The 263,817-nt window shown below is 47.5% G+C and overlaps 5 protein-coding genes and 1 non-coding gene across 16 annotated transcripts; 3 read left to right on the forward strand and 3 right to left on the reverse strand.

The window, feature by feature from the left end:
* Positions 1 to 5,610: 5,610 nt before the first annotated feature.
* Slc48a1 (solute carrier family 48 member 1) lies at positions 5,611 to 13,065 on the forward strand. Its single transcript, XM_047548885.1, has 3 exons — positions 5,611 to 5,876; positions 11,073 to 11,240; positions 11,855 to 13,065. Exons 1-3 carry the CDS (start codon positions 5,741 to 5,743, stop codon positions 11,989 to 11,991), a joined length of 441 nt encoding a protein of 146 aa, XP_047404841.1. The 5' UTR covers positions 5,611 to 5,740; the 3' UTR covers positions 11,992 to 13,065.
* A 955-nt stretch (positions 13,066 to 14,020) lies between these two features.
* On the reverse strand, positions 14,021 to 49,689 carry Hdac7 (histone deacetylase 7). 7 transcript variants are annotated; one of them, XM_047549366.1, is made up of 26 exons: positions 43,861 to 44,523; positions 33,447 to 33,497; positions 30,091 to 30,290; positions 29,883 to 29,976; positions 29,473 to 29,584; positions 28,758 to 28,873; positions 28,390 to 28,515; positions 27,903 to 27,994; positions 27,603 to 27,713; positions 27,288 to 27,465; positions 26,899 to 27,095; positions 26,506 to 26,679; positions 25,545 to 25,764; positions 23,753 to 23,886; positions 23,495 to 23,615; positions 23,168 to 23,217; positions 21,734 to 21,841; positions 20,749 to 20,804; positions 20,507 to 20,594; positions 19,269 to 19,388; positions 18,961 to 19,058; positions 17,715 to 17,833; positions 16,896 to 17,029; positions 16,524 to 16,608; positions 15,314 to 15,452; positions 14,021 to 15,159 (listed from the first exon to the last, which is right to left on the reverse strand). In XM_047549366.1, exons 1-26 carry the CDS (start codon positions 44,066 to 44,068, stop codon positions 15,114 to 15,116), a joined length of 3,177 nt encoding a protein of 1,058 aa, XP_047405322.1. In that variant the 5' UTR covers positions 44,069 to 44,523; the 3' UTR covers positions 14,021 to 15,113. The 7 variants fall into 7 exon arrangements, 6 of the variants coding, with proteins under 6 accessions (XP_047405322.1, XP_047405321.1, XP_047405319.1 ...); XM_047549365.1 differs by having other exon boundaries at positions 30,091 to 30,311; XM_047549363.1 differs by lacking the exon at positions 43,861 to 44,523 and adding an exon at positions 43,290 to 43,751 and having other exon boundaries at positions 30,091 to 30,311.
* Positions 49,690 to 72,640: 22,951 nt separating this feature from the next.
* Vdr (vitamin D receptor) lies at positions 72,641 to 129,825 on the reverse strand. Of its 2 annotated transcripts, none has more exons than XM_047551537.1 (10): positions 129,669 to 129,825; positions 109,208 to 109,285; positions 105,842 to 105,989; positions 94,653 to 94,783; positions 86,232 to 86,416; positions 85,904 to 86,009; positions 83,086 to 83,257; positions 77,323 to 77,474; positions 76,984 to 77,100; positions 72,641 to 76,046 (listed from the first exon to the last, which is right to left on the reverse strand). In XM_047551537.1, the coding sequence occupies exons 2-10, from the start codon at positions 109,230 to 109,232 to the stop codon at positions 75,787 to 75,789; spliced, it is 1,296 nt and encodes a 431-aa protein (XP_047407493.1). In that variant the 5' UTR covers positions 109,233 to 109,285; positions 129,669 to 129,825; the 3' UTR covers positions 72,641 to 75,786. The 2 variants fall into 2 exon arrangements, with proteins under 2 accessions (XP_047407493.1, XP_047407494.1); XM_047551538.1 differs by having other exon boundaries at positions 75,876 to 76,029.
* Positions 129,826 to 185,069: 55,244 nt separating this feature from the next.
* Tmem106c (transmembrane protein 106C) lies at positions 185,070 to 190,269 on the forward strand. Of its 3 annotated transcripts, none has more exons than XM_047550133.1 (8): positions 185,070 to 185,188; positions 185,752 to 185,966; positions 186,798 to 186,861; positions 187,337 to 187,496; positions 187,586 to 187,726; positions 188,176 to 188,225; positions 188,695 to 188,748; positions 189,543 to 190,269. In XM_047550133.1, exons 2-8 carry the CDS (start codon positions 185,780 to 185,782, stop codon positions 189,637 to 189,639), a joined length of 753 nt encoding a protein of 250 aa, XP_047406089.1. In that variant the 5' UTR covers positions 185,070 to 185,188; positions 185,752 to 185,779; the 3' UTR covers positions 189,640 to 190,269. The 3 variants fall into 3 exon arrangements, with proteins under 3 accessions (XP_047406089.1, XP_047406088.1, XP_047406087.1); XM_047550132.1 differs by having other exon boundaries at positions 185,144 to 185,192; XM_047550131.1 differs by having other exon boundaries at positions 185,154 to 185,267.
* Positions 190,270 to 194,543: 4,274 nt separating this feature from the next.
* Col2a1 (collagen type II alpha 1 chain) lies at positions 194,544 to 225,339 on the reverse strand. Of its 2 annotated transcripts, none has more exons than XM_047549053.1 (54): positions 225,105 to 225,339; positions 220,868 to 221,074; positions 219,458 to 219,474; positions 219,143 to 219,175; positions 219,013 to 219,045; positions 218,852 to 218,905; positions 218,597 to 218,698; positions 217,491 to 217,568; positions 216,818 to 216,862; positions 216,654 to 216,707; positions 216,213 to 216,266; positions 215,416 to 215,469; positions 215,063 to 215,116; positions 214,897 to 214,950; positions 214,565 to 214,609; positions 213,996 to 214,049; positions 211,333 to 211,377; positions 210,788 to 210,841; positions 209,167 to 209,265; positions 208,831 to 208,875; positions 208,649 to 208,747; positions 208,430 to 208,483; positions 207,976 to 208,083; positions 207,575 to 207,628; positions 207,394 to 207,492; positions 207,203 to 207,256; positions 206,659 to 206,757; positions 206,198 to 206,251; positions 205,759 to 205,812; positions 205,356 to 205,409; positions 205,082 to 205,135; positions 204,826 to 204,870; positions 204,562 to 204,660; positions 204,213 to 204,320; positions 203,832 to 203,885; positions 203,534 to 203,587; positions 203,093 to 203,146; positions 202,646 to 202,699; positions 202,258 to 202,312; positions 201,670 to 201,677; positions 201,212 to 201,265; positions 200,310 to 200,471; positions 199,997 to 200,104; positions 199,670 to 199,777; positions 199,344 to 199,397; positions 199,066 to 199,173; positions 198,781 to 198,834; positions 198,513 to 198,620; positions 198,228 to 198,281; positions 197,661 to 197,768; positions 197,046 to 197,334; positions 196,421 to 196,608; positions 195,857 to 196,099; positions 194,544 to 195,098 (listed from the first exon to the last, which is right to left on the reverse strand). In XM_047549053.1, exons 1-54 carry the CDS (start codon positions 225,187 to 225,189, stop codon positions 194,952 to 194,954), a joined length of 4,365 nt encoding a protein of 1,454 aa, XP_047405009.1. In that variant the 5' UTR covers positions 225,190 to 225,339; the 3' UTR covers positions 194,544 to 194,951. The 2 variants fall into 2 exon arrangements, with proteins under 2 accessions (XP_047405009.1, XP_047405008.1); XM_047549052.1 differs by having other exon boundaries at positions 201,670 to 201,723; positions 202,205 to 202,312.
* Positions 225,340 to 262,655: 37,316 nt separating this feature from the next.
* Trnav-cac (transfer RNA valine (anticodon CAC)) lies at positions 262,656 to 262,729 on the forward strand. The gene has a single exon. It is a non-coding gene; the product is annotated as a tRNA-Val (tRNA).
* Positions 262,730 to 263,817: the final 1,088 nt, after the last annotated feature.

Below are 263,817 nucleotides of genomic sequence, written 5' to 3' on the forward strand. Positions count from 1 at the left end.
GTATTTTGTTTAGATACAGGGTCTCACTGAATTGCTTAGCGCCTCACTGTTGCTGAGGCTGGCTTTGAACTGGTGATCCTCCTGCCTCAGCCTCCCCAGCTGCTGGGATTATTGGCATGTGCCACCTCACCTGAACTCTTTATTTATTGAAAGGGATATTTATTGAATTACCTACCTAGACATCCAACATTATCCATGGTACTAGGAATACAGAGGTGATCGAGGCAGGCGACAGGGGAACTAATCATAATGGTTTGCCTTACAATGAGAGGTTTCCTGGCATATGGGATTTTCATGGTGCAACTGGAAAAGCCCTCATGGAGGCTGCATTCTGATGAAGATGGTGGGCTGGGTAGAAAGGGGAAATTACAAGCCAGTTTCACAGAGTGGTGGTGCTATGGAGGGACCCTACTTTAGAGGAGGAGAACAAGGATGTCCTCTTTAGGGGGGAACGTTAGAGCTGACACGTACATGATGAGGGACTAATGTTTTAAGTACTCAGAGAAGAGCTTTCCAGGCACAAAGTACAAAGAACCTGGCACATGGACAAGTGTGGCACATTTGAGAAATGGAAAGAAACCAGTGTGCTCAAAGTGAAGAGCAGGGTGAGGCTGATTGGAGTTAGCAAGTTGCTGACCAGCTTTCCTAAGAGCTGTGGGAAGCTATTCAGGAATGGAAGCTGGGGAGTCCTACATTTTGATTGTAATTTTAGGTCAGGCCAGTTACTGGGTGCAGGTGGAACTGGAAGGGAGGGAATGAGCAGAAGGACCAGGTAGGAGGCTGTTGCAAGTAGGCAGGTGATGATGTAACTGGAAAAGGGTGGCAGCGGGTATGGAGAGAAAGGACCGGGAAGATCCATCTGGATTTACCAGGGAATTGGATGTGGTGTGTGAAGGAATGGGAGGACTCAGGGCTGACCCCTAGGTCTGGACCTGTAGTCAGGGTAAACAAGGACATGCCCCAGGGGACATCAGTGGTCCTGTGTGGTATGAAGGAGGAGAGAGGAGGAAGTTCTGACAAGTCAAATAAACTCAATCAACCAGAAGATAGCTCAGGGCGGGTATCCTTGACGTAACACTGTGGGAGAAGATAGACGTCTGGAATGTGGATTTTTCGGGGAGTGAGGAAGGAATTTCTTAGGAGGCAGAATGTCTGCAAATGGGAGTTAGAAATCTGTTTTGATGGAATGGGGATGTAGTAGACTGTTTGCCTACCATGGACAAAGCCCTAGGTTCCATCCCAGCACCGTTAAAAGAAAAAAAAAAATCTGTTAATATTGGTGAAGCCCAACTCAAAAGTGACTTCAGAGGATTGATGATTCAGACAGTTCATCTGTATAGGACTTGTTTAGATGACTTGAAATGGAATGAGGTGTATTGTGGGATAACAAGTTAGCTGTAACAACACTCCAATCTCAATGGTTTAACACAACAAAAGTTCATTGAGGGTCTAGGGACTGAAAGGGGTTGGTTCTGCTCCATTCATTCATTCAGGGCTCTTAGGCTCTTTCTATCCTGTACCACCACCATCCTCAACATATGGCCTCTAAAATCATGACAGATTGGAAAGAGGGACTGCAGGACATATGGGAGATTGTCATGAATCCAGCTGGAAATGGCACACATTGCTTCTGCCTTCATTCTATTTCTCAAGAGCTCAATCCTGTGGTATCCATTCAATTGCAAAGAGGTGGGGAAGCAGAGTTCAAAATTGGTAGGTCATGGGCCCAGAAGAGAACAGGTATTGGTGAGCATTAGTGATCTCTGCTACAGGCCGGGCATCTGCCCTGGGGCCGGATGGGTGTGTGCTCTCAGGAAAGGAAGCCTATGTGAGAAGACTTGTATGTGTGGCAGCTCCACAGTCCTTCATTCTTTCCCATTCCCATGGCCTTTCTCCAGATAAGATCCTAATTATCCCACACCTTAAAATGGCCTTGTAAAGGCTTTTCTTTTCCCATCAAATCTAACCTGGATGTCACAGTCTAGCGAATCTTCTGAAGATAGCTTATCTCCTGGTACCCGGTTCAATAGTAACTATAAACTATTTCAACAACAACACTAATAATTTGTTGAATGATTGTGTTGAGTGCCTTACTGTGGTACCCCAGTGTATCTCAATCTATATGACACGCCTGTGAGATATCATCATTCCCTTTAGACAAATGGAGCAAAAGGGGACCTGAGAGTTTCAGGCAGTTCTAATATGGTTGCCACTTAACCACATGCAGCTATTTAAATTAAAATTAAATGCAATAAGAAATTCAGTTCCACTGTCACACCAGCCACATAGCAAGCACTCAATGGCCACATATGACTACTGGTTACCATTGCGCAGAGTGCAGATTTCCTTTGTGGTGGAGAGTTACACCAGGCAGCTCTGAGTTAGGGAAATCTGTCCATGGTCACATGGTAAATGGTGAAAATGGGCCTCTGACCCCATCTGAACCTCAAGCCTTTCAATAGCTGCTTACTAGCTCCACAATTTAAAAAAAAAAAAATCCAACTTGATCTTGTACAACCTGAACCTAAACTACCATTACATAATTGTTTTCTTGCATGCTCTCAATACCCTCCAATACTCCTAATATATCCACTCAATATTTTTGCTGTCCTCCTTTCTGTTTGCCCAGCTAATGAATTCCTGCCTGACCTTTAGGTTCAAATAGCTGAGTGTTTCTGGATTCAGTTCCCTCTTTCTCTCTCAGGGCCTCGACCTAAGTCAATTCTGAGGCGCCTCATCACCTCTCGCTATGACAGCCTTCTGCTACTACTAATTACACTTTCTGGCTTTTGTTGAGTACCTCTGATGTGCCAGGCAATCATCTCAGCACCCACTCCTCGTCACTTTGAGGTAGATATCCTCATTTTAGAGATGCAATAACTTGTACACCAGAAGTTTGATCAGGTGTCCAACTATCCTCTGCTTCTAGTCTTTCCTGGGCCATCTGCCTTTACACTGCTACTCTCTTCAGCATTTCTAAAGCACAGAGCTGTTATTCCCCCCACCCTCACATTCGACCCCACCCTGTGGTGGTGGGGTGGGGAAGGCAGAGGCGGGGGAGTACAGCCTTCTTAGCAGAGGCCACGCAAAAGCCTTTCTAATCTCAAAACCCACCAATGGAAATCTGGCTATCCAGCCACAAACTTAATTACAGTTCCTGAGCCTGCCCTGTTATTCCTTCCCTCTGGGAGGTCATCACACATGCTGTTCTCGATACCTGGATCATCGTCCATCCTGGCCAGCTCAGAAGCCATCCATGGCAATGCGCTCTGGACTGTGGAGCTCACCCCACTTCTGAACAACCGGCAGCTCCTAAAGGAGGGCTGAGTGCTGAGCTTGTTGCATTAAAATCACTTCTTATTAAAAAAAAAAAAAATACACTCTAAGATTCAAAGTGTAATAGGCAGACATGGGATTTGGATTTAATTTTGTTATTTTCTACTTTTTAATTTTTTTGGTATCAGGGAGGCTTAATCACTAAGCTGCATCCCCAGCCCTTTTTATATTTTATTCTGAGACTGTCTCACTAAGTAACTTAGGGCCTTGCTAAACTGCTGAGGCTGGCTTTGAACTTGAAATCCTCCTGCCTCAGCCTCTAGAGTCACTGGGATTACAGGCATGTGCTACCATGCCTGGCTAATTTTTTGAATTTTAAAAGACACTCTTCAGACTAATCTGAAGTAATGCAAATGTAATTTACACTGGATTATATCACTTGTTCGGCAATTAAGCAAGTCCTACCTAGATTCCTTGTGTGTAATCCCCTTTATTATTATTTAATTCTTACTTTTATTCACTCACACTCAACTATTCAACAGATGTTTATTAAGGGGTTATTATGTGCCAGACACTCTCGTAGGTGTTGGGGTGGAGGAAACTGGCACCATCCTTGCTCATAGAGCTTACATTCCAGAAGGATGTGGTAAGCAGAATAATGCCTCCCCAAAAATGTCCACATTCTGATCACAAGCCTGGGAATATGTTACCTTAACTGGCAAAGGGATGTTTGATGAGATGACAAAGTTAAGGATCTTGAGATGTGGAGATTATCCTGGGTTACTGGGGTCCTCAATCACAGGTGTCCTTTTAAGGGAAAGGTGGGAAGAAGACAGCCACAAGTCAAGGCCTATGGGCAGCCTCCAAAAGCTGTAAAAAGGAAGGAAACAGATTCTCCCTTCAAGCCTCCAGAGGCAAGGCAACCTGACAGTCCCTTGATTTTAGTCCAAGGAGACTCCTATTTGGATTCCTAACCTACAGGACAAGAAGATAAAAGTTTGTGTTGTTTTAAGCCACTGTATTTGTGGTAATCCGTTATAGCAGCAAAAGGAAATGAGTCCAAGGTTGTGCACATATGTGATGAGCTTCCCCAGGCAGACTGCAAGTGTTCCAGGGCAGAGCCCTTGTTATGCTTTGACTCTCCGGCCAGCTCCCAGCATGAGCTGGGCCCACAGTGAGAGATCAGTATACTCCCGCTGCAGCTTCAGGCTCTACTCTGGCCTCCTCTGATTCTGAGTGTTGGGGGGATGTTTAATAGCTTTTGGGGCATGAGGATTGTGAAGACAAAAGGAAAGGGGAGCTTCAGTGAAGATAATGTGTTTGGGGTTAGAAGGTGACTTTAGTGTGGGGAGGAATCTTGAAATGTACAAAAAGTCTGAGGGAAGGGGACTTGGTTGATAGGGGTGTGGGTGGGAGAAATTACTATATTCGATGTGTAATTTATATTTCTTAATTTTTTCTTCTTTTCTTTTCTTTTTTTTTTTTTTTTCGTGCAGATAATTGAAACCAGGGCCTCACACACGGAGCCCTACCACTGAACTACAACCCAGACTTTCCTATGTAAATCCCAGCACTGCCCCCCAGACATGTGTGTATATGTGTGTGTGTGTGTGTGTGTGTGTGTGTGCTTATACACACTCATAATACATATATGCTGGGAATTGAACCAGGGCCTTGAATGCTAGGCAAGTGCTCTACCACTTAGCTGCATCCCCCACCACACACACACCCTTTATTTGTTTATTTTTGAGACAGGAACTCACTAAATTGCATTGGATCTCCCTAAATTGCTGAGGCTGGCCTAGAACTTGCAATTCTGCTTCATCCTCGCTAGTTGCTGGGATTACCGGCATGTACCACCACGACCGGCTCTTTTTTTTTTTTTTTTTTTTTGGGGGGGGGGGTGGGATTATTGTCGTAGGTGGACAGAATGCCTTTATTTTATTTGCTTATTTTTATGCGATGCTAAATATAGAACCCACTGCCTCACCCATGCTAGGCCAGAGCCCTGCCACTGAGCTACAGCCCCAGCCCCGGCCGGCTCTTTGTATGTTAATACCGAGAAACTGCGATCTTAAACTTTAAATGAGATCGTGCCTTCTATTCAGAGATAACATTTTTAATTTAAAACGTAATCATAGTAGCTGGTTTGTACACAGGCATAGCCTGTGCGCCGCCAGGGCCCAACTATCCAGACTCGGTAGCTCGGTCTGGGGTGAGCCGAGGAAACTGCCCTTCCAGTAGACATCCTTCAAGCGATCAGGTGGCTTGGCCAATCCCGGCGGTGCGGTCGCCGTTCGCGGCGCGGGCGGCCTCCGGCCGGGGAGGGCGCTGTGCCGGCGGCGCGGGGGGCGGGCTGGGGCGGAGCGCCGGGCGCCGGAGGCTCGGGCTCCGGCTCGGGCTCCGGACCCTGCACCTGTGACTCGGCCACGTTCGCGCTCCGTCCTCCCGGCGCCGCAGCCCCATGGCCCCGTCCCGACTGCAGCTCGGCCTCCGTGCCGCCTACTCGGGCATCAGCTCGGTGGCCGGCTTCTCCATCTTCCTGGTCTGGACGGTGGTCTACAGACAGCCAGGAACTGCGGCTATGGGGGGTCTCGCAGGTATCCCGGGGCGCGCGAGGGGCGCGGGCCCGGACTCGGGGCGGGGCGGGCGCTGTCAGCTGCTCTGCGCGGCTCCTCGAAGGCAGCCCCTGCAACAGGAGCTGGCGGGGTGTTTACCCAAAAGCTGAGGTTGGTAGCGCAGGCCCCGTGCGGCCCGGGCTCCTGGGCATCTCTGATGCCTCGGGGACCCGATGTCCGCCGAGCCCGGAGCAATCCGGGGGTACCAACGGCCGACCCCTGCCGATGGCGCGATCCTGCCGCGCCACCCGGATTATCACGATCCTGCACCCTACCCGCCAGCTCTCCTCCCAGTTGCCCCACGACAGCGCCCTCTCTGCGCCCCGCTTTGCTGGCCACCGCTGACCAAGAAGACCCCTGGCCCCGCAGCACACACACACTCATTCTGGAAGATCCTCGCTCCTCTAGAGCCCCTTATAATAAGTGAGAAAGGAAGAGGGCTGGCGAGAGACGGAGGGTTCCTGGGGAAGCTCTGCTTCTTTCCAGTGTGAATTCCCAATCCACCTGAGCCCCAACTCAGTGGAGAGCAACAGTACTGTTCTAGGATCTAATGCTAATTGGACATTTTCTTTCCACCCACATTGGTGCCTCTTTGCCACCGATGTGTTGTGGTTCCTCGGACAAAGTCTGCCAAACCCCTGCAGACCCCACTTTTTGTGTCTCAGACTATCAATGTGCTGGTAGAGGCCCTGTGCTCAGCACTGCTCTGTACTTAACTATCCAACTTTGGGCACGAGATTTAATCTCTCAGTGTCTCAGAGTTGGTGTGAAAATGGAAAATATTATTTTTATTTGCTATCAATTTTTGATGTTTTCTTTGTGCCCGGCATTGTGTTAAGCAATTCGCCTCCATCATTACATCTAATCCTTTTATTGGTTCTATAATGTAGGCTTAGTGTTATACCCATTTTACAGATGAGAAAACCGAGGCTTAGAGTAAATATCTTTTATTTTAAAATATTTTTTGGATATTGATAGACCTTTATGTTTTTCATTTATTTATGTGTGGTGCTAAGAATTGAACCCAGTGCCTCACACATGCTAGCCACACACTGAGCCACAACCTTAGCCCCAATGTAAATATCTTGACTGGGGTTATAGCAGTTACATGAAATAATATGTGTGGGAAAAGGACAAAGATGATTCTTTTACATATGATGATCTTATTCCATTATGAAAACCCTCTGCCAAAAGTCCTTAAATGGAATAACTAAAAAAATAATTTACTCACTGCCATTGAACTTTCACTGAGTGCCATCCTTGGGTAAAGAAAGAACATGCCTTATAAGAGGGACATATGTGGCCAGGGCCTAGACCATGGCAAGCAAGGCAATGGGGTCACCAGGAAGGGTCCAGTGAATTCCCTGGCTGAACTCCTCACATGCCTACCTGGATACCCTACCTAAGGGCTCCTATCCCTCAGTTATCCTCCCTCCCTCCCCCACCCCCTCCCCATGTTTCCTATTGGCCCTGATGATCTCTCCTTTAGAAGGCTCTGCCAGCCCCCATGGCTGTGTCGCTGAGACCAAAGATAAGTAGAATGTCTGGCAGGAGGGAGGCCCATTCCAGGGATTCAAACTGGGTGTGTTGAGAGTCTAGCCTGTGAAAGTGGAGGTGAGCCCTATCTAACCAGGTGACCTTGGAATGTCAATGCCTCCTGGGTCTCAGTTTCCTCATATGAAAGGAGTGGGAGGAGATGGAACTGAAATAGATATCTGACTCCCTCTAGGTCTAAAATGAGACGGTGCTACTGTCCACTCCCTGATGCCTCCTTCTCCCAGCTGTGGAAAAGGCTCTGTCTTATACGCCAGGGACTCGCCCAGGGTTTCCTTCTGACCCAATCTCCGCTCTCTTCCTCCTCCCAGGCTTCGCTGAGCCTCAGAGGCAGCCAGGTGTGGAGCTGCCTTCAGGGGAAGATGGCAGGGCAGCAGTCAGCTGGAGTGGGCTCCATCTCCCGGGCAGTCTGAACGTTGACAACCAAAGGCAGCCATGGAGAAGCCAAAACCACTTGATGGCAGCTGCAGTGGATGATGGGGGCGGGAGGGGCACACCTTCCCCACCCTGAGTGGGTTTGAGAGGTCTGCAGCTAGCCAGTCTTCTTCCTCTTTTGGGGTGAAGTGTCAGCGGGTTTCTGACTTGATGCACTCCACTTCTGACTTGATGTTTTGTGGCTCAAAAAGTTGCTGAGTCACTGGAGAGCAGTCCCAGAGTGCTCTGTCCTGTGTTGGGCCAGGCTCTGGGTCATTCTTCTCCCTAGGGCAGGGAGGGAGAACTGGAGTGCACAAACGCAGGCCCTGACCCAGGCCACGTCCTGCTTGTCTGTGTCTACCTGTGACTTCCCTTGATGTCTCCTGGCTCCTCATTTCTAGCCCTGCAGCTGGGGATATTTTCACTGACCATCCCTGTGAGCCCAGGAGCCAGGCAGGAGCAATGGTGAGGTCTCGCATGGGCTTGCACCCAGGTGGGGTTGGGGACTTATCCCAAATCTTCCCTAATTTGTGCAGATAAGGCTCTCTGTGGTCCCAGAGTATCCTAGAGAAGCATGCAGGGTGGAGTGACCATTGCCTCCTGCCTAAGAGGGGACCAGGGAGGGACACTATCATTTCAGTACCACTCAGAGAGATTTGATGGGGATAGTCTCTCTTCAAGAAGGGTGGTAAGACTGGGTGCAGTAGTGCATGCCTATAATCCCAGTGGCTCAGGAGGCTGAGGCAGGAGGATCATGAGTTCAAAGCCAGCCTCAGCCACTGCGAGGTGCTAAGCAACTCACTGAGACCCTGTCTCTAAATAAAATACAAAATAGAACTGGGGATGTGGCTTAGTGATCGAGTGCCCTGAGTTCAGTCCCTGGTATCAAAAAGAAGAAAAGAAGGGTGGTGAGAACCAGTGTGGGTGGGGACAGGCCTGCCTCCAGACTCAGCGCGTGCTTATCTTGTGGAGGGTCCATATGCAGGGCTGGAGCAGGGTTGAGGGGACGTGGCAGGTGGATAAAGCTATGCATGCTCATTAACAAAGAGCACCCAAAACAGCTTCTCCCTTTTCTTCCTGCTCTCAGCCCTTTTTGGTATATGAGGGGATAGGACTTTGGGGGGAACTGCTGGGTCATGGTCAGTGACTAAGAGACGACATCCTCACAGTCCCCTACTTCAGCATTTTCTAACCCAGAAATTGCTGAGTCACAGAGGAGTTGCTCTGACCTCCTTATTTCCTCCTTAAGCTGACTTCCAGAATTTTCTAGTGGGAAAGGGTATTACAGCCCATCTATTGCCTGCATGGCATGAGGAGAGATGGTATGTGGGCCTGTCACAGACAGGCACCCATCTGACAGTTGTTGAATGTGCTTAGTGACAACAAGCCTCATTCCTAGGACCCTTAAAGAAACCAAATAGCTCCCCCAAATGAGGCCTATATGTGTCTGTGTGAGGAGCTGGAGAGACTCCCGGGATAGATAGCTGCCAGAAATCCAATTCATGTAGGATAAAGCCAAAGCCAAGGATTACTATTCTGTCCACCACAGGCTGTTCCAGCCTCCCATACAGGCAGGAATGGAGAACTTCTGGTCCTGGGCCTTCCTGATCTCAGGGGTGGACAAGACTGCATTCCAGGTCCCCAATCCCAGGGAAGGTTGAGGGTAGACAAGGGCGGCGATGAAATTTTATGGAGTCAACAGAGTGGGAGGGGAAGCTTCAAAGTAGGTGGCGCTCCGCCCTCCTAGAGTGGAACCTTGGCGCCCTCGGTTATCCAAACTGGCAGGACCTCAGAGTTTACCCATTTTTGGAAGTGGAAACACCAGGGCTCTGGGGCACTACAGCACCAGGCCCCCAGGTTTCTTGGCTTGCAGTCTCATGGGGTTTTGACCCTCATAAGACTACCCAAAATTTGACAGACAGCTGAATGGTTTATCACAGCATAGCTCCAGAATAGCTAGCTTTGCCCTGCCTTTCTCTTTAACTTTAAAAAAATCATGAAATATTTCAGGCACATAAAAAGGGATAGATCGTTTAATGAACTTACACTTACCACCCAGCCTAAGAAATGAAGTAGCATCTAAAGATAATCACTTTCCCAATCAGATGCCTGACTTTCCTATGCACATGTGAGACTTCTGTGCATGAAATGTGTACTGCTCCCTGTTTGAAAGGTCTCCTGCCTCAGCAAACTCCCTCAGCTAGCCTGCTGAGTGCTTGGCAGCTGGTTCTCTGTCTTCCCTTGCTAGGACCCCATGGCCCTGCTCCAGACGCTTGCCAGTGGACTTGATATTGTTCCATTCTTTGGGCTGTGCCAGCAGGCACTGCCTGGTACGGAGGCTTTCATGTGTTCTATTGTATTGGCTGAGTAGCAGATGACCTCCTTGAGGGAAAGTGGAAGGACATCCAGGCCAGAGGGAGAGCCCAGGATAGCTCTGGGGTGTTGGGCCTGCCTTTTGCTGCAAACTGGAAGGAAAGAGACCTAGCCAACATCAGGAAGATCATTTGGGTGGTAGGTGGCCCTGGGAGCCTCCTGGAGGGGCTTCTGTATCCTCCAGGACCAATGCAGAAAGTTCGGGAAGAGCCCTGCTGCCCAATAGCTCTGCTACAGGTCCTGAGCCTTGGTGATCAAGCCAGGAAGAGCATGGGGGTGAGGGACTGCTGCCCCAGCTCAGTGGCCTCAAGGCAGGTAGTAGGAAATGCCCAGAAAGCAGGCTGGATTGCCACAGTTCTCAAACTTTTGGGGGATCCCTTTATATAAAACTCTTGAAGTAAAACTCCAAGCAAACTTTCTGTGCATACTGTCTATTCATATGTATGTGCCATATTAGAAATTAAAGCAATGTTTTTATGTATTTTAAAGTCATATTAAAAGCGTTTTGGGGAACGATGCTCATGTTTGAAAAAAAGAGGCATGGCATTGTTTTATATTTTCACAAATCTCTTTACTGCCTGGCTTCATAGAAAGCAGCAAGAGTTTCACATACTTCTGCTTTAAAGTTTTGATGTCTACACTCCAGGGAAGACTCCACAGTCTTAAGGGGGTGAAAGCACAAAGAACTGTCCTCTCAGTATTATGCAAATAAGTCTGGCCTAGTGAACCCAAAGGATCCTAGGATCCTGGAGTCGCTGGGCTGGAGCAGGGTGAGGAGAGGGGGCTGCAGCATGGTGGGCAGGTGGGCAGGTCCTTCTGACAGAGTCTGTTCCCCAGGTGTGCTGGCGCTATGGGTCCTGGTGATGCACATAATGTACATGCAGGATTACTGGAGGACCTGGCTCAAGGGGCTGCGTGGCTTCTTCTTTGTGGGCATTTTCTTCTCCGCCGTCTCCATTGCTGCCTTCTGCACCTTCCTCACATTGGCCATCACCCGGCACCAGAGTAAGGTCCCCCAAGGGAGAACCGGGTGGGAGATGGGTGGAGAAAGCCTAGGAGTAGACCCTGGGGTTCCAATCTTGGTTCCACAACTTATGTCCAAGGGACTGGGCAAATCACTTAATCCCCATGCCAGCATTTTCTTATGGGAGAGTGAAAGTCCCCACCCAAGGCAGACTGCGGTGAAGTGTTACGCACAGAGCAGGGGCCATGTCAGTATCCTCCAGGATGAATTATTGGTACTATTCTCTATCCATCTCTGGGAGGGGTGCGCCCTCTGGTGGCTGTAACAGGAAAGGGAAGTGGCCTGAGGCCTCTCCCCCTGTCCCTGTATAAGCAGTTGCACAAGCAGTTGCAAGTGGACTGGGGTACATAAATGTTACAAAAGCAGAGTGGCTGATACAGACCTGTGACTGGCCAGCCCTGACCTTTCCTCATCTCCATGACTTCCTGCCTGCAAACCCTGGAGAACTCTCAAGACCCCCAGCCCACTTCACTCTTTCTATAGGACGGGAGTGGCAAGAGGGTACAGGGGTGTTTAGTGGGAAGGGTGACCAGCTGGGAAGTGGAGGGTAGGCCTCTAGAGTCACCTAGTCATCACGGACTCCTCTCCCCTGCAGGCCTCACAGATCCCACCAGCTACTACCTCTCCTGCGTCTGGAGCTTCATTTCCTTCAAGTGGGCCTTCCTGCTCAGCCTCTACGCCCACCGCTACAGGGCCGACTTTGCTGACATCAGCATCCTCAGTGATTTCTGACCCAGGGATTGAGGTCACTGTGGCCCAGGGGCCCTCAGGACCTGGACTTAGCCTTTGAGGCATCAGGAGGCCCTGCCCCCACCCCCTGGGGATCCCAGAACTGTGGCAGAAGATACATGGCAGTACGAGTACAGCTTCCCAGGAAGCTGTCTGATCCCCTTTGGGGGACACCTGGGTGCAGTGGAAAGGGGTCCTGCCTTGTTGCTCATCAGCCTGGCTGGAGAGCAGCTTTAGACCTTTTCAAATGGATCTATTTTCTTAGCACTTGGTGAGCAATCTTTGTAAGTAGGGCCAAGGCAACAAAGTCAAAGGGTCAAGGGGTAGAACAGTGAGGCCTTGACCTATGCCTGGTGCCAGGGGCTAGGGGCAGGTGGGAAAGGGTTGGTCCCTGCTGCCCCAGGCCCTCTCCCTGAGGCTGGGTGGGAACCTGATGAGGTCACATCAAGCGGGAAATCTCTAGTGGAAACCTCTCGCTTCCCACCCCAGCACCCCAACCTGTCATTCCCCAAGGGTCAGGTAGCTAAAGTCATCAGTCACAGGAAAGCGACTTTTGGCTCTTTCTCCGAAGCCTGGGGAATTGAGTGGAGAGTTGTGTCCCTCCTCACACCCTTCCACCCAGATCTGGTCTCCTGAAAGTGCACTAGGGCCAGACAGCCATTCTCCCCTCTGCCCCGTCACGTGTACACGTATACACAACCCAGAGCAGAACTGTTGGAACTAAGGATGCAATACCCCCAGAAGGGTATTGGGAAGGGGGCAACACGGTGCAGGCTGAAAAGAGCCCTAGGCCTTGTGATTCCACCTGCTCCTCATTGCACCAGACCAACCCCTCTCACTGCCCTTCAACTAGAGCTTTTATCTTTTTAAATCTCCCTCCTGGACAACCTCTGCTTTTCTGCCCATACACTGGCCCAAGGGCTCATCACCCTGGGAGGGAAGGGGCTATGTTACATGTGTCTTTTTATATTAGGTTGTCATTTTGCACGTGTCTCCTCTTTCTCCACTACCCCCAGCTCTTTGCCTTATCTGTGTCACTGTCACTTTAGCGGAAATACAGCGGCCATTTATATCACAGTCTCTGCTTGGTTCTTGGGAGGTGATCTTGGGGGTGGTGGAAGTTCTCTAGCTGAGTAAACCATTTCCTTAAATTGTGCTCTGGAAAGCAAGGGATGGGGTCAGCATCTCTCACTCTGGTCCCTCAGGGCACAGGGAATCCACCAGCTGTTTTCCTCCCCAGTTCTCTCAGCATGCCCAGCCAGGGAAAGGAAGCTTAAGGCACAGCCTCAGCAGCCCGTCAGGGACCAGTGTCCACTCCCAAGCCAGGACAGGTGGGAAGGGGTTGAGCACTTCTTCCCTCCACCCCTGCCAGGCTGCTCAGGGCTCAGGGCCAGGCTGGGAAGAATGGCAGACTCAAAGCCAGGAAGGCAGGCTCTGGCGCCTCCCTCTGCTTACACTGGATGGCTTGTCCTGGCCTGTTGCCTAGCCCATTCTTTCTTCTCATCTCATGTATGCTAAAGAAGTCAGGGCACATTAGAGCAGGAAGGAACCAGAAACAATGCTACTTGTGGAGCCTTGTACTAATAGAGGCCTCAGGAGGTGATGTGACAGCTAAGCTCCCACATGGAACTTAAGCTGGGTGTGTCTGCTTCAGGACCCTTTGGGGTGCCCTGGCTAGCTAGGTCTGAGCAGACCCCCCTTCCCCCTACCTAGTTCCTGGATCCATGTTTCCACCCAGGGCTACTTCCTCTTTCTCACCCCGAGGTGGAGAAGGCAGGGGCAGCTAGGGTGTGTTCAGAGGGCTTCTTCCTACAGGACAGTGGCCGAGTAAGGGCAAAGGGCTGGAAAGAAGGCTGAGCCCAGCCCAGCCTTGCCCCTTCTTGGCCTGAATTAGATGCCCATTTTGCTTTACAGCCACATACCGTGCTTACCCACTGATGGCTACTAGTCATCTCCAAGAGCCCTCTCAAAGGTACTTTAAAGCAAATAGAACATTTATTGTTCAGATTTTTTTCCTTTTTTTTTTTTTTTTTTCTTTTTTACAAAAACATGCAGACATACACAAGGTATGGTGGGTCCTGGGGAAGGCACGCACACATGCACACGCGCGCGCACACACACACACACTCACACACACTCGCTCACTCACTCACACATACACAAATACTTTCCTTCTTGGCCCCAGGCAGGGACCCCCTTGAAGACTTTGCCAGGGCAGTCTGTGTCTAGTCTCCCACCCTCTTCCCCCTCAGCCAGGCTAGTTCTTTCTACATGGGGCAGGAGTCAGAGCTGGGGCAGGAGAGACCCCAGAAATAGGCTCATGGAGGGGGCCAGTGACCGAGGGATCCCTGGGGGTTGTGTTGTGCTTCTGAGGGGAGATGAAGGTTTGGCACCATTGGATCAGGAAGCACAGGACTCTGAGAGCACCTGTATACTCCACCAGGGCACTGAGATGGTTGGCGTAAGGTGGCCTCTGGCAGAGACAGTGACCAAATGAACAGTCTGCAGGTGACTGCTCTCAGAGAGCTTCCAGAGGAGCTTTCAGTGCCCAGTGGTGCAGGGAAGCTTCCAGAGGCATAGGAGGAAGTAGGTGAGAGAGAGAACTCCCCCTGCACTCAAAGATAGGGGTCTCCTTGCCACCCACCTCCAGCCCACAGAACCTAGGAAGGGCCACCCTGGCTGAGGTCAAGTTCACATTTCTGCATGGAGCCTGGGGCTGTGTGCAAAGTCTGGTGTCTGGAGAGCCAAGAATAGTGGTTAAAGGCAGGCCCACTTGCGCCAGTCCTCCTCTGTGCAGTCCTGAGGGATGGAGGCCACAGCTGGGGGCCCAGACACAAGAGGGCTGGATTCCATTCTTGAGAGCCCTGCTGGGGCCTGGTGCACAGCCTCCTTTCAGGGTCTTCTCTGGTCCCCGTGCGGTAATCGTCAAAGCAGTTCTCAAGCCTCGATCTTCTCAAGCCTTGGGCCTTCTCAAGCACCCATCTGGTAACCGTCAAGGCAGGCTGTTCTCTGGCCCCCACAACCTGCCCACAGGATCTAAGAAGACCCAGGAATAGGGCTCGTGGCAGAGGTTAGGAGAGCCACATCCAAAGGGTAGGGTAGGCGCGCCGATGTGTTCCAAAGTCTTAGAGAGTCATAGGTTCTTCCTCTTCCACCAGCTGCTCTGAGGGCCTGAGGGAGGGACAGGGGCTTCAGGCATAGCCTTAGCAGAGCTCCCCTCACAACCCTGGTAGCTGGGTGGCTGTGGGAGGTTTTGGGGTCTTCAGTTGGGAGGACCTGAGTGGGTGGAGAGACTATGGGCCCAGGACCAGGGGTCTGGCATTACCTGTCTTCTGTCAGGATGCCCACAGAGAGGGATGCCAGTGCGGTCACAGCTTCTACTTCTTCTGCATCAGCCCCTGGCACTCTGGGCACCCAAGAATCTGGACAGGAGGCCAGGCGCTGCATGCAGCCCCAGTATTTACCTGGGACAAGAAGCCAGGTCAGAAAGGTTGGGGGAAACAGTCCTTCCACCCTGCGTCCCAGATCAGACATGATGCTGGTGTCTCAGGCCCAGAACCCAATAATGAGTGTGTCCTCAGCTTGGTGTTGGCTCTCCTCCTGGCCCCCGCCCTCGACACACCCTCCCCAGCTCTGAAGGGTGAGCAGAGCAGGTTTCAACACGGCTATGAGGGATCCTTGCAGGTGCCCAAACCTTTCTCCCACCCCCACCATTTCCCATAGGTGTGGGGATCCTGAGGTAACCAGAAGGGTCCTCTTACGACTCATGGGGTCTATGTCAATTATCTCACACATCCCCAAGCCCTGGCCTCCTGGAGTACAGGGTCTCATTCATACTGTCCCCCTGCCAGTGCTCAGTCCCACCCCCAGGATAAGGGAGTGTGGACCTGGGAACATGGCAACCCCATCTGGACCACAGGAATGCTCATCCTGCTCACCACTGTGAGCAACAATGGACATGGAACAGTCTAGCACATAACCTGGCCCTCGGGAGGGCTCCACAAAGGGTCAGCCGTGTCTGCGCTGTTTTGTGTGACTCTTTGACCAAGTCCTTAATGTGCAAAGTCTATTTTATTCATTTTTTATCCCTAGCATAGATCATGAAGTGCTCAACAGATGTTGTGTTGAAGCTGAAACTTTAAAGTGCTTTCCAAATATGGGGGTTATTCTAAAACCCCTGCTCCAAGCAGGCAGAGCTGCCAAGAACCTATGGCCAGAACTGAAGGGGAGAGATGGGAACCAGCCTTTCAGCAAGTAAGGCCTGAGTGCTGCTGTCAGCTGGCCCTGGCACAGGGCCGTGGCAAGAGATGGGAGGCCAGTCCTTCCTTGAGGAGGTTGTTATCTAGTGGTCCCTGCTGGGTCCATCTGGAGAGCTAATGGGGGGCTGCCCACCAACACTGCTGGGTGATTCACAGGAATCTCTGGGATCCTGGCGACTAGGGTCATTGGAATCCTTGGGATCCTTTTCCCTGGGGGGGTGGGTCTCTGAGCTTCTCCCAAGTTTGGGACCAGCAGGTATTCCGTCACACACTCACTGTGCACCCGGATCACAGCTTCCAGAGAGCGGATTGCATTAAGGTTGGGTTTCTGTTTCCAGCCTTCTTCTGAAAGGGGATCCACCTACAGAAAACAATCCATCAGTCACCAGTCCCTCAGGGACTCACAGGCCCAGCTGTCTCTCCAGAAGCCCTGGCCTTCTGGACATAAACAGGTATGTACTGCTGACTCTGCCCAGGTCAGGAGACACTGACCTGACTTGGAAGGAGCTATCCACTGCGCCTACCTTATTCCCCTGCCCTATCTCATCCTGTCTGCTTACTCGAGAGCAGGTCTATGAGAGATGGCTCACCGGCCTCACAGAAGCATGGACAGAGGCAGCCTTGGGGCAGGGGCAGGGGGCAGCTCACCTTGTTGCCTAGAAGAGCAGCCACGCAGGCCTCGGAAGCATCACAGATGGCTGTGAGGTCATGGCCACCCTCTAAGGCCAGCACCACTGCACCTCCTGCCAAGTTCATCAGTTGCTGCGTCATGTATCCGAAACCTAGATGGTTGTTTGAGTTGGGAGAACAGGAGGGAACAGGGGTGGAGGGGAGGTGGACCCACTTTCTGTGTCTACTATTTCTCTGCTTGCTTCCTCCCTTATAAATAATGACTCAAAGGCAAAGTACTTTCACTTCGAATTCCACGTACAGACCATCAGTGTGCCTCATGCAAGGCTCAGAGTGGTTACAGACTTGCACAAGGCCCCATGGCAGTAAGTCACAGGACCAGGGCTCAAACCTGGGGCATGGACTCCAGTCTGAGCCTTTTTCACTGGGTCACATCACTCCTCTGTCCCCAGGGCCTATGGCCCATCAGGCTGTGTGGGTGTCCTCTGTCTCAGGACATTTCTCCTCCCCATCCTCCCTCTGGAGGAGCTACCAGCCCTGCCAGGAAACCAGAAAGTTGGGGCAGGGAGTTCTTTGGCCGAACTTCCATCTGTGAGATGTAAGTCTCCAGCGTCAAGGCCTCCCTGGTAAACTGGCCTGGTCCTGAGAAGGGATCAGGGCTGTGCTAGGCTGGGAGATCCCAGCAAATTCCAGGGCCAGCGGCCATACTCCAGTCTTCACACTCAGCCCTGGACTGGCCACTACCACCTTCCCCTTTAGATGTGGGCAGTGCATCCCCAACCCCCCCTCAGCCTGGCTCTCATCCCCTACACACCGTGCTGGCTGGGGCCCCCTTACATTTGGCAGAAACATGGTAGCCACCCAGTGGGGCTGGGTGACCCTCGGCAGCATCAAACCCAGCAGACACCAGGACCAGGTCTGGAGAGAACTCTCGGGCGATGGGCATCACGACTATCCTGTGAGGTTGTAAGGAGAAGCGGGTCCTGGCAGACAGCACAGGGAAGCCAAGGCCAAGGCTGAGGCCCTGCCTATGCCAGGTCTCAATTGCCAACTGTGCTGGGGGCATCCTGCTTTCAGGATTCCAAGACACCCAATCTCCTAGCAGGATTTAACAGATCTCTCTGATCTCCTTGACTTTGGCTGGCCACCACATCCCTGTCATACACAGCCTGAAAACTCAGTCACAAAGGGAACTTAGCTAGCAAGAGGCAGAAAGGAACCAAGCATAGGGCACCAGGTGGAAGAAAGCATAGTGTATGTGTGAGAACCTTTAGGGGACAATGGTCAGGGCCACAAGGAAGGGACTACCTCACAGCCAGCTGAGCAGGGCTCTAGTCACTAAGCATTGGAGACTGAAAACCACACCCCACTATTTGCCACCAGAGAGCTGACCCGGCCAACTAGACCCACAGGTCCTGGGCCACTGCATTCCCCATATCCTTTCTCCTGGAAGACTCCCAACAGCTACCTCCCTCTAGCCCTGATGCAACTTTGGGGTCCATTTTGGTGTTCTTAAAAGCCCTGGGCAGAGATGCCAGGAAGTCCACCCAGGGCTCCTGTGGAATTAGCTCTCATGGAGAGTTATCTCCAAAGTGTCTGGAGATCTACTTCCAAGATTGCTTTTCCTGAAGGGACTGCAGAGGTCCAGAGTGAAAGAGGTAAGGGCTCCTGAACTGAGTCTGAAGTCCTTCTATCTAGAGTGGTTTTCTGAGGTAGTTCCTTCAATATGGCTATCACCTATTTTATCTTTTTCCATAGTTTTTCTCCTCTCATGCTCAATGCTCGCCTCTTTCAGGCAGCCTTCTTTGCCTGAATATAGTGGCTCTACTCACTAAACTCTGACCATCTCCCAACACTCAGCTCAACATTGGTTCCTGGTAGTGTGTGACTTTATAAAGCACCCTTGGATTTTCTCGTTGTATGTGTCTCATCTTTCCATTGGAGCTAGCCTACAATGTTTAGTAATGGAGGAAGGACAGGCAGACTTGCTAGCTGATCAACTCCAACCTGGTGCTGGAGAAGAAGGGGCAGAAGAGGGTGGCCTTGCTACGCTGGGCCTCCTCTAGGTTCCCAGAGTATTTACCTGAAGGCAGCCAGGTACTCAGGATCCCCTATGGGGGGTTCCAGGCCTCCAGCCCAGGCCACGTTGACGTTGAAACCCTCACCACTTCCAGCCCCCACCTGGGAAACAGTAAACAAGAGAGATGTGAGGAGAGCAGAGGACCAGAAGAGGAATCCCAGGATGGTCGTGCTGCAGGAAGAGCTCATTGAGACTCTTCACTTCCAGATGGCAAAACTGAGGAATGGAGAGGTTAAGCAATCTGCCCAGGAACACACAGCTCCTATGACAGGGACAGGGGAAGGGCAGGAGGAGAGTCCTGATGTGTTTACCTCTTCCACAGCCCCACTGCCTGGGAAGAAGTTGCCATCATCATGGCGATGCAGGGAGATGTAGAGTACACTGGGGTCCTGGTAGAAGGTTTTCTGGGTGCCGTTGCCGTGGTGAACATCCTGTGCAGGGTGGTAGGGATTAGGGAAGATCCAAAAGCAGAGAGAGGGAGGTCAGGATGCATTGGAAGGATTTTAAGGTTGGTGACCATTCTGAAGGTCAGGACCCTAGACTGTGGGTCAGGAAACTAGGGTTCCTAGATCTACATGGTCAAGTAGTCCCAATTACTCTACTGAACCTCATCTCTTCATACGGAGATACCTTCTCTGGGTATACAGATATATGAGTCATAGATAAATCATTTCTCTCTACCTATCTGCCTATCAATTTATTAATTGATCTAGATACCTAGATCTCAAGACAGCTAGCTAGAATAGGCCAGACCACATGAGAAAGGAAGTGTGTGGAGATGAAACAGTAGCAGGTAGAAGGAAAAGCACAGGATCATGCTCACTGCCAGTCCTCCTACTGCGTCTTGCATAAGTCTGTGATCAGAAACCAAGCTCAGTGACAGAGGGTCAGGTACATGAGCCCAGTCCCATCCCTCTAGGAAGAGCTGGGGCCTGCACTGGACTCACGGGACCATACATGGGTTCAAGTGTGCAAAGTTCCTCCACTGTTCTCAACTTCTGCTTCCACAGCTGTCAGTGCAGAAGAAACGTTGCTTAGTTGTTAAATGCATGTTTTCTAGAGCTAATAGAGGTGGGTTCAAATCTCAGCCTCACACATCATGAGGAGAGTGACTGTGCAAGTTGCTTCATCTCTCTGTGCACACTTTCCTCATCTGTGAAATGGGTTATGGTCAGGATCAGATGTAAAACTGTCAGTGTCTGGATGGGATTAGTGAGATACTGATGTTCTCTGATGTTGTTATCACTACAGATAGCGAAAATGCTGAAATTATTAGATCTGCCAAAAGAAGCCAACAGAGGGCAAAAGACAACCCTCAAGTGAGAGCTCCTACCCACTGTGGGAGTTTGTATGGGAGTTCCAACACCATCTCCTCTGGGCGTCCCAACTGCTCTGTGATTTGGGTGCTATCTTCACCCAAACTTTGCACAAGAGAAAACTGAGGCTCAAGGAGGCTTAATGCAGGACCAAGACACCAGACTCAAGGCTCAGGGCTCAGGGCTCCTTCTGTGGGCCCTGGGACCTGCAGGTTCAAGGAGCCAGGACATACCCAGTCTACAATGAGGATCTTGCTGGCCTTGCCCTGTTGTTGCAGCTGCCGGCAGGCAATAGCCACTGAGTTGAAGAAGCAGAAGCCCCTGAGAAAAGCAGAGAGGGTCCTGTCAGCCCATTCATTCCCCATGCTGGCACCTCTCCAGTCCCCTGTCCCCAAGTCCCTAGTGTGGCCCAGCCTATAAAAAGGCTCTGAGGGCCTATCCCCCTCACCCCATCCAGGCCTCTCCCAGGCCTTACATGGCTGTAGAATGATCTGCATGGTGTCCTGGGGGCCGCACAACAGCAAAACCATTCTGGAAAGGGAAAGAGCGCTTGTCAATCAAACAGCCAGTCCTTGACTCGTATATGTGTGAACCTACCCCCGGGTCCCAACCTCCTCCTCTGAGAAGCTGCCACAGTGCAACAGCTGCCAACATGTCTGACCATGTCCTGGCTATTGCTGATGTGACCCAGGCCTTGGTACCCATGCTGAGTGTCCTCTCCTTTTAGGCTGAACTTGAACAGAGAATGCCTCCCTCATATGTCCTGGTTGTAATCACTTGGCAGTGACAGCTACTGAGTGTTATGAAAAAAATTACACACCTGGCCCTGTGCTAAACACTTTATACGTGAGGATGGATTTTTATCCTCCCAGGATTGCCACAGGATAAACATCACCACCTCCAGTTCATGGATGAGGAAGAATTCAGAGCTTAGGTAAGTTAGGTAACATGTTCCAAGATGCCTGGTTGTAAATGGTGGAACCAGTGCTCATTGCAAAGCTTGGTCAAGGAGATCTGACTGTGAGCACCTTGGGCTCTAAGGTCCTACATGGCAGGCATGTGTCCCTCAGGACAAATTCCCAGAAGGTGGCCAGCCTAGAGCAAACAAGCACAGCACCAACCAGCTCTACAGTCCCTTGGCCCTGGACAAAAGCAACGGGCCAATGCATGAGGTCCAGAGATGGCCTGCGACTACCTACAGCCATACAGTGAGTCTTAAATGGTCCTGGATGATCAGGACCCTGTGTCTCTAAGAAACCACAGGTCCAGGGGCACAGTGCTTTGACTCCCCAAGTAACATAAAACTCAGGTTCAAATCTCACCCTGCTGCTCAGAGCCCTTGATTTCACCTCCCAAACCTTGTGGTGGTATTCGAGAGGTCGGGGGATTGGGATCTGCATGCCACCGCCCCATCCTCTGCCTCTTCCACAGTTTACCAGCCTTCAACCAAATCCTCCTACCTTTAGCTCACGAGAAGCCACTTTGAAGGCGAGGTCGGTGACACTGCCAGAGGCCCAGCGGGCTGCATTGGAGGAATGCAGCTCGTTCCAGATGGTGTCAGTATCCACCTGTGGGGACCAGAGTCAGGGCCCGCATCATCCAAGGCTTCCCACAGGAGCCAGCACCCAGCGAGGTGGGACCCATCCCATGGCCAGGACCCCAGGGGCAGGGAGCTGGGCAGACGGCGCTGCCTCCCCAGTGCCCCACCGCCCAAAGGCAAGGCCTCCTGTGTCCCCCAATCCCAGCAGGACTTCTCCTTCCCAGCATAAGTCCCAGCACCAGCCTATTTGCAGCCAGCATTCTGCTGGCAGCATCACGCCTGCCTCCCCGGTCAGGGGAGGGGGCATGGCGTTACCTGGGCGGGATTGGGGTTTGGGCCGGGAGGGGGTTTTAAGCCCCAGCTGACTCTGCTCAGGCCCTGCGGGACGGTCGGAGCTGGAGGGGCCGTCTGCACCACTGTCTTCCACTCAGGGCCCCTAGCCCAGGCTGGGAGGCCCCCCAAACCCAGTCCCTGGGCCTCAAGGCTAGGGAGGGGCCGGGGGGCATGATGGGGAGATGGGGAGGGCGAGGCGGACCAAGAGAGGCGAGGAAGGCAGAGAGAGTCGCAAGAGGCTGGAGAGAGAGAGAGAGAGAAGGACAGAAAGGGAGAGGAGGGAGGAGAAAACAGAAGCAACAACAGTTGGAAAAACCAGAAAGTGGCAAGAAATGGGGAGTTGTGAACAGGGCACTGACTGGCTCCCAAACAGCCCCCCACTACAGCTCCCATTTTCCCTGAACTTAACCTCCATCCCCTGCCTTCACACACCATGCTTGATACCACCACAGGGAGAGCCTTGCCAGAGTGGGCAGGAAGCCCCCAACAGGTGAGGAGTGAAGAAGCAAAGCTGGGGGCAGGGGAGGGCTGTGTCCCGTGGGGAAATGCCTGGATCTCCAAGGACACAGGGAGCACCACCTCAGCCCCACACTAGGCAGCCCAAGGTCTGGGGACCAGGCTGAGGCCACTGTGACCGCTGACAGGCCCACTGCAGGGTAGGCAAAGCAGCCCAGGGGGCTGGCATGGAATGGCCCATGCCCAGTCACTGGGGTCTTAATGAGCGGGACGATCCTAAGCCCCAATTTTGGCTCTGCTCTTTGAGCCTCAGTTAATATCTACCAAACTCCTTCTAAATAGGTGAAGGCACTGGACTCCACATTCAGGGATACTGATGGACCCAGGATACACCCATCCACAGGGAACTTCCAGCCAGCAGAGGGGCATCATGGGAAAGTCCCTGGGACCCCAGGTCTGGTAGAACCACAAGAACAGGCCGGTGGGGACTGGGCCTGGGAAAACCAAAGGGAGGAGAGCTGAGAATCCTAAGCAATGCCCACTGGAGACCTCTGGGCACACTTACCCCAACCCCACCACAGGGCAGCATCACAAACATCCGCTGTGCCAGGAGCCCTGTGGGGAGAGGCCCAGCCCATGTGAGTGTGGATGCTCTCAGCCTCTGGTCTGGCCAGGAGCAGGGAGGCCCCAGGAAGAGGGCTGGGCAGATGTGGAGAGAGAGAAACAGTATAGGGAGAGGAGGAGTTGGGCAGCAGAGGGATAGGGGCAGTAAGCTCCAATGGGGATGTCCAGGAGCCTGGAGGGGCCACCTGGCAGGGCTGAGGAAAGAGCAAGGGAGTGGGTAAGATGGGCAAGCTCAGAGATCCGGGGCCAAGCACCATCCCTCTCTTACCTTCCAGCTTCCCATTGTCCAGTTTAAGGCGGCTGAGTGGGTTGGTGCCATATAGGAGGACATGTCGCTCGGAGTGGACCGACTGCAGTTCCTCCAAAGAGGCCTTCCGGCCCCGGAGACACTGAGGAAGAGCCCACAGAGCTCCTAAGCCTTTGCCCACCCCTTCATTTCCATGGCTCCCCTCTAATCTCTCACCCTTTCTTCCCTCCGATTACCTTTACCTCCTTGGGTTCTGAGACCCCAACCCAGCCTCCTCACCTCACACTGGCTCCGGAGGCCCCGCTCCTGCAGCCGGGACCAGATGCTCTGGATGCGGCCAGCGTGCTCGGGGTGCCTGCTGTTATCTCCACAGGAGCACTGGTGCTTCAGCATGACTGAGTCATAGACCAGCCCTGCCAGGAGTAGGGTTCAGGGTAGGGATGCCAGAGAGCACCCCACCTCCCCAACAGTGACTACAGATATACCAGCTAGTGCCCACATGGACCCACCTAGAGTCAGGCAAAGCACACACCTCTCACCCCATACAGACCAGTATTCCTCATCCTGCCCCCTGCTGAGCCCGAACCCCGCACTCCCATATGCACAGTGCTGGGGCAACTGGATAGCCTGATGTACACATCAGCACAGTGCCAGCCAACATGCTGCCACGGGGCCACTGCCTCCCCACATGGTCCAGCACGTCTACCACGCCCTCAAGTGCTCAGAGCCTAAACAGCCCAGCCTGACACCAGGCATTTCCTTCTGGGCGTCACGAACCCAGAGTTTACCAAGGGGGAATGAAAGGAGAAAGAATTCCTAGGAAAGCCCCAAACTGGGAGCTGGGAACTCCACAATAACACAGGGCCACGTCATACAACGAACGTAGCTCTAGAGAGTGACTACAGTCAGCTCAGTCAGCTTTCCCAAATGAGGATCAAAAATATTCAGAAAAAAAAAAATCATAGGTATTGAACATGTATAGACATTTTTTCCTTGTCATTATTCCTTAAACAATACATTATATAACTATTTGCACCGCATTTACATCGTACTAGACATTATAAATACTCTAAAGATGATTTACAGTATATTGGCAAGGGCTGGGGATATAGCTCAGTGGTAGAACATTTGCCCAGTATGCACGGGGCCTGGGGTTCAATCCACAGCACCACACACACACAAAATATAAAGAAAAAAGAAAAGTAAGTGTAAGGATGTGCATAGGTCATACAAAAATCATACACCATTTTATATAAAGGTCATGAGTTTCTGGGGACTTTGGTATCCTTGGGGGGTGGGTGGTAGGGTCCTGGAACGAATCAACAGGGACTAAAGGACTGTTTCAGACTGTCCCAGGGGAAGTTTCTAAAGGTCCTGTACACTACTGTGGCAGGGTCAGTATCTGCATATCTTGGGACACTTTTGCATAAGAAAGTTAAAATGAGGAATAATGAATAACAACCTGAACATCCAACCAATAAGAAATAAAATAAAAATAAAACACTGATGAAATAAAAGAATCTCAGTTCTAAAGGTTAATTATATCAAAGAGAGTTTATGATACATTAACTTAATAAAGGGGGATGTAAAACCTAGTTAATGTGTTTATGGCATCTGCACAGGTCCATCTAGACAGAACATAACCTACACTGAAATACAGCAGAAGGGTGACTTCTGGGTGGTGGATACTGGTTGGCGACTTTTATTATTATGCCTTTTTATATTTTTCAAAATTTCTGAAATGCTTTTGAGCTCTTTTTAGAAGCAAAACAACAGTAATAAATATCATTTTTAAAAGAGATAGACATGGTGGCAGGGGATGTAAATTCTTATGCCGGCCAGCTTGTTACATGACCAGAGGTTTATTACCTTAGATTCCCTGAGCTTTGGTGTCCATACCTGTCAAACAATAACTACCTATTCACCTGCTTCATGGGGTACTGTGAGGGTCCAGTTAAGACTCAAGGAAAGCACTCTGAAGCCTCTAAAAATGTCCCGAGTGCCACCTTGTACAGACATGGACTCATGTCCCAGGCCCTTCCTTCTGCCCCCCACTCTAATCCTGGCTTACCTGTGGTGAAGGGCAGGGTCCTGGGGGGAGCCTCTGAGCTGGTGAGGACTCGGGCCTGGCAGGTGGGCTCTGGGGTTGGTAGAGAGGCAGGTGCAGCTGGGGAAGACTGAGTCCTAGACAAGGGCCGGTGTCTGCCCTGGGCCAGAGGAAGCAGCATAGAGTCCCCCATGCTTCCCCGGGAAAGCCGCCCAGCCAGTCGCTGCTGTTCCCAGAGCAACACCTGAGAGAAACAGGGGCCTCAGTCTCTAGTTTCTCAGAATCTGTTCCATCTTCTCCTAACCAAACTTGAGAACTTCCAGGTAGAACCTTTTCCTGAAGAGATTCCAGGATGGCATCTAGTCCTACTTCCCACCTGGGCTTTGGCCTTTGACTCTCTGAGACTCCTGCCCCCAGCAGGTCCCTTGAAGACACACACCCCAGAATGACTACCCCATTCCACCAGAACTCCCTAAGCCTTTCAGCTCACTCTGATCAGGATCTCCTCATCTCCAAGGACTGTACCCAAGAACACAGGGACTTGCAGAGGCACAGTACATATGTGAACTATTAACATATGTTATGTGTGGAATTGTGTCCCCTACCAAATTCATATGCTAAAGTCCTAATCCCCAGTACTTCAGGAAGTGTCCTTATTTGGAGACAGGGTCTTTGTAGAGAAAATCAAATTAAAATGAGGTGATTAGTGTGGGCCCTAATACAATAGAACTGATGTCTTTATAAAAAGAAAAAAAATTGAACACAGACTGGGGGAAGACAGTGTACAGGGAGAAGACAACTGTCTGCAAGCCAAGGAGAGAGTCCTAGAACAGATTCTCCCTCACAGCCCTCAGAAGGAACCAGTCCTGCAGACACCTGGATTTCAGACTTCCATGATTGCACATCTACCTCCCTTCCCCATCTTAGGCCAGGTTCCAGGCTTTCTGACTAGACTTTCTGAAGGACAACTTGGGCACAGCCATACCTGCTGGTGCTGCTGGAGAGGTACAGGGCCTCTGGCTTCAGGCTGCCCATGACTAGACTCCCTGTGTTCCAGGACATCATCCACCACCTGCCCTACTCCCCCGCCATCCGTCTCTAGGTCCTCAGCTGAGGGTATCTGTTGCAGTCGGGGCTTCTCACTCATCTTGGCTGGTCTCTGGGGAGGAGAGATGGCTGGTTAAGAAGCCAGGTAGAGCAATGGGGGTGAGGTGGGAGGTGGCAGGCTGGGCAGGGCAGCCATTCTTCTTGTTAGAACTCTAGCAGTCATTTTCTCTGTTGCCCTCCAGGTTCCTGCCCTCCATAAGCCCCCTTCTGTCAGCCCCCAGGAGCCCAGTAAAGCACCCCCTCAGTCCCTCCTCTACCCAGTTTCTCTCACCTTGATCAGCTGGATGTGAGGTTTGAGCCGCTCCGGGCGGGGCTGCAGGGAGCCCAGCAGTGGGGAAGCAGTGGCACTGGGGGGCAGGGGCTCTGAGCGGGTCCAGCTCAGAGGCCAATGGAGGCCTGACCCAGAGAGCCGCTCGGTGGTCAGTAGGGACTGGGCTAAGTGGAAGGGCAAGGGCCCAAGCCCTGGCACTGGAAAGAATGGGGTGGGGCATAAGGAGGGAACCATGGGGAGCCATGGAAGGAGGCAAGGGCTTGGTGGGAGCAGGGGCTTGGCAGGGAGATGCACAGGACTAACATTGGAAGGATGGAGTCCCTCCTCAAGCGTGCCCTTGGCAGGGTGCAAGGATCCAACCCCTTCCCAGGAGAAGCCATGGGACTCACCAGTCAGCAGAGGGGTGTGAGAGACTGAGGGATCCAGAAGGAGAATGGGCTGCAGGCGAGAAGGCAAGGTGCCCCCAGCCTCGGGCTCCAGACCGTGGGGCAGGAAGAGGGGAGCATGGGGGCTCCCCAGGACTGGACGAGGGCCCAGAGCTGGATGGGTCCTGCGGTCACCATCAGCCTAGGGGAGATGTAGGGAAAAGTCATGGGGAGAAGATTCCAGTGGAGAACCATGAAGGTTATAGGTCAGACCATAGGACAAGGGTGTGAATGAGGCTGAATGAGCTTGGAGTCGGGGAGGGGCGCCCAGCCACTCACCCTGGCAGGGGCGGGCAGCCCCAGCGTGATTGTGGGCAGCAAGGACACTGTCGGCAAGGCGAACGGGGCCAGAGAAGTCTCCTGCAGCCGCAGCCTCTGGCCCAAGAGCGCCTGCCATGGGGAGCAGGGTGACCGGTCACCGGTCCCAAACCTCTACCCCTGGCATGCCTTCCCCAGAACACCCAGGAGGCCCTGGTGGGGGCTGCTCAGACCCTGTGGCCCCAGGCCAGATGGGCCACTTGCTGGAGAAAGGCTGAGCCTCAGAAGTGCCCCAGGAGCCCAGTCCCCACAAGGCCTTACCTCTGAGCCCAGGACAGGGTTGGGGCCATGCTCGCTGTCATTGGGGGAGCTGCACCCTGACGCAGGCGTGCTGCTGCTACTAGGGGAAGAGTCTGAGGGTTTGGGAGAAAGGAAGGTATAGTCAGGGGCAAAGGGTGGACAGAAAAGCACAGCTAGGTCCCCCGGTGCAGGATTTTATAGGCACAGCTCCTTCCCTAACAGGTGGCCTCTGCTTCCTGATTTATTCCCTGACTAGCAGGAGGATGGCAGGCCACAACTGGGCTATAGCACCTTTGGGTGATTTTTTTTTTAAAGATGCCCCCTTTTTGGGCAAATGTCGGTGTGGCAACCCAGCAGGAGCTGGTTTTCAACCCCAACTCACCCCACAGTGGGTATGTGGGACACAAGCCGTACAAAAGGGAGACCCCTGTATACTGGGGTGGGAGGGAGAAAAGGAACAAGACCAACCAGGGCCTAGGACAACCCCACCCATCCTGCTGGCCCTTACCTCCAAAGGTCTCTGCTGGCCGCCTCCGGAGACTGGGCGGCGCACTCTCTTTTCTAAGCAGTGGGTTTTTCCTCCGCTCCAGGGACTTCTTAGGCTTGTAGCGTAGCTTCAGGTTGGGCTCAGAGACTGGCGGGGAGTACCAGCATTACTCAAGTCCCATGCCAGCCACCCTTCTCTCCTCTGCCCTTCAGTCCCTTCCTTCCCAGTCATCTCTAAGAGAAGGCAGAGCCAGAGAGGACACCCCACAGCATACTGTTCCTGCCCAGCCCAGCACTCCCAGCCCCGCTGGCTCTGCACTCCTGACCCAAATTCAAGGCCCTTCCCCTAACCCTAATCTGAAGAGTTTCTATCTTGTCTGTCCAGCTCACCTGTCTTACGTAGGGGGAAGTGTTCTGGGGGATCACTGGGCAGGCTGGGAACGGGAGGCAAAAAGCTGCTGAGCATGGAGCGGGCAGCTCCTTCTGTGTCCAATGGCTCAAGAGTTCTGTGGAGTGAGTGCCAAGGTGCTTCAGAGGGGTGGACACCCAAAGGTCCACAGAGACCTCACTCTGCAGAGCTGCCTTCCTGAGTGTGGGCCCCGGGACCTGCCAGGGAGGCAGCCATGACAGGGCCAGGCAAGAATGGGAGCCATCTCCAGGTGGCAGCAGTGGGCCACACATGATACGCAGCAGCCACAATGCAGACCTCCAATCTAGGCATAGAAGCTAGAGTTTGGGTGCTTGGTGACAGGCCCACTGAGGACTTAGTCCCCTGCAACATAAACCTGCTCTAGGAACTAAGATATTTTTGTGCTTAAGGGAAAACATAAAGAGAGAGGGACTCATGTACAGAAGAAGAAAGCCAGGATTGGGGGCAGGGGAGAAAAAGAAAGAAAGAAGGACCTCAGATGGGGTAAGGGAGGTAATTAAGGGAGAGAAGGCAGATATCAGTTGAGGTGTGTTTGGAGGTGCACTATGTGTATATAAAGGGTGATGGATCAGTGACGGGCCCTGGGCCTTTCCTCAAAGGGGGCTGACAGGTCAATATGGAGGGAGGAAGGATTTGTGAGAGGAACCTGAGGGACAGGTAGGGACAAGGAGCTACCTGTAGGGAATGCTGGGGCTGTTGGGATGGACAGTTCTCTCCAGGGCTGCTTGCTGTTTCTTTAGGATCACTTCTGCCAGTTTCTGCTTGACCACGCTGCTGGCTACAGCGCCTGTAGGGCAAAGGGTCAGAAGTGGTCTAGGAGAGGGGAAACAAGTGGCCTCCTGGCACATTCTCTGCCCATTGCCCTGTCCACATCTCTAGTACACGTTGTCCCAGGAACTCCTCAGGCAAAAGACAAGCCTGAGGCCTCACTTCTCCCATGAAGCCTGCAGACAGCCCCATAACCGCCTCCATTCACAGGCAAGCAGAGAGTGACCCAGCAGCTGTGACCCTCCCATCTAATGCTTCCCAGATCCAAGCGCAGTCATGGACACCCAGGTGGGGGCGGGCAGAGAGCCCATCCTTACTTCGCTTGCTCTTGTCCTTATTGAGAAGTTGCCGCAGCTCTTGCTCCTGCTGTGTCCCCTGCAACTCAGGCATCATCGGTGGGTCCATTGAGAGCTGTGGGTGGGGCCAGCAGCCCAAGAAGAAGCAGGAGCAGAGGCCTGAGACTGGGGTGGAGGAGGCTGCAGGGAGGGAGGGAGGGAGGGCATGTGCAGGGAGCTCTATCTTTACCCTCATGGGCTCGGCTGTGCGCTGTTGTTGCTGCTGCTGTTGCTGCTGCTGCTGCTGCTGCTGCAGGCCCGCTAGGAAGAGGTGGCGGTGCAGGCGCTGGGGATGCTGCAGGGCCAGCAGTGTGGGCTCTGGCTGGGGCTCCACTGTGGGCCGCTGGCCCACTCGCAGGTCCATGGGCTGAAGCTGAGGGCTTGGCGTGTCTGCACAGGGCGTGGGGCAGCCTATGGTCAGAGGAGGCAGGGTCACTAGAAAGCTGGTTTGCAGGGACTTGGTCACAGCCTCCTCAGGCAGACTCTACAATAGCAAAACACCTCAAGGGGCCTTTTCTCTCTTAATCCTCGCCTGCAAGTAAGTGCTATCGACTCTATTTTGCCTGTAGAAAAGGGAGTCATAAAATTGCCTAGCCACTCTACAGCTGTGCTCTGCATTGACCACTCCTCCCCAGGCCTGGGTTGAGGGCTATGGGGCTTTACTGATACTGCATCACTATGGTGGTACATTCTAGGCTCCACCCTCTCCTTCGCTTCCTTCCCTCTGGAATGAGGGGGTTTGCCCAGCTGCCCTCTAACAGGCTATGCTCATTAGTAGAGATCAGACAAAGACCCTCAGCTGCCACCTCTCATGCTCTGTCCTGAGTCCTAGGAATTAGAAGGAATGGCTGGGGCCTACCGCCAGCCCTGTCTGATCATCCTGGACCTGCAGAACACTGTTCCCAGTGCAGCTTCCCTCAGCTCGCCAGGCCCACATGCTCATAGAGCCTGATCCCGGCCCCTCCAGGCCAGCTCTGGACCTGGCCTGGTGAGGACAGCAGGCTCAGCTGCCTCTTCTCCAGTGTCCTCTGCACCCACACCAGAAGCACCCTGCCAAGCCCGTGGGTGCAGGGGTTATTTATAGTTAGCCACCAGACCAGGGTCAATGCCAGCACAGCCAGCTGGGCCAGGCTGCACTGAGCAGTCAGCAACACTAAGATGCTGGGAGGTGGAGCTGCAGCAGGGGATTATCCTGGCAAAGGGGAAGCAGGAGGAGGTGGGAGCAGGCCAGCCCCACTACAGGGTACACAATGAGGGAAACTTCCCCAGAGAGGCCTCCTTCAGGCATCTCTTTATAGAGCGGTCACAGCTGTCCTATGGGCCTGGGGCTGAGGGAGACTGGAAAAGTATCTGGCAAAACACCAGTCAGGGAGTCAGGAAATGCAGCCTCCAGGCCCAACCCAACCACTACTAATCATGATCTTAACATCTGTAGTGCACCAAGTACATGAGAGTCTGCAAAACCTGTTCACCTCATCGCCCCCACCTGTCCTGGGAGCTTGTTATTACTACTCTGTTATGCTAGATGAAGAAACTGAGGCCCAAAGATAAAAGGCCAGTCCAAAGTCACCCAGCTAGGAGTGCAGTGAGAATGGTTCCAGTCTTGCAGAAGCCAGTGCTCTGCTTTGCGCCAACTTCCAGGAAGTCACCTCCCTTGGAGGGGGTTTCTTGCTGGACAAAGGAAGAGGGGCTTGCAGTAGGTTGTCACTAAGGGGCATCACTTCAATACTATGAGACAGACCCAAGAGGGGCCAAGCAAAGACACCCACTACAACTCTCCAGATAACAAGAGATCTGAGGAGATGGGCGTGCATCCAGATGTGGCCATAGTAGACAATGCACAATTTCAATGCCCTCAGCCCTTACACATGTGGCCACTCAAGGAGTCCAGAGTCCCATTCTAGTTGAGTCTGGGTCTCCAATGCCAACACACGCCTGCCCTATGAAAGGTCTCAGTCCTCCCAGATCTGGCGTACTGACTTCCTGGGGTGACACCCCTAATGATACAGGGCTTAGGGGAGACCACAGTCAGCTACCCAGATCTAAGGACAGTGGTTTCAGTCACACATAGGGTAGGAGCAGCCCCCAATAGTGGTCCCATTTCTTACTCTCAGGACCGCCACCACCTACTGAGCAGAAGGCTGCTGAGAACTTAGGAAGGGCTCTTCCTGGAGCCCCACAGAGCCTGTCAGGGTGATTTAGTATTTGAGGGCTCTATAATCTGGTCCTAACTTGGCTTCTCTCAACTCGGTCTTCTACATCTGAACACAAACCCTCCTCCTCAGCTATCAACCACCCTGTTACAAGCCCATGTTTCTTTTGTCCTCTGAATTTTTTTCACAATGTCCTCCTATTAGTGCTGTCCTCACACCAAAGTTCTACCTTTTCAAATCCCACCCATGGCTCAAAGCCCAACTGGAGTCTTTCCTCCTTCTTGGACCCAGAGTCCCTCCCTCTGAGACTTTAAGTTCACTGCTCCCTGGCAGGATAAGCACTTGGCGGGCAGTCTCACACCTGAGCTAAGCTCCAAGGGCAGTGACTTGGTTTTGTGAATTGTTCTTTATTGCTAGGACTAGAATAGTACCTGGAAAAATCAATAAATAAATCTCTGTATCCCTCCTAAAATGCTTCAGAACATACCCTGGCACAGTGACGGGGCTCACTAAGGATTCTTGAATGAATGGATGAACTCATAAATCAGGCTCCTGTCATTGGACACTCCTCACATATTATATTCTACTATTTTTTTCTCTCCTTTCATTTGTGTGTTCCATCTCCCCAACCTGCCTGTAAGCTTTTGGACAGCTGGGACTGAAGCAAGGATCCTGGGTTCCATTCTCCCTGCCATACTGAATTACTAGGCATCAGGCTATGCATTTTGCACTGAGTAGGCCCTTGGTGTATATGGGATATCGTTAAGGAAGGGAAGGCTCAGACCTCCAGTCCTGACCTAGCCCTGTGGGCCTGTCCTAAACCTAAGCACCAATAGGAGGTCCACTTGGATCCTTCCCTGAGTGGCCTAACAGCAGAGGAGGTGTGGGCCAGCAGGGAGGACTAGGGAGAGAACCATCTCACCAAGGCGAGGGAAGTCTTTTCTGTTCCAGTGGAGCAGCCTGGGGCATCTTCCCATCCCTCAAGCTCTACCATGCCCTCCCTGCAGGGTCAGTGTGAGAACCAAAGGAGTCAACAAACAAGGACACACCTTACCCAGTGCCTGATATGGGGCAGGGGTCCGAGAATAAATATTAGCTTCCTACTTTCTTTCCTGTTTCTCTAAACCCAGTCAGGACAAGAAGAGCATCCTGTCTTTCCTTTTCCTGTTGTGCTTCCCAGTACTGCAACCAGCCTGGATGCAGAGGTGCCTCTGATTCCATTTCTCACCTCTCCTCTGGAACCCTAACTTTGCCCCCTCCACTGGAACCCCAACTTCCCAAGTAGCCTATTAGCCAGATCCCTGCTTTTCAACCCGAGTCCTCACACCTCTTATGTTCCTTCCATCCACTTCTCACCCCCCTCCCCACAGTCTCCCTCAGGCCTGACTCTTACCTGTGCCAGGAGGACTGAGGCAGTGGGCACCCGGGCTCACCTGGGTCCCATCTGTAGAGAGAAGAGAGATGGAGTGAAGAAGCGCTGGGAGGGGGCAGGGAAGGGGCAAGGTAGTAGAGAGGTCCATGCCAGAGAGGTTCCCTGCTGCTGCATGCTGGCTGAGAAGGATTTCCAGCTCCCTCTTCTTCAGTCAACTACCCAGAGTGACTCAGATACCCTCAGACACTTGGGCCCAGTCCACAGCAAGAGCTTAAGGAGGTCCCGGCTCACCCAACAATGCCCTCAGCCTGCCCTGATGCAGCCAGATACAATCTTCCCTGGGCAGCTGCACCAGGCTTCTTTAGACTGAAGGGAAAGAAGCAGGTTGGAAGGAGAAGGGGGAGCAGAGGGCTCAGGAGGCCAGCAAGGAGACCAGGCCTGGAGAAGAGAAGCAGTGGCCAACAGACCTTCCAGGTTTGAGAAGAAAGGAGCAGGTGGGAAGAGAAAATTTCCACAGTCGGAGACTGACTGGGTAATGGCCTGAAGGTCAGGCCACCTCTGGTAGAACCTGTGAAGTCCTGTAAAGTGGTTGAATCTGGATTGTACAGCCTAAGGACCCCAAAGTGAGGACCTCTTTCCTCCTACTGCCTCATCCTATGTCCATTTGCTTCTGTTGCCCCAGAGAAGAGATCCACCTCATTCTCCTTAGATAATCTGAGCTAGAAGTCTTTCCTTTTGGAAGTGGCTATTTCTCCTAGGCTCCTAAGTCTACTTCTGGCCTCCTACCCCATCAGAACCCAGGATCCTAGAGTAGAGCCCTGCGTTGGTTGGCAACAGATACCCCAGAGTTGGGCTGATAAAAGAAGACAGAGGTGAGTCCTAAGGCTACCCATCCAAGGTAGACACCTTTCCCTTCTGCAATCTCAGCTCAGGGACAAGGGACAGGAGGCTAGCTGGAGGGGGGCATTTGGTGGATACCTGGGCCAGACCTGGATAGAAAGATATATTTTCTGAAGGGCAAGCAGCAGGTGGTATGCTTCGGACCTGTGCCTCAGGGACAGCGGCAGTTCCTCTTCCAGAAGCTGAAAAAGGAGAACTCCCTGCAGGCAGGCACTGTGAGGGAGGGTCAGCACCAGGCACGGGGACTCCCACCGTGCCCTCAAACACTAGTGCCCCATTAGCTTCCACTGGTTGATGAGAGAGTTCAGTCAGGACATGCCACCCCACCTATTCAAATTCTGTCTAAGCCCATCCCATCTTGAGGATCTCCCTGACCTCTTCTCACTTCCCACAGATTTGCCATTGCCTCACTAATCATGGCCCTGGTGGTGTGATTTGTCAGGGTAGTGCCATCTGTCCCTGATACCTTGCTGGGCACAAGGTAGACCCTGCTGGTAGTGGGTGAGTTGAATACAATGACTGTCTCCTGACTCCCTAGCTAAGACATGGTATGGCTATTTCTCAAAGTTTGTGATCCCCAGGGAGCACTTATGCCAGAGGCAGGCTCTCCTCCCCATGACATGGTAACCCCCACCCTGAATGTCCTAGGACCTCTTCTTTCTTCTATGGTACCTGGTCCCCCAAGAGAGGTTTCTGGACTGGCTCCTGGTATACTCTCAGAGACAATGTCAGCCCTCAAGTCCCCTGCCTTCTGAGAATTCTCTCCCACTTTCCCTCTGGTCCCTGCCCAAGGACTGGTTAGCAGCCTTCACGCTTGGGAGCAGAGCCAGGTCTTCTGTGCCTCTCTGCCTGGTAACCACAGACTCTGGACACCATGCACTCTCTGGATAGAAGAAAAATTAATGACCCTGAACTCTGTGGTATTTGTTACCAGGCCCAAAAGGGATGTTTCATGGTGGTGATCTATGACATCAACTCTGTTCAGAAAAGGTGTGTGTGTGTGTGTGTGTGTGTGTGTGTGTTGGCAAAGGTACTGCTTCCAAAAGCACTTCCTAGAAAAAAAGTCTTGCTTCTCCTTTCCTTCCCTGGCTCTGTGCTGAAGACCTTCAAGTTCAGAATACAACAACAGAGGCAAGACCTTTGGAACAGCTCTCTTTGTGTCCCAGAAAGAGAAAAAGCATCTCATGGCTCCCATTAGTAGCCAACTAAAATGAGAAAGTGAATATCCTGCATTCAAGTTCTGGCTTGGATTTGAGAACTGCACCACCACCCCCCCACCCCCCGCTTCTCGTTGGCCTCACTGCCTCTCTTAGAGGGCTGTTAACCACTCATTTGGGGTCAGACCAAAATAAAATGAGAAGTAAATGGACCCGAGGGACCAAGAACACTCACTGCCCAGGGTTGGACTCTTCTCCACACAGCTCTCTACAGGTCGGAAAGCTCTCTTTTTTGGAATCCTGACTACTCCTCATTTCTACCTTCTTTGGAAGCAACTGCAGTAAAGTTAGAACACAGTTTACTCAGCGTGGGATATCTTGGCCTACCAAGTCACCTTCCTAAACCAGAGAACCTGATCTCACCCAGAACCAAGAGTCTCAGAATCCCTGACCCTGCAAGTTTCACAGCCCTTGTTTACCTTCAGAGTAGACATAAGCACCACAGTCTACCCCATGAGCACCTGAAACATGCTAGGTTCCCCACTGCTCCTACCTTATTGCCTCAGGCCCCAGCCTGGGGCTTACCTGCCCAGCAGCTGTGACTTTACCCCATACAGGCCTACAGAGGTGGCCAGAAGACTGAGCCTCGCTGACCCCTTATCTCCCAGGGGTTTCGGACCTTGTGTTGAGGTACAGTATTTTCTAGGAGTATTGCCACCCAAATGCCTTCTCCTAATGTCTCTGATGTCATTGTTCAAGCTGTTCCTACCTCCCAGGACTCCTGACTATCTGAAAAGGAAACAATGGAAAGGCTAGGAGAAAGCAGGCAGTGGTAGGAAGTTAGGATCCTTGGGTTCAGGACTGACCCTCTTCACAGCAGCCTCAGAGTCTCTGTTCCTGGCACAGGAGGGACAAAATTTGCCTCCACAAGGTGGCTGGCAGAAAAGGTGATATGACTTCAGAAAGATCCAAGAATAAACTAACAGAAGAAGAACATTGTGATAGCCAGACGTCTGCGACTCAGCGAGGCCTGAGCATGGAAGAACTGCCCTTCTTCTCAGCATCTGGCTCACAGAACGAGAGCACACTAAGAGCTGAGGGTGCCTTGGAGGTCATTCAGGCTGATGCTTTCTCACTTGGCAGAGGAGGAAAGAGCAAGGGGAAGATGCTAGGTCACGGCCACAGAGCAAGTCAGAGGTCAGGCAGGCCAGGCCCAACCACGACACACCAGTGCAAGTAATGGATCCCAAATGTAGGTGCTAATTCCCTTCATAGGAGGCCACTGATGTTGGGGCTGAAGAGAAGAAAATATGAATGGAACTTGGTCCTTACTTTCAAGGAGTTTCAAATATAGCCCTTAAATATTTGTTAAAATGTACTACTTAGAAATACTTAGAAAATTCAAAAAATAATAATAATAATAATAAAAGGGAGATCAGTAGAGTCAACAAAGAGAATCAACAAAGAGAATCAACAAAGAGGGAGGAGGGGAGGGAAAGAGAGGATAACTGGGGAATGAGATTGATCAAATTATGTTACATGCACATAGGAATATGGCATAATGAATCCCACCATTATGTATAATTACCAAGCACCAATAACTAAAAAATTCAGAATCTAAAAGTATAAGACAAAAATCTCAGTTCCTCACTCATACCACCTCCTAGAACCAGTCTTTTGTAACAGCTTCTTTCTTTTTTGTTTTAAACAGTTGCTAGGGATCAAACCCAGGGCCTCATGCATGCTAGGCCTGAACTATCCTCCAGCCCTAATAGTTTCTTGTGTTTCTCCTCCAAAAATTTCTATATCACTATCTTGGTACTAAACTGCTTCTTGCTCAGATTTACCCAGAACCCAGGGGCTGAGACTGGGCTGGAAACCCCTGCCGCATGAAGCCTGGCAGGCTACAAACTGTGCGGGAAGTGAGGGTCCACTGCATAGAGGTCACTGGTTTTGAGGTCGGCAGGAGAGCCAGCAACACAATTTAACTTGGTCAAGCCTGGCAGCCCTATCTGCCATCAGGAGATAAGAACACCTACTGGAAGAGGCCAGCTGAGCTCAGCAGTGCCGGCTGAGAGGCACCCAGCACGTGGGGCTATTCCCTCAGAGCAGTGATTGTTAAGGTTCGCCTCCTGAACCTGCACGTGGCCTCCTTCTGCCATTAGTCATTGGGTGCCTAGTTCCCACTCCCCTGCTCCGTCTACCACAGACCATTTTCTCCTGGATGCTTCCCCGGCCCAATCTCTTCTCCCCCACATCTACTAAGTACAGTCTCTTCCCTTTCTCATCCACTTGAACTTTTGCTTTGGTGATGGGGATTGAACCCAGGGCCCTACACATGCTAAGCACATGCTCTATCAACGAGCAACCCTCCAGCCCTACCTGAACCTCTACAGGCTAAAACTTCACCATGTGTCACGAGCTGTTCTGGTGCACATTTGCTAGGTTATATAACCCTCATGACAAGCCTATGAGGTGGTTACTGTTTTTATCCCCATTATACACATGAGCAGACTGTGTTAAATAACTTGTCTGAGGTCACATGACACAGAGCAGCTCCAGAATCCATATTCTCAAGGAAAACATTCCACTCTTCTCTCTAGCACTTCCATTCCCCTCTGGTGGGGTGGCATAGGACAAATGCTAGCCCTTCATGGGCACAGGGAAAAATGGGAAGATCTCAAAGCTCCCCAAAACTCTGTGCCAGTGGCAATCCCTAGGCCTGCTACAGGTGAGAGGGCAGCAGCTGCCCTTCTGGGCTCTGGGTGCCCTTGAAGGCAACCTTGAAGAAACACTTACAGCAACTGCTGACTTGCAGAAACCTAGCAGTGATTTGGGACTGCATGCTGAGAACAAGGGCTGGCAACAGGTTGGGTTTTAGAAGAGCACCAGCTCCATATTCCCAGTTCTTGGATTCCTTGCCAGGTCCTTTTTCTAGAAGCTCCCAAGTCCCTCTGAGAATCTCATTAGCATCCCAAAGCAAGCGGCATGGTTTCTCTGGACAGACAGAGGGGCCAGCTGGCCCTTGAGGCAGAAGTTCAGCTGGTAGGTGAGCAGCCTGGAATGTCAGCCTACCTAGATGGAAGCTTCCTGTCAACCAAGGCAAAGGGGCAGGAGGCCCTGTAGGTTCCACAGCTGTGCACCCAGAGAGTAGAGCTTGGATGTGCAGGCTGCAGGCCACCCTTCAGCCTCGACTGTGAGCATGCCCCTTTCCCCATCACCTCTGGGTGGCTGAGGCCCTGTGGCAGCTATTTTTAGCTCTTGACACCTGGGTATTTTGCAGCCGCAGGATGTCCGGTTTGGAGTCTCTTTCTGGGAATCCCACAAGCGGCTGTTGTAAACAGCCCCACGCAGCGGCGGCCTGAGCTGGGAGCCAGTACCCGCCCCCCTCACTTCTGCTGTTTGAGATGAATCAAACAGGAAGCAGAGGTAACCATGGCAGTGGCAGCTTGAGCTCCCTTGGGGTGGGAAAGCATTCTTCCTAGCTTCTGGTTCCCCATCCCATCTCTGTTCCACTCTTGGTGGCCTCTCCTCCTGGAAGGAGACCTGAGGCCAGGAGTGCTGGGCCACTTCTCAGTTGCGTGTGGATGTGGTTCCTAGGCCTGGCACTCTCTGGATAGCCTTTGCTGTCCTCAGGCAAAGAAAACCAGTGGCCTTGCAGGCCCTGCCACCTCCCAGGTCTCTCAGACCACCCCTCGGCCTTCCCTCCGTTGTGGGGGGAGGGCACAGATGCTTCCTGGGGTGCCAGGCCTGGCAAGCCTGCATTCACTTTCTATGACCATGGCTGCCTCCTTATTATAACTAGGCCTGTCCCCACTGCCCTGCCCACTTAGGGAATTCTTGAGCAAGCAGGCTCCCCTCGTCCAGGCTGCCCTTGAATCTGAAATTCCTGGATTCAAATGCTCTTACCCTCAACTCCCCTGCTCCAGTATCTTCAATCCCTAAGATAAGAAGTTCACCATTAAGTCTAACCATCATCTTTCCTATCATAAGCAAAACATCCTGAGCAGGCAAGGTTTGAGGCCCCATGATAATATGGGAATAAGAGTTTAGGTCCATCAGCTTCTGCCTTAGTCTCTTCCCCTCCCCCACCCTATGGCACCCCACTTAGACCAGCTGCTCCCTCTTAGCAGCCAGTCTGAGCCAGTCTTTCTCAAGTGCTTGCCCCAACAGGAAGCACAGTCACCGCCCTAGGGTTGCCTCTCAGGGCGGCTCCTTCTCCCCTCTGAGGTCTTACATGCATTCCCTTGCTCTCCTGGTTGGCTCCCTGGGGCCAGACCCTCCTTCCTGGGTGTATCCTACTCCTGTCTGCCTCTCCCTGCTGTACCATGAGCCAAGAGATGTCCGCCTTTGGTTTCTCTCAGCCTGTGCCACCCAAAGACCAGCCAGCCCATTCACAAGACTGCTGGGGAGACCAGTAAGTTCTAATATTAATAATGATTATATTATCCTAATTATTAATTAAGATCAGTATTAATGGCCATGTATTAATTGCTAATAGTGTGCTGGTCACTGCACTAAGCATTTCACTTGAACCATCTCACGTAGGTCTCACAACAGATCTGTAAGGTGGATACTGTTATTACCAAGGAAGAAACTGAGGCTTAGAGAGGTTAAATAATCTGTGATAGCTAGGGGTGTAATCAGTGGTAGAGGATTTACCTAGCATGCACAAGGCTTGGGGTTCAAACCCTAGCACTACAAAAAATAAAAATGCGAGAGAATGCCAAGGTCACATGGATGGTGCATGGGGCAACTGGAACTACAGAACCTAAGGTCATAATCAATACACTGATGTGTACAGTTAACTCAGCCCACCTCCTAGTAGATGATAATATGAGGCCCCAGAAGGGACAAAATAATCCAAGGGTGTGACTCCCAGCATCAGCATGTTCCTACAGAGTGTGCTGTGCTCCATCCAAAAAATATCAACAATAACAAAAATAAAAACATATCATAATCTTGGTCCATGTCCCTCACACACCTCTCATCTCCAGGAGGCACCTCCCCCATCTTCACTTCCTTTTTCATCTTGTATTTTCCCTGCTTTTCAAATGTACATTTTAACATTTTATTGTCTTTCCTGTAGCTGATTCCAGTAGGCTACGAGTAAACTAGCAGACCTCCCAGGGCTGCCTTGGAGGATCACAGGCTATGCAAGCACTCTGGAAACTGTCAAGTCCTGTAGAAAATTTGAGTTGCATAACTGGAGCAAGTCACTAGTGGAGTGGTACTCAGCGTGAGTTCTCTCGGAAAGATGTGGCCTCTCTCTCACACCCAGGTCTCACATTCAGGCAAATCTTGGGCAGGTGGATGGGGTAGAGGCAGAAGGGAGCAACTACCTTCAGGGCAGCTTCCTGGGGACTAGGGACACAGCCAAATGGCAGGGAAAGGCAGAGGCAACCCTGTAGACACTCAGTAGGACACTCAGTAAAGGAACTGCAACAAACTCAGAATGCTGGCACTCACAGGGATGTCACATTAATATTAATGACAGTTAATACCCTAGAGGTCTCAATCTCGTGATGCCTTAATAGCCCCTCTTTTTGCCTATTTTTGGAAAATGGAAGAAGTCTTTTAGGGAGATTCTCCAGGTGACTGCTTCTCTTGTGTAGTCAGGGCCCTTGACGCTTAGTCAGAGGAGATTTTTCCAGATCGCATATCCAGCTAGGCTGCTTACACAGCTTTCAGGGAATTCAACAAACAGATGCATGACCCTGGCACTGATTTGGAGAAACCAACTGTTATGGACAATATCTGGCCAACTGAGGACCTGATGGGATGAAATTTAACTGCAATGAGAAAAGGAGATCGCTGAAATAAGCAAACAAAAACAGAATATGTGCAGTGTGATCTCATTTTGGTAAAAAGAATAACCTAAAAAGGGACATAAGAATGTAAAGGTGTGCACAGAGGGCCTACAGTAGTCATCTCTGACTGCAGTGTGTTACGCTTTTTATTTCTCAAGGTTTTCGACTCTGTGTTGTCTGCTATCTACACTGCCCATAAAGTACCTCTGCAATAAGTGCAGTGTACCTATGCAGGCATATGCGCACAAAGATGGTACAGCCCATGGGAGCAAACACCTGACCTCAGGTTCCCGTGAGAACTAGGCCACAGGACTTCCTTCACCTCCATATTTTCTTGGACCCAGTATCCTCTGAGGTTCCACGTTATCTAAAACCTAGTGTCCTCTGCCTTTTCTGAATCATGCTGAGGGCCTAGCCCAGGCTAGGCATAAAGTCAGGCCTTACTTAATGAATGCCTGTCGGCTGAATAATGATCATTTCCTGAAAGAAATGCCTCATGCCTCTTCCAGGGCTGATGTGCTGGGAATACTCACTGCTGCCGTCACTAACCTGCCCACCCTCCTCTACTTCATGTTCTTAGAAGCTGTCACCACAGAGCTAAAATAAAGGTCACTGCAGCAAAGGCTGGCAAGGTACCCCATAGCAGAGCAATTGGGGTGGCCTATCCCAGCCCCACCCCCAGCTGAAATAGCAGCCCCTCCCAAGGGCCAGGGGGTCCCCCCTCACCCTGCTTCACTGGGAAGGGAGTTAACAAGAGAAGCAGGGGTCCACCCTGTGACTTCTGGCTACAGCCTCCTGCTGTTCCAGGCCCTTATGGGTGGAGGAATCTGGAGCAGGGAATTTGGCCTGGTTTTTTCTGTGAACTGGGGCTGGGCCCAAGTTTCTGTTCTTCTTGTCTTCAACATTCCCTGTCCCTGACCTTCACAAATATGAACAATAACATCAATAATAATGATGAGTATCCAGTGTACACTGACTTCATACCAGGCAACCAGGCATGGAACTAACTTTACTTACATTATTCCCTTTAATCTTAAGTGGGTTTTTGTTTGTTTTTTGGTACTGGGAATTGAGCCCAGGAACACTTTACCTCTGAGCTACATCCCCAGGCTTTTTTTTTTTTTTTTTTCATTTTTTATTTTGATTCAGGGCCTCACTAAATTGCTGAGGCTGACCTTGAACTTTCAATCCTCCTGCCTCAGCTGGGATTACAGGCGTATGCCACCACACCCAGTTTCCTTTAATCTTTATAGCAACTCCATGAGATTGAAACTATAATTATTTTCACATTACTGATGAAGAAACTGAGGCACAGAGAGGAAGGTGCCCAAGGTCATGTTTAACTGCTTGCAGGAGAAACAGGGATTCTGCCAACACCATCCATCCTCCCCATAACATCCTTACAGGAAGGCCTCCTGTCAAGCTTTGGGCACACAGGGGTTTGAGGTGATAATTAACATCTGTAGGGTACTTCAGAATCCACCAAGTGTTTCACTGGCAAATGATGGGGGGAAAGTCTGGATACTGAGGCTTAGTGCTCTCCGCATCCTTGCACGGCCATTCCATTGGGATTCAAACCCGGGTCCAGGGACTCAGAATGGCATACTCCTTCCCCCATATCACACAATGCCCCTGGCCCAGCTCTCAAGACCGCCCTGAAGGCCCGGAAGAGACAGTCACAACCCCCTTTAGCTCTGGGCCCCTGGGGACCCTGCCTGCGCGCGCAGCCCCTCGCCCGTCCGGGAGGGGTGCTGTGCTGTGCCCTCACCTCCTCGGCGTCTCCACCGTGACTCACTCCCGGGACCGGGGAAGCACAGCCCTGTTTGCTGCCGCCGCCCCGCCTCCAGCTCTCCGCCTCCACATTTGCTAACCGAAACCCGGCTGCTGCTATTTTTAACCCTCCAGCTCCCCCTTGCCTGGGGCTCCCCCCTTCACCCTCCCACCCCCTGCCCCAACCGGGTGCCACCAGTCTGTCATTCTGAGAGCAGTTCTACAACCTGAATGCCCCGGAGGGTGCAGCGGATGCCCCGGACGTGCAGGTTTGTGGGGCAAGCAAAACAAGACGGTTGCAGCCCAGTCGCCGAATTCCCCCACCCCGACTCTTTCCGAACCTGTAACTCCCAGCCTGCCCTGCTCCTCCGGCCATCCTAGGGAGTGGCGGGGGGGGGGGGGGGGACTTCTTGGGGGGCGCGGGGATGTTACCGCAGGAGCCGGAGCTGGGCTTCTTGGAATGGGCTCTGCAGGGAGTTCAGCTGAACCCAAGAGGAATTTTATCCCTTGGGTTTCCTTATTATCCCCAGCTCCTGAAGTTGGCCCTGAAGGCCCCAGGTTTCTGACCACCAGGGTTTCCATTCCCTGAAAGCAACATGCGGGAAAAGTTAAGTGGTGTGGAGACAGGGTGGGGACGGAATTATAGCCCAGAGCACTCCTCATTAGAAGCCTGCTGTGCAGCTCCTGCAGGGAAGGTCTGGGAGGGCACCCAGCAGTCTGAAGAGAGAGACCCAGGTGGAAGAGAGCCTTAGCAGCATGGAAGAGCAGGAAAGCAGACCCCCGCCCCACTTCTCTTACTTGAGGGCTCCTCCAAGGCAAGGGCTGCATCTTCCTGCTGGAAGCTCTGGGTTTGCCGGGCAAAACTTCTACAGAGGAGAGATTGGAGGCCAGAGAGTCTGAAGGCTGCTGGCCTAGGGGAGGAACTTTTCACCCAAGTTCCTAATGTGAAAGTTAACCCCTGAGAGAGGGTGAAGGGGCAGGGCTGCAGGTGGACCCAAGGGGGCATTTCCTTCTAGCAGATGCAGAGCAGGTGGCTTGAACCAGACCCTTCTGTCTCTCTTAGAGGCTCACCCAGTTTGAGAAGCAGATGCCAAGGGCTTACAAGAGGTTCCGAAGAACCCAACCAAAGGGTCATCTGGGTCCAGGTCCTCTCCACACCCTCTACTATTCTGGGTCCTGCAGGGCCAGCCTCAGCCCTCTTTTGAGCCCTGTCCTCTTTCTTAAGGCCCAGGTCCTCTCTAAGCCTTGACCCCTTCTATCCTTGGTAATTCCTGAACCAGGTAAATAAATCCCAGTGGCCACAGAAGCAGCCAGACTAGGCTCAGAGGGGAGGAACTGGGCACAGAGGTTCCCAGTTGGGGGGACTGAGACCTGGGAAAAAGGGAATGAAATGAGGTGAAAGGAAAGTGAGGCAGGAGGGTCAAGAATGGGGTGGTGTTTGGGAGCTCCTGGAGAGGGGCTGCCTCCTTTTTTTTTTTTTTTTTTTTAATATATTTTTAGTTGTTGATGGACCTTTATTTTTTATTTATTTATTTATATGGGGTGCTGAGAATAAAACCCAGTGCCTCACACATGCTAGGCAAGCGCTCTACCACTGAGCCACAACCCCAGCCCCAGGGACTGCCTCCTTTCTAACATTCAGTATGGCCACAAGGTTCTAGACTCGACCCCCATCCCATGCAATGGAACAGCCTGGATTTGGGCTCCCTTTTGCTCCCCCTGCTTCTCCCCGGCTCTGCCTATCTTTGGGGACTGCTTAGGTAGAGGAGACTCTGTTATCCTCCATGCCGGAGAGAGGTCAGCAATTCAGCACCAGTCCTCAGCCAGTACTCAGCCCAAATCCCCCACCCAGATCCAGGAATTTCTCAAGCAAGGCTCAGAAAACCTTGGGGGCTCACTTTCAGACTGGGGAGGTGGGAAAAGTAATCAGTGTCCCAGGCAGGCCTCCCATGGCCCTATCTAAGGAAGTCCCACGTTGTTATTTTATATTGCCCTACCTAGTACAGTTCTTTGTGGGGCTTATCACAATGTGTAACTAATACTATATACTTATTCCTTTACTTGCTTACTTATTTCTGTTTGTCTTCTCCACTAGAGTGGAAGTTTTCTAAAGTTAGATAGTATGCCTTTGTGTCCATTGCACATCTGTGCCCAGCACCTGGCATACAACAAGGCTCAGCAAGCATCCAAAAATGGATGAATTGCTGGAAGACTGGCTAGGTAAATGAGGGTCCCTGGCTGCCAACATCAATCTTTAGGATTGATATGCAACAGTTTCAGGATTTCCCCCAAGGAGGAGGAAATACAATGTAACAAGAAGAACAAGGTCAAGAAAGCTGGGACCCCAGAGGAAATTTTAGCCCCCATCAGTCAGCATCTACACCAGATCCATCTGGTCCCCTTTAACATACTGAGTATGGATGTATGCACATACAGGATACATGGGTGAGCACTAAGTCATTAAGTTTTGGAAGACTTGCATCATGTCTTGGTTCTTCCTTTTAATAGCCCTCTGACCTAGGACAACTATATACCTTCTGCAGTTCTGTTTCTTCTAAAGAAAAAATGAAGAGGTTGACCCAGATTGGTGTTCCTCAAACAGCTTTGCAAATCACTTGAAGTGCACATTAAAATCCAGATTGCCAGGCCCCACCCCTGCAGATTCTGACAGATTCTGGAATGGGGCCTGAGGATGTTTATAACACATTCCCCATGTGACTCTGAAGCAAATGGTCTAGGAACTGGCATTTAAGGACCATGGATGAAATGGTGCTTTACAATCCAACATTTGGACTTTTATTAAAAAGTCACTGCTGCCAGGTATGGTGGCGCATGCGTGTAATCCCAGTGCCTTGGGAGGCTGAGGCAGGAGGATCACGAGTTCAAAGCCAGCCTCAGCAACATGAAGAAGCTAAGCAACTCAGTGAGACCTTGTCCCCAAATAAAATAAAAATAGGGCTGGGGATGTGGCTCAGTGGTTGAGTGCCCCTGAGTTAAATGCCTGGTACCAAAAAAAAAAAAAAAAAAAGCCATTGCTACACAGGTATACATCCCCCCAAACATGTCCACACACCCCACACAGAGCCATAGATTGCAAAGGTGTACACTATACAGATGACACATATCTGTATTATATGTATGCAAACCACCACCACATTTGTCACAAGTTGCCACGGAACCACTACATCCACATCCACAGCTCACAGGCAGAGCAAAAACACAGACACCTACCCACCATACACCCAGTGTGTATGCTCACACACATCACATGGAGATTCACACTTTACAGATACTATCCTGAATTTATTTTGCCTCTGGGAACTGGTCCAGGACCAAAGGAGCTATGCTCTGCTGATGAAAACATCCCTCCCACCTCTGCCACCCACACCTATCCCCCTTGCCCCAGGCAGTATGCTGTCCACCTCTCCCTTGTGTGGCTAGAGGAGGGCAGTGGAGAGAGGCTGAGGCCAGTAAGTCGAGTTTCTAGGAGCCCTCCCAAACCCATTACCTTTTCTGTTCCCCTTCCCCGCCAGGAGATGCCAGAGGGCTACCACTGAGGCTCCAAATCAATCCTCCCTTTAGGCTACTTGCCTGGATTCCTAGGTCTTGGTCCTAGGAAGCCAAAAGGGTTAATGGGTGGTTAGATCTGGGGACTCCTCCTAATATGTAGGCCTCTAAGGAAAGGGCTGTCTGGGGGCACTTTCCTGCAGCCCTAAGACCTAGGTCCCCCAGGGAAGGTTACCACAGAAACAGGAGAAAATATTATAAGGAAACACAATACCCGGCAGGGTCACCTGCTGACCGGGCTTCCTGCTGTGTTGCCCACCCCCATCTCATTCCCTTATAGCCTCCTTCTCCAGCCTCAGTCTGGGCCTCCTGGTCAGCACCTCTTTCCTGCCTCCCCTGGATTGGCCTCAAGGAGAAACTCTACCCCTCTATGGTCCTGAACTAGCCCAGAGCTAGTCCCCCCACTCCTAATCCCTACCAACCTCCCCCCACCACCACTACCACCACAGGAAATCAATGCTTCCTGCCCCAGAGGAAGTGCCCATCCAGTTAACAAATCCAACACATACAAATTCATAGTCCAGGGTCTTGAGCCTCCAGGAGACAGATACCCTCCCCCAGCCTCAGGTCTTCCTGGGGCCCTGCTTCCAGCAATATCCCACACTCCACTAGAAGCCCCAGCCCCACATCTAAGCATGGGCAGGGTCAGGAGAATGGGCACTAGCAGAAGCAGAAAGCCTGGTGCCAGGCTGCCATTCCCTGGTTGGGTGACCCTGGGCCTTGCATTAGTTCATCTTCTCTCTGCCAACTTCAAAACCACCAGCTTTTAATGAAAGGTCAGGGGAAAGAAGACAAAGAGGAGGCGGGATTACAGAGGTTTCTGTCTTCCCAGGGTTCTTACAAGAGGGTCTCCATTCCCCACTTCATCACATACAAGTTTCTCAATTACCCAAAGTTTTATATCACAGTTGTGAAAGTTTCAGCTCTGGTGCTCAGAAGTTGCCAAACACTAAAGCCAAGGTCCACTATACCAAAGGGAAGTGGAGGGATATGATACAGCCCCCAACTCCCAGTTAGACACTGACTTCTCTCTTTATGGTCAGTCACTCCTGCTCTGTGTTCAGGACAGTGCATTTGGAATTTCTGCCCCGTTTTAGTGACGGGGAATCTGAGCTTCATATAAATGTGGAATGACCTGCTTAGAAATTAAAATGTCCCTGTATCCACAACCCAAAGTAAGCCTTGGTGGCCAGGGAGATACCCACATAATAGGCTGAGCCAGGGGACAGAGGTCTTTAGGGAAAACTGCCCCCAACCATTCCAGGTACAACACCAAGAGGCAGCTCTGAGGTTGACCCTGCTCCTGGTGCTGCCAGGCAGGAAGGGATATCAGGGGACTAAAGGCAGGGAACAAGTCACAATGGGTTCAGGACTTGGTCTTGTTTCAGTCCACTGGGTACCACACAGTGGAACTGCTGTATGCCTCAGTTTCCCTCAGCAATGACTTAAAAGAAGAAGAATTAGGAAATGAGGAGAGGGGAGAAAGGGGAGGGTGAGGGAAATGCTAAGCAATGAGGAGTCAAGAGGTGGTTTGCAGAAACTGGAGAAGGGCCTGGAAGTTATAAAAGGGTCAGGATGAGGAGGGAAGTATGTCTGGCAACCAAACAGCCTGTGGGGTCCTGCCTGGAGAAATGGGCCACCAAAGTGCCCCATTAGAGCTAGGAACCTGAGTCATAGTCTCCTTTCTTTCAGCCCCGTGACTGGATGGGGTCTTGAAGGAAGGTCCCCATGGGTCCAGGTCCAAGTCTGGGGAACAGGCTGATGAGTTCAGATGTTGAGCTCCCATCATGGTTACTGAGGACCAATGCCCCACTCTCACCCTAGAAACTGGCAAGCAGTGCTGGGCTTGAAGCAGATGTCGAAGAGGGGTGTGGGAGGGATGGTTAGCAGCAAGACAGCCAGTGTTCATTGCAGGAGGCCTTCCAGTAGGCCAGACAGTCAACAAGGGCAAGGAATGAGGCACAGCGATGGCTGGTCCAGGTCAGGCACAAATGGGCAGCCAGAGGGAAGGATATGGGGGTGGGGGGGGGGCGCCTCTGGGTGGCCTGTAGGCCCCAAATAGCTGTCTCCTAACCTGCAGGCCTAGAAACTGGTAGTGGGAACCCAACTTAGTTTGCCAGATTTGCCCCTGCCCCTGCTCTCACATTCCCCAGCACCAACAGACCCCAGGCCTGGACATCACTTATTCAGGTTCCCGGCCTTCAGTACACAGCCGGTGGTCCCCACCTTCCCGTGCTCTGCAGGTACTGCCCTTCACAGCTCACTTGGGCACAGGTGTCTCTTCACCCTGATGGGTGAGCAAGAGTCTATGCTCGGATAATCTCCCAACCCGGGACCCCTCCAGGGGACCTCTTTCTCCACCCAAAAATCTGAGTAGGGCCCTGCCGGGCACCACGGGATGAGGGCGCTGATGTCCAGTCCCACAAGCCGGGCTCCAACTCAGTGGGTCCTGCCCTTTGCCCCTGCGCTTCCAAATCTTCCGCTTCGGAGTACCGCCCCCTCCCCGGGCCACGGCGGCCGTCCCTGCTTCCCGGGTCTCCCAGCTTGTCCTCCCCGAGAATGGGGGTGATGGAAAGAGGGCCTGGGCACCCGCGGCCCGGGGCCTCCAACTCCCTCCCTCGGGCCTGTCGCTGCCCCGGGCAGGCGGATGTGGGCGCCCCGCGGGAGGCCCGAGCCCTCCGGCCCCGGAACCAGCCCCGGCCCGAAGGTTGCCAGAGCCCCGCGGAGCCAGGCAGGGCGGGCGCGGTCGGGTGCGGTCGGGGGGCGCACACCCGGCTCGGCCCACGGGGCCAGCGGGAGCCCGAGCCGGAGCCGGAGCCGGAGCCGGAGCCCGAGCCTGGGCGGGCGGCGCTGGGTGCCGCGCAGGGCGGGGCGGGCGGGGCGGGGGGGCGGCCGCCCAGTACTCACCAGCGCCGGGGCTGTGCATCCAGGGGCCGGGGCCCTCAGAGCGGGGGGCTCATGGCGGGGCGGGGGGCTGGGGCGCCGGCCTCACATCCCCCCAGTCGCCGGAGGCTGCAGAGCGACTGAGAGACGGCGAGAGGAAGGGAGGGGGCCGGGAGGGGGAGGGCCCTGGCAGCCCGGCCGGCCGGGTAGGATGACAATGGAAGGAAATGCTTTATCTGAGTCTGAGAGCGGGCCAAGGGGGAGGGGAGGGAGGGGGCAGGCGCTCGCGGCCCTGGGACACACCACCCCGGCAGACACTGCACGGCGCGGCGCACAGGCCGGCCGCAGACACTGCGCGCCGCCTGATCGCGGCGGGGCGCGGTGCACAGCCTGGCCCGCAGCGCCAAACCCGGAACGCGGGACGCGGCCCGACCCGTGCGCTGCTGCCGAGTCCCAGCCGCCGCGCGGCTCTCCGACCAGAGCACAATCCCCGGAAACCCAGATACCTGAGCGCACGCACCCTTGCATACACAACGAGCATGCATCCATGTTTACACAGGGGCAGGGTCATTTACACAGACACACGCTTCGGGGAAGGACCCCCGTGCACACACCTCTGCACACATACAGTCCACAAGCAAATAGCCGCACACAGGGACAAATGGACACGCGTCAAGTCCCATGCAAGGTCCCATGCGAGGATTCCCAGACGTACACCCCCCATCTCTCTCTCTCTCTCTCTCTCTCTCTCTCACACACACACACACACACACACACACACACACAAACACACGCACGCACACACACGCGAAAGATTTGCCTCAGGAAAGTTCCAGGATCTGATTTGAATCACTGCCAGCCCTCCCCCACTGGACCCCCCCCCCCATTTCTGCTGAGGGGAATAGAAGGGTCCAGCCTGTTCCTATTAAAAGAAAAAGGGGGTGGGGGTGGTGCTGATTTTGAAAGTTTTCTTTTTTTCTTTTTCTTTTTTTTTTTTTTTAAGAAATTTCTCAAGGGATTTCCTTCCCTCCTCTCCTCTTCCTCTCTTCCTCCCATTCCTCTCCCTCCACAACCCTCCCTCCTTCTTTCCCCCTCCCGGTCCCTATGAGTCAAACTTCAGCAATGTGCCCAGTGTCCCCCAGTGCATTACAGCGGATCACAGAAATGTTCCAGTCTGTGAGTCGGAATGTAGCCGCCTCCAGCCCTCCCTCAGCTAATAAACTCAGCTCAGGGCAGGCTTTGCACAGGGCCCTCCCTGCCTATACCCCCCTCCTACTCACAACCCCTCTTTAGGCTGGAGAGAAGGTCAGATTCAGGGGTCAGGGGCTGAGGACCTCCCCGTTGTGCTTCCTGGCCTACTATCAATGGTGTCAGCCTCCAGCAAAATGCTGGGTCAGAAAGCTCCTGGGAAGGCGAGAGGTCCCTGACCTGGAACACTGGACTCTCCTGTAGTGTGAGTGAGGTGCCACTGGAAAACAGGGAGCAGTTTCCTTCTGACTGGAGCCTATCCCTCAATCTTAGGACCCCAAGAGTCTACAGAAACTGAGGCAGACACAGTGGTGGAACCATGTTGGATTGTAAGGAAAAGTCTAGAGTGGCCTAGAAGCACTTGGCCATGCTGAAGATAAACTCCTGACCACAGACTTATTCCCTCAGTCACCCTCCAGCCTCACTACCTGTGATACTTAGCAGCTGACTTCCTCTTTCAGGCCCTTTGCTTGGCCCAGTGCTCACCCTCAAGTAGATGGAACCCCTTTGAACTTGTTAATTTATATTCACAAACTCCTTTTCTGATATCCAAGTCCTCCTATAACATGGTACTATACTACACACCCCTGTCGCCCAGTGCCTCCTGGCATTTAGTGATTAATGATGTTAGTTACTATTGGTACTATTTTTTTTTTTTTTTTTTTTTTTTTTGCGGTACTGGGGATCGAACTCAGGGCCTTGTGATTGCAAGGCAAGCACTCTACCAGCTGAGCTATCTCCCCAGCCCATGGTACTATTATTATTTCAGTAGACTGAAATAATTGCAGACCATTCCCCTCCTGTCTTTATACTTTCCCACTCTCTTGCCTTGGTTTATTGTTCTTCCTACAAAATAAGTGTCCTTACCAGTCTCTTCTAGCAAAATCTTTCTACTTCTCAAAACCTATAGTCTTGCTGGGCACAGTGGCACATGCCTATAACCCAGTGGCTCTGGAGGCTGAGGCAGGAGGATTGAAAGTTCAAAGCCAGCCTCAGTAATTTAATGAGACCCTAAGCAACTCAGTAAGACCTGTCTCTAAATAAAATACAAAATAGGGCTGGGGATGTGCCTCAGTGGTTGAGTGTCCCGGGGTTTGCCTGGTACCAAAAAAAACAAAACATAGTCCCACCCCTAGTACCATGTTGGTTTCTCTCTATAATGACCTTCACCCACCTGGTCAACTAGTCTCAACTCTCTTCCTTCTTCCCCAAGAGCATTCAAGAGTAAATGTCTACTGGGCACGATGATGTACACCTGCAATCCCAGTGGCTCAGGAGGCTGAGGCAGGAGGATCACAAGTTTAAAGCCAGCCTTAGCAAAAACGAGGTGCTAAGAAACTCAGTGAGACCCTGTCTCTAAATAAAATATGAAAAATAGCTGAGGATGTGGCCCAGTGGTTAAGTGCCCCTGGGTTCAATCCCTGGTACAAAAAAAAAAAAAAAAAAAAAAGAGTAGAATCCTGCCTTGAATGTTCCAGCTACTGCCCAGATACTAGCTGATTCATGACTGCATTTCTTTTTTTTTTTTTTAATTAAAAATCTTTTTTTATTTTTACAGACTGCATTTTGATTCATTGTACACAAATGGGGTACAACTTTTCATTTCTATGGTTATACATAATGTAGATTCACACCATTCATGTAATCATACACATACATAGGGTAATACTGTCTGTTTCATTCTACTATCTTTCTGTCCTCCACCCCCTCCCACCCCTTTTTCCTCTATACCATCCAAAGTTCCTTCATTCTTCTCTTCCCCCCCACCCCCAGGATCCCCCCCTTATATATTGTCATGCACTTACCAGAAAAAACATTTGACCTTTGGTTTTTTGGGATTGGCCTATTTCACTTAGCATGATATTTTCCATCTTCATCCATTTACCAGCAAATGCCATAATTTTATTCTTTATGGCTGAGTAACATTCCATAGTGTGTATATACCACAGTTTCTTTATCCATCTGTCAATTGAAGGACATCTAGGTTGGTTCCACAATCTAGCTATTGTGAATTGAGCTGCTATGAACATGGATGTGGCTGTATCACTGTAGTATGCTGATTTTAAGTCCTTCGGGTATAAACTGAGGAGTGGGATAGCTGGGTCAAAGGGTGGGTCCATTCCAAGTTTTCTGAGGAATCTCCACACTGCTTTCCAGAGTGGTGCACCAATATGCAGCTACAACAGCAATGTATGAGTGTGCCTTTTTCCCCACATCCATGTCAAGGTGGCATTTCTTATGGTGCTTTGAAAAGAATTCAAACTCCATATGGGTTATTTGTTGAACTGGGACAGATGTTCATGGCCTTCAGGACCATTCTTTAGCTGGTCAACCCCAAATAACCCTTCTGTCCCAGAAGTACCCATGCTAGCTCTGCAAGACATCTGCTTTTCTACCTCAGGTATGTCATTCCCAACACCCGTTTCCAAACCAGATCACCTTCTCCAATCCTCCTTGAGCCTCCAGCAAAATTTCTGCTTACTGCAGACCCCAGCCTCTCCCTTGTTGTCTCCCCCCTGTAGCCCCACAATGCCCCCCACACACCTCTAATTCTGCTATAGCTATTTCTGTGCTGAAGTCAGGTCCTTGTTTGCTCACTTTTACCAGGTGCATCATTCACATAATTGCCTATAAATCTGCTTTTTCTTTTTAACCTGATCACTGACTTCTGAGTGACTCACTGTTCTTATAGTGTTCAACATGTGGCTTTCTACATACACCAGGACTCACTGCTCCCCAAATACAGGTAGAGAGGAAGACAGCGTGTGTGATCTGCATCTGGGATGCTGGACTGAGTCTCTCCCTCCCCCGCCATATTTACTTACCAAGCTACCCGCCCCTGCCCACTGTGGCGCCCTAAACCAGTTTCTCAGTCACATGTTCCCTTCTGGGATATGTTAGAGAGCCTCCACGAACCCGTGGAGACATGAGAAATAAAATACAGGCTACCTCTCTCTCCTCTACCCTGGTTACTATGGGGAGCTTTTATAAAGGCTCTCGAGTCCAGGTCTTTCACAGCCTGCTCAGCTAAACACTTAGCACAAGAGACTGGCCCCAGAGGACTCTAGTCTTCCCTGGGGTCTCTGGCCACGCAAAGCCTGAAGGCACCCTTCTCTGCTTCCCTTTGGGCCTCAGGGCCTACTTGACCTTCTCTTTTTCCTTTTCTTCTTCCCTTAGTTGGCTACCTTGTACTGACTGTTTACCCTGTAGCAGCCCTACACTAGCCCTTAGACAAACATTAGATCATTTATTCTTAACAATAATCCTTGTTATGCTTATGAATAAAGTATGGCCCATAAAGATGAAGAAACCTGATCAAAGTTGCACAATGAATAAGTTACAGGGCCATTCATTCCTTTAATGAATATTATTGGGTGCCTACTTTGTGCCAGGATTCAAAGTTCCAGAAAGTCATCAAGTCTAAACCTCAGGACTCTGAGACCACTCCTATCCCAGCCTTCTAGATGTGGCGGCTATGGCCACAAGTCCTCCCACAACTGTGAAGTTATTCCCACACACTTCCCATGGAGACATGCTCATTCCCCAAGGTCTCGGTGGACGGTCATTGTATGGGATTGAGCTGGGCCTCGTGTTCCAGTTTCTGGGCCTGGGATCAAATGCCAATTCATAGAGTTTCAGACTTGTAGATTAATAGGGGTGGTTAGCTCCCCAACTCCAAGTAAAGGGGTTTCATGGGACAGAGAGAAGAAGTAGAGGAAGGAAGGGAGGGAGAGAGGCAGGGAGTAAATAAATTGAGGATTTCTTGAGCGTCTTCTACGTATTATATGTTGTTCAAGGTCTTTTTGCTTGCGTCTCATTTTTATCCCCATTGTTTTAGTGAGCAAACTGCAGTTCAGAAAGACAAAATGATTCGCCCAAGGCCACAGAGACAGTAAGTGACTTGATCCCAAGTGTATCTGATTCAGAGCCTGGGTTATTTCTCCTAGCAGGTCAGAACAATGGCCAAGCTTTATCAGGGCCTACTGTCTGGCTGGCCCCGGTCATGTGGTCATCCTTGTTCCCTACCTTTCTCTGCTGCATTGCATAGGATCAAGGAGTTAAGTAAGCATTTTGGGTATGGCTTTGGGCTGCAGACAGGCAGACACTCATCTAAGATTTCAGGGTCTGAGAAGAGAGGTGCCACATGCTTCTGGGCCAGAACTGAATGAATAAATCAGGAAGAGGCCACAGCACGGCTGCCAGTCTAAATAACTCCGGTTAGGAGGGGAGATGACCGTGGGGATGGGGCTGCTGGAGACCTAAGTAAGTCCCTTCCTCCGTGCCCTCACCTCCCTTAGAGTCAACAAAGGTGGTGTGGTTTACCCTGTGGTCTGTTGCCCTAGACACCTGCAGTTCTGAGTAAGCGTGTATGTGTCTGTGTGCCAGCAATGTGGTGGGGGGACATGAGGAGAAAGCACCGGGACAGGATGGGGAGGGGCAGGAAGTCAAAGACAGGGTCTCCTCAACCCCAGGATGAAAAAGGTGCAGCCAGTGAAAAAGATGGCAGAGGTCACCTCCTTCATGACTATATCCAGGAAATAAGGAGAGAGCCAAGAGAGGCATTGTGGGCATCAGGACCCTGGATTGGGAGTCAGGGAACCTGAGTTCTACACTCAGTTCTACCGTGAACTTCCTGGGTGATATATTTTTGTTTGTTTCTAGAGATTAAACCCAGGGGCGCTCTAACACTGAGCTACATCCCCAGCCTTTTAAAATTTAAGACAGTCTTGCTAGGTTGCCCAGGTTGGCCTCAAACTTATGATCCTCCTGCTTCGGCCCCCCAGGCTGGAATTACAGGAATGAGCTACCGTGCCTGGCTTGAGTGATACCTAAATCTAAGTTTCCTGCTCTGTATAATAGCAATATATGGCTATCTACCTCACAGAGCTGATCTGAAATTATATGAATTTGTACCACCGTTTTTTGCTTTGTTTTTGATGTTCCTGTGTGGCTGAACAGTACCACTATGAGTTTTAGAATTTTTGTCCTGATAGCATGTAAGATATAATTGCTTACTCTAGATCCTTGATACACCTTTCTCTCTCTCTCTCTCTCTCTCTCTCTCTCTCTCTCTCTCTCTCACTCACACACACACACACACACACACATACACACACATACACACATACCTCCCCAGAATTTGGAAATAAAGAACATTAAAGATAAAAACACAAACACAGCCCCTGACCTCATATTGATCACAATGTGTTGAGGAAACCAAGCAAACATAGAATATACCTGAAACCTTCCTACAAAGCCAACTATTCAAAAAATCTCCTAGTCTGGGTGATCTTAGCCAAGTCACAGCCTCTCTAGGCCTGAGTTTTCTCATTTACTACATGAAGGGGCTGATTTAGATCATCCCTACTTATTTTTTCTGAGTCTAAAGACATTTTCTATTCTGTTACTCGAAGTGTAAATAAGCCTATGATGAAGAGGAGAAAGCTGAGCAGATCAAGGCAGAACAGCATCTGGATGAAGTGGGCGAATGTCGAGCTGGGTTTTGAAGGAACCCAGAAATGTGAATCAGTGCAGGGAGAGCAGGGGGGTGACATTCCAGGTAGGGAGAATGGCATGTGCAAGGGCGAGGCAAGGAAGCAGAGGGGTGGCAGACAGATTAGCAGGCTCAAGAATGAGTTTGGCAAGGGCTGGAGGGAACCTAGGGAGGAAGTCAGGAAAGGAAGGGTAGAAGGGACAGTCCCCAGGGCTGAGCAGCTAGCTGGGAAAGTGGGGGAGGAATATGGGTGGAGAGAGACTCTCTCAGCACCAGAGTTTGGTGCCAAAGCCCATCTAGCCAAACTCCACCCAGGAGAGAGGGAAAGCAGAAGTCCCTTGCCAAGAGGCTCCACCCACCAAGGAAAGCACTTCCCGCCCTTCCCTCCTCTCCCAAGCCCACTCTCAATCCTGAAGTAAGTCAAGACCCCCTTAGACCAGGGCCTTGTTCGTGGCAGAACCCACCACATCCTTCTGTTACAATAGTATAGCAGCAAAGTAATGATAATAGTAATGATGATGATAATGACAAAAAAATTAACTATACGGACTAGGGATGTGGCTTAGTAGTTAAGCGCCCCTGGGTTCAATCCCTGGTACCAAAAATAAATAAATAATACATAAATAAATAAAATACACTACCTACCACCTGCCCTCTAATAAAACCCCACAGCAGCAGAACCTCGTGATGGGACCATTCTGCTTATTAGAATCCGCTTTCAAGAGTGATTTATAAAATCATCTAGTTTATAGGGTCCCCCAAATATCAAAACTACTTAAGAAAATCTGTGAAAAGCAGCTTTCTGGGGCCCCATCACAGACCCATTCTGACTCTGCAGCTCATTCTAAGGTATGGTCAGGTTTGGGGTTCCCTGATCTAATTCGGACCACTGCTCTTACAGATGAAGAAACCGAGGACACTGGAGGAAATAGCTTGCCAGGGATGACACAGTTAATCAGAGATAGGAGCCAGCAGAGAACTCAGGCCTCCCAGCTTCTAGGTCAATGCTCCTTCCGCAGCCTGGCGGCCCAGCCCGGAGATGCCTGTGCCAGCCGAGATTATGGTCAGGGAGGCAGCCAGTGGGCCATGTTCTAATCGTGAGTGAGAAGAAATTCGTCTGAGTTGCAAAATGCCTTTCTGTAGCCAGCTCATGATTACTCGCTCCAGTGGGCCCCTGCAGGGATGCAGTGGTCCACCACTGACCTTGCCATATCCCCCAGCATGACCCTCCGTCGCCCCAGTGGCTGTATTGGCTGGAGGGCAGGATTCTGCTCTGCTACAAATCTCAATGGTTCCTCTTTGAGGGGCCAAATATATGGCCCCTGGAATCTCCAGGAGAGAGATTGAGAAGGTCCTGTTCAAAGGGTACTCACTTTTTCCCCTAGGAATGTCTTTTAGGGTGGGTTTAGATCATGTCTCTGTGTGTCAGGGGAGAGGAGGCCTCAAAAAGAGCAAGGGACTAAGGCAAGCGTGAAATGGTCTTGAGGGTGGCTAAGCTCAAGAGGGGGTGTCCTCGCTATGGTGACAGGATGTACCACACTCTTCTTCATCAGCTCCTGTTTACTGAGCCTCTACTGTGGACTAGACACTATTACCAGGCTCCTGAACACAAAGACAAAATAAGCCACAGTCTCTGCCGTGCAAGAACTCATTGTCTCCCGGAGAGTGGGGTGCAGTCTAAGAAAAGAATCTGGAGTATAGACAACTGTCCAACCAGGGACTCCAACAGCACAGGCTGCAGAGGAGCTGGTGGCACATTGTGTCACAGAAGTTCCCTATTAAGAGGAACCTGACAGGCTATTGTGGACTGAGGCAGGATTCTACTTTCACCTGCCCTCTGGGTGCTGGGTATCAGAGGAAACCGGGAACAGCAATTCTAGAGGTCTCTGCCCCATCAGATCCCTTGCTCCAGCTGGGTGACCAGGGTGGGAGGGCAGAGGAGGCCAAGAGACAAGGTACAGACTGCACCTCTTCCTCTTGGGCAGCCCCTGAGGCTGGGCTCCAGGGCTCTCTTTCTGAGTTTTGAGAGAGTCATTTAAAAACCTTTAGAGGAATGGACCAGGGAGGTGCTGTTGCATTGTGGCTAAGAGCAAGGGTTAGGAGTCTGCTTCCAGGGCTGGAGTTTGTCACTTCCCCACTGTGTAATCTTAGGCACATTATTTAACATGGGGGAGGCTTGATTTTCTCCTCTGCAGATGAGGGTACGAAGGGCCTGCCGTATTAGGGCTTCTGGGAGGGTTGCTGAGACCAGGACATGCAGTGCTTAGCACAGTGCCTGACGCAAGCTGGGCTCTGCTAGAGATAGAGCTCAGATGCCAGCGTTGGGAGTAGAAGACAGTGTCCTGTCTCTTCTATCTCTGTAAGCCTGTTTCTCTACAAATTAAGTTTCAAAGTGAGCACTGACCTAATTTATGCAAATGAATCCAATCAATCTGGTGTAGTCCTAGCTGACTGGGTAGCTTGACCCTGCAGTGGAAAAGGGAAAATAAGTTCAGACTTCTCTCCCCTCCTGAGATACTCAGGTATGGTCTCGGAGTTGAGAAAAGCCTGGGCCAGGCTGCAGGGGATGCCACATGAACTTCAGAAAGGGCCTGGTGTCCTCTTCCAAATCTTGGCACTACACATCTGGAGTGATCTGCACATCTGGCTGCATCCCTGGGGCGATGGCCACAGCTGCTGACATATGAGGGAGGAGAGCGCCAGCTCCTCAGCAGGGCCTAGGGGGGCTATAAATAACTAACTAAGAGGACCAGGGGGATAAGGTTGACCTTTGGGGGGCGGGAGCTACAGGCGACTTCCCCCTCCCCCCTTGGGTCCAAAGCCAGAGTTTTAGCAAAACAGGAAGAGGCAGTGGCAGCTGCTGGGAAAGTAGGAGTGGTTCCCCCTCCCCCACTTGCCTGGGGCCTTCGGATCACAGCCAGGACCTGGGAGAGGTGGAGTCTGCTAGGCCTGGAGAGGGAGGGGCTGGCCCACACAGACTGGGCCCCAGCTCTGTGCCCTGCTATGGCTTAGCTGGGGCACAAGAAAGGGTGGATGAGACAAGAGAAGGGAAGCCTGATGGGGTGTGCCTAGTCAGCACCTTGGCTGCCTCCTGTTCTCTTTCAGTTTCCTGGTCGGTGGAACAATAAGAAGGTTAAGACTTTAGAAATGGAACAGAAAATATGCCTGAAACTCAGGCAGAGTGTCTGGAGGCCCAGGTCAAGGTGAGCTTCCCTCTATTCATCACCCTGCAGGTGGGCTGAGCCCAAACCCAGTTGGGAGGAGGAGAGAAGTCTTGGGAGGAGAGTTGCCTCTGGAAAAGATTCCAGGGCCTGGCCCAAGAAGAATGTGAACCTTCCAGTGAGCTATTGCTATGAGAAGATCCAAAACTCTAGGTGGTCCATGGTGACCAAAAGAACAGGGCATCTATAGGACAAGGTCAGGAGAGCTAAGGTCCAGCTTAGAGGATGGCATCAAGTGTAGCCCTGAAGGAATTATCCAGTGAATGTTGCTCTGCTTGACCTCAGAGAGGCCACTCTGGTTGGCACTTTGGTTTGCCCACAACTCCAGTGGGGCTTATACCTGCATCTGGCCATTGCTTCCTCAGCTTGCAGCCCAAGGTTTCATCTTTTGGGATGGTCTAGACCAGCACTGTCCAATAGAAACAGAATATGAGCCACACGCAACTTTAAATTTTCTAGTAGCCGTACCAAAAAAGTAAAAATAGATAAAATTAATTTTAATATTATGTTTACTTAACCTAATGTATCTAAAATATCATTTTATTATGTAATCAAAATACAAATTACTAATGGGATCTTCTTTTTTCATAGTAAGTCTTGTAAATCCAGCACGTCTTTCACACTTAAAACACTAGCCACATTTCAAGAACTCAATAGCTACACATGTCTTGGGGCTCCTGTAGGGACGGTGAGGGATTAGATGACTTCCAGTTTGAACTCTTCTTCACCCCTTCTTGGTAGATGGAAGAGGCTCCAGGGGTGGAGGAGGAAGCCAGTGAGGTCAATATCAAGGGTGGGTTTGCTCTAGGAGAGTAGCCACCCATTTGGTTTTCAAGCCTCTATTTTTTGATCTGGAATCTGTTCTAATATGCATAGGTAAGCAAGGAACCTAAGTCCGCAGTGAAACCGATCTTGAAAATCAGTATTGGGTTCCGTCCCCCCACCCCCAACCATGTTGAAGAAACTCTGAGGCAAGAGCAAAAAGTTTTATTTAAAGTTTAGAACAGAGAGTCTCCTGGAGAGGAGGGGTCTAGAGCTGGTGCCAGAAGGAGTGGGGGGTCTTGCCCCTTTTACAGATCTTAGGTTTCCTTTCTTCTCCTGTCCCCTCCTCCTCTTGCTTCAGAGTGGAGCTGGCCAGGGAGTACCTCTCCATTTTCCATATCTGCCCAGAAAGGAAGGGAGCCACTCCGGGAAGTACACATTAATAACTACTTGTTGGGAGGAACAATTCCCTGGAGCCAGGTGACCTTGGCAACAAGTGGCTGAGGAGGGGAAGTGTCCAGGAGGTATTAGCGTTTTCTTTTCTTTTGAACCAGCCACCATCTTCCTGATCCAATCATTAATTATTATACTGACTGTCCTTTTGCCCAGGTCTCAACAGCATTTTTTTTTTTTTTTTTTTTTTTTGTATCAGGGATTGAACCCAGGGGTGTTTGACTACTGAGCCACATCCCCACCCCTTCCAAAGGCCCTCGCTAAGTTGCAGCTTTGAACTTGCGATCCTCCTGCCTCAGCCTCCTCGGTCACTGGGATTACAGGCGTGCGCCACCAGGCCCGGCTGATAGCAGCATTCTGCATCAACTGTGAGCTAGCGTTCTCCTCATCGCCCCAGGCCTCTTCCTCGAAGTTGAAATTTAGTAGAATCCTGTTTCCTCTTCAGGGGCCTCTACCTCCTCTTTCCTCTTTCAAACAACCCAAAATCCAAAGGCATCATATCTTTAGGGCATATGGGAGGAGAAAGCAAACTTAGAAGGAAACACAGAACCAAGCTACGTCTGGTAAAATTTGAAGTGCTAGTGGGGCATTTAGAAGATGTGAGCAGTTGCCCTCTGGAGTTCGGAAGAGGTGGAAAAAACAAATAAAGATCAAGAAATTGGCCCAGCATAGTGGTTCACATCTACAATCTCAGTGACTTAGGAAGCTGAGGTAGGAGGATTGCAACTTTCAGACCAGCCTGGGCAACTTAGCAAAACCCTGTTTCAAAATAAAATAAAAAGGACAGAGGGGGAGCTCAGTGGTAGAGTGCTTGCCTGGCTGTACCATGGTTTGAGCCCCAGCACCACAGAGTATTTTTATTTTATTTTATTTTTTTAGTCCTGGGGACTGAACTGGGTGCTTAACCACTGAACCACATCCCCAGTCCTTTTTTCTTTTAATTTTTTAATTTTGGGACAGGATCTCACTAAAATGGTTAGGGCCTCTCTAATTGACTTTGAACTTGGGATCCTCTTGCCTCAGCCTCCTGAGTCACTGGGATTACAGGCAAGCACCACTGCCCTGGCTCCTCAAGAACCATTTAAAACCATTTATTTTTACCTTTAAATAAAACATAATGAACGTGGATGTTGTTTTCAATCCTCAGTGAGAACGTAGCGAAGCGTGCATACTGTCAGTGATGGCATAATCGCTTTTGAAGTCAACTTGCTAATATTTATATATCTATATATAGATGTAGACATATATCTATATATCTCTATCTATAGTAAGAACTATAAAATGCTTTTATTCTTTGTCAGTACTCCATCCAGCATATCCTTAACTAGATTTCTATATTTGAAAGTTAGGGATAGGAGCAGAATATGTTTAAAATTACGTTTGCCATCACGCTCTTTGTAATACGGAAAATCAGAAATAATTTTAACACCTACAGTTGGAAAATTGTGAAGTAAATTATGGTATTTCCACTTAACAGAAGATTACGAAGCTGTTAAAAAGATCTTTATGAATGTAACATAGTATCAAAGAGGATATAGATTTGTGCATGCCCTGTGATGGTAATTGTGTTTAAAAACATGAACAGAAAGAAAAAAAATTAAGAGGAAATATGCACCATAGGTAAATGATTATGTAGGAAGGTATGAGTATACATGTTTTTCTTATCATTTAATAATTGTCTACATTGTGAGGAGCAGAGACGAAGGTTCACCTAAAGCCTAGACTTGGTTATGAGGAGGTCCCTGACAACCTTTTGAGGTCATGAGTTCATTGATTTAGCAAGTCTGCTTCCTGAGCTCGTTCCATGTGCCATGTCGCTGTGGGTATCAGCTCAGCACTTTTCTGATGGAAGAAAGCCTGTGGTGAGGGGCGAGGGATGGCCAGGTGCTCATCCCCTACCCCATTCCCTGCCAAGCTCCTAGAGCTCGATTGTCTCCTCTGCCTCTACTGAGGACAAAGCCGTGGCCTGAGAGTGAAGGGACCAGGATGTGGAGAGCAGATCCAGGAAGAACAGCGTGCTATGTGACTGTAGGAGTGGCTACAGCGAGGTTAGGGAGGGTTGGGGGGAATCACCAAGATGCTGAGAGGATGTGAGGTCTGTGTGCTCTAGGGGGAGGGCTGGTGGGCTGTGGTCGGCCACCTGCTGTTTCGCATCACCCTGAAGGTGACACGACATGTGAGTGGGCCATCACTTCCATCACTCCCCACAGGAACTCTACCTGAGCCCCCACCTACAGGCACCATCCGGCCTGGACAGCCTCTAGCTCCCCCAGCTCTTCTCTTCCTACAATGACACACAGAAGCCTTGAAATAACACAACTTTATTTACGACATCATTTCCACATCATTTGCCTATGATTCATTTGTTGTCAAGAGGCATTAAAACCTCCAACCCCAGCTCCCAAGCACCCACTAGTCTTTGTCCCCCTCCCTCTTCCTGGGACCCACAACTCCCCTTCCCACGGTGCCTTGCCCAGCTGTCAACATGCCCTGTCTCAACTCCTCCTCTGCAGCCACCATCACCCCTATGTGGCCTCCACTGGAGGCAGGGACTGGTCCAGATCACATCTACCCACCTCCCTAGCGCAGACCCTGGCCTGAGGAGGGCCCTACTGGAAAGGCCTCTAGTCCTCAGACTAGCTATGACTTCAAACAAGCAGGAAGCCCTGGGAAAGGGAAGAAACTTCTCTTTGTCTAGAAGCAGGAAACTGTAGAATCCCCAGCCCCAGAGGCTGTGCCTTTCTGAGACCCCCCCCACCTCCTCATTTTGTCAGACTGGATTTTCCTAGTACCTCAAGGCCTGGTCCTGGGTCCCTCCCCTATCACCGTTTCCGACTAGGCACAGGGCTATAGAGTTTCCATTGTGTGTGTGTGTGTGTGTGTGTGTTTGTGGCACACACATGCTGAGGGTAGGAAGGGTTGTCTCTCACACCCTCATTCCCCAGAAGGGCCTTGGGTTCCCCCCTCCCCTGGCCCTGGTTCAGGGAGATAGAAGGTGGGGGAGGCAGGGGAGGAAGAGGATGGGGGCGAGGAGGGGCTGCTGGGAGCTGTGGTTGGGTTATCTGATGTGGGACCAGGTGTGCAGCTTCAGGGCTCTGGGGTGGGGGAAAGGCAGCTTGAGAGAGCAGGAGACACTGCAGAAGCAGCCCGGAGACCAGCAGAGAGGCAGAGATAGGAAGACCCAAGTTGGAGAGAGGATGACCCCGGATATTGCCATTTCTGGACAGATGCCTGGGTTCTCCTGGTTATACCTGCTTTGTCCTCAGTACCCCAGTCCCTGGAGTACCCCTGCTCCCAGAGAGGAAGGCAGACTCCCCTCAATGTGTGGCATGGGGAGGGGTAGACATGGGGTATGTGGGAGTGGGGCGGGGGTCCAGCCTTATCCCTGAATCAGAGCAGTTGGAGACAGTTGCGGGTCTGTAATCTCGGTTGGGGGCTGATGGGTGGAGAAGGCTTTGCAGGAGGAGATAATGGGACTAAGATGATGGTGCCCCAGGGTTAGACACCCTCAGCCCTTAGCACTCTCCACCACCAGGTCTCCTGTCTCCATAGAAGTTGCTCCTGCCTAGCCCTGGAACAGGGGAACTGAGCAGGGTTGGGAGCACCATGGACCAGCATGGAATGTACCCCAGCTTCTGAACCTCACTGGGGTGCCAGCTTGGCCCTTTATAAGAGGGAGTCTACCTGTGAGTTCCAACTCCTATTTCCTCCAACCTGGCTTGGGTGTGTGTGGGAGGTGGGGCTGGTTTTAAAGGCCAAATCTGGATAGAAGTGGGGACCCCCAGAAGATGATGAAAAGATAATAATAATAAAGGCTAATATTTATTCAGCACTTTGCAACGAGCCAGACACAGTTCTTAAAAACTATATATTAACAAATTTAGTCTTCCCACTTTTGAAGAAAGTACCACTATCATCTTCAATTCACAGAAGAGAGACAGAATACAGAGAGTACAGGTGAGAGCCAGGGTCCATATCCTGTTCCTCCTGGATGCAGTTTCTGCTGTTCTTTTTTTTTTTTTTTTTTTTTTTTTTGGTACTGGGGATTAAACCCAGGGGTGCTTCATCATTGAGTCACATCCCCCGCCTTTTTTATGTTTAATTTGATATAGGGTCTCCCTAAGTTGCTCAGGCTGGCCTTGAACTTGTGATTCTCCTTCCAGAGCCTTCCCAGGAGCTGTGATTACAGGTGTGTGCAATGCGCCTGACATTTCTGTTGTTCTTAACTGTTACCCTGGACAAGACCCTGTCAGGATGCTTGCTGCAAGCCTTCCTTGGTGTTATCTTTACAAAGACCCTATGTTGTCATTCATGGATGAGGAGACAGAGGCCCAGAGAGCTCAAACCATTTCCCCTGAAGTTACCTAGCCAGTAAGAGACACTATATGGATTTGGGATGACCTAGTCTTCTTCTTCCTTTTTCTTTTAATGGTGTTGGGGATTGAACCCAGGAGTGTTTTACCACTGTTTTTTATTTTGTGACAGGGTCTCGCTAAGTTGCTTAGGGCCTTGTTAGATTGCTGAAGTTGTCCTCGAACTTGGTGTTCTCCTGCCTCAGCCTCCTGGGTCAATGGGATTACAGGCATGTGCTATGGCACCCAGCTGAGATGACCCATTCTTGAGTCCATGCCTCTAACTAGCTGATTTGCTCAAGGCTGGAGAGGTGAATGGACCAGGAAGTGGGACAGCTGCAGCGCTCAATCTGCCTTTTGGCCCTCATAGCCTAGCACTGCACTGGGCCAGTGGTAGGAGGAGTTGTGGTTGGTATTTGTTGAGTGAATGAACAAACAACCAAATGAATAAACAATGAACAGTTATCTTCCAGGGCAAGGACAACAGAAGCCACAGAGACCCTGCTTACTACCCTCCCCAACCCCTGCTCAGCCTCCTCAGGCCCCTCCTGTAAACACAGCAGAAGGCAGGGAGCCCCTTGGGGTGGGGTCTCTATCAGAAAGGAAGTACAGCTAGCCTCTCCCCCATCCCCTTTATCACCCAGGGCTGCTTCATAATCCACCCTGTGACTCTTCTGGACTTCTGTGTCAAAAAGGGTTAGAAATCTAAATCAGTGGGACTGGGAGGCCAAGCCTTTTCTGATGGTCTCTGATCAAGATAGCTCCATGTGTCAGGCCATCCTGGTAGATGGTGGGAGAAATGGCCCTAACCAGGTGCTGCCCAAGTTGGGCACCTGCCCTGACTTCAGCCCAACTGACACAGATGTTTGCTGATGTCTGCAGGAGTCTTAATTAGATGGGTTTGGGTCATGGTAGCACAGGCCTTTTCAGAAACCCAGTAGATTTCTGAGCAGAAGGGAGGCCTGTGAGGACAGCTAAGGGCTGTTAGGTTGCCTGTATAAGACTTCATTTCCCCCATCAAGGTCTGGATGTCTAAGGAGTATTCTGCTTACTGTACCCAAAGCTGACTGGAACTTCTCCCAGTCTTCCTTCTTTCAGCAACCAGGATCTAGGAGGTCATGCCTTCCTTCCCTGAGTCGAGCTCAAATGAAATTTGCAGAACAATCCATTTTGGAATTTGATACTTAATCCACCCCTTCCTGCATTCCCTAGATCAGATAACCTTGGACTCAGATCTGGTCTAATTCTGCAGGAATCTCTTCAGACTTGGGGTGGACTATTTGGGTCCTGAGAAGCACTGACAAGTTCCCCACATTCCTGTGGACGACCCAGTCTTTCCAACTACTCCCTTCATAGGAGATAACCTCTCACTATCCAACACTTTCCCTGCCTTACCAGTGGGGTCTTCAATACTGAACGAAAGTGTGTCTGAGCCGGGCACAGTGGCACATGCATGTATTCCCAGTGGCAGCTCAGAAGTCTAAGGCAGGAGGATCATAAATTTAAAGCCAGCTTCCACAATTTAGCAAGGCCATAAGCAACTTAGTGAGACTCCATCTCAAAATTAAAAATTAAAAGAAAAAAGGGCTGGTGGATGTGGCTCAGTGGTTAAGCACCCCTGGGTTCAATCCCTGGTAGCAGAAACAAAAAAAGTTTCTGGGTAATGTACTAAGGTCAACCTGCAGATGGGTTAGTCTTTGCCTCTGTCTCCATTAACTATGAACAGGGGTTTACAGATCTAAGTTTTGGAATATACAAAGCCAGGAGGGATAGTGAGAATATTGAATGACAAAATGAGGATTCAAAAGATTTGAATAGGCTAATGGGGCATAAATCAAATCAGATAAATATGAATAGGGATAAGTGCTAAGTTCTGCATTTTGGTCCAAAAAGCAAATTGGACCAAAGTACAGAATGAAAGAGATATGACAGATACTTTAGGGAGAGGGAGTTAGCATGTGAGTTCTGAAGCTGCATGAACTTATCTGTTTCCAAAGTTCAAGGGAAGGGTTTGCATTTGCCTAAGTCTGTTTGCATTCATTTTCTACCGGGGACTGTTGCAGAACTAACTTTTTAAATTTAACATTTATTGCAAAGACCAGATCTTTCATTTGCTAACAGAAGTGGGTAGTACATTGTGTCATACTCAATCATCCATCCATGTATTCAGCTACATCTATGGAATCCCTACTTTGTTCCAGTCTGGTAAACAGAATTTTAAAATATACAATGTACTTCATTCTAGACTAGAGTGAGAGCACAAGTCTACCCAAAAGGGGCAAGCAGAGGGTAGAGGGTGGTGAAGGTCAGGGGAGAGTTCGTGAGAGACATCAAGGCTGAGCTGGAAATTCAGTCCTGAGCAGTAGGAGTGAGTCTCATTGAGAAAACTGAAGGAACCATGTAAGGGCATTGCAGGCCAAGAAAACGACATGTAGAAAAGTATGAGGTATAGGTTTCAAAGTTTAGTCTGGGGACCCACGTGGGTCCCTGAGGCCCTTCAGGGGGTCTGCAAGATCAAAACTATTTTCAAAATAATACTAAGATATTAGTTGCCTTTATCACTCTCGGTTTTTCATAAGTATACAGTGGAATTTTCCAGAAGCTCTATGACGACCTCTGATATCCAACCGGCTTGAATGCAGCAGCTGATATGAGAATCTAGTTGCCTTCTACTAAGCCAGACAGTAAAAAGATTTGCAAAGCAAAACCCTCTGTCATTAAACTCATTCTTCTTTGGAGAATGGTTATTTTAATTTTAAAAAAATTGTGTTGGTGGTAACTTCTAATGTAATCAATATTGTTGACTTTTTAAAAATTAATCAATACACCAGGTATAAAAATTTAATAGATACCTGCAGCAACTCAGAAGATGACTGAGGCAGGAGGAACACAAATGCAATGCAAATCTGGGCAACTTAGTGAGACCCTGTCTCAGAATAAAAAATAAAAAGGGTTGGGAATGTAGCTCATTGGTGAAGGACCCCTGGGTTCAATCCCCAGTACTGAAAAAGAAAATTAATAGATATGTTTAACAATTTTTCAGTTTCGATTTCTAACATGGCAAACATTGCTAGATATAACTTACATAAACAGAAGTGCTTATTTTTTAAGGGAGTAAAGGGTCCGAAGACCAAAACATCTGAGAGCTGCTGATCTAGAGAAAGGTCCTGAGATGCATGTTCAGAGAGCTGAGGGGAGATGGACACGGTGGGGGCTTCAGTTTCAACATCTAGAACAGTGACCCGGAACTCTGGAGAGATCATACTGGGATGCTACTAAATTCTGGAATAAATGAATGAGGAGCAGTGACACAACAGATACAAAGATCCAACCTGATTCTCAAAATCTGTATTGGTTCTCCTTTTTTTTTTTTTTTTTTTTTTTTTTTTTTTGTGGTGCTGGGGATCAAACCCAGGGCCCTGTGCTTCTAAGGCAAGCACTTTACCAACTGAGCTATCTCCCCAGCCCGGTTCTCCTTTCTGTAAGCCCAAGCCCCTCTTTCTTCACCAGAGAATGTTGACATTAACTAGGGTCAGTAATACCAGTGTAGAGCTCTGGTTGGTAGTTTTTTATTGGCGGGTGGGATGAAGCTGGCCAAGAAGGAAACCTGGGGCAGTAGTAACTGTGTGTTTCAGATTTACCTTCCTACCTTCCCATCTCTTTCGGAAACTTTTCTTCGCAGGCAGGGCTAATTCAGTTGGGGCCAATTTTAAGTGGGACACTTGCCTCCTGGTGACCAGATTGCCAATGATACGTCCCCCAGTTCCCAAAGATATTCATGTAGCAAGAGTTCCTAGTAGCAGAGGCTGAGATCCGAAGGTGGGAGTGTGAGGCAGAGGTCAGTCTGGGGACAGCTAGGATCAGTGGTCAGAGCTGGAGACAATGTCAACTCCTGGTGAAAACTTATTTGCAACCATGCCTCCACTCTGCAGTCCAACAGTGATGCTGGCTGGCTTTTATGATTGATGATCATGTTTTGGGTAGTGTAATTAGTGCTTTACATGGATCACAGCATAACAGCAAGCCTACGAGGTAGCTACTATTGTTGTTGCCATTTTATAGAGAAAGCAGCTGAGGCTCAAAAACATTAAGTAACTTGCACAAGGTCATACAAGAAGCAAAGGATCCAGCAATTTATGCTGTTAACTGTTAACATTTTGTGGTTTCTACTGTTACTGCCTTGTAATTGTCTGTGTGTGGGTCTGTCTTTTCCTATTGGACTGTGTCTTTCTTGGGGGCAGTCTCGCTCTGTCCCCAGCACTGAGCTTAGGGTGTGTCTGGATGCTTTGAAAGCACTAGTCATCTGGGTCTTAAAAGGAACCTGCAGCCCCTTTCACTCCCAGCATGGGTGAAGCTCAGCAGCCCCAGGCATAAGATCTCTGACTTGGAAGGCCCCTGACTGAGGTGTGTGTCCAATACTCCTATTGCTGGGACTCCAGAGGCCTGAGAAGTCCGAGAGCATGAGGAAAGATGAATACCACCAGGTGACCTTAACAGCAGGGATGCAGATCTTGTTGGATCTGCCAGCATCACAGAGATAGTGAACCGGTGGGAGGAGGAACATGAGGGAGGTGGGAGGCCAGTTAACTCAAGTCCATCCCTATAGGGCAGTAGCACCCCCTAGTGGGGAAGCTTAAGATGATTTTGGAAGAAAATAGCTGGTTCATCACTGGAGAGGCTGAGAACACCCTCTTCAGGAGATAACTCCAGAAACAGTTGCGGTTCCTCTCCCCAGAGCCACAGGGGAGAGAGAGTCTGGGATTCCTCTGGATCCTCCCAGGCCAGAGTGGTCCACTGCCAAAGGGGTTGCCCAGTTGTCCAAAATGTGAAGAAACATCCTGTTTGCGCTTTGCTGAAAAGAACATTTGTTAGATTGTTTTAGCCTAACTTCTCCCGCTAACTCCTACTTCCTTTCCTTTCACCACAGCGGATGGTCCGGAGACCTCTTTCCAATCAGCTCCCTATACTTCAATCTGTATTTCAGTCTACTTCTCCAGAACCTGATTTGGACCACTCTTCAGTATGTCATTTATGCCATATGTGAACACAGAGATTCAGAGCAGATCTCTGGAGCAGTGAGCCCCAGAATTCCCCTACCAGTCACAAGATCTGCACTCTGGTGTGCTTCCTGATCCTTACAGCGCAGAGTCTCCCACAGACTCCCTTCCCACAATGAGAACTAGTCACCATTAGGATATCAGCATCAGTATCTTCTTGGTCATACTGGGAGTGCCAGATGAAAATTACCCTTCTTGTCACCTGCAAGGACCAAAGGGAAGCACAGACCTCATGCTGCATAGGCAGCCTCCAGGGAGTTGCCATAGAAGCTGGAGAAATAGACCTGAGGTTTCTGGCCCCTCCAGGCAGGGCTTATTTGCTTGTCCCCAGAGCTGAATGACCTACTTATGCCACATGATGCTCTAGCCTGTGAACCTCATGGCCCATGAGATATTTATCCTTTATGTTTCCTTTGAGGAGCATACCTGTTCCCAGTAGTCCAGGCGTAGTTAGCTTGAGGAAGGGGAAGATGTTCCCTATACAGCTGCCATGTGATGTCAAACACAGTGTCTGTACGGCCCCAAGGTCAGCAGAAGCATGTTGGGCAGCCATCCACAGTGATACCGGACAAGAATGCATGGCGTAGACCAGTGCAGTCCAGCAGAACTTTCTATGATGATGGTGAAAATGTTCTGTATCTACACTGTCCCTCATGGTAGTCCTGAGATGATAGAGCACTAGAGCTGTGGCTTGTATAGCTTAGGAGCTAATGTTTACTTTTATTTCATTTTCAGTTAAATTAGTTTATATATATATATGTACATATATTCATATACATATATATAAACATCACATATATATGTTCACACACATATCTCCATCTCTCTCTCACACACACATATATATACTTATATGTATTTTTTTTGCAGGGGGACTGGGGGATTAAACCCAGGGATGTGCTACCACTGAGCTATACCTCCAGTCCTTTCATTTTATTTCAAGATAGGGTCTTGCTAAGTTGCCCAGCTTGGCCTTGAACTTGTGATCCTCCTGCCTCAGCCTCCCGAGTAGCTGGGATTATAGGTACATCCCACTATGGCCAGCTCATTTCAATTATTTCAAATTTAAATATTTAGATAAGGCTAGCGGCTACTTCATTGAACAGTACAGGTGTAGAACCAAAACTTGAAATGTAAAAACTCAAAATCGCTTTGTCCTAATTATAAGATTTTCCCCTCAGTTCATCTGAAAAAGTCAATTATAACACAGTTTTGGAGATTTTTGTGTTTCCTTTGAGCATCCATAAAAACACTAAGTAAAGGGGCTGGGTCTGTAGCTTAGTGGCAGGGTGCTTGATTAGCGTGTGTGAAGCACTGGGTTCGATCCCTAGTACCACATAAAAATAATAATTTAAAAAAAGGTATTGTGTTAAGAGAAAGAGAGAGAGAGAGAGAGGGAGAGAAAAGAAAAGAAAATTAAAAAAAAAATACTAACTATGGCCCAGAGCAGTGGTGCACATCTGTAATCCCAGTGACTTGGGAGGCTGAGGCAGAAGTTCAAGGCCAGTCTCAGTAACTTAGCAAGATCCGGTGTCAAAACAAATTAAAAAATGACTGGAGATGTGGCTCAGTTGTAAAGTGCCCCTAGGTTCAGTCTCCAGTACAAAACAACAACTAAGTTTGAGTCTTCTAGTAGTTTCTCAGGTTCATGCATTTCCAGCCCAAGACATGCCCACTTATGTAACTATTGATATCCTTTCTCTAAGTTTGTTTTTCATGGTAAAATAACTCCTAAGCCCAATCCTCAATTCCTCTCCTCCCTTCTCATCCCCCTGTGACTCATTTTAGCCCATGGTTTGGAATCTTTGCAGATGTTTCTGAAAATTCAATCATATTTACAGGTTCCAAGGCCAACTTATCCTAAATGAATGCATCGGTTGGGCATGACAGATCTCAATGTTGTGTCCTCAGTGGGCGGTTCTTGTCTGTTGTGTTTAGCAATGCTAGCTAGCCGTCATCATGAGCCACACTTCCTTGCAGAGGGGGCTGCATGTGCTCTCACTCTTCAGGGCCCCTAGGCAGTCCTACTTGTACATAGGAGTCATTTGTAATCCTCCAGGTCACCAGTGCAGCTGCAATCTCTAATGGAAGACATTTTTGCCAACAGTTGTCTGGTTTCCATTCTTGAGGTTTTTAGGTAAGTGCCACACTTGATTGGAACCAACACATTTGACCAAACACTTCTAAGAGTAGAGCACTCTAGTCTAGCATCTCCAATTTCCCCATCTCAGGGCCCATTTTAGGAACGGGAACCTCCCTTGTATCCCCTTTAGGAGAGTGCTAGCAAGACTGCCATTTGTCAGACCCAGTAGGAAGCAATGTAATGTAGTCTTATTAATGACTTCTGGAGGGTCCAAATCTCATCTCTGTCATCACCAGTGTAGCTTTCAGCAAGTTATTCACTCTGTCAAGTGGGGGTAATAATAGCCCATCTCCCATAGGGTCCTTATACGGATAAAGCAAATTGGTTTTCATAAAGCATTTATTTACAGCAGTACTTTCCACAAAGTAAGTGCTATGTAAGTATGAGCCATTTTTATTACTATAAGCAGAGCTTTTTTCATTGGTTTATTTGATAACTTCTGGCAAACTTTTTTTTTTTTTTTTCTGATTTGAGGATCAGTTGGGAGGCACCCTTTAAAGCTTTCTTCTGCTGCTTGATTTTTGTACATTCCAACTTCCTCTGTTGGTCTCACTTGGATTCCCCTACTTGCTTCCTGTTAGCCAGCAGAAGGATCTTTGGTCTCTGGGAATCTTGTTTATTTCCCACTTTGGTGTATGCTTTCCTTCATTTCCAAGGATATACTTTAAACATTTTTGCTTCACAAATGTCCACCTTCACACCCTCCTTCTAACAGACTGGCTGATGATACAATTTTCTCCCAATTCAGACCCCAGAATCCTCACTTTTTCCTTTTTTCTTTTCCTCCCAGTTCCTAGACTTCCCTCTGGGAGTCCTGGGTGGTTATCTGCCCCTGGGCTGAACAGCTTGTTCCCAGGAGGTCCAGTTGAGTTCCCCGAAGAGGGCAGGGCCAGAGGGAGAGCCGGGAAGGTGCAGACATTATAAAGATCAATGTACTTTATTGATAAGGCAACAACAGCATTATACAGGGCTGAGGCAGAGACACCAAAGGCCAGGGCCACCCTGGGGGAGAGGTTGATTCACATTGAGTCAGAGACTGAATGTCCTTCCTCCTCCTCTTTTTGATGGGTTGGTGGGGCTGCAACCCAGGGAAAAATGGAAGGGGTCCCAGATCTTGACATGCTTTGTCTAAATCCGAGTCAGCTGTCAGGGAAATGGAAAATAGGGTCTGAGCTTAAGTGTTGTATATTGAAAAGGGAAGTGGACTATAAATTCAAATTTTTGTCCAGCCCTGGAGTGACTTTTTTTTTTTTTTTTTTTGTACCAGGGATTGAACTCAGGGGTCCTTAACTACTGAGTCACAGTCTCAGTCCTTTTTATTTTGAGATAGAATCTCACTAAGTTGCTTAGGGCCTTACTAAGTTGCTGAGGCTAGCTTTGAACTTTCAATCCTCCTGCCTCAGCCTCCCAACCTGCTAGGAGCCCAGCTCCTGAAACAACTTGTAGTTATTTGAGCATGGGTAAGTCATACCCTCTTCTAAGTGTCAGTTTCCTTTAACAAATGGGTTGGACTAGTTTAACAATTCTCAAGCTTTCTTGCCCCACTGAATAGCCAGCTAGGTCAATGCATTCTGCAGCTAAAATCAAAGGTCTTTCCCTATCGACCTTGTACAATAATAACAATATTCATTAATGTACAGTATTTTCACAAGGTAAGTTTTGCCCCCATAAATCGCTCTGCCTGGTACCCTCAATATTAGAACATAGTACAAATGGGAACAACTCATATCTAACATATGGAAGATGAAGCCATACGTATGCTATTCCGCAATACGGAATGTGGTCTTTAGATGTGTTTTCAACTGAAGGATTCTGAGAAATGCAGGGCCAGGAGGACACTGACAGTTCTTGCCATGTTGAGTCTGATTCCTCCCAGTTTTCCGGGAATTGCAGATGTAGGTGGAGGGGTACATCTTCTGGGGATTTGGGTGGCCACATTCCCACTGACCTTACCTCCTGTTGATGACTCGGATACGGAAATGCTCCCCTAATCCAAGCAGTCATCTCAAGGACCCTCCAAGTCCCTCTGGAAGAGGCCCCAGTGTGTGGCCCACGTACATACCCACAACCCCCTCAGCAGGGAGCTCACCCAAGGGTTCCCGCCTCCGGGGCATGGCTGCTACAGGAGGAAATGGAGTTTGAAGTTATGTATTCCCCCACTGGCTGTGACTTAGAGGCTCCCTTTGAGTTCTGGGTAGTGGAGTGATAAGAAGGGAACCAGCCCCGCGTTGCTGGCTCCCCATGTGCTCTGACCAGCCCCTGGGTCTACCAGCTCCCTCCACTCAAGTCCTGAGGTGCAGGTGCTGCTCCTTGTTCTACATCTGGGTAGCTCTCTTGGAAGTACACGTGGGCAGTCCTCCATCCCTCCCTGCCAGGGGCAGAAGATGCAACCCCCACATACTTGTCAGAGGGGGGTCCTGCTTCTCCAGACGGGAGACTGGGACAACTTCCTTGCCACCCTTGGTGATCAGAGAGTGAGGCCCCAGTGGGGGCCAAAGTAGGAGGGTCTGCTCTCCTGGGTGGGAGGTAAGGCACTGGCAGGGTAAGGAGGAGGACAGTGGCAGGCAGGGCTTCTTGCAATCCAGGGGCAATTCAGTTCTGCCATGTGGATGGTTGGAAAGAGAGCTTCCCCTCAATCAACATTTTATCCAGGCTAATGAGCCCTGGGCTTTGTGACAGGGAAAGCCTGGGACTGCCATCCATAGCTCTTTTGGGAGACTGGCTTTGTCTGTTGTCCACTGCCTGGACCTGTGTTCTGCCCTCCTGGGGCCTCTCAGCAAGTGGGTTCTGAGCCAGCAGCTCCTGCCATGGGAAGGAAGCCCAGCATGCCAGAGCTACCTCCCATGAGAGGATTACCATGGCAAAGGATGGAGGTGGGCATACCAGGGAAGAATGCCCTTCAGCCAGCAGGGTGTGTGAAGGGGGTATCATGATCTTAGTTCTCTTGGGTTTGCTCATCCTTGGCTGTTCCAAGCAGACCAGGAGAAGGAAGGCAGAGGGAGGAGGCCCTATTGTGGATGGGACAGAACGGCAGACAGGTATCAGGATAAGTTGGAGTTGGGTAGGAATTGTGGGCCAGTTATGTATTCAGGATGGATGTGGAGAGGGGGCTCCCCACCAGGCTCTGGATGTATGGGCCTGGGGGAGGTAGACATATCTCTGTCCCTGAGGAGTGGGTGCATTTGTCCTGCCTGCCTTCCCTTGCATTAGCAGCAGCCACTTAGGGAGTGGTGGGGACATCCCTTGGCAAGGTCCCTCCTTCAGCCTCTGCCCTCTGTCTCCATTTGATTTTCTTTGTCAAATAAACAGTAACTCATGACTGAGGTCTCTTGGGACAGTGGGTAACCTGTGGCCTTCAGGAAAGGGGGACCTTGTGTTAGACTGGGCAGGAGAGAGGATGGGCCAGACAGACAAGGGAGATGGCAGAGGTGGGGCTGAACTCCAGGAGGGCTGGGAAGGGCTGCTGGGCTGCAGCCAGCTTGGGGCCTGGGCACCTGACTCTGGAGGAGCAATCTGGCCTAGGCACCACTGCAGGCCACCCTAGTCAGGAGATCTCATTGCCAAACACCTCAAGCACAAGGGGCGTGAGCTTCATGCTGCTGTCAGGCTGGAAGGAGAGCGAGCGATACTGCTTGGAGTGTTCCTCATTGAGGCTACGCAGGTCGGCCAGCTTCTGGATCATCTTGGCATACAGCAGGTGGCTGCCTGGGGGAGGGTGGCGGCAGCGGATGTAGGTCTGCAGCGTATTGGACAGGCGATCTTGGATGGCCTCAACCAGCTTGGTGTCCTGCAACCCAGGTCGGTCTGTGACACAGGGAATGGGAGAAGACACAGGGGCTCTAAGCTGGCTCCCTTGCTGCTCAGTCTCACCCATATGGACGCCCATGTGAGGCACTGCCCAGGCCACCCCTGCTGACCTGAGACACCTGCCTAAAGCCCCTCAACAACTTTCCACTGCATTGAGGATGAGCCCATCTGTCCTGTCCCCACCTCACCTCACCTCACTTCCTCTGTCTCTGTGGTCTGTGTTTGCATCAGTGTCCTGAGTGCCACACTCTGTGTTCCCTTGGAACTCAGCTCTTCTCTCTTTGCCTGCCTGACTGATCTATGAGTAACAACTTACAAGACCTTCCTCAAGAGGGCCATTCCTGACGGCCCTCCAGCTCCAGATCCCAGAATTGACCAGGTGCCCTCCAGCTGTCATCCATTGTATAGGTCCACAGATTTGGGCTTCATCACTGTCATAACATCCCCAAGACCACAACAACCTCCTCCTTAGCCTTTTCTCCTTCTTCCCACCCCAAACAAACAGAAGAGGTCAAGGGTCAAAACACACTGCCTCCAAAATCAGCCAGGTAAATGTAGAACCATTCAACATCCTCAGGATTTTGTACTCTGCCTCTGAGGACCTCAAGTGACAGAAAAGTTCATTCCAGTTCACACAAGAAGAGAGCCCAAGTATTGGGAACACCCAGGCCTGTCAGAACCCTGTTTATCTGGTTCCTCAGAATCCTCTGAATCACCTACAGTCTCTAAAAGGCAAAGCCAAGTGCAGTGAGGGATGAGGGACCCCTCAACCACCACATACCCAACGGACCTTAGAAACCCAGCAAAGCAGCATTTCCCTATTTGCCTCTCCTTTTGTTCGGTTTTCCCTCCAGATTGCCCTGCCGTATCTCTGAAGGTCTTTGTCCTTCATACTCCTACTTCCTAGTGAGCTCCTCACTGCTGGGCTTCATACCTGGGGAGACGATGCAGATAGCCATGAGCAGAACATGTTCCTCTTCATGCAAATTTAGCTTCTTTAGCCCTACTTGGAACTTGATAAGGGGCTCAATCAGCTCCAGGGTGTGCCCAGCTATGAGAGAGAATGGCCAGGTACTGTGGGTAGAACCCAGGAGCTACCCAACCCACCTCCAACCCCTCTGGGTCTGCCCTTGCCCTCCTCTCCCGATTGTTGCTGGTCGCTCCCCAGCACCGATTCCCCCGCCCCCATATGCCTGATGGGAACCCAAGACCTCATGTGGGATGGAGCCAGAGTCTGGGAGTTGGAAAAGGTGGAGGCAGAATTTAGACACACCTTTGGTCACGTCAGTGACATTATACTTATAGTTATGGTTGCCACATTCCCAGGACATGTCATCCACAGTGAAAGACTGGTTGGAGCGCAGCATGATCACCTCGATGGCACACGACTTCAGCAGCACGATCTGGTCATCAGAGGTGAGATCACTGTGGTGGGGGCGGAGAGGAGGAGATCAGGCCACCAGTCAAGACCTTCAAGTCACACCGATCAGTTTAGGGTTTTAACAGGTTACACCTGCCAAGTGACCAGCATGTGCCTCCATCCTCCACTGAAGAGTTTGCTGCCTAGTTGGAGAGGACAAGAATGTTCTTCGAGGGAGAACAACTCAACACTGACCATATGCCAAGGTGAAATGTGAAGTAGCTCAGTTACTAAGAGAAGGAAAACCCAGCAACTAAGCAGTCAGAGCTATTAGTGACGGGAAGAGAAAGCCGGAGGAAGTTCCCCATGCTGTGGCATGGATAGGATGGTCTGCTAATGGCATGGTCCACGTCATCTTTAACAAATCCCATGTTTTCATTTCCTCTTCCTCTCCTATCCACCAGTCCTTCTCAGTAGTAAGCTCTGTCTCCAAGACCTCTCTCAAGCCCTTGACCTTATTCCTACTCTCATCAGGACTGCTCCATCAAGACCTCCAATATTTGGGGTGGGGTATTGGAGATTGAACTCAGGGCACTCAACCACTGATCCCTATGGGATGTTCTCCAGCCCTATTTTGTATTTTATTTAGAGACAGGGTCTCACTGAGTTGCTTAGCAGCTCACTTTTGCTGAGGCGGGCTTTGAACTCGTGATCCTCCTGTCTCAACCTCCTGAGCCACTGGGAAACAGGCATGCGCCACCGTGCCTGACTCCATCATCTTTTAAAATAGCCTCCTACTGGAGTCCTGGATTCGAGTCTCTCAGATCTCTCATTCATCTTTTCTCCTGCTGCTACAGGTAAATATCACTTTTGTGCCCAGAAATCCTCACTGATTCTCAAGCATCCCAGGATCATTCCATACTCCATAACTTAGATCCAACCTTTCTTTCCAGCCCATCCCTCCCAACTCAAACACCACCAACCCTCCATTCTGGGCCACTCTGCATTGAGATGCTGGGTGCTTTCAGACCACCATGCCTTTGAACATGCTCCAGCTCCAGTGAGGAACATGCTTCTTCTAATGTTCCATCTCACCTTCCTGATCCTGAATCCAATGTGACTCCCATGGACAACCTCTCCACCCCATTCTCTTTGTCAGAAGTAGCCATTTCTTCAGGACCCACTGCATATTGCTTGGCTCTTATTTTGTCCTTTCCCCTTCAGTTCTGTTCATGCTTGTCTTTGGCTCTTATTTGTAGGTTACTTGAGGGCCAGTACCATCTCTTATTTACCTTACTGTTGCCCATACTCTGACCATCAAGCCTGGAGTAGAAGAGGATCAATAAATATGTGATAAGAGCCCAGTGACTAGTCCCACTATTCTGAGTCATGAGCTGGGCTTGTCTGAACAATGGTAGGGAAAAGGCAGAGACCATGGACCCACTTGCTCCTGGCTTTTCCCTCCTTTCTCTTCCTGACTTTCAGTTTCCTCCTGGAAATCATGTAGATGGGCTGTCATCTTCTCTATGGTTGCTCTTTGGTATGTAAATAGAGGAAGCATCTGATATTAACTGATGGGAGTTCTATATCAACAGATGATAGATGATTGGGAATGAAAGGGCTTGCATGGTGAGGATGGTCAGCAAAAGATGGGTATTGAACAAAACCCAAAGTGCAAGAGCTAGAAAACCCCTTTTAGAGACCAGGTGGGCCAATTGCTCCTCCTGCGTACCTGACAGATAGCTCTTACATAGCCTCTGGAGGATGCTACTGATGCAGGAGCTCACAGCCCCTAGACCCAGCCATCGGGTTGCTAGACAACTCCTGCATTAATGGTCTCTTCTTCTGTTTAACATCAAGTCACACGTGGAGACATTCACCCATGACTTATAGTTTTGCACTCGGAAGAACCAACCTTGGGAATGCCCTTTAATCATGTTAGTGGAATTTTTTCCTTAAAGAAAAAATTACCATGTCCTCCTTCTATCTTCTCCAGGAAAGACTGTCTAATAACTGTCTAAGTATCTAAATGTTTCCCTCTCCTTGTTACTCTTCTCTGCCTGCTCAGTCTACATTAACAAAATAAAAATTAACATCACCTCCATTTTGTTTTGGTTTAAACTCATCACACAAGTAAAACAGATTCATAATTAAATCTTTGGAAAACAAGTGTATAAAAGCAAATAAAATTACATACAATCACATACACACACACACACACACACACACATATATATATATATTTTTTTTAAACATACTTGAGTTCATACTATCTGTATCCAACTTCTCATAGCACTAAAAATTCTTTCATCCAGTTCTTAGTGGGCTGTGTAGTATTGTATCATATCAATATACTTTAAGTTATTTAAGCAGCCTCCCGTTTCCCTGTGTTAGGATGTTTTGGCCACTTTTAACTTTTGCTACTATAGGTAATTTTGTGAGGAATGTCTTTGTTCAGTTCCCCACTCAGGATGGATGGCCATAAGCGAACACCCATACCCCCGGTGGTTGGCCAGGGGATTTCGGTATGGCTGCTGATCGTCGTGACCCAGACATGCTACTGCTATGAAGCAAACCTTCAACGACCCCACATTACCACCCACAGCCAGGAAAGACAGGGACTTTCTAAGTGTGGTTCACAGTCAGAACCAGGGTTGGTGGTGGGCGGGAGCAGAAGTGGAGTTTAAGGAAACCAGTAAGAGGGCTGCTCTGTGACGGCAGGCTCTGTGCCTCCTCCCTGACCCCTGATCCGTGTGATGTTTATGCCCTTGTTATCTTCACACCTGTGGCCACTCTGGGTACCTGAGGCATGCCTGGTGTGGTGTTGCTGTCTGGTCTTTCCCACCCCCAAGGGCAGAGTCCAACCCCTCCTCGCCTGAATTCCCACGGTACCTCTAGCAGGTTTCCAGAGAGCTCTTATCTCTCTACACCAATTGCTCACATGCCTATCTCTTCCATCAGACACTGAGTACCTGGAGGCCAGGGACTGTGTCCTAGTCAACTTTTATCCCTCACAGTTTATATAAGAAAGTTGTTTGTTGGATGGATGGATAGATAAATGACTGTGGAGGAAAGGGCATAGGACAAAGGAAGCACCATGACCCCCAGGTCTTTGCCTCAAGAAGAAGTCCCTGGAAATGGAAATGGCAGTGAGGCTGAAGGATTTTAGCCCACACACCTGGGTTCTAGCAGGTGTGGCCTGGTCCCTTGTGCACCCACTTGACGGTGGAATCTAAGGGTGCTTAGTTCTCACATCCAAGGTTGCTCCTATTCATGTTTGAAGCTGCTTCTGACAACACCTCTTCCATGCATTTCTTTTGCAGCACCAACAAAGAAGGGAGGTTTGTGGGGTAAGTCTGAGAGGATGAAAGGGAGGAGGTGGGAAGAGGGAGTGGGGCCAAGGCCATACTGCAGTGCAGTTCACACCCAGAGCAGCCCATCCAGTCCCGCCTCATATTGGTCCCATGCCGGAGCTGGAGTCTCATCCAGTCCCCCCTCCTCTCCCCTACACAAAAGTCTCATCCTGCCTTCCCCACACCCGCCACCTCCGCCTAGAGGCAGCAAGATCAAAGCCACCAGGGACCGCGGCCACTGTTCTTCTACTTCTTGAGAAAACAAAAAACCCTTAGTGTGGAAACCAGAAGGACCAAGGAGCAGCTGGACTGACCCTGACTGGCTGCTGGAACTGGGCTCAGCACCCCATCCATCTGGTCACAGAGTGTCCACATCAGTGTCCCCCATGCTCTTGCCAAGGTCTGCTCCATTTGTATTGAAAAACATTCTTCTCTGAAACTTCTCAAGTCACACTACAGACAGAGAAGTCAACCCAAGGGTATTCAGGAGTTGAAACACAGTTTGTATCAATGGCTTGGCAGCACCCATTACCTGCTCACGTGTGCCTCGCTTTAGCCATGACTGCAGGACCAGGCTAACCCTGGGAAAGATGAGGCTTGAAAAGAAGAGGGCAGACTTCAGCTCAGGATTAGGAAGAGAAATTGAGGGGAAGGTAAGGAATAGGCACCAAAGGACACCAGAGAAAAATGGAGGCTGGGGACACAGGGAAGGGGCAGTGTTGAATGATACATTTTAATGAACTTCCTTGTCAGGATGGTTTTCCCATGTATGCAATCCTATCCACCACTTAGAACAACAAGCCTTAGCCTCCTGAGACAGCCTCAGGGGCCATCTGTCCAATTCCCCACGAGAGCAGGGAAGAATGAATCCCGTGCAGATGAGGATGGAAGCCAGGTGCTTCAGAGTAGACTTTGGCACCTTGAAGTGTTTTTTTCTCTGTTTACACAAAACAAGACTTTGGAAGAGATGGAGTTTGCAAACAGCAACATGAAGCACGGATGAGGCAGTTGAAACTTGTGTTCAATGGAATGTGTTCTTGGTTCCAAGGAAAGGCTCTGGAGGTTAAACCCAGGGACTCAGGGGAGACTCAGCCACGTGTCCTGTCTGACTGCCAGAGTGGCCCTGGCTCCTGCTGCTGCAACCCAAATGTGCAATGCAGTAAGAGTGTCTCAACACCGGTTGACATTCTCTTCTTCACAACTTTCACATTAATTTCAGGGCAAGAGCATTGGAGAGTTTCTGGTATTTGGGTTGGTGAGAGGCATAAAATAACATAGGTCTAGTTGTCTCAGGGCAGAAACAAACTGGAAAGTGCTGAAGCACCTGGCTTTCATCCTAATTCTGAAGAGTAATCCTTATCTATACTTTGCCATCAAGCAGGGCAATGTGGTAATTTGGACAATAACTAATTGATGGCTTTCCTATGGCTTTTCCTATAGTGGCAGTTTATGTTAGTTCCATCCAGAGCTGGCCAACAGTGAATTATTTTCCAGCTTTCAGAGTACTACTTTTCTTTTTTCTTTTTTTTTTTTTTTGTGCCAGGGATTGAACCCAGAGGTGATTAACCACTGAGTCACATCCCCGGGCCTTTTTAATTTTCATTTTGAGACAAGAGTTCACTAAGTTGTTGAGACTGGCCTTGCACTTGCGATCCTCCTGCCTCAGCCTCTTGAGACACATGTGCCACCACACCTGGCAGGATCCTACAACTGAACCTGAGCATCATTAGCAAGGAAGCATTCTTCCCTTTCTGCTATAATGATAGCTATAAACTACTAATCATATTGTTTGATACTGATTTATTTCTATTTTTCAAATACATTGCATACATATTTTAGGGCATGAATTTTCGGAAAGAATGAGGATTTAATATACATAAATATGGATGTAACTATCTTCCAATATATCTATTTAAAGTGACAACATGGGGTGCTGGGGTTGTGGCTCAGTGGTAATGTGCCCACCTAGCATGTGTGAGGCACTGGGTTTGATCTCAGCACCACATAAAAATAAATAAATAAAATAAAGGCCATCTACAACTTAACAATAGATAGATGTGTCCATCTACAACTTAACAGTATTTTTAAAAAATAAATAAAATGGCAACATGGCATTGCTGGTTCATAGAGTAATTCTGGATGGGCTACATTTCCTAAAATACAGATTCCTGAACCCCTCCCCCCGCCCCCAGAGATTCTGATTCTGGAGGTCTGGGGTAGAGCTCAATCTCTGTTTTGGGGAAGCAGTGAGTTGGTGACCTCCAAACCTTCTAGCTCCATCTAGGATTCTGACAGATCCCCAGACATTGCAGAAGCTTCTTACCTGAATCCTGGGATCATCTTGGCAAAGTCGATCACCTTTTGGATGCTATAACTGACCAGGTCGGCCAGGTGGGGCAGCATGGAAAGTTGGGACAGGTCCAGAGTCACAGAAGGGTCATCTGGGTCTTCTTCATTCAGATCCAGGTTGGAGAAGTTAGATGGCTCCATCATGTCTGGGGGGAAGGAGGAAAGAGTAGGAACTGTTTAATACTCAGGCCAGCGCTGGGCATGGTGGTGCTCACCTGTAACCCCAGCAGCTCTAGAGGCTAAGGCAGGAGGATCGCAAGTTTAAAGCCAGCCTCAGCAACTTAGTGAGGCCTTAAGCAACTTAGTGAAAACCTGTCTCAAAATAAAAAATAAAAATGGCTGAGGATGTGGCTCAGTGGCTAAGCACCCCTGGGTTTAATCTCCAACACTGCCCCCGACCAAAAAAAAGAATACTCAGGCCATGTCCCTCTGGTCTACCCCAGAAGGACCTTGTGTGCCCTGGAAGCAAAGCCAATGAGGGATCCCATGGTGACAGTCTCCCTCCAAAGACTACAATGCAGCCACAGGATTCCCAGGGTCTCTTCTGGTCTCTTCTTTTAGCAGTGTGAGGTTTGAGGCAGTAAAATCAAAGAGCTAGAGATACTCAGAGAAACAAGACTTGCCTGAGTCATGATTTTACAGACCATGTGTTATTTATAATTTTTTTTTTTTTTTTTTTTTTTTTTGGTGCTGGGGATTGAACCCAGGGTCTTGTGCATGTGAGGCAAGCACTCTACCAACTGAGCTATCTCCCCAGCCCTCATGTGTTATTTTTAATGATCTCAGTTAAAAATGAATTGGGGACCAATCAACCAGTGGGGAGAAAATGTTCAACCTCCCTAGTCAAAGAACTACAAAGTAGAACATCTACACTTTTCACCTGTAAACTGCAAACAAATGTGTTTCAATGTTGATGCCACTATTTATAAAGATATAGGGGATCAGGCACTTATCATGCAGAGCTGGGTACTACAGAAGGTGTACACCTGTACAGGTGATCTAAAAAGTTATTCGACAATAGGGGTCAAAGTCTATAATTAAGTGTACTCTTTGACCAGTAACTCCACTTCCATTAATTCATCATGAGGAAAGAATTCAGAATAATTGTAAATACTTATCCATAAGTTAAGTATTATCCTTCTGTTTGTTTTTGTGGTGCTGGGGATCAAACTCAGGGCCTTGTGCACACAAGGCAAGTGCTCTACCAATTGAGCTATATCCCCAGCTTAGTATTATCCTTCTGAAAAACTGAGAAATAATCTAGATATCCAGTGGTAGGGGATTTAGGTATTTTATATCTCTGAATATGGTGCAGCCTTTAAATACTATATTACAGATGAATAGTGAAAGTCATGGAAATATGATACGATATACTATTTTTATTCTGAAGTCCTGGAGATTGAACCCATGGGTACTTTACCACTAAGCTCATCCACAGTTCTTTATATTTTGAGACAGGGTCTTGCCAAATTTTCCAGGCTAGCCTCAAACTTGCAATCCTCCTGTCTCAGCCTCCTGAGTCACCGGGATTATAGGCATATGCCACTGTGCCTGACACAATTTAATATTAAGAGAAAAAAAAGCAAGTGATCTGACTTAGAACATAATTACACTTCTGAATACACATATGTGGTTTAAAAAATGATGAAGAGATACCTCACAATTTACTTAGTTCAGTAGGATTAAAGATTATATATAAAATAAAATTTATAGATAATGCACTTTAATTTATATTTTCTAAATACCTAAAATGAACGTGTTTTACTTTTGAATAATATTTTTAAAATCTAAACTTGTTCAAAATTAAAAAAATATATATATATATATATAAAACCAAACATACCACTGGTAGAGATGAGCATCTCAAATCAATTAACCATGAGGGCGTATTAAAACTCCTAAAACTGAAGTAGATTATACAGATTGATACTCATTGGCACAAATGAACAGGACAGCAGGTGAAAGGTGCAGAATTAACACATGGGGGATGGGGTATCCCTACAAGGTGAGGGTCTGGGAGGACCAGTCAATCCACGCAGTGGTTAATGCTTCTCTTTAGCCCCTGATCACCTTCTTCTTATAACTTCTGGGTAGGGAGAAATAATGTATGTCCCTGGGACCCCTTCCATCTATTTTGGATCTGTGCACAGATCCATCACTAAGCCTGGAAGTTCCTTTTCTGGGCAATGTAGTTGTCCAGAGGGGAGGGAGGGTTTCTATCCTTGCTCTCATGTGGGCCCTAAATGGAGGACATCAGAGTTGGGTGAGGGGTAGAGGGAGAAAGGACAAGGGCAGGGGGAGGATGAGGCAGGATGATGAAGAAGAAGGTATAAAAAGGCCATAAGAAGAAAAGAGTATGCCTCCCAGACTCTTGGGTGAGGAAGGTGGCCCACCCTCCAGGGCCATAGCACTCTCCCAGGGCTCAGGTAAATATGTCTCCTCTCCACTCTGATTTCACCTCCCCAAAACAAACTAGAATCAAAACATCACTTAAAGGAATTAGGTTCCCCCCAGGGAGGGAGCCAGAACCTGGCTTAGAGGAAAGAGCATGGGCTCAGATGGTCCATTCGGCACAGCCTGAATCCCAGCTTGGTCTCTCCCTCTGCATGTGCCCTGTGCAAGTCAGTGCCCTTTGGTGAAAGAGTGGTTGTTTGAGGACGTTGTATGGTGCACAGATTGCAAATGCTGGTCACAGTAGGGAGCTTTCTGCCTCTTTGCATCCAGCAACCCAAGGACAGGTGGGTGGGCTCCCCTCCTCTGCTGGCCAGGTGGTGGTGGGAAGTCCTGCTTACCTAGAGAGGTGGTGAAGAGATCTGAGCCAGAGGAGGAGTTCCCGGAGAAGCTGGGAGTGTGTCCTGTAGGTTGACTCGCTTTTCTCTCATGTTCTCGTACTGGAGGCTGGAAGGGAAAATGGAGTCCCAGAAGTCCGCCTTTCTGTCTTGGCCCTGATCTCTGAGAGCAATGGTTTCAAGAAAGGTCTACAGGAATGGAAGCCCTCCCAATGCCAGAGGGGCAGAGCCGTTTCTTTTCCTTCACCAGTTCCATGCCAGCGGGCCCCTGGCCCTCCATTCCTGCTCCTACTAGCTCTTGCTCATCCTCCATGACTGCAGGCAGACTTACCCGGAACTGGTCAAAATCAGCATAGGTGGGGTCAAAGGTCTTGTGGTGGGCGTCCAGCAGGATGGCAATAATGTGCTGCTGTTCCTCAGACAGCTTGGGTCGCAGACTGTCCTTCAAGGCCTCTTCCTCCTTGCGCTTCAGGATCATCTCCCGCTTGCGCTGCACCTCCTCATCTGTCAGTATGACTGTGGGGGCAGGAAGGGGAGTCAGGAGGGCTGACCCACAGCTCCTCCAGGAAATGTTGGTCCAGTATTAGAGGACCAGCATGGGAGGAACTGTCTCTTCACACTCGGGGTTTCCTGGGGCGTCTGCTGCCACAGGGGCTTCAATGTCACAATATGGAAATAAATTAGGTTTGTGCTGATGAAAAGGCAAACACATGCAAAAAGAATAAAGAGGATTTAGGAGACAAGATGGGCTGGCATTAGAGAGTCTGGATTCTCAAGAACAAGTTGTGGAATCTTGAACAAACTGTTCAAACTCTAGGTTTTTACTGGGTACAGTGGCGCACACCTGTAATCCCAGCAGCTCAAGGAGGCTGAGGCAGGAGGATCGTGAGTTCAAAGCCAGCCTCAGCAAAAGCAAGGTGCTAAGCAACTCAGCGAGACCCTGTCTCTAAATAAAATACAAAATAGGGCTGGGGATGTGGCTCAGTGGCTAAGTGGCCCTGAGTTCAATCCCCAAACCCAAAATGAAACAAAACAACTCTAGGCTTTTGTTCTGTCATTTATAGAATGAGAAGTTGGACCATATAATATTTTTAAGGTCTGTTTCTTGTTCTTTCCTCCATAAAGAGTATGTGTATGTATGTGTGTGTGTAAGTGAGGGAATTTTGAGAACTGGATGCCAGGCTGGCACTATGCAGGTATTCATGAAGCATTAGTCTTCCTCCACCTCCTCACCCCATGGCCTATGATCCTGAAGGGGAGAGATACCAAGGTGAAGTCACGGTGAACAAGCAACTGTGTGGACACTCACAGTTGCAGGGATGGAAGATAGGAGATGCCAAGAAGATGCCTCTTCACAGTCATTCCTACATTCATTTCCCCCCCCAATATGGAACTCGGGCATCTGGTCTACCCTGACCAACATAGAAGGACTTTTTGCTTCTTTGGTTAGCTGCAAGATTACCCCTCTTCCAGCCTGTCCAGTCTTGATATTTCTGCTCAAGGAAGTTTTTGAGCCCTCTCAGAGTCCCTGAAGGCTGATGTTTCACATTTCTAATCTAGGATGCTCTTTCCAAGTTGCTACTGGGTGACTGACCATGAGACCCTCTGTCATTTGCAGGTTTGGGCAGGGACTATCTGCCACACTGTGCTGGGATAGCTGCCCTGGAGGGTGGAGCTGGAGCAGGGATGCCTGGCACAGCAACTGGGCAAACAGACCTCCTGGCCAGGGCTTGCAGAGTGCTGACGGCAGGAGTGGGCAGTGGGGCATCCTGTAGCTACTTGCTCTGTACTGGAGCTGCCAGGGCATCTACCCACAGTACTGGGGAGTTTCACAAGAGCAGGGGAAGGATCAATAACTCCAGAATGAGTGGGTTCCAGGCTTCCAGAAAGGTCAATTGACCCAGGTCCCTTAGGTAAGGGGAGGACCAGAGAAGTTGATGGGGTATGAAGAAGAACCTATGGCTGGTGGGAGTAGACAACCAGGGCCACAGGCATAGCAGGAAAAGTAAGCCTATGGCAGAAGATGGAGGCTTCCCTCCACACTGAGGTAAATACCAAGAGGAGGGTTGGGAGGAGGCCATGCCCAGGTGACTGACTCAACCGCCCAGAGCTGCCAACCTCCTCCCACAGAGGTGTCTGCTCAGACCCTGAGAGGTCAAGCAGGATGGGGAGAAAGGATCTGAGAATAATCCCAGGTGAAGGCAGGGTATAAGGCCCTGGCCTGGAGAATCCAAAGTAGGTGTCTGCTTTCTTGCTCATCTGAAGTGTAGATAAAGGAAGTGATGTGATCAGAACTAGGGAGGCCAACCTCTGCCAGTTATACTGTTGATATCCACAGGCATGTTTCTCAGTCTTAATGGACTTTGCCATCCCTCCTGTGATTCTATGAGATTATTCTCCTGCTTAGAAACTTTCCCTGGCTCCTTCCTGCTTACCAGGCTCAAACCAAAGTCAGGGATCTCCAAGATTCGGCTTCTTCCTAACTTTCCAGCCTCATTTCCCAGCACCTCTGGACACTGCTCCTGCTCTAAGCATGTTGGCATCACTGACCTGTGAACACAACCTGCTCACACCACCCACTGCCTTTCCACCTGTGCTGGATGCCCGTCCAGCTGGGCCTTCCCTCCCCAGTAGCTGTGCGAGGTAATCCCTTCCTCAGTGCTCAGCTTACACCTTCTTTTGCTGAGAAGCCTTTCTTGATTGCCCTGATCTGCACTGTGCTCTCATTTCTTATGTCTTTCCCATGAATACTGACACCTAAATGTCTTCCATTCTTTAAGACTTATGGTTAGTACAGATTTTAATAAATGCCCACAGAGAGGATCTAAGAAGTTGAAGGTCTCCTTCACTAGACTGTAGTTTACTTAAGGTCAGGGGCCATGTCTTAGAATTCATGTGTTTCCCCACACACAACCGGGGGCCCAACCAGAGGGGCTTCCTGGCTGTGGTGCTTGCCAGAGAGTCTGACACCAAACAGAGCACATCAACACAGATTGCACCAACTATATGCAAGTCATTTCCTGGGCTTCGGGAAGGACAGTGATAAATGCACAAGCCATCTATCCCGTGAAGTGTTGGGAATGGCACACGTGACATGCCAGGCCACTGGGTAACTGAGCAAAGTTAAACTCTTTAAATAATTGTGATTGAAATATTTCTAAGACAGACTATCTTGTAACGGAAGATCTGTATATCCTATGACCTTTTCTTGATGATTCACAGGCCTCATTCTGAATAATCATTGAACATTTGGGTTCAAGGTCATGACCTCAGAGTTGTGTGTTTTGGAGTCTTATACTCCTTTTCAAGGTTCAATCTCTACCTCTCTGCTAAACTATGCTTTGCCTCTTCTTATCAGTATCTGCCTCTAGAAGTGTGCTTTTCTCCCCTCCAGTGTTACTTCTGATCTGTTGCAAGCTAGAAATCTTGGAGATCAAGTTTGGTGTAATAAAAAGATAATATTAATAGTAATGGATAACATACATGGTTTCTTTTTGTATACCAGGCACTGTTCTAATCACTTTTTGTACATTGACTCATACACATTTGGCCCTCACTTAAAAACCCTTCAAGGTGGGCACTATTATTATACCCATTTTGCAGAAGAGGGAACTGAGGTCCAGAAAGGTTACATATCTTGCTCAAGTCACACAGCTAAAAAACGGCAGAGCTGGTGTTTAGACCTGGGCAGTCTGGTTCTGTGATCAGTGGCTGTAATCATAACCCCATACTGGCTCTGACCCTAGCCACCTCTGACTGCTCAGTAGGACTCTGGCTCTCAGTCATCGAGTCTGACACACAAGGTGTTCCAATTCATCTGAAGAGCATGAAGAATTGAATAAAGTAGTAAATCTTGTGAATGATTTACTTTAAAAGACAAAGAAGATTTGTGGTTTACTCTATAGCCCTGTTCTTCCCAACCATTGCCTCAGACAGCGGCCACCATCTTCTAGTGGGTGACTAGACAAAGAAACCTAAGAAACTCTGTTTTACCCAGAGTGCCCAATCCAGGAGCCTTCCTCCCACAAGGCCAAGTTGTTTAGGGATTGAATAAGCCATAAGCTTCTCACGTATGAAGATGCTATTATGATTTATGAAATAATTTTTAAAGGGGTTATTAATTTCATTGGTGGCTGAGGTTAGCCTTGAACCTGTGATCCTCCCGTGTCAACCTTCTGAGTCACTGGGATTACAGATGAGTGCTTCCATACCTGGCAAGAGACGTGTTTTGAATAGAAAACCACTAAGCTAGGTCTGAAGAGTTGCATTTGATGGGCTTTCCAATGAATAAAGTATGTGAGCTTTGGTACCCAACCATTGTGAAATGTTGTGAAACCTATACTGCTGCTCAGCAGCTTTCTCGACACCCGCCTGAGTTCCTTGCTGGGTGTGAAGTGGCCTTGTGCAAGTTATTTCCTTGTAAGACATGTTCTCTGTCTAACAAAGCCTAGACTCTAGTTGGGAAGTCAGATCTGCAAACATGAATGATTTAAAAACATTTGAAGATGCCTGTGGGCAACAAAGGAAGAAAACAACATATTTTTCCAAATGAACGACATAGACAATATCACGTTTGGAATAATCTTTTTGGCTTCTATAGACCAGTGGAGATATGGAGACATAAGAAGCATAGTGTGGTGCTGTGTGCTCCATGCAGGGACCTGGAAGGGTCTAGGAGGGGACATGGGTTGGATGTATTCCAGCTTAGCCAACAAATTGTTCTCAACACAAATTTATTGAGCACCTACTATGTGCTAGGCACTGTGCTAACACTGGAGAGAAAAGGCATACAATAGCAAAAAATTGGAGTTTACATAATAGGTGGTTCTGTGCAAGATGGGTATAGAATAAGCAAGATGCAAGAGCTCAACTATGGAATGTCTTTGGTTCCAAGGGCATACAGCCAACAAAGACTGGAAGAGAAAGAAGAAGACTCTTGTGGGGACAAAGTTTCTTTAGTTTGTCCCTAGGCAGTATCTGGAAACACACAATGGAGGGAACTTTGACCACTGGAAGCACCTGAGAGTCTGCTTTGGGGTGGAATCCACAAGACTGGCCTTTGGAAGCAGACAGACCTATGTTAGAATGAGTGTTGATACAATCATATTATTAGCTCAGAGGCATATTTTAATGCCTTCGACTTCTCTTAGCTTTTTTTTTTTTTTTTTTTTTCCGGTACCAGGGATTAAACCCAGGAGCGATTAACCACTGAGCCACATCTCCAGCCCTTTTATTTTGTATTTAGAGATAGGGTCTCACTAAGTTGCTTAGGGCCTTACTAAATTGCTGAGGCTAGCTTTGAACTTGTGATCCTCCTGCCTTAGCCTCCCCAGTCATTGGGATTACAGGTATACGCTACTGTGACCAGCCTTCCTTAGCTATTAAAAAATAGAAGTATTTACATATGTAGGGATTGTTGTAAGAGTTTAAGAAGAAAATGCTTGTGTATGACAAAGTATCTTGTGTCAATAAACACTGGTTTCTGCTAAAGGAGTCAAGAGGCCTCAAACACATTTCCAAGAGTGATCTCTGAGGAATCTCAGCTAACCCTTAAGAGTAGATAAGAACAAGGTCGGTTTTGACCAACTTGGTCTTAAACACCTGGCGGGAGAGTATAGTCTAAACATAGTCCTATATAGACATTTAAAAGGAAAAACAGGGGCTGGGGATGTGGCTCAGTGGTAGAGCGCTTGCCTAGCATGTGTGAGGCACTGGGTTCCCTTCCCAGCACCACATAAAATAAATAAATAAATAAATAAAAGTTAAATTTAAAAAAATAATAAAAGGAGAAACAATTTTTTAAAAAATGTAACTTAAGGTGTACACTTGTGTCAGCCCTACCAAAAGTAAGTGAAGCTGGAGGTTATAAAGAAAGGGTTCTTGTATAGGAGTGCCCAATAATAATGATCACAAAGGACTCTAGAGTTGCAGGTTTGTCCTGAGTTGATTTGAGCCTGAGCTCATAGACCTACAAATCTTCCTAACCTCCTATGTTGATAAACTTGATCTGTTTTTCCCTGATATGATTATGAGTTTTCAGAGACTGGCTGAAATACTAAATACTTTTGTGATAATTGTTTTCAAAAAAGTAATGTTTTGCTGTCTAGTTTATTGTTGTCTTAACATGATCCCTGCCCTATGTATGCCTTGTCCAGTCACCTGCTATCAGCCACTGTGGACCTCTGAACTGCTCTGATGCTGAATACCCTTAACTACCCATGCCCCACATGATAGAACAAGGACTTTGGGTTACTTTTCCCCAGTTTTGCCCTCTTTCAGTAGGAAGCAGCTTGGAGATGTCCTTGCCCATTTTCCATAGAAATGGAATGTAGCATTTGACACTGGGGAAATGTAACACTGGTCCACTTTATACTTTGAATATTGCACTTGCTGCTCTGACACTGCAACTGATTTTTTTTCTAAAATATATTTTAGTTGTCGATGGACCTTTATTTTATTTATTTATATGCAGTGCTGAGAATTGAACCCAGTGTCTCACACATGCTGGGTAAGTGCTCTACCACTGAGCTACAACCCAGCCCTGCAACTGATATTTTTAAATGGACATATTTCTTTCTCCTCCTCTCTCCTTGCTCCTCTCTAATCTCTCCTCCTCCCTAATCTCAGGGGAACCGGGAGTACTTTTCTTCCCCATTTTAGGCAGATATATTTGAACTTGAGCACACACCCACCACAGGAATAAAGTAATCCAGACTTTGGGAATGGTACCAGAAGATCTCAGAAATTAGTATCTTCTAAATTAACAAGTGAATTACAACTCCCACAGAGAATGTAGCCTTTGAATCTCCTCTTTTTTAATTTTTATTTATTTATTTGATATTGGGGAGAGAACCCAGGGGCACTCCACCATTGAGCTACATTCCCACTCCTTTTTTTTTTTTAATGAATCTTTATTTTATTTATTTATATGTGGTGCTGAGACTCAAACCCAGTGCCTCACACATTCTAGGCAAATGCACTACCACTGAGCCACAACCCAGCCCCTGGGACTCTTTAAAAGTCCCCTATTCCTGCTAATGGGCAGAATCGCAGCCTCTGGGACAGGAGTCCCCTGTGTTTCTCCTTTGCTAGCAAAACAATAAACCTTCTTTTTCCTTTTTCTTTTTTTTTTTTTTTTTATTGTAAACAAATGGGATACATGTTGTTTCTTTTTTCTTTTTCTTAAAAACAAAAATGAAAACCTACTGGTTTCCATCTTTACCTCCCTTCCCTTTCTATGCCTCCTCTGTAGAAGGCCCACCTATCTGCCTGGCCAGAAGGAAGCCTGAATTTTTAGCTCCCTTCCTATGGTTTTACGAATTTCAAGTCACTTGATTGTCTTTGGGAAACTAGACCTTGGAACAACAGCCGGCTCTGGGAATCAGGGAACAACTCTGCCCGGGTTCTGAGCCAGGGACTCTGGGCCCAGACACACAAAGCTGGCCTGAAGCTGGGCTGACTTGAGCAGGAACTACATTTCTTCAGGGACAACTTGCCCTTCAGGGCAATGAAAAAGATGGGCTTGTGCTGGCCAGTGTTTCAGTTCTAACTACAGCTCATCTACAGCTCAGTGCAGCCGCCTGCCCTGGAGGCACAAAAGCCCGTGGACAGGACAGGGCACGGGGTTCCCTGGGGCAGATCTAGGCAGAAGCACAAAGCTGATTTGGGGGCGGGCATTCAATTTTGGATGACTGAATCCACTGTGTGTTGTGTGGTGTGGTACTGGTGGGCAGGGACTCCTGATTCAGCCCCTGGGGCCTGGTGCTGCTCATCGCTGTGGATTCTGTGCTCGTTGTGGGGACATGGAGGGGTCTAGGAGGGGACATGGGTTAGATGCTATTCTAGTTTAGCAATTGTTCTCCAACCCTAATCCTGATGTTTTTCCCTTTGTGGATTTCAGATGATCTCTGTCTTCATCCTATTCTAGGCTAAAAGGACATCCCCTTTTCCTGAGGAACAGGCCAGAGACTCCTTGAACCATCAGCAAGGTTGACCTAACTCCTGAATCCCAACAGTGGAGCCCCATGCATTCTTGGATGGCTGAAGCTCTCTGCTGCACCTCGTTCATGCCCACAGAGCAGACCTCACTAAGCCTGGGTGCAAAGGCCTATAGGTACCCAGACCTTGGGATTGCATGTTCTCACTCTCTCCAGCATAAACACATGAGCTGGGGTGGGGCAGGGACTGGGTAGAGTGATCATCATGTCCAGGCCTGCATGGTCCTGTGGGGGTGAGGAACCGCAGCCTGGAAACTCTTCCCAGAGCTGCCAGTGTTGGCTGGGGAGCTGGGATCAAGAGTGAGGAGCCTCAGTCAGGCCTCAAGGAAGCCCAAGGTGAGGGCTCCTACTCTGCCTGTTTCTCAGCAATGGTGAATTATATTCCCATCAAGAAAGACATTTCCTATCCCCTAAGCCCTTTCCTGTGACCTTCTCATCTGTTACTGGCACATCTTCCTGGTGTCTACCCTTTCCCTACCCACTCCCAAATGGTCCCATAGCCAGGAGGGCTTCTGGGATATTTTCACTTGAAACTCCACCTCCCACCCCAGACTCCCTAAGCCAAAACTTGGCAGGGTGTGGGTTCTATCCTAGGACCCAGGTGGGGGTCTAGCTGCAAACTGCAGATAGGAGCGCTCAAGGGGAGTAGAACGAGAATGAAATGTGTACCAGGCAAAACTTGCATAATAGTGGTCAAAGCCTTCGTGTGACCCCAGTCCAGCCTCTGCCCTGACCTGGGTGCCCTGGACACTCACATTCCTTCATCATGCCAATTTCCACACAGCGCTTGAGCCGGCAGGCCTGGCAGTGGCGTCGGTTGTCCTTGGTGATGCGACAGTCCCCATTGAAGGGACAGGTGAAGAGCGCCTTCCGTTTCATGCTCCGCCTGTAGAGAAAGCACATGCCCCACACTGATTCACTGACCTGGTTCCTTAGTCCTGGCTATGAACAGCCTGCCAGGTCCATTCCACCCCTATCCCCTGAGGATGCAGGGCCCATCCCAGTCCCTGGGCCACTGTCTGTGACCCCAGTGCCCTGTGCTCTGTGTCCCAGTTCTGTGCACCACCCAGTCCCTCCTCCTTCCTTCATTGCCTATTTGGCTCCCATTCATTGCTTTTACTTACTTTTACAGTCTTCGGTTCCCTCCCTCTTTAAAATGACACAGGAAATACACAAGTGAAATTTCCTAGTAAAATTTTCTAAATCATTGAAATTTGCAGAGTAGCCCTCATAATTAGGCGTTTAATGAGAGGCAAGGACGCTAGTCTCAGCTCTCAGTCTTCTAGAGTCTAGAGGTCTGTGACTAGAACATCCTGAGAACCAGGAATGGATGTGTGCACTGGAACATGGAGAAGGGAGACAAGGCCCAACCCTAAACCATAGCTCTAGACACCTGCACAGCCTGCCCAGAAAGGTAGGAGCCGTGGCTTTCTGGAAGGCAGAGGAAGCAAGGGTTCTGTAAGAAGTGAAAACTACCAGAGAGTTTTGAGCTAGGGAGTTTCCCTTCCCCATGGGGTATACTATGGAATATTGTGTGTGTGTGTGTGTGTGTGTGTGTGTGTGTAGTGTGCACACACATGTGTTGCTTGTATGTGCACGCTTGAGGGCTCATTTTCCTAATTAGATGTTCTCTCCCATGCCAACCACACTGTGTAGACTTTGGAGGCTGCATAAAGAACACCTCCCTTGCTGGGCGAGGTGGCACATGCCTGTAATCCCACCGGCTCAGGAGGCTGAGGCAGGAGGATCATAAGTTCAAAGCCATCCTTAGCAAAAGTGAGGTGCTAAGCAATTCAGTGAGACTCTGTCTCTAAATAAAATACAAAATAGGGCTGGGGATGTGGCTCAGTAGTCGAGTGTCCCTGAGTTCAATCCCTGGTACCAAAAATAAAAATTAAAAACAACACCTCCCTCACAGCCTCTTACCATCCCTGTTCCTAGAGGCTCCTGGTACTCCTCTCAGTCCCAACAGGGTTAGGGCCCATTTTTTCCCCCAGGGAAAGTGACAAAATTCAGCTAAAGAAAAATGGTGGCAGAATCCCTTTCTGTGTGAGCAGCAGCATCTTCCAGAGAACTATGGAATGGAGATACCAGAGCTCAGAAGCAAAAGTCCAGTCCCAGCCCTTTCCCTCCCAAAGATGAGAGGTAGCATCATTCTCTCCAGATAACAGATACTAACTATGATTCTTGGTTAAATAAATTTAAAAAAATGACTCACTGATCATGTTCCCTGGAACACACATGGGGTTTAGGACAATTGCACTCATCATCAACAGAGGCAGTCTAACAAATGGATGGATGGAAACCAGACCAACCTGGCCATGGGATGCGGGAGAAGAGACCAGATTGAGGCTCTGCAGCACCGGTTAGTCACAGACCCTTAGATCCACAGGTGGCCAAGAGACCATTAGTATGACCCCTTCACTTAATAGATGGGACCACTGAGGTTAAGAAACTTATCAATAAGGCTATTTAGCAAAAAGTTAAGATTCTCAGGTCTGGAGGTCAGGAATCCAAGACTCAGCTTCCAGCTTCTTGGATTGTTTTCAACTCCAGAAGCTCAATGTACTGGGTGAAACTGAGCTCACGTGCAAACAGTCCCAGGAAGCGGCCCCTTGAGTGCCTCTCAAGGCCAGGAGGGACGCAGTGGGGGAGGAAGTAGCTGCTGCTGGTTTTAGATTATTGACTCTGGCACCCTTCTGATGACCCTCATCACCCAAGGGGACAGCAGCAGACCCGGGTTATGAGAGGAGGTAGAGCAGCGCCAGTCTGTTAGGGGTGCTTTAGTTCCGTGCCCAGCCCAGCTATGGCCCAGGCCTGTCCTGCAGTTACTGCCCAGAGGGTGGTAGAATATTGAACCGTTGTCCAGCTTTGTGAAAATCAGAAGTTTTTCAACTTTGCCTCAATATCCCTATTGCAGGGATACTTCTCGCCCGAGCAACAGCAGAATATGGAAACTGTTAGGCCTAGCCACAGATCAGACAGTCATCAGCACAGGCTCTACTCTACTGCAGGACGGGTGCCCCACCCCCGCTCCTTTCCCTCCTTCCACTCTGTGGTTTTCGAGGCTTCACCTGTTACCACAAATGCCCACAATTCTCTAAACCTACTCAAAGACCAAAAGTTTCTAATTCAGAGAAAACTCTCATTTCCTTTTTTTTTTTCTTCAAAACCAGGCATTTAGCCCAGGGGTCCAAGGGACTGCTCTGTCCTCCACCCACTGTTTTGTCTGGCTCTGACCTCTTCCTGTGAAGCCTCCAGGGCCAAGGCCACCAAGAAGAGCTCACTGGGCTGTTGGCCTGGCCAGACATCCGAGCCAAAGCCCCATCAGTCCTCAGCTGGGGCTGAGAGCTTGCTGAGACCCCAGGAGGGGGCGCCCAGAGCCCTTCAGAGGCCCGCCTGTCCTTCCTTGGGCTTTAGGGGGCTGCCTCTGAGCCTTACCACTGGGTAGCCTCTTTTGCCTGAAAAGAGTTTTGGACACTTGGCTCTTTTTTAAAAAAATCATTCTCATGAACTTTTAAACCTGAAGCCCAATTTCAGGCTTCCACACCCAGGACAGTTAAAGATAGCCGCTCAGCCAAATTTTGCCTGATAGCAGGAATGGACTCTAACGAGGCTGGGGGTAGGAATACAAAAATTATAGAGCTGGGTTAATAGAAATTACTGTATGAGATATAGTATGAAGCTTGAGAGTATTACAAAGGATAAAGAGAAGAAGGAAGAGGAGGAAAATGAGATGAAGAAAGAGGGAAAGGAGGAGGAGAATTATTAGCACTTTTGGGGGCCAGGCACACAACCTCACAGCAGGACTAGAGCTGGACAGAATACAGCCTATGCATTTGACCTTTTTTTAAACAATGCAAAAAGCAGCTTATATATTTATGGAAGTTTTGTTTGTTTGTTTTTGTTTTGGGTGCTGGGGATTTACCCCAGGACCTTGCATAAGTTAGGCAAGCACTCTATTATTGATCCACACCCCAGGTCTGGTGCTTTAAAAATTATTATTATCATTATTTAAAAATATATAGTGACCAGCTCTTCTAAATGTAGAACCAGAGGAAGGTTGGGAAGATGGAGGCTGGACACAGGCTCTGCGTGTAGAGTCAGCGTTCAGGGTATGGAAAGCCTACTTGCTGGTTCCAACAACCAGCTATGGGTCCTTCATGGAATCCTGACCCAGATCCCAGGGTGACCTTTCAGCTGTGTCTGGTCCAATATGGATGTTTGCGAGGCCACATTCCTCTTGGCTTAGAGGCCAACTTGTTCTCTGTCCTTCCATCCTCTTTTCTTTCTTTTTCTTTTTTTCTTTTTTTTTTTTTTTTTTTTTTTTTTTTTTTTGTGGTGCTGGGGATTGAACCCAAGGCCTTGCTCATGCTGGGCAAGCACCTTACCACTGAGCTACACCCTCAGTCCTGCCCTCCCACTTGCACACATGTGGCTGTCATCTAGTCTCTGCCCACAAGGAGTCAGGGCAGCCAGACGGCCCAGGCCTGGCTCTGTGCTCTGTCTTACAGATCCACACCCTACTCCGCCTTCCTCCCAACACTAATTGCTGAGCTGGTTTGGTTTTGAGAAACAAGAGCCTTGGGATTCCACGGGAGCCCGATGCCTCAGCTGCTCTCTGAGCTGAACCCTGTCATCCCCTGGATGGTTGGCAATTATACCCCAGCTCAGGAAGGGGGCAAGGGTGGTGCAACAAAGCTAAATATAGACACAATTTCTAGAAAGCCAGGGGTGAGAGAGGACACTGACCGATTCTCATGCCAGAGACCAATTCATCAAAACATGAAGGAGACAGAAAGTTCAGGGAAGCGTCAAGTACAGGGGGCTGGTGCCTCAAGCCTGGGGCAGAAGGCCCTGCTTGTGTAGGTGTCTGTGCCAGCAGTGTGGGGTCAAATGCCCCCTGTGAGCTCTGTCTGCAACTGAGTGTCACAGAGATCCCACCGCTTGGACACAGGAACTAGATGGAGCTCCTGATGTGAAAGGCTCATGTGAGGTGATAGAAATGTCACCTAGCTTGACTGTGGTGGTCATTACACAATACGTCTGAACAGCAAAACACTGAGTTGTATTCCTTAATACAGACCATTTCCATTTGTCAAGCACAGCCCAACAAAACTAGGGAAAAGAAAGACCAATGTCATCTGATAGGGGTCTATATGGCAGATTTCTATGTGGTGGCATTAAGGGATTCTGAGCAGGTGGACTTAAAAAAAATTTTAAAGGAAGGTTAACACTGTGAGAAAGAGCTCAAACCTCTTTTCTATTGGCAATTTGGCAACATAACCAAACATGTTAAATGTGAAGACCTTTTACCACAGTAAATTTATTTCTAGGAGTCCATTTTGCAGATAGATCAGGCCCCAGGCCCAAGACACTGCAGAAGTGTCTGGAGATACCAGACAGAACCTAAATGCTCATCACAGAGGACTTGATTATCATGCCACAGAATCTCGACATAATCTGGTGCTCATAAGAAAGAGGAGAATGTTGAGATGGGAATGAACCTGAAGAAATGGTCTTCAGTAGATGAAAGCAAGATGCAGAACGTGACGACAGCATCACTCCCCTGCATATGCCACGTGTGCGTACACACACACACGTGCACATACAGACACATACACACACCGCATTTTCCTGCAAAGAATCCAGAAGCAAACATGAAGGCTTATAATAGCAATGGCTTCTGGGAGGAGGTAGGGAACTGAGGATTGGGTTGGGTAAGAAATCTAGGTTTCGCTTGTATATAGTTTTGAACTATTAACTTTTTTTTTTTAAAGAAAAAATATTTATGGACATTACTTTTTTTAAAAAACCCTCTACCCAAAACAACTATATAAAAACTAAAAATGAAAATCAGGCTTTGGTTCAATTGATCAGTGTAGTTTAAACCTTAATGCATAAGTTTGGGCAAGTCACTGAACCTGCCCATGTATTGGTTTCCACATCTGTAAAATGGAAACAGCCCCACATATGGGGTTGTTGTCAAGATTAAATAAAGGAACAGAGAATCAGACCTGGACAAAGTCAACACCAAATAAAGAAAAGGGAGAAAAACAAGCAGGAGAGGCAGTGGGAGGCAGTGCTGACAGGGGGTTAAAGAAAGTAGATTTTAACCTTCCCAGTGAGAATCGGAGACCCTGGAAGCAGGCATCATGTCCTACACCATCTTCTCTAGTGTCTAGAGCAGGACTCTGCAGGCATGGGAGGTTCAAACCATATTGATGCTTTATATTTTTTGTACCAGGAATTGAGCCCACGAGCACTTAACCACTGAGACACATCCCCAACCCTTTTTATATCTTATTTTGAAACAGGGTCTTGCTACATTGCTTAGGGCCTTGCTAAATTGCTGAGGCTGGCTTTGAACTTCTGATTCTCCTGCCTCAGCCTCCCTAGCTGCTGAGATTACAGGCATGCAGCACCATACCAGGCTCATTTTGATGCTTTATACGTCATTACTCCTGATGTATAGAACCCCAGGCCTTGTGCTTGTTACAGTGACTATTGTCTGATTCCACTGAGCACCAATCAGTTCCCAAGGAGTCTTTGACTGATAGGACAGTCTCCCAGAACTCACTGGGCCAGCTCTTCCTTTTTCATATCTGATAACTAATTCCTTCTGTGCAGGGACTTCTTTTCAGAGGCTTCTGCCAGCATATCATCTTCACATCTGAGCTTCCACAGTAGAAAAAGGGAGGAACAGATTGTAGTCCTCAAAGACACTACCAAGGGAAACCAGCTATGACCACTGAGAGCCTTCTGCATCAGTACTCACATATTCACCCCAATACTCTCAACAGCCTTTGGGGAAGATATTATTCCTATTGTACAAGTGAAACAAAGAGCCACGGGAAAGTTCAAATAACTTGGCTAATGTCCTACAGCTAAGAAGTATGAAAGGTAGGATTAGAATCTGTTAGGTTTCAAAGCTTCTGGTTTTCCATTCTAAGGTTCTCATCATGAATCTACCATCTCTCAATCCAAGCTGGAGCAGCAGTCAGAAGCATGATCCTCCCAAAGTCCAGAAGCAGGAAGCAGAGGCTATTTGAAGGACTCCTTGAGAATGAAGAAGACACTGGAATTTAGGCAGTTCCTAGATGGATGGTTTGGAAGTGCGGGTAACACCTAGCCACATGTTTCACTGGCCCTACATTGCCCAAGCAGAGAGGATTCCCAGAGTATGCTGAGAGTGAATTAATAAAAATGAACTCAGATTAAAAGGCTAAATTCCTAAGGAAATAAGACAATGACCAAAAGGAAATGTAAAATACTCTTCATATCTTTGCAACTCCAGCTGAGCTGGACAAGTTTCTTTCCAGTAGCAATGACTTCCTGGTGAGTCATTTACTTGTGCCCATGGAATGCCTCTCCTTGAATTTTTTTTTTTTTTTTCCTATTTTCTCTACTACCTGCAAGCACTTTGAGTTTTAATTCCCTGGACATTTTTCCTATTTCTCTTGTTACCTTCATGTCAACATTCTTAAAGAGCTATACTGGGGCTGGGATTGTGGCTCAGTGGTAGGGCACTTGCCTAGCATGTGTGAGGCACTGGGTTCGATCCTCAGTACCATAAAAAAATTAAAAACAAAAAAGGTATTGTGCCCATTCACAACTAAAAAAAAAAATATATATATATATATATATATAATATGTATATATAATATGTATATATACATATATATAAAAGAGCTATACCTATCAACTAGGTGATCTTCCTGAAAGCCAGAACCTTCCTCACATTTCTGAATCCTCACCAGTCTGCTTAATAGACCCTGCTCTCCACAGGACCAGTAATTAAATGGTCCCTGAGGACTTTGAGTTTGCAAACAAGGACACATTTCTCCACCCTGTCTGTTATCTTGGAGCTTGCAGCACACAGCTTTGTAGTGTCTTAATTAAGGAGGTAATCAATAGGGAGAAAGAAGACAAGAGAGACAAACAATGAATTGTTTCTCAACGTACCTCCCAAGATCACCTCTTAGACTTCAACCATCTATAAGCTTACCTGGACAGACTTTTTATTCATGCAGGAAATATCATCTTTGTCTGACAAAGTCCATGTACTCCAGAAGAGTAGGAAGCAGATGCAATAGGAAATAACTTGTAGGAGCAATTGACCAGCAATGACCTCTAATTCCTGACCATAAATCAATAGTCCCATAGTCCAATCTTCCAGTCTTCATAATTGTCCTTTGGTTTGATTAGGATGAGACTTGAACTTAGCTTGGAATGAACATAAGTAGCTCTTAGAGCACTTTAGCTTGATTATCTTAGGAGCTGAACCAAACAACAAAATGATCAAAAAGGACCATTCTCCAGGGCTTGGAAAAATAGCCAGTGACCAACATTAAAGCAATGCTTCCCAAGAGCTGCCATGGCAGGGTTGAGTCTCCTTAAGCACAAGACTTGGTGGCACTCATCTCTGAGTTCCTGAGGAGATGGTGCCCGATGGAGAAGGTACCAGCCACTTCCTGGGACCCAAACTGCATAAACAGATAAAAGTGATGACTGGATTCATAGGCAACTACCTGAACTGGACTACTGTGAAAAAATTCCAAATGAAGTTTGGATGAAACAAAGAAGGAGAAGCAGGCCAGGTTGGGGGTGGTGAAGCAGAAGGGACATGATGTAGACAAAATCAGTTCTTGTTATTCACAGTCATTATGACCTATAAAGTCACTGTGAACACTGGGTTAGTAAATATTGGGAGAAATACAGGGTTAGGCTCCTGTGAGGTGCCCATCACATTTTTATCAACTGATGAAACTTGATTTATATGCGCTTTCTGTCTAAAGGTGGCTTATTTGGGGACTGGGGAGATAGCTCAGTCGGTAGAGTGCTTGCTTTGTAAGCACAAGGCCCTGGGTTCAGTCCCCAGCACCCAAAAAAAAAAAAAGAAAAAAAAAAAAAAAGAAATAAAGGTGGCTTATTTAATACACAGTTGATTTGTTAATACTGAGTCAACATTCAACAGCTTGTCTCTGAATGAAGCTTGACTAACACATGTAGACTCTCCTTAGGACACTTCATGGCTTTCTCTCACTTAAGAACACTCGGCAGCACTTCAGCACTATGCTTGGGAACAATTAAGTCGTGAAATCACCAAAAATAAACCACAACCAAAAAAAAAAAAAAAATTCAAAAGACATAGCACTAAGTGAATTGCTAAAAAAAAAAATACACTTGTTTGTAATATGAGAACTGAAATAGAAGGTGGAACTTTTGCACATGTGCATCAGGTGACTCAGTTCTGCACAGGTCCATAAGTGACCATAAAAATACTTCAAGTACTGATTTTGTTATCTCTTAGCAAGTAGGCAAATTTTCAAGCACAGACTCACAAATAAGGAAGATCAACTGTGTGTATATCTGTGCATTTGTGTGTTTATTTACTTTTATTTATAGATCAAACAAAATTCAAGCCAACCTCAGAGATGTTGGCTGTTTACTTATTTATTTTTGTGTCACTTGGGATTGAACCCAGGTGTACTCTACCACTGAGCTATATCCCCAGCCCCCTTGTTTGTATTTTTTGAGACAGGGTCTAAGTTACTGAGGCTGGGTTGAACTTGCTATCCTTCTACCTCAGCATCCCAAGTTGCTGGGATTACAGACATGAGTCACCATGTCCAGCAAGAGATGTGGGCTCTTTAAAAAGTGAAGCCTGGCTCAGTCACCAGACAGGGAGAGTAAAGGTAAAAGTAATAAGACAAAAGCAACCTGCTGCCCATAATGGCAGGCCCTGCAGGCAGTGGTGGTAGCAATCAGCTAGCAGCAGACCCTAAGGGGTCCTGTCTAGTAGGGCTAAGGAGGTTACAGCAGCATCATGAGCTCCAAAGCAACATAGCTGTATTGTTTTGTCTGTGGTGACATGCATGTGCAAATGTACCACCCCTGTCCATTCTGCCATCTCCCACACTTGGCCTTGGACGTGACAGGACCTGTCCTCCCACCATCTAGGTGCCTCACACAGTCCTATCCTGAGGCTCTTGCACTGTGTTCTGTCCCAGGGCAGCAACCAAAGGTGTATAGGAGTTAGAGCTACCCTAGTGAGGAATTAACCTCCAATATGTCATAATCCAACAGGTGGCCACCTATGGGCTCCATTTTGCAGAGCTGGATCCCAGAAAAGAGAGAGATGAAAAAGTCAGGTAATTTGGGGGTAGAAGCTCCATAAATTAATGAAACAGCCCAAAGAGCTGTTGGGGACATTTTATTAACAGATTGGTGACATGTGCTATTTGGTGAGAATCTCCATTTTGGCAGCTCCTACCCTTCAAATCTGTTGAAGAAGTGAGTGAAAGAAAACACAGGAAGGTGGCTAACTGGCTGCAGAGACTTCTGTGCTTTTTTATTAGGGCATGCTCCCACTAAGGGCATCAGCGTGGTCTCATCAGGCTCAAAAATAATAACCTTATATTGAACTTCATATTTTTCAAAGCACTTTTACATAGGTCATCTCATTAATCCCCAAATTAACTTTGTATCATCAAGGAGTCAGATGTTAATACACACATGTGATTAGTTAACTGAAACACAGGGAAGTCAAGTTATTTGAGCAAGGATATACAATGAATGGCACCAGCCAGCACTGTAGCCCACGCTTTTCTGACTAACCACATGCTTGGAAGCAAGCTCTGAAGTGTGGACCTAGACCCCTCGGTTATCTCTTCAAAGGCAGCTCCCCGATTCCCAGGTCCTGGCAGAAAAAGGTCCAGGTGGTACTCAGTACAAAGGGTCCACGTACTGGAAGGCCCACTCTAGGGGAAGTGTGGGCTTCAGTCCTGAGGACTGACAGATGTGGCAACAGGACCCAGAGCCAGTGATGTTGCTGGTCTGGTTCCCCAAGTTGGGAAGCAGCCTGCCAGGAAGCCAAGCAGGCAACCTGTGCCAGGCCAAACAGGCAATTAGCACCCACAGAAACCCTACTGCCCAGTGACTGCTCAGGGCCATGAAACCCTGGGCCTGCTGGTTCCTGGGTAGAGGGCAGGTGAGTGGGGAACTGGAGGAGAGTCCCACACAAGGGCCCTGCACTTGAATTCACTCTGCCCTCAAGGTCAGTTCAGGCAGGAGTCAGGTGAACTTCAGCATCCCGTCCTTTTTCCAGAATTGATTTGCTTTTGCCTCTCTTGGTGGTTAGAGCCCTGTTCTCTGCTTTACCCACTTCTAGTCAAGCTCTTTTCTGGCAGCTCTTTTTCTAATGGTTGCCAAATGCTAATTTTTTATGGTTCCCTCTCACACCAAACGATCCATCACTTTCCTATCTTCCCTCTGTGCCTTTGGATAGGAACACCTTCAGTCTTCCTACTGCTCTCCCCACACTGTGTGCACTTGTAGTACTGAGAAGAGCAGAGGTGCTGGAAGAGACCTCTGATCTCTTCCATGGTGCTGATGGACCATGGGAATGCTGGTACATTCCTGGCACTGCCTGGATGCTCAGACGTGGGATAAGCCAGCTCTGGATGAGAAGCTGGGCGCAAATCAGGCACAGTAGCCCAGCTAGGGATGCAGTCTTCCTTGTTCCAAGGAAAAGTTTGGATTGGATAGGAAGGCAAGCTCTGAAGCCAAGCTCTGGGGCTTCCCCAAAGACATGCTTGACTCTTAGATTTGGAAGCAGCAATCATCAACCAGGGAGAAGGTCCACTCTGAAAGACAGACCCACATTAGTTAGTGCAGGGGTCTATGGGTCAAGGGCTAGAGGAAAGAAACACAACCATCTTAGGAAAGCAACTTCTGAGGGGGTCAGAGAGTACAGCTAGAACTGAGAGGAGGTGGGAAGAAGAAACCTTTCACCAAAGCCCTGTTACTGCCAGTGACTGTGAGAGCCAGCGTGTTCCATGGACATGGTAAGGAAGGAGACATGGAAAGCACAGGGGTCCTCTTGAAGGGAGAATCTTGTTCATCTTTTCTTGCCCTCAGAGGAGGCTAGGAGGAGACTCACCTAAAGAAACCTTTGCAGCCTTCACAGGTCATAGCATTGAAGTGGAAGCCTGTGGCTCGGTCTCCGCACACCCCACAGATCCGGGGCACATTCCGGTCAAAGTCGCTAGGGTCAGGCAGGGAAGTGCTGGCTGCCATCGCCTCCATCCCTGCAAGAACAGTAGTCGGCCACAGTCAGGGTCAGAGTCAGTCCCAGGGCCAGCTGGCATCCTTTGCATCAGCACCCTGCCAGAGAGCTCGGCAAAGCCTGGCAGCTCCCTGGGGCCCAAGACAGAGTTCTTCAGAGCCCTCACTGTGTGGCTCTCCCTCCCCAGCTAGCTCAGAGCAAAGCTGGGAATCAGACTGCCTGGGCTCAAAACTGCATCAGCAGGGCTCCTTTGGGTGAGGTGCTCAACTTCTTTGTAGCCCTACTGTCCTCATATTAAAGGCATTTTACTTCACAGGGTGTGTGGAAAGGTGACCCTAGTGAACATATGTATGCTGCTGGCACCAGCTCCACCTCAGTAGCAGATGCCCCCATCTTTTCCACTGTGCCCTTAAAGAGAAAAATGGGGAACCCTCTGATGCCCAGCCCTGAACCCTTGTCATTCCAGGTATTGTTCCTTGTACATGAGGATTAACTGGCCTCATGTCCCTGGTGTCCTGGTATGGAGGTAAGAAAAATCTTTCCTCCTGTTTTCTTTTCCCAATAACATTTAACATTATTTTGAATGTCCTTCTGAGTAATATGAGTCATATACAATTAACTAATTTTGTTTTCAGAGATGGCCTTTATAAATAGGCATTATCATCTAGAGATGGATTTCACACTTGAGGAAAGGGGAGAGGGAACAAAATGTCACAACGCTGGGAAGCCCTTCTCAGGAAGTGGCTGACCACTCTTCCATTAGGCAGATTGGGCCCTTGGCTTCGCCTGCTGCTTCCACGATCCAACCACTATCAGGCTCAGAGCCAATTCTGGGACACTCAGGCCTTCCCCAAATGCTTTCAGACTCTGCTGCTTCCCAGTTCCCCCATTTTATCTTTTTTTTTTTTTTTTTTTTTCCAGGGAGGTGGTTGGTACCAGGAATTGAACCCAAGGACACTTAACACTGAACCACATTCCCAGCTTTTTTTTTTTTTTAATTTTGAGACTGGGTCTCACTAGGTTGTGTACAGCCTGGCTAAGTTGCTGAGACTGGTTTCAAACCTGCAATATTCCTGCCTCAGCTTCCCAAGCTGCTGGGATTATAGGCTTGTGTCACCATACCCGGTTTCCCCAATTTTATCCGAATCCTTCCAAGAGTCATCACAGTTTTAAGTGGTCCCTCTGCTCCAACATAAGAGGGTCACTCAGATTAGAAGAAAAGTAAGAGAGAAAGTCAGAAAGAGGGGATGAGCACCTCCCTACTCCAACCCAGGGCACCATTATCTCCCACCTCCCAGGGTAAGAGATAGATTCTGGGGCCCTGGAGGTGGGGTGCTGAACTACTTTTTAATGACTAGGCTGGCCCATGTCTCTGAGCCAGGGTTTGGAATAATAGGCTCATTAGAGTCCAGTTTCACTGCATCCTCATCTGCCCCTCCCATGTAGGTGCTGTTGCCCCCACCCCTTTACAAGCCAGGCCCAGAGAAGCCCAGACCTTGGGGCATCTCCAGCAACTACTACTGCCAAATGCATAACACAATACTTTCTCTCTCTCTTTTAATTTTCCAAAGAGCTTTGTGCTAAGGGAAGGAAACTGGGTGGATAAGCAAGGATACATCATTGTTAGTTCTAAAGGGACAGCGGGAATCCTGGTCAGACAGATGAGGATCCCTTAACCTTTTCTTTCAGCTTTTCTTTTTCTGGGAACTTTAGTATAATAATGATGACACTATTATCCATCCGTTTTATAGTTAGATTTATACTTGCTAAACTTCTCTCTCTCTCTCTCTCTCTCTCTCTCTATATATATATATATATATAGAGAGAGAGAGAGAGAGAGAGAGATTCACATATATATATATATATATATATGAATACAAATGTATGTGTGTATATATGTATGTATATATATGAAAGCATTAAAAATGAATGATGAACAGAATCGGCAGGGATAAGATTGAGGAGAATTATGCAGAGGCATTATATGGTAGTGATGTTTTATTTCTTTGAGAGGTAAATATATGATATCTTATTCTTACTAAAACACAATGTCTATGTTTTACTTTATTTTTTGGTACTGGGATTGAATCCAGGGCACTTTACCACTAAGCTAAATATCCAGCCCTTTTTATTTTTGAGACAGGGTCTCACTAAGTTGCTTAGGACCTTGTTAAATTGCTGAGGCAAATTTCTGATCCTCCTGCCTCAGCCTCCTGAGTCACTGGAATTACAGGTGTGTGCCACTGTGCCTGGCAATATCTATGTCATATATGTCCATCTACACATATATGAAATATTTCTTAATTTTAAAACAATTGAAAATAAAAGAAAAAAGTGCCACTGGGTCTGTCAACAACATCCTCATAGACTATTCCAAGTCCAGGCTGACTCTTGTAAGTTTCTAGGACATAGCAGGCATCCAAGATGTGGGCAGGGATCCCAGAGCCCAACACCATTGTGGGGTAATAGGAGAAACTGTCTAGGATGCTTGTGGTTTAACCCTGGTCAACTGACATGAAGCAGTTCAGAATCATCATGATGTTGATACAGAGTCTGGGTCATCCAGACTGCCCAACATTCGGTGGATTTGGTGAAAAAAGATAAATAGGAGGTGAACATTAGCCAAATCAGTTCAACAAGGGTTTACCAGCATATGACCTCACTGGAGACGTTATGACACAAGCGAGTTGGCAAGCTGCAGTCCTGCAGGGGCTGAGGTACTGTCTTAGAGTCAGGAGCTCTCCTGGTCTGGGGCAAGGGCCCAGGCACTGGGCTAGGCTGCACAGAAAGGCTGGATCAGCTGCCTGAGGCCCACAGTGATTAGGACAATAGCTATGGAGCTGAGAGAAGACCTAGCCCTGCTTGGGGTTACTCACTGCCACAGAAAGCCAGTGCCCAAGGCCTGAGTCCAGGTGCGAAGAGGCCCAGAGTTCTGTGGCTTGAGAGCTTAAAGTATAGAAGCAATAGGCAGAGAGCACAGCGGGCAGGAGAAAGAGCAGATGGGAGTTGGTCAGGAAACGTCAAGCACATAGGTGCACCCCTCCTTACCAAGGCCCTCTCTGAGCTGCCGCCACACCCCAAGTGCTGTGGGTCTCAGCTGCATGTTCTGTTCACCCCCATTTGTAAAGGTCCAGTCAGTACCCCCTTCCTTCCCCTGCCCACCCCCTTCCTATAACCCACCCCTGCCCTCGAACACAGAAAGCAGGCCAGGGAGGCTGCAGCTAACGAGGCCGTACCTACCTGAAAGAGCAGGAGGCAGGTTCATGGAGCCCACGGAGCGCCACTGTGAGGTTTCACAGGTGCGTCCAACCAAGGACCCTGAAATGAAGAAGGGAGACATTTTATCTAGTCTTGTGCTGATCTCCCAGGCAGTCCTCTAAGGAGCACAAGGTACAAGATTCTTTCCAGGGACGTTAGGCTCCAAACCAGGGACTGAAAACTTGAGTGACTTGGGGGCAGACATGCCACGTTGTCCTTGGTAGGGGTGATTGTGGGGGAGATGGGTAGAACCAGAGGCAGGGAGCAGCATGAAGGAGTGGGAAGTGTTGAGAATGGCAACCGGAACTGGGCAGATGTGGCCTGGGGATGTAGCTTAGTGGTCGAGCACTTGCTGCATGTGTGAGGTCCCGGGTTTAACCCTGAGCTCCACAATAAATAAATAAATAAAAGAACTGGGCAAATGCGAACAGCCCCCCCCCCCCCTTAGGCCCTCCTCCTCAATGCAGAGCTGAGGGAGGAGGGATCTCTTTCTAAAGGAGATCGCTCCCTTCCACTGCTCCCAGTCCCAGATTTTGGGGATGCCCTGAGAAGCAGAGTCATAGGGTGGCCTGGCAAGCTGCTGAGAGCGGGAAGGAGATCGAAGCCCCAGGCAGGATGGCAGAGGAGGCTCCAGGAGCTGGGAACCACGAGGGCTGGGATGGCTGCCCAGGGCCCTGGACTCTCGGGACATCTTCAAGGGCAGGTGTCTGGGATCTCCTGTCTGTGGAGCCTGGGTGTAGGCGGAGCAGGTGCTGCAGGGGTTAAAAACAGCAACTCATTGCTTTCAAACAGGATGTTTCCTGCCACTTTTAGCTCTTTCCCAGACATGCTTACCACCCCAGCCTTAGTGAAGGCTGAGGGAAGGCCGATTCTGGTGCCCAGACTCTGGGTCTTAGTGGCATGACAGGTCACCAAGGTGGGGCTGGCAGAATTTCACCCTCCCCACTTCTCTACCTATGAGACAGAGAGACAGACAAACAGATAGACAGACACACACACACATGTCCTCCCTTTCTTGATGCAAATAGATGGTGACTGGGGAAATACATAGCTATGTAGTTACCTGACCCTGACCCTGGCCAAGGCCTTTAAGCCAAACCCCAGGTGGGGAGGGTCTAGTCACCCAGGTTTTGTTTCTCTTCGCCTCTCTCTCCTAGTGGCCTGACTAGGCAGGGAAGGGAAAAACTCCAACGGGTTTCCAAGACCTGGGGACTGTCCTAGAACTACTAGCCACTGAGCCCATTTGCCACCTGTCAGGTACCGCCAGGCCACTGGGAATATCCAAGGAAAATGCCAGTGGATAACGAGCCAAGGGGCGGGGTTGCTACTTCCCAGGGCCATGGTGGTGGGAGGTGTGCCTGCTGGGGACACGTTTCCCTTTGCTCCCTCTGCTCACATGACCCATGTCCCCTGGCTGACCATGCTCTTCTGGGTTCTACTGAATGGCCTTATGGATTTCTTGGGCTCTCTGCCTGGTCTTCAGGAAGATGGAGGCAAGAACAAAGTGCATATAGAAAGGACCACTGCTTTTCATGTTCTCAGACCCTATGGTTTTCAGAAGTCAGAGGTGCATGACTACTCTTGAACTTTAAAAAAAAAAAAAAAGGGTACCAACTATCTACAGTGCCCTGGACCTGCTCAGTGCTGTACCCTTTATTACAATTAACCCTCACAACAGTTCTGGGACTTGCAGAATAGTCCCATTTCAAAGGAGGCAAAATAAAAGTTTGGGGTACTTTGAGTGACTTTCCCAGGGTCCCATGGCCAGGAAAGTGGTGGTACCAGGCAAGGACAAATTGAGGGCAGCCTGATGGTAACCCCCAGGTGCTTCCGTGGCCTCCCATTTCCATTGATAATCATCAAAGCAGACACCTATTGCTCTGTACTGGGCCCTGCTCCAAGTTCTTCATGCATACTTACTCATTTAACCCTCACCACAACCTCGTCAGGAAGGTACTGTTATTATCTCTAACTTAGGGATGGAAAAACGGAGGCATGGGAAAGTGGATCGTCTTTGGAGCCAGAATTTGAAACAAGGCAGCTTAGCTGAGTCTCTACTCAGAGCTACATTTCCTAAGAGAAATATTTCAATCATTTTCCCAGTCCCAACCCCTGGACCCCCTTCACCTCCACTAAGTCGGGGAACAATGCAGAGAACAATCCCCAGCTCATGAGGGAAGAATGTTGTGGCCCTTTTCCTTCCAAGGACCCCCAGGCCAGGAGATGGCAGGCCTCAGTCAGGATCTGCTTTCTACCAGTCAGCCCCTCATCTGGGTAACTCTGTCTAACAAATGGCCCCTTCCTTCTCACTCAACTTTTCAGTACTGGATGACCCTTTTAGGAGAGTTTACCCTAAATTGAGCCTCTGGATCTAAGTGCAAGTTGATACAAAATAAAAATAAAAAAGTGGGGCAAAGACACAGAATGAAAAAGAGGACAGGTCATAAAAACCACTTCATGTCCTCCTTACCACGTCATGCGCTCTCCCACACCCACCAGCAATCATGTTCTGAGTACAGAAAACATCCCACTGCTTTTGCAACCTCTTCCTGACCCTGCTTTAGAAATACTGAAACCCCCAGCACTGAGCCTTGGAGAAGCAGGAGGAAGGAGTCCAACTCTGCAGAAAGTCCCTTGCTTCTATTCCTTCAGGGCCTGCGTCTCATGTCCAAACCTCTGTGTGACCCTGACCTTGACCCCAGTTCCAGCAAGAAATGAGGAGATCGTGTAATTTCTTCCAGTCACAGAAACCACAACAACTGCCTCACCTACATGTCTGCCTGCCAGTTCACATGGCAGATACCCCATCTTCCAGCAGCTTCTGTTAAATGGTCATCCTTGGGAAGAGCCTTGCCCAGGATATATTTTTTTCACTAGTGACTTTCAGGGGTTCTGGGCAGAACCCTGGGTAGACAAGGATCAAAGTCCTCATCTCCCTCCCACTGGGCTCATTTTAGCTCTACCACATTGACTGGACCCATTTCTGAGACCTGAGGGTGGTAGATCCGTGACTCTGAGGAGGACCCAGGGGTGGACAAGAGGCTTACCACTAATGTCTTTTCCAACTCTGAAAGTGTGCAACTCCGAGACCAGAATTCCCATCATGATGAGGTCTTCAGTGAAATGCATTCACCAAGTTTTCTCCCTGACCCCTCAGATGAGCCCTAACATACCTGCCTGAGCAACTGAGACCTATTCATCCTCAGATACTGAGGAGGAGGAAAAGCATGAAAGATGTGGCCCCAATGTACTCCAGTGGATAACAAGTGCCCAGGAGAGGGGTCCTCAACCAGGTTGAGAATGGAGTAATCAAAACTGGACTTCCTAATTGTTGACATTGGCTCAAACTCCCATTCCTTCTAGAAAGAAATGGAAATCTAAGCAATTTCCCTACAGAGAAAGAGATTTTTTTCTTCTTCTTAGACTTGACACAGAGTGAAGCACACGTGGGGCTCTCTCTGGAGCAGACAGGTCTGTGTGTCCACCAGCCATAACAGTACATGTACTAGTGTGCACACACCCTTTTCTTGCTGATTTTCATTTCATCATCCTTTCAACTCAGTCCGTGGCATGGTGAGTACTGTATGACCTACCTAGCTCTTCATCTTTCATCTCTTTATTCTTGCATGTAATTTAGGCATAGTGTTATCATGGCTAGCTTCTTCCTTCTCCACCCCCTAACATATACCCTCTTTCTTTGTCCAGAACAATTTCAGCATTACTTCCCCCCCAAAAATGGGTAGGGGGTAGTTGTAGGCAGAGAAAAAGTTAGGGAAGGAGGGGAGAGGGTATACTGTATAAATAGTATCCAAGCTGCTTCTTTGTCCCACGGTTTCCCTAGTTCCTCTGTACATTTATATTTTAAACAGGGTGAGAATAGTTGAAAACTATTTTCTGCAGGCTACAAAGACCAAAGTAAAACCAATAGATATTAGTTGTCTCAGAAAATAGCAAGATTAGAAGATAGCTTAGCATCGCCTTTTCCAACCACCTTAAATTCCTTCTAGAATATTCTAAATGAAGGGTTTTCTAGGCTGTGCTTAAATATTTTTCCTAATGGAGAACTATCTCCCATAGAAATTCACCCTCTCTGGATGGCTGTATGCTTATAAAATGCATCACTGTGCACAGCTGAAATATTCCCTATAGTTTTCAGTTGCTGGTCCTAGACCAGCTCTTCAAGCCATAGAAGATGAACCTACTAGGCCATTCACACAGGCCTCTAGAGGAGGATTTGGAGGGGCTGCCAAATGGTATCACTGTGGAAATTAGAAAAAGAAGCCCAGTCCTCCATATACTTCTCTCCCATCAGTCAGAAAATTGTCATTAAAAAGTACAAAAATCTACAAAGCCTGTGTTTTTAGTGGGGGAGAAGGAGAGGAAGGAAGACAGCCTGGGCTACGGTTAATTTTGATTGAGACTCCATAAACTTGCCAGGTATGATCAGGATTCCTACAAGGGCAGGAAGTAAGGCAGTTCAGTACAGACCTTATCTGCCACAGCGGCCTTCACCTGGGAAGAACAGCTCCCAGCACAGGGAAAGGGCCCATGGAAGCATGTGCATAGCTGCCTGTGCTCCTGCCAATGCTGCTTGTCTCCTTGTCTGCAGCTCTGTGATTTCCAGGGAGGCTGGCCCCCAGCACCACAGCCCGAAGCCCATTTGTAAGGCCTACCAAACGTACTCAACCACCAGCTGAACAACGGGAAATTAAGTAGCAGATGGCCCAGTAGTGACAGGAAGGAGCTTACCCATGAAGGCCGTTCTTAACCAACACTTTTGGGAATATGCATCACCTCCGATGACCTGTTAAAGTCAGAGATTGACACCATACAGTGTCAGGGTCTAGAAGGGTCACTCCATTAGAAACCAGCTACAGACTCCCATTCACCAAGATTCATTCTTGGTTGACTGACCTATCACTTTTGGGTATAGAAGCAGCATCCTGGAACTGAGCAGAACTCTGAGGCAGGAGGCCCCAGGCAGTGGGGCAGTAGACACATGGCTTCCTTAAGTAGTTTCCACTTCTTATCAGCAACAATTATTCCTGCAAGCTGCTTTTTTCCAGTGGAAACTCTGCCCTCAGCTTTGTCAACAAGATTTCTGGGCTGATTACTGCTCTCCAGGTAACAGGCAGTCTATGCCCTGTCACTGCTGGAAAGTGTAGGCAGCCACAGTGGCCAGCGAAGCATAGGGAACCGACCCCATCATAAGCTATAAAACCAATCTCTCCGGGTTTATAGTTGAGGAAACCAAAACCATCAGAGGAAAAGTGACTTGTTCAAGGCCACGTACCAAGGGAATGTGCTTTCCCACCTTAAACCCTGGTCAAGTTTGGAGAACTCTACTTGCCAGCCTGAGCTGCTTCTTCAAGAGTGTGGCATAGGGGAGAAATGGACTATGGGGTCAGCATGCATTTCATTCTTCAGTAGAGAAGAGTTGTGGAAAGGCCTAATAAGAGGCCCTGATGCAGACTGCACGGGGACTACCAACACTGACTCCATCCTTACAACCAACACAGAGAATAAGAAAGGGCGAGGATCACTCACTTGCTCCTACCCGACCAAGTCCAGCTGCTGGCTCCAGTCTTCATGACCAAAGACATGGACAAGAACTCAAGACAGCCATGAAATATTTTAGAGAGAAGTGGGATATGCCTGGTCTGGTCTTTCCCTACTCTGGGTGGGTTTTCCTGAGATACTAGGATGGAGGTATATCCCAAGGATATGTGCTACAGGCAAAAGTTAGTGTGACTAGGGAGATTATTTGTCCAGTAACTTGGAGACCAAGAAATAGAGACTGGGCAGCCTCACAGGGAAAGCAACAAAAATACAGGGAAAGAAGGTCCAGCCTCCTTTGAGAATTCAAAAACTGCTTTTGCTGGTACAGCTAATGAATAAATGATATTTTCATTGAAAAAAAAATTTTTAAAGCCTTCAAGACAACAGCAAAGAGCTGTTGCTTTCTTCCAGGACATTCCCAAGCCCCACCTTTGGCATCCCTTTGGCTTTGACATTAAGCCTCTGTCTTAATGCTGGGACCCTTAGCTCAAATCCTCTAAGACCTGAGTCTCCTCTTTCTCAGACAGATTACTCCAAGGCCTTCCCCTACCTACCCAATCCACACTGGCCACCCATTTTCCTTGTAGGACCCATGCAATTTTGGAATAACTCATTCTTCCTGCATTGTGTGATAGGTCAATATCCCAACCTCAGGTCTTGCCAACTCCAAGGACTGGCAATCCTTGGCCTTAGATCCCTTACTTACATCCAGTCACCTTGGCTAGCTGGGTGCCCTTGGCTACCCACCATTGTCCAGCATCCCCCAGAATTCTTTCCTGTTTCCTTGTCTATAGAGGAATATGACAGTACCTGATTCTCACGGGCTGCTGTAGGCCGACCTCTGAGGAGCACTCAAACAGGGGCCTGGTACCTGCAAGCTAATAAAAGTTAGCTATCACTGCTAGAATTGTGTTATAAGTGTATCACTGGAGAACCCAGGACAATGAGGAGAAAAGCTTCAAGGCCCAGAGAGGATCTGCGGAGGACTGGAAATCTGCTCTTGGTCCTAAAAGGTCCACCCCAAATAAACATTTCCCAGAAAACCACATTTTTGCTGATGTGAGAAAAAACTGACCACCTCATACAGTGCGGCTCCCAAAATTTTGGCCGCTCGGAGTGGATGGAAATGGATCATTTTAATCTCTTGCCCAAAAAACAGAGAAGATGAGCTGCAAATCTGGACTTCCCTTCCACAACAAAGACAAGGCCCGTGGTCCTCAAGGTGTTGCTGACACTTTGTGTCCATCATTCTTCCTCTCCCTTTCTCATCTGGTGTCACCTCCCCCAGGTCCCCCATCATCTTGTGCTTGTCCCCTGTCATGCATCTGTCCTCACTCTAACAGCACCTGAAACATGACAACCTCTCGGATGCCCCTGTATGTTATCAGGGCGGCAGCAGCCCTCACCCGGCTCCTGCCTGCCACCACATGCAGCAGAAGGCTGAGGCAGGTACCAAGGGACTGAAGCTGGCAGGTGGCAGGCAGTGAGGGTTGCAGCACCTGGACGCTGCTTGACCCTACTATGGCCCCTCACCTAGACACTGGGCTGGTTCTGGCTCAGTGGGTCTGGACTCCTGGGTGCTCCAGCTCTCAGAGGCCTGAGAAGGCCATTTGCTTATTCTGTGGTAGATTCTGAGGCCTATGTCAGAATCAGTGAAGGGTACCTGGGGTCCTCAGATGGGCAGGTCTGGGAACTCCGGTCCCACATGGGGCTGATATACCCACAGGCATCGTCTCCTTCTTCTGGGTTATTAATGAGGGTGTAGACATTTCCCATATTCCTGAAGTTTCTCAGGGCCTGGGTCAAGTGGGAGGTTCCCTGTTACTTTAGAGGGCAGCAGCAGTCACCCCAAGTCAACTCTGGCTGCTACCTACTTTCTGATTAAAGAGATTTTTCAGATCTTCTGTTTCATTGGGTTTCTGGTTGTCCTATGATAGATTTCCTCTTGGGGACCTCCTTGGAGGGCCAGAGAGGCTGCTGCATTTCTTCTTGTCCTCACACTATAATGGGCATTAGTTCTGGCCTTGTTGTCTGATTTTTTTTTTTTTTTTTTTTTTCTTTTTTTGGTACTGGGGGATTGAACCCAGGGGCAAGTAACCACTGAGCCATATCCCTAGCCCTTTTTATTTTTTATTTTGAGACATGGTCTTACTATGTTGCTTAGGGCCTTGCTATATTGCTGAGGCTAGCGTGAACTTGCAATCCTCCTGCCTCAGTCTCCTGAGCCATTGATTACAGGTGTGAACCACCAGCTTGGCTGCTGTCTGATCTTTAATGGTGATCTCTACCCAGTTTTAAGTACCAACTGGCGAGGTATGTACTAGAAGCAGGAGACACAACAGCATGCAGGACACAGACCCTGGTCTCTTGAAATTTACAGCCTATGGGGAGACAAGAAGGACCCTCCAATTCAATGTGACACACTGTATGACATTCTAATCTATGGTGCAGGCAAGTACAAGAGAGAACCGGAGCTTATAGGAGAGCCCCTGGCCTTGCCCTGGTAAGAAGAGATAAGAGCAGGCTTTTTGGAGGAGGTCTATTCCCAACCTGTCAGCAGGGACAGGACAGAGCAGGAAAGTTTAATGTGGTAGTGGTAAGAGACTAACAAGGTTCCAAAATGGGGGATACTACATGTGCAAAGGCTGAGAGGCAAAAGGGAAAGGGCACCTTTGAGGTCAGAGACTAGTGCAATATGGCTGGAGCAATTGGGAAGTCACTGGGAAGAGATGAATCAACCAATCACACCCATTTTAAAAACCTGTAGGAAGAATATTCCATTCTTTTTTTTTACTGGGAACTTCTAGTAACACACTCAGTCTTAAATATCAGGAATTTAAATTTTTTTAAAGTTTTGGAACTTCTAGAGCCCATTCAGATTCTAGTCTCGTGCTGTGAAGAAAATAAAAAGGAGCTTCTCTATCATTGGTTCATTGAAAAATGACTTCAGAGGTCAGTAGAGCAGCTGGTCTCTTCTCTAGCACAGCTGAGAGTCCTATGGGTGTACACCCAGAGTCCCTGGGGAACTGTTAACCTGGAACTAAAACCATCAGTAATTGAACTGGAAGGAAGAGATAGAGGAAAGAGTTCCTGAAATTTCAACCCAGCTCAACAAGAAAAAAAAAAAAAAAATGTTTCATGAGAGAAAATCGAAAAAACAAACAGTTCAATAAGGGCAAATGGAAGCTGGAAAACTTGTCAACCACTATATCCTGTCAATCCTTCCCTCATTCATCAATCTGTTTAGGGAGCCCAGATATGGTTGCTGGGCACATGTGTTGCTGATACCACACAGCCTCTAGGTCCCCAAACTTACCTCCACCAGGCCACTCAGCCCACTCTGGTCTCCTGGTCAACAAGGTCACTTCCTTGTTGCCAGGACTTGCTCTGAGGAAGGGCACCAGGCACAAATACATGATGCTCATAAATAACCTGCACCATGGACACAGGTGGAAAATCCCATTAGATGTAGGTAAATCTGAAGCATACCTTGAGACCAGAAGTCCAAATTCATTGTTGGCTAACATTACACAAGCCTCACCTTACCCTCAAAGCTATAATTAAAGGTAATCCTCTTATTTAAACATATGAAGCCAGGTACCATAATCTGTCTGGAGGATTCTTCCACAGGGCCACAAAGTGGTAGAAGAGCTGCCTCTGTCCTAACCCATGAATCCTCCCCAAACTATACTCTACCTTCCTTGGCACTATCCATTCACCATCTTCCTCTTGCTTCTCCTCCTTATTTTTCTTTGGTACTCAGAGGTCAAGAGACAGCAGATTTAATTCACAGAGTAGTTTCCAATGAATGCTGCCCTAGCACAGAGGAGGAGCTAAACCCTGGGTCTCCAGAGGAAGGACCTCTGTCCCTCCTGGGAGTCAGCTGCTTGGAGTTCCAAAGCTGCCCTGAGCTAGGCTTGCTGCCCAACTGGCCTCTGTCCCAGGTAACAGAACTTCCACTCTCCGCTCTCAAACTCTTCCCTAAAGAAGGAATTTGATGGAGTAGCTCAGAGCATAGCTCAGGTAAAGGACTTGGGTAAAAGCCAGCTCCAGCCACTGGGCTGGGCCACCATTGTCAGTCAGAGCTTCTGCCAGTCGGTAGCCAACGGGAAACAACCTATGGGAGGAAGCCAGAGGCTGTGGCATTTTCCCTACCCCTGGGGGAGAGGCAGCAGCCCCTCCACCCACTGCTTCCCCTTCTTTTCCCAGAACTCTCCCTGACCTGAAAAACAACTCTGCAGCTGGGTTCTTCAGGAGCCCCAGATTGAAGTTTAACAGACAAAAATAATTCCCTTGAGTGAGCTATTTTCTCCCCAGCTCTTGGAATAATAGCTCAGGGTGACAGGCACTGGGGGTAGGCTTGGGAGGAGCTGGCCACAGGCCACCATCTGCTTAGGGCCCTTCCCATGTTCACTCCCTATTCCCCCTGAAGCCAGGATTTTCAGGGAGGTGGGGACCTTAATCCAGGGCTCAAACACTAACTGTATGCCCTGCCTGCTACCACCTGTGGACTCCAAGTGGGGACTGAAGGTGACAGGATAAGGAAAGCCTGAGGGGGCCAGAAGTGTTAAGTCTCCATGGCTCCTGTTCTCTTACAGAATGGAAAGAAGAGGAAGAAATCACTGCTACTTTTATTGCCTCAAACAAAGGATACTATACCATTTGCCTATCTCACAAGATTATTGTATCAACTGAGACAAAAATATTTAAAAGGTGTTACAAAAGATGTTACACTCTATAAAAATGTTAGCTGTTATGTTACTGTTATTCCCCCAGGTATTTAAGAGCAATATAGTATCACATATAAAGTGGAAGCTGTGAAAAGACATCTTGAAGAAGTCCAAGAATCAAGATCATTTCTGCCAGCCTGAGGCCCTCATAACCTGGGCAAACGAGCGCAGTGCAGGGGGCTGGGGTGCAGTGTGGTGGTGGCGAGCTTGCCCAGCACTCCTGAGGCCCCACACGGGTGGCAGCGACAGGGAGGACTTCCCTAGAGCGCAAGCTGTGAACCAAGCACATTCCAAAACCTTCCACTGGCTGTTTGTCTTTAGGGTTTTTGTTTGTTTTTGCTTTTGCTTTGTTATGCCTGGAGACCCTTTCCTTGACAGTTTCCTTTTGATTTCTCTCACATGACTTCCCTTCTAGTATCTCCGGGGAAATCCCTGAGTGGAAAGACCAAGTATGAAAGGAAGAAAGAAGGAGGAAAGGGAAGGAGAAGGGGGTGAGAGGCACGGGGCGGGGGTGGGGAGGTGGAGAACTCATTCAGGGATATCATTCTGAAAAGTTTCTTGATAATTCACCAGAGAGAAACATTCTGCATTATAATGCATGGTGATCATTTATTCCTCTAGTGAGGAATTCTCACTAAAGGGGTTCCCCCTGTCTTACTTTAGGTAGCAGTCACCTGTGTGAACAACAACAACAAAACTGTCAGAGGACCCTGTAGAAGCTTACAGGCTAAACCTGGCTGAGATATATTCTGTTTAGCCCATTACCAACAGAGATTACAAATAGAGATTTCACTTTTGAAAAAAAAAAATCCTACAGAAAAACTGGATTTTGTAGCCTCAACGGACTACAGTCCCAGTGGCAAGCCCTCTGGCCTGAGGTGGGCCACCAACCAGACCAGGCTCGTGCCCCCCAATCTATCTCATCAGGGTTTGCACCCCTCCAGCTCACTCCCTATTCCTGGCCCTAGTCCACAGTGGCAGCAGAGGTCTGTGTTCAGAGACATGCACTTAAAAGAACAGGCTCTGGAGGCAGCCTGCCTGGCTGGCTCCAATCCCTCATTTCTCCCTGACATTAGCTGTGGAACCAGAACCAATTACCTGCCCTGTCTAAGCTTCTGTTTCCTCAAATGTTAAATAAGAAAAATAATAGCACCTACCTCCTTAGTCTGTGAGGATTCAACAAGATAATGCATATCAAGTGTTCAGCACGGCACCTGGCACATAGTACCTGCTCAGTAAATGTTAGTATTTGTTATTGTGCACAATTGGTACAAACACCAGGGAGAATCCATCTGAGCTCAGCCAAGCTTTGCAAGATGATCTACCTATACAGAACAATTGCCCTTCAATTCTTCTTTCTAGCTCAAGGGACCCAGACTACATACAATCACATTTTAATCCAATAAACACCTTTTGAGCAAACTTGTTAGGTATTGTGCAGTGATGCTTCAGTGATGGGATCAGATCTGCTCTCAGGGGCTCACAGTAGAGTGGGAACAGTGGACAGTTGAATACATAGTCATAGACTGTCAAGTGGAGCAAAGTACCACCCTCCCTGCACCAGCCCTGCCCAGCCCTATGCTTGGCATTCAAGGAGGACCCGGGGTGAGTCTGACTTCTCCTTCTAGCCTCCAAACTTTTGGGGGCGTCACTAAGGAGACACCCAGTGGTGAGTTAGCTCTGCTTCCCCTCATTTCCCAGGCTGCACACTGGATTTCAACAGTCAGATCTCAAATGGAGTTCATGACAATGGAATTTTACCTGAGGCAGCCCATCCTCCACTTCTTCACATCATGGCACCCAAGATGTGGGTGTGCTTGCCAAATAGGCTGGGCAGAGGTAACTTCCCACCCCTGGCAGAAGTCCGGAAATTCAGAGCCATTTGGAACAAAGAACTCTGCCCTAAAGGTGTTTTCCAGCATCTCCCGGCCAGCTTGGAACTGCCCTGATCACCCGCCGCCACCACCTGCTGCCTCTTTTTCAGCCTTCCTCAGATGAGAAGGGAAGGGGAAAGGCTGAACTGAAGACACTTCAGGCAAAGGCAGGGGCAAGCTGGACTTAGAAAGACCTGAATTGAAGTTCTGGTTCTGATTTAGTACCTCAATGACTTTGGGTGAGAAATTTTAGCCTCTTGATCTCTTTGAACTTCAGTTTCCTCCTCCTAAAATTAGGATAATATTACTTACCTCCTAGGATTAATGAAAGGCTTAAATAAAAAAAAAATGTATGAAAAACATTAAACACAGTTCCTGGAATATAGTAAGTTATAAATAATGATTGGTAATACAATTTTCAGCTATTACATAATATGGTAACCTTATAAGGGTCAAAGGTTGGTGTAGAGAGAGAAAGACGCTGGGTGGAGCTGGGGGTGGAGGTGGGGGCAAAAGAATAGGCAGGCCCTGCCCCTCTGAGCCTGGCATGGGCCTGATAGCCAAGGTGAGGCCCAGGGCAGAGGCACTTGCCTGCCCCTGGAGCTGACAGGCACAGACTGGCTGGATAATTACAGAGTTGAGAGCCGGGGTGGCCCATGCAACTGCCCAGCCAGCCACATTCTTTTGTTGCGTGGGTGGCTGGATGGGTGGGCAGTTAGCTGTTTATGTGACTATCAGGATGCTGGGTATATCTAATACCTCCTTTCCCCAGAACCTCCAGGCAGTGTGTTCAGCTCTGGGAGGGGGTTCTCTGGAAGGAGTCTGCTCTTCTCCATGTCACCTCCCTTGTCCCCTCATCTCAACCCTCCAGCTACTCCCAGCTTCTCAGATGGGACAAGACAGATGGCCAAAGAACAAGGCCGACTCTGAATTATTGGCTAGTGGAAACTATTAAACTTTAGCCTACCTTACCTTTAGTCTAGCCCTTAAATGATCAAAAAGTCATGGATGGGCTAGTTATGGTGATACACACCTATCATCCCCAAAACTTGTGAGGCTGAAGCAAAAAGATAACAAGTTAAAGACCAACCTCAAAAACTTAGGGAGTCCCTGTTCAAATTAAAAAAATAAAGACTTGGGATGCATCTCAGTGGTAAAGTGCTCTGAGTTCAGTCCCCTGTACCACGCAGATACATACAAAGGCCCTGGACAGAGGGGAATCCCATCACAAATCCAGCCCCATGTACTTTGATTTAGCTAGCACCCCCATGGTTCTGATACTTCATGTCTTTTTCTCAAAACTGATGCCCAAGGAAAATATATCTTCCTTCTAATCCACTTGACAAAATGCAACTCTTAGGTATTAATTGAGCACCTAGTATGAGCTCAGCACTGACACCAGGCTCTTGGCCCAACTAAAGAAACCACCAAATGTCATGGGATTCCTCACTCACTGCTTGTGAAAGCCCAGAGAGGAAGGGCTTCAGCTGCACCTGAAGGCCAGCATGGGGCTCTCAGAGTCAGGCTGAGGCAAGGATGGGGTCACCTTTGCATACACATCAGTCAGAAACCAGGTGCTTGATCCACAGACAATTCCATTATAGCCAAAACAGGTTGTAGAAACTCATCTAATACAATGTTTTCATTTTAGAAATGTCGTCTATAGCAAGTGTTAAAAAAGATGATGGAAAAAATGTGACCTTTCATCCACTGCTCAAAGAAGTGCTTTTTGGTATAACTACTGTGGAGAACAGTTTGGCATTGTTTAGTAATGCCAAACACAAAATTCCATGTAAGCCAGCAATTCCACTCCTAGGTATGTGCCTTAGAGAGATTCTTACATGAGCATCAGGAGACAAGCCTAATATGTTCCTTGCAGTATTGTCCATAATAGCCCTGAACTGAAAATGACCCAAACGTCCATCAAAAAGAGGGAGCACATAGAAGTTGTGGTATTTATATAAGATAGAATACTACACAGCAGGGCAAACTAATGCACGGTGGCAATATGCATCATATGAATATGATACCTCAGAAATATGATACTGAGGCTGGGCACAGGGGCTCATGTCTGTAATCCCAGCAACTCTGGAGGCTGAGGCAGGAGGATCACAAGTTCAAAGCCAGCCTCGGCAACTTAGTGAGGCCCTAAACAACTTAGTGAGACCCTGTTTGAAATAAAAAATAAAAAGAGCTGGGGTGTGGTTCAGTGGTAAAGTGCCCCTGGGTTCAATCCCCAGTATTGGAATGGAAATACAATACTCAATGAAAGAAGGGCATCACAGAAAGTACATGTATGTAAATTTCAAAGCCATGTAAAACAAAGGCACATCTGTTTTGTAAAACATACAGAGATGATACAAAGAAAAGCCAGGAAATAATTAACCAAAATTCACCTTGGAGTGGGGAACCAAAAAGGGGGATGCAAATGGGGAGAGACAAAGCAGCTTTTAAGATACTGTAAATGTTCTATTCCTAACTTAGGTGTGAGTGTAGAGCTATATAATATTATTCTGTGATATACATATAAACATATTGTATTCTCTTGTGTGTCAGATGTATTTATTTCACAGTTAAAACAAAAAACAAAAAACAGAGAATTGAAGAATTGAGTCCCAGAGAAGATGAGTAACCTTTCCAACCTCATCATCTAATGAAAGGCAGAGAGAGAAATCAACTTACTGAATCTGAGTTTAGCCAGGTGCTAAGACAGCCATTCCTGAATTCTCATGGGGTTTCTCACAATGACAGGTTTGGGGGCTAGTCAATTTAAAGACATTTGCAAGAACTCCTTGCCCCCTACCATTAAATTCCCAGTCTCTTGAATAGTGCCTGATTCATAGTAGGACTTTGGCCCATATATGCTGAATGACTGCACGTGCCTTTCAAGGGCCCAGTTTGTGCCAAGAACCTGACTTATTTGATCTAATCCTCACACAATCTGACAAGGGAGTTATTATTATCCCCAATTTGCAGATAAGGAAACTAAGATTTTGGAGATATTAAGAAACTGGCCCAAGTTTACCAGCTAGAAAGCCAAGATTTGAACCCAAGAGTTGAACTTAGACTCTTTGTGTCTCCTGTTCTGCCAGGCTGCTGGCACAGCTTCTAACAGTGCTACCTAAAATCTCCACAAACTACACACTAAAGAGAATTATAGGAGAAAGGCAGAGGCAAAGAGTGAGAGAGAGAGAGAGAGACAGAGAGAGAGAGAGAGAGAGAGAGAGAGAGAGAGAGAGAGAGAGAGAGAGAGAGAGAGAGAGAATGAATTATAATACTTAGCCCAAAGTAAAACTGTATACATTAAAGGAGAGTAGAGATCAACAGGGCCAGGCAGGAGGCTATCAGAAGAAGTTATAGTCCATTTCTCCTTCCAGAAGAACTAGGTTTGGGAGCTCTTTAGGGACAGCCAGAAGGGGAGAAAAGGTAGGCAGGGTGAATAGTTCCCTGTTGATCAATGGGATGAAGGTCTTTTTTACCTGTTGCACTTAGCACATAGGAGGCTATCAATAAAGCGACTTGTTTGAAATGGAAAGAGTTTCACATTTGCCTTTCCGGTCATTCAACCTTATTTGATTCCTCAACATTAACTTCTCTGCACAACGTTACATCTCCCAGGTTCTTTTTCTTGCCGAGGAATATGCCTAAGACTGCCAGAGAGGCACTGAGGTCTAGAGGTGCTGGCAGAGGGAGCCTTCTGAGATGCCACCATTCCCAGAGGAACCTTTGGGCAAACTGAGCTTGCTCTCAGGTCAACTTGTTCAAACTAGTTCGTAAATCTAACTCTGCTGCTCACAAACATTTATTGCAGGCCTGTAATGTGCATGACACAGCACTGAGTGCCCTGTGGCTGTCCTGTGAAGGCAGAGGTGGTAGAGTTCTATGGAGGCTTTGGCAGCCTGCAGCCCTGCATGTGAGACCTGACTCTCTCCCTTAAGAGTTATGTCACCTTGGCAGTTGCTTAACATCTCCAAGCCTCAATTTCCTCATTTGCAAGGTAAACACGGCAGTGATTCCTGACTCCCTGAAACCAAGAATGATGAGTCTGGGAGGCTGTGCTTGTGCCGTTCATAGCATTGCCACTGCCACCAAGCGAATGCCCAGTGCGCCGCTGTTCCTAGAACTACAACTCTGGCGCCAGCAGGTGGCACACACTGGATATGCCACTAGTAAAGCCATGAGCTTCCTTGGTGCTCCATAGTGTCTGGAATGTCACACCTTGCATAACACCTTAAAGCTTGTCATCAAAAGGCCAGTAAGAGGCAGCAGCTTCCTAGGAACAGGCCCTTGGGTCCTGTCCCAACTCCACTTTCCCGCTGGTGCAGCTGTCCACACCCTGTGCAGGACCAGGACTCTCCCCTGTGCAGAATGAGGACTTTGTGTGGCATTTGGTTCTGGGAACACTGCTTAGTCTATTCCTTGGCATGGGACCTGCAGGGCAGGTTTGCAGAGACATGACACACACTCGAACTCACAGAGCGCCTACTGCTTCTGCCTCTCATTGCTGCCATGTACTCACCAATCACGCCAGCCCTCCCTCACCAGTCCAGGGTCCTGTCACCTTCCCCTCCCCACAAGTTGCTTCCCAGGTGGGATTTCCCAAGAGGCCTTCCCTTGCCCTTTTGTATCACAATGAGAACGACTTCCTTCCTGCCAGAGCAGAGGAGTCACTACACAGTCATGGAGGAGATTCCACTCCCGCCATGCCCTACTCCCTAATTACTCAGATGCGAGACCTCTGGAGACTCTCCAAGGAGCCTTCCCTGAGCATCTGGACCACAAAGCCCAAGGACTCAGAAGAAGCGGGGGCAGTTTTTCTTCCACATGTCACCACCACAGGATGCTGTCGCTGCCACCAACGCCTAAAGCTTGGGTTGAGCAAGAACTGTCTGTCCCCACCCTGGACCATTTCCCCAACAGTCAGGACTCTCAACAGTCAACAGTCCTGACTGGGGAGTTAAACTCTAGCATTCAGGGGGACTGACTCCATCTCCTGCTACACAGCTTGTCTCTGGCATTAGTCTCTACCTTGGTTGTCATTTCCCGGGATCTCAATTACAAGTGACCCGTGTCCTTTATCTATTGACTACTCTTTCCTTCCTGGTTGTTACCCACTGAAAGTTGGACTTTCCTGTTGGGTGGTATGACCCTCAGAGGTCTGGGAAGCTAGAAGGATAAAATGAAGAGGCGGAAGAAGGGGAAAGAGGGAAGAGGAAGCATGAAGCCAAGTGAGTCTTGGCCCTACTATAAATCCCAGTTCCCCCAGGGAAGCGGAAGAGGAGTTGGCAGGTCTTCCTGTCCCTGTCTGAGGTGGGGTGAGGGAGGAAAACCAAAGGTGAGGCCAATCACAAGTCAAGGGTGAAGGGAAATCACGTGGGTGGTGGACTGGGTCCTGGGAGAGGATGACTAGGAGCAGTGCTACCTTTGGGGGGAAGATTGGAATTGGCCAATAATCCCAGGGAGCAGGCTGGGGTGTTGGGGTGGTTCTTAAAATTAAACTACCTCATCTTCCCCTCAACATTAAGCCTCCATCGTCCCCCTCATCACTGTGTGTGACCTCTGCTGGGTTTGGGGTGGTATTTACTAGGATGATTAAAATTTCTAGTTTGCCCTGGACAGTCTTGGTTGATGTGCATTACCCTGGCACAATCACGCAGAACATCCTGTCACTCCCCAGAGTACCTCAGTTTGAATGATAAATTATACAATCACTCTAGCATCTTCAGTGGGACACTGACACTGGGGAAAGTTAAGGTGAAATCAGAGAGGAGCATAATTAGAAATGAAGCCCTCGTGGTTTAGAGCAACAGCCAGAATGGCTTCAGTCCAGCTGGATCCTTCCAGAACTGGAAAGTGGTGAAGGGAGAGCCCGAGAGTGCTGCTCCTCCTGTGTCTCTTCTGATTGTCTTGGGGGCAGAGACCTGGTCTGCTGGGATCTGTTTCCTGTCATTCTTTAGATGGCCTGGCACCATGCTGGGCACACAGAGGCTCTTAATCAAATTTGGTCATTTCCTCACTTTCTTCTACTGCCTCCCAAATGGACCTGCAGCAAAAACTAATGGAAGTTGGAGCCCAAAAATTCCCTATCCAGTCATAAATCTGAACGTTATTCAGGCACTTCCTGGCCCTAACTCTGTAACCAGGAGAATCCCACTGCTGCATAGGCAACAGCAGGTTTCTAGCAGCGTTTCCAGAGGCTGTTGTCAATCAGAATGGTTTCCTTAGGATGTGGGGTAAAGAGGTGGAAAAACAGAACTTCTTCTCATGTCTTGGATAACCACTTGGTACAGCCCATCAGGCCCCAGGCCTTCCTTATCCAAGGCATGGGCTTTGGACATTGCTATCTGTGCTAGGGGTAGAGGGTAGAGGTCCAGGAGATCTTCTGGAGCTTCTTCTATAATTCAGTCCCCAAAGGAATCAGTTCTGAGACCAAATAGAGGAAGAAGACTGGAAAACCATAAACCCAAATAACCAACACACCCCAAACAGCACCTGAACCTACCACAATACACAAACAAAATCTGATGGCCTTGACTGAAGTGGAGTGAGGGGTCAGAAAAACTTCCTCTCTGTCTTTCTTTCCCTCCTTTCTTACTCTATTTTTCAGTCCCTCTTTTATCTTGGTAAGGGACCAAGTCATAGCTAATCAGGACCAGCCAAAGCCAAAGACATGGGACCCAGCCAGAGCACAGACTGTGAATTCCCCAGCTTTTTGCAGTTTGAGTCAGACCAGCAGCCTTGTTGGCCTCCCTGAATTCCTCTCAAACAGGTCTAGAGAAGCTACTGAGTCGGGGGTCATGGGCTCTGGGGTGCCTTTTTCTGCTCAAGGACCTCTAGCATCCAAAGCAAAAGCCAGAGAGAAATTTTCACTTTTACTACCTCCTGGTCTGGCTACATGCCAGTCCTGAAACTACTTCAGAGGGACCCACAATTCCCTCCAGCACTACAATGGTGAAAGGATGGGGAAAGGTCCCCCAACACACAACACTCTTGGTTCACAGCATTGAGGCTCCTGTGTCCAGACAACACGTCCCCACCTCAGCAAACCACCCCCAACTCTCTAGACTGGGTTAAAGAATTTATTTGCATTTTGTGGTTCCACAATCCTTCCAATTTATTCTTCATGCCTACCTCACTAGCAGAGGTGGGCAGCTAATAAGATCACTGAGCACAAATGGGATGAAAAGCTGGAAAATTCTGCAGTGCTGGGATGTACCTCTCTGTTCTAGAGAAGGATAAGAGATGTGGATTTACCACAAAGCCGCAGTCCCTTCACAGTCAACTCTTTCTGGAATCATCCCATAGCCATCAAATAACCATTGCTGTGTTGGGTGTCTGAACCCCTGCCCGCCACCCAATGGCCATGGGAAGACCGCCTTCCAGCAGGGAGCCACAGCAGAGCTGAACTCTGCCCAGGAGAACTTCTGCAATGCTCAGAAAATGCCTGCCCAACTGCTTGCCTGGGCTCTGGCCCCTCTGGCTGCAATTGAGCCCAGACAGGAGGCTGACTCACTCACCACACAGAGGAGGAGGAGGAGAAAGAGGAGGAGGAGGAAGAGGAGGAGGAGGGAGAAGGGCCTAGGTTCAGAGATTCAAGATCCCCATAGCCCAAGCAGATTGTCTTAGCCTCTGGTTCATGGGAGGGTGCACAGCTGTCCACAAGCCCTGGACATGGCACACAATTCCCTCTGAGTTATTTCCATTTAATTCTCTCCCCCCACCAACAAACTAGGGGCCCCTCACTCTCCAAGCAGAAACTACTCCTCAGGACTCCTCCCGGTTTACATGCTTGCCCTTGAGTTCCTCTGGACATCTATGGACAGGTTCTCCTGAAAAGTTAATCCAGTGCACCAGTCAATTACGTCTCAAATCATTGGTTGTTAAATTCAAGAAAAGAAAAATACTCTACGTAAAAGACCCAACTCCACTATCACAGGTGGCCATACGCGGGTCCTGCAGGATAATAAATAAAGCCACACACACTTCACCCCCAGAAGTCCTTAGCACCATCGACAGCCAATCGCACCCGTCCTTATTCTTCCCCTCCATGCCAAGACGCCCGATGGAGGAAGGAAACAAATGGGTCTAGTTGCCCAAGTGCTAAGCACTGTCCTAGCTGAGCACTTCTACGTTGAGTTGCCTGAGCATCGAGGAGACGCTTACTCCTCGCCAGCTTGGCAAGAACTTCAACTTTTTCAGACCTCCGTGCCCCCTCAGTGTCCCAACCTCATGGCACCACAGCCCGGATCTCAGTCGCTAAGTTTTGCTCCTGAGACTTACACTCAAGTGCTTGCACACGGGCACTCTGATCTCCGGATCTCCGAAGCCCCGACCCGGGATCCAATCCCTGTCCTAGGACCCGCTTCCCTGCAGCTCCCAGGTCCGCACCTGGTCCGGCGGGTGGGCACGAAGGTTGGCGCTCCCGGCGCCTCGGATTCGGCGGCTGCCTTTTGACAAGCACAGACTGCCCAGCACCTGGCCCCGCCCCTCGAAGGGACCCGCCCCCGACCCCGCCCCGTTTACTGGTCCCGCCCACAGGCTCTGTCCTCTCTTGCCAAGCTCTTCCTCTGCGCTGCAACCATCTTGACTTGGAATCAACCACTGCACTGCCGCCTTGGAGTCCTTACCTGATGAAACCTCCCTCGACTGCCTCCATAGGGCCAGGCATACTTCTGCCCCCTGTGGGACGGATTTTTCGATGATTTCGTACGTGCAGATCCACGTTTCTGCCTGCGATAATCGATGATGCCTCCCCGCCACCCCTGCTGCCGTGGTTCTACCCAGCCTGCAGCAGACGCCTCGGCCAGGTGCGTCACCCCCACCTGGGCTGACCCGGCCCAGGCCTTGTCCCAGCAGTGCGCTGGGGGGCGCCTGCCGAACCAGAGCTGTTCTCTCTGCGTCCGTGGGAAATCCCGGGCGCCGCTGGCAGCCTTGTTACTTCTGCAGAACGCCAGGGAGCTCAACCCAATTCCAAGAATTAGGATGAAACAGCACACCCGGTCGAAGTGGAGCCTGGAGTTGCATCACCTCTACCACCGACGTCCCCTTGGCAGCGACAGCCCCAAGCACGTTCCTGGTCCATCGCTAATCTCATTCTGGTGCGCTTAGTCTTAGCTTCCCCCATCCCTGGTCTCCCCCTTCCCTACCGTGACGTTGCTGTAAAAAGTACATCCTGAGTCCAGGATTAGTGAATGACTGTGGAAAATTCGCCAAAAAAATTTTTTTGGCTAAAACTGAACTTCACTTTGCTTCCCAATATACACACTCAATGCTAGAAGAGAGGTGAAAAAGACAGCTTCTTAGAGCTCACTGTCCAGTAGAAGAATGTTTAAATAAATAGTAATGACAACATATTTGCAACAGCATGTTCCAGAATAGAGATGCCCACAAAGTCATCCAGAAGATGTTGACCTCTTTCAGGTAGGGAAGATATTACTGTTTGCCTCTTGCAGAGGAGAATACCCAGGCTGAGGGAACAAGTCCAACAGGCAGGAAATCGAGGCATAGAAAGGGTAAGTGATTTGCCTACAATGACCCAGCTATTCAATGAAGGACTAGTACCAGAGCCCAGCAAGCTTGCTGGTGCGATGAACCAACTTGGAGATAGCTATTCCAGACTGATAGCCAGCCTTTCCCAGCTCTCAATAATTGGATCCCAAGAAATGGACTGAGGCTAAACACAAGGTAGAAATTTCAAATGGTGAAGTTGTGCAGTGAAGTGGAAAGCAGTTCATTAAGGCACTGTCTATGGCAAGGCTTAAAAAAGAAAAAGAAGAAGAAGAAGAAAGGAGGAGGAGGAGAAAGGAGGAGAAGGAGGAGGAGGAGGAGAAGGGGAAAGAAGGAGAAGAACCTATTGTTTAGTTTGGGAATAGATCATCAGTTCCAAGAAACAGATGAATGGAAGTATCCCTTTGAAGGCTCTACCTGTCTGATGAATGGATTCTCCATTTTAAGGAAAGTAAAAGAAATACTCCCCTTGCTTAAAGCATCCTGAGAAAGTTAGCAGTGATACTCATGGGAAGAAAAGTGTAAGAGACATCTCTAACAGCCAACACCTGGGGAAATCCCATGAGCATCTGGCAGAGGTTGATCACTCAGAAATCACTTTTTATGGTGTTTAAAGGGCATGGCATCTTGCAAATAAACCTTACCAAAAGGTAATGGAAGATGAGTAGTAAGTATTCCATAGTTGTTGACTGTGAGTCTTTTCACAGTTTTTAGTTGAAGCAGTGAAACTAGTAGTTAACATGTATAAAATGTTTTAGAAGTATAAAAAGGATTCTTTGGAATATCTTTTTTTGTTGTTGTTGTTTTTGGTACTGGGGTTTGAACCCAGGGTTACTTTACCACTTAGCTACATCCCCAGTCCTTTTTCTTGCTAAGTTACTGAGGGTCTTGCTAAGATGCTGAGGCTGCCCTCAAACTTGCAATCATCCTGTTCCCAGGTCCTGGGATTAAAGGCATGTGCCACCACACCCAGTCAAAATATTTTATTCAATCTTTATAATAACCTTTTGGGACATGCAGAGTAGAAAATACTCCCCTATTGTACAACAGAGTGCAGAACCATCAACATTTTTACAGCTGGGAAATAATAGAGCCACTTGAACCAGGTCTTCTTTCTGAATATCCTTACTGTTCCACGCTGCCTCTCAAAAAATAAAAAATATTCCCATGTACTTTTCACCAGTTGTCTAGCTAAGCCAGGTTTGGAGAACTCAGAGGTTTTGGGTTTGGTAAATTTATAAGATTATAGATATTGTCACTGTGTTCAACACATCCTTTCATAGCCATATCACTATGTCCCTAACCATGTTCTTATCTCCCCCCCCACCACACCTGAACTGCTGTCACTCATCAGTCTCTCCAGATCTGTCCTTCAAACCCTGCCTGTCCTATCAAACCTTCTGCAACATCTCTAGGCCAAGATGACCCATCATCTGTCTAGTCTTTCTATTATATATTGCTGTGTTGCATAGTTTGTCACCTGATAGCAAGCCTCTTGCATCTATATTGAAAGAGGATGGATTTTTTTCACCTCATCTTTATTCTTATGAGAAAGGTTTTTTTTTTTTTTTTTTTTTGCAAAAAAAGCAAATATTTTATTTGCCAAAAAAGCAAGATTACATGAGATCCACTTTTTCCCTTATTCTGTTTTAATTGCTAATTGTCTTCTGATCCTGCTTCTCTCTAGCCAAGTGCCAGAAAGTGGGTTATTTCCCCCTACTGTTCTCTCAAAACCTGATGACAGGTGGTATTTCTGCACTACAGATTTGGGTGAGGGCTGTCAGTGTTAGAACACTTGTCTAGTGTTCATGAAGCCCCAGGTTCAATCCCCAAACAAAAAGCCTGCACTGCAAATTTAGTAGCTTAGAATTCCTTTAGTTAGACTGCTGCGTAGATCATTCACCAGATCCTCCACAGAAAACATAAATTTTCTCTTTCTTTTCTCTAAAGTTAACACTTCTTCTATTTTCACTTGTCCCTGGGAGTGGTAGTGGGGTTCACTTGGGGATGTTCACATTGGTTTTGGTCAGTATCTATCTCTAATCAATTGCACCAGGGGATATTTCCTAAGTGCCTGCTGTGTTTAAGATGCCACACTCCAGTGCTCTAGACTCAACGGTGTGTGGCAAAACAAAAGGGCCCTGCCAGATGCATGCCACATGGGAGGAAAGATTCCAGACTGAGGCCACCTTTGTGTGCTTTCTTCCACAGAGTCCAGGGGAAGGCAGAACCTGGCCTCTTGGCCTCTCTGACAGGCTCTGGGGGGCTGCTGGTGGCCCAGGCAGGTGGGACTGCAGTCAGGGCAGAGGCTGCAGCCTATACTCAGCTGATGGGCAACCTGGATGCTGCCCTTAAGGCTGACCAACACTCTCTGAACCTCTTGCCATAATGCCAGAGTTTGAATGGATCACCTTGTCCCTTTGAGGTTCACAGAGACCTTTTCCTTAAGGACAGAGGGTTTAAGCTGTCCAGAAGCTGCCCTCCTGGTAAAAGTATGCCCTTCGAGTTCTCTGTAGAACACTCCCATCTGACTGTTTTCTCCTTAAATATTTTATGGTTATGGGCATGGGAGGACTGAAGAGAAGGCTGTTTCTCAGTAAACTCAAAGAACACTGGGAGAGACAGACACAGAGTTATGGAGTCATAAAGGCAGAAGGAACAAGACCATCCTCTCGCTTAGTTCTCTTGTTTTTTATTTTTAAAAAATTAAGTCCAGAATGTTTTTTTATTTTTAAAAAATTAAGGTTAACTAATTTATCTTTTAGGACAAAAAGGATTTGGGACTGTTCTGTTTATGTTACAGATGGTGAAAATGAAATGAATAAATAGGAGAAACTGCAAGCAATGAAAGCAAACCAAACAAAAAGGTCTTTCCAAGACAGTATTTTTCAAAATTTTAACTGCAACCCATAGTAAAAACTGAGTTTTTATCATAACTTAGTATATTTATATATATAGATGAGGTTCAAGATACAAGAGTTTCCCTGCAACATTTTCTATTATTTTCTTTTCCCTTCCTCCCTCCCCCTCTCCTTCTCTCCCTCTTCTTCCTTCCTTTTTTCCTTCCTCCCATCCTTTCAGTCTGGGGTCCAGGAAACTGATTTCACAAATCATTAACAGGTTGTGAGACAGAGTTTTAAAAATACTGCCCTAGGTCATGGACTTTGCTGAATTGATTGAGTAACCAATGGTTAGAAGCATCTATACAGGCATTTGATTGAATCTTGCCTTTCTGAATGACCTGAACAAGTCCAGGTTACCATAAGAGCCTCTTATTTAGAACCTGAAACAAGATTCACAGAAAGGCATTTGAGAGACCAGCATGGCTTCTAATAGTGGTTCCATGGTGGCTTCAGGCCTTTCAAGGATCTTCCCTCCAAAGTCACACAATCAGGGCAAAGTCACTGAGGAAGTGACCTAGTGTCACTGTGTCCACTCAATGTTCACTTTTGTGGCCTCCACTTGATTGTGATCTTATCAGCCTCTCGCATTTTCCAGTTTGGGGAGGCTCTTTCAGCCTTAGGAAGCTTTATGGCATCTCAGAAATCCTGGCTTCTCTAGAACTAGAACTTTTCTAGCTCTGGGGAGTCGTGTGCCATGCAACGAGACATAAGAGCCTGCAGACTCAGCCTGCCCTAGAAAGTGTCGGACACTGCCAGATATTCACTCCAAGTTTATCTGGCTCCAGGGCTTCATTCCCAGTAGCCCAGCTCATGTCTCCATCCTTGGGGCTTTTGGCACTTGTCTTTCCCACCTGCTTCCACATCCTAGAGCCCCAGGTTGCCAGACTGCTGGCCCACACACAGTGTGTGCTGGCATGGTAAGGCAGAGACTAGGGGCTGGACTAAGGTACAGACTCCCACTTGCACCTCCAAGCATTGGCAGCTCAGAGCTTCCTCAGGCTCCCAGGTATTTGCTGGGCTCCTGTCCAAACACCAGCAGACAGTGATGACTCTTCTTTAAGCCCCAGCCCCAACCATTGAGACCAATGGAATAAACTAGAGGCCTGGGGTCCTTTTCCATAGTGGCTGTCTAAGACTAAGGGTTTTGCAATGACCATGATCACTATTGCGGGAGGCAAGAGAATAACATCCCATTACCTTTGGGAGATTCTTGTTTTGCTCCTCTAGGGAAGAGTGTCTTGTGAAAGAGCCTAGTGATGAAGATAAGTGGAGAAGCCCTGTGGCAGGAGAGTAAGCATCTCAAGAACAGGTGAGAGTGGAATTAGAGTCACATTGTTACTCAAGAGGTCAGTAGGGAAAAGCTACTGACAAAAGAAGCCCCGCTTCCACAGAGGAAAGTCTCCAGGGAGCATGACTGAGCAATGAGCTCCTTTTCTTCATACCAATGAGCAAAAGCCCTACAAGCCTCATCCTGGACACGCCTGCTTGTTTCTCCAGAACAGGAAGGACATTCCGTAAGCAGCCCAGGAATGTGTTAAGCATCTCTCCCCTGAGGCCCCAACTCCAGAAAGATGAGGCTGTTGACAGCTCATCTCCTTAGCCTTTGGCCTCTGGCCTGGGACAAACACTACCAAGCATGGCTTCCCCATTTTGTTGCATTTGCCTCATTGTTCTGTGCCATTAAAAATGTTGCCATTGTTAATACTGTTGTTTCTGGCTTCCATCTCCTCTTGCATTGGGAGTCACCCTGGAGTGAATGACAGTGGTGTGGTATTGCTTTGTATCATCCACATGTCCTACAGCTGAGAAGTGGTCTCAAAATATATGTGATGTAAAACCCTATTTTCAAAAAAGAAAAATGCCATCTCCACATGTGAATATTATTTTTAAAATACCATCATTAGCTAATATCTCAAGTCACATTTCACTTCCCAGGTGAGATTCATCATCAACAGGAATAACCATAAATTCTAATTTAAAATGACATCCTTGATACTTTTTGGAACATTTTACTGACTTTTCTGACATTCCTTCTTTGCATTCAGATACTTCACCCAACATGCCTGACACATGGCCATCTGCTGATGGTGCCAGTGTCCCTCTGTATAGTTAGTATAAATAGAGCTCAATTTTTCAAAGATGAAAAACAAGTCAAAAAGGAAGTAATAATATTGCCTTCTGGTGCTCAAGGGATTGTGTAACATATCACCTCTCTGAGGCCACTGCTCTAGAAAACAGAGTTTAGACCCAGAAGGTTCAGCAAGTTTGGGCGACCCCATCCAAGTTTATAGTCAGTGAACCACCAAGCAGGAGCTTAGAGGCTGAGTCTCCTGCCTTGAACAGAGGCCTTGCTCTTTACATTACCCTGCCCCTCCTCTTCCCTCTGTCTTCTGAAGAAATGGTGGCACTCATCTTAGGGAAGGTAGCTAGACAGACTGCCTGAGAGCTGCCACATTCCATACTCTTCCTATTTGGAAGTTCTTCCATGGGAGCTGTAGCTTCTGTATTTAGAATATTCTGGGGAGGGGCCTTACCTTTAGTTTGGATCTCTATACCCAAAATAGACCTACCTTAGAAATATAAAAGAATTCGGATTAGTGATCTCCATGTGCCTAGTGAGGTCCCTGACACATTTCTGCAAGGTTCTAGGGACTGATACTGTAGGGAGTGGGGAGGCTAAGCATTTGGGCTCGCACTGTTTCTTTTTGTCTAAGTGACTTAGGGAAAAATACTTAATCTTTCTGAACCATCTTCCTGATGGTTTTGCCATCAGTAGAATGGGGGTAAGTAATACTCACAGGGTTGTTAACTTCATAGGGTTGTAAATTATGTGCCTGGCACATAATAAACATTAGATGAATATTAACTTAATAGATGGTATCCGTTCTTTGTAATCATTTAGCAAATTCCCTTAAAATTGTCATGGCCTCTGGAGTCTCAACAGGGTATTTCCCTTTTTCTTGCTTTTTAATTCTTATCTCACTGATTAGGAAGAAAAGGAGGATGGAAGGCAGGGAGGAAAGAAAGGAAGTATGAAAGAGAAAAAGGAGTACTTCACCTTACTGTGATTTAAAAAAAAAATATGTAGGTCTATCAACAATATTGCCATCTATTCTTAAAATGGTGGCACATAACACCATTTAAGAATATATTATACCCCAGGTTCACATAACTAATTTTTTTTTGCCTTTTGCCTAATATATTTTATATTTGAACTAATTTCTTGGCAATTTTGATTGGAAATGAGAAAATTTGATCAACTGAGAGAAGAGTAGACTCCAGACCGTGAGGTTTTGTGGGGTATTGAGAATATGAAGCCTTTCTTGGATGCCTAAAAGAGGCGACTTCCTCTTTGAGAGATGATGGGAAATGGAACTAAATCTACCTCACAAGACCAAGAAGAGAATCAACTAAAAAGAATTGCCCAGATTGTAGCTAATGTGCATCTCAGGTTTTCTGGAAGCCTGGCCTCTAAGGTCTAGGCTACCATTGCTTTTTGAGGCACAAAACTCAAACCCAGCAATGGGAGCTGTTTGTGCCAGGACTTTCCAGTCAGGAGCTGAAAAGGAACATTTGGGATTTTTAGAGTAAAACAATTAAGATGATAATGGTTTTATGCTAGTTGTACTCCTTGTCTAGGAAAGACACAACCTTTTGGGGGAACTAATCTCCTGGTTTCAAGAAGTGAATCACATTTATAGTCTCCCTTTTGCAGGTGAAGATGAAAATTAACTGAAGACTTCAGGGTATGTGAAACGTGAATTGTAATGCAGAAAAATGGTATTTCTTCCAACTCATTAAAGAGTGAGTTCAGATTGCATTTCTTTTTTTTTTTTTTTTTTCTTTTTTGGTACTGGAGATTGGACCCAGGAGTGCTTTACCACTGAGTTACATTCCCAATCCTTTTTATTTTTTTATTTTGAGACAGGGCTCATTAAGTTGCTTAGTGCCTTGCTGATGCTGGCCTTGAACTTGAGATCTTCCTGCCTCAGGCTCCTGAGTCATTGAGATTATAGTTATGTGACCATCATGGCTGGCTCTCAGATTACTTTTTGAAAACAGTTTGCAAGTATCTGTTAGGACACATGCTAGGGCTGTGGTTCTGAGCAGTTAGTATCCAAAGCTAGCATCTTGTCAAGATGATCCCTCTCAGGCAAAAGGAGTCCTTCTCTTTGGAACCAGAGTCAGTTTGCTGTATCCTGAACCTGTCATGGTGAAGACCCTTATGCTTCTGTTACCTAGTCCTACAAATATGTACACTGAATCTTTAAGCAGCTCTAGGCTGCAAGCTAAAGGGACCCACATGAGGAGCCCTTGTGATGTGCTGGTGTGGTGAATAGATTCAGGTGGCATTCATGGATTCTAATGGGAGCAGGATGCTGCTGTCCATGACACCATAGACCCAGACTGTCTCACCCTATGGTGACCTTCTGGCTCTTGGGGGAAATGCTTGAAATATACCCCCAGAATGGAGATCTCACCAAATTAGAATTGGTGTCTTTTGATTCTGCTGTATGTGGCACATACCAACTCAAGTTATCCTTCAGGTTTGGTTTAAAATCTACTCTGCCAATCTCTAGGGTTAGAAGTCAGAAGAGGGATACCTTTGGGAAGGAGCCTGGAGATGATGGCATGACTAAGAGAGGGCACATGGGGGCTTCCATGGAGCTGTCATATTATTTGTTGACCTGCAGGCATTCACTTTATGACAGTTCATCACATTCCTCACTTGGGATTTGTGCACTTGTCTCTGTGTGTGTGTGTGTGTGTGTGTGTGTGTGTGTGTGATACGTGAATAAAAAATTCACTTGAAATCTAGTCTATGTAGCATTAAGAGACTCACTCCACCATATTCTTTAGTAATCTCATTTTACACATAAGGAAACTGACATTCAGAGTGACACTCCCCCGGGGAGGCCGCAGTGAGCTGGCTGCCTTCTGTAAAGATGCCTACTGGGTAATGGATGGCATATTGACAACTGGATCAGAAGCTCCTTTAGGGCAAACACCACATCTTTGTATGTTTCAGTGCCTAAGGCAGTGTACATAGCAAGTGTATATATAGCAAGGTCTCCATCAATGACTTAAAGGTCAAGATACATTACTTTTAAGACAACCCCTTGAAAGGAGGAGTATCCAGCTTGGCTGACCTCTGAGTGGCAGCTACAAGTCCAAAAAGAATGTGGTGAAGAGGCCCAAACCATGAGGGGTTTCTAACCCTTTTTCTAGGACCTCACTCCATTCAAACTTTTTCCAAGTAAGTGCTCCTTCCCCCATGCTTCTGCTCTATAGAGACAAGCCCGGTTCTCCTTAGAGCTTCCCCTTCTCCCTCTCTGCTTCCAGTTCACCTCATGTACCCCTGTTCTTCTTTATCACCAGGCTCTCATCTGTCCAGTGGTGGGCAGCTTAAGGGCCATCCAGAGCTGGTGGTCAGTAAGTCTATGACTTGGACCAGCACAGGTAGGAGAATAATGTCCATTGTCAACATTGTCTACCACACTCTCCTTCCTTTCCTACAGTGAAACCTAAAGCATGGGTAAAGAGGGGTGGCCAAGAACATTTAAGGAAACAGTTCAGGTTCTCAGACATGAAAACACAGGGTATCAGTGCCTCACAGGGCTGGGATGGAGGTTCAGAGAAGGATGCTGGACCAAGGACAACTCCAAAAATGAATCTTTTTTCTATATCTTTGGTATAGAAATCTTGGTATTTTGTCTTTCTTCTTTCTTTTCTTTCTCTCTCTCCTTCCTTCCTTTCTTTCTTTCTTCTTTTTTTTTTTTAAAATTGTTTTATTGTTGTCCTGTTTTGTTCTTTTGTTTGTGGTGCTGGGGATTGAACCCAGGGCCTTGTGCATGCAAGGCAAACACTCTACCAACTAAGCTATATCCCCAGCCCTCTTTCTTCTTTCTTTCTCTTCCCAGAAACCTTCCACTTGCTCTGGATAGGAATTAGAAGTGAATATCAGAGGTAAATATCAAAATCTCCACTTTTGCTTCCTGTGGATAACTGTAGTGTGTTCACTATTTCCACCATGTTGGGAGCGTAAACTTTACAGAATCAAGTGTCTCCACATTCTTACCTTCCCCTCACCTTCTCCCTGATTCCCAGAGTCTTAAACTTTGAACTCATACAATGAACCCTGTAGGCTGTACCAGTACACTCCAGTCCAATAGAAAGGCTCCCCATGGTGCCTACTGCCGGTTTATTTCCTTATCAAAGCTCTGAATGTGAGGAGACACAAAACCTGCTTTGTGGTTAATAGTCTCCCTTCTAATCACCTGTTATTTTACGGCATTAGATGATCAATTAACATTTGATCCTCAGTAATTAAGGATTTATTGCCATGTTTCTTTCTCCTGAGTTGCACACACCCTGTAAGTAGAGGGCATCTAGGGGCAGGTGGTGTTAGAACAGAACAATTGACAAAGAATAGTGTGTGTCAACATTGTATTGCCTTCATCTTAATCTTGGTTTTGAAAACAAAAATGTTTCCTTTCCAACGGTACAATGGATTAGATACCACAAATGATTTTCCCACTTAAAACAACAATTTTCTAAAATCTTAAATCTATCATCAAACTGGCATTAAGGAAAGAAATCTGCAGAACTCAAAGTGCAAATAAGAACACTGACTTTTAAGCCAGGACCAATGCTCACCTTCACCCTGAGAGTTTCTGTAGAACTCTGGGATGGCTTCACAGGGTGTAGGGACAGGAGGTAAAGCCAAGGAATCACCTTGCATAAACTTGGACCCTCAAAAGGTATCTGCCAGGACTCTTTGTGTGAGGAGAATGAGAGATAAACCTTCATGTAAAAGATAACAGCAGGGAAACTGGCTTAAGTCATTTTAGATGGTAGGAAAAATAATAAATATCCTCTTAGAATTTACAACCACAAGTCAGTGCATCTCTGAGTTTTGCAGTCCAAACCCATATACTATGTTAAAAATAAAAAACAAAAAACCCTCAAGCATAAATTTAAAATGATTCCAGTTCGGTACTACTCAGGTAACTGACCAAAATCAAACATAACTCCTCTCCACAGGAATTCCCAAATCTCATCTTAGTATCCAAAGATGTGCTATAGATGAAATATCAAGGAGAATTACAGCTCACATAGTCACAAAACACACAAGGAAATAAAACACATTGAGTGAGAATTAACAGAAAGATTCCCAAAGGCTTCAGATGTTAAAATTCTGAGACATAAAATAGCTAATTTTAATAGGCTTAAAGAAATAAAAAAGAAGTTAAAAAATAAACAGATAACAAATGATTGTAATAATTAAGAAGACTTGGAAAAGAATTTATAAATTCTAGTCTTAAAACAATTGAGTCTTAAAACTCAGTGGACAGATTAAGTAGCAGATTGGACATAGCTGAGGAAGGAATTCATAAACTGGAAGTTAGAACTAAAAAAATTATGTAGAGTGCAGAACAGAAAGACAAAGACATAAAAATATGAAAGCTTAGGGGACATAAAAAAGAGAGTAAAACCAGTGTAGTGGCGCACACCTAGAATCCCAGCCACCTGGGGGCTGAGGCAGGAGGATCATGAGTTCAAAGCCAGCCTCAGCAACTTAGCGAGACCCTGTCTCAAAATAAAAAATAAAAAGGGCTGGGGATGTGGCTCAGTGGTAAAGTGTCACTGAGTTCAATGCCCAGTACCACCAAAAAAAAAAAAAAAAAAAAAAAAAATTAGAGAGAGAGAGAGAAAGAGAGAGAGAAAACTGAACTATGTTTAATTAGGGCTCTAGAAGGAAATAGAAGAATAAGAAAGAGGAATTATTCAAAGAGACAATGACTGAGATGTTTCCAGAACTGTGGAAAACAAGAATCTTTAACTAGTGAATGTCAAAAAGACAATGTTTTTAAAAATCACATCTAGGAATATCATGAGAAACTTGCCATCAAAGGAAAAAGAGAAGACTATGCCAAGTTGCCAAGGAGAAAGTTCCCCTACCATGGAATCATGGTTAGACTACTGCTGGCTTCTCAACAGCAATAAGAAACAGATACAAAATCAGGATGAAGTGCTGGTGGTAGCAGTAAATCAAAATATGCAAATAACCACAACAAGTTGTAATTAAATATGTTCTAGTAAGTAACAAAAACAGATTGGATTTTTAAAATTCCAGATATATGCTAAGAGACTATAAGGCAGCTGAAATAATTCTAAACTTATATGCATCCAATAACACAGCCTCAAAAAATGGAGTAAAATGGTAGGACAATAAGATGAGAAAATTCACTATCATAGTGAGAAATTTCAACACAACTCTAGGGAAGTTACAGATTAAGTGAATAAAAAACAAGTGATAAAGAAGACATGAATTTGATTTAATATTCATGTATAGAACATTCCACTTATTGGAGAATAAAATTTTTTTTAAATTTGTTCTTTTTTAGATACATGTGACAGTAGGGTATATTTTGACATAGTATACATACATGGAGTATAACTTATTCTTATTAGGATCCCATTCTTGTGGTTGTACATGATGTGGAGTTTCACTGGTGGTGTATTCATGTATGAAATAGAAAAGTTCTGTTCAATTCATTTCACTGTCTTTCCTATTCCCTTTCCCCTCCCTTCCCTTCATTCCCCTTTGTCTAATTCACTGAACTTCAGAATAAGTACTTTTTGAGCACTCATGGAATGTTTATAAAAATTGGCTACATGTTAGCCCTTAAAGTTAAACTTAACAGATTTAAAGGACTGCCCCCCGCCTTTTGGTGGTAGTGGGGATTGAACCCAGGGCCTTAGGCATGCAAGGCAAACACTACCAACTGAGCTATATTCCTACTCCCTAAAAGGTTCCTTTTATACCAATAGAATTATTGACCACAATTCAACTAAAAAAAAAAAAAAAAGTAATATCAAACAGGATAGGTTAAGTTATGCTGTGGTAACAGCATCAAAACTACGCTTGGCACAGTGAAATAAGCCTGTAATTCCAGTGACTCAGGAGGTTGAGGCAGGAAGATTGCAAATTGGAGGCCAACCTGGGTAACTTAAGAAGATGCTGTCTCAAAATAAAAGATAAAAAGGACTGGGATGTGGTTCAGGAGTAGAGCGCCCTGGGTCAATCCCCAGTATCACAAACAAGCAAACAATAACAATAAAAGCCTTGAGTAATCTGATAGGACGAAAGTTGTTTTTTGTTTTGTTTTGTTTTGTTTTTTGGTCAAGGTGTAGACAACCTTCCAGGGCAGCTGCTCTCTGTGTGGATCTGTGTTCTATACTACTCTGATCCAGTGCAACTCCAGCCATGTTTTCCCAGTCCCTGTGGAAAGAAAAAGAGTGTGAAGAATGCATGCTGCTTTCTTAAATACCTTCACTGGCCAGAGCAAATCACATGACCATGACTTCAGGAGTCAGTGAGGGACAACCCTCCCCCAGGTCCAGGAAAGGAGGATAACTGGAAATATTGATGAACAACACAGTGTCAATAACAAAGAATCCAGGAAAAGCCCTTTACAATGGGGAATTTTAAAACATGCTTCTGGAAATAAACTATTATGTAAACAAGAAAATACCTAGAACTGAATAACAATACTATATATTGAAATTTATGGATGCGGCTAAAATAGAACTTACGCAGAAAAGTATAATACTAAAAATACTTACCTGGAATGTACCATGTGGCAGGTGATGTTTTATGTACTCTACTTATCCTACTCATTTAATTGTCATAACAACTTTAAGACAGGTCTAAATGATCAAGCTGAAGCTCAGAGGCTAATGAGATGGCACAACTGGTGACAGCAGAGGCCCAGGCATCTGTGCTGCAGCTGCAATGGTTGCATTTTTTTTCTAATTTTCAGTACTGGAGATTGAGCCCCAGGGTGCTCTACCACTGAGCTACAACCCCAGCCATTTTCATTTTTAAAAATTTTAAGACACAGTCTCACAAAGTTGCCCAGAAAGGCCTTAAATTTGTGATCCTCCTGCCTCAGCCTCCTGAGTAGCTGGGAATACAGGTGTGTTTCCCCACACCTGTGCACTAAAATGCTTCTAAAGTTCAAAATTAATGTGCTTAGTATCCAATTTAAGAAGTTAGGAAAAAAGCATGATGAGTTCAAAAAAGCATAGGAAAAAGAAAAAGAAAGAGAATGGAAATTAAATTCCTGGAAATAAAGTATAACAAAAGATGTTCAAGTTCTTCATGGAGAAAATTACACGACTCTATAGGAACATATTAGAGAAGATCAAATAAATGGAGAGATACACTGTGTTCTTGGCTAAGGAGATTCATGTAAAAAAAGTGTCACTTATTTACAAAATTGAATTATGCGCCAGGCTCATACCCATAGGTGCATACTTGTAATCTCTGAGACTCAGGAGGCTGAGGCAGGAGGGTCACAAGTTCAAGGCCAGCCTTGAAAAACCAAGGGTCAAAGATAGACAAAATACTCCTGATTTGAAAAGAGAAGTGCTGGGTGCAGTGGCGTATGCCTGTAATCCCAGCAGCTCTGGAGGCTGAGGCAGGAGGATGGAGAGTTCAAAGCCAGCCTTAGCAAAAGCAAGGTGCTAAGCAACTCAGTGAGACCCTGTCTCTAAATAAAATACAAAAAAGGGCTGGGATGTGGCTCAATGGTCGAGTGCCCCTGAGTTTAATCCCTGGATCCCCTAAAAAAAAAAAAAAAAAAAGGTGAAGTACAAGATGGGTTATTTCTCTGCCCAATATCAAGTCATAGTATAAAGTTATAATAACTTATGAGATACCAAAACACAGAAAGGCAATAGACCAATAAGTCAGAATTGAGACCCAGACCCACATGCACGTGGATACAGAATGGGTATCACATATTAGCGGGGGAAGAGGGACGGTCAAATACATAAGGCTGAAACAGGTAGTTATCTATATGGAAGAAGATGAAATTGGATCTTATTTCAAACAGTACACACAAACCACTTATAGTTTGACAAGAGACTTAAAGGGGGAAATGCAAAACTAAGAAAAACTCTTAGAAGATAGTGTAGGAGAACTTTAACATTAAAAATGAATTTCTTTTATATTTAGGTTATAATCCAATACTCCATCATTTATTTGGGGGTTCAAATTATTCCAACTTTGGTCATAAGGAGCTCTTTTAGTTGGCTCCTGTATCCCTTTGATGCCACCCCTGATTATTGTGTGTGTGTGTGTGTGTCCCTGAGTATGTTTCCAAGTAACTTCTTACTTGCTGACATCAAAAGATGCTCCCTGTCTCTAGAATTAGACATTTCTCCAAGGAGGTCTGGCTCCTTTTATTGAAGAAAGGAATTAGGAATCAAGATCTTGGCACAGGCATGCCTGTTGCTATTGGGGTATTCTTGTTTCTAGACCCTCTCAGCAAACAAAGTTAGGAAGTACGTGTGTATGTGTACTATATATGTGTGTGTGTGTATACATACCTATAATTATTTCTGTATCTATTTATCAGGATCTTCATTAAGCTAAACACACATGAATGTATATTGAAGTCTCCAAATCTCTTTCAAAGCCACAAAGTTCATTCCAGCCTTCTTCCCTTGCTTATCTGCAACCTATCTCTCTAATAGAGAGAAAATCGACTTATACCCTCTGTTATGGTTTGGATATGGAATGTGGCCCCAAAGGCTCATGTACTGATAGTATGGTCCTCAATGCAGCAAGACTCACAGGTGGGATTTTTAGGCAGTGATTGGATCATGAGAGCTCTGACCTTATCAGTGGATTAATCCATTGCTAGCTGAATGTACTAATGGAAGACAGGACTTAGTTGGAAGAAGTAGGTCATTGGAGGCATGCCTGGGGTGGTTTATCTCCCCCTGGACTATTCTTCTCTGCTTCTTGGCCACCAGGAGCTGGGCATCTTTACTCTACCGCATCCTTCCACCATGATGTTTCTGCCTTGGGGTCAACCAATCATGGGCTGATTCTCTGAAACCACAAGCCAAAATAAATCTTTCCTCCTCTGAGTTGTTCTTTTAGATGTTTTGGTCATAGCAACAAAAAGCTATAACACAACTTCCATATATTATAAATAGAAATCCATGGTAAACAAATTAACACTATTGACAGTATAAGTAAATAAACAGAGAAGAACAGACAAATTTGCTATAAGAAGAATTCCAAATAATTTACACAGATACCACCCACTCAAGGAGATGATGCTTAACTCCCTACTCATCAATGCAGCGTGTGCATTGAAATTTCCTTCTAAAATGCATAGTATAGAAATGTAACTCCACAGTGGAGAAATCTGACAGCCTTACCTCAGCTAAGTGAGCAAACTTAATGCTATCAGTGATAAATAATTATTAATAGTATGATATGATATGATATGATAGGATGAAAATGGGATTTACCTCTGTAGTGTTCTCTGTAGTGTTCTCTGTAGTGTTCCTCCCTAAAACCCATAATTTCTGAAAAGAAGAGACAAACGCAAATTAAAGGACACTGCAATGGAACACACCTGTAATCCCAGCAGCTCAGGAGGCTGAGGCAGGAAGATAGCAAGTTCAGTGCCAGCCTCAGCAATTTAGTGAGGCCTTAAGCAACTTAGTGAGATCCTATCTCAAAATAAAACATAAAAAGGTCTGGGGATGTGGCTCAGTGGTACTGGGTTCAATCCCAATACCAAAAACAAAACAAAATAAAACAAAAAAATTGAAGGACATACTACAAAATATCTGAGCAGTTGTCCTCAAAACTGTAAGAGCACCAAAAATAAGGAAGTTTGGGAATCTGTCATAGTTCAGAGGAGCCTAAGGAGACATGAGGACTAAAAACAATGTGGTATTCTAAGTGGAATCCAGGAGCAGACAAACTAAAAAAACTGAACAACTTTCATATCTTATATTTAGATAATAATAATATAACAACATTTTATTCATTAGTGTGGTAAGTGTACCATTGTAACTGATAATAGTAGGGAAACTGGGTGTGGGGTAAGAGCTCTGTGATACTTTCACAACTTTTCTATAAACCTAAAACTATTCTAAAATAAAAATAAAATAGAAGGTTTATTGGATGTTCAAAAAGGGAAGATTTCCTTAAGAAAGGTAAGGAGTGGGGTTGGGGTCCTGGCTCAGTAGTAGAATGCTTGCCTAGCATGTGTGAGGCACTGGGTTTGATCCTCAGCACCGCATAAAAATAAAATAAATAAAATGAAGATATAAAAAAAGATAGGTAAGAGGTAAATTCAAAGGAAAAGATGAACAAATTTGACTGTAGTGCAATGAAGAATTTCTGTTATATAAAGACCACAACCAAAAATGGAACGACTAGCCCAAGAGATGAGCAAGATGTTTGCCACATACGTAACCAACCAGAGACTACCATCAGAGGTCAAGAGCAGCTCTGAGTCAATGAGAGAAATAGAAACTATCACATAAAAGATGAGCAGAATGGATCCTTCTCTAAAATAGACCATATATTATGCCACAAAGCTACTGTTAGCAAATACAAGAAGATAGAGATACTACCTTGTATTCTATCAGATCATAATGGATTGAAGTTAGAAATAAATGAAAGAGTAAAAAACAGAAACTACTCCAACACCTGGAGATTAAACAATAGGCTATTATATGATGAATGGAATGGATAACAGAAGATATTAGGAAGGAAATTAAAAAATTCTTAGAGGTAAATGAGAACAAAGAAACATCATATCAAAATCTCTGGGACACTATGAAAGCAGTACTTAGAGGAAAATTTATTTCATGGAGCGCATTTAATAAAAGAAGTAAAACTCAACAAATAAACGACCTAACACTACAGCTCAAAGCCCTAGAAAAAGAACAGACCAACACCAAAAGTAGTAGGAGACAGGAAATAGTTAAACTCAGAGCTGAAATCAACGAAATTGAAACAAAAGAAACAATACAAAAAATTGACAAAATAAATAGTTGGTTCTTCAAAAAAATAAACAAAATTGATAAACCTTTAGCCACACTAACAAAGAGAAGACGAGAGAAAACCCAAATCACTAAATTCAGAATGAACAAGGAAATATCACAACAGACACGACTGAAATAAAAACATAATTAGAAGCTATTTGAAAATCTATACTCCAACAAAATAGAAAATTTTGAAGACATCAACAGGTTTCTAGAGACATATGAATTGCCTAAACTGAACGAGGAGGACATACACAATTTAAATAGACCAATTTCAAGTAATGAAATAGAAGAAGTCATCAAAAGCCTACCAACAAAGAAAAGTCCAGGACCAGATGGGTTCTCAGCTGAGTTCTACAAAACCTTTAAAGAAGAGCTCATTCCAATACTTCTCAAAGTATTCCATAAAATAGAAGAGGAGGGAACCCTCCCAAACTCATTCTATGAAGCCAATATTCCCCTGATACCTAAACCAGACAGAGACACATCGAGGAAAGAAAATTTCAGACCAATATCCTTAATGAACATCGACGCAAAAATTCTCAACAAAATTTTAGCAAATCGCATACAAAAATATATTAAAAAGATGGTGCACCATGATCAAGTGGGTTTCATCCCAGGGATGCAAGGTTGGTTCAACATCAGGAAATCAATAAATGTAATTCACCATATCAATAGACTTAAAGTCAAGAATCACATGATTATTTCAATAGATGCAGAAAAAGCATTTGATAAAATACAGCATCCCTTCATGCTCAAAACACTAGAAAAAATTGGGGTAGTGGGAACATTCCTAAACATTATAAAGGCCATCTACGCTAAGCCCATGGCTAATATCATTCTAAATGGTGAAAAACTGAAAGCGTTCCCCCTAAAAACTGGAACAAGGCAGGGATGCCCTCTTTCACCGCTTCTATTCAACATCGTCCTTGAGACTCTAGCCAGAGCAATCAGACAAACCAAAGAAATTAAAGGGATACGAATAGGAAAAGAAGAACTCAAACTATCCCTGTTCGCTGATGACATGATTATATATTTAGAGGAACCTGGAAATTCCACCAGAAAACTTTTAGAACTCATAAGTGAATTCAGTAAAGTAGCAGGTTACAAGATCAATGCTCATAAATCCAATGCATTTTTATACATAAGTGATGAATCTTCAGAAAGAGAAATTAGGAAAACTACCCCATTCACAATAGCATCGAAAAAAATAAAATACTTGGGAATCAATCTCACAAAAGAGGTGAAAGACCTCTACAATGAGAACTACAGAACACTAAAGAAAGAAATTCAAGAAAACCTTAGAAGATGGAAAGATCTCCCATGTTCCTGGATAGGCAGAATTAATATCGTCAAAATGGCTATACTACCTAAAGTGCTATACAGATTCAATGCAATTCCAATTAAAATCCCAATGATGTACCTTGCAGAAATAGAGCAAGCAATTATGAAATTCATCTGGAAGAATAAAAAACCTAGAATAGCTAAAGCAATCCTCAGTAGCAAGAGCGAAGCAGGGGGTATTGCAATACCAGATCTTCAACTCTACTACAAAGCAATAGTAACAAAAACGGCATGGTATTGGTACCAAAATAGACAGGTAGATCAATGGTACAGAATAGAGGACATGGACACAAACCCAAATAAATACAATTTTCTCATACTAGACAAGGTTCCAACAATATGCAATGGAGAAAAGATAGCCTCTTCAACAAATGGTGCTGGGAAAACTGGAAAACTATATGCAATAGAATGAAATTAAACCCCTATCTCTCACCCTACACAAAACTCAACTCAAAATGGATCAAGGACCTCGGAATCAGACCAGAGACCCTGCATCTTATAGAAGAAAAAGTAGGTCCAAATCTTCAACTTGTTGGCTTAGGATCAGATTTCCTTAACAGGACTCCCATAGCACAAGAAATAAAAGCAAGAATCAACAACTGGGATAGATTCAAACTAAAAAGCTTTCTCTCAGCAAAGGAAACTATCAGAAATGTGAAGAGAGAGCCTACAGAGTGGGAGAATATCTTTGCCAACCATACCTCAGATAGAGCGCTAATTTCCAGAATCTATGAAGAACTCAAAAAATTCTACACGAAGAATACAAATAATCCAATCAACAAATGGGCTAAGGAAATGAACAGACACTTCACAGAAGAAGATGTACAAGTAATCACCAGATATATGAAAAAATGTTCAACATCCCTAGTAATAAGGGAAATGCAAATCAAAACTACCCTAAGATTTCATCTCACCCCAATTAGAATGGCGATTATCAAGAATACAAGCAACAATAGGTGTTGGCGAGGATGTGGTGAAAAAGGAACACTCATACATTGCTGGTGGGGTTGCAAATTAGTGCAGCCACTCTGGAAAGCAGTGTGGAGATTCCTCAGAAAGCTTGGAATGGAAACACCATTTGACCCAGCTATCCCACTCCTTGGCCTATACCCAAAGGACTTAAAATCAGCATACTACAGAGATACAGCCACATCAATGTTCATTGCTGCTCAATTCACCATAGCCAGATTGTTGAACCAACCTAGATGCCCTTCAGTTGATGAATGGATAAAGAAACTGTGGCATATTTATACAATGGAATATTACTCCGCAATGAAGAATGATAAAATTATGGCATTTGTAGGCAAATGGTCGAAATTGGAGAATATCATGCTAAGTGAAATAAGCCAATCTCAAAAAACTAAAGGACGAATGATCTCGCTGATAAGCGGATGAGGACATATAATGGGGGGTGGGACGGGCTAGCATTAGGTTTAGGGTTAGGTTTAGAGTTAGGCTAAGGAGAGCGGTAAGAATGAAGGAAAGAAGGACTGTGTAGAGGGAAAAGAGGGGTGGGAGGGGGGGGGAGGGGGGGGGGGGGGTGGGGGGGAGGGGAAAAATAAAATAAACATCATTACCCTATGTAAACGTAAAAAAATAAAAAAAAAATAAAAAAAAATAAAAAATAAAAAATAAAAAGAAGAACTCAAACTATCCCTATTTGCTGATGATATAATTATATACTTAGAGGAACTAGGAAATTCCACCAGAAAATTTTTAGATCTCATAAGTGAATTCAGTAAAGTAGCGGGATATAAGATCAATGCACATAAATCTAAGGCATTTTTATACATAAGTGATGAATCTTCAGAAAGAGAAATTAGGAAAACTACCCCATTCACAATAGCATCGAAAAAAATAAAATACTTGGGAATCAATCTCACAAAAGAGGTGAAAGACCTCTACAATGAGAACTACAGAACACTAAAGAAAGAAATTAAAGAAAACCTTAGAAGATGGAAAGATCTCTCATGTTCTTGGATAGGAAGAATTAATATTGTCAAAATGGCCATACTACCAAAAGTACTATACAGATTCAATGCAATTCCAATTAAAATCCCAATGATGTACCTTACAGAAATAGAGCAAGCAATTATGAAATTCATCTGGAAGAATAAAAAACCCAGAATAGCTAAAGCAATCCTTGGCAGAAAGAATGAAGCAGGGGGTATCGCAATACCAGATCTTCAACTCTACTACAAAGCAATAGTAACAAAAACGGCATGGTATTGGTACCAAAATAGAAAGGTGGATCAATGGTACAGAATAGAGGACACGGACACAAACCCAAATAAATACAATTTTCTCATACTAGACAAAAAGGCCAAAAATATGCAATGGAGAAAAGATAGCCTCTTCAACAAATGGTACTGGAAGAATTGGAAATCCATATGCAACAGAATGAAACTAAACCCATATCTCTCACCATGCACGAAACTAAACTCAAAATGGATTAAGGACCTCGGAATCAGACCAGAGACCTTGCATCTTATAGAAGAAAAAGTAGGTCCAGAGCTTCAACATGTCGGTTTAGGACCAGATTTCCTCAACAGGACTCCCATAGCACAAGAAATAAAAGCAAGAATCAATAACTGGGATAGATTCAAACTAAAAAGCTTTCTCTCAGCAAAGGAAACTATCAGCAATGCGAAGAAAGAACCTACAGAGTGGAAGAAAATCTTTGCCAATCATACTTCAGATAGAGCACTAATCTCCAGAATCTATAAAGAACTCAGAAAGGTACACTCTTACATTGCTGGTGGGGCTGCAAATTAGTGCAGCCACTCTGGAAAGCAGTGTGGAGATTCCTTAGAAAACTTGGAATGGAAACACCATTTGACCCAGCTATCCCACTCCTTGGCCTATACCCAAAGGACTTAAAATCAGCATATTACAGAGATACAGCCACATCAATGTTCATAGCTGCTCAGTTCACAATAGCCAGATTGTGGAACCAACCTAGATGTCCTTCAATTGATGAATGGATAAAGAAAATGTGGTATATATATACAATGGAATATTACTCAGCCATAAAGAATGATAAAATTATGGCATTTGCAGGCAAATGGATGAAACTGGAGAATATCATGCTAAGTGAGATAAGCCAATCTCAAAAAACCAAAGGAAGAATGATATCGCTAATAAGTGGATGATGACACATAATGGGGGTGGGAAGGGTTAGTGTTGGGGTTGGAGTTGGGTTTAGGGAGGGGGGCAGGAATGGAGGAAGGAAGGACTGTATAGATGGAGGGGAAGGGTGGGAGGGGAGGGGGGGAAGGGAAAAAATGGCAGAATGAATCAAACAACATTACCCTATGTAAATTTATGATTACACAAATGGTATGCCTTTACGCCATGTACAAATAGAGAAACAACATGTATCCCATTTGTTTACAATAAAAAGAAAAAAAAAAAAAAAAGAACTCAAAAAACTCTACACCAAGAATGCAAATAACCCAATCGACAAATGGGCTAAGGAAATGAATAGACATTTCACAGAAGAAGATCTACAAGCAATCAACAAACATATGGAAAAATGTTCAACATCTCTAGTAATAAGAGAAATGCAAATCAAAACCACTCCAAGATTCCATCTCACCCCAATTAGAATGGTGATTATCAAGAATACAAGCAACAACAGGTGAGAATGTGGAGAGAAAGGTACACTCATACATTGCTGGTGGGGCTGCAAATTAGTGCAGCCACTCTGGAAAGCAGTGTGGAGACTCCTTAGAAAACTTGGAATGGAACCACCATTTGACCCAGCTATCCCACTCCTTGACCTATATATACCCAAAGGACTTAAAATCAGCATATTACAGAGATACAGCCACATCAATGTTCATAGCTGCTCAGTTCACAATAGCCAGATTGTGGAACCAACCTAGATGTCCTTCAACTGATGAATGGATAAAGAAAATGTGGTATATATATACAATGGAATATTACTCAGCCATAAAGAATGATAAAATTTTGGCATTTGCAGGCAAATGGATGAAATTGGAGAATATCATGCTAAGTGAGATAAGCCAATCTCAAAAAACCAAAGGACGAATGATATTGCTAATAAGTGGATGATGACACATAATGGGGGGTGGGAGGGGTTAGTGTTAGGGTTAGAGTTAGAGTTAGGGAGGGGGGCAAGAATGGAGGAAGGAAGGACTGTATAGAGGGAAAAGAGGGGTGGGAGGGGTGGGGGGAAGGGAAAAAATAATAGAATGAATCAAACAACATTACCCTATGTAAATTTATGATTACACAAATGGTATGCCTTTACGCCATGTACAAACAGAGAAACAACATGTATCCCATTTGTTTACAATTTTAAAAAAAAGATGAGCAGAAGATCTGAACAGGCATTTCACAGTAGAGGATACAGAAATGGTTCATAAACATCTGAGGGAAAAAGTCCAACCTGATTTGTAGTCAGACAAATGCCAATTAAAACCACTATTTCACACCTCCCAGATTAAAAAGTCACTGCAAGTTTGAGCAAAGATGTGGGGCATTTGTCAATATTGCCCACATTGCTGAAGGTAGGGCAGATTGGAACCACCATAAAGAATGGCTTATCACTTCCCAGTGAAGTTTAACATGCTCCGACCTTATCACCCAGCAATTCCTCTCCTAGATTCGCACCCCAGAGAAACTTGTTCGTGGGCACTAAGAGAGGAGCACCAAACATTCTCTTAAAATTATTTAAAATAACAAAAAAGACCCTCAGGAAAAAAATGAATATCCTTCAATGGAATCATGACTAGGTAAACTGTGGCATGTTCCAAAAATGGGATGCTGCGTGACAGTGAAAAATGAAGGAATTACAACAACGTTCATCCACGTGGTGAATTTCAAAAATAGGAAGTTAAGGTAAAGAGACTAGCAACAGAATTATACAGGATAGTTTCACTTATTTAATGCTCAAAACCTGTAAAATTAGATAGTCTATTTGGACATAAACAGACAGATGAAAGTATAAAGGGAATGATTTAACACAAAGTCTAGGAGAATGGTGATCTGGAAGGGGATAATATTCCCTTTCTTAATCTAGGTTACTGGGTATTTGCTGCAATATTAATATTTATGTGTGTGTAACCACAGTAAACCCTTTGCATATCATATGTGTGCCTCAATAATCAATAAACCTAACATGGTAAATAAAGGATGTATTGATGAATGAGTTACATATAGATAGATAGCTGATGGTAGATGAGAGCTGGGAATTCAGTAGATAGAGCTCTTCTCAGTTCTCACTAAGGTGGACTCCAGTGTCCAGTCCACCCAATTTCTCATTTTTGGGGGGCCTGGGGCAGGTGCCAGGGATTGAACCTGAGCCACATCCCCAAACCTTTTTTTTTTTTTTTTTTTAAGTATTTTATTCAGAGACAGGCTCTTACTAAGTTGCTTAGGGCCTCACTAAATTGCTGAGACTGGCTTAGAACTTGTGATCCTCCTGCCTCAGCCTCCTGAGTTGCTGGGATTACAGGCGTGAGCCACTGCACCATACCTAATTTCTCACTTTCAATTTGTGTCTGAAGATCCTTTCATTTTTCATCTAGCCATTTCAGGTAGTTGTCAGTGTGGGCCTCTTCAGCTGTCATCCTCTGGCCATCCCTGCCATGCACATGCTTTCTCCAGAGCCCAGGTGATCAGATCTGCTCTTCTCTATTTCTATAGGGAGTAGATTTGTCAATACCTGGACATTTCTCCAAGTTCCCAGGCCTCAGGCTCTGCTTTACAAATTGGTCCTGTTACTGGAGACTGAAGAGCTCTGTGAAATCTTGCCTACTCACAGGCCCCAATCTTCTTCTCATTCTGCTACTTCTATTTTTTTTTTTTTTTTCTTTTTTTGTACCAGGGATTGACCCCAGGGATGCTTACCCACTGAGCCACATCCCCAGCCCTTTTTTGTATCTTATTTAGAGACAGGGTCTCACTGAGTTGCTTAGGGCCTTGCTAAGTTGCTAAGGCTGGCTTTGAACTCTAGATCGTCCTGCCCCAGCCTCCTAATCTGTTGTTCTTTTTATCTTAAAAAAAAAAAAAAAAAAAAAAATCTGGTTCACAACTTTGTAACCAGACCTAGGATAAAAAGAGTTCTTTCCCCCACAATACCTTCAAATTCAACAAATCAGTGATCAATGTGTTGCCTCCACATTTTGGCAGTATAGAGTAGTGATTAAGTGCTATGCCTCTGAATTCAGACTGACCTGCCTGTCACTTAATAACTGCACGACTTTGAGTTAGTTATTTAATCACTCAAGTCCCCAGTTTCTTCATCTACATAATAGAGATCATTTGTTTTCTGCCTCACAGAGGTGTTGTGAAGATTAAAGTAAATAATGCACAGAAAGCACTTAGTAGGTTGTCTGAAATGTAGGAAGTATTCAATAAATGTCAGTTTTTATTCCTTTTTTAAAAATCTTAGCTATTATTAATTTGTTTAGAGGGTGACTTCACATGACAAAACTATTTCTTGTTAACTTTGCTAGACTCTGACTAATTTCTTAACCCTCCTGCTTTCACTTCCACTGCTTTGAATCAAAATGAGATTCCAGGAAGTTAACCTAAAGTCTCTCCAGGCAGATGAGTTTGTCCATGTTCTAAAAGGTTCCTGAACATTTTATACCACTTCTCAGTAATTCCTTGCAGTCTTACATTCTTCTGCTCATCTTGAGGTTCTTCCTGACTTCTGATTTCAATTCCTTTTACCAGGCTCATGCCCATTCGCTTACACTCTCCCGTGAGGATAAGAAATAACTAAGTGGCCTGTATCTTTATTTTATTTAATTTTTGGGGGGGCCTGTATCTTTAACTCCATAATAGTGACCAAAAGACACTCAGACCCCTTGCTCTTCTCTTTTCTCCACAGAAGTATCTTAACTCGTGTGCCCTTACCTTATTTCTGTCATTCAATCCTGCTGATTTCGAAACGTTTTTAGGATGTAATAAAAAAGCCTACAGTTGAGAAGCAGATCGGCAATAAAATATTTAAAACTTACAAAAACAGTAATCTACACAAATAAACTTTATAAGTTTTAAAAATAACTTATGACCACTAGGGCATGTTTTATGATTCAAAATAAAAATCAAAAAAGGAAAGGAAGGATGATACTCTCCCATCTGCTAGCTGAACATATAATTCTACAATGGAGTTCTATGCTCTTTAACCCCTGTCAGAAGGCAAATTCCTCCAAGAGGATGTCAATATTTTGAGAGGGGTAACACTTCAGATCTGAGTGTTGCAAACTCTGTTCCACAGCATACTAATTCTATGGGACGTTAACAGACACTTTTATGCTGGAAAAAAAGTTGTATGTCCAACTAAGTTTGGCAAATGCTTCATAAAATAAATACCTTGCTCTAACCAACAAGGTCCTGGATGATATGGCCCCTTCCTTCATTTCAGGTCTCACCAAACACACAAAGGTTCACTCCAGCCTCACACCTCAGCATCTGCTAGTCCCTTTGCCTGCAGCACCCTTCCCCAGACCTTCACATAGCTGATTTCTTTTTGTTATTTAAGTCTCAGATCAAATGTCTTGTCCTAGGAAGGGTCTTCCCTGTCTTCCTCATCTAAAATAGATACCCCCACCACATCACTCTCTATGACCATCTTTAATACTTCCTGAAATTTTAAGTTTTAATTGTGTATTATCTGCTTTTCAGATTAAAATTAAAAGCCACATTTATCCTGTTCATTATCAAATCTCCAATACTTAGAATAACATGTGTCACATGGTAGGAACTCAAATATTTGATTGAATGAAAGAATCAACACTAAATAGATTTCTTCAATACAGGACATCTCAAGGCCTTTTATGTGTGAATCTGTATTAGAACTCTTTAAGCAAAAGAATAGTATGCAGAGTTTTTCAAATACATTGAAGGCATTCCCTCAACCATACAGTAGAAATTTCTTACATTGTTCATACTTTTGGAGACACTGCTTTAGATTTTATAAATGACTTCACTCTTAATTGAGTTTTAGATTGTTTGGGAGGATCTTCCAGGCTCTAAGTAGAAGGTGTATAAATAATGGAAGTGGGGATGGAAATGATCCTAGAAGGAAGTGGTAGTAAGAAGATGGAGCGAAAGTTGTCCCCAAATCTAGGTGACGGATCTCTGAGGATTTGTTCTTTTGTTTGTTTTGGGGGTATCAGGGATTGAATTTAGGGGCACTTGACCACTGAGTCACATCTCCAGTCCTATTTTTTGTATTTTATTTAGAGACAGGTCTCACTGAGTTGCTTAGCACCTCACTTTTTGCTGAGGCTGGCTTTAAACTCAAGATTCTCCTACCTCAGCCTCCCGAGTCATGGGGATTACAGGTGAACACCACCACGCTGGGCTCTAAGGATGTTTTTGAATTAAGGTCTTAGTACAGTTGTTCCTAGCATTGGACTCAACTGGTTCTCATTATAAACAAATTAGCACCCTCAATATAAACACACACACACACATGCACACATACAACTTATATAACTTCAATAAATATTCCAAATTATATCCTAACAGGTAAGTTAGAATGTAACTAACAAGTATGTTACTTTGTAGCTAGCAAGGATTCCTGTGCCTGGGACCTTCTGGCTGTTCCCTATTCGAGGGTCTCAATCATTGCCTTTGTGCTGCGTCCATGAAGGGCTGAAGCCAGGGTAGGCTGGCAGAGCAGAAAGGAGGTGGTTTTATCCACTAGCTTACTTCCTGGAGGAAATATTGCTAGGTCTTTGCAAATGTCTTTCTGAGCTTCTTGACTACTTTCATCTGGGCAGGAGAAGATGATGTGGGAAGTGGTTAGGGAATGGCAGCCGGGGAGAAGAAGAGGCGGCTGTTATCTGAGAGACTTAAAATAATATCTCATCTTTGTCTTGGATGAACTGCAAACAAGTTCAATACTTTAATTTGCTTGGCAAATAGTTTTGCTAAATGCTTCTAAATTGGCTTAATAGTTCAGAAGAAAGAAAAAATACCTTTTCAGAAATAAGGCCCCACTTAAACTGCGTACTAGCTGCAGAAGTATGATTAAGCTTAAAATGCAGGCATCAGAAAACTTTTTCTAAAAGAAGAGGTAAGAAAGTGTCAAGAGTTAGTCTTTGGAGAAGGAGCCTGGGTTGGGTGAGGGATGTATGGAGGGAGAGTTTTCACTTTTCTTCTTTCTGTTTTGCTCAGATTTTTACCATATACATGTTTACTTTAAAAAAATGTTGATGCACCCCAAATCTGCATTTCCTTCCTTGGGTCACCAGTCTCCCTTTTGTACCTGGCTCTAAGGTAGAAAGAGAAGAAATGCAAAACATGGGAGATGATGTAGAGGAGCCAACTCAGAACTCCTACAAGAGAGGATATGGATGGGGCCTGGGGGAGCCACTGGGCTTGGAGTCACTTGCCTTACCTGAGGTGTGTGGCTAACCATGTCTTATTCCTAAAGAAAGAGAAGGACTAATCATGGGACTATTGTCCCTACTCCTCAATTGCTTTAAACATTTAAAGCAAGAAGTCTGATAACTTATTGAAGTGTATGATTTACCAATAGAAGAGAATTGAGCTTTTCTTATCTCCTTCAAAACCTTGGTGCTGAACCCAGAGACCTTGCCTGGTTCATATTTGTCTAAGACTAGAAAAAGTCCCATACCTTCCAGAATTTGTCTTTTCTGGTCTGTTCTTTTGACACCTGCCCTGTGAGAGAGGGAATGGTCTCCCGGCTTACACTATTAAAGGTAGAGGCCTGTCTTGGTTTTTTTTTTTTTTTTTGATGAATAGAGCACGTGCTTTGCTAGGAAACAAAGGTATAAAATGTTAGCTTTTGCCTCTGGGGTAGTAAGCAAGTGCTGGATCTGTAATTTTTTTCCAAATATAATTTGAAGAAGAAATAGAGTAGGAGAGAAGGAAGAGAAGGAAGAAGAGGATAAAGAAACTAAAAAATTTAGTGATCCTGTACCCTCAAATTTTATGGAAACATGATGCCTCAAACCAGATGACTTCAGGGGTTTGTCCTTAAGTCTTTGTAGCCTCTCTCCTCCACCCCGGCTTCCTTCCTTCTTTCTTTCCTCTTTTCCTTCCTGTCTTTTGACAAATGTTTATTGAGTACTTACTAAGTGAAAGACATGGTACAATAGAAGACATAAAGATGACTTTTTGTTCTCAAAGAGCTCTTTAATGCAGTATAAGGAGTCTAACCGAAGGTCAGAGAAGAGATGTTAACTCTGAGTGATGAGACTGAGAAGGTTTTACAGTGGTAGTAACAGTTGTCCTGGAGAAGGTATGGTGAGTAACATGTTAACATGTCTCCATAACCTTCACCCGCTGGTGTTAGCCCCACTATTATATGGCAAAGGAGATTATCCAGGTGGGTCTGATCTAACTACATGGGCCCTTTTCCCTGACTGGTAACAGAAGAATAAGAGAGAAATGAAGAATGACAAGGACTTAATATGCCATTTCTGACTTGCAGACGGAGGGGGCCATATGATGAGGAACAGATTATCCTGAGGACCTGTGACAGACCCAGCTGACAGTCAGCAAGAAACATAGGGACTTCAGTCCCTGAATTCTGACAACTACCTAAATGAGTCCAGAAGCAGATTCCGCCCCAGAGACTTAAGATAATAACCCACGTGACCAACACATTGACTTTGGCCTTGTGAGATGCTAAACAGAGAATCTAGTGGACTTCTGACCTACAGAGCAGTGAGACGGCACATGGGTGTTGTTTTAATCCACTCCACGTGTGGTACTTATTATACAGCACTGTTTTCCAGAAGGGTTTTTTTTTTTTTCATTTTTTAGAGAATATTCTGTAATCAAACTCACATAGATAAGACCTTACATATTTAAAGCAGTGCATTACCCCTGTACAAATGGGAAAAAATTAAGTTTAATGTTTCTAGACCAATATGGCTGTTAATTTCTGTACAATGACAACTCAACACAGTAAACTGGGATACTTTTTCCAAGGTTGACAGCACAGCTAGTTTCCAAAAATTCAAATTATACATGTATGTGTGTATATATATACTTACATATATATTTATATTTATATAAAAGGACCAACAATAGCAGTATGTTGTGCATTAATAGCAGCAACAGCTTTTCCAGGTTCTGCAGTCATCTGAACAAATTTATTTTCAGAGGGGAGCATGAGCATGATGACAGAGGCCTTGGGGGAGAGCAAGTAGCTCAGCAAATTGGAGGGCATGAGCAAAGGGGTGGCATAGGAAGTCTGTAGAGTTTGAGCTAAATTGGGAAAATCATTGATCTTCATGCATATCAAGAAATTTGGCCTTTCTCCTTGAGTACCATGCTCTACATCCTTTCCCCCACTAGCAGCTACAACATCTTCTGGCCAGCATAGGAATATTTCTCTTATTTGATTAATATCTGGGAGAAGTTTTTAATGTACCTGCCTTTCTTTCCTCTTCTCTTCTTGGTGCTTAATGTGAGTCCGACTCTTCTCTCTTAGAACTGTCCTCCTTAAGGTAGGAGGATGCCTGGGAGTCCTGATAATGTAGCAGGATGTAGTTGTGGTGGAGACATAGCTGTGTGACCATGGCCTTGATAATGCCCTCCCGCTCAAGTCTACCAACACCCACCACCACATCCTTAAGAAGGGACTGACCAAGGGTAACAGAGAATGGAATCAGCTTTTCTAAGTGAGAGAACAGAGTGGGCCAGAGTCACAGTATCTCATTTAGGCAGTAATGATAATGAAGCTTTGAGCACCTGCCCAAGGATCCTCTTGGTCATAGAGGGTTACCTGGGAAATGAAGGAGGTGATATGTATTATTCAGGGCCCTAGAAGAAAATATAATTCATCTCAGAGGATTCAAATGAAGAGATTTTGAAGAAAGATTGGTTGACAAAAGTGTAGGCAAGGACAAGGGAGTGAAAAGGGAGTGTGGGAATGATAGAGAATTCCTACCATCTTGACCTGGATGGCTTGAGGAATAATGGAAGAAGTAGTAACCAAGCCCAATGAGAGCTGGGACCATGGAGACAGGGCATCTACCAGGAACTGTAGTCACAGCAGCAAAGAAGGACCCTGAGGCAAGGAGAAGACAGAAGGAATACTTGATCTCTCCCTCCCTTGGCCCTCAGATCCTGTGAATGTGCCTCCTCTGCTGGACCCAATAAATCCAGTCATCCAGGGAGCACAGGAAGATGGGTCCAGAAGTAGGAACCTCCTGTGCCATGGAACAGGGCACAGAAAGATAAAAGGTGGGTCTGGAGGTGTGAAGGTAGGAGTGAGGTTCAGAGAATAACCGGTTTATAAGGAAACCAAGAGACTTATTCACCTTGCCATGAGGTTAACCTTGCAATGACCTGGGTCACTTATGGACTCAACCGGGACCATGTTTAACCCTGGGACCTTTGCTGACTATTCCCCTGCTGGTAGAGAACATAGAGGGGACAATTCAAAGTGGGGAATCTTTTCATGAAAGCAAAACTCACATCCTGGCTCCCCATTTCAGGGACCCTCTATGAATACAGTCGCCTCCCATGACTGCAGAGGGTTTGGAGGAATAAAACTTAGGCATATCATATATCTTTGTGGGAGAATCTAGCCCAGGGACATTAGAGACTTCCCAGAGGTTGGAGCCTGAACTACTTAGGGTCTGTATATCAGAGTGGTGGGAAACCATGCCTGGAATTGTGGGCTGACTGACCACTTCTGCCAGGGCTGTGAGGCTGGGGCTGGAGGGAGAGAAGCAGCAAAGAGATCACACACAGGGGAAGGATGTGGTTGAGCCCTTATTTAAGAGCATAACTTGTTATCTTTTGGGTCAAGAAAATTATAGGGGATTGATAAATTTACTAGAACAGCAAGAATCACACTGGTTTTTTCAGCTTTAAATAAGGACATTCTTTTCCCAAAATATCCTCTTTAGTCTTAGAAGGATCCTAGGAAAGCTTTAGAACAACCAAAAACTTAGAAGTTAGTTCTGGGGAAGAGCTAGAGTTAGTGCTATTAGGTTTGATGGAGTCCCAGAGTGACCCAAATCCCACCACATGCCCCATGAGACTTCCTTGTCCAGTTTGGACAGCCCTCCACTTCCTATAAACCTTTTGGTTAAGCATTTTTCCTCACCACCAGTCCAACCCCACAGCTGACCCAATCCTGGGCTCACTGGAGTGAAGCTTCTCCAGTTTTATGGAACTTTAAGGACCAGGTCACCGATTATTAGCAAAGATAAGGTCTGAAGATAAGGTCTGAAGCCCCAGACAAAGTGTCAGGGGACCCATCCTTTGGCTAAACTGTCTTCTTCTTCTAGATGATTCTGTGTGGCTTGGCCCTGGACACTGGGGCCTCTCCTTTAACCTCAAGCAGCTGGTCTGGGCGGTTCTTCCCAGAGACTCAGTTTGTTTAGCCCATGGCCCAAACTCCCTCTCAACACCAGAGCAAGCCCCCACAAAAGAGGCCTGACCCAAAATTGCACAATCAGGTCCTCTGCCCTGATTGTTTGGTCCCCAGACTAAAGAGACCAGGCCAAGATGGGGTGGGAGGCCCAGGTCAACATGACCAGTGTTGACCTAGGGGAAGCTGAACCCAAAGTCCAGGCTGCCCTGCAGCCTTCCTGAGCCCACAGGCAAGACACAAACAGGTGTCACAGCCCAGGCCATCAGGTCCTCCATGGCTCTCCAGAGGTTCAGGAGCCCATAAGCCTGGCCTGAAGCCCTCGCAAACCTTTGTACCGACTCATGTAGACAGGAGAGATACTTGGGGGCAGGGGCTCAAATGGGGATCTGTTGCCATCATCAAGTCTTTCCTGATTTAAGGTCCAAAGACAAACTCAGGATCTGACTTAGAGAATATTACTGTCACTCTCAGCAAGAAAAATCCACTGTAAGCAAGTGACCCAAAGATGGGGCTATCTGTCCAATGTTAGTACTCCATGCTTGCTTTAATGCCCAGGCATAGGCCCCAAGTTGCCCCCTGGAGTAGATTCTTACTCCCAGAGGCACCAGGTGCAGGAAAACTTCCTGTCAACAAGCCAGCTTTCAATTCCATGAACTTGCCTTGTTAGGTCTCCCTCCCGTTCTCCCCCCAGGTGCAATTACACAGCTTACCTGCCATGGTGGTAATCAGCAATTGGGACAATTACTCTAACTGCCGGGTGCTGGGGAGGAAGGGACCCACCCACACAGTGCTACTGGGAGACTTTATCCAGAGCTGTTTGCCTATCCTGAGTGGCACTGCTACCAGGGTGCCCTCAGGGACCTCAGTGCACCCGCCACTCTGACAACTCCCCACCTGAAGAGCTACAGCCTGAGGCAATCAAAGGGGGCAGAAAGCACCTCCACATCTCCTGGTGCTACAGATGAGCCTCAGGTCTGTTCTCAGACACCCGATGTATGGCCTGGGTGATAGTGCAGAGTTTGTTAAAAGAGTTGCTTTCTGTCCTAAGCTGCCTGAAGAAAACCTGAATCCGGGAAGGCGGGTGTCGAAGGATCCTGGAATTCAGGCACATGCCACCATATGCTATGGACTGCCACCCCCAACTTGGTGTTCCAACTGCCCTGCTCTCAAGGCTGAGTGCTGTTCACACCCAGCTCTGTCCATCCAGGCCAGACTTGACCTGCTAATGCTCCCTGCGTTGGTTATATCTGGAGACATGCTTGGGTATGAACCCAAGTAAAGGAGAAAGTTTCCAAGAGAGAAGATTGCCCAGCTGCTGTTTCAGATGCAGGGACAAAAAGCCCACACTGCAGATATCAGCTCCTGTGGATCTCTTAGCTTTGACCTCTTAGCTTAAGCAGTAGAAAGTGTTGCACAGATATGTCCAACTCCTTGGCTACTACTGCCTTGCATCCTACCTTTTATATTGAAAGCCAAAATGATTGGCCACAGGATACTGTAGAAATTGTTTCAATGCATCATTTTTGGTCAGTGATTTGCCTGGACATATATTTTTAATGCGGTTGTTCAAGCATAACTTATAGTTTCTGAGAATCCTCTTGTTACCAAGAAAATCTGGTTCCTTCTATCATTTCCCACCAACAGGAAGGCTTAGAAGAAATGAGGCCACCACTGCCCTTGAGGAGGGTCTCTGATGAGCTGGCCATCAGACACTGTCATTCAGTGAAGACTGGAATGGTAGAGATGGACCTAACTATACATACAATGTCCCTTTCATCACACTTCTCAAATCACTCCCACCTCAGGTTCTGTCACCCATGTCTCCCTGGGTCCCTGCACTTTACCTGGCACCTGATCAGGTCCTAAGAGAGCTTCCTCTTCTAGGCCAGAAGGTAGAGTGTCATAGGGAACAGTCTGTATGTCCTTTTGCTCATGACCTCCCTTGATGTACTCATGCCGCATTTCACAGAATCCTGAGGTGCACAGGCACATCAAGACCCTTGCCTTCTACCTTTCAGGGTATTATCCCTCAGTTACCAGAGCACATCCTTCAGTTTCTAATCCCCAAACAACTAGGCTAGAAATTTCAGAAAGGATACAGCTTGCTCTCTTCAAACCCAGTTTATCCTTGTGAAGTCTAACCTCAGGTTGGATGGGGAGAGAGAATGGAGACTCCAGGGTCAACCCTGTCATGGGCAGGAAACGAGACTCACAACCTAGTGACTGTGAATGTTTCTTAAATCTTCTTCAGTAACACCATTTGATCACCTGATGGATGTAACTACCTACCCTTCTCTTTTCTCTGCTCTTAGCCCAAAACAAAAACATCTACTTTGCTGACTTCAAAGAAAAGCAGAGACATTCCTGCCAATGTAACTCTTCAAGAGCAAATTCCTAACCCGTTTATCCTGGATCCAGCATAGATGTCTGTGTGTGTGCACCCCAGGGCACATGTAAGGGATAGTGGGTGTCTGCCTTTGAGTACAAAAAAGATGGGTGGTAGACAGAACCATGAGACAGGAGAGACCACAGCAACTCAGGGAGAAGAGGAAGGAGTAAGATGCCGGTGGGTAAAACCTGAGAGCAAGGGTTTGGCTCAGACTCATGGATGCCAATGGGGCTCAAGTGTGACTGAACTTGCAAATCCCTCCTCCCTGCTGAAGGAAATGGATGCCAAGTTAAATACCCTCCTGTGGAATGTGCAATGGGGATCAGAGGTACATAGGACCCATCCAGGGCTCACATGCAGGTGGATGATCACATGGTGAATGTAGGATAAGGCAAGTTCTGGGCCAGGATTTAGAATTGTGGGAGAATAATTCAAGTTCATCCTCCTGGGAATGACAAGGGTGCCCTCAGTCTCTCTAGATCCCTCCTGCTCCAAGCCCAGGGATACTAAAAAAGTAAATGTGTACAATGTTAATGGATATAGTGTATCTACTGAAGGGCTGAGATTCTCAGATTGGATTTTTTTTAAATCTATCTATATTTTGTTCATATTTTATAATAACACCAAAATGCTGAAAGTGAAACAATATTTTAAAAGTTAGGATAGCAATATTCATATCAGATAAATAGAGTTTAAAGTAAAAACAAAAAACAAATTGACAAAAATCCCACGAACATTATAAAAAGGATCATTAAAGATATAGTAACACTATATCTGAATGAATTTAGCAATATAGTTTTGACATATAGAAAGAAAAATTAACAGCATTACAAAAAGAAATTAATGAACATACAATTATAATGGAAGATTTCCATTCATCTTTTTTAGAAACACAAAATTTAAGAAGTAAAAATTGAATAAAAATTAAGTTTTAATCTGATGTACACATGAAATTTTGCACCCCAAACTGTAGAAGATGTGTACTTTTTAAGAACATATGACAAAATGTTCATAAAAGTAACCATAAAGTAGGTCGCAAAATGATTTAAAAACGTATAAGTTCTGTGACCACAATGAAGTAGAATAAAGAAACAATTTCAAGAAGATAAGTGAAATATTTAATGAGGAAACTTTAAGTGCTCTTCTACATTATTTACAGGTCAAAGCAAAATCATTGTGCTTGAGAAACAGTTACAACCAAACAATAATGAAAATGATGTACATCAAAAATTGTGAATGCAGTCAACACAGTTTTTGGTGGAAAATGTGTAACTTAAAATATATTGATTAGAAAAGAAAAGTGAACATTAAAAAATAACAAGAGAATATTCAAAAAAGTAGAAACAAAAAATGAAAGCAACAATCAATCAAAAAGCAAATAATAATCAACAAACACAAAACAAGTTTTTGAGAAGATTAATAAACCTGATTAGGTTTAAAAAGAAATAACAAGATTCATCTAGGAAGAAAAAAGAAATAAAGAGGAGGCAGAAAGAATCTCAAAGGTGTTGATATGATAAAAGTCTGAGAGAATATCCTGCTCTGGGGAGACCAGTCTCACCCCCTTTCCAGCAGGAGACACAGGCCCTTATCTTATTTATCTTTGTATCTTCCAAAGCTGGCAGCCTGGTACATAATAGATATTCAGTGTTTTGTTGTATAAAACCAAATCCCCTTGTTGAGCATTCATTCTATGGCTCCAGGACTGGAGCAAACAGCATATGGACAGAAATCTTCACATAAGCATTATGTTGCTATTTGTTACTGATTCTAAATAAAGAACCAAAGTTTGGAACCCTTAAAATTAATAAAATCAAGTAAATCAATGTCATTCTTATAATAATATTCTTTTCATTTACTTGAATGAGATTTACCTCAATAAGAGAGAAAATGAGAATTACAGCTGAGGGGGTGTTCATTGCCCAGGGCACACCAAGGACACCATGTCCTGCACATGAGTTACACTTGCCATGGTCACTGCAGGCAGGAAGCAGGCTGAGATCCTTTGGATGATAATGATGGTTCTGCCCAAGCTTCTGTGTGGCCAATAGGCCAGACCTGCCTAATTTTCCATAGACTACAAATCACAGGAGTTAGTCTCAGGTTTCACAAACACATTCAAGTGGGTCAGGAGCAAGATCAGGAACATGGCAAGGTGTGAAGCTTGCCTACTGAGAATGGAAAATGAGAAGGCATACAGAGCAGGACACTGAAGTCTAGGATTTCCCCCAAAATGCTGCCCTTCCAAGGCTCCAGGGCTTGAAACTTCCCTTGTTGTTCTGACTCCCATCTTGACTGCATTCCCTAAGGATATCACTTCTAAGTCTCATGAGTTACGGCTAACTTAGTCTAAATGTGTCTATCAGATGCACTTAAAGGGGAGGGTTGAGTGGGCTGAGGGCATGGGGTTGAGGGGTGGTGAGCATGAGGGCATGAAGACACTGGCTGCTTGAGGGGAAACATGGAGAGGGAAAAACTGCCCAGTACAAAGTTGGGCCCAGGGCCAGCCCAGAGTGTGTAGTTAGCTGGGAGAGCCCACAAGCTGGGAGAGCAAAGAATGCATCCTGGATGCCCCAGCACAGCTGGGAGCCATGTGGCCTCTCTGGGTCAGGGTCAGGAGCACATGTAGACTAGCAATCAGAGGGTAGAAGGAGACATACAGAGCATCTGACTATGCAAATAACAGCTTCCAGGGAAACTGCTTCACGTGAACATTCTATCGAAGGCAAGCTGCTATCATCCTATCAGCCCTACCTGCCAGGTCAGCAGCGCCTGCCCCAGAGTCTTTGCCAAAACAATCTTAACAAACATGAGTAAGGCACTTCACAGTATAAAGAGGCTTTTCAGATATGTTATCTCCTAAGAGCCTCACAACACCCTCTAGGATGTCTATATTCAAGATTGTTTTTCTTTTGCAAAAGGAGAAACTGAGGGTCAGCAAAGATTAAAAAAAAAAAAAAAAGTTATGAACTGACCTTGGACTTCTAACTCCAGGTCCAGTATGTTTCATACTTTTGCTTCGCAAAATGTGGTCCCTGGACCAGCAAGATCAGTCTACCCTGGGAGCTTGTTAGAAATACAGAATTTCAAACATAGACCTAGTGAGGAATTAGGTGCATTTTCCCAAGATTTCTGGCAATTCACATTTTACATGCACATTAAAGTTTAAAAGGTACTATTTCTACCATATTGGACCACCACTCACCAGCACCTAGAGATCTACTTGAATGATGTACCCTTGGAGGGTCTCAGTATTACAGAGCTGGAAGTGGACCTCTTAAGAGTACCTAGGCCACAGAATGAGGTATTGCATGCCTGTAATCCCAGTTACTCTGGAGGCTGAGGCAGGAGGAGTGCAAGTTTGAGGCCAGACTCAGCAACTTAGTGAGGCCCTGAGCAACTTAGCAAGACACTGTCTCAAAATAAAAATTAAAAAGGGCTGGGGATGTAGCTCAATGGTTAAGCACCCCTGAGTTAAATCCCCAGTACCAAACAAACAAAAGAGTACCTAGGCCTACCTCATCACAGCACAAATGGGAACATGGACAAATGTTGAAAGTACACTCCTAGTGGAACTGAGGCAAAAAAAAAAAAATTTATATATATATATATATATATATACATATATATAAATATATATATGTGTATGTACATATACACCTACCCTCTTGCTCTTTGTTTTTATATTCATATTTGATGCTTTCTACTTGGGTTGCCATTGAAAAGCAGGCTCTTTGCCAATTATGTGCAATTTGAACTAATAGTAAATATCACTGCATCTTCTGAACACATATTAATAGAGAATGGAAACAAGAACAGATGCAATAATGGCTTTCTAGCTTGCTTCCTTCCTGTCTTTTATACCTATGGTTCAGTCACATGATAGGTAGCTACAGAAAACCAGCCTGGTATGAAAGATTAATCTAGATAATCTGGGACGATTATTGAGTTGGTTATAAATATGTATTAGATGTAATAATATGTGTAGAGATATATTTAATAATAAGGTGTAGAGCAATATCTATGTATCTGCAAGGATGTGGGCCACCAGAAATGTGTGCCTATCCAGCACAAGTGCAGGGCTTTGGCAATTTTCTGGTTAATTTGCTAGGTATAGATGGCCAAACCAGACAATTCAAGCCAGTGGGAGATTTTTGTATCTCAATATTCTGGCTTGATTGTCTTCATTTATGAAGTTAACCTGATAATTGCCCAGTGAATGCTTCATTCATATGCTATGAAGGGGAAAAATGTAAGTGAATACATGTGTTTTAATTTGTGCATGTACATGTAACTCAGATTTGTTGAGATGAGACAATATGGATTTACACATCCATTCCACGAGTGATTCCTCTAAATGTCTCTAAGAATGTGTGGGGTGAGAATGGCATTGTTCTTTCTTCAAGTCACTTCTGGCTGTTAAGTTCCTGCTTTTGTGAACAGCACATCTTTGTGCTGGCACGTGTGTGTGAAAGTACATGCTATCATGGGTGATGTTTGGGAGACCTCAAGTAAAAGGTCCCGTGGGAACTTTTTTTGGAGCCAGAGCCCATTGAGGAGGGATGGGCTGCAGTCAGGAACATGGGGCTTCCAGTTTATGGATAGTGTCTAAAGCCAGGGAAACCCAGGACCAAGTCCAAGAAGCGCTGGTGTTAGAGGCACTCTGAGGAGAAACCTGCCAAGAAGTCTGAGAAGGACCTGCTAGTAAGGCAGGAAGAAGCCAGTGAGGAGAACATCATGGGGCACCCAGGGCAGAGAGGGCCTCAGATGGAAGGCGGCCAAGCTGGGCTGCTGAGAGGGGCAGACACAGCAAAGAAGCGTTCCTGAGATTGACGAATTTAATAGGAATAGTTGCAGTACGGGGTTGGTATAGGTAGTGGGGGCAGAAACCAGTCTGGGGGATGTAGGAGAAAATGGCTGGCAGGAGAATGGGGGGAAGTAGAAGCAGCCAGTGTCCCCTCTCTCGTGAGGAGGGTGGTTGTGAAAGGATCAGAGCAATGAGGCTGGCTGGCAGAGGGCATGGCTGGAGAGGCCACTTTTAAAGGTGAGAGGTAGAGCCTGCTCATGTGTATCTGGTAATGGCCTAGGAGGTTGCTGGGAAGTGCAGATGCAAAGGTGAGTAGGGTTAACCCTCTCCTCAGATGCCCCTGTCCTCCCCTTGAACCTGGCCCTGGGCCCCGGCCCCTCCCTAGGCTGGATGGAGGGGAAGTGCCAGGCCCTCAGGTGGAGGAAGCCCTGGAGGAAGGACCCGCCTTTGCTCTGGAAATAGAAAACCGATGCTGGTAACTGAGTAACTCCTGCAGAGCGGGGCAAAGGCACTGGCAGGGTCTGAAGAAACAAAAATAATCTGTCCCGCTTGGGCAGTGAGGTGAATCGGATGTGGGGCGTGCAGAGGCCTGACCAGCAGGGCCCAGCGAGGCTCTTCTGTCTTACCCTTCCACTGACTGGGAGCAATGGTGTCTGATAGAGCATCACCAAGAAGTCTAGGCTCAGTGCTCAGGCTGGCAAGGCCCATTCCTCTAGCGCACAGTGGCTGAGCCCGTCTCTCAGACACAGGGACAGAGCAGGGTCCCTCTGAGCCCCAGCCACACAGAGGAGGCCTATCCATGGGAGTTCCGAGGCAGCTGTTCCTCAACCCTACTTCCCTCTCCCTCTCTGATGACTCCTGCAGGTCAGCCTCAGCTTTCCTCCCATCCCCAGGAAGCAGGCCTTGGACACAACCAGCCTCTTGGGTCTCTCTCTCCTGAGGTCTGAACACGTGAACCCATATCTGCACCCCATACACACACCTCCACACACCAGATTACAAGTTTCTCACAGGGGATGCTGGTTTTCTTTTCTTTTCTTTCTTTCTTTCTTTTTTCTTTTCTTTTCTTTTTTTTTTTTTTTAACCAGGTATTGAACCCAGGGACAATTTACCACTGAGCCACATCCCCAGTCCTTTTTTATTTTTATTTTTTATTTTGAGACATGATCTCGCTAAGTTGCTTAGGGTCTAATTCAGTTGCTGAGACTGGCTTTCCAATCTCGATTCTCCTGCCTCAGTCTCCCACGTTGCTGGGATTACAGGTATGCGCCACCATACCCAGTGATGCTGGTTTTTTAACAGCATCTTTGCATCGATTGAGTAAGTGGTTGGCTTTTGGGTGTAAAAGCTGGTGAGTAAGGACTGGGGCCTTCTGGCTTTTGGTTTCAGCACCACCAACTTCCCTTACCTGGGACTGGGGCTCCTTGCTCCCTTTCTGCCTCCTCTTCTGCTCTCAGGTTCACCTGTAAAGTCACAGGTTACAGAAGAACGCCTCCTTCTCCAGCGGGTGATGACAGAAGGCAGTGAGCCCTGCTTTGGGTTCATCCCCAGGTGGGCCCTCCTCCCTGACAATGAGGACAACAGGGCTGTGAGGGAAAGAAGGTGCCAGGCCAGGGGATGGGGGTTGGGTCCTGCTCTCCTGAGCAGGAAAGGAAGGATAGTCACTGACCCAAGAAGTTTCCATGAACTCTGGCCGTGAGAGAGAAGGGAGGGGAGGGGTCACTAGGAGGCTGGGCCCGTGCGGGAGGAGGGAGAAACCTCACAAAGTGGTTTCCTTACCATAAACTTCTAATTGGATCCCACAGTAAACAGACACACTAGACCTGCCCTGAGGAAGAAGGGCTGGGAACCAGGTGCCACCTGGCATAAGAGAAATTTGAGTTGTCTGGAGCGAGGGGGAATCACAGTCCCAGACAACTGGGGGGAACCTAAGGGCGAAGAGACGGCGTGCTCAGGAAGGACAGCCAGGGCTGTGCTCAGCCCTGCCCTCAGGGCTCCCAGTCAGAAGCTCAGGCTGCTGATGGGTAAACTGTGAGTGGAGAGAGAGAAGGGGTCACAGCTGGCAGAAGAAGTTCCAATTGCTGCTGACTCAGCCACCTCCCCTCTCCCCACCCTCAACACCTCCCTCTCAAGTGGATGGGAACAAAGACACCGAAAGTTTCCAGTTATAAAAATCCAGGAGGAACAATCAAGAACAAAGATCAAGGTTTCAGATTTTCCATGACATTGGTACGGGGCGGGGGCATCATGCCTATTTGGCACAGTCCCCATCCCCAGTGCCCTCTGGGAAGCAGGAAACTGCCATCTGGGCATGGGCAGTGCCAGCCTTGCCATTAGCGTGGCACCTCCCCTGGGTCAGCTTGGGCAGGAGATGTACTCACTGCCAGACCAGAGCCTCCTAAACTCAGGGTCCCTGAAGTCCCAACTCTGAGATCAGACAGCCTCAGAGGCCAGGCGCTGGGAGGCAGTGAGCTCGCCCAGCAGACTCCAAGCCTGCAGCACTGTCTAGAAGTCAAGGGTGAGGAGGGAGAAGGGCAGGAGGACTGGAGACATAGGACAGGTAAAGGACATGTGGACTTTGGGTGGGTGGAGTTGTAGGGATGTTAAAAGGGGCAGAGACCTGAAATCTCTGTGTAGGAGGTCAAAAGGTAGCTGGGACTGGGCTCGTTCAAGGGTGGGGCTGACAGTCTGAAACCAGTCTTCTGGTCCTCTCCCATTCCCTTGGCCCCCCTACTCTCAGCTTCTGGAAGACTAGGGGAGCTCTGACACAGGGAGGTGACCCCACCCAGTTAAGCACACGATGATACACTCATGGAGTGGAAGGCTCTTGAGCTGTTAAAAGTGAAAGAAACCCACTCATACTAATGGTGAAGAAGACCAAAGTATATTAAAAGGGGAAAAAAAAAGGTGCTATTATTTTGTTAAATATAAATAGACCCAATGCTACTACATTTAGATATGTGTGTCTAAATAATGGAACTGTATATTTGAATGTGCTTAGAAAGAAGAATAGAAGGTAAGTGCTAACTTAGAAAAAGAAATTATAGCTAAGATATGGGTTCAAATTAGAGAGGGAGGACTTTGATGTTTGAACTTTTTATAATAAGCCTATATAGTTTTATAATTAAAAAGAAAAAGAGGTGAAGGTGGGTGAGATGGTTCAGAACAATGCGAGTCTGTAGACTGAGCCAGGCATCTGCACACACACACCAAGCACACCTGCCCGCCAAGGAGAGCACACCTGGTAAGTCTGGCAAAACTTGAGAAGCACCTGGCTCAGGCAATACCCATAGTCCTGGGCTCCCTGGGCTTTGCCAGCCCAGGCCCAAGGTTCTTTCTAGGCACAGATCCTGTCCCAGATCAGCCCCAGCCCCTGTGCTTCCCAATCCCCCACTTATCTCCCTGGGCCTCCTTGGTTTTCTAAGGTGGTCACAAAGCAGAACCCTGGGGAGTCAAGAAAGTCAACAATGCTGATGGGAGGTACTAGCCTGGCCATGAAGATGATCTCCCCCTTTCTAGGGCACTGGGGTCCCTGTCTCCACAGTCGGGGATGTCCCAGGGTTTCCTGTGGATTCCTGCATGAGCAATGAACCACCCTAGGACATCAGCCGATCCAAACTACAATCCTGCTTCTACCATTTGCCTGTAGGCTGGCCTTGAACTAGTTACTTTAACTTTTCCAAGCCTCAGTTCCCTCATCTGTAAGAGGGGAATAATAAGGCTATTATAAAACTTAAAGATGATAATATCTGAGGAACTCTAAAGGCTTCAGAGATAAACAAGGAAATGAAGATTATGGGAGACAGGACACCAGTTCTTTCTGGAGTAAGGGAAGGGACTGGGACCAGAGGTGACACTGGGACTTCTGAGGTGCTAGAAATGCTCTACCTTGACCTTGAAGTGGAGAATAGGTCTTTGATTTGTACTTGTTTAGTCAATCGCACATAGGTACGTAGGCACTGGGGTGACCTATTTCACAATAAGAGGAGAAAAGGTACATGCTTCGGAAATTTTCATGCTCAGTAAAATGGTGCCAGGAAGTGCAGAATCCCATTTCTGTGCCCTCTGAGGCTCTCAAGCGTGCCTGGTTTTCCAGGGAAATGGAAGAGGGTAGAGAGTGGCAGGGCTGTGGTGTGAATTAGCAAGGCAGCAAGGATCTGCAAAGTACAGATTTCAGTTAAAAATCCAGACCAATGTTGTTTTCCTTGCTGGGAGATGCCTGGCAGGGCAGAGAGGTGCCTAGGGGGTGCGGATTACTAGGTGATTTTTTTGGGGGGGTGCTCAGGATGAAAGCGCTCCACCACAGAGCTGTATCCCCAGGCCCACTCAGGGAAATGCTTGAAGAAGGCTGTCAATCCACTCGGAACACTCTGCCTTCCCAGGTGCCCCAGCCCCACCCCATCCACAGACCGCTGAGGGCAGCCGGCCCATCTTCCCACCTGACTTCCTGACTGGTGTCATCCTCAGCCCCGCCAAGCCGCCCGGAACCCGGAAGGCCTCCCGGCCAGCCCTGCGCATGGCTCTGTGTGCTCCATCGTATGGCCCTTCCCGGCCCTCAGTCAAGCGCTGTTCTGCTCCACTGACCGCCCTCCTTGCTCTCACTCCAGTCTCCCCACAGCAGTGGAGGGAACCCCAGGAGAAGCCAGGACAGGGAGTTCAGGCCCTCCCTGCCTCCCAGGCCTAAGACCCCTGCTGGGCCCCCCCAACGCTGGCACCAGGGAGCCCTCAGGGCTGAGCCCACCCTGCCATCAGAAGCCACAGGAATGTCCATGCGGGCCTGGCCAGGGCACTGCTGGTGACCGTCTGCTCCCTCCCTGCAAGTCTGACTTCTCCCTGTCTCTCTGACTTGGCTTTTATTCGACTCTGTGATTTACTTTCTCTCCTGTCCTGAATTTTCTGTGAGTCTCTGTCTCTACGGTCTGTCCTAGCCAGCACAGGACAGCGTGAATCTTCCTTCTGCGTGTGGGTTGTCTGGGGGGCCTCTGGTCCTGGCTGTTGCCTGCACTGCTGCCAACCCTGGAGGTCTCTGCCCAGGCTGAAGGGAAGATTCCTCAGAAAGCTCCAAAGCCTGAGAGCCACAATGGTAAAGCAGGGCAGAGAAGGAAGAAAAGGAAGATGAAACCCGGGGTGCAGGAAGATGGTAGAATGGAAGAGGCTACCAGGAAATGAGAAGTTAAGGGAGTGAAGAGCCACGGAGGCCTGACATGATGAGAGAGGAGAAGGAAGTTGAGTTCTAGAGAAAGACAGGGTCTCAGGTGAAATAAAGGTGGATTGCAGGGATGGATTCTGACATCAGGAAGTTCTTTCCAGTGTCTAACCTCAATCCTACTTGCTGCAAACTCATTTCTATCCCATGTGTTTATTTCTATCAGCCTCAGCATTCAAGAAGGGCATAATGTGAAAGAAAGCACAAGGGGTATTTGTGAAGGGCACAGAGTCTTTCTCCTTAAACTGTGAAGCCGCTGCAGTGTGGCTTCCCAACCCCAACCACCTGATAGCCTTGTCATGGCCCAGAGACCAAGCTCCAGGCCATGTAGACAATCTTCCTTTCACAAGCTTATTTATTATTCTTTCCCACCTCTCCACCCCTTCCCCACCAGCTGCTTAAAATATTTTTCAAACAGAAAAATCCAACCACAGCTGGAAACCAACCCTAAAGTTAGTCTGGAACGTGGGAGCTGCCAGGGAAAATTGCTGGGGCGCAGGCAGGGCTGTGGGAGGAAGAGCCTCAGCCACGAGACAGGCTGCTCGGCAGGACCCTGCAGGCGGCACAAAGACCAGGGAAGAGGACATAGAATCCCATCCTTATTCTATCAATGGTCAGTAGGGCCCTGCGCTGGGACCATGGGGGACACAAAAGGCCCTGGGGTGTGACCCAGGCCCACACCCTCCCATGACCCCAACAGCATGCAATACGGAATGTTTCAATGCTGGCACTTCCCATTCAATGACCCGTTTTAAACCCCTGCAAGAAAGGTATGACTCCCAGCATCCCCATCTTATAGAGGAAGAAACCGAGGCACACGGAAGGTAAGGAACACCACACAACAAGGAAGCAGTGGAGTCGGGGGCTGGGTCCAAGGAGTCAGCGCAGAATCCACCTTGGTCGCTGTGCTCGTCTGCCTCTGAGCACACAGGCAAGGTGAGACGCAAGCCCCAGGACGGAAGTGCAGCCAGCTGGAGCCCTCCATATCCAACGGGGATTGATTTCAGGACTCTCCACTGCAAGAAGACCAAACCCAAGGATGCTCAAGTCCCTTATGTATAAAATGGCCCAGTATTTATATCTATAACCTGCACACATCTTCCTGGACACTTCAGGTCTTCTCTAGATGACTTCCAACTAATAGGAGGTAAATGCTGTGTAGAGCTGTCATACCGTATTGTTTAAGGAATAGTGACAAGGGATAAAGTCTGCACGCATTCAGCACAGATGAAATTTTAAAAAATATATATTTTTGGTCTGCAGTTGGTTGAATCCTCCGATGCAGAACCTGACTGCAGATGTATCCACTGACGGCCAACTGTATTTGGAGAAAAAAATTGTGTCTGAACTGAATGTATGCAGATTTTTTCTTGTCATCATTCCCTAAACAATACAGTGTAGCAATTAGTTGCATAGCACTTACATCGCATTAGGTAGTATAAGTATTTAGGTAGTAACCTGAAGATGGCTTAAAGTATACATAAGGATGTCTGTAGGTGACATTTATGCAGTTACTATGCCATTTAATATAAGAGATTCGGGCATTCTCAAGTCTTGTATCTGCACGAGTCCTGGAAACAATCCCTAGTGGACACTGAAAACCAAATGTGTAAACAACAGGAGAATTCGGAGAGAGAGACTATCCCTGGTAGAGAGTCAGTTCCTCCGGCATTGACATGGAGGAGTAACAGAGCTCATCTGGAGGGACAGCAAGGCTTCTGAGCCTCTACTCAGGCAGGGACAAAAACTATATAGCAGAAAGGATGAAGCAGAATTGAGACAGGACCCAAGAGGCCAGCTCCAGATGTGTGGTGCCCACCCTGCCTAACAAGGCTATCCTAACAGAATCCCAGTGCCCACAGGAGACAGGAGCCAGCCATGGTGGCTCATGACTTATATTCATGTTTCCTCTCTCCAGTGCCCTGGCCTGCTTCTCATCTCCCTGGCACATTCCTACCTGCTCAGTTCTCTCACTTATTTTTTTATCCAGGTCCCCTGGCAACACTGTTCACAGGAGGGAAGACAAAAGCCACAATGCTCCAAAATTATAAAAATGTTTGTTGACATCGAATTAGACAAAAATCCCCAAACTATCGTGTTTGCAATGGTGGGATCCAGCTGGGTGGCCTCACAGCCCTGAGCCTCAGGGCCCCAGGAGACAAGGTGGTAGGTTGGGGGACTGAACTCTTCCACTCCCTGACTACATCTACTTTCCTCTGTGACCTTTCCTGCTCATTTGTCACCCATGGGCCTGTTCTCTCTGGTTGGTTTTCTTCGCTCCCTTTCAGGCCTAAAAGCTCAGGGCACTCAATACTCTTCTGCGTACCTGAGGATTGCCACAAATGACCTGCTAGATGGATGCCCAAGACTAACCAAAAAATGGTATCAGGAGATACCAGGACACTAGTCAGCTGGTCTCACACGTGCCCTCTGATGCAAGACCCGCTGCTGTAGTGAATCAGCATCGTGATCACAGCTGACATGTACTGAATGTCCACTTCTTGACTGGCACTACTCTAAAACTCAGCTAACAGGCTCTCATAGATTCATTTATTTATGGGTTTAACAACCCCACCTATGAGGAAACTGAGGCAGGGAAAGGGTTAAGGACTATGCCCAGGTCACACGGCTAGGGAGTGGCTGAGCCAGGACTCATACCCAGGCCTCCAGGCTCCAGAGCCTGCTCTCTTAACCACTGGCAGGGTTCTGGCTGTTTCCACCAGAGGTAAGTGCCTGGAGGGCAAGACCATGTCCTGTTCATCACTGTGTCATGAAGCCCAACATCAGGCCTGGCACAGGTGGTACTTGGAACCAGGGCCAAGGCTCTCTTGGCAAATTGGGTTGACCTCAACGGGTACTGAGGTAGAAGGGGGACAGGATGTGAATTCTAAAGAGTTGCCAATGTCCAGGAATTTGTGCAAACAACCTCCCTTGGTGCTTGTGAGGTAATGGCTGAAGGAATTTAAACCCTTTCCTGGCTCTGAACCAACTCAGCTCCAGCCATAGCCTCCAGCTGAAAGCATCTACCTGTTCCAAGGTGAACTTTACCTGGGGGCATCCAGATCCCTTCTTGCCCCAGCAGGCAAGATCAGGCCAGGTCAGCCAGGGCCTGCTACTGTCAGTGAACCAGCTTTGGGTGGGCTTCTTCTCTGATCTCAGTTGGGTCCTGAACCCTTCTGCTGAAGGGAACAAACCCAAACCTGTGGGTTTCAAAAGAGAGAGCTGTAGAGTCCAGAGGCTGGCTGTTGGTCTCCTGCGCCCCCTGGTGGAAGGAAGAGAACCACATCTTCCCTGCCCAGAAGTCTCAGGCCCATCCTCCCGTGCTCCCCTGCCTCCCCTGGATCCCCTCAGTCCTCTCTCCTCCTCTCACCTTTATTCATTCACCCATGACTGAATTTTTGCCCTCTGGGTGACAGGCACATGCCAAACAACAGGGACAGGGAAGAATGATGCTGTCCCTTCTCTAAGACACTTTCCAATCATTCACTCATCTCCTTCATTCAACAAATATTTAAGGAGCTCCTACTCTGCCAGGCTCTTCTCAAAGCTCAGAGTTCACAGACTAACAGGACATACAGCTTGGTTGACAAACAGTTACTATATAATGGGGGAGACTTAGGTGCTAGAGGGACCCAACCAGATATAACAGTGGCCTTGAATGGAATAGTGGCAGTGGAAGGGCAGGAAGAGTGTGGGGGGGGGGGACTGTCTGCTCATGTGTGTGTCTGTGTATGTGCCTTATTGTGTGCATCTGTGTGTGTGTGTGCACGTGCGCATGCATGCGGGCTGGGGCAGAATATGGGTTTGCAAAAAAATGTTGAAGCAACATCTGGGCTGGGCTTGGATAGCTGTGTAGGATCTGTCCAAGTGTAGGAAATGGGGTGTGGAGTGGGGTGGGGCAGAGAGAAAAGAACATCCTACCCAGAGAAGCTGGAACGAACAAGCACATGCAGTATGGGCATGTTAGGAAGCTACAAATAGTCTTCTGTGGCCGAAGTGTGTGGTTAGCAGGAAGAAGGCAGCAGGAGACAGGAAAAAATCCTGGCAAGCTGGGGTGGGAAGTGGGGTTGGGTCTTACCCTGGAGCTGAAAGGAGTCATGGAAGGCTTTAAGAAACAGAATGAGCTACCCACATTGGCATTTTAGAAAAGGACCATTAGACTAGGCCACTGGACGCCTGGATGGAGGAAAGACTGGGAGGGCAAGTGGCCAGAGCTGCTGTGTGCTTGTATCCCAGTTGTGTGATGCTGGGCAAGCCACATCACTTTTGTGAGTCTCAAATGCCTCATCTGTCAAATGGGGATGATGGTAGCATCAGATTGTAGCATTAGAAAGATTAAATGGAGTAACGTGCAGAAAATGTCTCCTGCCCTGTCTGACACATATCAGAAAATAATAATATTTAATTAAATCAGAAAGTCGACCAGGAAAGCAATTGCGATTGTCCAGGTAAAGCGGGGGAAGGGCCCGAATACAACCATCGACTATGGAGGGAGGGGAAGGGGACATGGAGTTATTTCACACACCTGACTTTGGGGATGGGGTTGGGCCTTTCTAAAAACTTCTCAAAGTGCAGTCTTGCTTCTTGTCTTCCAGGTTGTTACCCTGACTCTCTCAGATCTCATCCCCTCCCGGGTTTCTCAATGCCTTCACTTTACAGGATGTACACTAGCTTGGAATTCATCATCTCAGACAGAGGCTGCTTGGGTGTCAGGCAAGGGCTGAGCCTCTAGGTATGACACCAACGCAGCAGTAGGTGTTTAATGGAGGTATTAGACGACAATCAGATATGGTTCTGTTCAGTAACCAGGTTTATCCCTGAACCTGGTGAAGGTAGTGAGAAGGGACGTGCTGGTGAAGTTGACCATGAAGATTGCCTGGATTTTGGCTGCTAAAAATATCGATGTGGCTGTGTCAGTTCAGTATGCTGACTTTAAGTCCTTTGGGTATAAACCAAGGAGTGGGATAACCTGGTCAAATGGTGGTTCCATTTTAAGTTTTCTGAGGAATCTCTATACTGCTTTCCATAGTGGTTGCACCAATTTGCAGTCCCACCAGCAATGTATGAGTGTACATTTTCCTCCACATCCTCACCAACATTTATCATTGCTTGGATTTTTGATAATTGCCATTCTGACTGGAGTGAGATAAAATCTTAGAGTAGTTTTGATTTGCATTTCTCTACTTGCTAGAAATGTTGAAAACGTTTTCATATATTTTTTGACTGTTCATATTTCTTCTTCTGTGAAGTGTCTATTCAGTTCCTTAGCCCATTTATTGATTGGATTATTATTATTTTTTTTGTGAAACCAACCTAGGTGCCCTTCATCAGATGAATGGATAAAGAAAATGTGGCATATATACACACTGGAATATTGCTTGGTCATAAAGAAGAATGAAATTATGGCATTTGCCAGTAAATGGATGGAGCTGGAGAATATCATGCTAAGCGAAATAAGCAAATCCCAAAAAGCAGAGGTCAAATGTTTTCTCTGATATGCAGATGCTAATTCACAATAAGAGGGTGCTAGGGAAGAACAGAGGTACTTTGGATTAGACAGAGGGGAGAGGGAGGGGGCATGGGGAAGGAAGGATAGTAGAATGAATCTGACATTATTACCCAATGTGCATATATGACTACACACTGGTGTGATTCTACATCATGCACAACCAGAAGAATGAGAAGTTATACTCCATTTATGTATCATGTGTCAAAATGCATTTTACTGTCATGTATACCTAATTAGAATAAAAAAAGGAATGGTATACAAAGGGAATTGTACAGTAAAAATAAGAAAACCTGTAAGTCTTCCATTATATTATCAAATAAACAGCAGTTACAATTACAAATAAAAATTGCCTGGATTTCATCACTCACTCAGTGGGTAGTTCAAATCCAGCAAACCCACTCTCAGACATAGGTCCCCAATTTCCCCAGCCCTGGCAGCCTTCCTCCCACACCTGCCCCTGGGGTGTTGGCTCTTAGCACAGTGCCCATCACATCCGTAGAAGGGGAATGGCAGCAGCTTACAGCGCACCTGTAGCTCACTCACCGCTACTCCCTGGAGCACCTGTTTCTCAGGTTGCCAGCAGTAAATGGACTTAGGTAATTGTTAAGGACTAAGTCCTCAAAGTCACTGCATGGTGTTGATGCCTTCTCAATGCCTTACTCACCCTGGGGACAGTTAATAGTGTTCAAGGGTCAGTTATTAGCCTGCTTGGTCTGTAGGTTCCTTACAAGAAAATCTGGTTCAGATGTTAGTTTTAAGATGTTAGTTTGTATATGGGGAATGCCTGTTTCTGTCCCCTGTTCCAAGGAAACAATTTAACCTTTCAGATTTCTTTGATTTCTATCCGGTGGGAATTTTTCTTTTTTAATCTCCTGAAGACAACTCCTCGAAATGTCTTCTGTGAGTGCCTGAGCTTCCTGAAGAGGTGGTATTAGGTATTCCTGAGTTCTGTTGAGGAGAAGAGGAAAACCACTGGAGAGCAAGACGAGACTGAGTGCAGGGGGAGGGGCTTAGCTGAGCTAGCTGGTGGGACCTGGGAGGGCTGGAGACCTTGGTAGCCTTGACATCACTGCCTCCAGGGGGTGGCTACACTGCGCACTGAGCATGCCAGGCGGGGGCATCAGCTCTGCCTACCTGGCCCAAAATTCTCCAATCCCAGAGCTGCAGAGGCCTGTGGGGTGCTGAACGAGGGGCTCAGCAGGGCACACACCAAAGATGAGAGGTCCTCCAGGCTCTAGGAAGCAAAGCTTCAGAACTTTTGAGTGATCTTGGGGAGGCAGAGGTGGTTTCAATCATCATGGAGATTAAATTTCCTGCCAGTCAGTCAGGAGGGAACTCTGAGTTTGATTTAGGTTGGCTTATAATTTAAAAAACAAAAACAAAAACAAAAACAAAACAAAAAAAAAAAACAGGATCTTTTTTTTTTTTTTTTTTTTTTCTTTCCTAGCTGGGTTTGGGGAGGAAGAGTCACACTTCCTACTGAGCATTCCTGATTTAGATCAAAGGAAACACAGTGCAGGTGAGACCCTCCCTCCCTAGTCCCTCAGGCAGCTCAATGATGCTACTCTGGGAAGGAGCTGAGGACAGCCTGGCATTGCAGACTGATTTGGCCAACTGCGGCTTTGTGGGGGATAGGTCCCTTTACGTGGTGTGGTGGGCTGTCAGTTTCTTGAAGTCATAAGGCCTTGGCCCCCTTCAGGTTCAACCCCTCTAAGCAGAGCTCCCTGCTTATGACTACTGCGGGTGCACCCCCTGCCTGGAGCTCTTCCTTCTTTATGCACCCTCTGTGCCCCCTCTTCCTAGAAAAGGTCTGTGAACTCTCTGCCTATAACCATTGTTCATAGGAATTAGCAAAAAGCATAGAAAAAGCAAAAAGTGAAAACTTGGGAGAAGAAAACCCACAATATCCAGTTGGACCCTCCCACCAAAGCTGGGGCAAATCAGCTTTCCTGTCTCCATTTCTCCACCAAATAAAATGGGAATAACAGCTTCTTCTCGTCAAAGAAGTGACACACAAGTGGTAGAATACTCTGTGGCTGTGTGCTGCTCTTAAATGCAAGGGAACTTTCCTTCCCCCTTCTCCCTTTAGACTTTTCTTCCCTTGCAGAACTGAACCTGGAACTTCAGAGGGTGGGACCACTTCTTTGCTGTAGAAAGGACAGAGCTTTGGGCTCTGAGATCCCTGATTCACATGAGAATAAACACAGCCTCCATTAAATAAAAAGGGGTTTTTGGTGCCCCTTAAATCTACCTGTGTACCACAGTGGCAGCAGTAAAGGGACTCTCCAAGCTTTAGCAAGTCATCAGGTCCTTCTGTAAAGTACACCGAATAAGGAGACAGACTACTTGATTCTGGTGTAGGTGTTTCCACTTTTTGAAAATTTAAGTTATTTCATTCAACCTCAAACAATTTTCTCATTCATGGGATAAACCAAGGAGGCAGAATGAAGACTTCCAAATGTAAATCTCAGTTCCAGCAGTGCAAAGGGAGGTCAACACAGTCCTGAATACCCTCCTGCACCATCCTGTCCTTGTGCATCAGTGGGGAAAGGACAGAGATGAGCAGAGCTCTTCCCTGACCTTCCCTTCCTCCTCATGGTCTTTTAGGACCAGCAACTCTTTCAGGCCTCCACTGCCTTCAGCCTGTGGGGCCCATAGTACACAATGGCCATGGAGGAGGTTGGAAGGGCAAGAATGCCCAATTGGCCCCACTCTGCCCTGGCCCACCCGGAAAGCCCCAGTGAGCTCATGTCTGCAGTAACTTCCTTGCTCTTAACCAGGATGGTGAGACAAACCTGGAAGCCAGGCACAAGTGAGAAGTGATGGCTGTCTTCTTAGGAATGTACTGCCCAATTAAAACTGTCTCCCAGATGGCTCCAGCAGATGCTGGGACTACTCCCCAGGCCATCCTGGCCACCCTCCAGGTTATGTGGTTCTAAAAGCATTTATCAAGGGCCTACTATGTACCAAGCTGTGTGTTGGGGAGAAAAGAAGCAATAAAAGCCACACTAGAAAGTCCAATCTATCTGTCCCAAGACACTCTTTTGGAAGTAGACTGTCAGAGAGTTTCAGGTTTTGCTAGTGATGCCCCAGACTTCTTTCCAATCTCCAATCAATCCCAAGCCCTGCCTCTCCCTGACCACAGGCTCCAAGCCCTTAGACTGTTTCCCTCCCTTTTGAAAGCATCCCCACCCTCTACCTTCTTCTGGGCTCCTCTTCTTCCTCCTCAGCTGATATGAATCAGGTGGCTGACTCATTTCTTCTACTCTGGGACAGTCTGTAATCCCTCTGTAATGTCCATCCATAATGCAGATGTAGGTTTATTGCACCCTGTCCTGGGCAGGGTGTCCAGTAGAGGTCATGAACTGAGGTGACATCCATGAAGTTAAAGAGGATGGGTTCTCAGTAGAGGTCATTTTCCAGGTGAAATACCAGAAGGAGGCAACTCCTCAGACAGGAAAGACTGACTTGGAAGACAGAAGTCTTCCTCTTTCAAAGGGCAAGTACCTTGAGGGCTGAAGTTGCAAGAGGTTAGAAACCTAAGTGTGGCCCACATGGCATGTGCTTAAAACAAGCTGTTTTTTTCTATAAGTAGCTCTGTGTCTGTATCTGTTAGGATTGCATCCCACTATGAGAAGACACCCCCCAAACAGGCTTGTAATGAGAACCCAGGACCTGATCATAACTCCAGATGCCATCATGGACTTTTACCCTTCAACCTAGCCTTCCTTAGCACACACTTCCTGCCTCGTGGTTAAAGGTCACTTCCCTATCTCCAACATCAAGTCTAAATTCCAAATAGTAAGATTAAAAGACCAATTGAGGCTCCAACCCTTTTAAGGAGCTTTCCCAAAAGTTCCATACAACTTCTTTCACCTCATTGGCCAAAACAGTGTCACATGGCCACCTCTATCTGCAAAACAGATTGGGAAATGTATCTTTGGTTGAGCATTTGTCCTCCCAACAACATAGATTTGTTTAAATAAGAAGAAAGGGAGCAATGATTCCTTGTTGCTTCACACTGAAGACTCAGGGCCAGCAAGTTGGCAGGTGGCTAGACAGCAGCGGGTGAATGAGGAGAATATGGAAGTAAGAGAAATCAGGTGTACAGCCTGTCAATTACCAAATGGGTCCCTCCTTGATAAAATTTCAGAATATTTCCTCTTCCCACATCATCTTTAGTAACTTCAGCTGCTCAATGTGTGCCTCACTTCCTTCTGCTACAGGCTAAGCTCAGCCTGGAAGCATGTACAACCCCATCCGTTATAAGTGCTCTCTAGCCTTTTATGTCCATGCCTGTATTGCGTAAGGTCGGGACCGCGAGGTACCGAAGCAGAGTCAATCTACTCCCCAACGCATCCAACTTTCAAAGCTCAGTTCTTGAGTTTGTTCCTGAGAGAAGCCGACAGGAGTCGCCCTGGAAGTTTCCCCAAGTTGTGCTAGGGGACTCTCCTACTTGCGCGCCCTCCAGTCGCACTGTTATCTACAATCCTAGAGTGGGCTGCCGAAGAGTCTCGAGCCTCTACGCGACCGAGGGCAGGTTCTGGGTGTTCGACTTTACACCCTCAACGTCTACAAAGCCCCTGTGCAACGCGAATGGCTTTGGTCACCGGTGGCGCCTTCCTCCTCCCGCAGCTGAGTTGCCCAGTTCCAAAGACTTAAGGCTTTCCCAGTGTTTCTGGGAGCAGCGAAGCACCGACCTCTCCATGGACCAGGCGCTCCACCAGCCTCCAGGGTCACCGCCCTCTTCGGCTCTCTGCTGCCGTCTACCGGCGAGAAGGAGCGCGACAGCTGCACGGTGGAAGGGAAGTTCTCACGCTTCGAGAGCGCAGGCGCGAGCGCACGCCGCCGTCCCCGCGCGCCCACTAGCCGTTCTGCGCCTGCGCACCGACTGCCAGCAGCTCCAAGGACCTAAGAGGCAGGTATAAACCCGCTGGAGCGATTAGGTGGCTGAGGGAGAGCCCGGGAAGGAGCTGCCGGGAGTTCGAGCCGTGCAGGTTAGGGGACGCTGGCGTTCGCTCCGCCTGGGCGACTTTGATGAGATCCGAACATCGCTTTTGCAGGGGGCGTGACCTGAGCCCGCCCCTTGGGGTTGGGAGTGGAGGAGGATGGGGTTCGCTAAGGCCTGTTATTAATTTGGTTCGCTTGTTTGTTCAGGAAGGTTTTCTCGAGAAAGACACAGTCTGCAGATAGTGGAGAGGAAAGGGCGAACTGGACCAGGTGGCTGGGGCGAGTCCCAAGATGGTGAGGGCCTGGGTAGGTTGGCAAAAGGCAGGCCCCATGGCCCCCTCTGTATATAGAGGGGAGAGCAGTGCTACAAAGTGAGTGTCCGGGTAGAAATTGTGCAGTTGTTGGACTCACACTCAGGATGGCAACCTCTAATTTGTGTGTGTGTTCACTTTTCTTATAGAAAGAAGCAGCGTCTTCTGTCGTGGCTCATTGTGGACGCTAACATGCACTTATTTGCCTCTTTTCATCTAGGACATGACACACGTGGCACATCACGGCCATGGGGTCTCAACAGTCTGCCTTTACACACCCTTCCTCCTGCAAGCGAAAGAAAGAAGATGACAGGGAGGCTTTGTTGACTGATCTAGAGCAGGAAGAAGCCATTGCTCAGTTCCCATATGTGGAGTTCACAGGGAGGGATAGCATCACCTGTCTCACGTGCCAAGGAACAGGCTATATCCCAACAGGTGAGAATATGGTGATCAGGGAAGGACAGATTCCCGGTTAAGGCAGAGGTTTGCTCCAACAGCTTTTCTCTTAGGCAACAATATTTTTGTAGTCCTTTACTGATTTTGAAGCCAGCTCAGCTGACTTGATACACTTGGGGCAGATTCTGCAATTTCTCTTGGTCTGCTTATATTTGAAACCCTTTCTTTTCTTCACATCCACTCTTTTATCCCCACTCCCACCGTGGTTTTGAATATTCTTCTTCCTATGTTGTGGGGTTGTTTGGTACATATCTTTATTGCTCTTGCTCATAAGGACTGGCACAGCTTTGTGGGTGGGCCATCTTGGAAGCTTCTTTATAAAGAAGCAGATAGTGAAGCCCAAGATCAGCAAAATGTATCAGGTGAGGAGAAACAAACATATGTTAAGGAGAGGAGCCTGGGCTAGGTTCAGGATTATCTATTATTTAGTAAGCCCTCAGAGAGTCTTAAGAGTTTAGATGGAGACTCACAAAGTTTAGAGCTTAAAAAACATTTACTCTAAACTTTCATATTAAGGGTGAGTAAACAGTTGCTTTGAGAGGTTGATGACTGCCAAGTGGCCTTGCAGTAAAACCAGAATAAGATCCCAGGTTTCTCAACTTCACTGACCTCGCACTACTTTCAGGTGTTTTGTAATTTCTCACATTCTCTATAAATTTACTTTTTTCTTGTTCATTAGACCTAAAATGTAAAACTATACTTTTTAAATGTCTAATCCCAGGAAAGTATTTGCCATGGCAGGCTGAAGTGCGAATAAAAGTACTGCCAAGTAGATGGGATTTACAAAATACACACTTCATTCTTTTCCAGAGCAAGTCAATGAATTGGTGGCTTTGATCCCACATAGTGATCAGAGATTGCGCCCTCAAAGAACGTGAGTTAATTGCCTGTCACCTGTTAATACCCACTCCTGTTGCTATTCCTTTTTATATGTAAGAGTGCAAGTTAATTCCATGAAAACTACATCTGTTTTTATAAATGCCCATTTCTTTTATTACTCTTTGCCCAAGAAAGGTATTTCTGGCCCCATCACTATCTGGGAAAAGAAACTTGAAGCTAGAAATGTTATAAGGGCCGAGTGAAGGGGTAAGATTGGAAGGAATTGGAGAAGTAGGGTGTCCTGAGAGTGAGGAAATGTCTTTGTCCACACAGCTCCTCTCTTTGGCTTCTCTTAACAGTGTCCAAACAGGTTTTAAAAGGCTTCTTCTGCTCCACCCCTTCTGCCTGGTTTGTTGTTCCTGGCTTTGTATTCTCCTTTCATTCTCCCCTTTGCTTCCACTTTTGTATTGAACCTTGGTCGGTTGCACCATGATCTGACTACCTGTCGGGCATGTGTTGTGTCATTGCAGTAAGCAGTATGTCCTTCTGTCGGTCCTGCTCTGTCTCCTGGCATCTGGCTTGGTGGTTTTCTTCCTGTTTCCACATTCAGTCCTCGTGGGTGATGATGGCATCAAAGTGGTGAAAGTCACATTTAATAAACGGGACTCGCTTGTAATTCTCGCTATCACGGTAAGACCTGGAGCTTCACTTCCTGGGTTGTGCACCTGCTAGTCCTGGACCAGGCACTTACACTTGTTTCCTCGCTTGCCCTGATGCAGGCCACCCTGAAAATCAGAAACTCCAACTTCTACCCTGTGGCAGTGACTAGACTGTCCAGCCAGGTTCAGTACATGAACACAGTGGTTGGCACATATGTGACCACTAACATGTCCCTCATTCCACCACGGAGCGAGCAACTGGTAAGCTGTGTTTTGGGGGTCCCTGTCCCGCAGTGTAGGAGGAAAGTAAGTGCTGCAGGGATACACAGCTGCTTTCCTTTTCTTCTGGTTTCCATGTGTAGGCACCTATTGATGAGGAAGACCTAATCGACTCTATAATTATGAACAGTTATGGAGAAGGAGGAAGAAAATAGCTAGCATTTAAGAATTTGGGGAGCAAAAGAATTTGTAAAAGAAAGACTCACCACACATCAAAAAGAGGTGGCATTATAGTCTGAAGTCCTTTGGCCTCTCAGAAGGGAAGAGGTCAGAGTAGTTATTAGAGGCTCATAAACTATATTAGGGTCAGTCTTGGGGACATATTTTGTATGTGACGGAACAGTGATCCAGGGTCTGTGGGTTTCTAATAATAGTGCTGTCCTGTGTCAAGCCTACTTGGCCACAGACTGACTCCAGTTTCTTTTTTTCAGGTGAATTTTACAGTGAAGGCTGAAATGGGAGGACCGTTTTCTTATGTGTAGTAAGGACAACACTCTTTTTGTGTGTGCTTTTTACCAGAGGAAAGGAATTCAGAGCGGTGCTCAGTTGTCTGGGGACTAACCCTGCCTTAAGTCCCAACCTTTGGCCTGTAGGCTCCCTAGCTTTGGCTGTATTAAGGTTTATTTGGAAGAGATATCATTTTATATGTGATTAAAATGCTGGAATTTCTCAGAGATCATTAACCCACTAAAAACAGCATTACCAAGCTCCAGCATTTTCGAAAAAACAAAAAAGGGTCACAATGTGAAAAGATGGGAATGACCCTTGCTGGGGGCTCAGAACTGGTGGGCCTTAGCAGCGTTTGGGTCCGAAGGGTGGGTGTTGGGAGTCATCCCACATAATTTTGTACCCTTCTACTGATTCTTCTTCTTCTTCTTTTTTTTTTTTTTTTTCTTTTTTTTTTTCTGTTTTAAATCAAACTGCCTGTCTCTGTATTTGCTGCTTGGTAGCTTCTTCTGTACATTACCTGATATCCTGGTGCACAACATAGTGATCTTCATGCGGTATGTCCCTTGCTTCCCTACCCTGATGTCTTAAACTGTTGGACCCTGTGCCCTTGCTCAGAGGCACATAGCCCAAAAGATCCCAAAGCTCCTTGGTGTTCTCTAGATGTGGTGTCCAGATCCCCTCATAAGTCATCAGGTTCACAGCAAAGTATTGAACATTGTCATTTTCTCTATGAAATGGGATCTAGTTTAACTATAAGTACACTTGATCCCTTTAGAATCCTAATGAGACCAGTAAAGAAAGAAAAGCTTTCTCAAGGTGTAAGTACTAGGTATTTGACTGGACTTACTCCCTAGCCACACAAATTACCATGTGTCATGTAACTTCAGAATTATTCATGGACCCATGACTGTCAAATTTGCAGGTAACGGGGTCTACTACGACATTTGAAATGTGAGGATAGAGCAAGGGTTCTCAGAATGGCACTGGTGATATTTTGGGCCAGAAACAATTTTTTTGTAGGCAACTGTCCTCTTCATGTAGGATGTTTAACAGCATTCCTGATCTCTACCTACTAGCTTGGGATAGCAGTCCCTCTGTCGTTGGTTGGAACAACCCACAATGTCTCCAGTGTTGCCAGTCTTATGGGGTAAAATCATCCCTGGTTAAGAACCATTTATTTAGAAGATTACCTCATGACATAAGAGTACAGAAGGATCCTCTGACCTCCTGGTTATATAATGATGAAGATATGTGCCTGGAGCCCATGGATATTGTTGCCTGAATTTGCAAGCAACTTTGGGCAATTTTCCTTGCTTACTTCATTTCTTCTTGGTTTTCTTTTTCCTAGAACTTCAGTGAAAATTTTATATATTGGTCACATGACCCAGAGCTCCTTGGAGACACATCACTATGTGGATTGTGGAGCAAATTCCACTGCTGTTTAGCATCTGTTCTCAGTTCTCCAATGGCAGTACCTATAGAAGAGAGCCCAGCATCTGTTCCCAGAGCCTGAATTCCATACTGATCCCAGGTGGTATAAGAAGAAGAAGAATTGTTTCTCTTAGTCCACAGCAAACACCCTCCTGCAACCTCCTCCCTGTAGCACCATGTATATTTCTCAGAACCAGCAGAATATTGCCCAGTGCCTAGCCTGTGCCCAGCAAATAGTCGGCCCTCAATAAAGGCTTGAAGAATTTAATTCAAATCTTTTTAACTGTTCTTGAGGCATTATAAGCTGAAATCATACCATGGTTCTGGTTATCAAATCACAGAGTGGCGTGAAGATAGGACTGTTAGTGCATCTGCAGATATATCAGTGCCTCGTCTGCACAGAAGTAGCATCAGGGGGACCCCTGGAATACCCGAAAGAAGACAGCACGGAACCACTCAATGTGTGCATTTGTTTGATCTATTCCCAAATGCCTAGAAGCTCTTAAAAGAAAGATTTTCTTTCTTTCTTTTCCTGTAGTCATTTGTTTCTACCAAAAGTCTATGTGGGGCTTGGTTTACCCTTCATCCATTGGCTGGAACATGGATTGAGGGTTTGATAGAAAAATAAACTGCTTTTGATTCTTCTGTGTCTCTGATTGCCTAGACAACCCTGGGGGAATAGTAAGTGAATCAGTACAGAGTCCACTGTGGAAAGGACAGAAAAGGAGCCCAGACAACTTGCTGCCCTCATAAGCACTGTCACAGCAAGCAGCCTCACTTCATTTGCCTCTCCAGGCAACTGGCTGCCCTATTACTTTTCAGAATAGAGCAGACAGTACCCCTGGAGGTTGGAAAAGGCAGGGCAGAGATGCCTGAGGAGTAAATCCCCTGACCACCCCCAGTGTGACTTTTGTCCTTAATAAGGGAAACCGGTTTGAAGTTGGAAGTTTCTTCAACTGTCTCTACCCTCTCAACCACCAGAGGATGGCCTGCAGCCACAAATTTGCAGAGGATCGAGCACATTAAGGCTAAATTTAATGACTGTTGACTGACATTGACTACCATCAAAGATTGAACGCAGGAGTTTCGGTGTTAACGGTGTGATGTGAGGAGTATACATAGCGGTGGTAGTGAGAGATCTTGGTGAAGGAATAGCACTACTTCTAAAGAAGTTGCCCTAGTCAGAACATGCCCCGAACTCCTGAAGATGTTCACTCTTCTGTATTTTCTTTTTAGTTTTTCCATTTTCCAAATACCCTCTGTAGTGTATTTGTGATTTTGAAAAAACTACTCATTTCAGTTTTGAGTCATTTTTTTTTTGTGACTGTGTGTCTTGCTTCTTGATATTAACTTAAAATCCAGTTAATATTTAAGTGAGAACAGTTAAATTCTCTAAACATATAGCAATAAGTCTGGTTTTGATGCTACAAATTCTCATACCTACTTATAGTCTTAGCATCCCAAACTGTACTTGGGGATGCTCTGCATAATTTTATCATGGTGCCTGTCAATTCTTGAGCAAATGCCTAAATTTTTCTCTCAGCCATCCCAAATTAGAAAGGGGAAGTTGTTGGCTCAGGTATCATTACCATCACCATTGTTTCCAGTGGATTGAAATTTGCAAAGAACATTTCTTAGAGATGAGGCTTGTTAGAGATCACTTCTCTATAGCTTCTGCTTGGCCTATACCATATCACCTGGTTGAAGAGCTGCTACCTATAGAAATCTCCATTTATTTGTAGTTTATTCATTCCAAAAAAAGCATTGAGTGGGCTGGGGTTGTGGCTCAGTGGTACAGTGCTTACCTAGCACGTGTGAGGCACTGAGTTCGATTCTCAGCACCTCATGAAAATAAAGGTCCACTGGCAACCAAAAAAAAAAAAAAAAGCATTGGGCTCCCGTTGTATGCCAAAGATTGCAGTTTCTGATGCATTTTTTTTTGAGTGATGTAGCTAGAAGTCTACACAAGCCTTTCATCTTCACCAGGCCCCATCTAGACCACAGTTTATCTCCAGTAACTATTCTGTAGCCCTAGTTACCTCACAGCAAGACCCTATGATCTCTGGGTCAACTATCCTTGGGATTATAGCCCAAAGTATGGAACAATTACTAAAATAATCAGCTGGGCCTGGTGGTGCACACCTGTAATCCCAGTGATTTGAGAGGCTAAAGCAGGAGAGTAACAAGTTTGGGGCCAGCCTGGGAAACTCAAAAAATAAATAAATAAAAAGGGATAGAGATGAAACTCAGTGACAGTACCACTGTGTTCAATCCCCAGTGCTGGGAGGGTGAGGTGAAATTGGCCTATTTGTTAAAAACTGTGCATGAATCAATATGGTCCCAGATGTGTCCCCCACCCCAACTGCTGAGCAGAATAATTCTTTTTCTTTATAAGTAAAATTTGTCATCACTGTGTCAGCATTCCTTTAAGATTCTGTGCTCCTCCACTTGTTTAGAAGTAGACATAATTTCAGAAGTTGTTCCATGATTTATTCAGGATTCAAAGGACTTCAGAGTAAGTCTTTGCTGGAACTCAGGCATTGGCTCCTAGTTCAAAGGCTTTTATGCCAGACACTTTCACAGAGAGGAGAAGGCTCAAGACAGGAAAAGTAACCTGACCCAGCCCTCATAATCAGTGAGCCTGCTCTGTCCCACTTGCTCAGGAACTCACCTGACAGGTTATTCTTTCTGTAGAGTCCTACCTTTCCTGGAGCATCGGGGATCTGGGGAATTAGCAATGATTCCAGTTACTGGTTTACTCGTACCTTGCCCTGTGGGGAGAGCAACAGTCCGTCAAACAGCACTGCATCCCTGCCCTGGTGGGGCTTGCATTTCAATTTGACGGTAGATGCCCACATATGCAGGGCATTCTGTTCCACGTCCTTGAGTCCTCGGGCTGAGTCTCTCTTTCTTTGTAGAGCAGCTGTTATTATTTCCAGGTTTTACTAAGTACCTAGGAAGTGAATGGGTTGTGAGGGGTCAGCTGGAGACCCTGGGACTTCTTTTGCAGGGGTCTAAGCTGGAGGTCACAATCTATTGAACTACTTTATTAAGAATAGGAAGCTCTGCTGCTGTTGCCATGAGTGGAGTGAGCAAGGAAGCCATATGGGCTCCAGTTGGATTGACAGGTTAGAACTGAACTCTTCAACTCCACCTATTATCTAAGGAAATTTTTCCTAAATATCCATATACCTCACCTGCTTTTCTTGCCCTCACTAGCTCTCTTGATCGGTGGAAGGGTTACTTGTACTTATGAGATGATAACTATTCTGTATTTTTAATTAACACGTTGTAATTTTGCTTTATTTTTTCCATGAGCTAAACCTGGTAAGGCACACTTCATTCAACTAAGTGTACATCATAAGTTGGTATTGATACCAACAAATCCAACTTAATTTTAGTATTTCTTTAATAGAAAAGTTGTCAACTTAATCTAGAGGAAGTGGGCAGGGATGGGAGAAGGAGGCAGAGAAAGCTTTGCTTCTCTGGTTTATTAGCTGTGCCAGATCTTTTAAAATTGGTTTTATAAAAATCATCCCAGTGACTTGGATGCTGAGGCAGTAGGATCACGAGTTCAAGGCTAACCTGGGCAACTTAGTGAGACCCTGTCTGAAAAATTAAAAAATAAATAAATAAAAAGTAAATATAAGGGTAGGGGATGTAGCTCAGCAGTAGAGTGCCCTTGGGTACCGCAGAAAAAAGAAAAGAGAAATTGTCATGGATTCTGACTGGTTTCCTATCTGCTATCCACTTCACACACCACCACCCATGGGGCCCTCTAGTGGAGAAGGGAACAACTTGCTCACTTCTACACTACCCAAGGCACTGGAAAGCAAGGGGCACCTGGTAGTAGAGAGAAAGGGGAGGCTGTCCATTCTTAAGTCTGGTATTCAGGGGAGATGAGTGGAAGCTTTAAGTGCCAGCCCAAGAAGTGAAGAATGGGGGCCAGAAGGAGGGGTGGGAAAGAGAAATGGGGAGGGGCAGGAAGGATGGAGGTTAATAACCCACCTCTACCTGACCTAAGATTCTTATTGAAAGATGCAAATAAATATCCTGGTTGCTAATGGGCACTTACCAGGGTCCCCTCTAGTCCTCCTGCCCTCCTGCCTGCTTTTTCACTCCACCTTCTCTCCCACCCAGCAGGATATGGCCCACACAAGACCTTGCCCTCTAAATTCATGGTGCGCCATGCCTCTTGCTGAACTGTGTTCAGTGGTTACTCTGGAGAGCAAGGCAATCCCTTGGAGATGTCTCTCTTCCTGAATTGTCATGTTATGGTTTGACACTGGGTCCCTCAAAGTTCCCAATGTTAAAGTCTTGGTCCCCAGAGTGATGCTACTAGGAGGTGGTGGAAACTTGGAGAGGAGGGGCCTCATGGGAGATCCTCAGGTCACTGGGGGTGTGCTCTCAGAAGGGATTGTGGGCCCAGTGTCTTCCTCTCACTCTGCTTCCTGGCTCATGATGGGAGAACTTGCTCTGAGACACATTACTGCCATAATGTGCTGCCCTCACCAGAGGCCCAGACCAATAGGACTGCCTGATCTTGGATTTGAACCTCCAGAACTGAAAGCTAAAATAAGCCTCACTTATTTCATAAATAGCCTGTGTCTGGTGTTTTCATTGTAGTAACACAAAGCTGACAAATAGACTTAGTCTCTGGTCCTGGTTTATCCCTGGGTTCCACACAGTGCAAAGTTTACAAAAGAGGCATGTTTGTGTGAGGTCACTAAAAGAGGCAGTGTGGCTCCAATCTTGCTCTCCATTGAAAAGTCAACAGAAGGCAGCCCCAGGGCCACATCTTGATGCATACAGAATCAAGGACTAATGGAGAACACACTAAAGAACAAAGCACACACACACACACACAAAGAACAAAGCACAAGGCAATGTTTACTTTCCAATAATTTTTTGTTTTTAATATCAATTGATGTTTTAAAAAATACAGAGGTGTTTGACACAGAATAGCACCATTGTGTAGGACACACACAGTTCCTGCGCCCAGCACCTGCAGTGGGGACTTCTTGCCTGGGCTGGGGGCAGTCACTCAGGGGGCATTTGACTCACACCAGTTAGTTTCCTGTCTCTGCCTTGACCCAAAGGTCTTACAGGAAGACAATAAATAAATAGAATGCCGAGATTTTATTTTGCAGTCTGCCCAGTTCAGGTCTCTTAGAAAGGGGAGGACAGTCCAAACTGTGAGAGGGTGGGATGAATGGACATCAGTTCAGGTCAGCCATTCAGTGCAGAATCCTAGAGTGACTGGGATTGGAAAGTACTTGGGTCCTTTGGGTTTGCAATGGATTGTGTTGTTTCTGGGTTCGGGTTTTTACAAGAAGCAGACAGGCCCTATGTCCACACCAAATTCTTGCTCAGGCCCTCCTATGTCCATGGGTGCAATGTCAATGATGGGGAGGCGTGAAGTCTTCTGTGACCGGTACTCGATGACAGTCTTGCCCCACTTACCAGTGTGTTTCTAGGGGAAAAGAAAGGAGATGCTATTTAGTCCATGCTTTTGTAATCCAGTGATAACTTCCCAGGAACCCACAACTGAACAACTACAATGTGAAACATACGAGGCTGCCTAGACCTCTTCTTTTTTGTGGGGTACTGGGAATTGCACTCAGGGGCACTCAGCCACTAAGCCACATCCCCAGCCCTATTTTGTATTTTATTTAGAGACAGGGTCTCACTGAATTGCTTAGTGCCTCAGTTTTGCTGAGGCTGGCTTTGAACTCATGATCCTCCTGCCTCAGCCTCCAGAGCCACTGGGATTACAGGCCTGTGCCACTGTGCCTGGCCCTAGACCTCTTCTTGTCTTGCTCAAGTCCTCTCTACTTCAACTCCTGTCCTTAGCAGCAGAGTTCTCCTCCACCCTCCTGTCCTGTCCTTTCCTTCCCCATACCTGGATCCCCACCTGTGATCCCCTCTTTACTTTCTCTTGTAGGGATGTCCACACACATTACATGAGCACTTCTGCAGAAGTCACTGAGTGTGCCAGGTATGGTCTTATTTGTCCAAGACAGGGAGTTGACAAGCTGATAGAACAATATGTACCTTTCCCTCACCTGTCACTCAACTTGTCTTCTCAATACAACCACTCAAACTCACATTTCTGATGATCTGTCACTTTAGGACTAGGACACAGTTATAGGCCAACCCTCCCTCCCACACAGGTGACTTCCGGGCTCTGGGCAGCTCTTCTCTCTGGCAGCTCCAGTCAGCCCCACTCACCGTGCAGCCATCCTTCAGGGCAGTGTATGTGAACCTGCTGTTGCCCTCAGCCCGGATCTCCACATCATTGGAGCCCTGGATGAGCAAGGCCTTCTTGAGGTTGCCAGCTGCTTCGTCCAGGTAGGCAATGCTGTTCTTGCAGTGGTAGGTGATGTTCTGGGAACCCTCAGTTGACAGCAGGCGTAGGAAAGTCATCTGGACATTGGCTGTGTTGGGAGCCAGGTTGTCATCTCCATAGCTGAACTGAGGGCAGAAAGCCAGGGTATGAGGCCTGGGAGGCAGCATTACTGGGATCAGGGGCTTCAGAGGTGACAACTATTCAGGAATCAGAGGAGCTGATGGGGATGTTGGGTGGTGGGGAGTTGAGAGGACATGTCTGCTTCCAGGGAATGGAGCAAGCTTAGAGGATCTGTTTTCAACTCCAAATGGGAAAAATACTCTTCCTCCTCTCTCTTTCCCCTCAAGCCCAGAGAAAAACTAGTGAATGTGGGGAAGATGCTAAAACATCCAGGGAAAAAGAAAGGCTGAGGAGCCAGCTTGGGCCTAGAGTACCCAGATACTTACATGGAAGCCACCACTGATGGTTTCTCCAAACCAGATGTGCTTCTTCTCCTTGCTCTTGCTGCTCCACCAGTTCTTCTTGGGCACATTTGCTGGGTTGGGGTAGACGCAGGTCTCTCCTGTCTCCATGTTGCAGAAAACCTTCATGGCGTCCAAGGTGCAGCCCTGGTTGGGGTCAATCCAGTAGTCTCCTATAGGAGAAGAGGCAGCACCCCATCAGGCTCAGCAGACTCAGACTCAAAAACCCAGGAGGGCCAGACTGCCTGGGAAGGAGAGAGGGCCTACAGGGAAATCAGGGTTTGGGGAAAAGCTTGTGTGTGACCTGAAGAGAGGGGAGACAGAAGAGCATGTGAGCAAGAAGATCTGGATGGGCATCTAACACTAAAAAAGGACACCAGCATGAAGGTCAAGACCAGAGCAGGATGGAATCCACCCTGAAGTCACTTCTGCCATGGCAGGCCAGGTGCTAGGGATACAGCTTCTCTGCTGTGAAATGGGAGAGCAACCATCTGCCAAAACCTTCCAGGCCCTACACCAAAGGTTTCTCTGCCTTGCCACTGAAGGAGGGCATGCCCAGTGGGGTGACTCTTCACTCTCTGGGGCAGGAAACCCTGTCCTCCAGGCTCACCGCTCTTCCATTCAGGGTGGCAGAGTTTCAGGTCCCGGCAGGTGCGAGCAGGGTTCTTGCGGGAGCCCTCGGGGCTGCGGATGCTCTCAATCTGGTTGTTGAGGGACTTGAGCGTGGCATCCACCTCAGCGTCATGCTGTCTCAGGGTACCAGCTGCCTCATCAGCACGCATGTACTCCAGGGCGCTAGGGCCCTTCTCTCTCTGGCCTATGCCAGCAAAGGCAGACATGTCGATGCCAGGGCCAGGGGGACCTGGAGGGCCAGGGGGTCCAGGATTTCCAGGAGGACCCTGCAGTAGGGAACAGAGAGATCAGTCAGGAACCATGGGAAGAGCTTCGTGTCTGATCCCATCTGTGAGAGTAGACTAGGGCATCCTCTTCCCAGTCCCATGGCAGGAGTAAGGGCAGAAGCCCAGGGTCAAGAAAATCATAGCATCTTCTCCATTTCTTCCTTAGCCCCTCTCTTTTGTTTCCCAGCACCAATCCTTGGTTCCCTGAGCCCCTCAGGAGACCTCAGGATAAAGGATGACTTCACCACTAGCTACAGGTTAATGCCCCAAAAGAGACTTTGAGCTGGGGACACCTCAGACCATAGGAAAGGACTCAGGACACTTACAGCAGGACCAGTTTCGCCTGAGCGTCCGCGGGGACCAGGAGGCCCAATGGGACCAGGGATTCCATTAGCACCATCTTTGCCAGAAGGACCAACAGGACCAGGTGGACCCTACAGGCCAGGAGAGAAAAGAAGTGATGAGATAGGAAGGAACCTCACCGGGAAGGCTGAGGGGCAGCTGCAGCTAGTTAGGAGGTCATCATGATGGCACCAGCTATTCAGCCCCCAGTTCTTCATATTGCTCAGCTGTGGCACCCTCAATTGGCCTCTATTTGGTCAAGGACCAGTAGATCAGCTCCATGGCTCCCTATCCTCCTTAACTGCTGTTTATAAAACCCTGATACCTAAGCATCTGTCTGACAGCTGTGAGCTGTTCCTGTGATCATCATATGGCCACAAGTGTTTTTGTAGCCATCGTGATGCCAGGCTGGTCCTGCCTCCCTCAGGGTACATCCTGAGTAAGGACCCCTGAGCCCAGAGTTCCATGACCAACAATTAGAAACCCTGGTCACTACACTGACCCACCCCTCCAGAAAGGCTCTGTCCATCCCCCAACTCCATCTCACTTACTCTAGGGCCAGAAGGGCCAGCAGGACCAGAAGCACCTTGGTCTCCAGAAGGACCCTATGTGGAAGGAAGTGGCAAAGGGCAAAGGTCAGTGCACACACACACACACACACACACACACCTACTTTGGGAATTGGGAGCAGGTATATGTCCCACCCCATTCCCTTTCTACCTCATCAGTCACCCTGAGTTTGTCCAGGGAGTTTCTGAGAATGACCCCAAACTATCAAAGCAGGAAGGGAAGCCCTGTGAGGCCGTGGGCAGCCCTCTGCAGACAGTGACACTCACAGGAGGGCCAGGCAGACCCTGCAGGCCAGTGAAGCCACGGTGTCCCTTCATTCCCCTCTCTCCAGGCTCTCCAGATTCTCCTTTGTCACCTCGGGGACCTTGAGGGCCCTAGGAACAATATAGACAGACATGGATTGGGTCAGGTCAGGGTTAGCAGAGCCCTATGTTTGTTTCACCTAAATCAAGAAGTCCCAAGAACAACAGAGTCCCCGCTGTCTTCCAGGCCCACCCCTGTCAAGGACCCACCACAGGAGGCTCCAATACTCACTGGGATTCCCCGGGCTCCGGCAGGTCCTGAAGGTCCCATGGGGCCTTGTGCACCCTGTGAAGACAGAGTGAGAGCAGAGTCAAGGAAAAGCCAGGGCAGGGACTGCCCTCCTCCATATTTTCCCCTGGGCTGGGCAGCAAGGCTGCTGTCCCCATGGTCTAGAGACCCCTGGATGCAGGGAGTTCCTCCAGCCCTGTAGCTTGTGGGAGGGCCATCATGGAAACACTCCCTGATCACTCAGCCACAATGACCACCACCAGCTTCTACTGAATGAAGGATACTCACAGCTTCTCCTCTGTCTCCCTGCTTGCCAGTTGGGCCAGCTGGGCCAGGAGATCCAGGGGGACCAGGGGCTCCAGGAGCACCCACGGCACCAGTCTCACCACGATCACCCTGTCAGGAAAGAGGACTCAGACTCAGAGAAGAACATTCCTGAAGAGGAGGGACAGAAGCTCCTTCCAGATTGAGACAAGGCTGATTCCAGCTTGCTACCCAGGCTGACCTATTAGGCTGAGTCAATGTCCTCCCCATCCCAGCACAAACAGAAGATACCAGATATTCACCTTGACTCCAGCTGCACCATCTCTGCCAGGTGGACCATCAGCACCTGGGCTTCCCTGGGCAAAGGAGACAAGAATGCACTTAGAACTCTCTCTGCCATCTCCCCTTGGCCCTCTCGTCTTCCCCCTTCCCTGCTTGCCTATCTCATGGTCTCTGTGCTGTTCCCCCACCCACCACATGCACACACACAACTGCACCATGCTCTTGGGCCTATCAGCCTACCCTGACAGCCCCTTCTCCAGGGCCCCAGGACTTGGCTGGGCTAGCACAGAGATGCACTGGACCCCTCTCTCTGGTCAGAATCACCCCAGGGGGATTCGCCACTCACCTCTCGTCCAGGTTCACCTGCAGGACCAGTCAGGCCAGGAGGCCCCACAGGACCAGGAGGACCTCGATCTCCAGATGCACCAGGTGCACCTTGCTTGCCAGGCTCACCCTGTGGGGACAAAGACCATGAGTGTATATGCCAAGTGTCCCTGTCCAGGGCCCACCACTCATTTTAGGGGATAGGCATGACTCAGGGACAATTCTGAGGGTGCCGAGTGGGATAACATTTTTTCAGAGGCCAGGCCACCCACTACCCCAAGCTTAAAAGCCTCAGGCCTGAGCCAAGTGGGGCCCAGCTAGGCTGGAGGGAAGGGCATCTCTCACTCACCGATGGGCCAGGCAGGCCAGGGAATCCTCTCTCACCACGCTGTCCAGGCAGACCAACGATGCCCCTCTGACCAGCCAGACCCTGGGGACCTGGAGGACCGTCGGCACCCTGAGAGGAGAGGTAGGAAATGAGAACGGACGCGGTGGCTCCACCTGGCCATGGTTTTTCCTGCCCTCCTGGTTCTGTTCTCTGTGCAGTTCCTCTTCTCTCATCCCCACAGCCTCTGCTCCCTCCTACCCTTGTGAGGTGAGTTCAGAAGCTTCTTACACTCCTGTGCTCAGGGACCTTGGCACAGGCCTGGTGAGGGACTTACAGAAGGACCCTCATCTCCGGGCTCTCCCTTCTCGCCAGGGGGTCCTGCAGGACCTTGGAGGCCAGGATCACCAGCTCTGCCAGGGGCACCACTGTCTCCTCGAGCACCTTTGGGACCATCTTTTCCAGCAGGACCAGGGGGACCAGGGGGTCCAGGGTTGCCCTGTGAGGAGCAAATGCAGAAAGTGAGAATTTGCCTCAACCTTCTCATCCAGGCTTCCAAACCACTGTAGCCTCAGAGACAGCAGCTCCTTTGAGGGACTTCCATATCCCCTCCTGCCATACACACTAAGGGAAGCTTGACACCTCTTGTCTATCTCTTTGTTCTCCTCTCCTCTGTGAGAGCTCTGGACAGCCAGCACAGGTTCCACCAGCCCACTGTGCTTTTTCCCATCCCCATGGTATCCCTCCTGCTTTGTCCCTCATTCTCAATTCCCCATTCCTAAAGGAACAGCCCCAACCTTGCTCCTTGAGCCCCATGCCTTCTGCTTGCCCCAGCCCCACTTCTCCTGCACTTGGCATTGGTGAACTGCATAACTTTTCCCTGTAACCACTCTCTCACTGCAGCCCCCCAAGAGTCAGATCTGGGATCTGCTGGCTTCCTTATAAAGCATGGAGCCAGGTGCACAGAACTTGCTCAAGAAATGTATCCATGTTGAAGACAGTCATGCCAGCCTTTCTACCCACTAAACCAGCTATTCGAGGGGTAAACCCAAGTCAGTGCAGATGTATGATCCCAACCCTGCTCCCAGCTCTCCATGGGGATGGACCCTAATGGTCAATGAGCTCCATCTCAGAGGAAATGGGAGCCAGCCTGGAGCTCTCTTGACCCAGACAATTCCACCCCTGCCTGGGCCTCCTGTGCCAGGAGTAGGGTAGATACCAGCCAGGAGTGACACTCACATTGGAGCCTGGGGGTCCAACACGGCCAGCAGCTCCAGGGAATCCAGTGGCTCCCTATGTGAGGAGAAAAGAGGAGAGAGGAAAGTCCTTGAATATCTCAGTCCTCAGGAGGGTCAAGAGTCAAACTGGCAGGGTGGATAGGGGGTGTCTCAGAAATGGGAGTGGGCAAAGGGTGAAGGGTCACAAAACATCAAGAAGGGATTAGAGGGGGAAAGGGCCCCACTGGGCCTGGCCATGGAATCAGGTATGTGTGGCTCCTTGGTCTCCTGTCTACGAGGGCCATTTAGTGCTTCAGTGAGCCTAGGGTGCCCTCTCTCCCACCTGACTCGGGGATGGACTTAAGCTGTGGCATAAGCAGTACTGAGAAAGGAGCAGGTGGAGACTCTTGAACACCACCTACCCCAGGAGCCTAGGGTCTAGCCTTCTTTGTGAGGTAGGGGTTGAGGGGCCTCACTCACCGGGGGACCTTGGGCACCACGGGCTCCTTTAGGACCAGTCACTCCAGTAGGACCCTGAGAAGGAAAGAGGGAAACAATGAGGCCCAGTGGACTGGGGAGAATGGTAGGCTTCTATCTGAGTCCCAACAGCAGACTCCTGCGGGCTAGGTTTTCAAAGCACAGCTTCCTGCCAATATGATCCCATCCTGGAGAAGCTGTCACAGGAGGCCTGTCTGCCCCACCAACAGGAGACTCTAGAAGCCCTCCAGGCACCTCCCAGGAAGCCCTTTCTGCCCTGTCATCCCTCTCCCCAAGAGACCAGCTGCTTTGTCCTGGCTGTCTGTGGTCAGTGGAGATACAGTCTGTACTTTGTGCAGGTCCTCCAAGACCCCGACCCAAATACTCACGGACCACACCCCAGACAATTGAAAATCCCTTCCACTGACTGACAGGCTCCTAGCCATTCTCTGCCTGTCCAGTCTACCAGGTCCTTTCCTCTTGTACCCAGCAACCCTGCTTCTCAGAGGCAATTCTTAGGGAGCTCAGTTTTACCCACCTGAGGCCCAGGAGCTCCAGAGGGTCCCTGAGGACCAGGGGCACCAGCATCACCTTTCTGTCCAGCCTCTCCTTGCTCACCCTTGGCACCTGGTTGACCGTCAGCACCCTGGAATAGAAATGGATGAATAAGGGAAGGGTAAGCCAAACACCTGAGGTTCTGCCGAAAGGGCCAGAGACTCTGGGAGTACGTGTGTGTGTGCGTGCGCGCATGTGTGTGTGTGTAGTTGTATGTCCACTCTGAACCTGAAAATAGGGTCTTAGACAGGACTGCTATAGTCACAAGGAAGTGTGAAAGGAGAGAAGGAGAGAGAACATTTCCCTCTTCCGTAATTTCTATGCTTCTCTCCCTCCCCAACAGGCTAAAAGATGCTATCAGGTACTGGATGTGTAACTGGCCTGCATGCAGTGGGGTGAGAGTGGGTTGAACAGAGATTCTCACAGGAGGTCCAGCAAATCCAGCAGGTCCAGGGGGCCCAGTCTCTCCGCGTTCACCCTGTGAAAAGAGCAGGCCCAGGGAAGGTCAGTACCCCCTGCTTGCCCGCTTCTATTCCCTTCTGAGAGCTCAGAGTTCTCTGCCTAGTTCAACCCAAGTTCATATCCAGTCACCCCCAGAGAGAAGGCATCTGAAAGCTGTCTGATCCTAAACTAAGGGACCAAGGGCAGAAAGCCTTTCTTGGTCAAAGGATATGTTGACTCAAAGGCCCTGAGCCCTTACCACATCCTGTGCCCACATGACTTCTCCCTTCCCTTCCCATCTCTCCTCCCACTCCTAGACCCAAAGGACAAGGAGCTGGGGCTAAACAGCCTGCAGGGTGAGGTGGAGGGACTGAGCTGGGCTCCTGGCTCCTGGAGGCTGGAGGCCCAGCTCAGAGAGGCAGATACTCACCGGGGCACCTCTAGCACCAGCACTTCCTGCAGGGCCAGGAGGGCCAACTTCTCCCTGTGGAGGAAGCCAAGAATGAGGAGGTGGGGAACCAAAGTGGGGCCCTCTGAGAGCCAAGTGTTTCCAGGAAGCCCTGATGATGGAAAGGGGACTCGGGGCCCTAGTATACCCCAGCCTATTTTCTCCTTGTGATCTCAGGCACCCCTACAGCCTCTTCAGGGCCTTCGCTGAGGCAACTTCTACCCTGTCCAGCTGTTCCACCTCACGGGGTACACAGCTAATGGCTTCCCTGCTGAGAGGACCCCCACCCTTCACTCCAGGAACCCCAGTGGCAGAGGGGTAATGGTTGGTGAGTAGGAGGAGACACAGCTTCTCTGGCAGGAGAAGAGAAGGTGGTTTTCTGGGAGAGGGCAGGCAGAATGAGGATGGCCAGCCATGACTCACCTTCTCGCCATTTGCACCCGCAGGGCCAGGGGGGCCAATGGGACCAGTCGGACCCTGGGAGAGAGAAGGCAAAGGTTAGGGAGGCAGGGAGAGTAGGGCCAGACACATGGGGGCCCACCCCAGTGGGCCTTGGTTATATCCTGCCCAAGGTCCCCAGAGTTTCCATTCACTGTCTGGCAGATAAATCTCTGTGAGTTCTCAGTCCCAGCTTCTTCCCTCCTCTGATGCCAGAGACTCGTGAGGTCCCCTGTATCTGTCCCCACCCGATTTCCAAGTCCTACAACAAGCATTCACTTACTCGTCCACCGTCCTTTCCAGGGGCTCCCTCAGGGCCTTTCTCACCAACATCACCCTGGGGGAAGAAAAAACCAGCTGCCTCAGAGGGGCGCTCCAGGATCCCTTGGCTATCTTAGTCCTGCCCTGGCTAGAGCTCCAGGGCTCAGTTCCTGCCCAAGAGGGTTTTGTTGTGGTCTCAGGGTGTATGACAAGAAGTAACAGGACTAAGATAAAGAGATGGGGAGAGGGTGGCACTAAAAGGCAGATTTGAAGTGGGGTCTCCAAGTTCCTCAAGAAGAGGGAACCAAGACTCTCATCCAGAGGGGATAGAGGATGAGTATGAGGGGCAGGAATGTGGCAAAGTCATGGCTCTGGGGAGAGGTACTTCAGACCTGGTACTTACCCTGTCTCCCTTGGGTCCAGCAATACCAGCTGCTCCCCTCTCACCCGGCATTCCTTGCAGACCTGGAGGGCCCTGAGCCCCAGGGGGGCCAGCTGGGCCAGATGCACCCTAGGTAGAAGGCAAGAGGAGTCTATGGTGGGTAGCACCTCTCCAGGGCCTCAGTGTATAGCCTGGGAACCAGTGTCCCAAAGTCCTCTTTCCTTCCCTTCCTCCAGATCTCCTTTCCAGTTCCATCTTCCACTTGCCTCTGCTACTCTGCCTTCCCTCTGAGCAGCTCACCTTCCTCTCCACCCTCAGTGGGGCCTCCCCAGACTCCCAGAAGACCCCTACAGGAACCAGTCTGACTTACTTTGGGACCATCAGTGCCAGGAGTTCCAGGAAGGCCACGGGCACCCTGGAGGCCCTGGGCACCAGGAGAGCCACGTTCACCTGGGAAACCTCGTTCACCCTGGGAGAAAGACAAGATGCCATCAGGCAAGAGTGGTGGGAAGGAGGTCAGGGAGAAGCAGGGAGGCAGAAAGGGAATTAGGACCTCCCTTCTGGGAAGTGTTGGCAGAACTTCACAGAAAGGGTAGGCCTAAGAAGGCCCGGTAATGGCCAACAGAACACTCACCCTGGGACCAACAAGGCCAGGGGCTCCAGCTTCACCAGGAACACCCTGGAGAACAAAGAAGCATGTGAAAGAGCGAAGGCAGCATGATCCAGAGTCCACTGGGGACAGCCCTCTATGGGAATTCAGAATGCATCATCTGTGAAGAGCTGGGACGTGGGTCTGGGACATTCTTAGTTCTCATGGGCTACTCAGGTCCTCTCACCCATGTCTCTTGCACATTAGCACAGGTTACAGGCTCAGGGAGCTCCATACTCACCTGGTCACCTGGTTTTCCACCTTCACCTGGGGGACCAGGAGGGCCAGGAAGTCCCTAGAAGTCAAAGTGACAGGGTTAGCAAATGAGTGAGTTTTCTGCCTCAGTCCTCCAGGGAGGCACGACACTGGGCAGACCCAAAGGAAGAAGCAATAAGAACCAGGGTATCAAAACTGTGTTCCCTTGCACCCCATGACAGGGGTAGGCCCTCTACCCATGGTGCCTGCTGCTACCCCAGATAATCCTAGGTGTGGGAAGGAACTGGACAGCCACCTACCTGGAACCCAGATGGCCCAGGAGCACCCTGCTCGCCTCGTTCACCAGCAGGTCCCTGAAGAGGGAAAGAAAAGGTAGGTTGAGCTAATGCTCCTGAGAACCAAGAGCCACAGCTAGCAGGGTCCTGGGGTGGTCAGCAGGGTGGGCAGACCAATGCCTTCCTGCACTATCTAGTCGATGTGTGTACATATGCCTCACTCCCACCAACTACCTATACTTCCCTGCACCACGATGGGGTCCATACTTCCTCCTGGGACATCTCATCTCAGCAGATGGGTCTGGTATCCTGGTTTAACTCAAATCTACATCTGTCAGCTCCGTTAGTGAATGAGCCTGAGGTTCCCCTGTTCCACCCTACAAGCCCCTGCCCACGAGGTCACTGGGAGAGACTGGCAGGTACTTACAGCGGGGCCAGGAGGTCCTGCAGCACCCGTCTCACCATCTTTTCCAGGAAGACCCTAGAGGGCAGAGAAAAAGATGATGTAATGACTCACACTTTCCTTCAGTTCCATAGTTCCCCCCAGGAATGGGTAGATGTACTTTTTGACACATGGTTTCCAGACCGTCATGATTTTCCAGTTGAACTCATTTCCACCTCTTCCTGTCCCTCCTTCACTGGCCCCCATCTTTTCTTTGCTGTCTCCCATGGAAGCCTTCCCCATTTCCCCAGCCTGCTGACCTGCAGCAAGCCATGATCCCAAAAGGCCCAGCCCAGCATGGACTCAGCCACAGAAATCAATTCTTGCTACCCAGGGATCCCAAGATCACACCTAAGGGAGCCACCCTTAAACCAGCAGGTACCCAACCAACATGAAGCCATAGGCAGTGGGGCAGGGTACTTACTCTTAGACCAGGAGCACCAGGCAGTCCCTTCTCACCAGCTTTGCCAGGCTCACCCTGGAGAAAAAAGAGAGCAGGATCATGAAGTGGAGGGTTGTAGAGAGAGTGGCCAGAGGAGTAAGTAAATCTGGCTGGAGAGAATGGGGTTTGGGGCCATATTCTGATAGATAAAAGAGGATAAAGCCAAATATCAGCCCTTCCCTGTATTCAGAGGCAGCTGTGTCACTGGGCACTGCCCTAGAGCACAATAGCATGTCCATGATATCCTGAGGCCTAAGGGGCCCTGGGTATCCCCCAGATCACACATTCTCCTATAGGACATGGAGGCCAGAACTGTTCATGGCACAGAGATCCACTCATCACTCTCCTGAGTTAGCTCTGTTCAGGTTCCAGCCCTTTTTCCAAGGAGCAAGGAGGGAGATAGCACCACATGGAAGGAAATGGAAGAGCAAATTATTACTTACATTGGCACCTTTGGGGCCGGGGAAACCCATGACACCAGGCTGTCCACGAGCCCCCTGAGGACCTGGAGGTCCAGGACGACCATCTTCACCAGGGGCTCCCTGAAAGAGAGGATGCCATTCTCAGAACATAGACCTTCTGACCACATCCATCCATCAATATCTAAACACATGCCTGCTGTGTGGCAGGCACAGGATGAGCCATCAGCCACACACAGGATTCACCGAGGCTGCAACCAGCAGCCCACAGCATACACATGGGCCCATCTGTAACACAGTGCTGCTACATTCAGACAGTTGCCCCTGAAAGTACAACTGGACTTTGTCTTATACCCCCAGGAGAGGACCAAACGCATGAAGAGGTGGCATTTTCAAGGCTCAAGGTTACTGCACAGGCCACACATGGCCTCAAACCTATCATCTATCCCCTGATCCAATTCTCAAGTTTCATGGTACTCCAGGCTCCCTCACCTACACTCCTGTCTCTCCTCCCTCTATATCCCCAAGGATACCCTCCACCCTCCACAGTCCAAGATGATGGACTTACTGAAGGGCCAACTTTGCCTTGAGGACCAGCATCGCCAGGACGACCAGTGAGACCCTTTGTTTAAGAGAGAAAAGAAGGTGTTATTATCAGGGACAGGCCCAAGACCTCCCAATCCTGGCAGCACAGGAGGGAGGGAGGCAGGGTGTGAGGTTGAGTCTTAAACCAGGGGCAACAGATGCTCCCTTACTTACCCGGGCTCCAGGAAGACCAGGTTCTCCAGGACGGCCAGGGTCGCCATTGGCTCCCTTGGGACCAGCAAGGCCACTGGGCCCTCGCTCTCCAGGGGCTCCCTACACCAGAGAAGACAGAGTCAGTAGGATACCTTGTAACCAGAGATGCAGGAAGAGGCCCAGCCCTTCTATCCCCACTCACCTTGGGGCCTGCCAGACCATCCTGACCTGGGAAACCACGGTTGCCAGGAGCACCCTGGGAAGAAGCAGGAAGGATGCAGTGAGTGAGAATGTTCCTAACACAACAGTGCCTGGAGACAGCCCAGCCAGGCTCCAGGGGGTCCATCCCATTGAACCACCAAGACAATTTCTTTGGAGCAGTCGCTGTGGCCTGCAAAGGTTAACTTCTTGGGCCTGCCCCTGCCTTTTGAGAAAGGAGCTAACTATTTTGTGTCATCCTGTGGGTAGAGGGCACAAATAGGATAAGGATCGCTGTCACTCTGGTAATGGATGGAGAAAAGAGGAGTTTGCTTTCAGGAAAAGTCATGGGACTTGGTAAGAACACAGGGCCAGAGGTAAGATAGAGACTTCTCGCCCACTTACTCTTTCTCCAGGGGGACCAATGGGCCCAGCACCACCAGGCTCTCCACGAGCACCTCTTTTGCCTTCTTCACCAGCAGGACCAGGGGCTCCCTGGGGGCCAGCAGGACCCTGAGACCAACACAAAGAGAAATAGGATGAGTCTTCACTGGCTCTGGGGCAAGCACTAGCCCCATGTGTGGAGGAAATGGCCCTGGCAATGTTCTAGGGCTGGGGCACCTGAGGAAGAGAGGCCATACGGGAAGGGGAAAGTGGCCCAGGGGAGAGACATGATGTAATACTCAAACTGCGAGCAGAGGTTGCTTCAGGGTCCTCTCAGCCCTGTGAAGTCCTCCAGGCTTAATGGGAGAGGGCGTGGATGGGGGATGGGCTCTGGGGAGGGGCAGTGGGGCTAAGGGAATGCTCTGTACCCCAGGACAGCAGCAGGGAAGACAAGGACTTGTGGGCATATACTCACAGGTTCTCCCTTGGGGCCTTGTTCACCTTTGAAGCCAGCAATACCAGGCTCACCCTAAATGAAAAAGAGAGGCAGGTACTCACACTGGGTTCTCTCCCACCTGCAGAACCTGGTCAGAAGACACTGGGGTGAGGTCAGGTCAGGAAAGCACAGGAAGGACAGGCTCCCAAATCTGACTTCAGGAACGTAGGTAGGACTTGGTGACTACTAGATTCTTACCGTCTGACCTTTCGGACCAAGAGGACCAGTTGCACCTTGAGGGCCAGGAGGACCACGGGGCCCAGGGAAGCCAGGAGCACCAGCAATCCCAGGAGCACCCTGTCGACATGAGCAGAGGGAGTGTCAGGAGGAAGAGTGAGGAAGGTCTGATCCCACCAGAAGCAGCCCCAGGCGGCACTTACAGCAGATCCTTTGGCTCCAGGAATGCCGTCGGTTCCAGGGTTACCCTGAGCAAGAAGATAGTGTCACCGTGAAACAAGCAGCAAAAAATGAGCCCTAATCACCTTCCAGCCCTCCAGGCCCCAGTGCAGGGATCTGGGACGGGGGGTCCACTTCAGGGTACATTGTTTCAAGGGAAAGACTGAAGTCAGAGACATGTCTGGAGGTCAGAGGGCAGGCATCGGGCCAGAATAAAGGTTAGGTGACTGATGTCCACACCCCTCAGAGGGTTCCATAGAGTCAGGAGTGACAAGGCCCTAGACCCTAGACCCTCCAGGCCAACAAGGAGCTGCACTTACAGAAGCACCAGCAGGCCCAGGGGACCCAGGAGTGCCAGGTTCACCTCGAGGGCCTTGAGCACCTTCAGGACCACGGGCACCGGTCGGGCCGGCCTCACCCTGGAAAGAGGACAGGAAGATGAAGAGAGGAGGGTACCATAGCAGGCCAGGGCCAGCTGCATGTACCCACCCTTGAGTGTAAGCACACAGGTTCATACCTGCTCACACACATGGGCTTTGTCATTTTTGTCCCCACCTGACTGAGCTTGATGGCTTGATGACTTCCCACCCCTGCCTCTGCATTGTTAGTCCCCAAACACAATCACACAGTTGCCTGCTTCGTTATAGCAACAGGCCGCCTGCTGGGTCTGTCTGCACCCATCAGTGAAAACTGGGTAGAGAAGTTGCCATCTAGTGCCAGGGGGTGATGGACAGACAGATGGTCTGGAAGGGTAGACACTGCTCTCTGTCCCACCAGCTTCTGTTTCTCTACTCCATGAAAGAATGGAGGCTCATGGAGGTGAATTTCCAGGCACCTGGACTTCTGCTTCCTTGAGCTTCTTAGCTCAAAGTGCTGTTGGCTCCTACCTGGCTGCTGGGTGATCAGTGCAGCCCAGGTTCTGGCCGTAGCCTGTTTAAAGTACCAGAAAGGCAGGGCAGAAGCAAGCTGGGACAGGAGGTCCAACTCTCCTTTTTCCAGCTCTAACAGCAGCCCAATTCCCCTCCGCCTCTGACAGCCCTCTCCTAGGCAAAATAGCCTCTGTTTTTATTGTCATTTCTTCCCTGAAAGTTACAACTTGCTGAGATCTGGGCTCTCTGGATGGGGAGTCCCTGGGGAAGACTGCTGACCTGGAGAGAGGTCAGAACTTCCTCAGGTTTCTTCTCAACATTCTTGCTTCACTTTTGTAATTATTGTTTTCTAAAGGTCAGGCCCCCTCACCTTCCGCTGTCCCTCTTCACAATGGGTCTCCTTCACCGGGCTCCCAGGGCCTCAGACACTGTCTGGTTGCCATGGAAACCCCCAGGAGGGGAAAAGCAACCTGATGCCAGTGACACACGGAGGCTCCTTATTCATTCCCAGGGACGTTCACACTGGAATCCCTCCTGGGCTGCCGGGCCTTTCCCTGAACTGGCTGGCCTCCCACTGGCCTCTATTCATCTTTGGAAGAACTCCATTAACATGGCTTAGAAGAGCCCAGCTCCCCAAGTGAGGCAGAAACAAGAAGGGGCCAGAGGAGAGCAAGGAGAAGTCTACTGTGCTGGTGCCTCTTCCCCTGCCCATTCCCTCCAGCAACCCCTGGGTCTGCCTAGCTTTTGGATCCCTCCACAAATTTGTCTTCCTTGCTTCTCTCCCTGATATTCTTCTTCCTCCTGGGGTTCTGGGGCATCCCCTCTTTCTCTTCTGTCTGCCTCTCTCCACTCTGAAGCTATAACAGAACCTCCAGCGTCCATCATCCCATCTTCCCCTCCCTGCCAGTGGTCACCCTAGACATCAGGCTTTCTTCCTTGCCTTGGTGGGGAGTCACAGTGGGTGGGGTGGGGGAGACTTCTCAGAAGGGAAGGGGAGTTGTCAAGGGGTTCCTAGCACAGGTAATGGGAAAGGGGGTTTCTCAGCCCTCCAGACTCTCAGCAGGGCACACACCTTGGCACCAGGAGCACCAGGGAATCCAGGACCACCAGCAGGACCAACAGGACCCTGGAGAGAAAAAGCAGAGGAGAGAGGTGAATGCAAATCAATCTGGGCAGAATCTCATCAGCCCCCAAAGACAGACACCCATCTCATGCTCCTTTCCTGCTTTGTACTGACTTTGCTCTATGTCCATTGTGGCTGAGAGTCCTTGGATAGCAATTGTCCCCACTGCCTATGTCCCCTATGAACTCCAGAGATATGCTTGCTTTGCTTGTCTTCAGAAGGCAAAGCAAGTTTCTGAGTATACATGTGGTGAGAAGCAGTCATTTCTTTGACCTCTTGGCTCAAAAAAATTGCTGAATGGGTGGCTGAGAAAAGTGGAACTTCTAAGCTTGATCAAGTTGCTCAAGAAACATTCCTTCCCCTTCTCCCTCCTTTAATAGAAGTCAGCTGCTGCTGTGGTTATACCAGGTACAATGTGCACCCTGCAGTCTTCATTGAGCTACTCAATGGGACTGAACAAGCTCAACCTCCTGCTGAGGACAAAATGAACTTACCGGAGGCCCAGCGGGGCCTGGCTGGCCATCGTTGCCCCTGGCACCCTGCAAGCAAGGAGAAAGAAGCAGCCATGTGAGAAGTGCCCACAGGTCCAGTTGTCCTGCTCACAGTCCACCCCCACAGTAAATATGGGAGACACTGTGCAGGGATATCTCAGGGCTGAGCAAAAGGAAGGCTAGGTGTGAGCTACAGGAAGCCACCGAGGGATCCCCTCTATGTCATCTGCACCAGGGGGTGTCAGAGGGCAGCCATGAACTTACTGTCACAGTTAATGAAGCTTAGGTGATTTCCCAAGTAGCCCATCATTTCTTAAATTTCAACTTAGACCCCAAATATCCCTAACTTTAAGTCAGAGTTATTAACAGACTTGGTGAATTGGGTGAAGGGAAATGAAATAGCCCAGCAGTGCCCTTGACTCAGTGTGCTGCCTGTGCACAGAGGAAGCACTTGCGAGGCTTGGTTAGCCTGCTTGGTTAAGGCATGGTAAGGTCTTGGTTAGGATCTCCTCTTGGCAAACTCCAGGCTGCCTCTGTGCTCTGGCCCCTCCCCAGATAATCTGATCTTAAGGAAAACAGATGCTTAAAGGATGTCTCCTGGTGGCCCAGACAGCAGCTCCATGATGGGGGCAGAGTAACGGACTCACTGAGCTCCTGCCCCCAAAAGAGTCAACTTTGCAGAGCAAGGCAAGTCTGCCAGTTCCTTCTCTATAGCACTTGCACTTTGAGGGTTTCCCAGGTAATAAGCACCTTCCAGATCCTCTCTCAAGGCCCTGTAAGGCCCAGGGAACTTGACCCTAACTCTAGTAGTCATCTGACTAGGCAGAGACAAGCCTGGGACCTGGTCCTTGGCACAGGACCCCAGCAGGTCAAGAGGAGACTTTTCCCTAGCTGAGCATCGCCTGCCAGTCTGTCTCTCCTCAGAAGCCAAAGGAGAAGGATGCTTTGTGGGAAGCTCCTGCTGGAAATAAGACTCAATCTTCCTCCTGGCTATGGTCCATTTCTCTTCCCTGAAACTCTCCGGACTGACAGTCAACAGGGAAGCAAGACAAGACTTAACCTAAAAAACATCAGAGGGAACATACAGCCTCAGGATTCCTGCAGCCCTCTAGGCTGCCTGGCTGCTTTGGAAAACTGTGTTTCTGGGGAAGCCCTGGGGCATGATCCCTCCAGGGGTCAGCCAGCAGAGCCCAGGGTTTGGCATTAGCAAAGGGGAGCTGAGAGGTCAAAGCTAGGATAGCACCTGTCAGCTGTCCCTGCAGCAGGACTGGGGAAAAGGTCCCATCTGGCCCAAGGCAGGGAACTCATGAGCCTGCATGCCACCTTCTGGAAGTCCAGGCTCAGAAAGTCACTGGGATGCCTCAGAGTAGAGGCATAGGCAGAGGGAGGAGGGGCAAAGAAGGGCCCAAAAACAATGGTAGTCAATCTTCTAAGCCAAATCTCATATACTCACTGCCAGGCTGACTACTTTGGGGACTGGAAACAGCAAGGAGAACAGAAAAGCAGGGCCCACTGTACCCAGGAAAGAGGGAGAACAATAGCAGGGGATATCATCTTCATCCCTCATGGGTGAGTCACCATGGCTCAGAGTGTTGCTAAAAAGCCCCCAGTTATGGTTCCGCTAGTCTGTAGAAGCCACAGGGTTTCTTGGCAGGCATGGTACCCTCTCATCCTCTCACTCAAAGTGACCCTGGGGAGAGGCACTTCAGCAGTTCTGACTGACCAATGGGTCAACGGCTTGTTACTTAACTGATCTGCAAATTGAGGGAAGTTTCTGCCAAATAAATACATCGTATGGAAAGCAGCACCACTGAGTGAAGCGATGTATTTTGGCTAGCCCTGGGAGGAGGGGCCTCTGAGCTTTGGTGGCTGGGGTAGGAACCAACAGAAAGCTTAATCTTTCCTAAACACGGCTTTCATCACATCACTCGCCTGACCAAGCACCTACAAGGCCTCTCTATTGCTAAGGGATCCAAGCTAACCGCCTCCATCTGGCACCTGCGCCCTCCATTGGCTGCCAATCCCCTTGCTAGTAATTTCCCACATTAACTAGAGGCCAGCAGAGTCTGAGGCTGCAAAGCACCATTTGTCTTAAGCTATTTAACCTTTCTGTGCTTCAGTTTCCTCTTGTATAAAATAGGGAGAAAATAGAGCCGACCTCACAGGATGTGGGGGAATATTAGATGAAGCAAAGCATATAAGGTATTAAACATAGGAAGAGCCCAGAGGATGGAGGCCACTGGTATCATATAGTGGCAGCAACAAGTGCAGAAGCTCATGAGTCAAAGCTAGACTGTTGATATTTTTTCTAGGACACCATCATCTGAGCAACCAGAAACAGCAGAGTTGCATGGAGCTATAGCTAGTTTAGTCTCTCCATAAACTCCAATTGGAATGATTGGGAGTCGTGAAGGATGCTGAAGGGGTTACCTGAATAATCCAGACTGGTTAAGAGAGAACCCTGCTCTTACCAACCAACCCTCCTGGATCCCTCCCTGTCCTCCCACTGTGCAGACCCAGCCCTGAGATTTTTTATGGGCACATTCAGGATGAATTCTTCTGGGACTACGATACTCCCCATACCTTGCCAATTATTTTGAGGGTCAAGTGTAATAAGCATGTAAACTCTAAAGTGATGGCACATGGTGGCTTTGTTGATTACTTACCGCAGCACCAGCAGGGCCAGTTCGTCCTCTCTCACCAGGCAGGCCACGGGGACCCTGGAACACATAGCCCAAGTGTGAGTTGGCTTAATAGTGCTCAGTGTGATCACTTCTGCCTGCAGTGCCTGCCCACGTCCAGGAGGCTAAGGTGGGGAATGGTTGACGGTGCTGCCTTCCTGGCCAGCCCATGACTCCCCAGAGCACAGCTCAGGGTTTTCTATCAGGCAGAACTCAGGAGTGCTCCTGTTGCTATCTATGGAGAACCATGTTATAAGCACTTCTTCTTAGAATAGATAAGCTCCTCTAAGAGGTGAGAGTAAACAGAATTTTTAAAATTGAAATATAATTCAAGTGTGTGTTAACAGGGCTATTCAAGGAAAGGTTGGTGAAATCTTAAACAAGCCATCTACATGTACATGTTGCTTTTTGTTCATGATCAGATCAAATCTACAAAGCTGGATATCTACTTTGCACAAAGGAAGCTCTGGTGTTTGATGTGCAGCCATCTGATAGGCATTAGGAGGGTCCTGAGAGTATCTGGTGGCCTTCCTGCTGGTGACCCTCATACTCACCATTGGGCCTGGAGAACCATTCTCGCCAGGGGAACCACTCTCACCCTGGAAAAAAAGACACACAGGGTCAGTGTCTGGGGCCTCAACTTCCAGAAAACTCCCAAGAAAGCCACAGAAAGGTCTGACCAGCTAGCACTCAGCTAGTACTGACATACTGTAATAACTTCAGTTCTATGAGGGACAATTCCCAAGCTGGATGCAGACCTGGGTATTCCCAACTAACACGTGTTCTAAGGTTCTAACTCCATAAATTTTGCAGTATCTCCTTAGCTGGAAAAGAAAGGCTTTGTGTTGCTGGCCACCCCCTGCTGTGTGGGTTCTGGTCCCCTTACCTTTACACCCGGAGCACCAGCTTCTCCCTTAGCACCATCCAGGCCTGGGTAACCCTAAGGAATGAGAGAAAGCATTCAATCACACAGGAACTCAGGCAGGAAGAAATACACATTCCTTTCTCCCAAGCAACCCCTTCCTTCCAAACCCAGCATCTGTGATACTTACTCTGTGACCTTTGACACCAGGAAGGCCTGGAGTTCCTGGGAAGCCTCGAGCACCCTGAAATCCAAGGAGAAGATGCTCAGGGCACAGAGTAGAATGGGCAAAGGCTGTCCCGGGCTGCCAAGAGCCTGCAAAGCCAGCTCATTCGTGCACCCCACCACCTGGTTGGCTCATTCAGTCAGACACTGCCTCCCCATCTTGTGCTCATACAAACATGACTGCCAGCATAAAGGCGCACACAGCAGGCACCACCAGTACTTGGTTTTAGTTGGAGATAATTGAATTGCATGTGCTGAATGGTGCAAGAAGGGGGACTCTGGGAGAGACATTTGAGGCCAGGAGCAATGGGGCTTTACCTGAGGGCCAGGAGAACCTCTTTCACCAGTTTTTCCAGGTTTTCCAGCTTCGCCCTGAATGGAGAGAGAGGACCTCATTTTTCTTGGAAGATACATTAAGCACAGGTGGCATGCCCCAGAGCAGCATCTCTCCCGAGCTCTCCATGCCTTTGCCCACCAGCTTAATCATGTCACCCACCTCCCTCAGACTACCATTCCCCAGATGCCTTTATGGTCACAATTTACTCTTGCAAGCTCCTTGGTCCTTGTCACCTCCAACTTCCCCTGAATGGCTGACTCCTCTGCTGGGCTCTGCTGACTGGGCTAGTCTGCTCTAACCTCAAGAGATGTTACTGTCTAATGCTATTCATTAAAGCAGCTTGAGAGAGCCAACTCTTGTCTCTTCACTTTATTTGCATCCTTTGTAGACATCCTGACTCAGGCTGAGCTTTTCTAACTCATTTACAATTGAGATAATGTTGGGGTGTTGAATGATTCTCTCTTTGTTTGTTCTTCTCTACATCTTTCCGCCTTGTGTTTTTCCTCTCCCTTCTCTCATTTCTCAATTTCCCTTCCTGAGGCTAATGATGTTTTAATTATTTCCCTTCTCATTGGATCCAAAACAGTCTCCAGGAAACTTGAAAGCTAAGTCTCAAGTGGGCATGCACATGGAAGATAGAACCACAATTTCAGACTGACTGGTCTTGTTCCTCAAGATGCTTCCAACCCGAGTGCCTCCCCATCATCCCCAAGAACACACCCTCTCAAGGCCCTTTTGAAGGAGGCAAATTCCCATCTGACTACCCAGGTACACTCACATCATCACCAGGTTTCCCAGGGGGACCAGGAGGACCACGGGGACCCATGGGACCCTACAAACAAAGTAAAGATGGTTAGAGGAGGAGACACCCAATGGTGGATAAAACTCAGGGATAGTAGTTTTGAAAGCCCATTCTCCTATAAGAAAGAAAGGTCAGAGTCAAGGTGCAGAGCAGATTGTTGTCCAGGAAGTGATGGATAATGCAGGCTGGGGCGACCCCCAGAAAGAAGACAGTCATGACAGAGTTCCTGATGATCTGACCACATATGGTTCTTTTCCAGAGTTCTCCCATAGCTAGGAAGTGACATCTTAATTTCCCCTGGACCATCCCACTGTGGGAAAGATCTGGCAGAATCCAGAAGGGGGCAGCAGCTGGGATCTGAAGGATCTATCATCAGAGGCTCCCCAGGGGAGGGGTGGGGCTTCTGCTGCTACTCACTGAGACGCCAGGTTCACCAGGTTCACCAGGGTTGCCTTGAAATCCTTGAGGGCCCTATAAAGGAAAGTGAGGATATTAGGTTGACTCCCACAAATTGTGCTAAGACACCAGAGAGTTTGACATGCACCTACAACACCCCCAAGAGGAAAATATTCAATACTTACAGGAGCACCAGCTGGGCCTGGAGGTCCTCGAGGTCCCATGGGGCCCTGCATTAGAACAGAAAATGACAGTTTACTGTATATACTTCACCATCAGCCTCCAAAGTGTTACCTTCTCCTAGTCGAAAGCTGGACAAAAGACAAGAAGATACTCTATGGGCAGGGGGCCTACAGTGGCTGCTTCCTCTCATTTCCCACTCCTCACAAAACCATCCATTTTTATTTATAAGCACCATTTGGATGGAGAAGTTGGCCTTGCTTTCTCCTGGATGGAAGCCATGTTTACAAAGTCTGAGTTTCATTTAGCATGTGCCAAGTCAGAACTGCAGGGCTGAGATTTCCTGCTGGAAGTCTTGTGGATGCTGGAGAACAGTAGCTGCTGTCTGCATTCTTCAGTTCTCATTCCAAGAACAATAGCAACTGGCCTTCTAACACATCAACTATATGTATCTCTCCATCCTTGTTTTTCTTAGTCACTCCAGTGCATCATTAAAACTGGCATCCATCACCATTAAAAAACAAATGCTTTGGGCTAACTAAAGGGGAGGTTACATAACTGAAGGAGAAGAGCTGCTCTAAGCAATTATCTGCAAAGCAGAGATTGTCAGACTCTCTGGCTCTCCTAAGGACCACCTTCTGCCATTTTTGGCTGCAAAGTACTGGCGTCTTTTCTTACCATTGGTCCTTGCATTACTCCCATCTGGGCACCACCAGCCTTCTCATCAAATCCTCCAGCCATCTGGGCAGCAAAGTTCTGCAAATCAACCCAACAACATTAGGAGGTTGAAAGGCCATAGGCTCTTCCTACTTGCTAGGCAGCTGTATCAAGAGATAAAGAAGTCTACTTGGATAATCTCTGTTAGAGACTAATCAAGCATTAATCAGAATCACCAATGATGCCTGAGAAAGAGTTTGGAGAATGTTACTAAACGACAGTGGCAATACTTGAATAAATCCTATTCTTTTCACACTTGAAAAAAATTACAGTGGCAAACACATTTTCCTAGAAGATGAAGTATTATTTGGAGGAGTGTCAGTTCCTTGTATTTCATTGTATAGAATTATTTGTATACCCTAAAACGTTACATACATTATTTAACATATTTTGGGAAATATAGCTAGAACATCACTTTTAAAGGTGGTTTTTGTTCTCTAAAACTTTAATGCCCAGCAAAGGACTAAAATCAACAGTCTTGAAATACCTCAATAAGAAACATAGAAGACATCTATGAACCCATTTAAGTTTGAGAATTTAAAACAGCAAATATCAAAATGGCAAACCTGCAAAAACTGGGCAATAATATAATTTGTTGATTGGTTTAATTCCAAGCACAGCTTTAGCCACACACCTTTACTCAGTGGGGCTCTTTCATGAGAATGAATAGTTGCTTGGAATGTACTTGGCAAGGAACAAGAATAAATGTCTTCCAAGGACAGTGGTCACTCCTCTTCCAAAGAAATACAAGTGCCCAGTCATCCTTTCCCTAAACCCCTAAACCCACCCCCAAGAATCAACCACATGGCACAGAGGCCAGGAAATCAGGTAACTGAAAACTTTCTTTATAGAAACCCAGTGAGTTGTGGGGGGCAGTCAGTCTGTAGCACCACAGTCTCATGCCTAATATGATTCCATGCAATTATAGGCCTGGGGGCAAAACCCATGGACAGGCTATGTACACACTGCTGGCAGCCCTGGGAGCCAGCCAGGTAAGTGCAAGTAGCAATTTAGAAGCCACATTTCTGGAGGGACAGCCTGAAGGAAGGGGAAATAAGGATACTTACTCCACCAAGGCCAGGGGGACCAGGAGGGCCAGGAGGACCAGGGGGGCCAGGATTACCAGGGGTTCCAGGCTCTCCATCTCTGCCGCGAGGTCCAGGAGCACCCTTAGCAGAAAAAGACAAGGGCGTCAGTGGAAAGCAGTGTTTCTTCAAGAGCCATCTGATTACAGGCAGCTCTAGAGGATGTAGTCAGGCACGTGGTGGCCTTGGAGGACCTGGGGAGTCTACAGAGGTCAAGCAGTGTTGTTCTCTACTCACTTTTTCACCTTTGTCACCGCGATCACCTCGGGGTCCTTGTTCTCCTGCAGGTCCCTGAAAGTGAAGAACATGGTGAGATGACCACAAGTTCAGGAACCTGCAGATTAGTAAATCAGATGCAGCAAGGAAGGGATGGAGGAAGGGACTTCTCCCTTTCTTACCTGAGGCCCAGGAGGTCCTTTGGGTCCTACGATCTGTGAGAGACCCACAGGATGGTCAGTTAGAGGAGTGTACAAGCAACAACCATTTAGAGCAGCAGATGCTCGTGATGTGAGAATAATGTGTACTTACATCCTTGATGTCTCCAGGTTCTCCTTTCTGTCCCTGAAACATGAAACATTCACAGGGTTAAGCTGAGTAAGTCACTAAACCCCAAGTGCAAAACCACATCTAGCAGTCCTAATATTGAGATGCTCTCTGAAACAGACATCTTCTGATATGTAAGGAAATAATCAGGGCTAGGGATGCAGCTCATGGGTAAAGCAAAACCCTGGGTTTGATCCCTAGTACCATAAGATAAATAAGTAAATAAAGAACCTTAGGCCAGTTCAGCCTAGCATTGCTTCTGAAGATGGAAATACAAAAGCAAATGAAAAAAGCCTTTACCTTTGGTCCTGGTTTTCCTGCAAAGGAAAAAAATAGAAGAGATGGTAAGATTTTTAAGATGGATAAGTTCTTATCATTCAAACACTCTTTTTAGTGGATCAGAGGACACAACCAAGGAAGGAGGCAACTTCTTGTAACTCCATTGAACCCCTCTGTTGGAATGTTAAGGTCACTGTGGCCCTCGGGTTGTTGAAGACCCATGAGAAATGGAGGGGTCCCAGACTTTGTTATTCAAAAACCAGGCAGCATGCAAATGAACCCAGTGAGCAAAGAGAAAATAAAGAACCCAAGCTGGAATCAGCCATCAAGGAAGAAAGCCAGAAGCCCTTCCCAACCCTAAGCCCTCCCAGAAGAAGAGATTAGGGATTTAGAAAGTCTTACATTGGAGTTGTGTCTCCTTGAAGCAAGCACAAAAAACAGCAGGACATAGAAGTTACCAAAAGCACTGCAGCCAGGGCCACCCCAAATCCCAAATCGATTCCCTCCCCAGCCACAGCAGAGAAATCTTATGGGCAATCAACACTTCACTGGTCTGGACCCCTCAGTCATCAAGGAGCCTGTGGTAGGGAAGTATTAAGGAAAGGCAACTTCTCACTCCCCTTTCAATTGTCCTCTCCTCTTAGACAGGAAAGGAACAGTGAGGGTCACCCAAGAAACCGAGACATGTGTCACCACTCATCCTACAGTGAACCAGGACATTTGTTTGAGTGCTAGGGAGGGGTCCCTGCATACATCATCATCCACCAGCACTGATTCTGGCGGGCAGTTTATAACTACCCACCAGAGTGCAGGCACACGGGGCTCTACCATAGCACCATCTTCACCCTTTACCACTGAACTCCAGAACCCAGCCCCCTCCTCCTTCTGTTAACTTCTCAATTGGTGGTCAAGTCCAAGGGAGTTAAAAGCAAAGAGGAAATACCACCAATGTTCCATACCTCAAAGTGCAATCCTCCTCCTCTGTCTCCCTACTCTCTGGCAGAGTTTCCTCTATACTGAGGACCATATGTTTGGAGGTCTTCCATGGAGATGACAAGGTGAAGGTGGCAGAGGAGGAATTAACTCATGGTTTGGCCAGACTATTTGCTCTCCATTGTGGCTCTAGTAATTGGCAGGTCTGATTTCAGAGAAGGCACTTTTATGGAATTACATCTGTACTTCCATATGTGTCAGAAGCATATTTTTTGGAGATGCTGGGTAAGGAAGGACCCCTCCAGTGTCCCAGGCTCACTGGTTTTCAACCTACAAATGAGAAGTGGCCTTTCCTTTCTGCCCCTTTCTGCTGCTGGGGTCCCATGGATAACCAGCCCCTCTGCTTCGCAGAGATGACCAACATCCATGGTGGGGTGGGGTGGTGCTGTGCCTGCAAGTAATTTATTTATATTGAACAATAAATAAATAAATTACGACCACTGGTAGTGGCGAGGTCAGCTGGGCAGATGGGGCAGCACTCTCCGAAGGGGATCTCAGGGCTGAGGCAGTCTTTCACGTCTTCACAGATTATGTCGTCGCAGAGGACAGTCCCAGTGTCACAGACACAGATCCGGCAGGGCTCAGGCTTCCATACATCCTTATCATTATACCTCTGCCCATCCTGCAAACAGCTGCCAGCCTCCTCTGCACCAAGTGGGGAGGGGCAAGCAGAGAGCGAAGGGCAGATGGGGTGGGGAGCCAGAAGAGAAAGAGAAAGAGGTCGTGGTCAACTTGACATCACTGAAATGCTGAAGAATGTGGGCCCCAACTAAAAGAGAAAATTTTTAAATTATTCTTTTCTAAAATTCACTCATTTTTCCATGCAGTCCACAAATATTTAGTATGTGCCTTGCACTCTGTTCTCTATTCACAGTGAAAATTCTGACCCAGCAATTAAGGTTAAGGGGTTTCAATGTATTATATTCTTTTCATCCATCCAATATGGGGGAGACCTGGTGATGGGGGTAATTTGGAAGGTGAGTGGGGGGAGGAGATGAGACTGAACAGTACGTCAAGGAGTTTAAAGGTAGAGGAGACAGAAGAACGGTGAGAAGCTCAAGAGAAGAGAGGTCTTCCTTTTCACCTTCCTCTAGGAATTGTGGAATTTGCTAAATATAACTGACAGCTAAAATTCAGAGAGAATGTAGATCCATAAAATTAGAATCTGTGGACAGGCTCCACAAAATGGATATATAAGGGAGGGGGACAGGGAAAGGAGGGATATTAGAATTAGAATACTTTATGCCATGTTAGCATTAGGACTAATTTAGGAAGAGGAGCAGGCACATTTGAACAACACACTTGGGGCCAGAGCAGACTAATAAATGACTTGAGAGACAAGCCAGGCCGAAGAACCCCCAGGGTTGACCCCTCCCGTGTGGCCCTCCCTGGAGAGGCCCTGTCTCCCTCTTCAGACAGCACCCCAATTTGGGGGGCAGGAGACTTTAAGTGCCTGGCCTGGGCTAAGATTGGCCAGACCAGGCTTGGCCTCCAAGAATGCAGATGAAGAATAGCACCGGACTGGTCCCTCTCCACCAGCGCCCTGCCGTCTGGAATTCATGCTGCAAATGAAACCTGTGCTGACAAGAGCAGTCCTTTAAGCGCCAAGGGCTGAAGAGCCCGCACCACGTGCTAGGGAGCGCCCAGCGCTGTTTTTCTCATCAAAATCCCCAAAGCAATGGCAACAGCAGGGGATGAATAACAGGACGGAGCCACAAACCCAGGAAGCGTGGAGAGTAACGGGTCTGCCCACTGCTCTTGAAGCAGAGTACAAATTTCAAGATAAATGTTGCTTTTTTTCTTTTCCACTAAAAGAAATCCATTTACCCTTTAGGTAAGATAGTCATCATCGGGAAGGTGAGGAGATCCCAGGGGAAACATCGAAGCTGCTGGTTCACACCCACCGCTAAAATAGTTGGAGGTATAGAATGCAGAAGACGAGCAAGGTGAAGGAGGAGAGGGGACGTCGGTAATGGTGCCCGTTCTAGACTATGGAAGAGCCCACTCTCATCCAAGAGGGCCCAGGAAGGAAAGGGGGAAATGCCGGGAGAGGCGGGTGCGTGGAGAAAGCGGATCAGATTTCTCTAAGAACAACCCGCGGGATGCGCGGGCGCAGGGGCGGAGCTGGGCAGAGTTGGGTGTGAGAGCCACTGGCAGATTCTTTGTGGCTGAGGCTCTGGACACGGCTCGCCTGCAGACACTGGGAGAGTAAAATGTGGGATTAAATGACTGGCCCTGAAAGGAGCCAGCATCGTAACCGGATCCCCTAGGTGTGGACGGAGGAGACCAGCACTACCATAATTGCTGCACGAAAACGGCTGCAGATAGCATCCCTGCGCGCCTGATCCGGTTCCCTTCATTACCCAAGCGCCGTATAAGTGATTCTTTGTGGCAGACCAATTAAAAGCTACCTCTTTCGGGGAACTGTTTTGCTTTGCCGCCTCTTCGCGCAGGGCTGGAGCCCGGGAGGTGGTGGCGGGCTGGTACAGGGGGGCATTGTGGGAGAGGGGGTCAGGGAGTCCCGGGGAACCCACTGGACCTCGCCTCTCATGAATGGGGCTTTTCTCGAGTGCATACAGAGCCCAATTCACAGGTCTCCGCAAGGAACCAGTTTAAATAAATACGGGCAGGGTTTCAGCCCCATCTGGAAGCCATCGCTGCCAATCTCCTAACGCAAACAGCCTCACAAAGGAGGATTGAAGTCTCTCCCCTGAGCCAGGGGCACTTTCAGAGGCGAGGGCTGTGAAATGCAGATGTGGGTCAAAGACGCGGACGCCAAGAAGTTTCTCAAACTCGTGGAAAGATGGGGAGGAGGGGCGTGGCGGATTCGAGGTTTCTGACATTCCTGACGTCCACGCAGGCTGCGCTTTTCCCCCACGTCACATCTTTGGGTCTGCAGACCCAAGGCGATGCGGGGGTGGGGGTGCGCCCGGAGTAAAGGGGACGAGCCTGTGTGTAAAATCAGCGGTTCAACTTCCCTTGGGAGGAGGAGCGGCTACTGGAAGGTTTGGACCCAAAGAGCTGTGGAATTCACTCCATGCCGGAAAAGATGCGGGGGAGAACGCTCTGCCACTTAAGCGAGCGCCTCTAATCTTTAATGGAAAATTGGGGGATCATTTTAGTCACCCTGTTAAATCTCATTCGGCACTTAGGCGGAGGACAGTCAAGAAGACAGCTTTGTTGGGTGTGTGCTTGCAAATTTTGAACAAGAATACAGTCTGAGCCCAGACCACGTCCGGGCACACGATATTCCCCAAATGCTCCGGAGCGGGACTCAAGCTTAGTACACTACCCGGCGATGCGGCCAGCCTTCTCTCCCTGGCTTCTTGCTGCACAGCGAACTCCAGCCCTGCCCCCGCCGGAATCAGTCTCTAATGAACGGAAAGTCCGCCTGGGTCCGCAGTCTTCCAAACCATCTCTGGCTACAGCCTGGTGGCAGGCGAGAGCGCACCAGCCTCCAAGGAAGAGAGACTTTGATCCCCCTCCCCCCCAAAAAGTTTCACCTGCGATTGATTTACAATCTGCAACATACAAAGACGGGGCTGGAATCCCAGCCATCGGAAACGTGCCCAAACACGTGGAAAAAAATCCTCTTTACCTAATACACTTTCCAGGCTTCGTTTGTCCTGAATATAATCCCAGACAGTGGACTTTTTCAAAGGGGGCAGTGAAAAGGTGCGGTCCGAACTGCCTTTGGACCAAACTGTAAAACTGCCATCTCTAACAACATTCCGCTGAAACAAGTTACAGCAACCAACCAGCCATGTCCCCTTCCCCTGACACACACACACACACACACACACACACACACACACACACACACGGGCAGCCTGGCTCAGTGAATTCCAGAAGCTTAGAAAAGTAACTCATTGTAGTACCTCGTGAAGGAATGGGGGCAAGACCTCAGGGTGGGGGTGCTATTTTCAGGGTCATTTGAAAAGCAGGTCTGGTTGGAATGCTATCTCGCCTTTCAGAAGGCCTCTCCTAAGGGAAGCTTCTGTAGACTTCACCAGAAGAGAGGAAGGGGGAAGCCGAAATGAGGGCTGCACCTTACTCTGGGTTCAGCCTGGAGGGGGAGGGAACTCAAGAAAGGCGCTGAGGTCCCGGAGCTCCTCTCCGAAGCCTTTCTTTGTGGCCTCAGATTCCAGCCCACCAGTGTCAGAGTTAGTCCTCTTTGTCTAACTCTTCTTTAAACCCCCTAACCTCCAACCCCTGGAAGGTTATGGAGTCAACCTTTACGCGTTTGCTCGCTCCCTGGATCGATCTCTTTCCTAGTTCTTCTAAGTTCGATGGGCCATAGTCTGTTTTGCTGAACTCGAAGTGCTTTAGCGAGGCGAGTTGAACGCTTGTGCACCTATCAGAACTGATGGAAAAGAGCGTGTTTATATCGGTGCGCAAACTTCTCGGATCCTTTACAAGTTCAATATTCTTGCTCAATATAGAGACCTGCAAATGCCTCCAGCCGCGATCCGCGCAGAGGACGCTGGAACAGAGCCCTTCACTTTCAGAACTAGGCTTAGTGAGTCCCTCATATCCTGCGCCTAAATCTCGACTCTCTACCACTCCGACAGCCTCTCTAACACCGACTCATCCGCTCCAGAGCCACAGCAGGCTGGAGACGAGGATGAGAAAGAACGCACTGAAGAGAAGCAAGCAGGAACTGTGGGCAACTTACGGACATCCTGGCCCTGACACCGAAGGACAGCGGCAACAAGCAGCGTCAGCAGCACCAGAGTCTGGGGAGCCCCGAGGCGGATCATGGCTCACCGCGGGGCCTGGCGGAGCCGGGCCCGGGCGGAGAGCAGCGAGGCGGCAGGAGCGCGGCGCGGGTCCGGGTCTCTACCGCGCCCTCATGCAGGAGGCCCTTGGTTTAGAAGGAGAAGGCGGGAGACCCGGCAGCCCAGCAGCGCTCTGCGTCTTCTCCCTGCAGCGGCGCCCGTTATATGCACCCGGTCCCTCTCTAGGCTGGCAAATTCACCCAAACCGCGGGCCGCCCCCCGGCCCCCAGCGGGGCTGTAACCTGAGACCCCGCCCCCGGAGCCCGCCCGGGCCCTGCCAGAGCCCGCACCTGCCCAGGCCGGACCCCCCTTTCCACCCGCCGGGCTTCTCGCCCCCCACCCCTGTGTGCCCAGTGGCCTGATCGGGCGGGGCGATGAGATGGTCCCCGGCCCCCCTCCACCTGGGACTGCGGCACTGCCCCCTCCATCCACAGGCGGGAAGGGGGGCCTCACAGCCCTCCCCTCTGGGTTCTACCGGGTTTGAAGGGGAGGGGGTTATTTGCAGAGGCACATGCCACGAGCTCTAGACCCAGGACCGAAAAGGACAAGGGAGGAAAGAGGAAAGCAATAGCAGTAGGGGGAGAAGGGGCATTGCTTGGGCCTTTGGAAGTGGTGGCAGAGGGGAGCTCATGAATTGTCCGGAGTCCTTAATCTTGAAGATGGGTTGGTAGGGCCAGTTTTGGAGATTGCCCCGACCCATCTACTGGCACGTTCCCCGAGTAGCTGACCCTGGTCTCCCACCTGGAGATTCAGAGCGAAGTCCCCCCACTTCCATCCCTCCCCCATCCTTCTGAGCGATGAAAGAGTGTCCTCTGGAGACTAGGCAGACGTTGGCCTGAGCAGACGGCCAGGAAAGGGGCCTGTGTGTTCCTGCACAGAGGGAGACCTGTGTGAAGGTGTGGGGGGCGGGGGCAGGCCCTAGGAACGGGCGGGAGGAGCCGCAGAGAAACTAGGGAGCTGAGACAAACGGTGCACGGTGCACGGTGCACGGTGCACGCTGCCCGGATGGAGGAGGAGGGACTGTCTACTTCCAGGCTCAGACGTGGTGTCTACTGTTCCTGGCGGGGGTCCGGGAGTGCCCGCGGGGGAGTGGGCGCTGCTAGCAGGAGTTGAGAAGCTCTGGCCAGGGGCGGTTGGTCACTGCGTCCCCGGCCAGGGATCCGGGAGGCCGCTCCAGCTGGACGGAGTTCTGTGAGCTAGGGGAGAAGCGCCAGAATTTCCTAGTTGGTCCCTTGGCCCTCGGCTTCCCACCTCACCTCGCCTCCCCCGACGATTGCCTTCCCTCAGTTTAGCCCAAACTGCTTTCTCCCAGAGCCCAGCTGATTTCCTCTGTTGGTCCCTGGTGTTTCCTTTGATGCCAAAGAGGAATATTTCCCATATAGACCTTCTTCCTCATGAATGAGATGGTGCCGCAAAGAACTTAAGGCAAAATGAAACTCAGAGTTTAGGGTTTGACTTAAGCAGAGCTGGCCTCTCCAAGGAGCTGGGTTCCTCCTAGAAGCTGAGAGCACTTGGAAGAAGCTCCCACCGCTACCCTGGTTCATACTTGCAGGAGGGGTTTTGGGCTTCCCCCAACCCCACCTCACCCTTTGAAGCTTCTCAGAAGTTCCAAGTGTGTGACAATTTAATTTCTGTACAAGTATGCTGGCCGGAAAGGGAAATAACTTTTATTGTTTAAAAGATATTCCATGTTTTGTCGGGTGCAGATGGAGATGTTGGAGGATTAGACCACTGTAGAACATCTCCTTTAACTACCATGAACCTTCCTTGCCTCCCCATTCTTCAATCTTCAAGGCCTTGTATCCATCTCTAGGTCCTTCCCCAGCTCCAGTTATTGCTAGAAGACAGCTCACCTCAAACCTTCAGGGTCCTATGTTCTCCTTAGGGCCATGGGTCCTGTATTCTCCACCTAGAAGGTAGAATGACCAAATTCTGCACACTTGTTAAGATTCCCTCAGATCTCTAAGAAGCCTTTCCCAATATCTGTAGAATGCAATGTCTCCCTGCCTTTCTGGATCTCTGTGGCATCTTATAGCCTATGTCCACACTTGTACTTTAAGCTACCTACATTTTTAATGTATATCATTCTCCTCTCTTATTTTCACTGGTCTTGTCTCACCAGTATGGAAGCTCCTTGGGGACAATAAATGTACTTAACACAATTTTACTTGTGGTCTTATTAGCACATAGGTAAGAACTTGTGGGTTAACGAATTTAGATGTAAAGTAGGATTTATTTTATGATACAACCAATACATAAGCAACTACAAGCCAGGCATGGTGGTGCACGCCTGTAATCCCAGAAGCTCAGGAAGCTGAGGCAGGAGGGTAGGAAGTTCAAATGCAGCCTTGGCAACTTAATGAGACCCTAAGCAACTTAGTGAGACCCTGGGCTGGGTCTCACTAAGGGCTGGGAATGTGGCTCAGTGGTCCAATCTCTGGAATAAATAAATAAATAAGCAGTTCCAAAGATAGACATTCAAGCAATTGTCCTCAAATACAAATGGTAAAAAAATTTCAATAGAAAAAAAAAAGTTTGGGAGAAAACATTAAAATATATGAAAAAAAATTGAAATTTATCCCCTAACAACCTAGGTTGGTGGACAGCAGAGTGGTATATACTTGCATTACCAATGTATTCTTAATTTCATTCTTCAACTCTGTAATTCTTCTTTGCCAATAGGTTGTATCTACATATAAGTGTTCTGGATTCTTTTCAATGATCATTGAAAAAACCAAGTTTAGTTTTCCACTTCTTCACTGTAAGATGAGAACCCTGAGAACTATAGGGTCATTGATGCTACCCTGTTGACCTTAAGCTCCCATGTTTCATATTCACTGGAGATAGGAATTGACAAAAGCAAAATAAAATTAAAATTTTAAATGACAAAGCCCAAATAAACTATTGAAATTATTTAAATTCTAAAGCCAACTAAACATTAATATTAGTATGTTACCTGTCCATGAATCCAAGTAACTACAATTTCAAAACCTCTAATTTGTGATTCAAACTAAAATTGAGCCTATATGTAATCAAAAAAATCACCGATTTGAAGATTATTTATCCAGCCATCTCATTATCCAGAGCATTATCCCAAGATCTAAAAGAAGGGGAAATGTTCCTCTGAATAGCCCAGAACTTATGTTATGCACTAAAGCTTATACATTTTATGTATAGTAAAATACCTTTTACTGTGTCTGTGAGTTCATAGTTTACATAATGTATTAACAAGTAGCATCATCTGACCTCACGGATTTGAGGCAGACAATAGACATAAGAGAAGAGAGCAGTTGTTGGGAGACAGTGCAATAAAATGGGAAGGAGGGACCAAAAGAGAGGAGACAAAGAAGCAACATGAGGTTGACATGATGGACACAAGACATGGAAGTCTAGGGTTATAGGGCACAGCATCAAGGTTCCCTATCATCCTCATTTGTTCTCATTTACAGCAACTGCTACAATCCCTGCGGCTAATAATGATGAACTTAAATGTCCAGTAGAATGTTAATTTAGGTTTAATTTCCCTGTCTCAGAAAAGACAGGGAAATATGATTCCATTTTAAACTTTATGAAATTAGAAGGGAGATCAGTAGAGTAGAGGAAGGGAACCAGCCAGAGGAAGCAGGGGAGAAAAAGAGGAGGTACTGGGGATTAAAAGTGATTAAATTATGTTATGTGCATGTATGAATATGTCACAGTGAGTTCCACTATTATGCATGACTATGATGCATCCATAAAAATTAATTAAAAGCATAATGAAAATAAATGTTTGCTTACCTAATGTGAGAAACCTTATATGAGGTTCCTTATATAAGGAACATGTGTCAGATAGGTGAGGAAGTGCCACAGTCTCTGGAGCTATTATACTCAAAACAAAGCTCTCTGTCTTCCCTACTTGGTAGAAAATAGGCATGAATGACTGAGGAGAAAGTCCAAATGACCATGATCATTCACTTACCTCTAAGCACAACATGCATAATAGTAGATAGAACAGTTAGTAGTTAAACAGATATGATTAGTGTCAAATCAGACAAACTCAGTGAAACAGATGGATTAAGTCATTAATTTTGTGATGTGTAGACAAAAATAGCCATTTCACTATTTTCTCTCTTTTATAGACATATTAAATTTAGACTCACGCAGACACAGAGAAAGATATTTGTAGGCAGACCCTAAAGAAAAGATCTCTTTCTCTTCCTCTACATAAATCCTATTTAAAAATAGTGGTAAAGTGAGGAAGGATTCACATTCCAAAGAGTTAAAACCACCCCAAATATGGCAGGTGGTGAATGCACACACTTCACACAGACAGCCCTAGAGCTGGGGTGGGAACAGCTCCCTCTGTGACACCCAAACTCTGTTGGTTGGGCTGGATTCAGACAGCCTTTCAAGATGTGTTTATGTTTTCCTTTGGCATTTTTGGAGCAGAGTAACAGGATCAGGACTGTCCAGGATAGGGTTTTTCCAGATTTATGGTGTACATTCCATTCCATAAAAGCATAAATGTGTTACTATATATTCTCAAATGCAAACAGCATTAAGAATCCCACCCAGTCTCTTCAGTCCTGTCCCAGAGCCATACAAATTCATTTAGCACTTGTACTAAACACCCACTTCTGTATGAAGTGGGGCTACGTGGAGGATTCAGATGCCACCTCCAAATCTGTACGGGATATGAGAGAAAAATGTCAATAAGGAATATTGCAAGAAAGGTACTCTGTACGAGAGAGACAGGGAGAAAGAAGAGAAGGGAAGAGAAAGTCAGGGAAGGGAAGGGAAGAGAAGGCACTAATGATTGAGGAAAAGTAAAGAAAGGGAAAGAAATTAAGAGGAGAGGAGATCAGAGAAGGGGTGAGAAAGCCGAGTGGGAAGAGGGAAGGGGGAGGGGAAGGAAACCACAGAGTAAGCTGAGGAAGGTTTCCTGGGAGAGTCTCCAAGAATGGGTGGGGTTTGCCAATGCAGAGGTACGGTGATAGAATAGAACAGGTCCTGTAGGAGACCAAAGAAGTACCAGTGAACCAGAAGGTATGGCAGGGGTTCCAGAACAGTGTAGAGTCAGCCATGAGGACCCTGGAAATAAGACACAGAAGTAAGGGTTGAAATCAAGGACAGACACATAAGACTCCTTGAAGGGTGCTAGTTGTTACTGCATCTGACTCAGACCTTACTTCTCGCTTTTCCCTTTTACTTATCTCCTACTAGCTAGGCTTCTGGGAGCTGTGAATAAAGATGTCTGAGTTTGTCAAATTTACTTTTTGAAAACTAGCTAAATTTTTATCCATAAATGATTTCCCCATTTCATTTTTTTTAAACAAGCACAATATTGCATTTTCTTGAAGTGCACAATTTTCTGGCTTTAAGGAACATGTGTCAGCTCTTGATGGTTCTGGGGTGCAGGGAAGAAAACAAATACCTCAATGCAGAGACATTCGAGCACTCCTAGCAGAAGTTCCATATGAAGCAATTGATTCCACATCAGACTACAGTCATTTCCAAGAGCCAGTGAACACATTTGAGAGGCCAATAACTCATGAGACATGGGAGATGGGTGGCTTCTACCTCCCATCTGTCTGACTTTTCAGAACTCTTAATGAACTTGTGCACAACCAGTACATGGAATTGTGCCTTAAGTCATTCATGCATCTATCCATCCATCCCCAAAATGTGTAAGAAATCCCATGTGAATCTATTCATTTACCTCTTCGAGAGCAGAGGCCATAACTTCAACACGAAAATTTACCCTACAAAATCTTTCTGCACAGTGCTGTCGCCTAGTGAGTGCTCTAAATTCAGCAAATATAAGTTTGGTTCATGGACTAGCAGCCTCAACCCACCCTGGGTTAGAAAAACAGAATCTACTAAATCAGAGTTAGCCTTTACCAAGCTCATCAAATACCTCCTTTGCTCATTAAGACTGGAGAAATTATGGGAATTATGGCACATGCCTGTAATCCCAGCCTCTTGGGAGGCTGAGACAGGAGGAGCAAAAGTTCAAGGCCAGCCTCTGCAACTTAGTCAGGGCCTAAGCAACTTAGTGAGACCCTGTCTCAAAATAAAGAACAAAAAGGGCTGGGGATGTGGGTCGGTGGTAAAGCATCCCTGGGTTCAATCCCCAGTACCAAAAAAAAAAAAAAGACTCAAGAAATCTGGTCTAACTGCTGGTAGATGAATAGATAATGTCTAGCCTTGAATAGGTGTGGTTGGCATGGCCAGCAGTTAAGATGCCTGGGCTCACATGTGCCCTAAATGCAGGCAGGTCAGGGGGCCTGGGTTTAAGGTGGCAGAAAGGAGACAGGAGTTAAGGAGAGTGCTATGTTTTGAATATGGCTTCCCCCTCTCCCCGCAAATTTCATGTTGAAAATTGCCATCATAGTGGAGCTGGGAGGTGGGGACTTCAGGAAGTGATTATGTCTTTAAGTGGATTAAATGCCTTTCTTGCAGAAGTGGATTCATTCTTGCAAGTGGGTTTTCTAAAGTGACACTAGCTCATTTGTTCTTCTCTTCCAACATACACCTGCTTGCTTTTCCCCTTTGCACCATGATTTTAAGCAACATGATGCCCTCACCAGCACCATGCCCTCAGACTTCCCAGTCTCCAGAATCATGAGTCAAAATATACTTCTTCCTTATAAATAACCTAGTCTCAGGTATTTTGTTACAGCTACAGAAAACAGACTGAGAGAGGAATGGAAAAGCCTGCTGCTGGATGTGTGAATATGGTAACTCCCGGGAGATTGGCTCCTGAGATAGACAGGAGCTCACTTTCCAATATTCCATTTCTCCAATAGGAAATGGGATCATGCTAGGAAGAGCCTGATCCATGATTAGAACTTGACATCTGGATTCCATAGGAAATGTCATGGCAGAGCTGGGAGGGAAGTAGATTTGTTAACTTTCCCTCCTTCCTACTACAGCCTCAATCAACGTGAAGCAGTGCCCTTCAGGGATTCCTGACATGAGTGCTTCTGGGTGGGCAGTATCATTGAAGGCAAGGAGTTGACTGGATTTTTTTCTGGGTCTAGCAAGGTATGCACCACTCAGAGAAAGCCAGGCAGCCCCTGGAATCTAAGTTTATCCTGCTCTGGGAGTGGGTCTGCCCTTCAGGAAGTCCCTGAAAAGCTCAGGGGAACATGTGGTAAGTTTCTAGTTGGCTCTGCAGCCAAAAACAACTTGGAAAGGGAGCAGAAGGACAGAGTGTGCCGCAAACTTAGTGCGGGACCTTGTCTGCCCCCACCAAAGACACCTGTGTCGGGCAGCCAGGGCATTGCTGTCTTCCGCACCCCCACTCCTGGACTCCAGCCTTCAGGCCCGCTCCTTAGCTCAAAACCCACCCAGTGCCCTGACTCTTCCTCTTTGTCTCCCCCACTCTGCTGTCCCCCCTGTCCCCTTCCCTGTCTCGTTCCTCAGCCAGCATTCCTTTAGCTCCACTGTGCATAGCACCCTGAGCATCAGTAAATGAAGTAACATGGGTGAAGCCTCAGCAGAGCGCTTTACCTGGGAGACTCAGAGTAAAGGTTGATTGTCATTAGTATCTCATTCTTTGGTCTCCACCCTGTTTATTTACTACATGCCTATCATAACATAAAGAGACAATCACACACACACACATACACACACACACACACACACACAAAGACAACCTCACTTCTCTGTTTTTAATTTAGTTGGGTCTTGTTAAAATCTTTGTCTGAACAGTTATGTTTTATGAGTTTGGATTACAACTGATAGGCTCTGGGTTGATTGATGGATATCCTGGAATTTAAGGTATGAAGTTGAAGATACTGTAATTATTGTGAAGTCAGTTAGTAACACAAACTCTGAGCTCACAAACTTTCAGTATAACCTGAGAAGGAAACTTGGCACTGAGGATAAATAGACCCAATATTTCAGTATGACTTATAGGAGAACAGGAAGGAAAACAGGACCTCCTAACTTTATCATGAAGCTTACCTAGGGAGACCCAGGTAACTATCAGTAGCTACCAGCTTACACCAAGGGACAAGTTGGATATATTGTAGAAAGACCAATACTTGGAAGAAAACTACCTGCAAATCCTTTTTGTTTGGTTTGATTAGAAGCTCTAGAGGATCTAGAACAAAAACATGAAAGAGAGAAGTGGGGTCTTTTCAACTTTGGTTAGCACCAATGCTGTTTCACAATCAGAGAACAGTTTAAATGAATGAAAACGATCCCTGAATGTACCTAGGTTCTTTAGATCTTGCTTGGAATCATGTATTTATTTGTACGTTACATATTCTGATTCCCCATGATCTTTATACTTAGTTGTATTAGTAATGGGTTCTATTGTAGGGAAGATTCAATTAAATGGAAAGCTACAGATGACACATCATTCAGAGTCCACAGATGAGACAGAGTGTCCACCTGGTGGCCAAGGGTCCCAATTACAGGCAAAGCACCTGGGAGCAAAGAGCCTGAGGAATGCTGGCTTGGCAAAAGTGACAGGACAGCAAACATCACATCTTCCCTTCTACCAGTATTGTAAATATCCAATACTGTACTTGTGAACTTAATTAATAGTTGCGTTTTTTGTTTTTTGTTTTTGCACTTTTGGTGAGATTATACTTACTGAGCACTTAGGGAAGTTTAGATTTGTAATGCCTTGGAAATGAGCACTTTGGTGTATTTGCCTTTTTTTGTTGTTTTGTTTATTTGTTTGGGGGTTTGTTTGTGTTTTGTTTTGCTTTGCTTTGTCTGCTAGGGATTGATCCATGGGCCTTGCACATGCTGAGCCAGCATTCTACTACTGAGCTATATTCCCAGTCCTTTTTGTTTTATTTTGAAACAGAGTCTCCCTAAATTTCCCAGGCTGGGCTTGAACTTGCAATCCTTCTGCCTCAACCGCCTAAGTAGCTGGGTTTACAGGTGAGCACCACCAGGCCCAGCATTGTGTTTGTCTTTGACATTAAAGTAAAGGTCAGGGATTACCTTTGAAGAGACAGTCTCAATGGAGACAGTACTCAAAGATGAAAACATTGGGGTGGTTTTCTAGCCAGGTAAGTAACTTGATCAGTACTGGGGTAGAGAAAAACTAAGCAAATTTGAGAAATGTTGGCTAATGTAAGTTCATGCACTTATTAGGAACTGAGTGAGACCACCTTGATGTCTTGGGCTGCTTGACTTGCAAATGTCCAGTGGGTTGTGTCTGTATACCCACAGAAGAAGCCACCATTCTCTTCTTCATCAGCTTGGGGACACTTCCTGTGGTGATGGTGCTCATAGCTCCACCTTCCTTTACTCTCTGTTACTCATCAAAGATGTTGCTTTATTGCTGAGATCTGTGCATAGGGTGGAGGAAAGGGTTGGTTCTCAGGAGTACACAAAGTGAATCTAGGAGTAGGATGTGGTGGACTGTCAAGAGAAGACAGGAAAAAAAGCAATTTCATTATCAACCTTCCTAGAAAGCATTTAACACTTACATTATATGCTGTACTTTTTTCTTCTTTCTTTCTTTTTTTTTTTTTTTGCAAAAAAGTGGGTGTGACCATTATGTGAAACTTTAAAAAAAAAAAAACATTTATTGCTTAACAATCTTTGTTGTCAGATTAAGATGCACAGAATACTCATGAATATACATTAAAATTAAATAATCCAAATCAAGGCATGTCATTTCTTCATGAGTTTAGTGAACATTTTTCTGGTCTGAAAAAAAAGGTTAACGTATTTATACATTGTGGTCAAAATATTACACTTGAGAAAATTTACTACAGTGTTGAGAAGTATGGATTTACAAAATTTAATACTGTGTGTCTGAAGTTTCCATGTTGCCATCTGGTTTCCTGATCTGGTGTGCCATCCTCAGCACCACTCATACAAGATGTGTTTGCATTAGTTCTGCAGCGCACTAAACAAATCATGTAAGTCAGCTTTCAGAAACTGACAATGCCAGATTGCTGAGAATTCTAGGCTGGGGGTCTTGCAGTGCATGAGAAGTCATGTGCATCATATGCTACTGGTGAACAGATTGCTTCTCTGTTTACCTTTTAAATGGCATGATGAACAGAATTATACCATGTGATTACTCAATAAAAAGTTATAAATCAATTTTTGGACTGAAAAAACAGGGTACCACAATTATGCTGTAGTGACAATTATGCAGTGAAATATGATACAAATTTATATAAAATTCTATTTTTATTCCTGTTCTACTTGAGTGACTTATACATTCTCGAAAGTATCTTGGGTGTAGAGTGGTGAAAAGAACACTGTCCCTGGAGTCAGAAAACCTCAATTTCACACCTAACCTGCTATGTGATCTTGATCATGTAGCTTTCTTCTGTGAGATTCCAGTTCGTCACCAGTAAAATGGGGTGGTTGCATGTGATGAGAAATGCCAGCTCTGGTTTCTTTTCCACTACCTGTCTGATCCTAGCAGAATTTAGTTTTACTATCAATCCATGAATTGAGTCTGAAAATCAACCACTGTGAAGTTAAAACAAGAGATCACTTGACTGAAGGTGTATTTTCCCACCCAGTGTGACTACAACAGACGGAGCTCCCTCTGCTTCTGGAACTCAGTATCCCTTGCCCAGATACATCTGTGTCCAGTTGCCCAAGAAGAGATCGTTACCCAGGAATGGAAGCAAGACTTCTTCAGGCATTTCCCTTTCCCAAGGCCAAGTGCCTGGAGAGAGGGAGAGAGAGAGAGAGAGAGAGAGCGAAAGGGAGACAGAATGTCTCAATTTTTCCCCTCTGAATTGGACTTGAGAGATGAAGCTGCACCTGGGCATCTTAGTCACCTCCAGGGCTATAATGATGAATGGCGGGCAGATACTCTGGTAGAGGAGGCCATATGTAGCCCTGCTTTTTCTTGCCTGCAACATGGGCAAGCCAGGTGTAAGGGAGACATTCCCATTGCAACATGGTCACTTACTGGTTTTGTGTGCAGTCACAGTGCTGATTTATAATAGCTCCCCAAGTTATCTAATATGCAGTCAACTTTAGAACTATTGTCCACCAAGATAACATGTTCATTGAGCTGTCCTGGGTACAACTCCATTAGAATGCTGATACCCAAGCAAACATCAGTTAATCGGCTAGCACTTATTTTGACAGTAGTCTCTGTCAAACATAAATACCCTAACCTGAGCTAGTATTAACTCAGCACCTATTATGTGTATAGCACACAGGCACTATGTGAGCAGTTCAGAACTGTTTGACAGTCGCTGCCACCAAGAAATCTTCCTTCCACATTCCAAGATGTGGCAACTTGAATAGAAGTTCAGAGACAAGCAGCTGCTCTAAGACCTGTCTAACAGAACTTTCTGGGATGACGAAAATATTCTCTGTATGTGCTGTGAAATAGTGTGGCTAAGAGCACTTGAAATGTGGCTAAGGCAATTGAGGAAATGAATTTTTAAAGCTTACTTAATTTTAATTGCTTTTAATTTTAATTAACTAGTCATATATTGTTGGTAGCTACCATATTGGACCATGCAGCATGTCGTTGCTACTCAAAGTGTGGTTTGTAGACCAGCAGCATTACATCACCTGGAACTTGTCAGACATACACAAGTTCAGGTTCCTCCTCAGACCTACTGAATCATAATCTACATTTTAACAAGATCCTGAGATCATTTGTTTGTACACTGAGGTTTGAGAAGCGTGGATCTAGGATAGTGGTTCCCAAAGTTGACTGCATATTTGAATCTCTTGGGGAACTTTTAAAAATTCCAACGCTGTGACTGCACCCCAAACCTGATAAGTCAGGATTTTTGGCAGGGAAACCCAGGTATTAACAGCTTTTAAGCCCCTCAGATGAATCCAATGTATGCCCAATGTTGACAACTGATACTCTCAGGCCATACAGCGAATTAGGGTCACAGTCTGATGGATGAGTCCATGTGAAGTCCAACAACTCACCTCTAACTTCACTTGTTGGGCCTGGCAGGCTGGGAAGCCAAAGGGACTTATTCATCCCTCAGCAAGTGTAAGAATTGGCTGCGGCTTATGTTTGTTTCCAGCGTCTAAGCGAGATGTTCATTAGTTTTTGACAAAATATGTCCAAATACCACACCACCAAAGGGTACTGAAGGGGCCTGGATGACTGAAGGTCAGGAAGGGCTGATTCACTTCCTCGCCCTGGGACCTGCAGAACCCTGGCTCCCAGTGCAGTCCCCATGAAGGGAGCTATTCTTCCCATCCAGGGTGGAGGCCACTGTTTTTTCCGATGCCACGTGTCTTCAACTGCCCCTCCTACATACAGCTCAGCAAGCAGCTGAGAAACACTAGGGCCAAAAAGAAGAGGTGGGTTTTCCTGAAGAGTTAGATATTCTTGTTGTTTTAAACAGAACCTCGGCGTCCCCAGTCAAATGTGATGTGATGTGATGAATGACATTGCAGAGATGAGTCTTCATCTCTCAGCTTGTGAAGGTTTGGGAAATGTACATCTGAAATAGGCTCTAAGGAAACGGGGTCCCACAAGCAACAAGGCTGTCCCAGTGGGTGGAACATCAATTTGCAGAGTCTCACGGAGACTATCATCTTGACTTGGGTGATGTGGAGGTGCAAGTGATTCACTTTGGGACACTGGGATTCCCCAACTGTGTGATGATGAGATGATTTGTGTTGACATGGCCATAGAATTTTATGAGCTTTGTGCTCACAGATCTTCTTCATGTCATGCCAAACTGAGAGGGCTCAGTACAGACCACAGTGTCCTCAGGAAGGTTATGAGAGAGTAAGCTGTGATTCCTTGGACATTCCCGGGCAAAGAAGGAGGGTGGACTGTACTATTTTGTGTCACAAGATATCAGAGCAAGGTACCTCTCCCTTCGTCCCCTCCATGTGCAGGTTACAAGCATCCTGCAGATATCCTTAGAAAGCTTTGTTAGCCACAAACTGTGGGTCACAAGTCACACCTGAATGAACCTTCTCTGTGCTTAAACTGGATATGAGCCCAGCTCCAGAGTAGATTCAGGAAAGAAGGGAGAGAGCATGGTCTCCCTCCCATTGCTGGTGACCTGTGCCCAAGAGAAAGCTGGCCAAATGTCTTTATCTCCTCCAGCTGCCTTGACCCTCTTGCTGTCTCTTGTCTCTGCTAAGATGCTCTGTCACCCCACCAGCACTGTTGTCTGGGCTACACAATTAGCACTTTGTGAAATGTTCTCTCATTATTCAATGGCACTTCATTGCCAAGCCATAAAACATCAGGGCCCAGCAGCCTCCTTGGTGATGCAAGGCCATAATCCTCTTGACTGAGAGATGGGGAAAATAAGACACTGGGGGAGCAGTGCTGTGTCCAGCCAAACTGGAGCCCAAGGCAAAAGGAAAAATCAGTCATACTGACCTGTCGTTATTTAAAATGTTGATATTTTGTTCATCATGTATTTTCTGCATTAGTTTTTATCTTTGAAATATTGCAATAAAATCTTAATCTTGATTACTGAGCTTTTTGGTGCAGCTTAAAGTTTGCACTCTGGACCTTGCCTTGACCTGACTCTCATTCAAGGAATAACTAGTTTGGATCAGAGATAAAAGGAGATCTGGGACCTTCCTATTTGTCTACTTTCTTTTTCTCTGTCGGCTTCAAGTGCAAAGTACTGTTTCTACAGTTAGGTGGAGAGCTCTAAACTGGTAGAATAATAACACTCCTGCAAGGTTACTGCCCAGCTACAGAAGCAACCATATTTGAAAATTGAAGAAGGGGCAAGTCTATTCTGAATAAGGCACTGATGGTAAAATAAAAATATAGATACTGCAGTGAGCTAAAAAGAGATCTAGAACACATACCAAAATGTGGACTAGTTCCCAGCCAAACCTGCTGTCACCAGCACCACTTTGGAAACCAGGAAGCCCCTTCTATTCCTTCCAAACCCAGTTAACAGCCTCCAAAGAGCTTTATGTCTTTGGTCAAACTTCACTACACTTGTGTTTCTTCTACTCACCTGCTGCTCACCGCACAGAACATGGCCTTAGGTCAATACAGGGTGAAGAATAGCCAACAACAGATCACAAAGACCCCCTCCTTTTCTAAGTAATGGCTGCACTGCCTGGCCTTCTCCTGAATGGATGAACCATGATTTACCTGTGGCCTGTTGGTGGACTTGCAGAGCCATGTGATCCTCCCAGGTTTCCAGAGAGAGCACAGTGCAAACACTTTCTACTTTAAATGGTCACATTTATCATTTTATTTTATTCTTTGTGGTTTCATTCAAAGAATCAAAAAATTTTTCATGGTTCTTTTGAGTTTTTTTAGGATTTAATTTCTACCTTTCAACCTTTGACCCTCATACTATTGATTCTATTTTATGACATGAGGGATGAATCTGAATTTACACCTTCCCCCCACCCACCATGTCTACTCAGTAGTTGTAGGACATTTTGGGGAAAGTCTCTCTTTCTCCCCTGGCTGATGGGCTCTTCACTCTATTACAATTCCAGGATGTGTCGGTGCACATGGCAGCATTTCCTCCTGAGGCGTTGTCCGGAGTATCCCTGCACCAGCTCCACACTTTTTTTTTCTCTTTAGGCACCATGTGGACTTGTCCCTGAATTTCCAGACACGAGGTTTACAGGCTCTGCGGTGGGACATGGAGTGGAGGGGGAACAGCCAAAGGACTGGGCATTCCGGCGGGATCACTGCTTTGCTCTCTTGGAAGAACCCAGGCTTCTAAAACAGTGTTGTTTCCATACATTCTCTCAAAAGAAAAACAGAACACAGAAGTTCGTTTCCTCATTAAAATATCTGGCTATTGTCCAGGCTCGAGGGAACCCCTCTCCTTTCCTAATCCATCTCAGGCACCCATGAAGGTCTTAAAGGCCCCGGACCCATGGTTTTGTTCACTTGTTAAAAGGATGTTCCCATCAGCTCCTTGCTCTCACTACCAGCCACACTTGAAGGTCACAGGAAGATCCATGGTCTTTGTCTTACAAACATTACAAGGACTTAAACAAACACTAACAACTGCCGAGAGACCTCACTAATGGGGACCAACAGAAAACCCTAGAGAGCTGCCATGGAAGAGGCCTCCTTCCTGATGCCCACCCAGTGGACTGAAGGCTGTGAGTATATTGGGGTCACTGCTGACCTTGGCCTGCTGTCACTCTTCTCCAAGATGACCCAGGGCAGTCGCTGTACATTCAGTAAATACCAATTGCAACTAAAACAAGAAGGACATTTCCTTCGAAGGAAGAGCTAACAGCTCTAAATGATGGAAAGGAATGCTTTCCACAGGAGCTAGTGATTCCGTGTGGACCTGCAGTTTTAAATCTCAAGTCAGTGGGTGCATTTCAGAGGTTCCCTGAGTCCCTGCAATGATTTGCGAAATTCACAGCTAGGCTCAGTTGCAGTGGGGTGGCCACAGTGGGTGCCTATAAAAACTGAGGTAGGAGGATCACATGTTCGAGGCCAGCAACTTAGTGAGACCCTATATCAAAATTTTAGAAATTTAAATAGGTCTGAGGATGTTGCTCAGTGATAGAGCACCCTGGGTTTCAATCTCTAGCAGAGAGAGAGAGAGAGAGAGAGAGAGAGAGAGAGAGAGAGAGAGAGAGAGAGAATGAATACACTAGGTCTAGAAGGACGTTTTTCCTAAGTATGTGAAGGGGGGAGATTCCTTAGTGTTCATGAGTTCAATACTGAAACAAAAACAAAAACTTGGTGTCTGTGGATAAACTGATAATAGCTGGGATTTGCTGCAAATGTTCCAGTTGGGGCACAGGAAGTGGGTGGGGTGGATGCAGCTGCTGATCGAATAGGATTGGCCATGAGTTGATTTTTACTGAACTAGTGATGGGTGTTTAGGAGGTCATTATTATATCATTCTCTCCTGGAAAAAAAAAAAAGGAAGTGTAAGATGGAGGGACAGAGGAACAGAGGAAAGAGGGAAGGAAAGAAGGGAGGAAGGAAGAAAACCTGCTAGACTGCACCTTTAAGAATCTCCCATTCGCTTGGTTCTAGCTTTATAGGAACAACTGCCCAGTGGTCTCCCTGATTAGTGTATAAAAGCCCCGAATTTGCATGTGTAAAGGAAAATTATTTCCTTCACTATCACCCCAAGGCTCTAGCCCCAGTATCACCCAGGGAGAAGAACCAGAGCCCCTGAGACCATCTTTGTCCATCTGCACCCTCTCCGTTAAACCTTTCACCCCCTCCCCAGGGCTGCAAGCAGACAGGGAGGTGGTCATCTGAGGTCTTTGCTCCATGGCGGGGACAGATAGAAGTGCCACTGCCTGGGTGAGCTTGTGCAGAAGGGGCTAGGGCTGCACCTTTTGGATGTGCTTGGAGTAGAAAATTCACAAATTCCAAGCTCTGTTCCCAAAGCAAACCTCCCCAGCCCAGGTGGCTGCATCCCTCTCTTCCCCTCCAACAGCTCCCAGGCCTGGGCTGCCCAGCCAGAGGCTTTGAAAACCCACTTGTGTTTGAGCTGTGAAAGCCCCAATGTCTTCAGTGTTTGTCCAGTAGAGAAGAGGCATATTTTCTCCCTTCCAAATGCAAACTTAGAAGATGCTCCACGGGTTTTTCTTCAGACTTTCCACAGGAAACATAAATAAGGAAGAAAAATGACTGTAGGTGCTGAGACCTGAAGTGGAATTTCAACCCTGAAGGAATTGCTTGGAACAAGCTCTGTCTGTCCTGGTGAAGCCTTTGAGAGCCTGGGTCCGAGTTGCTTTTCCTCTGAGCAGCCTCCACAGAGGAGGCGATGGGAGTAACTGAACCAGTTCTTAGGTCTGAATCTCAGCCAGGTCTTCACCCCATCCAGTGGATGGTCTGTGCCTGAGATTCCCTAATGGCTTCTCTTTTATCTTTCTTTATTGGGTTAGAATAGAAAAACACTAGAGTGCCCCAAACCCAGAGGCCCAACAGCTCTGCTAGCCAGACGCTATGTAAAATGTGAAATGTGGACAAGTACCTGGTGGAGCCTGAGACCTGCAGTCTGCTGCCCTCTCTGCCCTAGTCTCCATTTTGGAAGGATGTTCTGGCTTACTGTCTCTGCCCTCAGGGGGAAAGTGCAACATATGGAGCAGTCATAAGGCAGAGTTTGAGTGACACACATACACGCACCTGTATTCAGGGTGTTGAGAAATCTTAATGGGCAGAGAATCAGTTGTTCATAGGTGCCAACTGACTGCTTCTGGGTTGGGTGTTTTCGAATTATATATTAATAAACCAATGGAACTTGACAAAAGGCTCCAGACCTAAGAAACATGGAGTTGAAGTCAGTGTGGCTAGTTCTAGTGGTTGAATGTGAAGTGCTGACTGATTTGTTATGAGCTACACATTGAGTGTTTTACTAGAGCTATAGGTGGAATGTTCCAGGACACCACTTAAGTCTCTCAACAACTGAGAACTTTCTTTTTAAGACATTATCCTATAACATCTCTTTTATAGGCCCAAGAAGGTCTTTGACTATCTTCCTTTCTTTTAAAAAAATTATCGACACCTATAGTCCTTGTGAAAAGTCAACTAAACAAAGCAAGGAACACTGTCTAGAGGTACTTTGGAGAAGGTCATACTTCCAGCTAGAACCTGGCTTTGATGCGTCATTCTGAGAAAGACCCCAGAAGCCACTGCCTTTTTGATTGACGTTTATTTATCCTGTTTATCTGAAGCCAGACCAGTAATCCAAGTGGCTTTCAATGGCTGCAAAGTTTTCTTAGTGTTAGACTAACCAATTTGCCCCATCACAGGAAAGTCAACTGATGTGAGAACAACCTGCTCTATTCATGAGTGGGGCCCTGGGGAGAAGGGATTTCCTCAGAGGGATAGGCACTAGCTGAGGTTACCTTTGAGAAGAGATGCAGAAGAGGAACAAGAGGTGGGGGGCATGCTGAGGGTGAGGGAGGGTAGATATGGTAAGGAGTTGCCGGGGTGCAAGTGACTCAGAGCATGGGCTCTACAGTCACTCAGATCTGGGTCCACAAGGCTGGTGAGGCCCTTCCATGTAGTTACTGTGCAGCTGGATGTGTTTACATGTTTCCTGACATGTGAGAGTGACACAGTACTAGTACAGGTCAAGTGTGCCTTGTTCAAACAACCCTTGGGACCTGATGCGTTTTAGATTTTGAAATTTTTCAGATTTTGGAATATTTACATATACATAATGAGGTGTCTTGAGAATCAAGTATAAACATGAAATTCATTGTTTCATATACACCTATATTCATGCATACAGTTTTATTCCAGTGCTGGTGATTGAACTCAGGACCCTGCACTGCTAGGCAAGTGCTCTACCACTGAGCTACACTCCCAGCCCTTGAAGGTGATTTTGCACTATATTTTCAGCACACCTGAATTTTGACTGCTACCCATCACTTGAGATCGGGTGTGAAATTTTCCGCATGTGGCATCAGCTCGCAGCTCAAACTTTTTCAGATTTTGGAGCATTTCTGATTTTGAATGTTTGGATTAGGAATGTGCAATCCATATCTACCTCTGATTTGTGTTTTTTTGCTTGTTTTTGGTTTCTTCATTTGTTTTTGTCCTTTTAAAGTGCTTGTAAAGATTAAGTTAAAATAGAGAAAAAATTTAATATAGTGCCAGACTCACAGTCAGCACTCAGCAATTAGAAGCTGTTCTAATCATGATACAAAGAAAGGACAAAGGGAGGGGGCAAGAAGGAGGGAGCACTGGGGGGAGGCGCAGAGCCCTGCCCTGCAGCAGCCCCTTGCCCAGCTCCACCTCTGGGTGCCTGGGACAACACAGCTCCCAGTGCAGACAGACTGCTCTGATATTTATGAAGAAACCATCCATAAAAGTTATTGGGAGCTTTACATCTGCAGTGCGTCTCTGCATACCGCCTGGCAGCCACAGCCACGACAAGGCCTCATTCACGTCTCCAGATGACACTCTCAGCTGCCCCGTCCCCTCAGGCTCACACCCACCTGGGTCCCACGGGACCTTGTTTATTAGCCCCCACCCCACAGTGCCTGGCCTCCTTCCCCAACCCCTTGCACTGATCGACTTGCCTTTTCCAAATGTGAAATCTTCAAATGAACTCACTTCAACTGGAAGAGCAAGGGGCCAGTCACAAGGCAACATTTCCTAAATACACAGGTCCCTGGGTGATTTGGGGAGGATTCTGGATGAAAGTCTCTCATTTTAATAGTTATGGTAAAGCAGAAGTGGAAAAGAAAGTTGACTTAAGGAAACTACTAAGTCAAGAGTAATCTAGGTAGTCCTTGGATTTGACAGATAAATCTGGGAAAATGGCCCACTTGGTCTCAGCCCTCAGTCGGAGATGCCTGGACATGGTAGTTTGATGGACAGATACAGTTTTGATCTGAACGGGAAGGGACTGCCCTGGGCTGCCCAGAGAGAAGGGCTGCTACACTTCTAAAGAGCTCCAGGGACTTGTCCTACCTCACTCACATGGTTCTGTCTGCAGCAGCCAGTCCTCCTCCCTTAAAACACTGTGCATATTGCCAGCAGGAGAGAGCGCAGCTCCTCAAGGTCAGGTTGACCTTTCCACTAGGTGTAGGGCATGACCTGCACAGGACAGGGGGCTCCTGCCTCTGGTGTGCCCTCTGCTCATGTTGCTCTGTTGGTGTAAATTGTCCAACAGCCTCCAAATTTTCCCACTCCACCTTGACCTTCTCCCTGCAAGTGGGAGAGCTAACACAGCACATGCTCAAAGCCAGCTGTGAGTGTGATCCTAGCACTACTGCTTGCCAGCCTTGTGTCCTCTCTGTTACTCTATTGCCTCATCTGTAATGAAGAGTAATGGCAGCAACATCTACCTCCTCCCAGGTTTCTTGGGAGACCAGAATGACATGATGCGCCTGGCTTAGAACCTGATACACAGCAAAAGCAGGCAAACAGAGAAGGTTGTGCCTTCATTGAACTTAGAGTTTAGCTCTTGCCAAATGCAGCCTTTTAAAACTTGTTTTCCAGAGAGCAGGTGTTTGATACACATTTGTTGACTGCTTGTGAATATTCTGTGATGCATTTTTGTCAGGGACCAAGAAGTTCTCATTCTGAGAACATTCTGACCTTTACAATAAGCAGCAGCGCCCCTCCCCCCCCTCCTGGCTGATAATTCTGACAGTATGGCGCCTATGGCGCCCACGGCTTCTCTTCCGGGACTACACTTTCCCGCCGGCGCGAACTTCACCTTCCCGCCAGCGCGAATTTGCACCCTATCAGGAACCCAGCAGAAGAATACAACCAACCAGGCTGCACCTCGTCATACTCCTCATTCCCTCAGCATAAATACCCGTGAGAACAATAAAAATTTGCAGCTTGATCAGAATTCCTGTCTTGCTGTCTCTCCCTGCGTCTCTTGTCCCTTCATTCCTTCTCTCTTAGGTTTGCCGTCCGCGTTGATGTCCCGCGGGTCGGGACACATTTTCTGCATATGTTCTCTCGATTGGAGGCTCCATGGAACCTGAGAGCAAACTCCCTTTTCTGGGCCTAATGGCCCTCTGGAGACTTGAAGAGCATCCATCCCATGTCCTCCCGCAGCCTTCTCTCCTCTGGGCACAGCGATGTTTGTCTTCAAGACTCTTTCTGGAGCTGATTCTTCTTCCATCAAATTTAACCTGACAGCTTCCAGGAGTGGGCATAACTGGTGGAGGTAGCATATAGAACTTCTCCAGTGCAGAGGGACAGAGATGGTACCAGGGGACACACAAAGTCATTTGTTCTGAAGCCACCTGCATGAACAGAGTAGAGAAAGGCTATCAGCACATACTTACCAGTATCTCCTTATGCCAGGCACTGAGCTAGGTGTGCCCTACAGGGACAGGTCCTGCTTCTTGGTCTTGACTCCTTAAAGCCTTTGCTCAGGTGGCTTTAAAGTGTGGGGGTTGGGACGAGTTCTCCAGCTACCAACCTGTGGCCCTGGAGCGTGCCAGAGGGAAAATAGGGCCTGCTACATGCATTCCCCCCACCCCGCCCCCGCCCAGCTCCCAGCCAGCTGTCCCTCCCTTTCCCCTTGCCACATCCCCTTCCTCCCGCAGAGCCCGGGTCCCCCAGGCTACAGTCCAGCAGTTCCTCTGCGAGCAGACTTCCAGTGACACATGGCTTTGTTAGAAACCTCATTAGCAGAGACAGAAAGCAGGGAGGCAGCTCAGTGAGGCGATCCAGGTGTCAGCTAAGAGGGGCAGCAGGAGGAAAGGTCATTGAACCAAAGCTAAGGTCAGTTCCCAGTAGAACAAAACAAGATAAACTGAGACCTGGGAGAAGTGGAGTAACTGGAGAGTTACTGCAGGGTGGTGGCCCTGCTCAGGTCTGGGAAGGAAAGGACTCAGATCCTGGGGAGTGGGGAGGGGCTGCCAGCTTCTCTTGCCTGATTCTGGCAGTCCTGGAGGCAAGATCTGACCAGCGCACATCGTGAAACTCTTGAGGATGGTGGCAGGCCCAGGAGACTCTCCAGCACCCAGCCCAAATTCAGGATAGGTACTCCCAAACCGTGAAGAATGAGGATTTAGCTGAGACCAGGGAAGAAGGCCAGTAGCTCTGACATGCTGAGCACCCAGGTCAGACCCTGCACTTAGCACTGCCTATCTCTAAGCTCTTAGAACCTCAGTGATGTATTCTTAGCTCCATTTTAAAGATAAAGAAATGTAGATACCAGAATGTTATTTTGGTGCTCCTTCGACTCTTGGAGAATTCACTGGAACTCTACCTACTGATGATACTTGGAACTTCTGAAGCAGGGACACATTCCTTCATTCCACGATTAGTCATAAAAAGGCTGAATGTGTATTGGGACTAAAGCCACACATTAAAACTTGCTTCTATTGAAGGGCAATTAGTGTGAATGTCTGGGATCTGGAATTCCTTGTCCTGCCCAGGACGAGTGGAGGAGGGCTCTCTGGAGTGGGGGGACAAGCCCTGCTGAGGGAGGCTGAGGACAGTGGCCCGTCTGTGTGGATTCCCAGGTTGCTCCAGGGATCTCTGTTTGCCTTCGCTGGGCAGGGACCCGCAGGGGCTGGGTATTTTTGTCCTGCCTGACGGGGAATGCACATGATTTATGAAGTTTTTTTTTTTTTTTTTTAAACCCAAGGCTTCCTCATAAAGAAGCTTTGAGAAGACTACAGTGAAGCTGGTTATGAAAGGCCTTCCTTTCTGGGGCTCTGAGACGAGGTTTTGCTGACTGCCCACGCTCAGGATTAGGGAGAGGACCGTGTGAGCCGCACCTAGGTCTGCAATGTCTGGAGACCCCAGGAAAACTGCACGTGGGTTTGTGCTCATTCCCCCATCCCTTCTCAACCTTCCTGCCCCCCATGTCCCCAGCTGAAATTCCTACCCCAAGAAACCTGCCTCAAAACATCTCTGAGGCCCTGATCCCAGAGCCCTTAGCTTCACAGGCCCGAGCTTCTCGGGATAAGTCACAGCCTCCAGTCTCAATGTTCTCAACTACAAAGTGAGCAAAAAATGTGTCTAGGGCTGGGGATATAGCTCAGTTGGCACAGTGCTTGCCTTGCAAGCGCGAGGCCCTGGGTTCAATCCCCAGTACAGAAAAAAAAATAATTGTGTGTTGTTCGTGTAGAACTGCATGGAGTCAAGGCCTCTCCCACCAATTGGGAAGCTCTCAGAGGACAGCCCTCCTGATGTCTTTTTTTTGTGGTTCTGGGGATCGAACTCAGAGCCTTATGATTGCGAGGCAAGCACTCCACCAGCTGAGCTAACTCCCCAGCCCCCTCCTGGTGTCTTGTTGATTCTTATCTATCTGGCACCTAACACCAGGCACAAAACAATGACTACTAAATAGCAATTTGTAGAGCTGAATCCTAGTGGATTCAGTGAATGAGGAATATGTGACATGTATTTGAAAGTTGCACAGTGCCTGACCCTTGGTCAGCATTTAGAAAATTTTGGTTAAGTCTGCCTGTGAATGTGACTTTCCCCTACAGATGCAGAACTAGAGCTCCTGGCCTTGAGTGTGAGGTGCCCCCGGGGGGGGGGGGGGGTCCAGGGTCAGGGTCAGCTGTCTCTTCTAGCCTGTTTGGAGAAAGACTTTACACTCAGGTTCCCCTCCCCCAACCTAGACCTCCCGGCCTCTGGGAGCAGCAGCCCCCATGGCCCCTCTGGGGCGGTGGGCGTCCCTGTGTCGGCTCAGCCAGGCTGGGCCCCTCTCCAGGGAAGGGGCTGAAGGGTGTGAAGGACTGGTGTGTGTGACTTTGTTTATTTTCTCTGAAGGATCCTGCCTGAGCCCTGCTATAAAAATAACCTGCCTGGAAACCTCATCTCTGAGGGGGAGAAAGAAGCTTTTGTATCCAGGGAAGTGGCTCTGACGGCCTCCCTGTGCCTGCCTCAGCCCCAGGCATCAAGGAGGGGCGGCTAAGGTGATGAGGGGCAGGCCCAGGGAGAGGCTGCGTGGGGGAGGAGCGCTGGGAAGGGCAGCCCCTCTCTAGACCCAGAAGGCACAAAGGAGGAGCTGAGGGAGGGAGAGAAAGGGGGAAAGGGGAAGCTGAAGAGAGATAAAGGCCCAACGCACTGGATGTCAAGAGATAAAAAGAGGCCAGGAGGCAGAAGAAACTCAAGTTCAACAGAAAGAACAGACATAGGGAGTGGTGGGTGGGAGACTGAAGGCAGAGGAGAAAGAAAAATGAGAGACGCATACCTAGAGTTAGGGTGAGACCTGGAGCTCAAGGGATCAGAAAGAGACTGAGGCCATGCTTATAGATACAGCTAAAAATTTGGTGCAATTCCTGGGACCCCTGCTGTACCCCAGCCACTGAGAAGGCAAGCAAAGGCAGGCTGCTCCCACTGCCCCCTGTGTTCCTGCTCTGCTGTCTCAGGCTAAGACAGAAAAAGCAAAGATCCCCAAGCAGCAGGCCAGGACCAGCGCCAGGCATGAGATACGGGCTGACGCAGATTCTCAAGGTTCTCCTTTCCAGGAACCAGGCCCAACAGCATTGGATCCAGAAGACCTAGATTCAAGTCCTGAGTCCTCCCACAGTTTAGCTGGGTGTTCTTTTTTGCAGTGCTGGGGATGGAACCAAGGGACTTGGACATGCTGAGCTTGTGTTCACCACTGAGCTACCAGCCCAACCCCGGCTGTGTGATCTTGAACAAACCATTTAAAGCTTACCAGCCTGGTTTTCTTATATGCTACCATGAATAATAAATCCTTGCCTACCTCACTGGGTCATGTGACAGGGTGTGTAATGGGCTAAGTCGTATGATGCCAACAAGACAAGAAGGAATGACCCATTCAGCCATGTTTCTCTAGGGACTGGCAATGAGCCAGCCCCTGTCTAGAAGTCATCAGAAGCTTAAGATGCCTGTGCTACTCATGTCCCCAGAAATCCGCAGGACAGGCTGTCTCTGATGTACAGGAAGACCAAAGAGAAGACCACAGAATCACGATCTGGAAGGGTAGCTTCACTGTTAACTCTTTGCTTATAGAACTCTCCTATGGTTTTCACCTCCAAAACTTGGGAGGGACCCACATAGAATCAGAGGTTGATAAGACAAGTGCCCTTGAAGATGCCCCGGAAACTTCTGTCTAGAAAAGAAGGCTAATTTCCCCCTCGGAGACAGTGGGACCAGCAGAGGGTGGGACTTGGAGCTGGGTTTCAGAGACAGAAAACAAAGGGGCGAACAGAGCTGGGGCTGGCGATGCCTTAAAGCAACTCTGAGAGGCAGAAATTAATGTTTTGAGAGACTATAAAGGAAGCTACTTTGGGGGTGCACATGCAGGCAGCACCATTGTCCACTGGGCATGGGAGAGGGCTTGGGGGCTTCAGAAACCATAATCAAGATTAGACTGGTAGAGCCACAGGCCTGAAGGGTTCCTAATCACCTGAGGTTGAACAGACACCCAAGAGAGAAAGAAACGGGGAGGGAATTGCAGCAATGAACTTCTGTGAAATAGAAAGGTGTCCACCAGAGGATGAATGAATGAAGAAAACGTGGTATCCACACATAATGGAATATTAGTCAACCAAGAAAAAGAACAAAATCTGGTCATTTGCAGTGATGTAGATGGAACCAGAGGCCATTATGTTAACTGAAATAAGTCAAACACAGAAAGAAAACGCTTCATGTTGTCACTCATTTGTGGAAACTAAAAAACGTCAATCTCGTAGAAAAGAGAGTAGAATAGTGGTCACCAGAGATGAGGAAGGGAGGATAGGGAGGATACAGAGAGATTAACTAACAGGTACCAACATACAGTTAGATAAAAAGAATTAGTTTTTGTTTTCTATATAGCACAGTAGAATTTTCCATAGTAGTATCCATTTATGATCTACTTCAAAATAAGTAGAAAAGAACCCAAAGTTTCTCAACATACACAAATGATAAATGTTTGAGGAACTGGAACTGTAATTACCCTGATTTGATCATTACACATTGTATACATATATTAAGTTATTCTACTGTACCCCATAAATATGCACAAACTGGCCTTCAGCAAACATTTGAAAACTAGTTTATGGTGTGTGCCCAGGTCACTAGTGGCAATAATAGATAATAAAAATGGTTAGTATTCACTGTGTGTGAAGTATTGCTCTAAACACAGAATGCCTTAGCTCATTTAGTCCTTAAGAATGTCCTCCTCAAATAATTCTACAGTTTCCATCTAACACAATTCAAACCCCACTGGGCAGCAAACTGAATAAAGTCAGCCTTCATCCCAGTTCCCAGTAGACCCTGGTTGATCTGGGCCAATCTGGCTAATCTCATCACTCCTAGCAGAGAAGTTCCTTCAGGTTGGTTCATATGAAGTATAGGACAAACCTGGTTTAATGATGAGAAGAAAATAAACCTTTCACCTTTTTTGTGTAAGACTGTGATATATGCAGCTGTAAAAACAGAACTGCTGGTGGCCATTTTCAGATTATAGGTGATTCATACCGAAATGAATCAACATATCAGGAAGACAAAGTTGAAAAATTTGCAGAGAACAAGCTGAAGCTTGATCAAACTATTCCTGCAACCAGAGACCTTCAGTTTTTCAGATCTGTGCATTAATAAAGTCTATAATCGTTTAAGTCAACTGAGTTGAATTTTTTTATAACTTCAAACAGGAATGATCCAAACTGACATAGAATTAGAGGCCCAGAGGCCTCTAATTAGTTAGGAGCTCACTAACTCCTTGTGCAAGGCAAGTGAGATACATAGTAAGTGATGGAACTGGGGTTCAAAGCAGAGCACCATGAATCCAGAGCCTAAGCTCTTACAACAGCATCAATGAGGTCAACGTTGACTGCATGTGGACCAACCACACACCAGCTCATCACTTTTCAGTTTATCTCATTGCATCCTTACCTGACCTTTGGAGGTGGAAGCTACCAGTATCCCTGCTTTTTGGATCAGGGAATAGCACTTAAACAAAGTCGGTGCTTACTATCAGGTAGCTCTTAAGCAATAGAGCAGAATTGGAACCCAGGTCTCTATTTCAGAATCTGTGAGGCACAGGGTGTGGACCTTCTCTCCAGTCTGATGGGCAGAGGCTGTCCTGGAATGATTCAGAACAATCTGTGCCGCTCCTTTGAGGGCGCCTTGAGTTTTCTAAGAGGCTGTATCCTATCTCTCTATTGCAACTGTACGAAGAAGTAAGCAATAAAGGGAGGCAGGAGACGGATTTGGCACATTAGGAAGAACATTCCTATTATTCCAGCAATGGAGTGAACTGCCTGGAAGGGTCTGAGCTCTCTGAGGCTAAGACCAACAGACAGGACTTGTGGAGACCACTGATCCCCGCATAAGACAATGCTGGACTCAACAAGGGAGAGCCTGACATTCCGTGCTCCTTAAGCCCCCCCTGTCTGGACCTCAGTTTCCCCATCTGCACTGTGGTGGGGGCAGGACCAGGTGAGAGCTATGTCCAGTCAGCCCTAACATTCTAGCTCTCTGGAATTCCCGGCAGGACTCCAGGCCCCATGGGCTGGCTGGGAGCACAGAGCCGCGCTGTTTGGCCAGACTGGAAGAACAGTGGAGCTTATTGAACTCACAGTTCCCTGAAACAGGAACAGCCAAACGGCGCACGCAGAGAAGATAAATTCATCTGTGGGACTAGGGAGAGTTGCTGAAAAAAAAATGCAGTGCTTGAGAGCCATCCAAGGAGAGCCAATTTTCAACTCACAGACTGCGACCACAGTGCGCTCAAGGAAGAGCACACGGGGCTTCATTCTGCCACAGCCAGAGGGAAGATGGTGGTCGGTGGTCGTGTGATGACAGCTCTCATCAACACCACGGTGATCAAGCAGCCCTACAACGTGGCAGGGACTTCTTAAAGTGGCCCCACTTCCCTTGTGGGCCTAGTTGAGTTTGTTTATAAAGCTACAGGAGTTCTTAAAGAAATTCACCTTGAATTAAATTTAAAGCATCTTTGATCATGTGACCAAAAGCTATTCATTTCAACAAAAATAGGAAGACCAACTTCACCAAGTTCTGAGCCCAGAATTGGGGTGAGGACACCTGGGGTCTCCCGCCCTGGGTAGCTTTGGGTTGAACTGAGAGGTTGACAAGATGTTTCCAGTGGTCACTCCAGGACTTGCCCTCTCTTCTTTGCTCTAATGATGACTAATGTTGATGAACCAATTGTTTTCAATGTGCTTGGACATCTGCCATCTCATTTGCTATCATTGCAATTTGCTAAAGTAACCTGATAATAATATCATGTATATAGAAGAAAGCTGGATATTATTATGCCCATCTTAGAGGATAAAATGGAGGTATAGAGTTGGGCGCGGTGGCGCATGAAACCACTCTGGACTCGGGAACTCATACAAGAGGAGATTTTATTTAGGAGACAGGCAGAGTATCTGCCCACAGAGTGAGAGAGAGCAAGAGTAAGAGTGAGAGTGAGAGTAAGAGAGAGAGAGAGAGAGAGGGGAGGGGGGAGAAGGAGAGGGAGGGGGAGAGAGAGAATGAATACAGCAGTGGAGCCATTCTTAAGTAGTTGAAATTCGCGTGCTAATAACAAAGGACCAATGGCTGGCGAGGAGTTTCTTGGGCTACCAATCTGAACCAAACACTGGCTAGGAAGTTGCGGGCTAACAATCTGGGTTGTAAAGTGATATGGGGGAGGGAGAGTAATGGTGGCAGCAAAATAGCAGATCTGATGCCAATAATGCATTCCTGTAACTCCAGCAGCTTGGGAGGATGAAGCAGGAGGATCTCAAGTTCAAAGCCAATCTCAGCAACTTAGTGAGACCCTAAGCAATTTAGTCAAACTCTGTCTCAAAATAAACAAATTTAAAAAGGGCTGGGGATGTGGCTCAGTGGTTCAGTGCCCCTGGGTTCTGGGTTCAATTCCCAGTACTAAAAAAAAAAAAACCCAAATTCAGAAAGACCAAGACATAAAAGTATGGGAAAAGAATGGAGTTTGGGGGCATGTCCAGCAGAAGGACCAGAAAAGGAATGGGAGATTCCCCAACTTCCTACGCACTGATGGAGTTGGCTTCATCCTTCAGAGCTCTTGGGGCCAGGGACTCCATCCTACACATTCTGGTTCCTTTTAGGTTCTAGTCTATGATGATGAAGATGAGAAGCATTGGAGTTAGTTCAGAGGGTTCCATCAGGAATCCAGCTGGCATATTTTCCAGTCATTCCCCACTCTTTCTGATGCTTCAGAGGCTAAAATGGAGGGATTACAGGAAGAAGAGGACAGGGGAAGAGTATCAGGAAGTGACTGGGGACATCCTGAGTCCTTTAAAAATTAATAATAATTAGACAAATAAAATAGTTGTTAATATTTAATATTTGCTAATAATTTTAAATGAATAATAATTTGCAAAACTTCTATTTTTCCTCCAGTACTAGGGATTGAACGCAGGGGCACTTTACCACAGAGCTACCTCCCTAACCCTTTTTATTTTTTGAAATGGGGTCTTGAACTTGGGATCCTCTTGCCTCAGTCTCCCAAGGACCTGGGATCATAGGCTTGTGCCACCACGCCATTACAAACTCTTTAAAGTAATATAAAAATAAAAGCTGATAGCTCTTTAATTCTCTGCCTCTGAAGGAAGTGAATCATGCTTGGTTTTGAGGGGAGCAAGAGTTTGCAGGCCCTCTCTAGCTCTCCCTAACACAGCCCCTCCTCTCACCCAGGAGCCCTAGCAATCCTGCCCTTTGTCCCTGGGCCACCTATACTTTCAGAAACCCTGTGGCATGATGGGGGTTGGCTGTACTTTAGCTGAGGGTGGAGGGACTGGAGACCCTCATATACATGTGGAGCAGCCCAAGGTCCCTGAGGACCCAGGGGATGGAGAGCTCCTCATAGAAGCCCCAGCGTGAACAAAGAGGGCTTGGAGACAGGCCTTGGCAAGCACTAAGGAAGAGCCAGTGCCTCTGGCCCCGCCTCTTCACTGCCCTCAACCCCCAAGGACTGGCTCAGGCAGACTGCAGGCTCCACCTTTTTCTTCGGAAAGGAAACTCCTCATGCAGTGTTGGGCCCCAAATTCTGCAGCACAGTGCCCAATTCATCTGAAATATCACCAGGAATGGGGTCATCTCTTCAATGTCCTCTCATTCCTTCTCTTTCAAGAGTGAAGACACTGGAGCCACAGATCTGTGTCACTGCTAGTTTCTACCACTTCCTAGATGAGTGAGCCTGACAATCTCCTCAAGTCCGTTTCCTCATTTGTACGACTTCATGGGTTAGTGACATCAGCCTGGCATGTAGCAAACACACACTTGACCTTAGTATCATGGTTACTGTTCCTAATATCCATCATCTCCCATCAGCCCCTTCTGGGCTTGACCCCATCCAAAAAAAGGATCCATCGGATGGGAGAGCATGAGTCTGAGCCTGAACAGGCTCTTGTGGAAGTGATGGGGGAGTGTGGTTCCACAGCCTGGGGGTGTAGTAATGGGGTCATGAGGGGAAACTCCAGGCAGTAGGGGCAGAGTGAGGTTAATACTGATCTTAGATGACTGAGTGGACTATAATGGCCACGTTGCATTATTTACAAAGAATTAGACTCATATAGAGTCCTAGAATGTGCAGGAAGTTCACGGGACCTGTGAGAAGCTGGCCGAAACTTATAAAACCACTTCCAGCAAATCCCATAGGTGTTGAACATCATTTCAGTGGGTTTACCTGTGGTCTTCAGGGATCTCTTCACTCAAGCTCTTCTCTCTTATCTCTCAGTTCAAGGGTGCAGTCTAGAGCGGTTAAACAGCTTGCATGAGATCTCTAGCTTGCAGTGGCACAGCCGTGACTCAAACCCAGACATTAAGAGTCATTTCTCACTGGGTGTGGTGGCACATGCTGTAATCCCAGCAACTTGGGAGGCTGGGGCAAGAGGATTGAGAGTTCAAAGCCAGCCTTAGCAACTTAGTGAGGCCAAAAGTAACTTGGCAGAATCCTGTCTCAAAATAAAAAATTAAAAGGACTGGGGATGTGGCTCAGTGTTAAGCACCCCTGGTTCAATCCTGAAAACAAAAAACAAAACAAAACAAAAAAGGTCCATTCGTCTTCTACTGGAAGGTAATGTCTCCATGCTATTTTTTGGGTATGATTGTGTTTAGTCTCTTCCCAGGCCTCTGGACACTTTGCAAACCCAAGGTGGGCTGCTTGGGATCCTGAAGAGATTGTTTAAGAGTTGGTTCTGGTGGGTCCAGGGTTGGGCAAAAGGGACTAATAAAGGCAAAGCCAGAGTCCAAGCCAAGAGCCATCCTGCCTGTGGTGGTGAAGGGTTAAAAAGACTGAGTGTAACTGTGTGTGTGTGCTCAAGAGCAAGGCTGCATGTGCAAGAGCGCACGTCGCTCACTTGCAAGTGTTGGTGGTTCAGGACCCGGACTGCAGGCCAGCTTGGGAGAGGGGCCGCAGTGCTCCTGGTATGAATGGGCCTCTGTCTCCCAGGCTGGGTGAGCCTGTGTGAGCCAGTCCCATTAACTCACCCTCAGCCACATGTGGAAAGGGGAGGAGCAGCTCAGAGAAACCCAAACCTCTCAGAGTTCTTCTGATTTTAGAATGAAGTAACAGATTCAGAAGAAAGACATCACACAGACCCGACCCACGTATAGAACAGCATGAGCACCCCTGTGTATGCACATGCACACCACCTGCTGCTGCCCCATCATTACCTTCTCTTCTCAACCCTATCGCCAACCTCCAGCTGGCACTTTCGGGGAAGAATCTTCAGCTACGGTTCTAAGGCAGTCCAGTGAGCAGACCCAATTTGCTTGGGTCCTTGTTAAGTTCACACCATCTGTGTCTGCCCCCCACTGAGGCTAGATGCAACTCTCTCCCCTGCCTCACCTGCAGCTCCCTCTATGCACATTCACACCTCCAACCAGCCAACAGGCCACACTTGTACCATTGTGCCTGTGATGGACAGGCTGGCTCAAATCCTGTCCTGGGACCCACGTTCCCTCTCCCGCTTCCAATCCGTTCTGGGTCTGGGCCCCTGCTGCCCTTGGCTGTGTTTTGTTTAATGGAGTGACTCCTGTCTGGGAGCAACTCAGAGCTTAGGACACAGGGAGACAGTTGTCCAAGCTTGGTATTTTTTCACCAGCAGAGCCAAACCACAGTGATGGACTCAGTGGCCTGGCTGGACACCTTCCTCCTTCCTCCAACCACCATCCTGGCCTCTATTCTCCTGGCTGGCCCCAATTACCAGTGGCCTCTGATTCAGGACTCCTAGTTACCTACCCAGGGACCTCCTGGGTTGGAGTATGGTCCCCTGCATGGGGAAGAAGGGAGATCTAGATTCTGAAGAAGTATCTGAGACTCAGTAGGTAACTTGGGTGACCACAGACACCAGAAACCTTATCTTATCACTACCAGTGCTTGGCACAGAGTAGATTCTAAAAGAAATAGCAAGTAGACCAGGTGTGGTGGCACATGCCTGTAATCCCAGTGACTCAAGAGGCTGAGGCAGGAGGCTTACAAGTTTAAAGCTAGCCCTCGCAATTTAGGGAGGCTGTAAGCAACTTAGTGAAACCCTGTCTCAAAATTTAAAAACAAACAAACATAAAAAAGTGCTGGTGATGTGAGTCAGTAGTTAAGCACCTCTGGATTCAATGCCTGGATAAGAAAGAAAGAAAGAAAAAGAAAGAAAGAAAGAAAGAAAGAAAGAAAGGAAAGAAAGAAAGAAAGAAAGAAAGAAAGAAAGAAAGAAAGAAAGAAAGAAAGAAAGAAAGAGAGAGAGAAAGAGAGATAGTAAAGAAGGAAGGAAGAAAGAAAGGAAGAAAAGAAAAGAAATAATGAGTATAAGTAAATGGGTAAATAAATAAGGGAAGACTCTTACATCCATGTGAACATTCTGATAAAAATCTAATCTGATAGCCTGACCCAAACATGGGAAAGCTCTAGATCAGGAAGGTGCAATCATCCTGTCCCTGAATCTTAAGAGAAATTTCTAGGCCAGATGCTTCAGGGCTTGTCTTTGAGACTCCTCTGGAGGTCTGGGCTTGGGTGAAACTGGCATTTTCTATACCCTCATGTCTACTTCCCAGGTCCCCTCTTGCTGTGCCTCTGTGAAAGGAGCTCTGCAGCTGGCTGAAGCAGCAATGAGTTGGGGTAGAGTGAGTGGGAGGTGGGCTGAGACACAGCTCAGGCTGCCAGGGGCCAGGCGCCATGGAATTTAGGCTGCGGCTATAGAAATGTTGTTACATGCTTGGACCAGGACATGGAAGAAGTTTCTTGTATCTAACACAGGGGCCTGACATACAGTAGGCACTTAGTAAATATTTACTGATGGAATGAATGAATGAATGAAACAATTTTATGTCCTCTTCTCTCTGGCTGACATTCCCAAATCCTTTTCCAAGTAGTAGATAAGACTCTCTAGGACCCTTTACTTGGAGTTGAATGAATCAGGATCAGTAGTCCTGTGGAAGGAGAAAGGAACATGTGTTCCACCCTGCAAGCTCCCCTCATCACAAACTATCCATAGTCCCCCTCCCACAACCTCACCCTCCATCCCCAGCCTACCGCTAGTCACCCTGGCCTTGATCCAGAAGCTGGGGGTACCAGGAGACAGCAACACAAAGCTATCCTGTGTGTGCCCATGAGTGGGGGTGTGTGTGGGGAGGTGTCTCAAGCTCTGAGCAAAGGCTTCCTGGCCTCATCTGCTGGAAAGTAGAGCGGCATGTGGGACTGGGGTTGGGATGGAGTGGGGGCTGGTCCTCTGGCAGGGAGGGTGTTGTTGGTTAAGAGAAAGGCAGCCCCACCCCACCAAGGCCAGAGTAGTGGGGCTTGGAGGTTCCATTCAGAAATCCTGTCCCTCCCTGAGCCAGACCCCAGAGATCTCTGCCGCTGAGAACTCAGAGGTTCTCAGAAGTGCTCAGAGGTCCTCAGCGGGGCTTTGCTCCTCAAGTTTGATCACTATTCTCTGCAGCAATTATCCTTTGGGAGAGTCCAAGTGGGAGCCTTCCTTCTGAATTAGATCTAGAAAGCCAGGGGGTTTGAAGCCCAAAGAGACTTGTGTCTGGTTCACTGTGAGTTGAGCCCATTTTCTGAGCAGACACCAGAGAGCTGTTGGCCCATGGCAGGGTAGGACAGGCTTCTGAGCCAAGGGAAAACAATTAGGAGTAATTACCATCAAGAGAGGCCTCCAGTGAGGGCGAGGGTGGGAAAGGCCATCTGTTTGAGAGGAAGATGAAAGTGGAGGGCTGATTTCGGGGAAGGAATAAGCAAGAGAGTGGGGGGAAGGGCTGAGGGTGCCCAGTCTTTCTTTCCCTCTCAGAGGGGCAGGAGCCTCCCGCTCCTCCTCAGCTCCTTGCCTGAGCTAAATTCCGCCTCTACAGGGCAGAGGGGTTCATTGTAGGGGGGCAGGAGGTGGAGCACAGAGGGAGGGCGCTGGGCTCTGCATTCCTGAGATTCTCAAACCAGTAGGAATGGCAGAGAAAACGCCACACCACACCATGAGACTCAGAGGTGGAGAGAGAGAATGAACCACTAGAAATGTCTGCAAGTGCCATGGAGGCACCTACCCACACACACCCCACCTGTATCCCCCATTCTGAGGCCCCTTGAGGGGATGGGCTCGGTCTGCTTAGTGTCTCCCTACCTTACCACCCTCAAACCTTAGGCTTCTCCTTTCTAGGTTAGGAACAGAGACCTTGAAAGCAAAGTTCTGCTAATGTGGGCAGCCTAGAGCTGAAGGTGAAAGGGGGAGGTGAGAAGAAAAAGGATGGTTGGGGAAGAGTTGCCTGGGGTGGGTGAAGGGAATCCTTGTTACCCCCTGTCTAGGAAGTCAAGAGATCAGTCCAAAGGCAGAGTGACCCTACTGTTCCTTTTGGCCCTCCAAAGTAAGGTGAAAAGTTGAATAAGGACCCAAGCCTACTGATGACAGGAAATACTCTCAGGAAAAAATGGCTCAAACTGCAAAGTGGAACATGAACTTGAAGCCAGAGACCCTGAAATAGGAAGCACTGTAAATCAGACATGAGGAAGTGAGAATTTGAAATAGGATGAAAGCTATTCACTTCAAAATGGAAGTGAAGCACAGCTCAGAGATGCTAAAAAATAATGGTAATTCACAATTCATTCACCCCTTTAATTAGTCTCTCCTTCACTATTGTAGGCATTTGGATGAACAGACATTTTAACAAGAGACAGATGAAACATCAGTAAATAATGCACTCAGATGCTGGTAAGTATTATGGAGAAAAAAAGGATATAAGGGAGCTAAATTAAGTGTGAAAATTGGAGTGTGGGTTGACATTCCACCAGAACCCTGAGGAATCAGTAAGTAGACTGACCTTAGTGAGGTGAAAGCAGCTGGACTTGTTAGAACAACAGCAAAGTGGCCAGGATAGCTGGGACAGAGCAGCATTGGGGAGGGGTGGGTGGCTGCTGGAGAGGTGGTGGGCTAACTGTTCAGGGCCTGACAGGCCATCATTGGTGTATATCATTGGCTGGTGATGGGCTGACAGGAAATAGGCAGCTGTAAGCAAGGAAGTAAAACATTTTTCTTGGGGTTTAGGAAGTCAGGTGAGTGTTTTTTAAGAAACAGGTACCCACCTTTCCCTTTAACCTTTCTGCAGAGCCAAGACCAGAGCAAGCACCCAAAGAGTCGTGGAAGAGAGGTAGAAGACTCACATTTAGGGGCATGTCCCTGCTTTGGGGGGAGTCTTTTCTGTTTGTTGACAGAGCAGACCCAGGTGATCTTCAGCTACCTTTAAGCACATTCAGAAATTAGAATAAAAGGGTGGCCTGAAGTTTTCCCTCCACACTCCAGCCATTGTCACAGAGCTGAAAAATCTTTACCATGCCTGAGTTAGAGATCAAAAACATCCCAGGGAGATGGATAGAATGTTTCTCCATCACAGATTTTTGAGAAGCTTTATTTATGCTTTACTCTTGTGCATGTGAATTTTACAGGTAGAGCAGTGGGAAGCACTTTGGTGATATGGTGAGGGGAGTGGGGTGCAGGAGAGGATCAAGGAGACAAGGGATGCAGTCAGCTAGGGGTTGGAAGTCCTGACTGGCATGGCTGGCCTCAGGAGGGTTCTCTGGCAGGCTCCAGACAGGTTTGGTTTTTAAAAGTGCCAGAAAGTCACAGATTTGCATGTTATTTGCGTTCCGGGCTTCACTTCCAGGTATGTGGAATGAAATGAATGAATTAACAGTATTCAGACTCCTGGTTAAGGGGTGGACTCAGAAATCCAGACCACACGGAGGATCCAATCACTGGTCCAGCTCCGATCAGGAGACAGACATTGACAGAAACAGAAAAAACAGTCACAGAGACAGTCTTAGAGAGACAAACATCCAGTCCTTACCAGGGAGTTTCCAGTCAAAGCAAGGAAGCAAAATCCACAGCATTTATTTTTAAATAAATCAACTTTTTAAAAACTAGGGAGAGTCATACATAGATGGGCAGATAAAGGTAACACATCCGACTAATCTCCACCTCTGCCCTACCATCTACTTCCAGATTTGTTGTGCACTGTGTGCTTGAATCTGACTTTTCAACAAGGACATCACTTGGTGTCCATTTAGCCTACCAAATCAGCCAAACTACACTGTATGAATATGAGACCCTGAACACAGGTGGCTTTTATTTCCTTGGTCAAATCTCTCTTCATTCCATCCTTCAGGGTCCCCCAAGCCCAGTGCTTAAATACATGCTTAGGAAAATACCTAGCCTACAGGATTCCCTGTAAGTTTCAGGTAAGTGCCTTTACAGACTCAGTCTCAATCTAGAAAGGGCTATAAATACCTTTGGCAATAAAAAGAATGCCCCCCACCAAACTACGAAATAGAAAAATGTGTGGTTAGAAAACATACTTATAAGCCCCTTGGGATAGAGCCAGAATGCTTCATAAGGGCATTGAAGTGTTTCTGTCAAGGGCAGAATGGGGCATTGGGGTTTGAGATCAGAGATGAAATGTTTGGGACCACAAGAGGTTGTTTAATCAATGTTTAATTGATTTGACCTGTACCTCAGCCCTGGCAGGACAGAAAACAGCAGTTTGCACCCCTGGTTTGAAAAAAGGCATCAAATTATTCACCTGTTCTCAGTAGCTTCACATCTCCATTCATTCCTGATATAAAAGGTAGATGATGGTACAAACACCATATGGAACCATATTATTCCCTGACAGACCTCCAGATAAGATTTTAAGATAACATGACCAGGGAAGGCCACTCTGATGTATATCTTAACTCTAAAACCAAGCCAGTTGTTAAGTTTGGCTTTAAATTTTGACCTGAATCTCTACCTGTACAGGTTTCTATTCCTGGTGGCCATTACAACCCTTAATTCCATTTCAGAATCCTAGAGTTTGACAAGGCCCTGGACATTTGGTCCAACCACCCACACAACTGGAATTATCCTCATCATCTTCCCAGCAGGTCAGAGAGGAAGCATGCACTAATATTTCCTCAAGGTTCATCTTTGAGCTCAAAGTTCCCTGGTTTCTCCTTGCTTTCCCACAGGGATGTGTGTCACTTCTCCCTCTTTTTAATGGGTGACCACATTTCCTTCCCTACTTCCAAAGAATGGTAGTTATATGTCCTTCATAGACATTTGTTAGGTTTCAGCATAGGTGAAATAAGGCCCAAGACTCCAGGAAGGATACTGAGCTGAGTCTTACTTATACCTTTCAAAATTCTGGGATGAATTTGAAGCTGTGGCTACATTGCTTCTGGGCAGGGAAATATGGCACCTTTCCCAGCTTGTACTAAACAAGCTCTGCATGTTGCTTCTTTAACAGGGCCTGAGAGCATAACACTTTTCTGACTCACTTGGGTATGTGATCTCCCAGAGAGAATACATCTCACTCCATCTCACTTTGGCCCATCCAGTGGAAAAAGGGAAAGGATAAACTCCATATGTCCATCTCTTACTCTGGCATTTTCAGAGCTAGAGGGATGGCACAGGACCAGAAGTTAAGATATTACAAACACCCATGCTATTTAATGAGCCATCCCATTCTGTACCCAACACAGTCTTTCATGAACCATGTAAAATCAGGTGGTAATGGACAGATGTGGGATGGGGTTGGTAAGTGCTTTTCCAAGTCATCTGTTTCTATACCAGGACCACCAAAACTCAGGGCTAACAGTGCTGGGGGTAGTGGGTAGAAGATGCCAGTATGATCATAGGGGCTTAAGAAGTTGATGCCAGACTGGGGATATAGCTCAGTTGGTAGAGTGTTTGCCTCACAAGCACAAGGCCCTGGGTTCAATCCCCAGCACCGCAAAAAAAAAAAAAAAAAAAAAAAGAAGTTGATGCCACACAGAAGAGTTAAGTACATCTTACCTTGAGTAATAAGTTGACACTGGTGTGCAGGCTAGGCGAGGAAAAAGTACTCTTACCATCAACCTACACAGGATTTCTGGGAACAAGAGTGTCCCAGGTGACAAACAGGATGAAAACTAGCCTTCCTGCCTCACACCATGTGCTCTTCAATGGGCAAGAACAGTATGACTTTCTTTGTCTAGGGTCCAGGAATGATTGTTGGGACTGTGGCATCTGTTGAAGGATCTGCATCTCACGTTTATCCCTCAAGTATTCCTTATTAAGGGGGAGTAGGTGACTGTGAGCACTGAGCACAGGGAAAGGGGAAGATAGGAGAAAATGAAAGTAGTTATGTAGTTTAAAGCAAGTTAAACAAGATCTTGGTAGCATACCTTTTGGTCACAAATGCAGAAACATCTTTTTTAATCCTGGTTATCAAAGCCCAGCCCCAAATTAAGAAGTAACCTTCCATATGCTAGTCCTGCTCTTGTGGGTTAGCTCTCTGGGATGAATGGTCCATTCTATAAGTCTGTACGTGGTTCCTACTGAGCCACCCCGAGGCACACCTTGGTCCACTCCTACCAGGTCTGGGATGGTAGGGTGTCCGCAGGATCACTAACTTCTACCTTTGTACAAAACTGCACTGGATAAAGTGGGGGCAAGTTCAGACAGGCTCAGCAATTCCTTATATATTTTGCAAAGTGCTTTTGTTGCAGGTTTCATTTTCTGCTATACATGGCAATAAATATTTGTTGCTTTGGTCTGTACAAAAAGTCTCTGAGGAAGACAAGACAGATGTTATCTAAACAAACAAACAATAAATACAGAGAACTATCTTGTTATGAGCTCCCAGACAATGGTGAGAGAGCCTGAAAAACTTAAGTCTTTTGATTCATAGTTCAAATATACACCATATTGCCACCTTTCAAGTTGTCACTTAAATACAGTAAGTACCAAGAATCAGACGATATTCCCAGAGTCCTACAGTGAGTCTGCATGCCATTGCTTTCTAAAAGAGAACGTGAAAGGTCCCAGCAACTCATACATAGA

Source organism: Sciurus carolinensis, chromosome 4, assembly GCF_902686445.1.
Source record: "Sciurus carolinensis chromosome 4, mSciCar1.2, whole genome shotgun sequence".
Classification (NCBI taxonomy): domain Eukaryota; kingdom Metazoa; phylum Chordata; class Mammalia; order Rodentia; family Sciuridae; genus Sciurus; species Sciurus carolinensis.

Excerpts from the sequence above, each read along its gene's own strand:
- Slc48a1 (XM_047548885.1), top strand. The coding sequence starts at position 5,741 with ATGGCCCCGTCCCGACTGCAGCTCGGCCTCCGTGCCGCCTACTCGGGC. Across the intron at positions 5,877-11,072 it reads GGCTATGGGGGGTCTCGCAG|GTGTGCTGGCGCTATGGGTC; the intron begins GTATCCCGGGGC and ends TCTGTTCCCCAG. Across the intron at positions 11,241-11,854 it reads GGCCATCACCCGGCACCAGA|GCCTCACAGATCCCACCAGC; the intron begins GTAAGGTCCCCC and ends TCTCCCCTGCAG.
- Hdac7 (XM_047549363.1), bottom strand. The coding sequence starts at position 43,725 with ATGAGGAGTGCTCTGGGCTATAATTCCGTCCCCACCCTGTCTCCACAC. Across the intron at positions 30,312-33,446 it reads CCTCAGTCCTCCTGGCACAG|GCTGCCCCACGCCCTGTGCA; the intron begins GTAAGAGTCAGG and ends CTCTGACCATAG. Across the intron at positions 27,096-27,287 it reads TCACACCCCTCTGCTGACTG|TGCCAGGGCTTGGGCCCTTG; the intron begins GTGAGTCCCATG and ends CATTCTTTCCAG.
- Vdr (XM_047551537.1), bottom strand. The coding sequence starts at position 109,232 with ATGAACCTGCCTCCTGCTCTTTCAG. Across the intron at positions 105,990-109,207 it reads CCTGCCTCCTGCTCTTTCAG|GGATGGAGGCGATGGCAGCC; the intron begins GTAGGTACGGCC and ends CTGTTCTTGCAG. Across the intron at positions 77,101-77,322 it reads TGTCACTGACGTGACCAAAG|CTGGGCACACCCTGGAGCTG; the intron begins GTGTGTCTAAAT and ends TCTCTCTCATAG.
- Tmem106c (XM_047550133.1), top strand. The coding sequence starts at position 185,780 with ATGGGGTCTCAACAGTCTGCCTTTACACACCCTTCCTCCTGCAAGCGA. Across the intron at positions 187,497-187,585 it reads TTGTAATTCTCGCTATCACG|GCCACCCTGAAAATCAGAAA; the intron begins GTAAGACCTGGA and ends GCCCTGATGCAG. Across the intron at positions 188,749-189,542 it reads AACATAGTGATCTTCATGCG|AACTTCAGTGAAAATTTTAT; the intron begins GTATGTCCCTTG and ends TCTTTTTCCTAG.
- Col2a1 (XM_047549052.1), bottom strand. The coding sequence starts at position 225,189 with ATGATCCGCCTCGGGGCTCCCCAGACTCTGGTGCTGCTGACGCTGCTT. Across the intron at positions 205,136-205,355 it reads CTGGGCCATCTGGGTTCCAG|GGACTTCCTGGCCCTCCTGG; the intron begins GTAGGTGGCTGT and ends TTTGACTTCTAG. Across the intron at positions 204,661-204,825 it reads CTGGCCTTGTTGGTCCCAGG|GGTGAACGAGGTTTCCCAGG; the intron begins GTGAGTGTTCTG and ends TCTTTCTCCCAG.